Consider the following 283,284-nt stretch of genomic DNA (forward strand, 5'->3'; position numbering starts at 1 on the left):
ACTAAGGTGCGACAAGGCTTTAATTAAATAAACGTGGGCGGGGGCGCTGCTGATAAAGGAGAACTGTCAAAAATGGCGTTTTTGTATGATGGCAGCGTTAGTTCCTATTTTGCCACGTTCATTTAAAGCCTTGTCAGCTGTAACGACAAAACTCAATAAAACTTAGTGCGTTCCGTTTTCGCATTTTTGGTTTCAAACATCTTTTTTTTTTCAATTAAGTACCAAAAGGAACGTAAAAGTAACATCTTTAGTCATGTCACATGAATGTAACATGCAAGGGTCAAAAGTAATGTAAAATGTTACAAAAGTAACATTCTGGCAACGCTGCGTTTACTGTACTCGTATGCTCGTGCTGCGTCTAGCGTGGAAACATTGCAGTTAGTAATAATATTATATCCTATTGCAAGAGACCTTCCAAAATAATTTGAACGTGGAACCCACTGTATCGGTTTAAAAACTGCAATTTCACAGCACGCTATAAACTGCATATAACATGCTTAAAAAGTATTTCTGTTCTCTGAATCGCAAAATTCGAGCAATCAACTTTTAAGTGGTTAAGTTGGCAAAGAGATTCAAGTGCTTTAGCTTTGTTCAAAGTTTTATAACTTTTTATGTAGTTTTCAGATTACCGACTCTGTTAACCGCTTACTTTTATTTAGTTTATTTTGAAAGTGATACCTTCGTTAGTTTAACTCGAAAAGTTTTTAACTAGTTAAATGGTACTTTGGAAAAAACGGTCACAAAGATAAATAATATGAAAAGGACTTATATTATGATTTGAAGTAACCGCTTGAGTTCAGTTATGTTCGGCCCACACTAACATCAAACGCCGTTGTTGGACGTTAGCCGTAGGTGTAGCCACAATTTAACGCGATTATTTTCAACGGCGTTTACAACGCCGTTTGCCGTTTGGCGATAGCTCTAGTGACGGTACATCAAAGAGATTAACGCGAGAAATAATGCGATGAAGCGGCCACACTACGTATCGTCACTTTGCGTTGAGAGCCCGACGGGATCACACGTGTTGGCTTAGACTTGTTTGCATTTAAATCGCACGTTTTTTAATTTAAATACGTACTTTGGTTATGGAGTCTTCACTCCACTCTAGTTAAACGAGAAAGTAATTGCTTTTTTTTGAGATTTTGCAAACCGAACCATGTTTGTGCCTTGTGGGATCTGAAACTCAAAAGTTACAAGAATCGTGGAATGCAAAGTGGTGCCTGATGACGAATAATAGAATTATTACCTTTTGAAGAAATGAATTAACATTATAAAAAGATAAAAGCGACTTCAAAATTGTCCGTAATTTAGAATTAAATCGCCCTACCTCCAAAACTACTGAACCAATTTTGATGCAACTTGCACTATTCCGTTGAACAATATCTAGTACAACAAAAAAAGATTTACTGAAATCACAATGGTAGTTCATCATACATACATACTTACATACCTACATAAATACCTACACTTTTCAAATATTTTGGCACATTTGTTCAGACGCTGATATACGAAAATTTGGCAGTTCTGGAATATTACATACATACGCGTCGAATTGATAACCTCCTTTTTTTGAAGTCGGTTAAGTAAAATCAACGCCGCTTTCAACGCCGTTTTCAACGCCGTTTTCAACGCCGTTTTCAACGCCGTTTTCAACGCCGTTTACAACGCCGTTGGGCATTAAACGTTGACAGTTCAAGTGTAGCCACCCACTTTAACGCGTTAAAATTATCGCAATAATTGTCGCGTTGTTGGGCATTGACGTTAAACGTTAGTGTGGCCCGAACATTAGTGTAACAGCTTGAATCGGGCGTACGGGCCTATACTCCTCCCCTAGGGACACAGGACGCTGATAGGCCATGGCATAGTACAAGGAGGGGAAGTAAGTTATCTTCATACAATTAAGGCACCGCGCGCGGCTTACAACAAAATCTCGGCCAGTTTTATAAGGCTGGTACCGCCGAGATTTTGTTGTGTGCCGTAGGTACGTGGCGACGCATTGATACTATGGCGCACACATACAAGCCGCGCGCGGTGCCTTTGTATGAAGATAACTTACTTCCCCTCCTTTTACTATGGCCATGGCTTGTAAATCCAGACATAAATCCAGAGCTGAAGTGTGCTTTAAATCGGGCCAAATGATGATTATGTCATCAAGTAATCTTAAAAATACAAAAGCGTATCAGAAACGTATTTCCAATAAAAATAGAATTGGGGATTACTACTGACGCTAAGCCGCTTGCCGACGCCACGTGACGACGGCCGAGTGGAACTTTATCCCCACACCGTAAAAATAAAGCCTAAGTAAACCCTTTTAGGTCTCCAGATCGAAACAGTTTCTTGGACATAAATAAAATTCTCTTGTAATGAAATTTTTGTAAAAAAGTTTATAAGTTTATTGTTTCATCATCATCATCATATCAGCCTATAGTCGTCCACTGCTGGACATAGGCCTCTCTCAATGAACGCCAAGATGACCGATCTCCTGCTACTCGCATCCAACATGGGCCTGCAACTAAGCGGAGATCGTCGTCCCACCTAGTTTATTGTTTAGTAAAGCAAAATTGTACTACTACTATGTTATAGTCAACACAAAATATGTGTGTGTCACAACGAATCAGTCAAACATAGAGCGCTTAGGGCCGGGACACAAAAACACGACACGACGTTGTATCGTACCACGACGCGACGTCGTTTCACTATGCGACGTCGTGTCGTGGGAATCTACGACGCGCTAATCTAAAAAAAAAAACCTACGACACGACATCGTACGACGACGTACGGCGTCGCGTCGTAGAAACTCATCATTGAATTTCTACGTGAGTTTCTACGACGCGACGTCGTGTTGTTATAGTTTTTTACGACGCGCGTCGTAGATTCCCACGACACGACGTCGCATAGTGAAACGACGTCGCGTCGTGGTACGACGTCGTGTCGTGTTTTTGTGTCCCGGTCCTAAACAGACGAACGGCACTTGTCGACGGTACGCGTCGACAAGACGTGCCTTTCGTCTGTAAAGGTTTCACCCGTATAGGGTTCTTATTTTAAAAGTTTAATCATAAGCTGTAGTATCAGACGGATCGTTCAAATTATTATTGTTTCGAATTAATCCCTCATTTTTTTTAATTATAATCTCCACTAACTTCCAGTAAAAAATATGTGCAATGAAAAAGGAAAATAAACAAATGATGAACCGTCTGATTTCAATATTACTTAATGCCAAATATTTAATTACAATTGACTGCCGTATTAATTACATTTTTTTCTATTTCAGGTAAATGGCGAGATAAACATACAAAAGAATTGTAAGTACCAAATTATTAATCTTATATAACAATATAAAAGTAATTAGTGGTTTGTAGTTGGCCAATCAATAGAATAGTCAACAGTGGTTTCATATATTATAAGACGTAAGTGCAAGTAAATGGAGGCTTTAGAGCCGGTAAATGGTTTGAAATAAAAAAAACTATGAGTTATAAGGGAAAAAATTAGTAAATAAACGTGTGTTACAAAATGTTAGTTATCGTGTTCATCCTCTCACGTCTTCATTTGTCTGACCATACCAGTTCATGAGAGAATAAAGACTAAAACAATCTACCACTACAATGAGTAGCGGTCCTTATTGTTATAATATTACGAGCTGTCCCGGCAAACGTTGTTTTGCCATATAAGGTATTTCGCCCATATTATTTTGTTCAAGTGACTAAAACATATTAAGTATATCGCCATGGCAACGTCCATCGCTTTCCCGTCGCACAAACAATGGTCGCCGTCAGTCTCGACTCTCGAGTTTTAATCATTTACTATTATTTATTAGGCCTATTATTTATTTAACAAATGCACTTAGCAATATAAAAAGTAGCCAGTAGCCGATTTTCAGACCTACTGAATATGCATATAAAATTTGGTAAAAAATCAGTAAAGCCGTTTCGGAAATTGAAATGTTGAAAAAAATTTGGTCTTTCAGCGCTGCTACTTTCACAGTGAACTCTCTACAAGGAAAACGTACACACCCTAAAGTATTACCACTTATTTTTGTTACACCCTGTATATATATATATATATAAGATAATATATCAACAAGCAAATTGTTCATTTAATAATCAACGAATTCAGAACAAATACTTTCAAGCAACATCTCCTACACAATATACTACAATATTCAAACATATTATTATACCTTCAAAATTTGGAAATTTTAATTGAAATTTCAAGCGCAATTTGCCATCCGAAGCAAAGTTTCAGAAGCTTTATTTATTCTCAATATTTGCCATTCCAATAAAGTTTGATGTCGTTTCAAATAATGCTTTAATTACATGTACCATAAAGTACGGAATTGTGGAGCAAATTTTATATAAAAGAGAGTTTTATCAGGTAAGTAGTGCAACTGACCGCCCCTTTTGTTTAGCATAGAGTTACGAGGAATTTTCATATTTGAAAATTTTATAATTTAAACATTATATTATAAATATAAAATTATATTAGTATATAATCATCAGCTATAAATATAACAATATAATATAGCCATATACATTGATCTGTACAGCCGTCTTACCGTCTTACCGTGGGAGAGCCATGATTCGACACGAATGGGCCAGCTAACTGGGGAAATACCACACTCACATAAAATAGGCGTGAAACAGGGCTTGTGCTGTGTTTCGCCGAGTGGGTGCGTTTCCCGGAGACCCTGGTTTTTTCTTCCCTACCCTCCCCTACCCTATTACACAACCCTATTGCTTCTTAAAAGGCAGCTCTTCTGATGTTGCGAGTGTCCATGGGCGACGGAAGTTGTTTACCATCACCCGGTGACCCGTTTGCTCGTTTGCCCCCTTATTTTATAAAAAAAAGTCCCTCCAAAGGACTGCAACACTGCGTCTTCCCGTCTTCATCTTTTTATGAATTAATAAGGGGGCACTGAAAGCGATTTAAAAACTCAAAGCGTTTTTAAATTGCTTTCAGTGATATTATAATAAATAATAATAATAATTAATTAATTATAGGACGCATCAGAGCCACATGAAGTCTGGTGAAAACTAGTCAAATCGAGTTCTATACTGGTTGAATATCGGAACGCACCTGTAATTATATTCTTTCGTTTTGCTCTTGTGACGGGTCAATCGGTGTTTTGAATATTCATGGACCCAGTTAATTTGTGACATTAATATAGCATACGCCATGTTATAATGTGTCACTCATGTTATTTCGTGTTAATAACACGTAAAGTCTGTATATTGAAATTTAATTTGGCGGCGAGTATAATCTGTGTTGTGTCAATTTGGGGCTGACCTGACACCTAACTGGCAGCAGCTCAGCTCTATACGAAAATACCTCATGTTACTTGTTGTGAAATGGAAGTAATGAGAAAATAGTTTCTAAGATATTGTATTTCATTTCGGCTGCTTCTGGTAAGTGCAGGGGGTGGTTTCTTTTGTATTTATCACATTAAAGCTACGTAAAATATTCTGGTCTGTGATATAAGTATCTGTGGGCTAGTGCGTAGATCTTTCGCACTTGTGAGTGCAGGTTCGATATCAAGTTGAAGCGCAGACTTTTATTAGATCTAATGTGCATTTCACTCCCAAAAAATGTGTTTACTAGATTTATTTGAGGCAATTATTATAATTTTAATAATAGAGAGTAGAAAATCCGAGCAACAATTTCGAATAGCTTATAAAAAAGAAAGTTTTTAGATTTAAACAGCTTTTTCTGTTATTTATATATAACTTATATCTAAAACTGGACCAAAAACATTTATCACAAATGAGTGGCCGCCTTAAGAGGTTACAAAATATACGCCCCGTCATATTAGGTAACATCTGATATTATTTTTTTCCTTCTATTCTTAAATGAAGACAAGTGAGTGAAGTGGGTAACTAATTTGAAAACTGTATTTTTTGCATTAATAGAGGCTTAGGGCCGGGAAAATGATTTTAAATCAAAAAAATGAGGATCCTTATTAGACATAACCAGATGTTGAAGTAGGTAAGTTACAAGGTTTGTTTAAATAGGGAACATGCAAATATAATATTTATGAAAATTTTGCAATTAAAATGTTAAAAAAAATTTAAAGAAGCCACTGCAAGGTTAATATTTTATAAAATTTATTTTTTTTACAAAAAATACGACGCTGTACGTGTATAATAACGCTAAATGAAACGCGGGGCATGACAACTTTCTGAGAGGTACAATCAGGTGGGGCCATTGTCAATAATTGTCAAACAGTAGTGACGTCATACAGACTATAGGTCCGTTTTGGCGCCATTTTAAACCACATTTTTTGCAGTAAATTCCAGTGTTTTAATATACTTGTGGTCTATTCTACATGGATTTCTTTAAAATAAACACAAAAATAAAAATATCGCATCTTCCCTATTATAAGGGAAAAATGAGTATTTCTGCTCCTACGCAGCTATGTTGTAAAATGTTAGTTACCCACTTGATCCAGTCATGTCTTCAATAACGTTAAATGATTAAGGAACTGAATACGTCTGAAAGCTCAAGATATCCGAAATCTAGCTCTGAGGAATAACAATGGGAAGGCCTCATTTTTTTCATTAAAACATTGTTCGTTCTTTGTTATATTTATTTTATTTTCTTCTTTCTTATGTCTTAGCAGTACTTTTGTTGTCGAAGAAAGGAATGACAAAATTTTCTTGAGTAAATTGTCTTTTAGGAGAGTGGTTATAGAGTCGTTGAGTTTAAATGTGCATGTTTCTCTAACATTCAAAACTTACTTTAAGATGAAAGAAGAACTCTTAAAAATAATAACACTTAAGGTTCAACAGTAGATATTTTCGATTATAAATTAATTATATATTATATTTTCGATAATAATATTAAAATATAAAATAGTGATATTTTTTCACTTTTATGTAATTTTCATGCAATTAAAAAATTACCTTCTACATTTCGGGGTTTTGTCATAAAATTCTTCCACCAGCTTTACCAACTCAGCAATAAATTTTACATAAACCGCATTGAGTTAAGCTGCATTTGAGCGAAGCCTTTGGAAACAAAGAACATTCGACTACGATGACAATTGAGACGACGTAAGAAAATTTCCTTTGATATCTCGAGATGGAGATAAAACACGTCTAGAGATTACAGACGTATGCAACAATGGAGAGTTGCCACAACTATCATGGGTAAATGTTGGCACTTTAGAAGATTGCTAGTCTGACCTGATCACCGTCTGGTGATGTAAAGTTTCTAGATACGACTTCGAGTTTACTTATAAGTTTGTGTCTGAGGTTGTTGGGGGGAATCGTTGTTGTATATAGGTCTAACTACCGCACGTATGCATGTGTTCGGGTCACATTTTGTAGACTCGTGACAAATTTTTTGACACAGCTCTTCCTTAGTTTTTATTATTCGTAGCTTAATTGTAATTAAAATGAAGATTTTAACATAAGCCTTATAATATTATGTTACCTGTTGAACTCTTCATTAAAATAAAGAATTCACTAAATGTTTCCGCGTGCGGCCGTAAGATATGGAAACTCTTACCTAATATTATAAATACGAAAGTCCGTTGGTTTGTTACCTTTTCTCACCCAAAACGCTGAACCGATTTTCCTGAAATTTGGTATGGCAGTACTTTGAGTCCTGGGAAAGGACATAAAGTACTTTTTGTCCCGGAAAAATGTACGGTGAATAATTTTGCGTGAAGGTTTCTTTAAGGTTAAGATGCAGTGTTCGTGTAAGAGACCGTATATTATATGAAAAAGCCGATCGATCCGGCCGAACTTGCTCAGACCGACCTGACCGGACTTTATGTAACCCAGCGAGTGTTCACGAGTCCGGTCAGGTTGGCCTGCGATCTCTTCGACCGGATCGATCAGCCTTCTCATATTACAAGGGGGCTTATGTAATCTTATATCTTTAAACGAGCTGCAATTCTTGTACCGTATATAATTTTAATTGGAATCTCGGAATCGGCTCCAATGATTTTCATGAAATTTAATATATAGGGGGTTTCGGGGGCGATAAATCGATCTAGCTAGGAATTATTTAAAAAAAATGTAATTTTATTAGTGTTTTATCGAATACCGAGCTAAGCTGTATTATACTCATAAACGTCTATAGGCTTTAATAAACGTCAAACCTGACAACATATTGTAATGCGTTCTTATTGGTTAAACCTTCGCAAATCTGGTGTTTCACTGAGCAGTGAGCATACCGTTTTTGTGCTTATTTTAGAACCTGAAATCCGGTACGGATATTATCATGCTGGATTTCAGCTTCTAAAATAGGAGAACGGGTACAGATCAATGTAAATATTAACACAAACAACGGTATAATCTAAAATGTATATTTAACTTTAGCGATATTCCATTATACAAGCGCAATACGAAATGCACATATAATTTAACCGCATGCCACTAATGGTCGACGTGGAATAATATTTTGCGCCGGCCTAATTATAGTGAAATGGTAATAACATCCCGGGTATTATGGAAACCATATTATTATTTTACAATTATTAGAATATAAAACTAGGATGTAATCTAGTATGTCTATAATTCCTCCGGTTGCGATGACAGTGGCCGGTTCCATTTAAATAGGCCAGCTATCGAAGAGTGATTTCTCCTGAAGAAGAAGAAGTGAACAGCCCTCTCTGAAGAGAGATTAGGCGCATATCCGACTTTTTACATGCCCATATCTGACGCATGGATCAGATTCCTTGTCAATTAATATCTGGTGAGCAAATGGAAAATTTGTAATATATTATAATACTTTAAAAAATATTAACATTGGCAAAATATAGAAATCGGAATCGCCCATGTTAAAAGTATAAACCACCCAAAATATAATTAATATGGGTATTGGGTAATGAGCAATGAAAACCTAAGAACTAAAAATCTTAAGGATACTTTTATCTGAAGTGTCGAAAAAAACTGACAAATATCTTACCTTCTTAAAACAGCAGCATTCTCCAATTTTAGTAGGTCTATGTCGTTTCCAGCCTCGCTACATCCACAAAAGTTCCGTTTCGTGTTTACGCCAGGTGTTCTAGTAGATTTTAAGTAGGCTTTGAAAAATTCAAGAGAGTAAGTGCTCCTTAAAAATTCTTGCTTCTTAAAAGATGAGAAAAATAAATGGATCCCCACGGCCTCGTTTTTCGTCAGGCCAAATGTTGTTTTATACTATCAGTAGTAGTATGGGCAAGCTTGAGATGTCAGCTTACTAATGTTTAGATGGAAGGGAATAAACAGCGTCTCGTTAGTGAATTTTGTAAAAAAATCTTTATAATCTGTGATTTTTACTCTATTTTTACCCAACATATCCAAAAAATAACTTACTTTTTGCAAAGTAGAATACTATGTTGGCTTATAAGGTACGAGCTTTTGCCCGCGGCTTCGCTCGCGTTAAGAAGTATTATTATATACAAACTTTCATCCCATATTTGAACCCCTTGGGGTTGGAATTTATCAAAATCCTTTCTTAGCGGATGTCTACGTCATAACATACCTGCATGCCAAATTTCAGCCCGATCCGTCCAGTGGTTTGGGCTGTGCGTTGATAGATCACTATGTCAATCAGTCAGTCAGTCACCTTTGAGTTTTATATATATAGATTATATTCCTTTTATTATTTATCCACTGCTTTAATTATTATAATCGTTTAAGTTAATGAAATTAGCCAACGCCCAAAATATCCCTACTAATTGGTTTTTTACGAACATCCGTTCTATTAATTTTAGTGTTTCGGATGAAAGAAGTATTGTCTTGATGTCTACTTTTTTAGACAAAATCTTGTTCAAACCATAGTAAAGTTACTATGATTCCGATGGAAAAGATTTTGGGGTTTACCCCCTACAGGTTACAAAACACATTAAGCTTCAAGCTTATCAAATTATGTAAATGGGCATTTTGTATGCGTAAAATAATTCCTCAGGTACCTTCTCAAACTTGGTTGTTTACCCCGGGGCCTTGTTAATAGTCATTAAACATAACTTCTGGGCCCTCATCAAAACTTACAATCATATCCAATGAAGTGAATAATAAATGGAAGCAATAATTATCATAACTTAGTCGTTATTGCCTGTTTGCTGAAGTATTTTGAGTTAATTCACTATGAGCATAGGCGTACCCAGGATTTTAGCTAGGGGAGTGGGGCAGAATACCTGTTTTGACAAGATGGTCGGTCTGGTATCTTGAAACAAAAAAATCATGAAAATTGACTTTTATTAATCTGACTGAAAATATATTTTGTTTCAAACACCTCATTTTGCGCAGAGTAGGTAACACGTTTTTAATTCCGACTTGCCAGGAAAATTGACGTTTATTTTATAAACCCCCCCCCCCTCTGGCTCTACCTGGGTACCAGGGATGTTGCGGATCCCGATTTTTTCACATCCGCGGATGCGAATGCGGATTTTTAGAGGTTCACATCCGCGGATGCGGATGCGGATGCGCATGTTTAGAATTCTACATAAATATAGTTTATAAAATGAAAAAATATTATTTTAATTTTTATTAATGTGTTACAAAATAATAGTACAGGTTACCTAGAACAATTTTTTTTATTAATATCAAGCTAATTTTTCGTGAGTAGTTTCATTTTGAAACGCATTTTGAATAGAACAATCCATATTTTAGGACCATCAAATCGAAACATTAAATCATATTTATCTCTGTTAGCTACCACTTTCGCAGAAGAAATTGTTGTTCGTTTTATCAAAATGAAGCTGCTTACGAAAAATTACCTTGATAGTAATAAAAAAAAATGTTCTAGGGAACCTGTACTATAATAATACTTTTGTATTAAAGAGATAATAATTTGTAAGTAAATGAAAATTACATTAATTTCCCTGTATTACCCTCTACCATTTTTTTGGTAAGTAAGTGTGGGAATACATTTCAGCTATCGTATATATACCGATGCGCTCAGAAAACTTCAATAGCGCGATGCAGGAATGTTAGGCGAATTGTGGGTACCGCCACATAAGTAAGTACACGAAGTTATAAATAGGAGCATAAAGCATTATACTTAAATTATTAAATAGTTATAAGGCCGCTTTTCATTATGAAGCACAAACAAACACGTAGTGATTAATTTACACAAGACAATAATTGATGCACCACAATAAACGCGTCGGATCATGTCACCGTTTTTAGGGTTCCGTAATCAACAAGGAATATTTTCGGTCTATCTGTCCGTCTGTCTGTCTGTTTCTCCGCGGTTTCGCCCAGAGAATAGCATACAAAGCCGAAATTCGACATGAATGCACATACTTATAAACGATGTCGACAAAATGGTATATAAAACCTTTAAAAAAAATTATGGGACCTCCTTTAACTCAAACGGGGATAATAATTTTCATATCGCGTCCACTCCACCGTGTGTGGTGTCGTTGGATAAGGTTTTTAAAAATATTACGAGTATTCCAAGATCATTTTCCGATTTAGGTATCCATTTGTGAAATACTCAAAGTTTTAAAGTGTAAGAGATCGTCAGTGTCCAGTGTCTCCCCCTTCTACCAGCTATTAGCTAAATGGTTGATTCTGAATAATATGTGAAAAAATTCACAGGAGTAGAAAATATGCTAAATTTAAAAAGAAAATTATCACAGCTAAGAAGACTTCATAAGTTATTGAGAATTACAAAGAAATTTGTGGTTCAAAATCCTTTGAATGTAACTGAGATGATGTTGTTAGTAGTGTAAAACATGTTATAATTGTACATTCATCGGCGATACAAAACTTATCAAAAACTGGCGGTACTACGGAAAGGGTTCCTCTATTGTGCGTGGCCGATACGCACTTGGCCGGCTTTTTCATTCCCATTGGTCATTTGTCACGCGCAAACGGCACGCGCCATTCACAGATCCCGCCGCTTTTTTTTTCTTGTCGCAACTCGTATGACATTCGCATCCGCATAAAAATCCGCATTGATTTAATGCAAATGCGGATGCAGATGCGGATGTCCAAATCTATACGGATGCTCCGCATTTGCGGATGCGGATGCGGATATTGGCAACATCCCTGCTGGGTACGCCCATGACTATAAGGCTTGATTTATATGAGTCCGCGGGAACGAGCGTTTTGGCCGCTGCACCGTGGGATTACAGTACTTATAATAGATAATGTCAAAACATTATCTATTCAATACGTTGTCGATTGGTCAAACTTCAGTAAAAAAAACCTCAGAAACCGAGCATAACAACTAAAACCTTTGTACAATTTTCGAATGTGTGTTGCATTATTAGCTGTATTATAAAAAAACGGCGACGGTTGTTGCCGTCCCGTCCAGGTGACCCGTTTGCTTGTTTGCTGCCTAATCTATAAAAATAAAAATGAATTTTAAATTTTGTTAGTCCCGCTAAAACACGAGAATGGCTTAACAGATTTGGCTGATTTTTGTCTTGAAATATTCGTGGAAGACTAGGGAGGGCTTGTATTAGGAAAGCAGTGATACGAAGTTCACCGGGTCATCTAGTTTTAGAAGTATTAACTAGATGGCGCCCGCAACTCCGTTGCGCCAAAACTCGTTTATCGCGCGGGAACCGTACATTTTTCCGAGATAAAAAGTATGCTATGTCCTTTCCCGGGACCTATAATATCATCATACCTTTCAGCAAAATCAGTTCATCGGTATGTGTGTCAAGAGGCAACAGATAGATAGACAGACAGACACACTATCACATTTATAATGTTAGTATGGATATCCACGACATGCACACACAATTTATCAATACTTGCAGAGTAAAGCATAATAAATATACCAGAAAACGAGAATATCGTAAAAGCAGATTTATTTTCAACAAATCCGCACGAAATTATACTTATTTACTCACCGGTGCGTCAGCCCGAACGGAATCAAAATTCTTATTTGCAAACGCGACCTATCTTTGTGGAGTACATTTCGAACAATTTTCAGCTTCACTGATCTGCGTAATGTTATTTATCTGCCCAAATGACATGCGAATGTATCCGCCGGCTTCGTCGCTAGTGTGCGAGCGAGATGGGAGGTGTATCTGTTGCACTCTTTTAGTGGTGAGTGACGAAGGTTGCGGGTCGCCTTAAGTTTTCGTTAGGGTAATTTAGTTTGTGTTGTTGTGATTTTTGGTCAGCGGGGCTAAAATGGTCACATTTAGCAATTCCTCTCAATCAACTCAGCAAATGAATTGTCAAAACTGTCAAACTGACAAAATATGTCAAATTAGTACGAATTACTAAATATGAATTGCAAGCAGACTTGCATTTTGCGATTTTAAAAGAATGAATCATAAATAAGTCTCTACACAATTTTGTGAACTTTATTATATAATGATATATTTTAGATTATTGGATCCAATTCATGTTTCCATAGCCATACTAATATTATAAATTCGAAAGTCTGTCTATATTTGATTTAGAAATTAGTTGTTATGTGATTTGGACATATTATATTGAGTTACGCGAAAGGACATAGGATATTTTTATCCCGGAAAAATGTACCTACGGTTCCCGTGCAATACCAAAATTTTGGTCCAACTGTGTTACAGGTGTCATTTAGTATTAGATCAGATTGGAATTATTTAATTTCAATCTTCAATCTATATCCAAATAGATGAGAAAAATATGTGGAAAATAACGTAACAATGTGATCGCAAAACGTAATATTCTATCCTCGAGAGGAGATAATCCGATTTTCAAGGAAAGGATTTTGGAATGACCCGAGAATGTCAGATCAAAAGATTAATAAAGATCTTAGGGAGTTTTCGCTTGAATAGTTCACATCAATCCGAAACATCTGTCGACCGTCATTCGTCAAATCCCAATCACGAATTTCGCCAAATAGATCGGGAATGAATATTCATGCTCATAATATTTTGAATAATAATTTCGTTTCTTAGTTACAGTCTACGAATAATAAAAACTAAAAGTAACTCCGTCAAAAAACATGGTCCACAATACTTGTCAAAAAAGTGTACCTTAGGTACACATTTCAATACATTTGCAATATTTAGGTGACCTTGAGCGGTACTAGGCTGACGTTACATGACAGATCAAAAGGAACCAAATTTAAAACGGTAATAGTATGGGAGTTACGATTCCTTAGTTTTTATTATTCGTAGGTTACAGTAGATTTGTTTGAGTTTCATTTCTCTCGATTGGTGACACGCGACATGATGTGTCAACGATGGGGTCCGAAATTTGTGACATCACATTTTAAATTAAAAAACTTAAATAGCGAAATTTTTATTATTGAGATGTAAATGATGAGAGATGTAAAATTGCAAATTTGAGAGGGAAGACGGGTCTAACAAATGTGATCACCTGTAACATGGAAGGAGGGGTCTAAAAAACAAGAAAATCGTGTGACGTACTTTATGGATGGTCCCTTAGGAAAAACAAATTGTGTCCCATCCGCTTAGTCTTCTAATTAAGCCTTCAAGAGTGTCTCATATTATATGCAAAAATGTGCTAACAAAGAGTAAAACAAAACCTCTACCTTACATAGAAGTTTACCTCGTCGTTTTGAAATTCACCCTTAAGCCGTCAACATAATGGTTGTGTTACAGGTAAAATAATTTAGAACGGTATGTAGAGATAATTAAGGACAATGTTTTCCTACGTGTAGTATTACGGTGTTAACATAACACCACATTAAGTACGATGACAACGTCATAATGTGACGCTGAAAATAAACACTTGTGTGGACTCATAGGTGATAAAATATTTCAATGTTGAAGAATAACATTGCATATTGTCAAATAAGTGAATTAGTCAAAAAATATTATTATAAGACACAATTTCAAGCTTAGATAACATAACATGACTTATAGCGCTTAACTTACAACTGACATTAATTAAGCTATGATAATATAAATATTAATTAATTATAGGTACATTTAGAAAAATAATTATTGCTAGTGACAAATTACTTTTCTTCGTGATAGCCTATAATAATAGCCAGTGCTTATAGTAATTATAGCCAGACCAAACATAGTTATTAGGTAGGTAGTATTTTAATTATGTAGTGATAGCATTAACATATATTACTATCATGTAATATTATGTTTAACAAGAAGTGATTGACAGAGCATTATTATCTGCAATATAACGTATTAGGTACATCGTGTGATGTTGATTGAATCAACAGAATTATACATGCATTACGTCGTCAAGGAGATTAGACACAAGCAGTTTTTTTTTTATTTTTTTTATTATAAAATTGTGGCCGTCTATGGACTGTTCGTCCATATCCTTTTTTTGTTATTTTATTATTTAGATTTTTCGCACCAAGGATAATTGAAATAATATTATGAATTTTAATTAATTGTGGTCCATCACGCCATGGACACTTTTTTTTTTATAATACATATATTATAAAAAAAAGTGTCCAATATATATTTATTTATTATATGTATTATTTATAATACATATAATAAATAAATATATATTTATTGTGTTTTAAATTACATAATAATAATATTAATGTTTTGAATGGTGAGGTCCCAGTCGGTGTGGCGGCCAGTAGGTCCGACATTTTCCGATTTCCTTAGATTTTATGCTGCTCCACCCTTTGCCTTTAGATGTTGTGACATTGGCTTGGTGGAGAGGGGTCACTCAAGCTGGGTGGAGTTTCTAGGGTGATCACCGAGGGACTCGTTAATCCCTGAACTTCATGGATTGTGAGGACGCGAGAGTCCGTTCCCGATCCATAGCCTGTATTAGTGAGGGCTGCTTTCTCCTCTTGTGTGTGGACAAGATATAGGGTATTTAGATCGGTTTTAGGTATTTTGGCTCCTGTATACTTCATTAGCTTTAGGGACCGCACAATTTCCTTCGATGAATAGATGTTATTATAGACCATGCTTAAGGCGTATGCCACATCCATAGGGCTCCTGTGTGTGCAAGACAACTCCTGGCTAGTTTGACCAAATTGGGGTTTCAGTGCATTATTATCGGCAGATACAAATCGTTTAGCATGCGCACCTTCATACATCCTCGTACTGATTAAGCTTTCGATCAAACTATCGGCCGACTAAAAGTCTGAAGTCTGCGGGGACTCTTAAGGTATACCATTGAATTCTCAGCTTTATGTAGTATGACTAAGAGGTAAATTAGATGAAGCTTGTAACTACGTTGCGCAGTAACTTGTGAGTTGTGTTTTTTCGGGATGAAAAGTATCATTATATTATATCCTTTCCCGGGACTCGCATCCTTATCCAGTGATTTGATATAGTATCGCTATATCAAATCACTGCAAATTGGTTCAGCGGTGTGGGCGTGAAAAGGTAACAGACAGACAGACACTTTTGCATTTATAGTATTTATGGATTTCTCAACAACGCCTTCGTGGTCTAGTGGTTAGAGCGTCGCTCTCGACTCCGGAGGTCGTGGGTTCGAATCCCGCGATTGAAACATGTTATTTCCAAGTTTGGTTAGGACAATGCAGGCTGATCACCTGATTGTCTGACAAGTAAGATGATCCATGCGCCTGATCTCTCGCCAGTCGTGTCGGTCTTCCGTCCCACTGGGTTATGAGAGTAAAAGGAATAGAGAGTGCTCTTGTGTACTGCGCTCACACTTGGGCACTATAAAATTACTCCTGCGTACCTGGCCTGGTTTCAATGAAACCGGCCACCGTCACCGAAACCGGTGTGGGGAGTATTATTATTATTATGGATTTCTACTCACATTTCCGCCAAACCACTTTATCGCAATTCGCCGCGCACAAAAACACGGACGCATTCGGATACGCCGAATAAATATATAATGTTTATCTTGTCACAGAGCGCCATAGTTAGTTTCACCTACATATTTAATACGGGCGGCAAACGGAATACTAAATGAACAAATGATAATATGAGGATTTTTACACAAAAATTTCCCTTCAAAGGGATGTAGGACGTGAATCGTGATGTCCTCTGGGTCATGTGACTATTCAAATGCTTGCTTAGGAACGCGGCTTCGTCCGTGTTTTTATATTTTCAAACTAGATGATGCCCGCAACTCCGTTGCGCCAAATTAACGCGCAGGAATCTTACATTTTTCTGGGATAGAAAGCATCCTTTCCCGGGAACTAAAGTATCTCCATATCAAACAGCAAAATCGGTTCAGCGGTTTGGGCGTGATGAGGTAACAGATAGACGTCGCGTAAATAATAAATATTATGTTTATGAGTAAAACGGTATGTAGATGAATGTAGATGACACGTGCATATTTTACTGATGGGGACATGTTTCTAAGGAGGGTGTGACGAAAATGTTATAGATCTGTGTATTGTTTTTTTTTTTAATGAAATAAGGGGGCAAACGAGCAAACGGGTCACCTGACGGAAAGCAACTTCCGTCGCCCATGGACACTCGCAGCATCAGAAGAGCTGCAGGTGCGTTGCCGACCTTTTAAGAGGGAATAGGGTAATAGGGGAGGGTAGGGATGGGAAGGAAATAGGGGAGGGTAGGGAAGGGAATAGGGTAGGGGATTGGGCCTCCGGTAAACTCACTCGGCGAAACACAGCGCTAGCGCTGTTTCACGCCGGTTTTCTGTGAGAACGTGGTATTTCTCCGGTCAAGCCGGCCCATTCGTGCCGAAGCATGGCTATCCCACGTATAAAGGTTTAAGTTGCTGTCAATAAAGGTTTAAGGAACAATAATAATTCATATTGTCTACGATATAACGATGAAAATTATTAATAAACACAATAGTTATGTTTTTACTCTGTACGATGTACGTGCTTGATTGATTTTAACCAAATAGCTTAGTATTTTGTACTTACCACTATAAGCAAAAAGTCCATTTTAATCGAAATCCATAACGGTAGTGAGAAAACAAAATAAAAAGAATAATTTACACCCTTGCTTAAAACATCTAATCATTAACCAGTTCTTTATTTAGAAAGTCAGTTAAAATTTAAATCAATGCTATATAGAAAAGTAATCTATGTATTTGTAAAGTTAGTTGTTTTTGTTTCATTAAACACCTCCCAGCAAGCACACAACTTGTATATTACCCAAAACAGATACAGAATTAAGTCTTGAAGTCATATTAATTCTTTTAATCGTCACTATCCAAATATAAATACTCTACAAAGGCATTTATTGCATCAAATTATGCTTACTGCTATAATATAGTTAGAAAAAAATTGTTACAATGTCAAAAGTCTTAAATTAACGTAGGATACAAACAAACTAATTTATAGTGCTTTTGAACGTATATTTTTTGTAGGAATAAAAGCTTTCTAATAGTCCATGGTTGTGCTAATTTAATGCTAGTCCTATATTAACATTGACTTTATAACAAATAATGTCATTGCTCCGTTATTTTTCTGATCTATTCATCTCTACAGTATATAGCTATATTTTAATAACATCGTAATTTGAATTTACAAAATGGTTATTTATAATAGCGAATATATTGCACTGGCTAATTTAATATATAAGAAAGTATAAAAAGGCTTGGAAAAAAACAAAAAAAAACAGGCGGATTCAAAAGAAAGCTTAAAAAGAATTTAAATACTGATTTTAATAATAATTGGAGTAAACAAAAAAATATCTCCATCATTAGTGTCTTATTTTTCGAGCTATCTCCAAATTCTCTTTTCTGCACTCCTTGAAGCCATTATTCTGGAAAAAATCATCACTCTAGTTAGTACTAACCTTCTTATAAATTGTACATACCAAAAAAACATATTAAATTATATATAGGCTTTGCCAAATGATTACGGTACCCTACTAAACTCGATGACGATCAGTCACTATTACGTTTAATGAGTTTAAACATTATAACATATTTCTGAAGTGCTGTTATATGGCTGAACATAATAAGTAAGTGTCTTGTATAGTGCGATACGAGCTCTAATTTTTGTAACGGACCATATTAAAATTAACATCACTATTATGCTATCATCAAATGCCTAAAGCTTTAATTTTATTTGTCGCCATTAGCTTTCCTTTTCCTATCTTACAAAAAGAATACAAGTCACTATAAGATCGACTAAAAAGGAAATGCAATTATTTGTATTTTGTACGGATACCTTTAAAAGCTACTTTATTTGTTAAACCTATTGCTAAAGGCTAGTTTTTATATTTGTTAAAACTATAGGTTATGTTTTCTAAAAATTTTATACTATAATAAAGTATTTTAGCGAGGGCGCGTGTATTCTTTACTAATAACATGTATATTTCACCCGACAAAATGATGTGCGCAGCTAATTTCACTCAAAACAATTAGAAATAAAGGCATTACTTACCCATTCAATATTAGTTGTCACATATAACACTGCATTTAATTAATTCAGGTTAACACAATACTTTGCACGACCAACAGCAGTCAGCAGAATAAATATATTTTTAAAACCATCATGATTTTCTTTTTTACGGAGAAAGTAAAACAGTAAGCATTGTTATGAAATTTTAATAACAGATTGTAATTTTAAAAGCTAAATATTAACTGTATTAAAGTCGCAAAAAATACTATTTGTTTATTCCTATGCTCATAACTGACTTTATTAATGAAGTAATATGATAATTATAATGCTATTAAATAGCCTTTATACAACTCAACGCTGTCTAAAGGGGGGGCCCAAATTTTACTTAAAAGAGTCGTATAAAAGATATACAGCCGATATACGATTTGGCTATAATGCTTTGTACATTAACTCGTGCTATAATAAGATTGTTATAATGGTGTTGTGTGCTTGCTGGGCTACGTTTCCTCATTATTCGTAAAAAGGGTTACAAAGTTTTACTCTCACGTATTAATATATAGATAAATAAGAAGCATAAACAGTTTGCAAAGATTATGGAAAGATGAACGCATCGCAGAGAATATCATGGCGCTTGTGACGCGTACTATAAATTCTTTTACATTTTTGCTATCTCACTTTGATATCTAAGGGCCCTTCCACACGTCGTTTTTTTACGCTCGTTTGTATCGATACAAACGCAAGTTGAACTTGAACGCTCAGTAAACGGAAGGAAGCCGACACGTTTTAAACTTTATATCTGGCAAAACGCAATGAAAACGCGCAGAAGACGAGCGCATCAGAAACGCGCGTCGTCAGTGCGCAAAAAATACGTCGTGTGGAAAGGCCCTAAACAAGCGAATGCAACATGACAAGGCACTCCGAAATAAAATACTTTTTATTTAATTTCTATTGAATATTTCACTATCCAAATAATAAACATGCATTGTGTTAGCTGTTACATACATTAACTAATTAGATATTTTAATCTAAATTACAAAAACGAAGGCTACCAGAAAATTCAATAAAACATTTAAAACGAACGCATCTGATATTTTTATATAATGGATTCGCGGTTTTAAAATACGATGTACATTCAAAAGGTCATTATAGTTTTTCGGTCGGGCTGTCCGTTTGTGAATGTTAAATAATATCAAAAGCGCTCCGCCGGAAAAATCGCGTTGACGGTTGGAGCGCTGAAAAATTCTCCTTTAACAGATACCGACTATTTTCACGAATACCCTTTGTGTTTACCAATGGGAGCGTTGCCACTTAAAACATTATATAATATTTATTTTGACACAGCCAAAGTCGCATTGCTTAACTATTACAACAAATGCTTAACGAACTATTATTATAATATTACTAGTTGTCCCGGCAAACGTTTTTTTGCCATAAGTATTTCACCCGTATTATTTTATTGAAGTGACTAAATAAGTATGTCACCATGGCAACGTCCATCGCTATCCCGTCGCACAAACAATGCTCGCCGTCAGTCTCGAGTTGTAATAATTTACTATTATTAATTCAACAAATGCACTTATTAATATAAAAAATACCCAGTAGCCGATTCTCAGACCCAAGGAATATGCATATAAAATTTGGTTAAAATCAATAAAGCCGTTTCGGAGGAGTACGCGGACTAACATTGTGACACGAGAATTTTATATATAAGATATACTTTTTCTATAAATATACTCAATTTTTACTACATAATATTACACTTTTTTACCCGGGATACATAATTTATCGCATAGTTCTGTGTATGTCGCGTGAAATATCTAGTGCAGAATATAATTTAAATCGAAAGCGAGAAGATGAGCGTTTCATTATGTTTAATATAGCTGTTGCTATAGTATTACACGCTGAGTGCCGACACCGACGCAAGTGTCCCGAGCAGACGCGTACGGTGACCACGGTTGGCGGAAATTATAGGACAGTCCGGACTAGCGGCAAGCGATTATCGTAAACGCCAACGCCAACGCCACAAAATGTATGGGATTTGACATTAGTATTCGCTAGCGAAGCGATAACTTATGTCAAATCGTATACGTTTTGTTAGCGTTTACCATAATCGCTTGCCACTTGTCTACTAGGGCTGGACTAATCCAGGAAAACTTGGGATAAAAGACCGTAGATTTACATTAAATCTAGGCTTTGTACTTTATTGCTGCCCTTTATTTGGCCATGGTAGATAATCCTATTCGCCTCATTTTTTTTTAATAAGACTGTCTGTAAGTTCGATTAGTCACTGTGATTATAGGCAATACATGAATATGTCCTCTGTAGAATCTATTTATAGACTTAGGGTTGATTCAGGCCGCAACGCGACGCGTAGATTCATTTCTAAATTTATATGGATTTGACAGATTGGCAAGACGTCTCACGCAATTGAAATATTATGTCAAATCCATACAAATTTATGTCGCGCCGCGCCTCGCCTCATCTCGTCGCGTTGCGGTCTGAATTGACCCTTAGTAGATGACATGTGCCACCAAGGCAGATGTAATGTAAAAGTAATAGAGCTGTATACTATTGATGTGAATGTAGGTTTAAGGAAATTATATTGGTATTTTGTTCACCCTCTACACGTTTGTGATTGCTTGTATTGGCAATCATGAGCCAAGGAAATATAAATCCTACATCTTTATTTCAATTTTAAGATATCATTATTTTTATCGTTCAATTTTAGTTTCAACTAAAAAATGATATTCATGGAAGGAATAAAAGAAAGGATGTTTTAGAAGACCTAACGCTAGTTGTTTTTCCCACCTGCGGACGCTGTTTTCTAGGACCTCGTAGAGACTAGAAGTTTTTATCTAAATCTATTTCTGATCGATAACTGGTCCTTAGGAACATTTTGATGATATATAAACGAATGAAGAAGAATAAGACTAATGTGACAAAGAAAAAAAACATCAAAATTGTAACAATCACAAATAATACAATTTTTTTTAAAAATATATTCTCCATTATCCTAGTTCTAACAAAAGTGTGGACATTCTACACAAAAGCATTCGTAGTGTTTAATGCTGGTAGACATTTATGTATTCGTATTTTATTTATATCTTACGTCAAAACGTCTACACCACTATAATTTTATTATACTTACATTATATACTATCACTATACAAGTAACATGAAACGAGTTGAAACTAAAATTAAAAACACTAAATTGTTATTTATACACATTTTTATATTTTAAAACATAATCTCATCAACTTGGCTTGAAAGTAATTGTTCAAATAATTACATTTAAAAAATATGAATAATAATTATGTAGCATGAAAACTAACGCATCTCTTGAAATTCGCGCTTCGTTAAGGCTTGAGCCATCATTTGCGTTCACCACGTGGCTTCATGTTAAATGTTAAATTTAGTTTTTAATATTCGTAGGTTAAATTATTATTAGCTTTTGTTGCTCACATTATAAATATGAATGATAAGCAATGAGAATTTTTGATATTTCGTTTGCCGCTAAAGGACAGGCCCGAATTAAACAACACTGTCTGATGAATCTAATATTATATAAAATTCTCGTGTCAGTGTTTGTGCGTTCCTCCTACAAAAGGGCTCAACCGATTTTAATGAATTTTTTTATGTACTATCAGAGAAGTTGATTCCTAGGCAGATGGGGGATCTACGTAATTTGGTCGCGTAAAATCAAACTCATGCGGCCGATCACCGGTAACATTGAACTGACACAAGCCGACAAAACGACGTAGGTCTGTCAACTGCCTAGGAATCAGTTTCCTCGAGTATACATTCGTTAGGCCTGAGAAGAAGTTTTTATCTAGTTTTTATATACCAGACAAACCTTGCAGGTTTATGGTACACTCTCAATTAGACATAAGTTATAATTAGTATTACTTAAATAAATAAACAAATAATATAAATTGATACTAGAAATAATTTTTGTATTTGTATTATGTAACTGTTGGGCTGCCGTGTAAATATACTATATTATTATACTACACGGCAGCCCTACAGCTACGCCCTAGTATATAATTCTACACCGTAGCCCCGCAGCTACGCCGTAGTGTATTCTACACCGTAGCCCCACAGCTACGCCATAGTATATTCTACACCGTAGCCCCGCAGCTACGCCGTAGTATATTCCATACCGTAGCCCCGCAGCTACGCCGTAGTGTATTCTACACCGTAGCCCCACAGCTACGCCGTAGTATATTCTACACCGTAGCCCCGCAGCTACGCCGTAGTATATTCTACACCGTAGCCCCGCAGCTACGCCGTAGTATATTCCATACCGTAGCCCCGCAGCTACGCCGTAGTGTATTCTACACCGTAGCTCCACAGCTACGCCGTAGTATATTCTACACCGTAGCCCCGCAGCTACGCCGTAGTATATTCTACACCGTAGCCCCGCAGCTACGCCGTAGTATATTCTACACCGTAGCCCCACGGCTACGCCGTAGTATATTCTACACCGTAGCCCCACAGCTACGCCGTAGTATATTCTACACCGTAGCCCCACGGCTACGCCGTAGTATATTCTACAAGGTAGCCTTACTATAATTATACGCCACGCCGTTGTATAGTATATTCTACATCGTAGCCCTACTGCTACGCCAGAGCTATGTCGTGAATTCTACACCCTGTTGCTACGTCTAAGTGTAAATACTAAAGGATAAAATCATATACGATACGCATTTAAACACAGATAATAATTTATACAAGTATTTCGACGACTGGACTTTTACATTTTATTAGATTTCGTCAACGTTTCGTTCATTTAAATTTTAATTGGAAAAAATCTAGAGGATGTAAATCAGATTTTAATGACATTTCGGCAGAAAGGTTCGCTGTTTTATGCGTGCCGAAATCGAACGAAACGTCGGGAATATAAAAAATCCAATAAATTGAGACGCGACCCGTGAAAAGCAGTTTTATTGCGCCGCTAGTTGCCGCACGTGACTTCGCTCGACAATCTGTCGTAAACAGATGTTACAGCTCGAAATAAAACAGCCATTAATATTAGAGTACCGAGTGATAACGTATTCAAGTGTAGTGTAAGTTTTATAAGCTTTCAGCGCGCAGGTTTACTACAAAAATATTGTCTTGCCAGTTTCAAGACAAAACAAGTTTTGTTTAAAGGACAACACAAGTATCGAAAACATTATTTACAAAAAATGTTTTGGATTATTAATTTGGTTAAAGTTGCTGGTTCTATTACTAGCATAAAACTATACATACCGGCTATACGGTAGATATAGAATTAACGAAATACAATAAAAGTGTTCTTAAACTAAAAGCTTGTTTAGAATTTAAAGTCTAAATAACGCTTGGACACAAATTAGAGTTGATACTTGCCACGTCTGCACTTCACGTCTCAAGATTTCTCTTACGTGTAAAGCTAGCAAAATCTTAAGTAATGTATCTATATATACGCGAGTAAAAACTATGTATCCCTTTTGACGAAAAATGGGGAAACGTAGGTGAATCAAATTTTGCACAGTTATAGTTTATATGGTGAAGGAGTGCATCGAGCTAATACTACTTTGGAAATTATGAATTTATCATACATTTTTTTAACAAATAAAACATAACACACACTACAGCACATACAATAGGAACGATGACAGATTTTTGAGTGACAAGCCTATACATACGAATTAAACTCTTTTATTTATGGTTGAAGTCTGTTGACAAGAAGGTGACAAATTGAAAATGGATATAGTTTATTTTATTGAATCTTAAGATAGACAATGCTTACACGGCCAGTCTGAAATCAACTGAGTCCCAGAGACAAGAGTTGAAAAAAGTAGTAGTCCTAATGTCGTTAAAACTAAAAGGCCGGCCGGCAACACCGAGCACAGTATAGCAATATTAGTCCCATATGTCATATTGCTATACTGTGACACCGAGTGTGAACCAATCAGTAAGCCGCATTCACGGCAGGACTGCCATGCAGTCCTGCGGCCTGCCGTGAATGGGCCCTTTTAGGTCAAATTTCGACCATTGGGCGATCTCTAGTAATATTAAAAAGGGCAAGTTTGTTTGCTTGTCTGCAACAAATAGGTTCCAAAAATATTGAAAACTTGAGAAATATCGTGTGTACTATATAATATAATGTTTTTTTACGAAAATATTTGTTAATAATCGGCCAAATGCGAGTCGGACTCGCGCACGAAGGGTTCCGTACCGTTATAGACCAAAAATAGGCCAAAAATTGTGTTTTTTGTATTTTATTTAAGGGTAAGGCCGCCAGAATTGTCAAATAGTAACACAAAAGATTTTGTGTTATCGTTACACAAAAGTGACACCATTTTTGGATAAAGGTGGTTTCATATTGGTGAAATAAATTACCTACATTTTTTTTTATTCCTGTAAGACGATTTAACACAAGATAAAATGTGTGTCTGGGTTGGTTGGTTGACACAGGTGTACAACATCTAAGTAACTCACAACTTGAAAACCATTACTAGGCTCATCATTACGAATAACTTTTAGTATGGAAGTAACAATGAAATAGCGAAAAAATTAATCAGCTATTCCATACTTTTCAAGTGAAGTCAGTTGAAATAAAATACCTATTTTTTTTTTCAACTTTTTCAGTTTTGTTTCCATACAAAAGTCATTTGTGATGATGAGCCCGAGTAGTTTTCAAGCTATGCGTTAATTTAGTTACACGTTGTATGGCCGTCCAAATACCACTATGCATTCGGCTTTATAGATCGATTGTGTTACGATAACACAAATGTAACACAAATAAAACATAGTCGTAACACAAATGCAACACAAAAGACTTAGAATTTACAACAATTTTAGATTATATTTCGGTTATTTATTGCAACTAGGCATTAATGGACGATTTATAATACACCTTTGACCTCATCGCTAGCAAATATAATACAATAACATTAAAATATCTGTTTATTACCTTAGAATTCACATTTAATTTAATTTTTTTCTCCTGAAATAATAAACCTAGCATTTTTTTTTTCTTAATTTTGTTGATGACAGTGCTGCCGTATTAACACTGCATTTGCACGTTGACTCTTTAAATAGTACTTTTGGGATAAAAATTCGTCACACAAATAATACGTAACACAAAATAAAAAGCCATATTTTATTTTAAACTATCGATAAAACAAGTCAATTGAAGGGTTGCAACAATATTAATATTAGAGCAAGGGACTATCATCTAATTCTTAGACGGTATACTTATTATTCAGATATTCTTTACAATTTAATGGATATTCCAACCATAAGATTTTGCAGAAAAAACGACAAAAACGTCACACAAATAAATTGACAATTTTGGCGGCCTTACCCTTAAATATTAATATTAATTGTTAAAGTGCACATATATTTAAGGTCTTTGTGAAAATTTTAAGTGCCTACCAGATGCCATTATTGATATTGAGCAAAAACGTTTGTTGTATGGGAGCCTCCCTCAAAATATTATTTTGTTTTTAGTATTTGTTGTTATAGCGGCAACAGATATACACAATCTCTGAAAATTTCAGTAGTCTAGCTGTAGCGGTTCTTGAGATACAGCCTGATGACATACAGACAGACAGACGGACAGACAACGAAGTCTTAGTAAAAGGGTTCCGTTTTTACCCTTTGGGTACGGAACCCTACAAAAAGTTATTAAAAAATTAACATACAATATGTATATTTTAACGAAATACGCTCTGAAATTGGCTGACAAAGTGAATATAAGAGCACAGATTAATATTATGCACAATATTATGCATATTGGAGAGCGTAAGAGGATCAAAACGCTATTAATTTATTATTATAATCTATATTAGATCGGCGCTAACGTTATCATGTATTGGTTTATAAATATTAAATAATAGATAAGTTAACTTTGTTTTGATTAGGATTACTGTGATAAGTATAATATTTTGTAAAAAAGCAAAGCACTACAAATACAATGATATACAAATTCAATGATATACAGTATAATATTGTATGAAATGGAAATAAAATATTTTACTTTTCTACTGACGGTGAGGCAAAAAAAATATTATCAAGGAATAAGCGCAGACGAGCGAGGTCCGGTCGCACACCGGCGGCAGTAAATACGCGATCGAGAGCATTCAGCCTGTCCAGCTCTGGGTCCAACCCAGAAGGTTGCCCAGCAGTGGGACACTGTAGGCTGATAATAATAATAATAATCAAGGAATAAACATAGGTAAAATATAACCCTTTGACGTATAAGGGACATGGGTGTCCCTAACTTTTAATGTAATTTTTTATCCAAACAATAACTTTATTGAAAAAAATAATCTTTCCAAATCATAGTATTCAGGACTCAAAGCATCTTCATACTCAGCAAAATCGGTTCAGCGGTTTACTGCGTAAAGAGGTAAAAGACAGGCAGACACACTTTCATATAATAATTATTATAAGTATGGACTTGTAAAAACACTTGGATACAAACTTAGTACATATACTTTAAGTAACTAATTATTATTTCTAAGATAACTCAACTCTAAGACATAATGAGATAACAATCTGCACAATATGCTATAATACTAAGTCTGAGACGAACAACAAAACAATGTAGGTATTTGTCTCTGAGCTCTGCGTCTACGTGATAGAACACAAATAAATTGTTTCTCGGATAGGTTTGTTTTCTTTTCTTATGTGTTTCCAATTCGCTGTGGGCGCACACGTTTTTGTTACAATAGGAGTAAAGTTTTTCCTATGTTTTTTGTATGTTTTTATAAATATTATGTAGGTTAAGTACCATAATACATAGCATAACCTAGGGATAAGTCTTGTGATTTTGAGCTTGGTTCTTGATTAGAGGTTGTGATTTCGATTCTCACGTTGCTTACTTAATATTTTATTTATTTTATTTTATTCATTCAGAAAACTTACAGCTCTACAAAAATTTCACTAAGACTACTTACTTTAGTAGTTATTACTTTTAGGTATGGTGAAAACAACAATGACTGATTGCTTGATTGTTCATGACAAGAAAGTATATCCTTATGTTGAAATTACATATCTCTACGCTCAGTAGGGTGATTTTGTAACTGAAAACAATACAATAAGCAAAAATTGTACAATATTATACCATAAAGTTAATATACCTAGGTATATTAACTTCTTGTATCATACAGGATTTTTTTTCTTTGACAGCAACTGAAATTATACATTGTTGTATGTGCATTTCTGAAAGCTTTGTCTACATTGTGCCTTTTTCTGTTCATCAAGGGCATGCCTTATAGCGCTGTCAACAGCGAACGTGAGGCATGCCCGTAACGCGCGTTGAAATCGTAGCGCGCGCTATGACACTTTTCTTTCAACGCGGGTGGCTTTTGACGCGCGTCTCGGGCATGCCGCATGCCACACCTTCGCTGTTGACTGCGCTATAATGCATGCCCTTGTTGAACAAAAAAAAGGCACAGTGTGGACAAAGCTAAAGCTTTACTCTACATTCATCAATACAAAATGAAAGTTGTCACAGCATTTACCGCGACTGTCGCTAAGACCACTAATTTAATTAATAAATCATGAGCCAACAATCTTATCATTGAAATTCAACCCTGAGGAGTTTGTTCTGCTTAAATTATGTAAATTTCGACTTCATAGCTCCAGGTGGCCTCACACGTAAGATCTACGAGAGTATGAGGCCAAAGCCACGAATACAGCGATAAGCGTGGCGGTTTGGTAATATAGTTATTGTGAACATGGACAGAGATTTAAAAAATATATGAAAAATAGGTATGATACTTTTGGCATTTGGTTCGTCTGCGCCATGTCTCGGTTTATTTTTAAGTATTAAATGCTATTTAACTTATTAAGTTTCTTATATCAAGTTCTTTAATTAGTGCCTAATAATAAATCGATGTCAGCCTACCCGCCACCGCTCTCGCCGCAGCGCCTATGTATGAGGTAGCGGCCTAAAAGCGTATGAGATGTATGAATAATTCATCTTGTCTCCGCGCGAGTTTCGTTATATTTTTGGAGGCCATACGTCTGTTTAAATCATAAAACTGTCACTGATATATCATAGTTTTAGTAGCTTTTGCCTTATGTTGAAGTGGGATTTTGGTGCAGCGTTTGCAGAAAATTATACTTTGCGACAATTTGATACTAACAACTCATAGACTTTCCGATCTACTTTTTGTAGTTATCAGGTTCTCAGGTACAAAAAATTAAGATTTAAAGTAAGTACTTACGGAGCAAATTGTTTTCAAGTGCACAAAACTACATCTCTTTTTAAAAAAAATGATGAATTTTTAGTGCTTGGTCAAAACGATGATTTATGGCGCCATCTTCACTTTAGATTTCAGAAGTAATAGTTTGTTTCACACTCCCTTTAAGATCATTTAAGTCTTATTTGCATGGTGCCGTTATGAAAACTAAATTCAATGTGATAGCTACTTTACGTCCAGGCGGACTCAAAGTAAGATTACTATGACAATTTTCCAACCACCACAATAACACTAAAATAAAGTAAAGGACACGTGCTAAAAGAGCCTTATATAATATGTGTCCCGACACCGGTGTTCGATGCTTTAATGTCATGATTTACGGCATATTTTATCGACAAATTGGCTCTCAATTTCTTTTTTCTCTCACGATTGTAAGATGGCAGCCATTTTAATTTTTCTCGGGCTTTCACACTAATCTGACCAATACTTCTCATGTAAATATCCTATGAAGATAAAAAAGGTCTCATTTCATAGCTAAACTACACTTACACAGGCAATATGTAATAAATTTCGTAGAATTAAACAAAGAAAAACCAAAGTTAAGGAAAAAAATATGTATTTTTTAATTAAGGGCTTTTTGTGACAAATCTAGCGCATTAAACAGGTTCTTTTTTATTTTATAAAGATAGAGGAGGTTTTCATCTTAAATAAATTCCTTAACTTCTATGCTCTAAGTCAGAAAGCTTAGAAGTTATAACAATAATTGGTCTGATTAGTATGAGAGACTTTGAAAGCCAATCTGTCAATAAAATATGTCATACTGCATACATCATGACATTCAAGCATCGGACACCGGTGTCGGGACACATTGTATAATATAATAATTTCTGTTGACTTATCAAACCTTTAGATTTTTCACATTTATAATTCAGAAGAAGTAGATAACTTTGTTGAGATAATAAAAACTTAACCTCTAAAAGAACTATAAAATAATTTACTTATAATTTTCTTCTCATAACAAACTTGAAATGTTGGTGGAAGTCATAAAATATACACATTATTAACTTCTGAGAGTTTTCCAGAAATTTCCGAACATCGGGCAATATTATTTTTGGGAAAAATTAAATAAGCGAATTCGTTATCTTACGCTTCTGCACGGAGAAGTTTTAATTTCATGAATATCTTAACTGGGCGTTGAAGATCAGCGGAAATTTTCTTTGAACATTGCCTTATTAGACACAATGTAGAAATTAATAAAGAAATCGATAATAATCATGTTATCATGAGGAAACAAAGATATATTAAAATGCCTGTTTTAAAAATTTTGCGTCAAAGCAATAGCAAAACTTATAGACCAACTTAGTCGCCTCAGGTTTTGTAAATCTATACATAATATAATAAAATCGTAAGAGACTCAATTCTGTACATTGAATATTTTTGAAAAATAATACTTGGGACCTACAATCGATATGGAAGCCAAAAATTTAGTTTTTAGAATTTTTGCCTGTTTATCAGAATGTCTGTTTGTCTGTATGTATGTCCGGGATAAACTCAGAAAGTACTGGATGGATTGCTTTCAAATTTTGCACGGATATTATTACTTAGAGGTCTGGTCAACACATAGGGTATATATTATTACGATATCGCCTAGGGTTAGTTTAAAATATTGTTTATTATTTAATGCATGTTGAGGCCGAATGTAACTAGTTATTGTATCTAGCTGTAATTTTTTATTAATCATGAATTTATGCATTTAGTAATACAAAACTGTTTTGGTCCTTAAATGAATAAATAAATAAATTAGGGTGGGGGAGAGGGGCTCAAGTTTCAATATTTTTAGTTTTTTGCTCATATCGCTAAAACGGTGCGTTGTAGAGAAACAAAGTTCCGCACATAATGAAAGCTCATAAAATTTTCTACAAATTTCTCCTTTACACTTTGTATCTATCTCCACTCCTTGCCTTGCTATGAGCTTTTATCTATCTTATCCGTAAATTTTACTGGGAACCGTAAACCGTACCGGGAACCGTACATTTTTTCGGGTTAAAAACTATCCTTATATCGTACTTTCTCGGGACTCAAAGTATCTCCATGCCAAATTTCAGCAAAATCGGTTTAGCTGTTTGAGCGTGAAGAGGTAACAGACAGACAGACAGACACACTTTCGCATTTATAATATTAGTATGGATTGTTGATGACATTGTTGATGACACACCATTCCGAAATAACGTCGCGTTATATGCGTAGCGCATTGCAGGTGTAATCATGACGAACTTCGGCCGCGTTTTTCAGTCTAGTGTATTTAGACACCTCAAGTAAGTTTTTTATGGAATATTTTCAAATCACAGATCGAGAAGTTACCTAGCTAGCTAACGAGATATTTTACCGTATTGATCACTTGCCCTGCTGTAGCTCGTAGCTTTGTGCTCGCCCAGGGGAATCGTTTGTGCTATCAACGTGTTCCGATTGAAAGCGATTAGCTGGTTCGCTCTTTGAATACTATATTATATTAATAGCTCAGACTGAGCACTAAGTTGAAGATACAGCTGGTATACAAATGAATTACGATTTTGGACATTTTATATGAATATATGATATTGAATGTAATGTTACTTCTTGGTGGAAATTCGTGTTTCGTAGTAATAATACTAAGTGAAATAAGTGCACCTTTCGTGCACTTATTTCACTTTTAAATTTTGAGAAAATAAATTAATAAAAGTGGAATAAGTTGTTGTGTGTTGTGTCTTGTTCGTTGATTCGCCATTTGGACTTGAGTGTTCTCGAGATCCAATTTGAACTCATAGTTTTTAGGGTTCCGTACCCAAAAGGCGAAAACGGGACCTTATTCATGAAACTTCATAGACAGACATTATCTGTCCGTCTGTCTGTCCGTCTGTCTGTCCGTCTGCCTGTCTCCAGGCTGTATCTCAAGAACTGCTACAGCTAGAGTTCTGAAATTTTCACAGATTGTGTATATCTGTTGCCGCTATAACAAAAAATACTAAAAACAAAATAAAATTCAAATTCAAATTATTTTAAAATTTTCATTCTTTTCAAATTAATATTTAAAGGGGGCTCCAATACAACAAAGATGATTTTTTTGGCCTTTTTTGCTCGATATCAACAATGGCATCAGGTAGGCAGTTGATATTTTTACAAAGGCCTTAATTATATATATATAATGTTAGTACATAGGCGGACTTAATGCCAGATGGCATTCTCTACCAGTCAACCTTTAGGTGTTCAGAAACAAAATTGTGTAGGTGCCAAAAATGCGAAAAGATGTAAAGAAAATAAACAAAATGCAATCTAAATTTAGGATCATAAGTAAGCATTTCACTTAGTGATATGAAACTACTCTAATGATAATATATAATACTTCAATATTTAAAAATAATATTAAAATAAGATAAAAAATAAGATAAACACAATTTTTGGTCTATGTTTGCTCTATAACTAAACCAAAATACATAATAATATATACATAATAACATTCTTGCAAATAAAATTATGATTATAATTATGATTATTACTTCTATCCAATTTAATATGGTACATAGTACTTATACGTAGCAAGCAACATTGAAATTAGTAGCTTCACTTACTTCTTTTATTATAGACATAATTGAACCTAAACGATATAACTACGAAACACTAAATTCCAAAAAAAATATTGGACAAAGTACTGTAAGTGCGATAGCAGTAGATTAAACACATTATAATTCTCTTATTTCGTTTCAGGTGCTCGTCATTGAGTGACACAGAACTTTATAACATCGATCCAGGGATATCAGAATGGAAAGGTAATTCCATGTTCAATTAATCACTTCTTTATTTTTTATTTGATACTAAATAATATTTTTAAATAATTATCATTTCCAAGTCAAAAAGGAGACAACCATATAGTGTAGACATACCTAACAAAAATAAACATCGATCAAAAAAGGTCGATATTAAAAAAGTTTCAGAATCTATCTTTTCATTTCTAGCTTTTGTCAATATCTCGCTTGGTGCAGCTAAGCGATAAAGTAAACTAGCAACTGAATCTGTTGAGCAAATTTGCACACAACCGCACAGCCAACGTTTGCACTAAACGCTAAATACTTATACGTGTTGTAAGGGTTCCGTACACAATGGGTAATGACTCTGAATGAATCTATGACTGAGATTTTGTTGTCTGTTTGTCTGTCCTTCTGCCACCATTTTATGTATCATTGATATCAACAGTCGCTTTTGTCGCTGTTACAGCAAACTTACAATTATACAATAAACACATTTTATAGTCTCAATCAATTTGTGCTCTATGCATGGTATCATCGTCGTACATAATTTTGTCAACGTATATCAAGGCCGCCCCACATAATATCAAAATTACGACATTTTATCACCAGCATTTACTTGACGTAAGCCGACAGAAAAAACGTGAGTGCACCATCAGCCTATGTATTAATTTTCCTGATGGTACATTATCTGTAAGTTGCACTGACCTCCATTATACAAGTACGCTGGACTTATGATACCCTTGAAATGAAAGCTAGTTTTTGTGCCTGTTAGAAGCGAAATCAGCGCCCCCAATGCGGGGGAAGAGAACTAAATCTGAAGCTGATAGCAGTAGTGGGAGGACTTGGAACTAATATTTGTTTCTACAACCAATAGCGATTAAGCGGCCATTTGCAAGTTACGTCAGATTTAGTTCTCTTCCCCCGCATTGGGGGCGCTGATTCCGCTTCAAATAGGCACAAAAAGCAGGTCCAGCGTACTTGTATAATGGAGGTCAGAGGTATGTTGTAACATAGCTTAATATTAGTTATGACTATTGAAACCGAAATTTTCAGAGGTAGTAAGTATGTAAGTATATAGTGTATTAAATACGTAAACAAAAGATATAAAACAATTTCGCCGCTGAAGCAATTACCGAGAATCTCCGCCAGATGTTATGTTTGTGATATGAAAGAAAAATCGCTTCGTAAAAGATTTATGTAAAATCACGCTGAGGCAAATTTGAGTCGATTTACAATAAATCACGACAGCGGCCGCCCCGCAATAAACATAAGCCGGAGCGCTCAGGGAACGCCAACCACAAAAGAGCTGACGAATATCGTCTCACACCGAAATATTTATAATCAATACTATCTGTTTGAGTAGGATTAGACAAATGCCTCCGAGCTCCATGGTCTAAATAGTATTCTGAAGTCGTGGGTTCGATTGCAATGTTGATTCCTTTGGTTATATAATGTAAGTTGATCACCTGATTTTCTGACAAGAAAGATCGAATCCACGCATCCGATAAGTTTGAAAAAAGTCGATCTAGCGCTTATTCTTTTACCACTCGTGTCGGTCGTCCGTCTCACTTTGTTATGAGTAAAAAGTGTGACTGTTCTTGTGTCATATACAGTCATATTATATAGTCACACATATATAGTCACTTCCCCATAGCTGGTCTGGTGTTAGTAAAACCGGCTATCTTAATTTTTCTTACTGTTTCGTATGCCATTTTTAAAATGCTATCTTGACCAACCTGCAATACTGCGCAGTGTTTTTTTTATTTGATAGATATTTTTATAATGTGCCCACTACAGATCCTGTTACCTAAGATCGACAGCGGTAAACAATCACGAAAACCTTTTGATATGATCTCAGGGACCCCGAGGGACCGCGGACATGGTAAAACTGTCTTGGAATTCGCAACGAAATTAATAAGAAAAAAAGGAAAGAGGAGTGGGCAGTATCCTTTCCAATTATTTTTCAAAAAAAATGTATCAGATTAGTATCGTTGGACGTTACAGTTCGGTGTGAGGGCGGGCGCATTCAATCGCGCCGCCAAGTTAAGGCCTCTCCACAAACCCGGTGTCACGAACAGATTATTTATCACCGTTGTTTATTGGTTTTGACCGACTGCGACTGGCGAAATGTATGAGAAACAAAACACCATCAAACCATCCATGCATTTTTCGCTAAGTCCTAGATATTATCGTATTTGATGTATGGGAAAATGATATATTCGAGCAAAAAACTTGATTTATTACATATAATTTTGTTCCGATAATGTCCATGTGTTTCTTTAAGAACTCATGCTGCTATCAAAGTTGATCTGTTCGCAGGGGAGATCAGACTAGGCTATCTTTATTTTTCTTTTTCGTTACAAAAAAGATTTATTTTTTATAAGTATTATAAAGATTTATTTTACACCAATTATTTTTAAAATGGCTATTCTTTCACGCTATTGAGATACTATCATAAAAGCCTAATAAAATATTAAGATATTTCTTTCTCACACACATTTAAGACACTATTATTGATACAACAAAAATAAAATATCGTTTAAAGCTATTGCAGCAGCTGTTCTAAGTTTTGGAAAGCACCGTACTCGTATTGTAAAAGAAACATTCTACAAGTAACTCATCTCAATGTTTCCGCAATAGAAAATATTATTTCGAGATTGATATGATAATTTTCAATCTTGATTTGACAATGATATCAAATCATATCCTAAACCAACACCCGACCTAAAATAACAACTGGATTCAAATTATTTTCTCTGTTATCGATATAACCTCATTTGAATTATTCCAAACGCCCTTATTGTACCATTTTAATGCAACATGAATATGTCTTCATTTCTTATTCGATCCAGTCCATTCAAAAGGTCAAACCAACATCAAACGACTTCTGATAGGCTCTTAAAATCATTAATTTCAAGTATACGGGATGTAACAAAACTAAGTGATAATACTTGAGGGTGTGTATAGAGTTCACTGTGAAAGTAGCAACGCTGTAAGAGTTACTTTTTTGCACCTTTGTTTGGTAAAATTTATAACGCTCGGGCGCTTGTCCATAAAAATCCCAAAAAATGCTCTTTCAGCGCTGCTACTTTCACAGTAAACTCCATAAAAGTGGTTCCTTTTATGGAACACGCCCTAAAGTATTATCAATTAGTTTTGTTACACCCTGTACAGACTCATAAGAAAATACAGTTTTGGGGTCTAAATATAACCCAGTGCACTGGTCAGTGCTCGCGACTAGAACGCGACTAGAATCGGTGACATACTGTTGTTTCTCTCTGTAATATTATATCCAGTGCATTGGCATTCATACTTCCACGTATTAATATTACTAGCTATTTGACCGAGCTTTGCTCGGTATTCGATAAAACACGAATAAAATGACATTTTCTAAAAATGATTCCTAGCTAGATCGATTTATCGCCCCCGAAAAACCCTATATACTAAATTTCATGAAAATCGTTGGAGCCGATTCCGAGATTCCAATTATATATTACTAGCTGTTGCCCGCGACTTAGTCCGCGTGGACTTCAGTTTATAAAGCGCAATGTCAACAAAATTGGTGTCAAAAGCTTTTATAAAAAAACCCTGGTACCCCATAAATCAATACAGCTGTGCAGTGTGCACACAATAAGTATTTCATTTTTTTATATTAAACTTTATATTTTATGCCAAATTTTAAAGCTTATATTTTAGCCCCCCAATTACACAACTTTACCCATAAACTATTTAACATTGATAGGTTTAAGGTTACGTCACTGCACAGATAAAGTACTGAGTTATTTAAAACGTAGAATTTATAACAATCGAAAAAAATCGAAACTTAAATTCGTGTATGTCATCTTACACCTGGTCCTAGATGTGGGCCTGGGTGGGGAAACATGGCTAGGGGCTAAGCCCCTCTACATGTGAAGTTCCGTGATTAGAGACGCACCGGGTTACAGCGCTGGTGCGTGATAGAGACTATTTTTAGGGAGTAAATCTCCGCGTTATCGCAGGGCAAACCCAGGTTGAAACTTAAATGTAAGATGATACCATCTCTTATAGAAAGACTTTTGAGCAAGCGTCAGCGCGATATAGAAGACGCACGGCGCCATGTATTATGAATTTTTGAAACTAACTTAATTTGAACAAACTTACGCATTTTCACCCCCTGACAACGCTTTTTTTCCAGTAAAAAAGTAACCTATGTCCTTTCTCAGGCTTTAGACTATCTGTATACAAAATTTCATTACAATCGGTTCGGTAGTTTTGGCGTTTGGCGTGAAAGCGAGACTGACAGACAGACAGACAGACAGAGATACTTTCGCATTTATAATATTAGTATAGATTATGTGCACACTGCACAGCTGTTTTTGGGTATTTTGATTAATTAAGGGCCGCGCTACACGGAATGCGAGCACTTTCAGCGCTGCCATTCCGGTGTAGCGCGGCCCTAAGAGGGGTACCACTTACGAGTACCAGGGTTTTAAAAAGTTTTTAAATTTGACACAAATTTTGTTGACACCGCGCGCTATAAACTAAAGTCCACGCGGACGAAGTCGCGGGCAACAGCTAGTAACTAATAAGTATGATTAGGTCTATGTCACAATGAAGTAAAAAATTAAAGCTCCATCTTTTGAATCGTATTAGAACTAAAATGTTCATTGCATCGATATATTTCTGGATTTTTTATAATATTATACATAAAATATATTTAAGTAAAAAATAAAACGCCATCTGTTTTCATATATTAGAATTAAAATGTTGATTGCATTGATATATTTTCTGGATGGAATATAGGCCAACACGGTACACTTGAACTCCTTTATTTTAGAGCGCCTTCTGTTGTCAACTTGTCACATATATTAGAAATGCAGTAGGAGTTCTATAAGATAAGATAGATTGATTATTATTATACCAAGTGATAATATTATTAAACATAATATTCTAACGTATTAAAAACTATAAACAAAAACATAATAACTAATAAGTATGATTAGTTCTATGTTACAATAAAGTAAAAAAAACGCCATCTGTTGGATCGTATTAGAACTAAAATGTTCATTGCATCGATATATTTCTGGATTTTTTATAATATTAAACATAAAATATATTTAAGATTTTTGAAATATTATTTTAATACACATCCAAGACCCAGGAACATTGAAAACTTTTTGTTCCGCCTGCGGGACTCGAACCCAGGACCCCCGGGATGAGCGCTGGCCACACGCAATGCGAATTAATTTTCATCGATATTTTCATGGAAATAAGATATTTTCCCACATCAAAATGTAGCCTATATCCTTTCTCAGACTCTAGAATAACTGTGTACAAAATTTCATTGCAATCGGTTCAGTAGTTTTGGCGTGAAAGCGAGACAGACAGAGATACTTTCGCATTTATAATATTAGTATGGATAATATACAAGAATTGCTCGTTTAAAGATATAAGATAAATGAGAAAGTGTGTCTGTCTGTCTGTTACCTCTTCACGCCCAAACCGCTGAACCATTTTGTTGAAATTTGGTATAGGGATATATCGAGTCCCGGGAAAGGGCATAGGATACTTTTATTACCGGTAAAATCTACGGTTCCCGCGCGATGAACTAGTTTTGACGCAACGGAGTTGCGGGTGTCATCTAGTATTTTTTACGAATATTAAAAACTAAAGTATTTTATATACTTTTTTTTATGGATTATATCACGTCAAAATTAAATTGTCTATTGTCTCACCCGTGGCAAACCAGTATCGCACTGAGCACTGCGGAGCTAAAATGGTCGCTTTGGAGAATCATATTATGATTTTTTTTTTAATCGCAAAATGGTCACTCTGCTTGCAATTCATGTCTAGTAATTCATACTAATTTGATATTCGTCAGTTTGACAGTTTTGACAATTCATTTGCTGAATTGATTGAGAGGTATTGCTAAATGTGAATTTTAGCCCCGTTGGCCAACATGGTCGAAGCAAAAAAGATGTATCAGTGTCGCATAAAGTAGAATCGAGGTACTGTTGTCGCGAAAAACATCACGTTTTTCATCGCTGTGAAATCCGAAAATCCCATTCATTGTTCAGTCGATCAGATTTTTGTGGAAAAGTCGGCGTTCCTAGAAATGCCTATTATTGAGTTTTTTTCCAGTTTGGAAAATAAACGAAGTGAAATATTGCATAGCGGATACAATTTTGCGTATATCCTTTATTTGACAAAAATTATACTGAACTGAACACGTGCATAAAAGTATAATGTCAAAAATAAACGCATTGTTTTAATTTTTAGATGAAACTCATAATTGGATGCTGTTAAGCATTGGTGTGTCATCCCACATCGGACTAGTTTTGAGTAATCGGTGTTTTAAGTTTTTTTGGAATAGTCTTTATTTTCTGCTTATTTTAAGCAAAAAAATTTTATTGTGCGGTATCTTTTTTTTGTTGAAAAAACATTTTAATTTTACATTCAGTTTTAAGAGAAAACGTATAAAAATGGTTAATGCAATATTGCTATAGGGCTTATTACGTAGCATTAATGTCCTTTGTGCTATTTCACATAAATGCAAAATTCTGATTTGTTCTTTCAATACAAATTTAAGTGCTTTAATTTTAACAAAATGTTATAAAATTACCTTGTCACGCACAAACCGCTGAACCGATTCTTCTGAAATTTGGTATGGAGATACTTTGAGTCCCGAGAAAGGACATAGGGTCCTTTTTATTAAAAAAAATGTACGGTTCCCAGGCATTAAATAAAAATGATTTCAGCTTATACCGCTATCGGCTAAGTGGATTTCGATGATATTTGGTATACAGATACGTTATGTCTCGGTAAAAGACATAGGATACTTCACATCCGGGAAAAAGGTACGGTACCCGTATGATAAACAAAAATGATTTGCGCCTAAACCACCGAACCGATTTTGATGAAAATTGGTGTGCACATACTTTGACTCTCGTGAAAGGACATAAGATAATTTAGTGTCTTGAAAAATGTACGGTTACCGCGTTATAAACTTTCCTATTTTGCGCCTAAACCGCTGAACAGATTTTGATGAAACTTGGTATGGAGATACTTTGAGTCCCGGAAAAACTGCAGGTGCGTTGCCGGCCTTTTAAAAGGAAATAGGTAAGGGGAGGGTAGGGAAGGAAAGGGAATAGGGTAGGGTAGGGAAGGGATTAGAGTAGGGGATTGGGCCTCCGGTAAACTCACTCACTCGGCGAAACACAGCGCAAGCGCTGTTTCACGCCGGTTTTCTGTGAGAACGTGGTATTTCTCCGGTCGAGCCGGCCCATTCGTGCCGAAGCATGGCTCTCCCACGTATAAAATATATATATTTTTATAGTGCCCAAATGTGTGCGCGATACATAAGAAGCACTCTGCGGGAAGCGCGGGAAGGGAAGAAGAAGCGGGAACTCTCTGTCCTTTTCTGATACATAACGTATCTGCATGCCAAATATTATCATCAAAATCCATGTAGCGGTATAAGCAGAAATCATTTTATTTAACGCCTGGGAACCGTACATTTTTCGGTTTAAAAAAGTATCCTATGTCCTTTCCCGGGACTCAAAGTATCATAATACCAAATTTCAGCAAAATCAGATCAGTGGTTTGGGCGTGAAAAGGTAACTGAAATGAAGAAGGTAAGGTTCTCGCGCGATAAACGAATTCTGGCGCAACTGAGTTGCAGGCGTCATCTATAATTATATAAAACTCAAAGGTGACTGACTGATTGACATAGACGTGATCTATCTACGCACAGCCCAAACCACTGGACGGATCGGGCTGAAATTTGGCATGCAGGTAGATGTTATGACGTAGACATTCGTAATAAAAGGATTTTGATAAATTCCATCCCCAATGGGGTTCAAATAGGGGATGAAAGTTTGTATATAATAATACTTCTTAACGCGAGCGAAGCCGCGGGCAAAAGCTCGTGTAGTATAAAGATAATATTCTTATTTATATGCAGTCGATTTTAACCCACGAAAAAGTGAACTTACGTTAAAAACGTGTACTTCTGGAACCGTTTTATCGCTTGTATACTTTTATGGGCTTCTTGTGGACCCTGAGAGTGTAATAAAGTGTACTTGTTAAGTGAATTTTTGAAGACTTAAGAGCTGCGCAATGTAGTAAAGGACGCCTGCCCTGAGATACGACGCCGTAACGTAAACGTAAACGCACGATCATTCCAATTTGCTATTAGAACTTATAGCCGGTTTAGATTATTCCAATCCAGTGATCCAATCCACTGCCACTGAAATAATTTAATCGGGCACTGGAATGCAATTCAGTGCATTCCAGAGCATTTAAGCGCATTCCAGTGGTCATAATGGCCGGTTTGCAATATTCCAATCAGTGATTCAATCCAGCGCTCGATTGCTTCTGGAATGAACAACGAGTATTGTAATGCAATGAATTATGTTCCACTGCATTCCAGTGCCCGTTTCCTAGTACTCCAGCAACATTCCAGAGCTGTATTGGTTCACTGGGTTGGAATAATAAATATTAGAAGTTTTCCTCGCCTAACGTGAAAGTTAAGAGTGTCTCTTAACTTTCACGTTAGTCACTAATTTTAAATTAAGAACACCAAAAACACAAGTTTTTGGTGTTCTTAATTTAAAAATAGATCCTACTTTAATTTTTCGTCCTGTGACATCAAGAGGAAAGTTATAGAGTACTACCAGGGAAATTGGTATGTGAGCAAGTGTACTAGTCGACTCTATCGCCTGACATAACGCGACCAAATTATATAGATCCGTCAGTGATTGAATGACAGACAATTTTGCTACCTGTGCGTGATTTACGTGCAGTCTACACTGAAAGTATGGAGTGTAAATGGTGGAGAACTATCTCTGTATGTAAAAAGTGTCCGCTGAAATGCGTTAAATTAGGGTGGCGCTACAGTAGCAACAGGGTAAATTTTAAATCATTTAGCAGATTTTATTTCAGCTATTTTAGGTTATATTTTTCAAAATATATTGGTATTAACGCAGTAATTATGTGACTCGGCTATTCGGCTAACTTCAATTTATATTTTGTCACCAACGGCTACATTAATTCCATACCCTTTGCTGCAGCTAGCGCCACTCTTGGAGGATTTTTCAACTGTTATTTACTGCGTACGGGTGGACACTTTTTCAAATATCCCCCATATAAGATAGTTCTCCTCCATCTACCCTTCATAACTGAAAGGAGACTAGACGAGATGAGACGCGGTGATGCACAATGAAATGAAACAAAATGCCACTTTATTAACTAGTACCTGGATGACCGAGCTTTGCTCGGTATAGCAAACACTCATTGACTTCGTGTTACTTAATAACGCCATCTACTGGTCGTTAAAACAATTAGTTGCCAACAAAATAGTGTTATTAATCGTGGTATATATCTTAAATTGGCATTTTTTTATGAATTTTTGTGGGTCGTGACTCGCGGGCGAAAGTCTCTCAATATAAATCTAAATTATAAGTTTTACATCATGCAACGTTACGCTATTTGATCATATACATACGCCTCCGTGGTCCAGTGGTATCGAGCGCGGCTTTTGACTCGGAGGTCGTGGGTTCGATTCCCGCGTTGGAAACATGTTATTTCCAAGTTTGGTTAGGACAATGCAGGCTGATCACCTGATTGTCTGACAAGTAAGATGATCCATACGTCGGATGGGCATGTAAAAAGTGGGTCCTGCGCCTGATCTCTCGCCGGTCGTGTCGGTCTTCCGTCCCAGAGGGTTATGAAGGAATAGAGAGTGCTCTTGTGTACTGAGCACACACTTGGGCACTATAAAAGTACTCCTGCGTAGCTGGCCTGGCTTCAATGAAACCGGCCACCGTCACCGAAACCGGTGTGAGCATTATGATCATACATAATAAATATTGTGTCCTACAAAATATCTGAAAAGTAATTGTACATTTTGGTGCTCAGCCATGCCGTCAACTACATTTTGCTTGCTAAGTTGCAAAATGGGGAATTATCGACAAACCAAAGCATAGGTGCAGCTGTTATGGCTATTCCGTGGGCAAATTGCAATCTCAGTATAATTATATTCCCCAGGGGCGTAGCTAGAGGGGCGCGGGCAGGGGCGGATATAACGAGCGGGCTAATGAGGACCGGTGGCTATTCGTTTTAACTCTAACAGCTTTCTGCGATCGAATCAACTGGTACACTCGGGGAATTATTTATTCATTAACTTGTTTTACATTTATATAGGTCAAATTGTTTTTATTTAAGTATTATTGATAGTTTGTTATGTATCAGGTAGCTACGAAATTTAAATAATACGACCATTTTTCTACCACTGCAGGGTTAAAAGCTAGTAATAGTAGGTAGATCTTTAATATTCTGATGATTGATATTCTTAAAGTCTTCTATTTTTTTTTTACGGAAAAAAGTACAATGTTACCGTAGGATACTGGAATTAAATACCTATTAGAAACAGATTTTAATACCTATTAAAATCTGTTTCTAATAGGTATTTAATGTTAAAAGGGTCATTCACATTCTTAAAAGCTATTCAATAAACGTACAAAATTCGCCAGTATAACATTTTTACGCTCCTATTTGGACTTTTGACACTGTATTTTAATACGATTGTATAAGAGCGTAAATTAAAAATGTTGACATAGTACTATATTTAGATACTTACAGTTCTAACTTTTTTTAGAGCTATTGCAATTTGCATAGTAATATTATACACCAGGGGCCAGAGAAATGAAAAAAAAGTACGTGTTATATCTATAGCTGTAGTCTCCCTTACCTCAAGCCTATACCGCAGAACGCGATAGAGACACCTGCAGAAAATCAACGATTCGTTGTCCCCTGATTCCTTCTCCAAAACTTAACCGATTTAAGTACTTTTTTCATTTAAGATTAAAGAAAGGCTTGAGCTGTGTTCCAATGTTTTTTTTTTTTTTTATAATCTAACCAAATCTGTTTTCTGGATGTTTGAACACAGCGGAAAATCTGGCCATTTTATTGGGTTTTTGGACGTTCATATCTTATTTAATAATTAAATTATGAAAAAAAAGAAAACATATTTTTTGTAGTAGTGGCCGTAGATATTCAGGAAAAAAATTATAACTCTACTAGCATTATCCAGGGAGGAAACAGAGGACAACGTTTGTATGGAAAAAAGGGCGGTGTGGACTCCTCTTAAGCGCAGCGTCGCCGCACCACTGTGCAAAGTTGGCATGCATCGTCTAACGTCGTTTCAGAGACAGATTTCGGCAGTATTTTTTGTATGAAATAAGGGGGCAAACGAGCAAACGGGTCACCTGATGGAAAGCAACTTCCGTCGCCCATGGACACACGCAACATCAGAAGAGCTTCAGGTGCGTTGCCGGCCTTTTAAGAGGGAATAGGATTGCAGGGCAGGGGAGGTAAGGAAGGGAAGGGTAGGGAATTGGGCCTCCAGTAAACTCACTCACTTGGCGAAACACAGCGCAAGCGCTGTTTCACGCCGGTTTACTGTGAGCCCGTGGTATTTCTCCGGTCGAGTCGAATCCTTCCATCGGAATCCATGCAAAAGCCAGAAATAACCACAAATAAGAAAAGTGCCACAAATATTTTTTAGTATGAAATACATAATGTACTGTATGTAATGTAATGAAAAACAGTATGAAGTTTAATAAAGTTTCATTTTTCTTCATTCCTTCTATTTTCAGGTTTGGACAGGAGGAAAAGGAAGCGGCGAGGGCTGGACAACAGAGTGATCATCACACAACACTTCACCGAGAGAACAGTCACACCAGGGGGTGATGTAAGTGGCAAATATGACGCGTACCTATACAGCTTGCAGGCCAGCATTTCTCATCTAATGAAAATGTTAAAGCTTAGGAATTGTGCTAAATTTGTTCTAGCTTTTAGAAATTTTAGGTTTTTATGATACACGAGCTTTTGCCCGCGGCTTCGCTCGCGTTAAGGATTATTATATACAAACTTTCATCCCCTATTTTAACCCCTTGGAGTTGGAATTGATCAAAATCCTATCTAAGCGGATGCCTGTGTCATAAGATCTACCTGCATGCCAATTTTCAGCCCGATCCGTCCTGTGGTTTGGGCTGTGCGTTGATAGATCACTATCTCAATCAGTCAGTCAGTCACCCTTGAATTTTATATATATATATAGATTTTTAAGCAATTCCTCGTTGTATGATTCTTAAACGCTATCTACAATGCGATATATTATAAACGACAGAATCGTCAATAAAATCTTACGTGTGTATAAAAAAGTGCAAGAAATTTATCTTAGGAATAGGTAAGGAATTGGAGTTTCCTGTAGATAGCGTAATAAATCATCTTTTTATACTTCCAATATCTGTGTTACGACGACTCTCGCTGCCGGTAACAAATGTCTGTATTTGAAACGATTTTGTTCTCACCTGATATAATAAATATCTTTGGACGATTCCGTAACACGTCTTTTGTTTTATAAGTGTCTAAAGCATAAAGTTAATATACCTAGCGGAATAGAGCAACAATCTCGAGCTGTTAAACGAAACCAAAATTGGTTTTCATCTACTGTGAAAAATATGTGTACGTATACACTTACACAAGCATGATTGAACATGATTTCTATGAGATTAAATTGTCAACGTGCGGCACGTGCCGACTGGACGTCAAAAAAGAGTGCTCCTGTCATGTATCACACGTCTCTTTTTACCACGCAGTGTTACTGATAGTGACATCTCTCTTGCTCAGGCCTTTGTTTCTCTATTCCGCTAGGTATATTAACTTTATGGTCTAAACACACTAGGCCTAAAGTATGCGGCCGAAGTTCGACATGATTACGCTGGCAATGCGCTACGCATACAATAAACGCGACGTGATTTCGGCATGGTCTGTCATCAGCAATTTAAAATACTTTGCAGGCGTAATCATGCTGAACCTCAGCCGCGTATTATAGGCCGGCAACAAGACACATTATGGTAGGCTTAAAGCATACCTACTTGTATAATAAAAAAATAAAAAAAATTGGACAGACACTTATACAGACAGACTGACACGTAAAACTTATAACATCCCTTGGTTTTTGTTCGAGGGCCAATCAAAAAATTTTATTATTTTATATTAATAATAATTAATTTAATCCTAAGAAATAAATAAAAACTATAAAAATACTCCTTCAGCTGTAATATCTATTTTTTTGCTTATAAATTATAATGAATGGCCGTCTAAATTATTTTCAGTTAGGTACTTGACTTCACCAAGTTTTATTGATCTTAAAGAAGTAAATATTACTTTCAAGTCATTATTCGTTAGGAAATTCTCAGACGTACTTCAATTGGAGTGGGTTAAGATTTAAAACCCTTCAGGTCAAGGTCAGTGTCGTATTCAGCTGGCGTGGTTGGCAGGACCCTTAGCATATCCTGGGCCCCCCTACTGGTTTACTTTCAATTATTATCAAAATATGCAAGTCCATGTTCCAACAGGAATCTATTTAAATGTTTATTACAAGAAGCATTGTCCACAAGAATTTTACCACTTCTTTTACATGGGGAAATGCTTTGCTAATATACAGTGTGTTAGTGTAAACACCGTTATACTTGAAACCATAAATTAGCCCGTCAAAATGAACAACTTTTTCAATGAGAACAATGCTGGGAACTCAAAAAAAATGCCGTCTTCATACTCATACCCGGATCGGCAATTTGTATGGGTATAAAGACGGATTTTTTTGAGTTTCTCAGCATTGTTCTCATAGAAAAAGTTGTTCATTTTAACGGGCTCGTTAATTGATGGTTTCAACTTTCAAGGATAACGGTGCTTACACTAACATCTTGTATATCAACCGGGGTATGTGGGACTCTCCGAGGAACTACTCACTAAAACCCCACGGTGCTCCACTCACCGCTTAGGCAAAGTTCCGGACAAGGTCAACCCACCAACTATACAAACAAAATACGGTCGGGATTGCCAAGTCAATGTTTGTCGTGATCTATCGATTGGACTTGTCATAACCCAACCTATCTCCGGCGCCTGCCTATGAATTTTCCTGATATTAGAACTAACAAAAAAAATACTGTTGTACGAAAAAAAAAATGTACCTACGACATTTTTACGCTTCCGATGCAGTCGTGGACCGCGGACATATAATTACGTTGGAGCATTGGGATTTGGGTCCGTAGCAACTAGACGTGCTAGTTGCTACCAGTGCTACAGTATGTACAGTAGGTAGGTACCTTGATATTAAGTAGCGACGGCTGCAGTTGTATCTGCCGTTCCCAAGTGTCGTTCGTCTGTAAGAAGCCTAATACTTTAAATAGAACATTTTATTATATTCAATAGCGCGTTTGATTGGCTAACGTCAAAACATCAACCAATTAACAAGGCTGATGAATAGATAAGCTGTCAAAAAACCTCACAATTTGGCCAAATATCTCGTTGGAACACAGTTAATAAAATCTCATACCAAATACCTAGAGAGTAAACAAGGCGCGGGCGTTATGACAGGCCTGGGCTCTGGCTCTACAGTAATTATCAATAATTAAGCAAGTTTCTTGATTAGACTATATTGTTATTAGTTTTAGGAATTCGTAATAAACTTTAATAAAGCATAAATGTATAATGCGCAGTTAGGTTTTGCTTTTATTTTTTATGATCATCGAGTGCAACCAAATTCTACTGAATGCTACAATTTATTTTTAAGCTATTTTTATTGTTATACGACTCCAAAAGTTATTCTTTACCGACTCCTAAAAAAAGAAATTGTTCGTATGTATTTTTTTTATGTTCTGATGACTTTTTTGCAGATAAGCATGCAGTGTTCAGCGAGTGGAGACAGAGCGCCGCAGTTTGTGTGGGAGAGAGATGGAGTAGCCATGTCCAGTAACACGGATCCTAGGTAATTTAACCACTTAGAATGAGTTTATATTGGAACTAATGTTTTAACTAGAAGCAATACCGTTAATTGTAACCGTAAGTTGATAAACTCACTTTGGTAACAACTTAATTTTGCATTTTTGACCATTTTTCGTCTTGCATTGAAGTTTTCTCGCATTTTCGAAAAACCAACGCCAAATGTCATGGTGGTTAATTAATTTACTAACATAATTCCTCGATACTAATGAAAATACCAACAGCGAAAACAAGGTTTGCTTGTGATTTATGGGAAATCAGAATAAATTCTATGACAGAAAAGGCAGCGCACTTAAAATAGCTGTTATTACACCACGAAAATATATTATAATATTTTGTTATTAAGGGGCTATATTATATCACAAAAGAAAACATAAGAAATACCACAATCGTTGAATTGATAGAAAAGACATCATAAAATATACATCGCCTAGGCTTTGAATGTTAGACTACCCGCTATGAAGGCGCTCCACCTGAGAATCCATACATTCAAGAGACTAAAATAATGTCCTGATCAACACGAATCTTGTGGCATAATAATTATAGTATCTCGATAGATTCTCAGATAGCCCGCCCGAAAATATGACAGTTTGAGCATTTGAAGACGTGATTCTTCACTTTGTATTTCTAATTACACCCTGGGTTCACATTCAAGATACTGACCTTACGATCTAGTCAACAGGAACCACTTGATACTTCCAGGTATGCTCTAGGTCAGCTGATGACGTCAGACAACTCGGTAGTGGCTCAGCTGAACATCACCAGGGTGAGGGTGGAAGACGGTGGGCTGTACTCCTGCATAGCGCGAGAGGGGGATCACGTCGCCGCTTATGAGAACAGACTAGATGTGTATGGTAGGTTCTGCTGTCAACATTAGCCTGTTACTTTTTTTGCAGACGACAGCTGTGACACGTCCACAATATATTATCCATAATAATATATTCGTGGGAGCCCTAAAGGAAGGTTATTTATAATTATACCGTCGGACTTCGAAAACTTCGATAGCGCGATGTAGGATTGTGGCGCGAGTTGGCCCGCCTCAGTGGTAAATAACAAAACTGCGTAGATCAAACAAAACTGTGCAGTTTTACATACCTACATAATTAACTTGTACTTACAAAACATCAGACTAACATTATTGTAAAGCAGGATTTACCTAGGACTTGTATAGAACAAGTTGCCCTAACACAGTAAGCACAAAAAACAAGAAACAATATAATATGGGAGTTTTAAAAACGTGGCAACAATTTACGCGTACTTTGTCTTAGGATTTCCTCGTCGTTTGTGTTTCAGGACCCCCGTACATTCGATCACTACCACCGATCAAAGTCCAGAGTGGCGAACCCATCAATTTAAGATGTCCGTTCTACGGATACCCCATAAGGTAAGCTTATTGCGCCTTTAAAATTGGTTTTAAGTGACAAAACTTTAAGCCCCAATCAATCTCATACGCCAATCTAGGCTGATCCGGTATTAAAATATCATGCCTTCACTTTTAAAATATAAGCACGTTGGTATTTAATTGAGGACTAACTTTAGGTATAATATCCTTGTGGGGCTAAAAACTGACAAAAATTATTTGCAGCAAAATCGACTGGGAGTTCAAAGGCAAAACGATAAATTCCAACAATCTATTTCAACGATACAAACGGAGTAACCATCGGAAGAAAACAAGAAGAAGCATCGTCAACATACACGGAGTGTTGACGATACCAGAAGTAAATAAGGAGGACAATGGAGCAGTGTATACGTGCATAGTCACCAGCCCTTCAGGAGAGATGGCTAGACGCGCCTTCGAGATCCAAGTGATTGAAGCTCCTGTGCTAGAAGACTTGCTCCTTGGCAACAACCTCCAAGAGGGACAGATCGTCAACATATACTGTAATGTACGGAGCGGAGACTTGCCGATACATTTCGAGTGGCTGAAAGATGGGAAGAGGATACCAAGTAACTTGAAAGTGAGCATGACTCATTTCTTATGTTTTAAAGGAATATTTTTAATTGTTTGCATGTTTGCATACATCTGAAAGAACCAACCAATTTTTAGAAAAAAAAGGGGTGGGGTCTATGTCACATGGACAGTAGCACAGTAAAAAGTGTTTTAGTCCGAAAAAATGTACGGTTCTCTTGTGTATGACAAACATATCTATAAGTTGTCAACATTTTAGATGTTTTACATAGATAACAACATTATGAATAGTATATTGAACATAGTATAATATTTTGTAGGTCGTGGAGAGAAGTTCGGAGCTATTCAGCGCTCTGGTAATAAAAAAAGTTTCGTTGGAGCACTGCGGCACTTACACTTGCGTCGCCTCCAACCATGTTGCCAAAGTTAACAGATCCACGGAACTTTACATCAAAGGTAACAATTTATATTATATGCATACTTTAACTTGGAATAAATTAAATGCAAAGTTATCATCGCATACATTGTTTTACTTGGTTAAGTATTTCCACTTTGGCATAATATTGTGGTCGGGTGCAAAGTCGGTTCGCTTCAAGATAGTTTCAAGAACTTATGTTCATTCACACCATATGTTCATCAACCCACTGATTCGATTATGAATGAGGTACTAATAGAGGTGTAAATAGTTCCGTATTTGAAAAGTTTTCTCTTATATAAGTATTTAAGTGAGAATGTGAAGTCTTTTACTTGACCTTGGACGGTTGCTTTTCCCCTGTTTAAGCTGTATTTAACAAAGAAATATTTGCAATGATATTCCTGGTTAATAAGTCACATCCATTATTTAAAAAAATGTGCCTATACCCGTAAAACTTTTGAGGAACTAGGAAGGTTGATAAAAATGTGACTATATTATTATAATGCAACTCTTCAGACATATACATCCAAAGATGTATTAAGAGTTCACAGTTACATTCCAGTGGCTCCGAAGTGGCTGGAGGAGCCGATGAATTCGTCGCTGCTGCTGGGGCGGCGCGGCGCGGTGTCCTGCAGCGCCAGCGGCTACCCGCAGCCGCAGGTGCACTGGATGAAGAAAGATGGTAGGTTATGAAGTTTATTTGTCCCGAAGGCAGTTCATAGCAGCCATTTAGCCGAAACTTTTTCGTTTTCGCTTCGTTATAGAATCGCCGATCAATCATCAAAATGTATGGAATTGACATTAGACGAGTCGAACGTCAACGTCATATTAACGAACGCTTTTGTCAATTCCATACTTATTCGCTTCTTTATAGAATCGACGATGAAAATCGGCGATTCTATAACGAAGCGAAAACGAAAAGATTTTGGCCCTGATGTCACTGCGACCCTTGAGCATCTATTGCAACTCCTTCGCATTAGAGTGCCGTCCCCAACCCAATGCTGCTCATAAATTGAACGATGTGGTTGGGGTTGGTGCCACGAATTTCCTCTGTGGAGGTTATGGAGGATACGGCGAAATCGTGGTGTAGACACACGCGATCGCGCGGCCCGCCCTAGGTGCAGTAGTACCGCCGAGTTTTTAGTGGGTAGGGGCTCCGTCTACCACCATCTTGGGACGCAGCAGTGACGCACATACTTGCGGATAGGACGCCCATCTCCCGCAAGATGTTTAAAATTATTTTCTTGGCGCAAAAATAAAGGTTATGGAGCATACTCTAGCGGCTAATTTATAGGGACGTCGTTAACATTCATAATTTTCGATAGCAACGAAGGGTGGTAACTATAATAAGTTATGAAACTCTATGTATCTTCTAAAATCGAAGTAGATACTAATACATCTACTACTTGGTGAACTACATTAATTATTTTTTTTAATCTTTTTTTATTTAACAGAGCCTTTTAACACTCAGTGTCAATGTCAGCCTCATAGGTGAACACAGTTAATTAATATTTTTGTGGTAACTCGTCATGGTAACTCGTCAGTCGTCACTCGTCATACACAATCACATCGCTATACTACTAAGTACTACCAGAGTAGGTTTATGATTTACTCTTATTTTGATTTACTATTATTGAACTTTAAAGTTATTCGTAGCGTTAAAAATATTTTTCAAATAAAAAATCACTGCTTTTCTTCGGTGAGAAGTTTGTTGTCTTCAGTCTTGTATCAAATAAGGAGCGTAAAGCGCAGCTTACAAATTTTAATTATGTTCTTGCAGCTCTCCTTGGCACATGGCAACCGGTTCTGGAGCTAGCTGGTGGTGGAATACTGAGTCTGCCAAACGGGACCCTCGTTATTGATGAGGTGTCACTCACAGACGAAGGCTTGTACTCATGCAACGTCGAGAACGGAGTCGGCACACCGCTTAGCAAAACTGTGTGGATGAGTGTTAACAGTAAGTATTACTTTTTCAATTCTAAAATGTTATTGTAACATCATTGCTTTGTTATATTTTGTTAGATCCAGTCGTACATTTTTCCTGGACAAAAAGTTTTCTATGTCCTTTCCCGGGACTCTCCATACTATCCATCCATCTACACCAAATTTCGGTCAGAGGTGAAGAGTTAACAGACAGACAGACACACTTTCACATTAATACTATTAGTTCGGATGAACAACTGAAGATCAACTGTGATAATCCAAAATCTTAGGGGCGTATTAAGCATGAGAATTGTCATTTTTATAGAAATTAACAACTTTTATCCAAGCGAAAATTTCTACGCACATGACACAACAACAACGTTGTCTCCGCACAACAACGCTCGAAGTGACGACGGTGCGCCACGCGCGCTCCCCTCTCCTCGTCCAATGTACGCTTGGTGCATTTTAAGACGGAGCTTACTTCAAATAGAACGGTTTACGATTCTGTATCTCAAAAAATAAGTAAGATATAAAAATTCTGAAAATGGGAGACTGTAGAGCTTTGATTTCCTATTTCATTTATACTTACAATAAAATTATTTTTGTCCTGTGATCACATAGAACTCTGTTTTACGCATAGGTCGAGATGACAACACAGAAACAAAACTTATTAATCTTATTATTACTCTTTCAGAGCCTGTATATTTTGAAACGCCTTCTTACAATGTGACTTCTCGTCTGGGGACGTCCGTGACATTGGAGTGCCGAGCGCTGGGAGACGAGCCCATACGAATAATTTGGTCACACAATGGCAACATTGTAGATTTTCATAGTCACAGGTGATTTTGTTCAATTTGACTTTTAAGAGTTGATAACGACATTATATAGTTGTAATTGATGCAACATCTGCAGATGATTATACTTTTTTCCTGCTCTTTTGCATTTCAAGAGAAAAAGTCGATACCGTAATAATTTATTTCATCAATTTAAACAATATGACGTGAGCTTGACTGTATTAATTTGCTTTGTTAAATAAAATTTTCCAGAGCCAAGCATACAGAAACCAAATCTCTACTGGGACTAACCAGTACAGTGACCATCCAGTATTCTGAAGCAAGTGACGCCGGCTTCTACCAGTGTCGAGCTAGCAACCCGTTTGGTGCTGCTACTTTCAATATATTTTTAACAATTTTAGGTAAGATTTGCGCACAGCTATAGGCTGCCTTCACATGTCGCGAGTCTCGCGGCTGCCGCACTACTCGCGACTTAATGTGAAGGCAGCCATAAACATGTTTAAGCCGACTGCACACGTCAGTGGACGCATCTACAGACGTCATCTACACCTGACTTTTTACATAGAAAAAAGCTTCTATAGTAGTCAATACGATGAAATATCTTCTCTGGGATACCGACATGATCCTCCCTAGAATGCGTAAACGTTAGTTGTTCATTCTTGAATTTAACTTATTGCTGCTGATCTCTTCTTCTTTGAGATATCTTTATATGAATTGCCACTTTTTTCTTCTGATGTGCTAACAAGAGTAGATGTGTTTCTTCAGCAAGTTCCTCGAAATTTCAGAGTCTACTTCCTATTTTACATTGGGACGTCTTTCATATTATTTTGAATTTTTGCCTTTGCATCGTATTTCTTCCGATAAGTCAACAAGAATGTTTCCATCAAAGTCCCCAATATTCGAGAACCCTCAACTACCCCCACGGAGTTTCTGTTTTTGCAACGTATTTTTTCTTATATGCCAACAAGAATGTCTTCAACAAAGTCCCCCATATTCCAGAACCCCCAACTCCACCCACGGAGTTGCGCGTGGAGTCAGTGGGGTCTCGCAGCGCACGGGTATCATGGCGCGGCGCGGCGCGGGCTCGCGGCTACGTGCTGCAGCATGTGCCGGCACACACGCATATCGCCTGGGACCGCGCCGTTGTTGTTAATATTACAAGGTTTGTTTATATTCAAAGGCACTTAATGGACCCACGTCATTTAGTCGGATCATCTCAAGTCAACGGTAGCTGTTGCTGAAGCTTTGAGAGGTCTACATTACTTAATTGCAAGTGTAAGACATCAAGAATATGGCTGGGCACAGCATATATGGCAGACTATAAAAATTGCTATTATACTTGGCGTGTAACCTACCATAATAACAGAGTTTAAAATTAAATATTATGATTTCAGACAGGAGAACGAACAGAGACAGACCATAGAATTAGAGAGTCTAAGACCGGCCACGTCATACGCCGCACGCGTAGCCACGGGCAACGAGGTCGGCGTCAGTAGATACACCCCGCCTATACACTTCACCACACATGAGGAGTGTAAGTTACCTTACATAATATTGGATGGCATAGTACGTTCCGAGTAAAATTAGTGATCATAAAAAGTTATGATCATCAATCGTATCAGCTTGCCAGAGCCACAATGATTTGGGTGCATTCAGACTTTTTATTGCACATTGAAAGTTCTGTCTAAGCTAATCCAGATTTTTCCATGCGAAACCCTCATGCACAGTACCAGACCTTGAAGTAGCTTTTTCTATCGAAATACCAAATACTGTGTGACTTACTCTACGAGCATAAGAAGGTTTGTTGGTCGAAAATAACGTGACAAGCACACTTTAAATCAAACTTTAATGTTTATTTTCAGCCCCTTCATCCCCACCCCTGAACGTGCAAGTGGAACAAACGCAGAACCCTGGAGAACTGCTGGTGTCCTGGATGCCTCCGCCCAAAGATTCTCACAACGGAGAACTGACCGGGTACCACATTAAAACCTCCCCGCAAAGTACACGTTGGTATTATTTACTTTCAATTATTTTTTTAATGAAATAAAAAAATGCAAACTCGCTCATGGACACTCGCAGCATCAGAAGAGCTGCAGGTGCGTTGCCGGCCTTTTAAGAGGGAATAGGGTAATAGGGGAAGGTAGGGATAGGGAGGGAAGGGAATAGGGGAGGGCAGGGAAGGAAATAGGGTAGGGGATTGGGCCTCCGGTAAACCCACTCACCCGGTGAAACACAGCGCAAGCGCAGTTTCACGCCGGTTTTCTGTGAGAACGTGGTATTTCTCCGGTTTTTTCGAGCCAGCCCATTCGTGTCAAAGCATGGCTCTCCCACGTCAATGGGGCTTGTCCATTTTTTTTTAATTTTGCTCATTATAAAAACATTTCGAGGAATAAGGTCAGTGATCGTTTTTAACCGACTTCCAAAAAACGAGGTGGTTATATATTCGACTGTGGATATTTTTTTTATTTTTATTTTTGTATGTTCGACCACTACTCCGCCGTTTGTGAACCGATTTACAAAATTTTTGTTTTGTTATATTAGGTTTCACTCCAATTTGGTCTCATTTTCATAAAAGTGGTGATCTGATGATGGGATCCATGAGTAATCGAGGGAACTCCTCAAAATTTGGTTCCTCAAGGTTTGGTTTTATGAGAAGCATCCTAAGCATATGCAACCAAAACGCAAGATTTTGCACCAAGGTATACTATGGTTCCGAAGATACTAAGAGAACTCCGAATTCCTTATAGATACAAGTTTGGGGGTTTAGGCGTTGTTTTAAGAACTGAAAGCATATGCTACTATGCAAATTACATTCATCATCATCATCATCACTACCATGTCAGGGTCACCAATGTCACAATTCACATGGTTGTATATGGATACAATATGTGTATATTGTATCCATATACACCACCTACACCATAAAATATCATCAGTCATCACGTTATGTCCTTATTTATTTGGTACATTTCAAAGCGATTTTAATACAAAAAAATATATATGTTGTTTCAAAATACATAATATTTCAAGTACCACAAAATTAAACATAAATAACAAATTCAACCTTTACTCCAGAGCGTAAGGCACACATTTGGGTTGGACTGAAGGACACGGGGCACTATGGAAAAAAGACAAAATTTTTTCGTCAAAATTTTAACCTATTATAACCACCCTTTTTGAATATACCAATCGATAGGGGGCGCCAAGGGGAGCAAAAAAGCTCAGATAAACTTTTCTCAAAAATCAACCCCCGTCGAAAGACAGGCCGAAATGTGACCCTCGTTAGTACGGAGAAAATATAAAAATTTGGACGAAAAAATTCAACCTCTTATAACCACCCCTTTTGAATAAACCAATCGATAGGGGGCGCCAAGGGGAGTAAGAAAGCTCAGATAAACTTTTCTCAAAAATCAACCCCCGGCCAGATACAGGCCGATATACGAACCTCGTTAGTATGGCGAAAATACTTAGAAAAATTTTGATGACAAAAATACAACCCCCTATAACCACCCCTTTTTATTATACCAATCGATAGGGGGCGCCAAGGGAAGCAAAAAAGCTCAGATAAACTTTTCTCAAAAATTAACCCCTGTCGAATGACAGGCCGAAATGTGACCCAGCCCCCCGCCAAAACAAAAACAAAAACAATCCAGAAAGTCCAAAAGTAGGTTAGGTTAGGTTGGAACTTAGACCACAACACCCAAAAATAGGAGCCCCGCTACCTTTTGTAGTCGTTTGTCAAATAAATTTAGGTAGGTTTGTAAACATTTACCAAGATTAAGATAATATTAAGGGGTTGAAGTATTTTCGCCATACTAACGAGGGTCACATCTCGGCCTGTCATTCGACAGGGGTTAATTTTTGAGAAAAGTTTATTTAAGATTTTTTGTTCCCCTTGGCACCCCCTATCGATTGGTATAATAAAAAGGGGTGGTCATAGGGGGTTGCATTTTTGTCGTCAAAATTTTTCTAAGTCTTTCCCATAGTGCCCCGTTTCCTTCAGGCCAACCGAACAAAAAAAATTACAATGTTGGCGTTGCGTTCTTTGACGCATTCAATTATTGAATGCGCCAATACGAAAGTTGAATGAAAGAAGATGACGAAAATTGAAGATGAAAGTGCACAGAGTGGACATACATAGCTAATCTACATCGTAATAGGAATAAGAAACACAATCACAATTAGTATAAAAATACTTCGCTTATACGGTTTATATATTTACACGATTTTGATACATATACAGATCGAATTCCTATGCAAGTTTATAGGTACAATAATTGCCTTGCGGCTAGCACGTGTTTACTGTTCACTTCGATTTTTTAAAATATATTGTTTAAAATTATCTACATGATATTTGTGAGCACGACGTCTGTCTCTTAACAAATTGTTATAAGAATTAAGATACGTAGAATATTAAATATACTCACGCGATGGTTAGTAACTAAAAAGAGTGAAATTATTATTTTTAACAAAAAATTAAAACCGACTTCCAAGGTAAAAATAATAATAACATCCTTATAATATGAACTAAAAAGTATTAAATAATTTTTCCTATCTAATAGTGCCTTTTTCCGAATTCGGATAAACCTCATTTATTTCTGTACTCAATCTTCATAATTTTGAAGTCTTCAAATATTCTGTCAGAGAACTAAAGATTCAGCTATCTGGTACCAACTTCAAAATGATGAAGAATGAGTACAGAAATAGTTGAGGTTTAGCCGAATTCGGAAAAAGGCACTATTAGATAGGGAAAATTATTTAATACTTTTTAGTTCATATTATAAGGATGTTATTATTATTTTTACCTTGGAAGTCGGTTTTAATTTTTTGTTAAAAATAATAATTCTGTATATAAACGAAATAAATACCCATCAGTTACTTATATATTTTTGAACAAATATGTTTAACCTTAGTTTGACCTTTAATGGCGTTATATTAGCAATAAATTCGACCAACATTACGTTTCAAACTTTTGGTAAGCTTCTCGTATCAGCTTTCACATAATGAGAACTTGCATTTGACGAACCAGCCATTATAAATAGATTGAAAGGAAATTTAAATCATACTGCAGAGGTCAATTGACCGCCGATGATGACGTCAGAGCGAAATTTTAAAAATTTATTGAGATAAAACTAGCCAATGAATTTCAAAATTAAAAAGTACATGTGATTTTTTTTTGGACAATGTCCATTACTCTTTAGTACTATCAGAGAAGTTTATTCCATGGAATTAATATGTACTACGTAAGTACATATTAATGCCATGGTTTATTCGTTGTACGTAGTACATATTAATTCCATGGTTTATTCATAATCAGCTGGCGAATCTAAGTATTTTGGTCGCGTTTTGTCAAACCCAGCCGACAGATAGCGCAGGGTGGCGCAGGTCCATCAACTGCTTAATGAATCAATTTCTGCAATGGTACCTAATCAAATTTCAGCACAAATACAAGACGTCAATAATGAATAAGAATTGTTTGAGATAGCTGATAACCCATCGCTAGATGATATGGCGCGCCATACAACAAAAGTAATGAGTATCTTATTTTGTTGTCCGAACTACTGACTACAATTTGTTTAAGTGCCCATGTTTTTTTGTTAATTTGCAACTATAATCATAATAATACTGTCTTTGGTCCAAACCTCAAAAAGGGCCATGAAGCTACTGCTTACACAAATCACACCTATATATTTTTTATGTGGTAACTTACAGTTTCAGGGGATGTTGGATCGAGGTCTCTGAAGGTTTCCCATAAAGAAGGCAAACAAGAGGCCAGGATAAGCGATCTTTTGAAAAACACAAGGTATGTTGTAGTAAAAGCACAAGTTTATACCTAGTATATCTCCCAACTTAGCTACTTTATTGTTTAAATATACTTCAGGTACGCAGTGTCAATATCGGCAATGAACAGTGCAGGGACTGGACCTTTTTCTCATCCTGTTTATCAAGATACACTGGAAGGAGGTAAATCTTTTTTCCATTATTAATACAACTTCAATCTTCCCTTATTTCCCAATTAAAAAGTTCTACCAAGAATAAGTGATAGTGAAACTTAACTTCGTATTCATCAATGTGTTATATCTTATCCTTGTCTATGACATACTTTTGGTCTAAGAGCCGGTGGGAGGTCGACCTTCACCGATCTGATAACCAGATGAGACATATTTTTTATCAAATATAATTTATAAACAAATATGCCTATAATTACTTGCCTATCTAAAAGTGTTCATGGCTATTTTTAATTAAATTAACTTTAATGGATTTTTTTTCGTCACTTTCATTCTTTTGATAATTAAATGTTTTTTTTTTACTGTTAGTTTTTAACACACAGAATATGCCTCAGTAGGCTTGCCTACTCATTTCTGTGTATAGCTACCTGGCAAGCCGATGTGAACAGGTAAGTCAATATAGGTGACTCCATCGTTCTGCTAACTTATCGAAAGTTACATCAAATTTTAGATTATTTTATTACAAAATCAGTCATAAAGACTTGCCTGCAAAAAATCATACTTAAAGTACTGTTGCCTAGCTAAAAACTTAAAAAAAATAGCCATGAGCACTTTTAGATAGGCAAGTAATTATAGGCATATTTGTTTATAAATTATATTTGATAAAAAATATGTCTCATCTGGCTATCAGATCGGTGAAGGTCGACCTCCCACGGTCTCCTCTACTATTTGTCTTTTTCAGCACCCGAGACTGCTCCAGCGTCTGTAGAATGTACGGCGGTATCGTCCACTTCCTTGCGCGTTGGTTGGCAACCGATAACCACTCACGGACAAGGGACATCACTTATTGGATACAGCATCTTGTATGCTACCGAAGGTAATATTATATTTTTTATTCTATGACGATATAGTACGAAATATTATGTAAAATATATGTAACAGATCAAGATAATAAAAAACTGATAGAAAAAATCAGCAATCCTATAATTCTTCAAGCCCCATAAGAGCACCGGTGATCGCGACAACAATAGAATACAAAAGCATTTCCTGGAAACTGTGATCGAAGTATTAATATTTCGTTGCGTTCACACAAGTTGCTTTGGTTAGATGAGATAATATCAACTTTGGCCTTCTGACAATTTAGCTAAAACCTTTTGTTAAATTATTACGTAAGAAGCTTAGAAGATAAAGCAAAATCTTACCAATTCCTTCTAATAAGTTTATTACATAGAATGTTTTATTCCATGTAACGTATAGACGTGGCCTTACATACCTGTGTTTAATTTCCGTTGTAATTGATATTTCAGTCAGTACGTGGCAGAACCAAACCTCCCTCCACACGGAGATCTACCTGCAGAATCTGCTGAAGTACACCAACTACACGGTCAAGGTCGCGGGGTTCTCCAACTACGGCGTCGGACCCTTCTCCTATCCCATCGCCTGTGCTACGCTACAAGATGGTAGTAGTCAAATTACTTAGCCTTCATATAATTTATGTCAACCCAACTTATTACAATTATGGTTGTATAGGTGCCCCGTTGGTTCGTGTATCTTCAAAGTTGGTTGATTTTTTGGTCATTTCTCATATTTTATTTTAAGTGTCTTGAACTTTTTGTTCCATACTTCATTGCTGTGACTACAGCTTGCTTTTTATCTTTTTTTTTAATAAAAATAAGTGTTTAATGTTAAGGACATTATCCTTATAGAGCAAATAATATTTCAGTTCCCGAAGCACCCGCAGATTCAAAGCTTCTAGTCCTATCACCAACATCACTGCTCATAAGTTGGAAGAGACCCGAACACACGAATGGGGAAATTATGTACTACACTGTTTACATCAAACCTACATCTGGGTAAGTGACTTAGAGCCAGTCCACACGGTGCGTTGCGCCAGCGTTGCGACGACGCAGCCGCTGCCGTTGCCTTGTTTTACATACAAATAACCAAGGTGTTAAGAGGATACCACAGCGGCTAGAGAAATGAAAAAAAAGTACGTGTAATATCTATAGCTGTCTCCCTTAACCTCAAGCCTATACCGCAGAACGCGATAGAGACAACTGCAAAAAATCCAGAAAATCAACGATTCGTTGTCCCCTGATTCCTTCTCCAAAACTTAACCGATTTAAGTACTTTTTTCATTAAAGATTAAAAAAAGGCTTGAGCTGTGTTCCTATGTTTTGCTTTTTTTGTATAATCTATCCAAATCTGTTTTCTGGACGTTTGAACACAGTGGAAAATCTGGCCATTTTTTTGGGTTTTTGAACGTTCATATCTTATTTAATAATTAAATTATGAAAAAAAAGAAAACATAGGGACATTGTATTAGTGACCGTAGATATTCAGGAAAAAAATTATAACTCTACTAGCATTATCCAGGGAGGAAACAGGGGACAACGTTTGTATGGAAAAAATGGCGGTGTGGAATCCTCTTAACACGGCGCGCTGCGTCGTGACAGCAGCGCGCAACTCACACATGACGGACAGCGGCCCCAGAGACGAAGCGGGAGGGGGTGTTGACGTTTTAAGACTGTTTCGTAATAACGCTGCGATAACACAGCGCCCGTATGGACAGGCTCTTAGCTCAACTCCAAAAAGTTGAGTTCTAATTTATTCCTGACAAAGATAACGACTATAACAATATTGTCTTGTTTGATTAAGGGACTGTCAGACAAATATCCATATGCATCGGATGGGCAACATAAAATTTGATCTGTGCCTAATCTCTCGCTGATCGTGATCGTTCATTATCGCACCATATAGAGAAAGCTCATTGCTGAAACACAAATCTAAAATTTCTACACCTGCTGTAGCAAACCTTGTTTCAACGACATCAAGCATCATATTTATTGGCGTGCGAGTTTTTACACATTCAGAAAACTAGTAAAAAATAAATCAAATCAATCAATCAAATCAAAATTGTTTTATTTCTGAATAAATTTAAAATAAATGTTTTCAGAAAGTCCTACATGATGCCTACCACCGGTTCGGGAACTAACCCGGCGAGAAGAACCGGCGTAAGAAACTCGCACGGGGCCCACTTTTTTACCAAAAAAAGTGAGAAAAAAATTAATCTTTTAAAATAAAGTTTACAATTTTGTAACTAAATATTATATACAATATCCACATACATAATTGTAAGTCCTATAATAATGAAGAAGTAGCCTTGCAAGAAGCCATCCTACTCCCAAGGTGTGCCATCGTTTATGAAATCATTGACCTTATAATAGGCTTTGGCACACAAACGTTCTTTAACTACTTTTTTAAATTTATTAATGGAAAGATTTTGAACGTTTTCTGGGATTTTGTTGTAAAGGCGTATACATTGACCTTTAAAAGATTTACTGACTTTACTAAGTCTGATCACCGGCATATCTAGCTTGTGCTTATTTCTAGTATTCCTAGAGTGAATGTCACTTTTAACTTTAAATTTACTTATATTTTTTCTAACATATATTACATTATCCAAAATGTATTGAGAAGCAACAGTTAGAATACCAATTTCTTTAAATTTATCTCTCAGAGATTCTAAAGCAGACATTTTATAAATAGAACGTATGGCTCGCTTCTGCAGCACAAATATTGTATTAATGTCGGCAGCGTTTCCCCATAAAAGGATTCCATATGACATCCTACTATGAAAATAACTAAAATATACTAATCGTGCCGTATCTTCGTCAGAAATTTCCCTAATTTTTCTGACTGCATATGCTGCAGAACTGAGCCTACCTGCAAGATTAACAATGTGAGGACCCCACTGTAATTTACTATCAAGTGTAATACCTAAGAATACAGTGTTGTCTACCAAATTCATCTTCTCATCATTTAATACTACATTGGTTTGGACTTGCCTAACATTGGGCAAAGTAAACTTTATACATTTTGTTTTACTAGAATTTAAAAGTAAGTTATTAACATTAAACCAATGTACTATTTTTGAGAGAGCACTGTTTACCTCGTCGTAGTTCGACTGTTGTCGCTTCACTCTAAAAATAAGTGAAGTGTCATCAGCAAAAAGCACTATCTCATTATAATTATCCTTAACTAGATAAGGTAAGTCATTTATATAGATGAGAAAAAGAAATGGGCCTAATATAGATCCCTGTGGGACACCTAATTCTATTTTGGTTCCTTTGGACCTTTTACTATTAACCTCAACCCTTTGAGTCCTATTTTTAAGGTAAGAAGTCAAAAGGCTGAGAGCAGAGTCTTTAATTCCGTAAAAAATATATTTGTATCACTTACAGTAGCGGTCCACCACAAACCCATCGAGTGGACCCGACGCGCTCGTTAGCGGAACTGAAGGAGCTGATCACTGGTCGGGCGTACGAGGTGTGGGTGACCGCGAGCACCGCCGCCGGGGAGGGCGCAGCTAGCAAACGACTTACACATGCCCCTGCGCAGCGAGGTATGACAAGGGATGGTTGTTCTGGCCCCCCGCATCAGTTTAGTTATTAGTCCATCGACCGGTGTGGTGAGAGTACAATAGAATGATGTGATTTTCTATTTACTATTCTAAGGTTAAGACGAGATGCATACTATTTTAAATACTGGTTCGATAAGACGCTAAGACGCTATATATATATATATATATATATATATATATATATATATATATATATATATATATATATATATATATATATATATATATATATATATATATATATATAAAACTCAAAGGTGACTGACTGACTGATTGACATAGTGATCTATCAACGCACAGCCCAAACCACTAGACGGATCGGGCTAAAATTTGGCATGCAGGTAGATGCTATGACGTAGACATCCGCTAAGAAAGGATTTTGATAAATTCCAACCCCAAGGGGTCCAAATAAGGGATGAAAGTTTGATAATAACACTTCTTAACGCGAGCGAAGCCGCGGGCAAAAGCTCGTCCTAAATAAAGGCCTATCTAGTCTGGATTGTTGCTTATTTTAATATATCAAGACATTACGATTTACACCTTCTCTCTTTAAAATCCACGGCAAACTTTACCCAGATTGTTGCAAGTAGGCCTTAGAGCACCTACTTACGAACAAATCACAATAATTATATTACCGCAAAGTTTTGTCTGATTCTCAAATCTCATTTTGAGAATCAGACATAACTAATTGGCGTTTTCCTTTATAGTCGTAGCCGGAGTAGCGTCTCTCGGCGGCACAATATCTGTCGGGGTCGGCTCCTCGCTGCTGCTGGTGTGTCAATGTGTGGGGGTACCACCGCCACGCACGGTGTGGTACCACAAGCACAACATCATCACACACCACCCCCGCTTCACCAGGAACCATGATGATAGTCTACTGATTAATAGTAAGTTGGAGACTTGAAAGAGACTGTTGAATGTATTTTACGATAGGTGATTTAGGTTATAGGATTTTCGAACTTTAGGTTTTCAAAACAATTTGAATAGTATCATCTAGATCTAAAGAGTCACTATAAGTCTGCTCTAAGTTTATTCAATATAATATTATATGGATTCTCAGTGGTTGAGACCCGGATTGGATAGATTTGTAACATAACTTTTTTGTGTTGTCGTAGTGTTTTAATGCATAATATGAGGACATTATGGACCTGTTTCACCAATTAGTAATTACTGATAATTGTCGGATAGGCTATCCAAAACTTATCTGACAGGAAGAGTATGGTGTAGTAATTGTATCGTATATATCGTATCGTATACAGTAAGTTGTGGATAACCTATCCGGTACTTATCAGTAGGTGGTGAAACAGCCCCAATATTTTTTTTCTAACATAAGTATCAAAGAAGTGGAAAGGGGAGATGATCATCCTAATATTTTAATATATTGCTTCCAATAGTATTTTCCTCTCTACATTTAAATTACTTGATTATATTGTCTTAATAATAATACTTTCAAAACTAAATTAACTATCTCTTTCAGACATAGACCAATCCCTAAGCGGCAACTACACATGCCTAGCCAAGAACCTCTACGGTTCGGACTCTGTGGAGTACACAGTGGTGGTGCTACCACTGCCAGAAGCGCCGATACTCCGCGCCACGCCCTACAAAGACTCGATACTGGTGGAGTGGGAACAGCCTTACTACACCAGCAACACTTCCCTGCAGAAGATAAGTGAGTTGATGTTTGGTACAGGTTACTGTTTATCTTGGTTATTTGATTTCTTCTTTTTTTTTTTTAACTTCTCCCATTTCTGAAATTATTTTATACCGTTTTTTGAAAGAGAAAGCAACAGTTCTAACACAGGACTAACAATAAACCAATTTTGCAAAGGTGGACCTTAGACTAAGCAGCATTCAATTCCACAATTGGTATTTTTAGTTTACCCACTAGTTACTACATCTCAGGCCTTTGTCACCTCCAAAACTCATAAATCTGTATTATTGTCCAGGGGAATTTAGAGTCAAATTTTAGAAATTAAATATATCCTGAGAAAACATCGCAAGCATATAATTTATATATTTTTTCTTATTTGTAGCTTACAGCCTAACATGGAAGGAAGCCAACGGCCCGTGGCAGGAGGCGTGGTCACCGAACAAGCTATCCAACTTATCCGGTGTACAGAAGTACGCGCTAACGGGTCTCAAGTGCGGGACAAAGTATTCGCTACGAATCACTGCGACGAACAAAGTTGGCACTTCACAACCGGCGTACTTGGATATCAGCACGTTAGGAGGAGGTAAGGGGCTATTTTGTTTTTTTGTATAGAGAGACCTACATAATTACAGAGGGCGGACCTACATAATTTGGTTGGATTATGACGTTAAACCTACAGACATAATATCACGGCTAACATTGACTCGATATAACCTGGCCATATAACGTAGGTCCGCAATCTGCCTAAGGTGCAATTTCCTGATGGCTGCACCTACTGACTTGGGCTTTTCTGGCTGGCAATGTTGTCAATGTTTCCAGCACCCATAGCACCTTCTGGCGACGAGTGGCTCTGGAGCAACAGTACCCATCTAGTGGTGTCGGCGGGGGGTTGGCGCGGCGCGGGGTGCGGGCTGCGCGCACTCGACGTGCTCTACCGCGCACATAATGCTGCTACATGGCTGAGACCGCATAGCTTGATCGTGGGTATAGACTTAGACTGAATGTAGAGTGTAGGCGTAGAGAATGGCTACAGAAAGTGGGTTTGTAGTGATGACGTAGAAAGCAGATATAGATAGATGGATGTAGCTCTGAGGCAATAGCAATTCTGTCGTAATACATAGACGGAAAGTGGATGTAGACAGAGAGTAGATATGAAGGAGATATCGACAGCGAATGGATAAAGAGTACCTTTAATATATCGGAGTGTACATCGACAGATGGGGTTCTACCGTAACAGCACAGTGTATGCTGTCCAACCATCCAACCAACATTCCACCTCTCTCGGTCATTCAACGATAACGTTACAAAAAAATAAAACCGCAGCGGTACATCCACATAGTTTTATGAAATTTGGGTTTATAATTCCCCACTTTACGATATTTCTTGACATTTTCAGTCCCACGCTGACTTGACATGGTCCCTGCCGATGTACGAAGCGACGGGGTACCGGGACAACTCCATCACGATACCCGACCTGGTGCCCGGGACCTGGTACCAGATCAGAGTCACGGCGGCCAACGAGGCGGGCAGTGTTACCACCACTTACAACTACGCCACCAAGAATGAGGATGGCAGTAAGTACCATCGAGGAAGTTGATTCCTATGCAATTGACAGACCAACGTTATTTGGTCGAATATGTCAATTCAATGTTAATTGTGATCTGTCAGCTGGGTTTGACGTAACGTGACCAAACTACTTAGGACCCCGATTTGCATAGGAATCCACTTCTCTGATAGTACCTAGATTTATAGCTAGATTTTTAACTTAGTCTGCCTACTGAAAGCGTGTCAGCATCACACTTGAACTACAAACTGCCTCAAGAAAAACCTTTAAATGAAATATAATTCTTTATATATTTTAGTTAAAATATTAATGAAATAGATTTGGACTTCTAACTTATCAAGCGGTTTTAGCCTAATTGATGATGATGATAGAAACTTTAACTTCTAAATCTTTAACAATAACTTTTCAGTGGAAGACAGATCTACCACTAAGGATAAGGTCGAAAAGTGGTTAAAGTATCAGTTCGTGATAGAACAAAGAATTCAATTCAGTTCAATAATTTCAGGTGAGGTTGGTCCTCCATCAGACTCGTTCGATCTGAACGTGCTGGTGATAATCTTCAGCTCCATACTGTTGGCCATCTGCTTCATCTCCTGTGTCTACATGTTGGTGAAAAGACAGAGGTAAAGTATTCATACCTAATAGCACTATTGAATATCTACCTAATACCAATGTTAATATCCCAGAATTATAGTACAGTCATATTCGCGGCGGAGCAGTGTTGTCATTATCATCACCGAAGTGCATTTAGATCTACGGTGAAGTTAACTGGAAATGCCTTAATTCTTTCCCCATATTTTACGCTAACGTAACTTCATTAAGCATTATTTACATATTTATTTAAAACTTTTTGCACGTTGTTTTACAATTGCGGGCCTAATGCCTCGTGGCATTTTCTTTCAGCCAAACCTTAGGGTGTTGCAGAGATAGTGAGGTAGATGCAAACACTTAGAGGACAATGTTTATCTTCTAGAAACGACCACTTCACCGAGTACCGGGAGTCAATAGCGACGGACAACAAGTCAGATAGCGGCAACCTGACGAGCGCGTCGCACAGCACACTCGCCGCCGCCGCGGGCAAGGACCCGCCCCGCCTCTACAGCGCGCCTGTGCAGATGAGGAATAATTCGAAACACGGTATGAACTGTGTAGTCTACCTGTCTATGCAGTGGAGGGGCGAGACCAACATTCGATGTGGGCATGATATGTTTTGCGAAGCCCCTGATGGATGACGCAAGGGGAAAAAAATTGTTGAGGGAAATAATTTTTGATACTCAAAATATTTATTAAAATTTGAGTATCAACAGTCAACACTCGTAAATCCTAAAAAATCATGGCAAGGGGCGCGAGGCTCTTGTACCGCTAGGGCGTAGACGGTGGTTCACATCGGCCACGCCTTACGCCGCATCTGTGCCTCTGTCTATGTCAGATCGGGGTTCATTATATGTAACTTTGTTAGCTAAAAAATAAAATTGCATCTCCTCTTAAAAAATTGGAATAACAACAAAAGTAAAGTAATGTTACTCAGGAGATTTGCGCAAGGGTAGTTTGCCATATTATATAGTCCGCTAATAACGTGGGCCTAGCATAATACGCATGTTTGGCTAGATTTAAACTAAATAAGACGTATTTAAATCATATTTAAATACTTAAGGCGAGAATAAACCCCAATTTGTTATTCCGTTACTCCCGGTTTACCTAGTTCCAATATAATAACGAAGTGTTAAAAAATATTAGATATAAAGCACAATATTTAAAATACCTTAAACCATAAAAATTTTAATAAAACGTAATACTTTGGCTGTAATTAATTTACAAACTCACCTCCGTTAAGAATCTTTTTCATCGAAATATAAGTATTAACTAGGATAATTATACATTTTATTTGAATAAATTGTTAGTAAATCTATATTAAAATGTCGTTAACCGAACAATTTTGATTCTTAATGTTTATTTCCAAAGATATTTAAAAAAAAAACATGAAAAATAGAGAAGATCCGCCCGAGTTACTACAGTTTTATGCTAAGCTTTTATACGTGGGACAGCCATGCTTCGGCACGAATGGGCCGGCTCGACCGGATAAATACCACGTTCTCACAGAAAACCGGCGTGAAACAGCGCTTGCGCTGTGTTTCGCCGAGTAAGTGAGTTTACCGGAGGCCCAATCCCTTCCCTACCCTCAACTATTCCCTTCCCTTCCCTACCCTCCCCTATTACCCTATTCCCTCTTAAAAGGCCGGCAACGCACTTGCAGCACTTCTGATGCTATGAGTGTCCATGGGCGACGGAAGTTGCTTTCCATCAGGTGACCCGTTTGCTCGTTTGCCCCCTTATTTCATAAAAAAAAGCTAAAATGAATCTTATTGCGATGCGTATACGCTTCGTCTTTGGTTGTGTGCAAGGTTATCGTTTTGGATTGAGATTAATGTTAATATTATCAGTTTACCCTATTATGGATTATCCAACAATATTGGTAAACTAGTAGTTTACAGACGAGATTGAAGCACAATTGACAATTTGGATCGACTAATGACCAATGTGATAAATTTAAACCATAACAGTGTAATCTTGATATCAACATTTCCAGAACTGTACGAGATCAGTCCATACGCGCAATTTGCTATCGGGTTCCGGACGTTCGGTCACACCGACAACCAGGACCTGCCAAACAGACACGTCAAGTCACGATTTGATACAGGTACCACGAAATATAATTATCTATACGGTATAAATAATTATACCGTATAGATAATTGTTGTGTGTGTCGAAAGTGCGTTATTCTGCTGGGTATAAACCCAACAGAATATCGCACTTTCGATTTGTCAGCACCGTACGCATCGTACGCGTCGAACGCATCGCATACTTACACGAAATACGGCGCGTACAGTGCGGATGAATGTGCGAGGTTTTACATATTCATAATATTTTCAAACAACGAATTCTAAGATGCGGCGCGTTCGTGCTGATAAAACCTTCAATAGTATGTGGTTACTAGTTACCACTAGAGCATCTCTTAGCCCGGGCGCGCACTAGCGACCATCGAAAGTATGGTGTGGCCGCAGGTCGCGTTGCGGCCAGGTGCGCGTCTTCTATGGCGGTTTCATACTAAGGTATCTATCTCGATGGCCGCCGCGACCTGGCCGCTAGTGCGCGCCCGGGCTTAGAGAATCGATACACATAGCTTAAAAGCTCTGTTGAAAGATCACGCACATAATATTGTAAACGTAGTTAGACCACGCTGTCACTTTCAGTGTGTTAAAATATTTTTCAGGAGTGCGCAAAGTTCTGAAAGTTCATAAGTATTGGTTTTCAAATGCCCGAGTATTAAGATGGAACAGGCGAAGACCCTTGGTCTATAACGATACAAGTGTAAGTATAGATCATAATATCGCGCAAACTTAACAATTGTTTGTAATTTCAGAAACGAGTTTTCAAATGTGTTCAGAGTCAGAGGACAGCGACAGCGTGTCAAAGTCCACGCTGAAGAGTGTGCCAAGAAGTAAGTATCGTCCAATAGCTATGTCCACACCATAAAGTTAATATACCTAGCGGAATAGAGAAACAAAGGCCTGAGCAAGCGAGATGTCACTATCACTATCAGTAACGCTGCGTGGTAAAAAGAGACGTGTGATACATGACAGCAGCACTCTTTTTTTGACGTCCAGTCGGCACGTGCCGCACGTTGACAATTTAATCTCATAGAAATCATGTTCAATCATGCTTGTGTAAGTGTATACGTACACATATTTTTACACACAGATGAAACCAATTTCGGTTTCGTTTGACAGCTCGAGATTGTTGCTCTATTCCGCTAGGTATATTAACTTTATGGTCCACATTATGCAATTTCATCTTCAATTTTCGTCACCTTCTTTTTATTCAACTTTCGTTTGGCATATTCAATAATTGAATGCGTCAAATTTCACCCGCGTTCAAATAAAAGTGTCATAGCGAGCGCTACGATTTTAACGCGCGTCACGGGCATGCGGCATGCCTCACGTTCGCTGTTGACTGCGCTACAACGCATGCCCTTGATGAACAAAAAAAAGGCACAGTGTCGACAAATCTATAAGAGATCTTTTGGCACGTGGCAAAAATCATAAGAAAATCCAGCTGTACCTACTAAAAGCAAAGCTATATACATAATATTATTGCACGTTGGCTGTTTACTGCGGACTGCCTTCGCGCTACGACGCACGATTATAGTCTGAAAAGGAGTAGTAGCTTTTTTCAAATAATATTATAAATTTTTACCAAATTTTATCAAAATGTGTTCAGTAGCCGCTGAACCGATTTTGATAAAATTTGGTATCTATGTTGATACTTTGAAACCGGAAAAAGGACACAGGATAGTTTTTATGTCAATAAACGTATTTCCGCGCGATAAATAAAATTCGGCACAACATAACTTTGCAGGCTATAGATATATCTAGGTTTTTTATTAGCGAACAACACTATTTTTGCAGATATTTGCCGTACCCCTCACCACAGATAACTGATAAAGAAATAAGACAGGTAACGATCAGAAAGGACCACCACAACAAAAAAGTGTTTTTACAAAACATAAAAAGATTTTTGTTTCAGTATAACTTATTATTATTTACTTACTTAAAAGTATGTATTACCTTTTTAAGGCTGTTAAATCGCTTTTAAAATCTTGTTCATATATATTTTTTTATTTCATTACCTATCTTAATAATTGTCAAACTAAGTATAGGTAGCCTTTAAATTTTTTAAATATGTATCTAAGTATAAATATTTTATTACTATCACAATTTTTATATACCAAAAGGCTAAAATATATTGTCTGGACTCTAATCTCAGTTTGCTATGCGATGTATGTTTTGATATATTTTAATATTATAATGTTTGTAAAAATGTAAAAGATTTAAAACTTTTAGTAAATCAGTTAGTGTTTAACTATTTAATAGTTTTAAACATAAAGTAAGTATATGTTAACTAATTGAGAAACTTCAAAAACTGCCGTTTCATTTGTAAAATACCAGTTAATAATATAGAGTTTAAGGACATTGCCAGTTATCACACTGGCTGTACAGAGGCCCGAGTGTGAGTTTTTGTTTCACATTCGATCGTGAACGAGTTTGGCGTTTACTAAGATTTTATATGGGATTTGTACATCGCCACCTAGCGATGCTCACGGGAGTGAGCCCAGCTCCCATACAAAATCTTAGTGAACGCCAAATTTACGCGTTCACGATCGAATGTCAAACAAAAAACTCACACTCGGCACACTGCCATCACTAAGGGTTGGTTTACACGTATTAAGTTGATAAGTAGTTAACTAAATTTTAACTTAATTTTAAGTTATTTATTGCATGTAAACACAAAATTTAGTAGCAAGTAGCAAGTTAAAATTTAGTTAAGTACTAAACAAGGAAATTAGAAATTTGACTATTTTCTATTATGTTGGCAGGCGGGGCTTGTCACTTGACACATTTCCGGCAGGCACTTCAAATTAAGTTAAAATTTAGTTACTACTTATCTACTTAATACGTGTAAACCAGCCATAAGTGTCGTAAACACACTAGGACGAAAAAACGCGGCCGATTACGCCTGGCAATGTATGTATTTCAAATTGCCAATGACACTTCATGACGTCGCGTCACGCTATTGTATGCGTAGAGCTTTGCAAGCGTTATCATGTCGAACTTCGGCCGCGTATTTTCGGCCTAGTGTGTTTAGTTAGTTTATTCCTGCATCGCGCTATCAAAGTTTTCTGAGCGCGTCAGTATATATTATTATACGACAGCTGAAATGTATCACGTGGGGCTTCGGCCTGACCGAGCATAATACCTCGCTCGGTCGGAAGATCTTTCTTTGGCCACCACGCTTATTCCCACATTGGTGACCCCAACGTGATACATTTCAGCTGTCGTATATATACCGACAAGCTCAGAAAACTTCGATAGCGCGATGCAGGAATGTTAGGCGAATTGTGGGTACCGCCACAGACACTACAAGGGAGACCGCATCAGGCGACACTACGCTGCAGGGGAGCAACGCGACACGGCACAGCCAAATATGAAATTTCATGAGAAAAAGTAACGCGGCAAGCGACTGCGACCAACAGAAATTCTAATAAAGTGGAATTTTCACTTGAAATTCTATCGGTCATAGAATAGAAATATGCTTGTGTAAGTGTATACGTAGTACGTACACATATTTTTACACGCAGAGTGCAGACGTATCAATTTCGGTTTCGTTTGACAGCTCGAGATTGTTGCTCTATTCCGCAAGGTATATCAACTTTATGCTTGCTACAAAGATCGAAAAGTCATCTTAAGCCGCACTACTCAGCAGCGGCTCTTTGCGACAAAATACGTCAGTTCTATGGAAAGTGAAATGTCGCGTCGCTCCGCCACAGTGTAGTGTCGCTTAAAGGTACGCGCACAGTTTGTCGGCGCCTGCCGGGGCAGATCGGGGCTCAGCGCAGCGCAAAATGCGCTATAGCACACTATTGCCGGGCCGGGTCGCGTATTTACAAAGACTATACTATTTGAGTCACGAGTCAGACTCTAATAGATGGTCAGCATATTCACTGAAATAGATAAGCTTTTGTCGACATATTTTCAAACATTACGTACGAACAAAACCTAGTCGAGTAGAGGCTCACCACCATTATACTTGTTTATCGCGAACGCGATTGGTCGGCCGTAACACCTCACAATATACAATATAAGTATTAATATAGAAAAAAATCAAGCAAGTGCTAAAAAACATTAAAGTAACTTCATTGAACATTATTTAGGATTAGGTTGTATATCTGTCTAATCTTTCATCTTATGTTTTGTTGTGTAATGTTATGTGCCATACTAATAAATAAGACTGACTGTTACGAACTACGTTTAAATTGTAAAAATACTACCTAAGCTAATCGTAAATTTGATAAAAATTATTATATTATTTGCGTTTTGTATTTTACATTAGAGGTACCTACGCCAGAATAAATATTATAGTTTTATTATTATTTGTACTCTCAACAAGTGTGTAGTGTGTAGATACTTGTTTGTTACCTATTAAAAGTTCGTTTGTTAATTTATTTTAGTTTTTTTTTGTCACTCAAATAATAATAATTTCCATGTAACTATCCACCTATTTTTAAAGCTAACGATGACGATTTATTTACCATATCGGTATCAAATTGACTAGCATTTGTTGCTGCAATGTTAGAAAGAATTTAGCTAACAAAGTCTAGGAGATTTCGATCATTTTCAGTACTATAATAGATTAGGGTTTCGTTAAGTTTTTGTCAAACAAAAGCTAAGCCAGTTCAGTTTGCGCTTTCACTCTAATGGTATAGCCTTTGTAAATACGCGGCCGGGACGCATCGCATTGACGGATTTTTTAACGCTCACTGTGCCAGGGCGTGCCGGGGCCGGGTCAGCGCGCAATGCATGGACGGATTTCGAGCCGGGGCTTGCCGGGCCGCATCGCATCACATCCGCGCGCCGCTTGCTATAGCACACTGTTGCCGGGGCGCAGCGGGTCTCATTGACGGAAATCCGCCAAGCAAAAATCCACGCCGATGCGCCCCGGCACAGTGTGCGATACGGGCATCCGCTTCCATACATATTGTATGGAGGCGGATTTTTGCGATGCGCCCCGGCACGGCTCGTCTCAGTGTGCTCACTCCTTTATGCGGTCTCGCCTTAAGGGTCAATTCATCTTACATCGCGTGACGCAACGATGCAATGCAATGAATTTTGAAATCAGCCATTCAAAATGGAACTTTATTTATTTCACAAGTTACATATTGCATTCAACACCGCCCTCGGTGTTTATCTGCCTATTGCAATTTTGCATAGCTCATTTTTAAATGCTTCGTCTCGTCACGTTGCAATGTGAACTGATCCCAAAAGTTGGTCAAAAACCCCTAAAGAAAACAACTGTATAAAATTAGTTAAATTGTCGTAGCTATTGAGACTCAATATTTTTATGTAGGATACTTTGTCATTTATAAATATTAATTTATAAATCGTAGCAGATTTTGCTAATATCTGCCAGAAGACTGATTATTCATTTAATTGTTTGATTTCTATACAATTTTATTGTGAAATAAATGTTAGTTAAGATTGTGTTATTTCATTTAATAACCACCCCCTTACAATTCAAGCAGCGTTCAAATATATAAAATCTGCTGTCTTTATCTGTTATGTGAGGTTTACATAATATTATGTCAAACAAAGATAAACAGACTTTTTATTTTATCAAGATATCAACTTTTGTCTGTGTAAACATTTTAGTAGGGTTACAGTAAAACCAAAACATGTATTGTCACAAATATAGAGCCCCCTATAGCAGCTGATCATTTGAATTTATTAATCTGAGACTGTCGAATTATGTCTAAAAAATAATAAAGTAAATTTTTTGACAATAATATAACTGAATAGAATGTCAATAGAAAAGCGTTGAAAGAAACTTAAGTATATAAATTATAATTTATTCTTTCATCTGAGGTCGAATTTCGACCATTGGGACATCTCTAGTACAATTTAATTCATCAAAATATGATAATCAGTCCTCCCTGTCGCAGACCGCAGTCTCAGACACGTCATTTCTGTCGTACCTTTAAGAAATGGTTGCTATAATAAAACAGTCGTACAAGAGACATTCGTTTAATCATACGCAAACTTTACTAAACACATTATAACAATCATCTGAATGCTAGTTCAATATATGTCGATAAATGGACAGTGTGATTACATCAATATACAGTACCCGACCAAAAAGAACGCCCGTCGAATTGCATACATGATATTCGATTATTAGTTTTGTTCGCTATAATATTCTGTTATGTCATAAAATGTTCGCTAACTCATGCCTCGGACCATAAAAGTGACTTGCGGATATACTGTCTCACACGATTAACTGTATAATGTGCATCATCGTCATCATTTAGTGGTTTGCTACACCTGAGTGCATGCTGATGCCAAGAACCGCGCGTTTTATATAAGTTGCCTTGGCCATATGGCAGTACCAATATAAAAAATACTCTGGCAGCGTTTTGCAATCGAGTACCATTATGACAGATATATGCGCGCGATTACGAACATTTATAATTCCATTGGCAAGGTTTCGCAGGGAAGCTTAACTCTTTTTGATCGGGTTCCGCGGCCGTCGGCCAGGTAGACTACAAGCTTTAGATATGTCAGGGAACATCTAAACATTATAAACACACTTAGTCTATTATATCAGTGCATCTAGGACTCGCAGTCGAGGACAGATGAGAGATTTTTAAGCTATGATGACAATATCATGATAAAACATATTGTGTGCGACGTTTCTTCTATGGAAATTATAGTGCAAACTGTTTAGGAAACTAGAATACATCTAGAACACTTTTGAAGTTTCAGATTCGCACTATAATTTAACAAGATACTGATAGTATACATAAATAAACGAGAAAATATATCACAAACGAATTACTTATAGAGCTGCGAATAAAAAGTTAAGCTGCTTGATTCTTAGTTGCCATATTGTCGAGTCGTATATCATTGTAATATTTGCATTAAATTAAAACTGAAACAACTTATTTTCGCCATAAAACTCCCAATTGTGTCCTCAACAGAGCCCAATATACTAAACACCTAAAAGCTAAAATTCGAAAATAATTCAGAAATTCGAGGAACAACTATTATTATTATATTATATTTGCTCTACGCGTAAAAAAATAATAAATAACCGTTAGCCGTCATTTACTCTAACTACGCAATCTATGGTATCAATAAGATATTTTGACAGTTCGAAAAAGATGGCGGACACAAGATGACGCCAATAGATATTAAACATTTATCATTACAAATTTAAACCCATTACAAGACCTATATATCTATTTTAAGACGATTTAGTTTTACATTATACATACTTTAAAAATTACTTTACACAAAGTAGTCTAAAATCTGTAAATAAAATTAATAAAAAAATCAGTATTAAATATTAGAAAGGTCAGTATCAAGCGGACATTAGGTACACACCTTCTAAAAACGTCAGTCACAATAATTAGCATAGTTATAAGACTTGTAGTACAATATTAATAAGTATAACGTGTCTATGACGTCATTTATCCAAAAATGTTTCACATTTTCTACCCACAAAAGCTATACCAAAATTGTATAAAGATGGACATTCATATATTATAATTTTCGGAAGAATTAGTCTTGAAGATAGAAAATAACTTCTTTGTATATATCTACCGGCATACATAGTATGAGAAGTAAGTTCGACAAAACTTCAATCAATAAAGGACTGATATGCTTATTTTTAAAGATATGTTGACACTTAATAAAATCCATTTTTGGCTTTAATTCTACATAAGCATAGTAAATCTTTACACACCACGTACTCGAATGCACAGATGGTTGGATTTCATATTTCATAGACACATAGCAGGCGTGTTTGTTAATAAAAGGGTCAATAAACACTGGAACGCGACGCGTCATCGCACAAGTTTGCAGCTGGAAATATAAACTCTTGCAATGAAACGTGTTTCTTATTGTATGGATAATAAAGTTCAATTAAGAAGGTCTATCTTAGAAATCCGCGCCACGTGGCGTTACATGTCGCAGTGAGCTAACCCCTATTACTTATGTCATAAGAAGTTTCACACAGGCATCACACAATATCCAAGTCATCAGAACATTTTAAAGATTTAACAGCTGCCTACTTCTATCAACATTATGAAATCTTACAATATTTATTAGTGGACAGTAAGCATTTTTTGACGTCGTCATATAACTAATGACATTGTCATTCAGTCGAAAAGAGAACATTTTTCGAAGGATCTATTCGTAACAATCTAAATTAATTAATTGCAAATTGCAATTAAAAATATATATTGATTTAAATACACTGATACCCTCTACGATCATTTTTGGAATAAAATGTGTGAGAGATATCCATTGGAATAATCGGTTTCATCCCGTTATTTTGGCGTAACATCATTGTTTATACATTGATATTATATTTTAATAAATTACAGATATAATATTATCATACCCACTGGAATTTTATTGCTTATATTATTCAAATAAACTTTAAATCGTCTGTCTGATGCCATTGTACAGAAAACAATCGAAACAAAACATTTCATTTTGTATAATATTATTTTAAAGGCATAAATCGAACAATAGCGAATTGAATTTTATTGAATTGCATGATCTAAAGCAATATTCGGTATATTTATTACGACACTGAAATATTATAAGTCAGGATCCAGTCCACGACGATACATCAATCAGGTTGTAAATACAAAACACATTTTTACAATAATAATTATTACATAGCACAATACATACATTTTGAGCGCTGAAGATTGTAAGATTGCGATCAAAAATCTCCGCCAAACCTGCGACTCGTATAGACAACTCATATTTCTGCGTATAACGTATTGACAGTTATGTTCATTGTGATATAAACCAGAACAAACTTACTGCAGCCGTACAACACGTTCTCAACGTATTGATAGCTATAATCAACACAATGTCAACCGAACCCATCGCATTGACAGCAAGAACCAACACGGTAATATGAACTGAGAGCAGCTAGATTCAACATTTTTATAATATTCAATATAATATTGACAGCTGAAGTCATCGTATTGACAGCTGGAATCATGGTATTGACTTTGGCGGTTAAGCTAAGTGCGGTATTCAACGTATTTTGGGTGCGGATCGATCGTTGCAGTATTTGTTGCGTCGCAACGTCGCTCCTCTCTTTATTTGCTCCATTAACGAAGTGTGACAGACTCGTGGGTCGGGCTGTAATAAATAAAATGCTTATAATGTGAGAATAATAGTCCGTTTGCGCGCATAAATCGTTTGCGTCGGTGCCATGAGATTCATTTCTAAATAATATAATATTGAATTGAGACTTTAATGTGTGAGACATCACACAAGTTAGACAAAATCTATGCAATTTAAAAATGCTCACGGTGTCTACGCGTCACATTGCATTGGGAGTTAACCCTTACACGTTGCGTGCACATTGCGTGCGCGTACGTACCTGTGCGTGCGCGTTGATGAGATCTCGCACGGAGGCGGCGCGCGCGGTCGCCAACTGCCGGCGCTGCTGTTGGAGAGTCGCCGACAACTTGTCGAGGAAAGCCGCTTGAGCCGCCGCTGGGCCAGTTGCTGTAACACGAAATTATAGTTGAGAAACTTTATGAAAATGTAGTCCCAAGTGGACCAGCAGAAAGGTTGTTTTTTTTCGAAAGCATGCATTTTAAATACAGGTGCAATTTAAACCTTCCTGTCCAATTTTTTTCCAGGGTTTAGGTATCATTAGGAGAATCCATTTAACCAAAAAAAAATTGGGTGTTATATTTTTTTATTAACATTTTTTATCCCATTTAAAATCGTTGCAGAACGGTCACTTGCGGCGCGAGGGAATGAGAGGGGGTAACGCGGGGAGAGGCGCACGCGCGGGCACAATATACATAACTACCAGTACTTCGACTGCTTAGAGACGAACGTGTATTAATGCCTGTCATTTCTTTCGGGTTTCGTCAGGATAAGTTAAGGGCTGGCGCGCTGGCTGATATAATTTATTTTTAAAATGAAGATTTTGAAATTGAATTCTGACAGTTTTCTATGCATGTGCCAAAATATAAACAACAACTAAATTTGTAGGTAACGACCCTAGCAGAGTAGACAGAATTATAGAGTATGCCGACTTAGAACTGATGTTGAAATTTTTAAATTTGACGTAAATCGTCGCTAGGGTTGTTAACTTGTTACCTACGAATTTAAAACTATATATATGACATATTCGCTGGACGTGTTCCTCTTTGGTCGTATTGTTGTTTGTGTTTTGGCACATATGCGATTAAAATTGTCAGAATCCAATTTTGAAATCTTTATTTTAAATATTTAAAAATAAATTATATCAGCCAGCGCGAGGCATATTCCGTTCATAATCCTAGTGAAACCCGACGAATTTGACAGATATTGAAACCTGTCCGTTTCTTTGCAGTCGAACTACTGGTCGTTATGTCTATTGTGACCCTAGCGACGAAAATATATGTATTTTTATTTTTAACAAGGATCAATATATCAAAATTTGGCAGGAATTGCACCCTGTACATCTTTGGCACGCTCTAAGCTACTAGAGTCTTCAAAGGTATTCTTGGTCGCAAAAGCAATTAGGTTAAATAACATTTCTTGGCATACTTAAAAGCAAAATGTACAATTCCTAAGTATACATTTATTAAGTATATTCGAACAAACAAACTGTCATTACTACTTAAAAAATGAAAATTACTTACTTTTTGGCTTGGGCGGATCAGCGGGTGTGATAGTCGAAATGGTTCTTCGGTTAGTGCGAGGCGACAACTGTGGCGCAAGTTTGGCGCTCAGACTAGCGATGAGACCGCCATCTAAAAATATTTTTTCATTTTAAAAATGAGTATGCTGGAGTCCATAATATATCAGTCATCAAAATCACAAGAATAAGCAACACGGTCGCGGCAGACGGCTTGGCGTATGTACAGTAGGCTACTTGACCTATATTCAATTTCATTGAACAAATACATATTTCTAGTAGAACTTGGCCTAGGAAACCGTATTTCACCATTTTCATCAAATAAAAGCATATGATTGATAAATAAAGTCGATTTGAAAATATGATTTTATGAAAATAGGATTTGTACTGACGAAAACGCTTTTGCGGTACTTCCGAATTGGATGTGACGTCATTCTATTCGTAATTTAATATCTTTTATTTATCGCGCTCGTTATATGTAAGTTTATTTGTACATAAATAATAAAAATAAGCCTAGAAAGATTTTTAAAATATATTTTCTTGAATAATTCAAATAAAACATCAGTTTTATAAATTATCTCCATTTATTGTAGACGGGAAATGAAATGGCCAAAACTTTTCTCCAAAAGTTTTCAACATTACAAATGATTTCTAATTTCTTTTTTAATTCTTTTATAATTTTTGGGCACTTAAAGACGCGTACATTTAGCATATAAAAAAATGTTCAATAAAGAGAGCTTAAAATACAAAACGTATGACGTCACACTATGGCGGACTGTGTTTTCGGCGCCATATAAATAAGGCATATTTTTCAATTAACATTTTTATGGGTTTCTACTGTGTAAAATATTAAAATATTAGTTTTTAATGAATTATTATGAAGCGATTAGCATGAAGAAAAAAATGAGGTCAAGTAGCCTGTTGGCGGCGTACTTGTTGTCTTGTAGTTTGTAGCCGCTAGTGTTGTTCTACACACAGTAAACTACACTTACGTTCTATCCGTGGTCGCTCGGCGCTGTGCGAGCGCGGCGTGGAGGCGGCGCGGCGGGTGGCGAGCGGGCTGGCGGGCGCGGGCGCGGCAGACGGCATGGCGTATATACAGTTGGCGGCGTACTTTTTTTCTTGTTGTAGTTTGAAGCCTAGAAGGAAATGAAATCAAAAAATAAATATTTTATTTTAAAAATTTTTGGACATGTCAGGTTATTCTGCGTCTTCTCCATTTTATTTATGGCTCCTTTGTGTTAGAGTTGGTTTTTCGTCATTTCGATTGACGTCATACATTCAGTGCCTATGACAGTTGACACGAACATTATTAGTAATGTAGGCGAATGGCGATTCAGGTACCTACAAATCTGCAGCCATCGCAACTAGGCATGTTGTTATAACGTTTCCACAGGTGATAACAATGATATTTTTGTTTACAAGTAAAAGATACAGCTAGCGATAGTTTATTCGACATATTTTCTACTTAGCAACCTAACTGTAATAAGTATTTGAATTTAACCAATTCAATGCGGCGCACCTTTTTGAAGACTTTCAGTCGTGGCGGCATACAATTTTCCCGTGATACGTGAGCCGTGTCATACGCCATAGAAGTAGATGACACGGCTACCGTGTCATCCGCCACGTTCAAAAAGCTTTATGGTTTTTTTTTTGTTTTTACGCTTGTATTAACTTAATTTATTTAATTGAACCCAAACCATTGTTGTTGACGGAAGGCTTCGTTGTTTTAAGTTGATTTCGAGTAGTTTTACTAAGTGTAAACCTGAAAATGGCAGGTAAGCGATTTTTTTATTCAGATGTTGCAAACCTTTTGTAGGTTTCAAAGTTAGAAAAATGAGTACCTACTTATATTAAATAGATCTGGGTTTCCAAAGTAAATAATACGTTCGTTAATAAATTTAAAGAAGTTCGTAGTTAATATTTTTTATCCGACTTCCAAAAAAGAGGAGCTTATACGTTTGGCTGTGGATATTTTTTTTATGTGTGTTCAACGATTACTCCGCCGTTTGTTAACGGATTTTAAAAATTTTTCTTTTGTTGTATAGGGTATTTGTTCCGATTGATCCGGTTCCGAGTTGGTACCATGTTCACAAAAGTGGTGATCTGATGATGGGAACCATGAGGACTCCCAATATTACTTCTTTATTTTCTTAAAAGTTTACTACTAAAAAGCCGCACATTGTCCGAATTTAATATCAGAAAAAGTCAGACGCTCATATATTTTGACACGTCAGAATTCTGATAGTATGTGGGGTCCAGAACAAAATGTATGAACAGAGTACGTTCCGGTGGGCGTCTGAATTTTAGTGATCAGAAATTTTGGATAATGTACGGTGGCTAAAAAAGGAGACAGCACCTACTTTTTTCAATTCACAGAATATTCAGAGAGGAAGTCTATAAGCTTGTTTTACGTAGAAAATTTCGACGGTTTTGTTTGGAGCAGAACCTTCTAAAGTGAAATTTGAGGGAGATACAATCGCTTTTTAAATGACACGGCTCCCGTGTCATACGCCACACGTTAAAAACGCGTATGACACGGCTCCCGTGTGATCCGCACTGAATCGGTTAATTACATGAAAAATAAACAGAGCCTCAAATGTTTACCTGTCTGTCCGTAATGCGAGTCGTTGGAGACCCTGGGGCCAAAGCTTGAGAACGAATTATTGTCTCCGTAGCTGGGTGTCGATGGGCTTGAGCCTTGCGGGGAACCTTTACATTCGCCGTATATGCCTGAAAATAGAGACAAATATAAATGTGTGTTAAGTAAAGGTCATGTATAATACGCACGATAGTACGCTAAATAAATTAAGCGCACTGTTTATGCTTTTACTAAATTTTTTGTCTGAAAAAGTCTCAAAATCAGTAGTAACACGACACGGATGTATCGCAAATAGACTAAATTCGACGTAGTTTTTTTTTTAATGTGATATTGTTAATCTATACATTAAAAAGTATAAGTAGCTAAAATACATCTTACCCGTAGCACCATATAAGTCGGAATTCGAGCTGTTGAGACTATTCTTCCTGCCGTAGATAGAATTATCTACGTACGCCATAATCCTGTGTCCCGTCTGTCCGTATATGGGATTCAAATTCCCAGTGCTATTCAGACTCGTATTTGACGAGAACGTGCTCTTGGCTTGTTGGAATGTGCTCAGTTGGTTCGGGCTTTGGGACATCGGAGTTTTGGGCGTTTGGGAGTTGTTTTGGTTGGCATGGCTGGTTTGGTTGGCTTGGCCAGTCTGGTTGGCTGGGCTAGTGTTGGCTTGGTTCTGCAGCTGCCTGCGCACGAGTCCGGGCGAGGCGGGCATGTGTTTCAGCTCGGTGAGCTGTTTCACTGTCTCCGCTACGTTTATACTTGGATGCGCTGAAAATTAAAAAGTACTATCAGAGAAGTTGATTCCTATGCAAATCGGGGACCTAAGTAATTTGGTTGCGTTACGTCAAACCCAGCTGACAGGATCACAATTAACATTGAATTGACATATTCGACCAAATAACGTTGGTCTGTCAATTGCATAGGAATCAACTTCCTCGATGGTACATTAATTTCTGGATGTTTCAAAACATTTTTATTACTTTCAACTTTTACAGTTTCCTCGTACTACAAGAATTTTTTTCGCTTGATCTGTCTGTCGGTCCGCTATAAAAACATCTATGACTTTGGACTATCATAGTTTAAAAATTTAATTAAAAGTAAAGGATCTCCAAAAGACATCAGTAACAGTATTTTTTATCCTTTCATAGGACAAATGTGGCTTCTTTAATACAAAACAAAGGTTGATATAAAATATTTTACCGGCATTGGAGTCGTTATCAGGCTGCAACAGAAAAGCCGGCGGCGGCGGCAGGTTGTCTGTGTCTGAGGTGTTCATCTGAGGATATAAAGTGTATTTTGATCAGAACAAAAAAGACGGGTTGCACTCCGGGAGTGCCGGCAGAAGTGAAAACTTGATTATTAACATTGTGCATTATTTTTTTAACCCATTTTTTATGAAAATCGATTTTTTAATTAATCGAAACCCTTACAATCGATTACATTTTAACACATTTTTATGGAAATCTATTTTTAAAAAATCGTTTTTTTTAATTAATCGAAACCCTTACAATCGATTAAAAAATATCAAAAGTAAAAAAAACAATCGATTGTTCGATTAATCGATTTCGATGTTACAACACTACTCTCCAACCGTCTTACGGTTTTTCGATCAGCACGAGAATCTGACGCGAGTTTCACAGTTTTTACCCATCCCACAAAAGTGCTCAACGCCACTAAAGAAGTTTTCACTTCAAAAACAGCTGAGTAGCATGTATTAAAACAATAACTTAATGCCATACTTTGAAAAAAGAACACGATAAAAATCGAATTCCGGCTGTTTTTGTTCCAACTAATCTCCGAAATGGCTGGACCGATTTTGACGGGACTTTTATTGGCAGATAGCAGATGTAATAAGGTGTAACTTAGGCTACTTTTTAACCGACTTCCAAAAAGGAGGAGAATATTTTTTTACCTATGTATTTTACATTTTGTTGACGCCGGCGAAGTCGCGGGTAACAGCTAGTAATTAATATTATTCTACCTGAGAGTACTGCGGTCGTTGCGGTCGCGATATAGACGAGGAGCGCCGCACCGGCGGCGGCGGCTTGCCCCCCGAGCTCGACGACCCGCGACGCGACCACGCCGACGCTGGAACAGTGTGAACCATCCTTTATGTTACGTCATCGTTAACATATTATCATCGTGATCATCACTGAGTAACTTTGTTGTATCTATAATAATACTCATCTTGATAATGGTTAGTTATATCATTATTTGTAGTTTGACTTTCATTTAATATTTTGTTTGCATGCGCAATGCGAAATATACGCCCGACCAGGTGGTGTGGTTGTCGTGTGGTTGTGGTACGTGTGAGTTGGCCCTTAGACAAAATATTTACATTATTACCTAAAATCAATTTGTGGTAATAGGTAGCTTGCTTTGTTTTTCAAAGTAACAGATAGACAAGCAATAAGCGTACCTTGTTATATGCTGTGTAAATATTATTATCAGTAAGGGAGCAGTAAATTATTTGCTTAATTTAATATTAAGTGTAGTAGGGTTGAATTGAAATAGTATCTGCTCCCTTACTGATAATAATATTTACACAGCATATAACAACGTACGCTTATTGCTTGTCTATCTGTTACTTTGAAAAACAAAGCAAGCCACCTATTACCACAAATTGAATTTAGGTAATAATGTAAATATTTTGTCTAAGGGCCAACTCACACGTACCACAACCACACGACAACCACACCACGTGGTCGGGCGTATATTTCGCATTATAAATGAACTAGACCATTCACACGTATCACATCATTGCAGTCGTTGTCGACCACTGTGTGATACGACCACATCGCAACCACAACGTTGCGTCGATGCAATGACAGTGCGCGCACGCCACCCGCGCTCTTCCCCCCCTCCATTTCATTGACTTTCGTACGTAACCACATCGCAACCATTGGCGACAACGCAACCACGTCGGCATTTTGTCGGTACCACAACGCAACTACAAAAAGCTGCAGCGACACCATTTACACGTAACCACTGCTCGACGACATTTTGTCGTTGCGATGTGGTGTGGTTGTGGTACGTGTGGGTTGGCCCTAAGTAATGTATACTTACCATAAAGTTAATATACCTAGCGGAATAGATAAAACAAAGGCCTGAGCAAGCGAGATATCACTATCAGTAACACTTCGTGGTAAAAAGAGACGTGTGATACATGACAGCAGCACTCTTTTCTTGACAATTTAATCTCGTAGAATTCATGTTCAATCATGCTTGTGTAAGTGTATACGTACACACATTTTTCACACAGATGAAAACCAATTTCGGTTACGTTTGACAGCTCGAGATTGTTGCTCTATTCCGCTAGGTATATTAACTTTATGATACTTACACAACATTTCACAGACACGTCATAGTACTACATACTTACATAACATTTCATAGTCTCACAAAATACGCAAAAAAATTTACAAACCATGCAACTCACCAGACATAGACAGCGGCCGCCTTTTGGGCACCGCTGGCTTTTTCCCGATGGTCGCGTACGCCGGGGCCTCTGTGGCCTCGTCTAACGACCTCACTGCCTCCTCCAGACTGCCCAGTGATATGGAAAAGGTCTCTCTAGCCGCGGCCACGGAGTCGCTATCCCGCCTCAGTGTCACAATCTCCGAGGCAACTACAGTGCGCAAAACATAACGTGCAAAGCGTGAAATAAAAATAAAAAATAGAGGCTGGTTTTTGAGGGGACAAAAGTCCCCAATTTAATCGTCCTAATATTGGCTTTATCATTATGGGACAAGTTATTCTTATGAGTTATGTAAAATGAATAGATAAAAATATTGCACTAACATGCTGGGCTGAATAAAACAAAACTCAGTAATCATTGTTACTAAATATAAAACAAAAAATTGGCAAAATTAAAAGTCTTTCAAACGCATTCAATATACATATTTTTTCAACAAATTTCAAAGCACATCAACATCAATGCACATAAAATATCTTTGTCAATCTAAGATCAACAGCACGGAATATATAACACTAAAGGACCATTATAGCAAGTAAGTTTCATTGAAACTGCTGTCGCCAAACTCACACAGTAACATTTTACGCACACAAAAGAAATAACCAATCACAAGAGATTTCTTTTTTAAATACAATGTCGTAAAAACAACCTTAACCCTTTGGAAATAAAGAAGAATTTAAATTTAGCAATACCGGCTCCGACTACCGAGTTCAGTTATTCAACTTATATAAGACTTAAAGTTGTACGCAATTTTACACCTTACGTGAACTAACGTAAGGTTTAAATCCGTACTCACGAATTTCCTTTTGCGTGCGAGTTAAGTTATGTCCAGCTGGACATAACTATGGCACGCGGGCCACGCCCATATGCCCTTTCCGCTAGTGTTATATATTCCGTGATCAACAGCTACACACCTACAAGGATCTTTTGGAACTTGTATGACATTGATACGAGGCAATCTTTGCAAAACAGCTTTCCCTCAAAAAACGCCAGCGTTAGTTCTGACTTCGGCTACATGCAGATATATTTGGATGACAATGAGCAAGTTTTTGGAACAGCTGTTTGCCAAGTTTCACAAGATGGCAGACTTACTTTTTGTACAAAATGGCGGCGTCAGCTAAAAGATCTTTTAAGTACAGTACTACAAAAAGATCTTTAAAGTTTCTGTTTGCTACGTTTTACAAGATGGCTGTGTTCGCTTAAAGATCCTTGCAGCAGTGAACTTTTAGCGGGCCCCTAGACGATAAATTTTATTGTGCAGTGTCACGAATTTTGTAATATTATTGAAAGGCGGGCCGCGTTCAATATCAACTCTAGACGAGTCGATATTGAACGCGCCCGCCTTTCAATGTTATTGTCAAATAACTTGTTCAATAATATTGTTCAATGATATTGCACAATAAGATTGATCGTCTAGGGGCCTACTAAGATATGTTTGCCAATTTTTACAAAATGGCGGCATTTTAAAGATCCTTGTACCGCTGTAACTTACCATCTTGATGCTGTATCAGGTGCTGGTGAGCGTGCTCCTCAGCAGCAAAGGCTCCTTGGCTGCCGTAACCGCTGGAGGATTCTAGGGACGACTCGCTGGCGCTACTCTCGGAGCAAACCTAGAAATATAAAATATATTATTAAGGTTAAGCATTACTTAAAATGAAACTAAGTTAGACGATCGGTTAAGTTTATTGAAAGGTTAGTTTTTATAGCCGAAACAGCAGGACTCTTTGAGTATTTAAATTTCAACTGTCATATTATGCCTACTACACTTAACTATAATGACAATTGTTATCTCAAGTCAAAATTCAATCTACTTTTCGATTGAATTTTAACTAAAGCTATACAAAACATTGTACTCTATCAGCTGATTAAAAATCGTTGCATTAATAATAAATTAATATGTGAGTCGTTCGGTGGGAATCAAAATATATTACATACGGAGTGTTAAAATATTAAACATGACATAATAAGTTATAACATTCAAGACAAAGGATTTTATGAAATAAAATAAAAAAACAAGTACTTAGTTCAATATAATCAGAAAATAAATTTAACTTCTATAAACATTAAACTATAAATATGAAATCAACTAAGTACATCGCATATAAAAATGTTTTGAAAACGAAGCTTGCTTTGCTGCTTTCCATGTAATAATGTCACAACTTTGTCATTACTAGACATTATCAGCTATGTCCACGCTGTGCACTTTCATTTTCAATTTTCGTCATCAACTTTCATATTGGCGCATTCAATAATTGAATGCGTCAAAGAACGCAACGCCAATATAGTCATTTTTGAAGTTTTGGATACGGTCAGAGGGCATGCGTCGCGGGCATGCCTCACGTTCGGTGTTGACTGCGTTATAACGCATGCCCTTGACGAACAGAAAAAGGCACAGTGTGGACAAAGCTATTGTCATTAACCTAACGCGTGGGACAAGTGTATATTATACCGTATTATGATTAAGATAAATGACGATTACATCAGCTGGTGACTAGCTATAGCCTATAGTATAGTGTGAAGTTGGTAGCCTAAAGCGTCGCTAATGGTTGTTTACATGGAGTTTCTCCTACGATACGAACAATGGCACTATTGAAACCGTTAAATATTGTACAGCGCTCAACAATCTCCATACTTGGTAAATTATACGGGAAAAATAAAGTAAAGAATTTTTGATGCAAGATGTGTGCAAGATGTGTGGAAGAGAAGAGAAATAAGCTAAAATAAGTGTAAAGAGGACATGAGATGATAGAGATTAGAGAGTAGACAACTTAAAACGTGAATTCTTAATAAACAGTCGAAGTGTTGCATAATTGTTGCTAAGATGTTCGAGTACCCCAAGTTTTATAATTCATTGGATAATGCATTTATGGTATTCACAACGCGAGATAGGCGATAGCTTGTATGTAGTACTTATCTTATTTATATGTAATATGGAGTACACATTTTTATACTGCCTAATCACGTGACATAATATTATGGGCAGGAGCAAGTATAAAAAAATTATAATATCTAGTCTCTTTATTTAAAAAACTACATGACGTGTCAATATTTCATCTAAAGTGTAGCCAAGCCACTGCTATACGAGCTACCGCAGACTAACAACTTCAAGTTGGCCAACTAAATCGCATAGTATGCCAATTGCCAATGGCTATAGCATAAAGTTAATATACCTAGCGGAATAGAGAAACAAAGGCCTGGGCAAGAGACATCTCTCTTTGAGTGACATCTCACTATCAGTAACACTGCGTGGTAAAAAGAGACGTGTGATACATGACAGCAGCACCCTTTTTTTGACGTCCAGTCGGCACGTGCCGCACGTTGACAATTTAATCTCATAGAATTCATGTTCAATCATGCTTGTGTAAGTGTATACCCTAATAGTTACCGCAATAAATTCTCCCATAATGTCAAGTATCAAAACTGTTCAATCTACACCTCAATGGCTCGTAAGTCGTAACTCGTAACATACTCAGTTTCAGTACGCAGCTCACGCGGTCCGATGTACGCGCTACTTTCAGCCTACGTGCACACGGAGGGGAAAATCATGAGTGTTATCATACGTATCGCGATACTTAGCTACTTGTGAGTAAATTATATTGTAGAGGTAAAATTGAAACCATGGTTTAGAAACCATTCGCCATATTAATGTAATTGTATTAACAATTTATGAAAAACCCTTACAGCTTTAATACTTTTTTATTATGTAAATATGAGACAAAAATGTTAATAGCCAAAAATTGCCAGTGGCAACAATAATATAATAAAAAATAATATAAGATTATTACATCGCACTAATATTATAAAGGCGAGACAGATTGTGAGTTAGTGTAGGTCTACCAGAATCTGATGGCAAAAAATTGAGAAAAGAAATTGACGCTACAAATGGGGAAATTGGAACAAAACGTTTGATACTTTTGTTTCCTTATAGCGGCTGATTCTGTGTGTGATACATCATACATGCAAATGTAAAAAATATCCAATGATTAAGGATATTTTTTGAAAATCTCCCATCCACCATGAGATTCTGGTAGACCTATACCTACGTTTGTTACTTCTTCACATCTAAACGGACTGCAGCGATTTTAATAAAATTTGGTATGGAGTTAGTTGATATCCTGGATTAACACACAATATGCTACTTTTCACTGCAAAAAAAAATATTTTCTCAAATGAACCGCGGGTAACACCGCGAGGCACTGCCAGTTTTTCATAATTTTTCACAATATTAAATAATTATTACTGTTTCAGATTTGCCATAAACGTTCTAATCAGCACAGGTTGGTGAGTAATACTTAGTAATTCCAATCACATACAACCTGGATATTTTATGTGGGTGATAAGCGAGTAAGGCCCTGTAATTATTGTTTCAATGAAATTGATGTTGAGTTGAGTATGATTTATCGGTTGTGCTCATGTATGTTCAGGGCCCCCGGAATGGCTAATGGCGCCTGTGTGCAAAAAAGGATTTTGGCATTTTCAATCTTTTTTATGGTAGTTAGGTGAAATAAAGCAAATAAAAATCGGCCAAGTGCGAGTCGGTCTCGCGCACGAAGAGTTCCGTACCGTTAAAGTGCAAAAATAGGCCAAAAATTGGGATTTTGTATGGGAGCTCCCTTGACTTTTTATTTTATCATTTAAATTTTATTATTAATTATTAAAGTACACATATAATTTAGAATTTTATATAAGTAATTTCAAGTGTCTATCTTTGTTTTTCTTGATTTTCTCAAAGAAGGACCATTTCGATTTTTATATATTTTTTGTCTAAATAGCTACATTCTTGCACTACTTCTGTAATGGACCGGAAAGTGAAATAAAGGAACTAGACTAAAAATACTGCCGAAGGCTAAATAACTTTGTAGAAATTGGCAAAAAACTTCGATTTTGATGTGGGGAAACGTATCCTTAATAAGTTTTTAAAAGAGGAACATAAAATGTGTTTAACAAAAATAAAAGTTAGGTATATTGTATCATACATAACTTTTTTTTTTCTTTTTAAAAATTTTTTTTGGGCCCTTGGATTTGGCGCCCCTAAAGGATGGCGAAAACTAAACCTGAAATGTAATCCTATGTAAGAGCATAAAGCTATTTTCATAAGGATTTACGAAAAAAATGATAAAACGATCAAATTTTATCCAGGTATCATGAAACTGACGAGGAAGCGAGGTAGCAATATATTCTCCAAGTAAAAGAGCAATTTCAGAAGTATAAACAAAAAGACAACAGAGATAAGATGTATTATTAATTTATTAACATTAATCCCTGGCAACCTGCTAGGGACAGTATTACATAGTCAATAATATTACCACTATATACTTTTCAGTCCGCACGAGGCAGAGAACTCTAAGGCGGTATACAAGACGGGTGGCATAGCAGACCTCAACCAGCCCATAACGCTAGCAACTATTAAGAGGAAGCTCAATGACAGCGGTGTGTTTGACGCTGACAATGTGTCTCTGACTGCGACAGAACAGAAGGAGTTGGCCAAGCTGTTTGAGGCTATTGAGATTATGGTATGTTTGGTTCCATTCGGAAGTTGGGGGTCTCCAAAATGGCCCTTTTGTAGGCGTCCACAGCTTCTTCAGGTGATAAAATCTCTGACCACGCAATTTATTCTTTATTTTAGGGAAAGTATAGAAATCATTAGGGCTTAGGGCACTTGGTCGATTATTTATTACTTAAATAAAACTTTTATTGATACTTAATAAAGACATCAAGGAAAAACAAAGTAAAAATTTAACCAACATGCAGCGTTACTAATCGTTTATCTTCTGCTTTCTTTTAACAGAAGAACGAGAGAATTAACATGATACTCAATCACAGGCAAACTTTGAACAGAAATCGGTTAACTAGACAGATTAAAACGATTAATCTTAAGCGATTACCCAGCCTTAGTACATTAATTTTATTACCTTTTTTATCAATAAAATAAAGCCTTTTTTTATTTTATTGCCTTAAGGCCAAAAAAGTTATGCACGTCTTTTAAAACAAGAAGCCGACATACCAGGAAAATGTTTTAATTACTTTGTTAATGTGCCTTTTATTACTATCGTAAAATCACAAATACATAATCATTTTGTCACTGTATTGGTCATTATGACATTGAGGTTGTTGTAATATTACTTTTTTACTTAAGAAGGCGATTAACCCAAAAAATCAAACATCGTCTTTCTCTCTTCACACTCACGCCCGTGTTCATATGCCAGGTGAAAAAGGACGACGCGGATTTATCGCCAAATTAGTTTTTTCTCTCAATAACTCGATAAATAGAAAACATTTTAAAAATCCGCTGGCTCGGTTTCTCAATGATAGAATTTTATACAATGTGTTAAAATATTAACTTATTTCATTTCATTTTAAGATACCGTGTTTTTGCTCAGATCGAATTCTTGGAAATATAATGTAGTATCTAATTTTAGAAAATGAAACAATTCGGGGCTTATTTTGTAGTATAAAAATTAATTATAAAATCAAAAATTTTGGGTTTGTCGCCCTCTTAAACTATGAATGTAGAGACAGTGTGGATATTCCATTACTAATCGGAGGTAGAGAATACCACTAATCGCTTGATAAAAAAATCATTTTTTGGCTTTAAGAATTTAATGATTTGATACTAAAATATTTTTTTTATAATCATACAATAATATAATTATTATGTGATATATATTTCCAGGCAACTACTCGAAATCGGCAGCCGTCTGCAGCTCAGAACGCGTATTCCTCACTGCGATTAGTTGAGAGAGCAGTCAAGAAATCTCTCAAGGAGGGACAAATATCAGAGTCCCTAGCGGGGAAGTTTGACTGGGACAAGCTAAGCGATATGTAAGTTAAACCGAGGTGTTAAAATACATAGGGCCTGTCCACATCTCTACGTTACGACGTCGTCAACGTAAAAATGCACGTCTTTTTCTTCTCTTATTCGTTTTAGGGTTCCGTACCTAAAGGGTAAAAACGGGACCCTATTACTAAGACTTCGATGTCTGTCCGTCTGTCTGTCTGTCTCCAGGCTGTATCTCAAGAACCGCTATAGCTGGACTTTTTTGAAAATTTCACAGATTGTGTTTTGTACCGCTATAACAATAAATACTAAAAACAAAATAAAGTTAATATTTAAGGGTGGCTCCCATACAATAAACGTGATTTTTAGGCCTTTTTGGCTCGTAATTCATAATGGATCCCTACTTTCAATGTATAACGGTACGGAACCCTTCGTGCGCGAGTCCGACTCGCACTTGGTCGATTTTTTTAACAATAGCAAAAGCAGAATACGTATTGTACGGTCCAATCTAGATCAGTAGTGAAGAATGTAGCAGTTCTACAAGGCATGGCGACGTGCAATGTTGCTATATCGTGATGTGCACGTTACGTTAACGTAAATTTGTGTAGGCAAATATCAAATCCCGGTATGTCCACCATAAGCGAAACTTGGCAAATGAGAGAAATATGTTTTTTTTTTAACTTTATTCTCGGCATTTTTCTTTTTAACTTTTGACACAGACATCTTCTTTGCTCTTTCAGGATTCACCACACTAATTTGTATATACTGCGTTGTTCCATTTTTCTCACAAAATTCAATAAAATCGACAAGAGTTCAGTTTCGAGTATGGGTGTGACTTGCCGGGTTTTGATATTCACCTACACATTTGCACGTCACGTCAACGTACCGTGCCACGTTACCGCACCGTTCCATGTTGACGACGTTGTGACGTGGAGATGTGGACAGGCCCATAGGGCTCTATTATCATATCACGAATGTAACTTCGATCTCAGGCTATCACACTGGCGCTCTCTGCCACTCAGACTGCTCTCTAAGCGACATTCGTGTTATCGGAATAGGCTCCCTGATAATTACTGTTAGTTGTTAGTTTAACCCTTCATACCATTTTTTTTTCAGATCTAAAAGACAACGTCGCGACAAGCCCGCTTACTATTTGAACACCACTACAAATATGAGAGTGTTCAACACTGAATAGAGCACAAAAATCATTATTATTATTACAGGTATTGTCTAATACCTACGGCTATGATTTTACTACTTTAGCTTATTTTTTTTATATTAGTGTATTTTTATTAAGTGTAATTTTAATAAATATTTATAAATTTATGCCTTTTAATGTCTTTGTACCTAATAATGTCTTGTTTGTTGTATATTACTAAAACGGATAGGAATTAGGATGTAAACATATCGGTCAATTATTGTCTAACTAGCAGAAAATGCGTTATTGGTAATTCTGTGTTACATATTATCATGTTTTTTTTTTCCATATACATACGCGAACGAATATGACATCAATTTATGAAACTTTTAGTTTTTACCTAGACTAAGGGCCGGCCGCCGGGACACATAAACACGATACGACGTCGTGTCGTACCACGATGCGGAGTCGTTTCACGATGCGACGTCGCGTCGTGGGAATCTACGACGAGCATCGTAAAAAGCGACGTCGTGCCGTGTATCGTGGCACGTTACGATGTCGTGACGTAGTTTTTTACGATGCTTGTCGTAGATTCCCACGACGCAACGTGGTACGACACGACGTCGTATCGTGTTTATGTGTCCCAGCCCTAACTCAAATGTGAAATGGACCATAATGGAAGAGCCATGTCGTTTCTATTATATGATTGAAAACGACTGTCGCTCTTTCGTAATTTCTATACCACCACCATCAAAACCAGTTAACACTGTTTGCACGTACGCGTCGGCCGACTTAGCGCTTACCTTTTCCTGCGGCTGGTACTCGGCGTTGTGTTGCTGCGCGCGCGACGCCGCCAACGTCGCCAGCTCAGACATATTCACGTACAGCGCTTGCGGCACTTCTGTAGACAAAATGTAGTGTTAACAGCCAGCTTATAATAATTGATCACTGCTAATCTATAATTTATACGTGGGATAGCCATGCTTCGGCACGAATGGGCCCGCTCGACCGGAGAAATACCACATTCTCACAGAAAACCGGCGTGAAACAGCGCTTGCGCTGTGTTTCGCCGAGTGAGTGAGTTTACCGAAGGACCAATCCCCTACCCTATTCCCTTCCCTTCCCTTCCCTACCCTCCCCTATTACCCTATTCTCTCATAAAAGGCCGGCAAAGCACTTGCAGCTCTTCTGATGCTGCGAGTGTCTATGGGCGACGGAAGTTGCTTTCCATCAGGTGACCCGTTTGCTCGTTTGCCCCCTTATTTCATAAAAAAAGAGCATTTCTGTATTAACCCACAAAAAAGTTGAAAATGATCCAAAGAAAATAACTGCATTTGGTATAATATTTCAATGAAGACGGGGTCAACGAATAAATATGCCGCAAACTCCTTTAACGTTTAAAACTACAAATTCTCACCACTGCCACACTCATAAGCCAGGATCATCAGCGGTGACTAACGTATACCATTTCATACTATGGCTGGTATAAATAGTCAGTACTCGAGATGCACCTCGGTCTCAAGACACGGTTCAGGCTCTGTGATTGGTTGGCTGTCAAAATTTGGACCAATCACAGAGCCGAACCGCGTCTTGGGACCGGGTCGCATCTTAAGTACTGACTATTTATACCAGCCTAGGTATCTCAGAACCCGAGAAACAAGCTAAAGCTGTTCTGGGGTCCGTAAAAAAATATTTAGAAAGTAGGAGGACGTAATAATAAGTATATAACAAGTAACAAAACTAAGTGATAATATTAAATATGAAAGCTGAAAGAGTTACATTTTTTCGTTTGTTTATGGGCAAGCGCCCCAGCGACATGAATTTTCCCATACAACATTTTTAAAAAGTTACTCTTTCAGCGCTGCTACTTTAACAGCAAACTCAACGAATTATAGGGGACCTATTCATACCCTAAAGGCCTAAAATATTATCACTTATTTTTGTTACACCCTGTATTACAAATTTCAAGGTAATAAGTATTCCAATTTTAAAATTTTTGCTATACCTTTGGCGAGATGCGGCGGCAGCGAAGAGGGTTTTGTCGGCTTGAACTCGCTCTGGCCGGTGTTGGCGTTAGTCTTGGCCGGGACTATTGGCCGCTCCAGGGACGAGCAGCGCTGGGAAACAATAGTTAATTATTATTAAAGTTACATTCCAAGTGTTTACGCCGTACATTGACCATGTTTTCACACCACCGTGCGTTTTTCGCGTAACTTTCTGCCGCGCACTGTTAAACTCTGGAACGAACTGTCACTAGCAGTATTTCCGGATCAATACGACCTTTTTTTTTTATTAAATAAGGGGGCAAACGAGCAAACGGGTCACCTGATGGTAAGCAACTGCCGTCGCCCATGGACACTCGCAACATCAGAAGAGCTGCAGGTGCGTTACCGGCCTTTTAAGAGGGAATACGACCTTCAAGAAGAGAGCGTATTTCCTCTTAAAAGGCCGGCAACACACGCACTTCTAATGTTGCGAGTGACCATTTACGACGATAGTTGCTTTCCATCAGGTGACACGTCTGCTCGTTTGCCCCCTTATTTTATAAAAAAAAGGACGTTGCCTAGTATTTGAATTTAAAAATAGTTAAACAACAAAATAAATAGTTATACATTTATTTTATTGTTGCAATAAAAATACAATAAAATAAAAAGTTATACATTTGGGTTACCGCAATGAATCGCGTCACAACTGTCTCGGTCAAACAGAACACTTAATTGTGGCGCAACATTTTGGCAGAATTGGTTTTCATACAAAATACATTTATTTACCGCTCTATGTATAATGAAGTGCTACCTGTCAAGGTGTCCACATTAACCATTGTTTGATAAATACAAGAGATTACAGCAGAGTATAGACTCTTGATATACTCACAGTGGGTAGCGGCGGGCGCGCGTATATTCCTGTGTCTTGTCTCTGTTCAGTAAACGTATGGACGCTCAGCGCCGGCCGAGGGTGCCCGCGGTCCGATGCTGCAAACATACATTGTTATTACCCGACTGAGTTAAGAGGGTTACGTTATTGGATCGTATCCATACTAATATTATAAATACAAAAGTGTTTGTGTCTGTCTGTTACCTCTTCACGCCCAAACTGCAAACAGCGCTAGCGTTGTGTTTCGCCGAGTGAGTGAGTTTACCGGAGGCCCAATCCCCTACCCTATTCCCTTCCCTACCCTCCCCAATTCCCTTCCCATCCCTACCCTCCCCTATTACCCTATTCCCTCTTAAAAGGCCAGCAACGCACCTGCAGCTCTTCTGATGCTGCGAGTGGGCGACGGAAGTTGCTTTCCATCAGGTGACCCGTTTGCTTGTTTGCCCCCTTATTTCATAAAAAAAAAACCGCTGAACCTGGTATGGAGATACTTTCGAGTTCCGGGAAAGAACATAGGATACTTTTAATTCCGGAAAAATGTACTATTTGTATATGTACTATTTGCCAGGACAGCTAGTTCATTTATAATTATTATACTTAATTGAATTTCATCGGTTATCCGAGTTCAATGCTTCTGTGGATACCGTATCCGCAGGTAAAATCGATAGACAATTAAATTATAGCAATTTTCATTACATTATGATTATCAATGAAACTGAGGCCAGTAAAAGAAACAATCATGCATAGAGCATTAAAATTTAAAATTGTTCCGCCCTCATCTCGCAAGAGTCTCCCAACGCATTAGACAAGAACAAATAATACATTACAAACAATGTAACAACGTATACGCCAGACTTATGATCCCCCTCCCCCTCGCGTTCAACATGTAAACATGCCGGCGGCAACTACCGTCAGAGATGGTGTTTCGTCCTTGTCTACTAAGCGACATTTCTACCACATCAGACAAGGGCACACTATGTAACAAAGAATGCACTGTATTTTTAATCCCCCCCTCATTTAGCACGTAAAACATACAACTACCCGCAGAAATGGTGTGCGGCCGGCCGCCTATGACTGACGCAGTTGGCCATTAAAAATGTTCCGTCCTTATCTACCAAGCGACATCAGAGAAGGACACACAATGTAACAAAGTATACGCTGAATTATTAATCCCCCCCCTCCCCTCATTTAGCACGTAAAACATACAACTACCCGCAGAAATGGTGTGCGGCCGGCCGCCTATGACTGACGCAGTTGGCCATTAAAAATGTTCCGTCCTTATCTACCAAGCGACATCAGAGAAGGACACACAATGTAACAAAGTATACGCTGAATTATTAATCCCCCCCCCTCATTTAGCACGTAAAACATACAACTACCCGCAGAAATGGTGTGCGGCCGGCCGCCTATGACTGACGCAGTTGGCCATTAAAATTGTTACGTCCTTATCTACCAAGCGACATCAGAGAAGGACACACAATGTAACAAAGTATACGCTGAATTATTAATCCCCCCCCCCCCTCTCATTTAGCACGTAAAACATACAACTACCCGCAGAAATGGTGTGCGGCCGACCGCCCATGATGGCGGACGCGGCGCGCTCGAACTGCGCCGTGTCCTTGAGGTCCGGCCACGTCGCTGACGCTGTGAAAGATAGTTAAAGAGGTTAAATGGTACACAATATAATTATATTGTTATTGAACAGTTATATCTCATAAATAACATTTTTTTTTTTCACTCATTTATGTGACCAATCCAGTATACAATTTTGCCAGTGCTGTATACAATACAGATTCCTAAAGTTGAAATTCAGGTAACTCAGATTAAGTACGTGTTAGCAGGATGCAATTGATTGTAGGAATAATAAACTCTTTTACACATTTTTTGCATTCAACTCTCTGTGAGAGCAATTTATAGCTTAGATAAGTTTTACACCTATAAATTAATCGCGCTTACGCTCTTTTCACTTTTCTTCACCACTGAAAACTTGTTATGGCCAATTCAACTATAGCCAACTCAAACTAAACACTACTTAATACATCTTTAAAGTCCAAGGGTTGATTCAGACCGCAACGCGACGCGTAGATGCATTTCTAAATATTATTTATTATGGATTTGACAGATTCGCAAGACGTCTCACGCAATTGAAATCTGTCAAATCCATATACACTTTTACCGCGCCGCGCTTTGCCTCGTCGCGTTGCGGTCCGAATTGACCCTAAGGGTTGATTCAGACCGCAACGCGACGCGTAGATGCATTTCTAAATTTGTATGGATTTGACAGATTTCAATTGCGTCAGACGTCTTGCGAATCTGTCAAATCCATACTAATTTACGGCCGTTCCCAATATTTGAACTATCTCTGGTTTTGCCCTACTAGAGATAGGAATAGCTCACATTAGACATTAGAGACATATATTTTATGTCAATTGTGAGCTATTCCTATCTCTAGTAGGGTAAAACCAGAGATAGATCAAATATTGGGAATGGCCGTTAGAAATGCATCTACGCGTCGCGTTGCGGTCTGAATCAACCCTAAAGCTGTATTAATATGCGGCGGCGCGGACAAATTCATGTAAACCACAACGCGCCTTGCCGCTATTTTAATAAATCGTTAGATACATTTGCTTGTAATCTCGCGTTGTAGCCGCCAAACCACGCGTTCGGGCGGACCCTACGAATAATAAAAACTAAGGAAAAGTAACTCCGTCAAAAAACATGCTCCACAATACCTGTCAATAAAGTGTACCTTAGGTACACATTTCCATACATTTGCAATATTTAGGTGACCTTGAGCGGTACTAGGCTGACGTTACATGACAGATCAAAAGGAACCTAAAACGGTAATAGTAGGAGAGTTACGATTCCTTAGTTTTTATTATTCGTAGGGCGGACCCATATCAATCCATTCCTAAGTACCCAATACACTTACCGACATTAGCCAGCATATCGTGGACTGTGTCGTCGTTGTCGTCAGCGCCCTTCGACGTCGTCATACCTTCGCTGCTCACGCTCTGATTGTCTGAACCCTGTAACACCATCATCATCACAATCACACCCATCATCTTCATAATCATCACCATCACCATCGTCATGTCATGTTATTTATGCAGATACTCTTAAATATGCAGAGTTTACTATAGGATTTACTTTTGTAGTTGCAGAATATTTTTTTGTTAAAAGGCTTGTTGGGATACATCATTGCGTCACACAATTTCACACAAAATGTATTATAAAATTCTGGTACCTGTCTTGCGGTCTGTACCAAAATATTATTATTTTCTTGTAAACGTGCCTTGCCTAATCAATTACTCAATATATTTATAACCACAACACGCTTTGTATGACCACCATAGTAATTATTTGTTTCTACATTTACTATTAAATGAATAGATGAAATAACAGATTAAAACAATGTGTCATTATTATTGTACTTTTGTTACGTTGTTGTCAGTCTGTCTTGGGTAGACAAAATTTTGTCTACACAAGACTACTCTTTTCAGAGTCATCATGCCAAGTGTACAAACATGTTACAAATTACGGAATTACACATATTTATGAATGCACTTATAAAAAACAAATAAAATAGGGGTTAGTAACAAAAAATATGCAGTTAGAAACAAAAAAAATAACCAAGGAAAGAAATAAACCAAACATTTACATTGTCAGCGTAGAGCGAGGGTCGTTGGAGGGCGTCCTGAGAACGGAACCCAGAGTCAGCGCTGCAAACACTCGCCAGGCGGAACGCCGACTGATGGGGGTGAAAATAAAAACATAAAGAAAAAAAAATGCAACAAACAAAAAAATAACAAAATGTGGAAACTTATGTTATTTGGGGCAAAATTTACTTATTCCTATTTTCTAATATAGCCTTTACGCAGATTACTAAATAGTTACTACGTAAGCCCTTAGCTATCCACCACCCAAGTTTCTACCTTCTACCTACCTTTCAACCAACTTCAGGTTAGATAGTGGAAATATTTACGTATTTTACTTAAATATTCCCTCCTATTTACTACCAACAAAACTAGCTGATGACTTTTATGGTTTTCTGTATGTAAAGGGAGGAATTAGCTAAATAACTAAATCGGACCCTGGGCTTCTATACCGTAGGCCTACTACGAAACCGTTTTGAGACTCAAGCAATCGGACGAGAATGCTGCGTCCTGCTCTAACGTCATTTCACGTTTGTTAGAGTAGGAGGCGGCATTCTCGTTCGATTGTTTGAGTCTCAAAACAGTTTCATGGTACAAGCCCTGGTCCGTGATCACTGTATATCCATCATTGGCTAATAAATGAAACGATTACCAAAAATCAATGAAACCGCAGTGGTAAGGTCAAACAAACCAAAGATAGTATTGTAACATAATTTTCCTCTATTTATCACCCTAGTATTGTGCTACTGAAACGTCATATTATTACGACGTCATGACTGTACATATTATAATTTATATTGTAATAATATCAATACTACGGAAAACGTCACGAGTATTTCCACATGACGTTTTCAATATTCGATATGTTACCCAATGTCCAATTATGGAACTATGTCACGTATGCGGTATGCGGTATGTCTCTATACTGGTTATCTTAACATGGCAGTTTTGAGTCGTAATGTGTCACGAAATTAACGATCGCATGTACCAAACAATAAATAATGAATTGATACCAAAACGATTTATTGAAGGCGTTGCTGCGTTGAATTTTATTAGTCTCGCTTAAACAACAAGACACAACGTCTGAAATGACGTCAGTGTGTTTCGGCCTGACCGAGCATGCTATCTCGCTTGGTGGGAAGATCCCTTGGGCAGCCAACCACATCCTCACAAATGAGTGTTTTTGATTTTCCATTCGCCACCCAGGGTCTATCGTGTCAAATAGGCATATTATGACGGCTACACCGTGAAATATGACAGCTATGTTGTGACATTATATGACAGCGGTTTGACACGATAGACCCTAAGGCCAGGCGCGCACTAGCGGCCAGGTCGCGGCGGACATCAAAAGTATGGTGTGGCCGCTAGCCGCCGTGCGGCCAGGTGCGCGTGGTCTATGGCGGTTTCATACTAAGGTATCTATCTCGATGGCCGTCGCGACATTTGGAAATGCAGATACGCGTCGCGTTGCGGTCTAAATTGACCCTATGACTACATAGCAGCACCAGGTGCAAAGGGAATATCGAAACCCTAATTTATCCCCATCATCATTACCTGTGTGAATCCCCGGGACTCGCTGGCGGGCGCGGGCGTGACGGCGCCGGACGACGCGTTGGATATCGGCGTCGAGCAGCTGACCGTCGAGCCGGACACGCCTGAAACACGTTACATACTTCATTTAGTACTAATTAGGAGCAGCTCTGGACTTATGTGTAGGCAGTGTAGGCCACGGCCTATGGGCGGCAGCGTCCTATGGCGTATTATAACATCCGAGGCCCATGGCAAATTGTTGGGGCCCTATCAGTAAAACTAGTCACGTTAATAATAAAACAATGTATATAAAATTCCGGGGCCCTTTTGAATTGGGGACCCGTGGCATTTTGCCAGCCCGGCCACCCCCTATAGTTACGCCACTGGCGGCAGCGTCCTATGATGGCGGCAGAGTTCGTAGTTCGTATCTATTTACTCATAAAAAATATAAATCCGGCCCTGATTAGAAGTCAATCGAGCAGCGTCGCGAGGCGTTGCGACGTATACTCGTATTACCCGAATACGACAAAGCAGAAAGGAGGGCTATGATTTTGACTTATATGTGTACTAGATGACGACCGCAACTTTGTTGCACCAAAATTTGACGGACATTGTTCGTAGAGTCCACATCCTGAGGATGCTCCGGTGTTGGGGCGAAACGCGCGTCGAGGTTTTCAACCTGTATGGTGGTGAGGGGCCTTGCACGGATTTGCCAACATTATTGCTTGTGTGGTGGTGGTGTTTGCAGGTTCTTGCATGCGAGTGTACGCATAGGCAGTGTGGGAGAGGAGGGAGGTGCTGTACGCATGCCTAGGCGTACACTCACTCATTCTCTTAAAGGTTGAGGTTTATTTCGCGGAATATTGCTACAAATAATAACAAACTTAATTTTAAGCTATGGATTTCCGCAAAGTAACGCCTGATTCTATTAACTACCAAAATTTGCGTTTATCGCGCGGGAACCGTACATTTTTCCAGGATAAAAATATCCTTTGTCCTTTCCCGGGACTCAAAATAACTCAGTAAAGCTCTATTTACAGAGTCTTGAAATAGCATTGATTATAATGAGAAGCTTAATAACTGCTGTAGTAACATTAATTTCTAGTGGATAAACCGTTACATTTGAGTCATTATTACTCGGCCAGGTTATTTAAAATCAAATCAAAACCGGTCAACAATAACATATTATTCTTCTTAGCAACAAACCTATTGGATTTAGTTTTAATGGGTCGATAAGACCAGGTGTTCAGACCCAACCCAAAACATGAATATCAATGGGAAATAAAAGTAAACTTAAATTTTACAGGGTGTTACAATAAACCTATTCTATATTAGAACATACTTCGGATAATTGTTTCTTCACTTTGGGGCTCAAAATATTCAATATGTACATAATTAACTAATTACTAAAAACTATGTACAAGGTTTTTCAGATATAAAATTTTTTGTTTTTTTTTTTCCTTCAAAACTGGCTTAGATCTAAAGATAAAAATTACAAAGAAACACTTATAGTACCCGTTGCCAGTATAAGTATCCAAGACACTGACCTCCATTATACAAGTACGCTGCACTTATGATACCCTTTGAAAATATGCCTGCTTTTTTTGTGCCTATTTGAAGCGGAATCAGCGCCCCCAATGCGGGGGAAGAGAACTAAATCTGTTATACAGTCATCACTAGTATTTGTTCCAAGTACTCTCACTACTGCTATCAGCGCCAATACGGCGACTTTTAAACGTCTTGGTTACATCAGATGTAGTTCTCTTCCACCGCATTGGGGGCGCTGATTCCGCTTCAAATAGGCACAAAAACAGGTGGATTACATCATAAGTCCAGCGTACTTGTATAATAAAGAACAAGTTACAAGAGTATCTTATAATATCACTGTATAACATAAAGTATACGTATAAAAATAAGATGTTTCAAATCACAGTTCCTATAACGCTGTTATTCTAAATGTCAACAAAAAATTGCAAGCCGATAAAACTATGCCTCGATCTACGTGTGGGAAAAAAGTTCAGTATTTTTTTGTTTATATTTTTTTTATTTAATTTAAAGCTGCAAATAATTAACATACATACATACATAAACAAATTCTAACACCCTATACAATATTCAATAGGTATAGTGGAAGTTGTAACAGAAGTCAAAAACCTTTTGTATATTTATATCGATGACACAGAAAACAGCAAAAAGTATAATATCAACTATCAAAATAAAAAGATCCCACTGTTTCTGCATTTAAATTATTAAATGACTCATATTTAAGTGCATACTCATGAAGTTTGAAGAAGGATTGAAAGGCCGAGAAACATTGACTTTAGCGATCTAGGGCCTAGACAAGCAGCGAGCGATTATCGTAAACGCCAACGGAACGCCACAAAATGTATAGGGTTTGACATTAGTATTCGCTAGCGAAGCGATGACTTATGTCAAATCGCATATATTTTTTTAGCGTTTACGATAATCGCTTGCCACTTGTCTACTAGGGCTGATGATAAATCAAAAATAATTATTTATTAATAATAATTTTTATCTGCATATATTTCTGTCAATACTCTCTGAACCAAAGAAATAACACATATTTTACAATCTCTCATTCTTTGATAGTACACGATATTTTTATACACAGTAGGAACATGTAGTATAAAATAGATATTTAATGTTATTCGAAGCAATCATTAGTTATAGAGTAAGTATGAAATAATGCTGATGAATCATAGCCATTTCTTATGAACTTCCATGGCACTATCATAAAAAGACCCTATACACTTGTGTAGGTTTAGAATCTTAGCCCCTGAATAGGGTCTTTTCTGTCTAGGTGATTCATTACTGGGCACTAGAAATGTCGCTTAGGTCATAATATTATACGTGGGAGAGCCATGCTTCGGCACGAATGGGCCGACCGGATAAATACCACGTTCTCACAGAAAACCGGCGTGAAACAGCGCTTGCGCTGTGTTTCGCCGAGTGAGTGAGTTTACCGGAGGCCCAATCCCCTACCCTATTCCCTTCCCTTCCCTACCATCCCCTATTACCCTATTCCCTCTTAAAAGGCCGGCAACGCACATGCAGCTCTTCTGATGCTGCGAGTGTCCATGGGCGACGGAAGTTGCTTTCCATCAGGTGACCCGTTTGCTCGTTTGCCCCCTTATTTCATTTAAAAAAAAAAAAACCTAATATGTAAGAGCCCTATAATTATAATATCACCTTCTTAAATCTAAGATGACAAGTTAACTTATATTAATATAAAAAAAAAAATAGTTTGTTATTATTTTTAGCAATATTCCGCGAAAACACGTTTGTTTTCGCGGAATATTGCTAAAAATAATAACAAACTAAATTTAAACTATGGATTTCCGCAAAGTTACGCCTGATTCCAGTAACTATTATATTAATATGTATAAGTTACCTCGCCGGGGCGAAGCCAAAGGGATGAATATAGGAGTATAATATTATAATATGTTTGGTACATCATAAGTGACTTATCCAATTTCACCAAATAAGAGAACAATGAATTCGTAATAATGAAGACAATAAATCAAGAACAAACAAACTATAGTTTTCGTAGTCATGTTGTACTTTAAACTACAATGAAACTTGTGAGTGTCTATAACACCATCATTGGATACTTGTAATTTTTATCTCCATAATGTTTTTGTCAACAGGTTTTCTCATGTTTCACAAAACGTGACTATATCACAAAAAAAGTCCTACTAATTAAAATTAAGGCGATTTTACGAGCTCATTATGATACGAATACAGAAATGAGAAAAGTGTTTTAGAGGCTTCGATCACATATTATATTATACTTTAGACTTTAGAGGACGGATTTGAAGCTTAAATTTTATTAAAATAAATTTCAAATCGCCAAAACGTAGCCTACTGATTATTTCTGCTTGAATACTTCTATCATTATTTATAATAAGTAATAAAAATCTGAGTGTCGCAAGTTTATACTTGATAATAGAACCAACTAATTTATATGTGTGTTCAATAATAATTATTATAATTGTATGAATAATTAATTAATAACATTTTATTGAGTTTTGATATAAGTAAGCTTATTATCATAATTTTCTAATTACCTTCAGCTTTTTAGCTAAAATCTCACGTGCAAAATATAAAATTCTTATGAATTTATCTCAATAATCATAATATTGATCCTTTTATATCTACATCAAAGTTTTAATATGTTACTTTGAAAAGCTTTATAACTAAAGATCCTTAAGTTTGTACTAAGAAAATCTAGTTGTTCGCAATAGTTTATTAAAATCGCTCCAGCCGTGAAGAATTAACAAACACACAAACAAAAAAACTTTCGCCTTTATAGTATAAACATAAGTGTGATATTAGAATTTAAGTATCAGCTAATGCCCGGATTCTAAAAAATTAACTGACTATGTTTAGTTAACATTAACAATTTAACGAACCAACAACAATAATATTATAAGTAGAAATCCAGTCACAAAACCTGAGAAACCCATTGACATTTATTAAGGCCGGTATATTATTAGTAAGCTGGTAGCCCCAAAATACGTCTAACTTAGATATACGGCAATTAAGTACGTATACAATAATTAAAAAAGTAATATTGATAAATGACGGTTGCCATAATGCCGGTTTGTTAAAAGAAATGAAGTATTTTTTGTTGACACGGGGTAGATGTGAAAAAAACCCTTATCAGGTAAAAGGATAAAAGTGATTTAATGATCTTATTAAAGCCGCAAAATAAAAGACCTGTTTACAATTCTCGGAATTAGATTTGTTTTTCAGACTGTTTGTCTATCAAAAAAATTACAAAAGTTTCCTTGTAGGAAAGTATTTTTAATATTAAAACTTTGCATGAATTTCGCAAAATTTCACAAAGCCTATGCTTTTCCTTCCTTCTTAGTCATATTGAATTATATGTATTAATATTACTTAAACATATTTTGTCCAACATTTTTTTAGTTAGTGATATTTTCAAGGCCATCTTCAAGAAATGTTGAAGGCTCGTACGTAGGATACAATGTAAGTGTAACTTCTCGCCGCTTTCAACTCAGCTCCTGGCAACCCAAGCAGCATTTTCGATCAAAGACCGAGTTTTTTTACCTAATTTATAATTTTTCCGAGTCCGCATGTTTTTTTTTGACCAAGGCATGTTGCCTGTGACAAAAAGGTTGCAAGGGCAATGTAACAATTTCGGTCAAATACCGAATATTAAAAAAAAATTAAGTCCCCTCTATTTTTACAAACGTGGCCCAAGAACCGCCACTTTCTGCCGGCGCCAAACAGGCTGCATACAGCAATATGGCTCGTCATATCTCAAATTTCATCAAAGACCCAATACCAATAGTTTTCAAAATATTTTTGACACATTATTTTTTTTAAGTCCCCATATTTTTTTTTATTTACAAACATGGACCAAGGCACATCCCGCCACTTTCTGTCGGCGCCAAACAGGCTGCCTACAGCAATGACATCATCGTCTCACATTTCCAATAACCGGATAGCGCTAATGGACATATTATGACTAAGTTCCCAGATAATATCTATGCAAATACAACTCGAATGGAGCATCTCTTATTATAATTGTAGAATACTAAAAGCCCCGTAAGTCGTAACTATCCAAGTTCTTTGGCACATTGATGGGATCAGCTTTGACTTTTAGAAAAAATAATATAAAAAATATAATATTTTGCAGATAAAATTAAAAAGAATTATATAATAATAAAGATAAACATAATATTATTTGTAAAATATTTAGATTATTTTAAGATGTTTTATACAATATTATAAATTACGTATGAAAAATAGATGTTGGCCGATTCTCAGACCTACTCAATATGCTCACAAAATTTCATGAGAATCGGTCAAGCCGTTTCGGGGGAAACTGTGACACGAGAATTTTATATATTAGATTTGAATATAAAATACACCGCAACTCCGTTGCGCAAAAATTCGTTTATCGCGCAAGTACCGTACATTTTTCCGGGATAAAAAGTATAATATGTCCTTTCGCAGGACTCAAATTATGTATCGTTTGGGAGTGAAAAGGTAACAAACGGACTTTTAAATTTATAATATTACTAGCGACCCGCCCCGGCTTCGCGTCGGGTATAAAATATAATATAGCCACTGAAAAAATGATTAAAATCGATTCAGCAGTTTTGATTTGTATTCATTGGCCCGTAGTCCGCATTGTCGGTACCGCTGCAAAAGCTACTTTCCGCAATATTTAAATCTGTAATATCTTCGAAAATATTCATTTAAATCATATGCTGTAAGGGGCCATATAGATCTACATTAAATCAACAATGTATTTAAGTTATTTAATTGGATAAGGATTAATGCTGTATTTATTAAAATTGCTTCGAAAATTTGCCATTATTTGTCGTAAAAAGAAAATGACAAAAAAATGTTAATGTGGGATATCCATATGAGATAGACATTGACCATCGCGGAGTTTTCTATAGACCTTTTCAATGTGTACCTACAATACTTGGTAAGTACATTATTTTGATAAATCTCGTAGGGTTCAGCCTGCGTTTGCAATATAAGCGGATTTTTTTTAATTATTTACGACATCACATTAGAAACCCCAAGAATAACAGTATTTCTCCACTATTTAATTAATGTTATTACACCTATAACCTTCCTCTTGAATCACTCTATCTATTAAAGAAAACCGCATCAAAATCCGTTGCGTAGTTTTAAAGATTAAAGGGAACAAAGGGACATGAGGGAAAAAAGCGACTTTGATTTATAATAATATGTAAGTATAAAAGAAGTAGGATCTACGTAGCAGGATAAAGCTAAAACGCACTTTCCGTCAGTTTTTAGATCTAGACTCGAATATCAAAACTACCGTATAAAATTACATACTTTGACATTTACAAGATTTACTAATGAGGGAATATATCTTATTGTTATGACAGCATAATATTTAGTTTAGAATATTAATCAAACTAGTTTCATAGCGTACAAACACAATATCTATTTTGGGGATCTACCTCATACTTTTACCCAGACTTTGTTTACACCGTACACACGATGCGCAAATAAAAATCATAAACAAACTATAAATTATTGAAGACGTTAAAAAAATATGATGTAAACCAAAATCTAGTATTTTCAATATCTGGCTTAATTATTGTTTTAGACCTCTCTTTGTGTTGATGTTTCTTTTTCTTCTGTTGTACTATGTACTATTTAAGAGTATTAAATTATATTTTTTCTTTTTTTTAATATGCAGAGGTAGGTTCAATGCATGATAAAATTATTATCTGCGATGTACTTGGTACATATAGCTAGTCAAAAAAGAATAGACGCTGTACACAATTTTGAAATTACATAAAAAATATGAAAACCTTATTTATCGAGATAAAAATGTGGTAATAAAATGGAAATACAAAGAGAGAAAACCACCATTTGAGCGTGATGACGCGGACGTTCAGAAAATTTTGAACTGCGTCTTCTCTTTCCTGACAGACTACTAATATTCTAAGATGATATTACAAAATTTTAATAGGCTTTTGTACAACATTTGAATTAATATAACGAAAATATCGTATAAGATAAAACAAAGATTATGTTACATATATTGACACTAGCTGTTGCCCGCGACTTCGTCCGCGTGGACTTCAGTTTATAGCGCGCGATGTCAACAAAATTGGTGTCAAAAGCTTTTATAAAAAAACCCTGGTACCCCTTAAATCAATACAGCTGTGCAGTGTGCACGCAATAAGTATTTCATTTTTTTATATTAAACTTTATATTTTATGCCAAATTTTAAAGCTTATTTAGCCCTCCAATTACACAACTTTACCCATAAACTATTTATCATTGATAGATTTAAGGTTACGTCACTGCACAGATAAAGTACTGAGTTATTTAATACCGTAGAATAGATATAACAATCGAAAAAAATCGAAACTTAAATGTAAGATGATACCACGTCTTATAGAAAGACTTTTGAGCAAGCGTCAGCGCGATGTAGAAGACGCACGGCGCCATCTATTATGAATTGTTGGAACTAACTTAATTTGAACAAATTTACGCATTTTCACCCCCTTACAACCCTTTTTTCCAGTAAAAAAGTAGCCTATGTCCTTTCTCAGGCTTTAGACTCTGTATACAAAATTTCATTACAATCGGTTCGGAAGTTTTGGCGTTTGGCGTGAAAGCGAGACTGACAGACAGAGAGACAGACAGACAGACAGACAGACAGAGATACTTTCGCATTTATAATATTAGTATAGATTATGTGCACACTGCACAGCTGTTTTTGGGTATTTTGATTAATTAAGGGCCGCGCTACACCGGAATGGAGCTGCCATACGAGGCAAGCACTTTCAGCGCTGCCATTCCGGTGTAGCGCGGCCCTAAGAGGGGTACCACTTACCAGGGTTTTAAAAAGTTTTTTAATTTGACACAAATTTTGTTGACACCGCGCGCTATAAACTAAAGTCCACGCAGACGATGTCGCGGGCAACAGCTAGTTATGAATAAAAACAATATTATATAGTAAAGTAGGTATGATTAGTTCTGTTACAATAATAAAGTAAAAAATAAAACGCCATCTGTTTTCATATATTAGAATTAAAATGTTGATTGCATTGATATATTTTCTGGATGGAATATAGGCCAACACGGTACAATCGAACTCCTTTATTTTAGAGCGCTTTCTGTTGTCAACTTGTCACATATATTAGAAATGCAGGAGTTCTATAAGATAAGATAGATTGATTTTTATTATACCAAGTGATTATATTATTAAACATAATATTCTAACGTATTAAAAACTATAAACAAAAACATACTAACTAATAAGTATGATTAGTTGTATGTTACAATAAAGTATAAAATAAAACGCCATCTGTTGAATCGTATTAGAACTAAAATGTTCATTGCATCGATATATTTCTGGATTTTTTATAATATTATACATAAAATATATTTAAGATTTTTGAAATTTTATTTTAATACACATCCAAGACCCAGGAACATTGAAAACTTTTTGTTCCGCCTGCGGGACTCGAACCCAGGACCCCCGGGATGAGCGCTGGCCACGCGCAATGCGAATTCATTTTCATCGATATTTTCATGGAAATAAGATATTTTCCCACATCAAAATGTAGCCTATGTCCTTTCTCAGACTCTAGAATAACTGTGTACAAAATTTCATTGCAATCGGTTCAGTAGTTTTGGCGTGAAAGCAAGACAGACAGACAGACAGACAGACAGAGATACTTTCGCATTTATAATATTAGTATGGATTTAGAATTTCAATATTTAGTCTGGTTTTAGAGGTCATAAGATAATAGAATAATTAAAAACCTACATTTTATTCATTTGGTTGGCATGTAAAAAGCTAGGTAATTTTTTTGATTTACCTAATTAATATTGTCCATTGTTAAACTTATAATATCAAAGTTGAATATTTTATCGCAAACCCAGAACTTAATAAGTATATCAGGGTAATAAGTATATCAAAATATGTAAGTTTAAGACTGGCCATAGACGGACCGCAAATTTCAGTCAGGATCGACTGCTCTAGAGCGGTGAGTACCGACCGCTCAAGAACTGCTCGAGCGGTCCGTGTATGGCGGATATAAATTTAGTATGGAAACTGCTGATTGCCGTGCGGCAACCGCATTTTACAGTCGGTGTCAACTGCAAGATGCGGTCCGTCTTCTTGCGATTCGATGCGGCCTTAGTCTTCTTCAGATTCCTTCTTCTTCAAACTCATTATAGGTACGTTAAGTACAAATTAGTATTCAAATTACCAAATACACTCGCCCAACACGTTTTACTGTTTTAACATAAAATGCGTATAATAAACAAGTTCCCATGCGACATGATGTCTGAGAGATCACGACCATCGTAAGAAAGCTTTTAATTTATTATGTTGATCGGTGCGTATTGTATAAATTAGTAATTATAATTTGTAGCATTATAATATTGCCTAAGAAAAACCCACGGTGTGAGATTTAATGCGCAAAACAAACAACAACGTTCAATAGACGTCACTCTTACCATCAAGAACCTGCGTCAACACTAGCCTGTTTTGCAACTGACTGAAAGGGTATTTTGAAAACATTTTACCTATTCACCAAAATTATATCCAAGAATTAAAAGTCTACATGAAATTTTGCAAAACCCGTATTTTCTAGCTAGGATATTTTATCGCATACATACTCATATCTAAAATATCCAAAGGACTTCGTCCTAAAGACGACTAAAATTTGCACATCCAAATCATAAAGTTAATATACCTAGCGGAATAGAGCAACAAGCTGTCAAACGAAACCGTAATTGGTTTCATCTGTGTGTAAAAATATGTATACGTATACACTTACACAAGCATGATTGAACATGATTTCTATGAGAATTAATTGTCAAAGTGCGGCACGTGCCGACTGGACGTCAAAAAAAGAGTGCTGCTGTCATGTATCACACGTCTCTTTTTACCACGCAGTGTTACTGATAGTGACATCTCTCTTGCTCAGGCCTTTGTTTCTCTATTCCGCTAGGTATATTAACTTTATGATCCAAATATCATCCCAAAGAGATGGTAGTAGATTCAGACCACCACCAAAACTCGGCGGCACTCCAACAGCAACACATTTCTGAAGCCACGGAAACATCAACTTCGCGACTTCGATAAGGCTTCTTACAGGCCAACGGCAGATACAACTGCAGCCGTCGCCACTTGTCGACAGCACGTGACGCAAGTGCCTTTCGTCTAACACAGTGTTTCCCGACCTGTGGTCCGCGGACCCCTGGGGGTCTGCGAGTATATGTATGGGGGTCCGCGGTGTCTTCTCTGGACCAAAGATAAGCCGATTTTTTACTATTTATTTTATTAAGGTATACCGTGAGAACTGTGCTTGACTTTCTAGGGGTCAGTGGCTAAAATGGTTGGGAAACACTGGTCTAACAAAAGTCTTATAACTTACCATGCTGATCGGAGCACTGGCTGTTGAGCGAGGATATGGATGTGAGCGAGGACTTGCGGCTACCGAGGCGGGACGACGCGGAGGGCGACGGCGGCGGCGGTTCGCTCTCCGCCCAACCGCTGTAGCACGACTTCACGTCGCATATCACCTGAGAAATAGGTCAGTTTTCAATAGATTAGACCAGTGTTCGCAAACTTTTTGTATTCGAAAGTACATCTAGGAAAATGAAAAATTTTGAAGGTACACCACAAAAAAATCTGTGTGTATAGGCGTGATCTGAGTTCCCATCCGCTCGTCGATCATTCTGAGATGTTCCCATTTTGGTTCTCATAAACTAAGAATAAGTGTGATGACTTATTCCGAGGCACACCAACTAGTGCTCACGGTACATCAGTGTGCCGCGGCATACCAGTTGCGGAACACAAAATTAACCTTAACTTAAGAGGAGTCCACACCGCCTTTTTTTCCATACAAACGTTGTCCCCTGTTTCCTCCCTGGATAATGCTAGTAGGGTTATAATTTTTTTCCTGAATATCTACGGCCACTAATACCCCTATATATAATCCCTTATAAATAATAATCCCTATGTTTTCAAGTTTGAAGTTTTGAAGATGAAGTACTTTTAGCAAAAAAGCATACTTGGCCAAAATACCTTTAGCTAGTAACAATAAGTACAGGGTTACAGATATCTAAGATGTTAGGTGTCTCTTTTATTTGTGATAATTAATTGTCTGTTTAAATCCAGTAATACTCGTATGCTTCTGAAATATAAGCAGTAGGCAATGTCCTTGGGATCCACGATTTTACCTGCAGACTAGCCGGTGGTAGACTTCTGGGTTCTGTTGTGTGTCGCGATAGCTGTTCAGTTCCCTCTTGTAAGTGACCAACTTCCGCCAGCATTGCCACCTCGCTTTCCTGAAAAACCAAAGCGTATTACTAAGACGTTGAAATAATTGACGTTTAACAGCCTCATGTGAGGATGACTCATTTACGATCATTGAAACTTGCTTTGATTTTATTCTCTTAGCTTTAATCCTTTAACAACGGTTGTGTATTACCACAACGGCATAGAAGCGGGTGTTTTATTCCATTTACATTTACCAAAGACTTTAGCCACCCAGTGGCCTGTACGAACTCGCCGAGTACTTTTTTTATTTAATTATTCTTACCACTACTGGATTTAGAAGAGACACGAAGTGACAGAAACGGCTACGTTCTTCGATCAGAGCTGCCTTTACCGCCTTCTCCTCCATTTCTTCCAACTGTTGTTTTCTCTCTTGGATATCCTGAAATACAATAAAAATGATACTGGGTGTATGTAATTTTAAAAGTTTTATCGGGCGTCGTTGCTCTCCAATTCCTTGCGTTGTGTCGAGTCTCCTTCACGCGTTTCACGTGTCATACGTGAATTTATCACTCGTCGCACGAGAAAGAAAGAAACCTCTTCGATAACATTACCTATACTGGGTACAATAGACGTTTTTCGTCAGACGTCGCATATCTTGGCTTTCATTCAGTTCCGCCTCCTGAATCCTGATCGCTATAGATACATGCCATTTACGTAGATCAGCGCATCGAACGTGAATCATACCACCTTCGAACACTTTACCTGTATAGAAACGTCCGCGCGTCGTTTGACATCGGGAGCCGCTCGTCTCGCCTTCCTCGCGTTGCGTTGCGCCTCCTGCACGCGCCTGCGCAGCTCAGCTCGCGCACGCTTGCATTCGCGAGCGTGTTCGCGACTGAGCGCGCCCGTCGAACCGTTGCAGCCCCGCCGCCATTCGTCCGCGCGCTCCGACAGCGGTGTTATGAGGCGCTCCATGAGGGTACTATAAAAATAATTAAATAATGAATCATTGATACGATACGAATATAATCTGGGGATACGGCAACCTACTTACTAACTACGTACTACTCTTTAGTATAATGGCTGTTTCGTTACTTACCTACTTCAGATCAGAAACAAAATATTCGCATCACCTCCACGTAGATAGCGAAACGGAGAAGTCATACATCTGATATGTAGACTTTTTTGAAGTTAGGGTCGGTAGAGTTAGGCCGTGTAGATTCAGAAGCTTGGCTCTACATAAGATCTGATACCTTTTTACGGAGCAAACCTTATGTGATCGTCTTGGCAACATTTTACATGAAACGTTTTTGGTGGGATTTCATCTTTACTAGCTACTTCCGATTCTAAGCAACATTATTATCGAAAACAGCTAATTAAGTTTGAGTATAGCCTTGATCGTTCTTTGATCATCGTCATCATCGAAATAATCGAGATAAAGGAAAAAGTCGATACTGTATTATACAAACTATAATAATAATTCATAACAATAATAAATGTAAAACACTGTAAACAACAATTAGTAGGTACAATCCAAATCTCAATAACCAAACTCCAGGATAACAATTAATTAACCACAAAATAATTAATACTACACCGATATCTACTCGAATAAATACAGATACGTATAATAATGATTACGCAACATAATATGGGAAAATCCGTCTTATTTCAGGAATTGAATTTTGTAAAGTGTCATTGGCTACAATTACAAATGCTGCGGTTGCTATGAAATTCCTGGGAAGTCCAGTATTTAGTATGTTATCCTTATGGCTACTGAGTGACCAGTAGCCAGGGGGTTTCGTTGCTGAAATAGGCATTATGATTAGGGTTGCCACCCGTAATTTATTGTACGTTATTTAAGGTAATTGTACTCTGTACTTTATATTAATAATAAAGTACGCGAAAACACTTTATTTCTCATAATTTGATTTCTGTTGAAGTCGTTAGTATTTTTCATTAAACGAAATTTATCGATTAAATATATAATACTAAAGAAAAATAAATTGTACTTTATTTTATACTATGTACTTTATTTTTAAATGCAAATATAAAAGGTGGCAACCCTAATTATGATGCTAGTCGAGACAAGTTTGGCGTTGAATGTGCGTAAGGGGCCCCGCAGAATTACAATTTAAAGTTGGCCGACTATCGTAAAAATCACAGAAATAGATCAAGATAGAAGCGCCATACGCTCGTGTTCATACAAATTGCAGCGGCATGGAGCTTTTATCTTGATCTATTTCTGTGGTTTGTACGATAGTCGGCCAACTTTAAATTGTAAGTCTGCGGTGACACTAACCGCAACCGCAGAATATATATTAGTAGTACCAACCGCAACTTACAAGGTAACTTTTTGGAGCAGTATTCTGGGACTTGGGAGCAACATAGAGTTTAGACCTAAATCATTTCATATAATTATCCTATTTTTGTCCAACACAACCACAGATAACTAAACTATATTTACTGCCTGGGTATTTTAAAAACTAAAGTTAGTAATGGCACCAGTGACCTCCAACTGCCACATAACATTTCTAGAGGAACCCGAATTTGACCAAAAAATGTTTCAAGTCACTTTAGCGTCGCATCCCAGGCAGATCTTTTGTCCTTAACCAAAAGATTTCGATGGAAAGGTTGAACCCTGGATTTCTAATAGGATTGGCCTTATGGACTCAATAAAATTTGATAAAAATTACCTTATGAACGTCTTCATTCTTGTTTCTATCGCTCGATGCCGTAAGCACACCCTCGTCAGTGCGGTACCGATTTCTTTCGTTGCACCTGTAACAAAATTTTCATAACGTTAATTTTCGTCATTTATTATTCTATCAGGGAAGCGGTACCGATTTCTTTCGTTGCACCTGTAACAAAATTTTCATAACGTTAATTTTCAACATTTATTATACTATCAGGGAAGTTGATTCATAGGCAGATGGCGAACCTATGTAATTTGGTCGCGTTATGTCAAACCCGGCCGACAGATCATGACCAATATTTAATGGACCACAGACATACATACCTCCTACCTGTTGTGACGTACCGATGATAAGAAACGTGTCCATTATCTGGGCCTACGTTTGTATTTGAATTTCTACAGCTCAAAACGGCACAATTAGGCATTTAGGCATTTTTAAAATATCGATTGTAGGCCGATTCCGATAGCAGACTTTCGAAAGACGAGCGTTTAGGAACGCGATATGGCACGCAAAGTACATACACATGCGGTATCTATCTTGATCTATGTCTGTGGAATGGACATAACTTGACCAATTGATGTAAGTCCGCCATTTGCCTATGGATCAACTTCTCTGATTGTAGGTACGATCAACATGTGATTCATCATCCTTAAATTGAAGAATTTCAAAGCTACGAGATAGGCTACGAGAAGTAATAATTTGGGTCGACTTCAGTTCAAACCCTTTAATGTCGGAAGTGACCCTAAGTTACCAGCCCATAGAGCCAACACAACGAAATATTTGTTTTTCTAGTTTCTTCCTATTATATAATTTCCTCTGGTCCCAAGTCCTATATCAGCTCAAGTATCCAATTTTACCTACCTAACAGTAATTAAGTATATTATTATTTTTACTTTTTCAAATGGCAATTACGTGTAAGAATATAAAGTAGGTACGAGTAATTATTTTCACATATTATTTTATACAGTTTTAATTAATTATGTAAATTGTTTGTTCCGACTTCCTCTAGCCTCATGTGATAATGTAAGTTTATAATATTTACTTATCATTTATTTCCGTTGTTATCCCTATGGACGAATCTATTTTGGGCTATTTCTATATCATAGTGTTTTAGTAGTGTTACAGATTGGGCAAGATTATGATTAAGGCGACGCCTTGATAATTTGGCTGTAGCGATATCGATTTTTCTCAGCAATGACTAAAGCTAAGAAATTAAAGTTCATTGTCAGTATTCATCATGTCTTTGTCTTTGAATTACCCATAGCATAACACGATTGGTCAACTTTTATAACATAGAATAATCAATCAAAAAGGCCTCTGTAAAAAAAGGGATTCCTATTTTGCCAATAGAGGAGAGTGATTTAAGCTTCCAAAATTTGTACATAAATTGGTTCAAGCATACACTTAAATTTGCCCATAGCTTATATCAAATGTATTTATGGTTTTTAAATTACGCGACCAAAACCATTCTGTCGCTTACACCCTTTCCATTTTTTGCTGATTGTTTCGAATTTGTATCCCCGAAAAATGAACAGTACCCGACGAAACAAACGAATTTCAGCGCGACGGAAATGTGAGCCACATACAGTAAAATTTAAAATATATAAAGGTCGTACACACTCCCCTTCACTCGAAAAATCAAAATCATACCGCAGTCGGAGGTTCCATTGACATTTACACTCATCCTGACCGGATTGCCGATAGGTCACATCCAAAAATAAATCATCACCACACCAATGTTATGACACATACACGAGAAAGATGAATAAAAAATATATATTTTTCAGTGAAACAAATTTTTTATAAAAATATACAGTAAGCCAAAAACCCGTAATTATCAATTTAGGTATCTATTAGTTTGCAGAAATACATACTAAGAAGAGAATATAATATTTTTAACGCATAAGCAACTTCACAAGAATAATCTGTTTTTTTGAGGTTTAACTTTACTTAATAGGTAAAGCACATCTAGACTTTTTAAAATAATACGAATGATTTCAAAAGTCTATTATTCTAGATCTAGACGTCTTAGATTTATATGCTAAATCCATATTATTATGTTAATAAAACATTTAATTTAAATCACATTCATCACGTAACAGTCTAAAAACCCGTAAAAATCTAAACTGCATTTAAAAATAATTAACATTTAGGCCATTATTAAAATATACTTCTTAGGCAGGCACTTAAAAATAAAACAGTTCTTAGATTTATTACTCAGATAGCAGTGGCAGGTGTAAAATTTGTGGAGTCCTATAAAAAATACTAAATAACTTGAACCTGAATCCTGATGTACGTCATATAATATTGCATTAAATTCTAATCGCTGACATTAGAATTATTAATGAACGATGAAATCATCGCTGTTATTGTTAATCTCGAATATCACAACAGACACAAACAGGGGCAATGACTCTGACAGAACTAGCGATTAGGATGGAAACCAGATATCAACATCAAAACACAGGATCCACTATGACCTATAATAGGAAATGTAAATACCATAAATATCAAATCTTAGGTAATATCCATAAATAAGATATTCTTTGCAATGTTTCCTCGAAATTCTTCAAAGAACTTGTCAACGTTTCATAAGAAAGTAGGAAGAACATACTATTATAACTTATTAAAAACAGTCTATAAGAATTGAATAAAAAAGGAACTTTTAATAATTTTAAGACGATCAATAATTTGGACCTGTCGATGATTTTAAAAAGCCAAATAATCCTTACACTTTTTAGCTTTCAAAATCCCTGACAAAAGTAATCACCAACTAATTATTGTTTTATTAATATGCTTACACAGATTTTATAACACCCATAGCCTATAACTAGGAATCTTTAAATAATGGAAAGCCAGCTGTCGTAACCCAAAAATGCAAATATAGAAAATACTCAATACAAAAAGGAAAACTGAAAAAAAAAAACTGCATCAGTAGCACTACGCAATACTTTTCGGCCAAAACAAATCGTGATTCTTCGAATCGGCGACTCGATCTTCGATCGCAAAACCGGTGGTAATAATGTCTCCCTCACTTCTAATATAAACAAGATGCCACCCGATATCAAGTTCAGTGTCAGCAAAATCTTCGCAACGTTCAGTCTTAACTCTTAATCGATACTTCCAAGATATTTAATCTCATCGAAATCTCATCAAAATGAATTTTAAGTTCACGCTTTTATGTATCGTGTTCTTCACGTACAATTTACGGGGTAAGTTTTCTTAATTTTTCATCAATGTTCTAATATAGTGCTACTATCAATTTTTAAACCTTGTCATAGTCATTAATTAATTCCAATAAGTATTCAAAAATTAAACTTAATTTAGGATTAATTTAATTAAATAAGAATATTATTAGTAATATTATAAGAGTATCAACTAAAGCTTTTTTTGTTAAAATTATACAAATTTTCCCCTATTATTTATTTTATAAATTTATTCAAATTAAAAATTAATAATTTTTGGAATAATAAAAATATTGCCAATAATTTTAATTAATTTGTAAAAATAATATTGTGTATAACAATCATCGTAAATCTATATCACAAATTAACTACATCCTATATGTTCAAACTCTACATTTTTTATGAAAACTTAGAGAATACGACACTCACAAAATAATCAATTCCAAATAATTAAAAAGGATTCGCCACCTCTTTTTCTATTAAAATGTTTATAATCACAACTATACTGTTATAATATAATAATATAACCTCATTATACCAATTTCAAGAATATAAATCCTTGAACTTCTGAATCTCAAAATAAATTATTAATACTATTGAAAAATGTAGAGTTAAAAAAAAAACAATCAACGTGATAGGTCCCAATGCGGTAAGGTTTGTTAAGACAGTAGATAATTCTAGACTTGGTATTTCCAGATGGCTCAATTGATGCCCGTCGGGTGGCGAGAGGGTATACCGCCAACTGCAAGAAGAGCGATTTTCCTCCTCATCCACAAACCTACTGCTGCGGCCTCGATCAAGCCGACGATAACCTTGAACGGAGTGAGTATATTAATAAGCTTAGATGAATATTATAGTAGATAAGCTGTAGGTCAAAATATACATTTCTGATTGATGCAGCTAAGTCCAGAGATAAGATGTTGAAGTTTAAGATAATGTTAACAATATATTTAGATAATAGTATTTTAAAACTGTTTCTTGTTTATCTAGTTATAGAAGTTTGAACATTAGATAGAGTTATCTAATGTCCAAACTTTTTAGGTTTGAGGAAAATCACGATCACCTTGAGCGTTTTTCCTTTTCAAAACTTCTACATCAATCCTATACTGTGCCGTTGTCAACTGGTTTTAGTAATTATAATGTAATGAATTTGCAGGTGGAAACGCTGCTATCAATCAGTTCCCTTGGATTGCTCTAATAGAGGATGCCAAAAAAGAAGTAACATGCACAGGAACACTGATCAGCTCCAGATACGTTCTGACTGCAGCACAGTGCTTGTTCCGAGAGCCGTAAGTATTTTAATCCAGCTTTTAATAAAAAATATAATAATATTAAATACGAACATGTATTTATCTGTCTATGTGTTACTTCTTTACGTTAACGTAAAAGAGACGACGAAGACACCACTGTAAAATGTTGCTCTTATGTGGACTCACACAACTTTAAATTTAGCTAAGCTTAAATTCCCTTGATTAACTGAAACAAGAAATCATAATCTATAATGTCATTTATTTGCAGAACACATGTCAGATTGGGTGACTTCAATAAAACAAACACGGGCCCAGACTGTATCAGTACAGGGGGTGTGACATATTGTAACGAAGGAGCCGTCAGTATCAGCATCGAAGAATACATTCCTCATCCCATGTTTGAATCGCCCAACTTCCACGGAAACGATATTGCAATTCTCAAGCTAGCGAAAGCTGTGCCTTATACGAGTAAGTTCAAAATTAAACTTAGTAAAAAGTAGGCAGATTTTAGAAAAGGTTGATAGAATATCATCTCTTCCTTGAGACGCCAGTTTGGATTTTTTCATTGTAGACAAACGGTAACAGCTCTTTCCTGTTTTCAGCATTCATGAGGCCAATCTGTATGCCAACGTACGACATAACACTTTCTCCACCTAAGGATTTGCATCTGATTAATGCTGGTTGGGGTAGCAAGCCGACGAACGAATTTGAGGAGGATGTGCTCAAGCATTACGTCCAATTGCCACACAAGTCATTGCCGGTATGTTAATGAAAATACTTTGTTACCGCCACGATTAAACTACCATGGTCTTAACCAGACCAGTAGCTTAGACCCTTTAAAAAAAAAACTTTGTTACCTAACAAATTATAAAACTTTCACAACATAATATTTGCAGCAAGTCTTTCACTTTTAATGCTAATCAGAATAGATGAGATCAAAATATGATGTAATGTTTTCTTTCAAACTTGAAAACCTCTTAGAGCTGGCGCGCACTACGACGTTTTTGCCGCCCGATTATTTTACCGACCTACACAAATTCAAATAAAATGCCACTTTATGACATAAGCTATAGGTTTCATTTTGCTCTACGCCATTGAAAAGCAGCGGCAGCATGGTTCGCTAGACAAATGTCGGTAGAAAATTAAATCTGTAGCCTACTTCATAAAGTGGCATTTTATTTAAATTTTGGTCGGTCGGTAAAATAATCGCGCGACAAAAAGTCGTAGTGCGCGCCAGCTCTTAATGCAATCACCACCATAAGTTTTTCAAACATTATTTGAAATGAGATCAATAAATTCAAAAAGACAATTTCATACATTTCAGGAATGTCAGATGGCGTACAAGATGAACCTGTCAGAAATGGACAACCACTACATAACCGAAAATCAAATCTGCGCGGGCGGTGAAGATGGTTTGGACTCCTGCCGAGGCGACGGTGGTGGCCCTTTGATGCACGCTGAGGAAGGACAGTACTCTCTTCACGGCATCGTCAGCTACGGACCCGTACCCTGCGGTAGAATCGGAGTTCCCAGCGTCTACACCAAAGTGTTCGCGTATTTGCCTTGGATCCAGAGTGTTATCTCATCGCGGCACGAAAGATTTTAGTTAATGAAATGTGATTGACGGAAAAAGAGGGAGATTTGAAAGTATTTGTTTATACCTAAGACATATCGATTATTATAAATATTTCGTAATTTATACCTTATAGTCAGTAAGTAGTGTAATTAGTTAACTGGTTATCTAGTGAAATTAGTATCTAATAAATAAAATAACAATTATTTTTTTGTTTGCTTTTGCTGCCTATTAATTTGTAGTTTTCCTTGTGAAGTTTTTTTTTATGAAATAAGGGGGAAAACGAGCAAACGGGTCACCTGATGGAAAGCAACTTCCGTCGCCCATGGACACTCGCAGCATCAGAAGAGCTGCAGGTGCGTTGCCGGCCTCTTAAGAATAAAAGAAAAAAGAAAGGGAATAGGGTAATAGGGGAGGGTAGGGATGGGAAGGGAAGGGAATAGGGGAGGGTAGGGAAGGGAATTGGGCCTCCGGTAAACTCACTCACTCGGCGAGACACAGCGCAAGCGCTGTTTCACGCCAGTTTTCTGTGAGAACGTGGTATTTCTCCGGTCGAGCCGGCCCATTCGTGCCGAAGCATGGCTCTCCCACGTAAGTATGCATTATGAGTCGTTCCTAAGCAATAGTTTTTTTTTTTTTGCAACACAATACCTCTATACGTATTAGTAAAGTCATTGAAAAGCTACTTTTCGTTTAAACAAAATAACCCTTATAAGGTCCAAGGAACGTCCGAATTGAATTAAAACCACAACACCAATTTCCCGAATCACATAATTGGCAGTAATGAACGAAAAGGCACAGTGACGTACATCATAGAGTTGTAATTATGATTTTTAAAACTCGTCCCGAGCTGAATCATAACCTGGTAGCGTCACTTAATATATTCGCGTTAAACCTGAATCTCTTAAACAGTAACCGTACGGGCCTGACAAAGGCCGGACGCGTTTGCGAAAATGAAGTCAGTTTTGTTTGGTGTTGTGTGTACGTTGTTGAGGTTATGCGTTTTGGACGCGCAAGGTATGTTTATATTTATACCGGTTTGAAAGTTAGCATGTAGAGTTGCCGACCTTAACTCTTTTGCATTCTCCGTTGGACAACCTTTATCTTTTGCAACGAAAAAAGGTACTTGCGGATAATTTGCATGATTAATATTCACATCACCAAAACGATCCGTATTTTGCGTATCTAACTTTTAATTAAGTAAGTGTTACAACTAAAGTTTACTAAAGGGGTATGAAGATTTTTGTATGGAGCCTGGCCGACCTACTATCCGCCATTGTGTTTTTCCGCGTTCACGAATATTTTTTTCAAAAATGGAAAAAACACAATAGCGGTACGATAGGTCGGCCAAAATCTTCGTACCCCTTTACTTTTAGCAAGGCCTGTTAAAGTTAATAGTTGAGTTTATCTTGTTATCTCTTTCGCTCTTCGTTGAATGATAGGCACCATAATAGGATAACTAATAAGCATTGGTATTAGCCTCGTTTTTAATTTCTAATGTAATACCACATTTTTAGAAATCTGCAAGACGCCAACGGATTTAGACGGTAAATGTATACCCATCGATGATTGCGAAAAATTAAAGCCCCTCGTCAAAGAATCTGCCGAGCAACGGGAATATCTCAAGCAATGGACATGTGGATTTGTTGATGAAACTCCTATGGTTTGTATTCTGCTTTTTTTAATCAAAAAATTTCAAAAATTACAAAATATATTTAATTTAAGAAATGCGGTAGAAGAAACTGCTATTGTTGAAATGATATTGGAACAGGAAAATCCCTCAATCATAATCCTTAATCACTAGATACATTAATTAAGTTAGCATGGACGTATACTTTTAGCGACATAAACAACAATTAAAGGCCAGAATTAATTTAACGTTAAGGCGAGGATAAACCCCAATTTGTTATTCCGTAACTCCCGGTTTACCTATTTCCAATATAATAACGAAATGTTAAAAAATATGAGATATAAAGCACAATATTTAAAATACCTTAAACCATAAACATTTTAATAAAACGTAATACTTTGGCTGTAATTAATTTACAAACTCACCTCCGATAAAAATCTATTTCATCGAAATATAAGTATTAACTAGGATAATTGTACATTTTATTTGAATAAATTGTTAGTAAATCTATATTAAAATTTCTTTAACCAAACAATTTTGTTTCTTAACGTTTATTTCCAAAGATATTAAAAAAAACATGAAAAATAGACAAGATCCGCTTTATGCAAGAACAGTTTTATGCTAAGCTAAAATGAATCTTATTGCGATGCGTATACGCTTGGCCTTTGGTTGTGTGCAAGGTTATCGTTTTGGATTGAGATTAATCCCCGCTTTAACTATATATCTACTAATTTCTATAATTTCAGGTTTGCTGTCCGAATAAGGCATCGCATGAAAGATGTGTCACGTTTTCAGGACAACCTGGCACTTGTAAGCCTCTAGAATCATGTCCATTTTTACGGAAGAAACTTGAAACAATACCAGTGAGCGCTGCAAATTTGGAATATGTGCAAAGATCAAGGTACGAATACTGTGTACTACAATTACATATAACCGTTTTAGTGCGGTTCAAAATTTTCCTGATACGAATTCTGACTAGGTCTTGAGTAGCCAGCACACAATGGCCCACGATGGCACTTTGCAATCGAACACCATTACCCCGTCTTCACAATGGCGATAGCTTGTAGTGGGCCAGTATGATCCATCGTGAAGAGACATCTTTACCGTCAAAGGTGTCATAATATTATCTGCTGACCGTTCGAATGCTTTTTAAATTTCAGATGTGACAGAAGTCGTGAGAACTACTTTTGTTGCGACGAGGCGGACTTGAGGCACGGGAATGAGAAAAATGAGTCTCTGCTTCCCGATCGCTCAGCCAAGCGTTGCGGCGTTCACAATAACTCCAAAAACAGAATTATAGGTAAATCAAATGCAAACAATTTTATATCAATGTATTTATATCACCTATAATCCTATAGGGTAAAGGTAGCATGGATTTTCCATTTTGCTATTATCAATATTTTAATTTAAATGTTTATTTCTTTCATTGTATCTGACTTACTCTTTGTACTTTTCCAAAAACGGGGCATCTCTGTCATAAGACAAAGACCACAATATTTTTATTTTAATACTTATCGGTCGACTAATCTAAATATCCGATGAAGTCGGATATCAGTGACATTATAATTTACCTGCAATAGTACAACAAATCGTTGTACTAAACATAAAACCAACATACAAACACAAGCGGCTACAGAAGAAAAACACTTTAAATTTTGTAAGTAATAGATTCTGTTTCATATGATTAATAATTATTAAAATTCAATCGATCTTTACTTCTATTCTTTTCAGCTGGTAAAGCGACAGCAATCGATGCATACCCTTGGATGGGAATTATTGAATATGCAGATAGTGGTAGACCATACCTGTGCGCAGGATCACTCATTAATGACCGATATGTATTGACTGCAGCTCACTGCTTGGTGTCAAGCAACAACAGATCATTGGGAGCGTAAGTTTGAAGACATTAAGTTTTCCACTTAGTCATTTTACACAAGCAGTAGATCAACATCTCCATCGTGGGGGTATCGCAGACAAAATATATTGTCAATTCTTATGCGGCAGCCGGCTGCCGCTTGGGTATTGATGAGTTAATTATAAGGCTCAGAAAGTCAAGCAGATGTAGAATGGTTACTTATGTTTTACACTATGGTCTAAAGACGTTTCTCTAGAGTAAACCTAATTACATTTCATGATACTGACAAATAATAACAAATTCAAAGTTGGCCGCCACCCGGGCTCTTTCAAAAAATCTATCCTCGTCCTGGTGGCTACTAGGGTAAGATTGGTATCATTTTCGTATAAAACAAAGACGTAGAATCTGTTTCTGATATTAATTATACTAAGTTTCATAGTAATTTTACAAGAAAAACGTAAAAATGTGAAAATCTCACTTGGAGGTTTTTGCTTTAAGAGCTTATTACTTTTATATAGTGCTTAAAAATATCATACAAAAAATACTATAATATCCCGTATTTTATGCAGATTCTAAATATATATACTTTTAAATATCACCTTCTACAAAAAGATGCTAAAAAAAATAAAAACCGCAGCGCGGGAAGCTACACTCGCGTAGGTGCTCGCGCTGCGGTTGTTTTTTTTTTTTTTTGCAAAACATGCTTACTTTGTAAATAAACACGAATCAATGTTTCTTTTTATAAAATAATTTAATTATCGGGCACAGTTGCCGGCACACATACATAACTCTGTGCATTTTAATTTTCTTTTAATACAGTTGCAACGGTATTTGCAACCTGTCTTGCACCTGCATCGAGTGAGCTATAGGCACACATTTGCTACATGTGGTAAATAAGACCAAACAGGAGTCCAAATATTTTCTTCCATCCTCCAGCCCCAGGAAGAAGTACTCGGAAGGTCTTGCGTAGGCACTAAGGCTTGCCCCCAGACATGAACTCCTGATATGATAATATATTGCCCGATGTGTGTGTTGGTGTAGAGCGGCTACCATTGTAGGAATATTCTCCAACTGTCTGTCCTTCTTTGTGAACAGATACTTTCTGCATTCGTTCACTGTAGTGCAGGGACTTGAGCTGAAAAAAATTTTTACAGTAATTCGTATATTGAAATAGGTAAGCTGAATCTGTATCAAACTACTTTATACTTACCTACCGGTCGTACATTGTCAAAATTTCTGGGTATAACTATCCGCATCTTCTATTCTTCCATCCAACAATGCCTTAAACCCACAAGTTACTTCAGGCATCAATCGCACTCTTTTTACCTCTTCCATTAAAAAAAGATACGGTATCGTATCCTGTCAAAGCATGAAAAATTGGCAGTACTTCGGCACTTTCTGGTCCTGTAATATGTAAGGGAGATCGCAGACGACAGACTTTTTGTGCGATCGAGTCTGCGGCGCCCATACAGTCGCAATGCCGACTGTATGGGCGCGGCAGACGAGATCACACAAAAAGTCTGTCGTCTGCGATCTCCCTAAGTATGCATTAAACTTTTAGAGGGAATTTATCACTTTTTCAGTGCTAAGGGCATTTCAAACACGTACCGAGTGCATTGGCAATAGAGTGGCATGGAATATAAGTATGGTTTTTCCTGTACCTATGATGATCCACAACTCATCTAATGCTGGCAACTTTTGCATACACGAGTCTGCTACGACTACAACGTTTATTTCTACAGTACGAATCATTACTTTTTTTATTTCCTCGATTCATAGCGTCAGCAACATGAAGTAACAGTCTAGTGTCAGCCTCTTCATGGTTGCATGGCTCAATCATACTTCTGTCCCGACCAATATGACTTAAAACTGCACTTTTTTGGTGAAGTTGAACTCTTTATCTTCAGATAAATCAATTGAGTGACATCGGATCGAAAGCAGATCAAAAAGCTGTTCTTTGTTGAATTCCACACGAAGGAAATTTGCCCAACTTTTTGGAACTCTAGTATCAAGATCAACTTTAGTCCGTATTCCAGTTCCTCGTGTTTCGCGTGTAGATTTTTTTAAGTTATCAGGCTTGTAGATATCCCAAACTAAGTCCAACCGCGAAACAATGGCTAACTCACGTTTTATATAATTGACAAAAATTGTGTCGGCATATTCGAAAAGGTCTGTGCTAACCCTGGGTTCAACATAATATGAACAACAGCCGGTCCATCTAGGATTTTCACGGTTACTCTAGGGGCATTAGCCATGGTTTCACAAGGAATATCGGCTTCTTGATATAGGCATCTCAGTAAGTCAGACTTAGTTCCTGATCTCATCATTTCGGTCACAGCTAAAGCTGGTGGAGTAGGCTGATTTTCATGGCTGAAAAATTGGCCTAGGTCACCAGCTCTGTGCTCTGAAGTAACAATATATAGCTTGCTGAAAAGTTGACAATCATTTTTTAATGTTGCAATTTTGTGTTTATCCTTAGTTTTATTCAGTGTTCAGTTCAAGGTTATTTAACTCTTGCACCGCTCGCACCCGCCCGCAACCGCCGCGCCGCGACAGCGAAATATTCTAGCTTCCCGCGCTGCGGTTGTTAAATTTTTTTAGCGTCTTTTTGTAGAAGAAGATATTTAAAAGTGTATATATTTAGAATCTGCATAAAATGCGCTATATTATAGTATTTTTGTATGATATTATTAAGCACTATATAAAATAAATGAGCTCTCAAAGCAAAAATCTCCAAGTGAGATTTCACATTTCTACGTTTTTCTTGTAAAATTACTATGAAACTTAGTAAAATTAATATCAGAAACAGATTCTACGTCTTTGTTTTATACGAAAATGATACCAATCTTACCCTAGTAGCCACCAGGACGAGGATAGATTTTTTGAAAGAGCCCGGGTGGCGGCCAACTTTGAACCCCCCTCTCCTCCGCTAGCCGCATGTTTCGTTTTGCCCCCCGGACTGAAAATGCTTAGAATCACTTAAGGAACATATGTGATGAAGCTCATAGCTTAATACAATTTTTAAAGGTTCTGTATGGGAGCCGTGCATAACTTCCTAGACTACTTGGGGGTAGAATTACCAGAAACACTTAAATACGTATCCATTCATTTTTAATCAGTAGCACAAAAATAAAGTTTCATGTTTCTAACTCAAGAAATGACGGACTTTCATTCAAACTTTCAACTCCAATTTCACCCCTTGGGGGTAGAATTTCTAAAAACGCTTAAATACCTATCCATTCATTTTTAATCAGCAGTCCAAAAATAAACTTTCATGTTTCTAACTTAAGAAATGACGGACTTTCATTTAAATTTTCAACCCCTATTTCACCCCCTTGGGGGTAGAATTTTCAGAAACGCTTAAACACGTATCCAATCATTTTAATCAGTAACCCAAACATAAAATTTCATGTTTCTAACTCAAGAAATAACGGAGTTTCATTCAAACTTTCAACCCCAATTTCACCCCTTTGGGGGTAGAATTTCCAAAAACGCTTAAATATGAATCCATTCATTTTTAATCAGTAACCCAAAAATAAAGTTTCATGTTTCTAACTCAAGAAATGACTGACTTTCATTAAAACTTTCAACCCTTATTTCACCCCCTTCGGGGTAAAATTTTCAAAATTCCTTCCTTAGTGGGTGTCTACTTAATAAAACAACCCTACTCACCAAATTTCGTGGCTGTAACTTTTACAGTTTTTGCTCAGCGATGATGAATCAGTCAGTCAGTCAGGACATGTAATTTTATAAGTATAGATTGAAATGTCGTCGGATCTGTCAGATTAGGATAGGGGATGCTAAGTATACCCCAAAGAAGCTTCCATATAAAGCACTGACGATTCAAAGGTTAAGTAAGTAGGGACATTTTAAAATATAAAAAATAAAGCTTCATATTTTCCTAACTAAGCTTCGCAGATATTTTATTTTGCACTAAACTAAGTGATTTAGTCCTTGTTGTCTAAAATATATTTATAACTGACATAAATAAGCAATTTTCTAAACATATTTTCTTTTTCAAAACTTTAAAATGGCTGCAGTTTCTGAACCCTAAAATAAAAAACGCTCTTATTATTTTTTTATCAGCTTTACCTAATGTAAAAAACCTACTAGGTCTCCATAACGCTCGAGTGACTACAAAAATAGCACCCTCCCCTCCTCTACTATAGGTAACGCATTAGTACGGGCTACGGCGCGCGCCGGCCGATATACTACCTCAAACGTATTTTCGAGATCTCTTCTGAGTCGGCCTACTCGTTAGTTGTTTACTCTGCTTTTAGCTTGCTGAATTCTTTTAGCATTCTTTAAATTTTACATTCAAAGTTATATTATAGTATTTAAAAATATTCTCATGTGTTCATTCAATTATACCTATTCAACAGAGGATCAGTCCGATTCGGGGAGTACAACGTGACCAACGAAGGACCAGACTGCGTAGAAACTGAAGGCGGTGGTATAGATTGCACGACAGGAGTGTTATCCATTAAAATTGAATCTTTTATCGTTCACCCAGAATATGACAAATCTAAAACGCTAAAGAGTGTAAATGATATCGCCCTGATCCGTCTTATGGAACCTACGCCCTACACCGGTAAGAAACTAGTGTAACATTAATGTTAAAATTAGGAGTTCACTAAGTCGCTAAGCTAGTTTTAACTACACACACTGGCAAAATTAGCGGAACATAGGTAAAAAGGGCCAAAACTTGAACTCAAGTGGGTCGGGCTGTCTGAAAGCCTTTTTTATAGCTTCTAAGCTCTTTCAAGAAATAAAATATTGAACAAAACTGGCAAGTTGACAGGTTTTTATAGCAATTATGCCCTAATAAGTGTTTTTCGATTATTGACGTTGTAAGTGTTCCTGATAAGAATGGCGTTTTAGCGGGGTGCAAGGTATGCTCAGCTCATTTAATTGTTTGGTTTTTGGAAGAACACATTGCTTAGATACAAAATTAGTGATTTCCCAGCATCTGCGACAGCTAGAGCTGTAACCACGATAGAGAAAGGTCACATCTACCGTTCGGTCAGTCAGGCCTTAGGTGTGTCGGCTTCCGTGGTTCATTGTAACTTTCAACGCTTCAGAGAGACTGGATCTTACGTTCGGAGACGAGAATAAGGCAGATATCGGGTGACAATGGTTCAGGATGACCATTTTGTAAGGAAACAAAACTTAAGAAATCGACCTCAAACTGCTATGCAGATACGAAACCTGTCGGAACAGGTCCAAGATGAACGTGTAAGTGATTGTACAGTAAGAAGAATATTCAAAGAAGTTAAATTAAACTCAAAAGTGCCAGCAAGGGCACCAAAACTTGAGGCAGGACACCGAAGAGCCAGGCTAAGATTTGCGCGTGAACATCAGAATTAGACAAGTGAGTGAAATTTTGTGCTGTACAGAGATGGGAGCAAATTCTGTGTACATTGTATTGACAGGCGATAAAGAATGTGGATAAATCATAAGGAAAGCCACAGGCCATCAAACTTACCGGAAACAGTTGCCTATGATGCAGGCTTCGTAATGGTTTGGAGTTGCATATGATTTGGAGCCCGCATGGAGCTGATAATTATAGATGATGGTACTTTGACAGTACAGGGCTATAGCACCGACATCCTGGAACTGCATGGTGTGCCTTTTACACAGTTTTAGGTAGTAATTTCAATTTTATGTGCGTCCATAGAGTAAGAAAATCGGGCATTATTACTTAAACGATGCTGGCGTAGCCCAGGTGGAGAGGCCAGCGTGGTCTACGGATGTGGATCCGATTGAAGACGTGTGGCACATCAATGGGTGAACGGTACGAGTTAAAATTCCAGCTTCAAAATGTGTCCAGGAGCTCGAGTTGGCGCTACTGGAGGAGTAGGAGAATATCCCACAGGAAATGATTGACAATTAAAATGCAAGCATGGAATGGCGTATCCAGGCCCTCTTGAGATCCATAGAAGGCATTAACGCTTTTAACATGGCATTTCTTTAATAAAAATGGAGAATTTATCTTTAAAACTTACTATTGAAATTTCAAAGATTTTCTTCATTTTTTGATTTTTGCTGATTTTTTTCTATTTTTCACGTTTTTATGCCCTAAATTTATATAAAATTTATTTTTTAATAATTTTAGTAAATAAATAAATAAAAATCAGTGAACAATTTTTAAAAAATTGAAAATTTTGTTATGTTCCTCTAATTTTGCCGGTGTGTTTAGCTTAGCGACTTAATGAACTTCTAATTTTATATGAAATACAAATACAAATATTTATTGGCCAAAAAATTTTAACATAATATAATGCGACAATGGATCCCCACACTAGGCGATGCCTGTCCTGTGGGGACGAAACGAAGTTACAATAATTTGGTACATAATTTTATTTTTAATTTTTTATAATAATTACTAATAAGCTCTCAGGTTACTATTTACTACAACTTGTTAGTATAATTATTAGGGAGATTGTACTACTCAAATTACATTAAAGATTTTTGTCGATGACGAAAGATAGGTAATAATAATTTATACTGATAGGTAGCTGTTTTTTTTTTCAGAATTCATACGACCGGTTTGTTTACCTGGAAAAGACATTACAGCCGAACCCCCATCGAATTTAACATTAGTCATAGCAGGATGGGGATACAAAAATGAAACGCATTATAGTGACGTTAAATTAGATGCTATCATACCACTGGCAGATAGAGACGTAAGTAATTCATAACTTAACGAGCTTTTACCCGCGGCTTCGCTCGCGTTAAGTAGTATTATTACATACAAACTTTCATCCCCTATTTTAACCCCTTGGAGGTGGAATTAATCAAAATCCTTTCTTAGCGGATGCCTACGTCATAACATCTACCTGCATGCCAAATTTCAGCCCGATCCGTCCAGTGGTTTGGGCTGTGCGTTGATAGATCACTATGTCAATCAGTCAGTCAGTCACCCTTGAGTTTTATATATATAGATAGAGATTTGCTTTTTCCAAGGGAATAATTGAAATCAAATAAGGCGATTTATTAAGTCAATTAGTAATGTAAGTATCCTGTTAGAGTTAGACAATCATTTTTTTCAGACTTGTTTAAAAAAATACTCGAGAGATGGCATACCCACCATAGGACCGAGTCAAATTTGCGCTGGTGGGGGAGAAAAGGACGTGTGTGGAGGGGATTCTGGTGGTCCACTTTCATATTATCATCAAAACGACAACTTTGAAGAAATCGTTGGTGTCATCAGCTTTGGACCTAGACAATGTGCGACAATCGATAGACCCAGTGTATATACTAAAGTGTACGATTATCTAGATTGGATTAAGAGTAATATTAAGGCTTGAATGTGTTCATCAGGAGCAAGTGATGAATGATGATAATGATTATTTATTATGATGATGATTATAACGATCAGACTACATAGTATTATGTCGTTTATGATAGGACAATTTTAATATGACTGCATTTATCCCAAGGGGAAACATTTTAATTTATTTTATATTTAACGGCGAGTCGAATTATTAAATGCTGGACAAAAATCGGCTGTCGTTTTAGTTTATCTTATAGGTAATGCAGATGAGTATGAATAGTTAGTGAGATATCAGCTACTTAGTAAATGACTGCAATAATTTACTAATGTAAGTCCGCCTTAATTGTGGTTTTGGAATGTTTTATACAATAAAAAATGTTAAAAGTTGTAATATTGTTTTTTTATTTAGATTTTATTAACTGACTTATCTTTGTTATGGTGTTTTGTAATACACTTTACAAAGTAGTGAGTCCTGCGTTAAAGAAATAGAAATAAGCATACGCTTATAAGCTAGCACTTATTAAGATGTTAAAACTATTATTAGATAAGTCTTGCCTGAATGATTTGAGTAAACACCATGACATTGACATTTTTAATTCATCTATTTATGCTATCAGAAAGTCAATCAATAAAAATTGGTTTGAAGCTGGTCACTGATTGTTGGATTCATTATTCTTGTACTATGGATATTATCATTGGGATTACTTTTGTAATGTGTACTATTGTATCACTGCCAAATACTTTTGTCTACCTAAATGTAAAGCAATGTTGTTAATGTTTAGACTTCTACTTGTGGAAACATGTTAATAGTGCTTAGATACTAATCAGCCTTAATTTTTAATTTAAGTTTTATCACTATGTTTTCCGTTCAAACAAAAATAAAAATAAAATAAAATAAGACGCAAAATCAGTCTCCAAACAAGAAATAATAAATGTGAGTACTTACATACTAATAATTATGAAAAAAAATCGTTTACTAAATAACTCTACTACCTACTATTCTTTCAGATAGTAAATCGACGAGCGCAATCGAATCGCATATTGTATTGGTATCATGGTATTTAATACAACTATATACCATAAAATTGGTGCATCATACAAGAACCGAGGTCCAAGTGTCATACCGCATACGACATAGATGATAAAATACCTAGTTATTGTAATTAAAACAAGTCCATAACTGAATCATCGAATTATAACATCGTTGCAAATATACGCGATAAAACCCAACAGTAACTGCACTGACTTGACAAAGAGTAGACGCATTCGAGAATATGAAACCTCTTTTGTATGGGGTTTGGTGTGCGTTGTTGGGGCTACACATTTCGGACGCACAAGGTATGTAGTAACTTGTGCTAAAATTACATTTAAAATTGATAACCTTAGTCATTAATCAATAAACAGCACGCAGATAATGTCCCCGGAACCATTGACGTCACAAAGTTACGTACATGAGACGCAACCGTAACATATTAACCAACTAGTTACTACTACTTTACCTAATGTATTTTATTTTACAGAAATATGTAAGACGCCAACGAAATTAGACGGTCGATGTATACCCATCGATGATTGCAAATATTTGAAGCCCTTCATCAGGAAATCTGCCGAACAACGGGAATACCTCAAGCTATCGACCTGTGGATACATTGATCAAACTCCTCTGGTTAACATTTTTGCTTCTAGTAGTTAATGATATAAAAGATATTACTTTGAATGAAAAACGCAGCGCAAAGGATACTGGAAGATCGTTCTAACTTACGATAAGTATTATAACAGGGAAACCTCTAGGAAATAATCCTGAATCACATAATATCCGCATTGGCGTATACTTTGGGCGGCAACATTTAAAGTCATTTGATTAGGTTAGCCGTTAGCGTGAAGGTTAGAAACCAATATTATAATCAAATAATTGACCGCTAAATGTAACTACTATACTTCATCTGATTGCAGGTTTGCTGTCCGAATAATACATTGCATGATGGGTGTGTCACATTTTCAGGAGAAAAAAGCACTTGCAGGCCTTTAGAATCATGCCCAATTATACGAAAGAAACTTGAAACAAGACCAGTAAGCGTCGTAAATATGGAATATGTGCAAAAATCAAGGTACCAAAATACTATAATATATATTTATAATAGTCATAAACGTGAAGTAAAAATTTTGTCTGGTTCAAAAACTACCATAAATCCTTTTGGGTTAATGGTAGTTTTTGATTGAGTTAGTTATTAATAATTTAGAGAGTTTAACTGCCTCACTCAGAGACAATTATTAATGTTTAAGCTCAAGTTTCATGAAGAGTTTAACGGATATTGTATGGGGCTAATGTCAAAATCTTCATAAATTACAGTTAGTATTAATACCTGAGAGAAAATCTTTGTTACCCTTTTTACGAAAAATAGGGGAAACGTATGTGCATGAAATTTCGCACAGTTATAGTTTATATGGAGAAGGAGTGCATCGAGCCAATACTATTTTAAAATTATGCTTTTATCATACAATTTTCTATCAAATAAAACGTTACACACACTACAACACACATACTTGGAAAGATGACATAATATTTTTGAGTGACAAGCCTATACATACGAATTATACTCTTTTATTTATGGTTGAAGTCTGTTGACAACAAGTTGACAAATTGAAAATGGATTATAGTTTATTTTTTATTGAATCTTAGATAGTATTAGACAATGCTTACACAGCCAGTCCGAGATCAGCTGAGTCCCAGAGGCAAGAATTGAAAAAAAATATGATGATATAAAATATGATATTATATAAATATGAAGTCAATATTTTCTTACAAAATATAGATAAAAGTCCTAATGTCGTTGAAAGTTAGGTCGAATTTCGACCATTGGGCGATCTATAGTTAAGACTTAAGAGGATACACCAGGGGCTAGAGAAATGAAAAAAAATTACCTGTAATATCTATAGCTGTCTCCCTTACCTCAAGCACCGCAGAACGCGATAGAGACTGCATTCGTGGTCCTCTGATTCCTTCTTCAAAACTTAACCGATTTAAGTACTTTTTTTTTTATCTGGCCATTTTTTTGGGTTTTTGAACGTTCATATCTTATTCAATAATTAAATTATGAAAAAAAAAAAAACATAGGGACATTGTATTAGTGGCCGTAGAAATTCAGGACAAAAATTATAACTCTACTAGCATTATCCAGGGAGGAAACAGGGGACAACGTTTGTATGGAAAAAAGGGCGGTGTGGTATTCATCTCTGAGTGCGAAATCTCGTCTGTCTGGAGTCTAGAACTATCCTACTAATCCTACTAATATTATAAAGGCAAAAGTATGTGAGTTTGTGTGTTTGTTACTTCTTCACGCTTAAACGGCTGGAGCGATTTGGACAACATTTTACAAGGAGGTAGCTGACATCCTGGCTGACATAGGCTACGTTTTTAACCGACTTTCAGAATGGAGGAGGTGTTATGTTCAATTTTTTCAATTTTACATGTTCAACGATTACTCCGCCGTTTGTGAATCGATTTTCAAAATTTTGCCGTATCCCCCCCCCCCCTCCTGGTAGTGTTGCTTTTAACGAAATAGTGTCGCGTCGTTAGTGCTACTAACTAGAAACAAACTAAGTTATCCATACTAATATTATAAATGCGAAAGTGTGTCTGTATGTCTGTTACCTCTTCACGCCCAAACCGCTTAACCGATTTAGCTGAAATTTGGCATGGAGATACGTTGAGTCCCGGGAAAGGACATAGGATACTTTTTATCCCGGAAAAACGGTTCCCGCGCGATAAACGAGTTTTGGCGCAACGGAGTTGCGGGCGTCATCTAGTATTTAATAACATTAATTCCTACCCTTCCAGATGCGACAGTAGTAACAACTACTATTGCTGTGACCCGCTGGACGTAAGGCAAAGGAAAGGAAACGAGATTATAGAAGAATTCGCCGAGAATTGCCATGCCGCTACTCCTGATTGGGACGTTTTTGGATGTAAACCTCCACTAATAACGATTTCGTTTGTTTGATTCGTTATCGCTGTATATTTCCTAATGCCAAAAGTGCTCATTTTTTGTGTAATCGAGAATTCTCATAAACAATATCATCCATACAAGCATCTATACTCTCTATAGATGCTTGTATGGATATATCTCAGGAACCACTGGTCCGATTTGAAAAATTTTTTCAATGTTATTGCCCATATTTTATCGAGGAAGGCTAATAGGCTATGCTTAGGTGATAAAATATCACGCTAATTATTATATTTTTTATTATATATATAACAATTTCAATGTTTTATATAATTTTATATGTATTTATTAATATAATTGCGAAAGTCTTTTTGTCTGTGACTCTCTGTATGTTAGGTACCTATTCATGCCCAAACCACTAAATCGATTTTCCTGGGTATGGAATATGGAGATACTCACTTTGAGTCCCGGAAAGGGACATGGAATACTTTTTATCATGATAAACGAATTTTGGGGCAATCTAGTATTAAATGAATAAAAAGTTAGACACCCAACTATATCTAGTGCAGAACTATTCAGTTTTTTTTTTTTAAATGTGGTCTGGTTTTCTGCAAGAAGAATTAAATTATAGGTGGCACTAGTACTACACGTATGTTCATTGTTGGACCACAAGATTTTATTATTATTTATTATTTTATTATTATATTTTTTTTAATTTATTGCAGGTGAAGAAGAATTTCAGAGACACCGTTCACCTGCAATATTACAATTTCGAGCTTGACTTTAAGTTTATTTATTTCAGTTGCAATCGACATACACCCTTGGATAGGTATTATTGAATATGCCGATAATGGGCCACGTCTATGCGTAGGATCACTTATCAATAAACGATATGTATTGACTGCAGCTCATTGCTTGGTGTCAAGCAACAACAATTCATTGGGAGCGTAAGTTTTTATGCTTGTTATCAGAAAGCTTTAGACTAAGGGTGAAGCCAAACGAGCGTAATTTGTGAGTTATGAGTCGCAAAGCAAAAACTCTTTATACCCCAGGAAAATTAGACATTTGACCTCGGAATAATTCGCATAGAGCTGAAAATTGGTAGAGACGTTAAATACACCATTATAAATAAAACCTCCTTGTGTTAAAAAATTTCTTCAAGGTCAAAGGTATGAAAATGATGTGTTTCCCGTTTTTATCCCGGCGGCCTTTTTGAATTTCCTCCATTTTCCACTGTTACAAAAAAAATGGACACCGCGCACGGGAAAGCCGAAGGGTAGCGGCGACGTGGTGTTTCTTTGGTGGCGCAAGCCGCCACGCCGGCCGCATAGTACGACTACTTGCCTAGCCGCGTAATTTACTTATGGCTGGTTTACACGTATTAAGATAAGTAGTAACTAAATTCAAATTGTCATCTAGTTAAGTACTTACTAAATTTTAACTTGCTACTTGCTACTAAATTTTGTGTTTACATGCAATTAACAACTTAAAATTAAGTTAAAATTTAGTTAACTACTTATCAACTTTATACGTGTAAATCAGCCATTAGTGTCCATGATTCATATTTTTAAGGGCAAATTCGAAAAAAAATTAGTACGGTACCTAATGTTATTACATAATTATAATGAGAATCGAGTACAAAGTACTCTCCTTAAGTATTGAACACTTTGACTAAGTGAGACACCAGTCATGTTGTAGATTGTGGCGGTGCAATATTAAGATATTTTTTTATTACACAGAAAATCTGTCCGTTTTGGAGACTACAACATCACTAGCGAAGGACCAGACTGCATTGATGTAGGACCCGAAGACATTATACTAGACTGCACGTATGGTGAATTGTCCATCGAAATTGAATCTTTTGTCGTTCACCCTGAATACAATACATCCAAAACGCTACTAAATGTAAATGACATCGGCTTGATTCGTCTAATGGAACCTGTGCCCTATAACGGTAAAAAACTATAAATAAATAAACAACTAATAAATGCACTACATACTTATAACACTAATAACTTACATCCTGAATATTTTTACTGTTCCGTACGTCAAAATGTAAAGCAGAAAAAAGCTACAGTCTACGAAATTAAAATTGGAATTTTTAACACTAACTTCTTTTAAAAGTGATGTAAGTCCATTAAAAAGTGTTTATATTTTGTATTTTAGACTTCATTCTACCGATTTGTTTGCCACGAACAGACATTACATCTGAAACTCCCGCTGAAATATTATTATCCGTGGCCGGTTGGCGATATAAAAATGAGACGGATCATGGAGACATCAAATTAGAAAACCACATAAATTTTATAGATAGGGAAGTAAGTAATTTACCAAAATTATTTGATTTTTTTTCCTATCAAATTCATAACAAACTTAACAATAAAATAAACAAAAACATTTTTTGAATAAAAGCTTAAAAATTTAAAGTCTAAAAAGAACAAAATAAATTTGTCGATAAAAATTTTAACTAGGTAAGTACATATTTAGTTATAATCCTCAATGTTTTAATTATTATTTGTGGCGTAAATGCATGTTACGTATTTGTGTTACAATTAGACGTATTTATTGCTGAGTGTTTAGCTGTCCATCCAACGACAATAACAGCAGGAGCCACAGAACACCAGGCGCTGTAGTGCTCGCTAGCGCTACAGAGCTGCAGAGTTACGCCTGAGTGGTGTCCTTTTTGGCACATAAGGCATTGCACTTACTACCATTCCCATATAATACATGACGTGCTGCTTTATTTTCAAGTTACTATTAATTGTTGTTTCTCATTGTTATGTGAAATGTGTCCAGTTTTATTCGTGTTGTATAATTGTTATGCATATATAAATTCTAATTGTTGATGTTGTAGTGTAATGTCCTATTGGGTCAAATAAACTTTTATTTATTTATATTTATTTAATATATTATACAATTTGCATGATAATTAAAGCTTGTCGCGTGATTTGTAAATAAACTAGTTTACTGAGTAAATTGATATTATATTTTTATTTTAATACATTTATCAAGTACTGATAGATTGTTAAGTCTCGCGAGTCGCGATAAGGTTTATTATCATGCAGGGGTTGACAATAAAACTAGGGGGTTGGGAGGGGTTCGCCCCTTAACCCCCTACCCGGGCTGCGCCGCTGACCCCGTCAATGGATAATTTGAACCACATTACATCTCAATGCCAACATTCAATTTTCTTATAAACGATGTCAATTGTCATAAAACTTTCGTCCTGGTATGATACGCGCCACGGGAGGACAGCATGACACTTCAACCGACGCTTTTGTCACCAATACACCAATAAGTTTGACAATATCGCGCGGGTTGAAATGTTTTACTTTCCTCCCTTGGTGCGTAATGTACTATTATTAAAGCTTTATTTCTTTCAGACTTGTGTAAAAAGATTGAGAGGCTACCAGCCTGCCATAGGGACCAGTCAAATATGCGCCGGTGGAGGACACGATGAACATGTAAGCGATTCTTGGGGACCACTTAAACTCTATTACAGCACTTTTCATGCAATTGTTGGTGTATTTAGCTTTAGACCAGACCAATGCGCGGCTGATGGTTGCCCCGGCGTATATACTAAAGTTTACGATTATCTAGATTGGATTAACAGTAATATTAAGCTCTAAATAGATCAACACTTAGCTTATGATATTTTGTTATACCTACTAAATTATGTGTTGGCTTTATTTAACCCAACGGTAATATTTTTAATTTTATACTTAATGGTAGACCCGAAATTTTAAGCAACTATGGCAAAAATCGGAAGAATGAAGAAATTTTTTAGTTTGTGGCATAGAAATTAGGTAACTCGACGCGTGCATTATTCATTCAAATGCAAAGTTAACTGACGGCTCCTTTACTTTTGGATTTTATAATAATTTTGAAATGTTTATTTGAATAAAAAAATTAAAAGTTTAATTGTTTTATTCACCTTTACTAAATATATGTCAATCAATGAATAAAGTGGTGTTGACCGATGTTTGTAACGTAACCGATGATGCATACGACATAGAATACCTAGTTATTGTGATTAAAACAAGTCCAGAACTGAATCATAGTATTATAACGTCGTTGGAAATATCCGCGATAAAACCCAACAGTAACTGCACTGACTTGACAAAGAGTAGACGCATTCGAGAATATGAAACCTCTTCTGTATGGGGTTTGGTGTGCGTTGTTGGGGCTACACATTTCGGACGCACAAGGTATGTAGTAACTTGTGCTAAAATTACATTTAAATTTTATCAAAAATTATTTGCATTCTCCGCTGGATAACCTTAGGACCCTCAATCAATAAACTGCACGCGGATAATTAGCACGGAAACCATTGACGTTACAAAGTTACGTACATGAGATACAACCGTAATATAAATTCTACTAGCCAAGTAGCAACTAGTTCCCACTGAGACACTATTACTTTACCTAATGTATTTTACAGAAATATGTAAGACGCCAACGAAATTAGACGGTCGATGTATACCCATCGATGATTGCAAACATTTGAAGCCCTTCGGCATGAAATCTGCCGAGCAACGGGAATACCTGAAGCTATCGACCTGTGGATACATTGATCAAACTCCTCTGGTATAAATTTTTGTTTGCTTATAAATCTAGTAGTTAATAATATAAATGAATAATATTTTGAAAAACGCAGCGGAAAGAAAGGATACTGGAAGATTATCCTAACTTACGATAAGTATTATAACAGGGAAGATAGGATTAGGGGATTATTTTTATAAGTATTATAAAAAAACGTGATTAAGGATTATTTCCTAAAGGTTCCCACCTTTAGGAAATAATCCTTAATCACGTTTTTTTTTACAATAATATTAGCATTGGCGTATACTTTGGGCGCCAACATTTAAAGCCATTTGATTAGGTTAGCGTGAATGTTAGAAACCAATATTGTAATCAAATAATTGACCTCTAAATGTAACTACTATACTTCATCTGATTGCAGGTTTGCTGTCCGAATAATACATTGCATGATAGGTGTGTCACGTTTTCAGGAGAAAAAAGCACTTGCAGGCCTTTAGAATCATGCCCAATTATACGAAAGAAACTTGAAACAAGACCATTAAACGCCGTAAATATGGAATATGTACAAAGATCAAGGTACCAAAATTATTTTTTTAAATTTTAGTTACAGTGAGGGCGCCCTAGAACATTTATTTTTAATTACTAACAAGCAAATTTTTTGTGAGTAGCTTCATTTTGATAACACAAACAACTTTTTTATTTGCGAAAAATCTTGAAAGTGGTAGCTAACAGAGATAGAAAGTAAAAAAGTAAAAGTAAAAAGTTATTTATTTGCTCAAATTACATATGTTCCTGTATAATGTTTACATAATACAGAAAGTTCAGGCTGTATGTACATTGTACATTGTACACATTTAATGTTTTAATGTTCTGCTGATACCTAAAATAGGATAAACCTGTGCTATAAAATCAGCATACAATCAGTAAAGGTTTTCCAATGTTAATTGTTAGTATGGTTGTGTGTATGTGTATGTGTGTGTGTGTGTGTGTGTGTGTGTGTGTGTGTGTGTGTGTGTTTATGTTCATGAATGTTCAAATCGAATATCGAGATAATATAATATTCTCAACAGATTATAGGGCAGATAATACTTTCTGATTTATTGTATGACAGTTTTTGTAGCCATTTTGTAACCTTCTTTTTACAACTATGTAAATTAAGTGTATGAATAGTCAAGTGCAAGATGTCAGTTTTATTCGATGCATGGTATTTTAGGGCAATTTGCAGGATAAATATTTGCCCCACAGAGAGCACTTCGCAGTATTCATAAAGTTCTTAGTTGGAAACCTAAACTGTTTAAAAGTACTCACTTTTAGCACTGCCCTTTAAGCTCTCTCAAGCTTAATTAGGGAAGATTTACACGCCCCTCCCCAAGACTGTATGAAATACCCTAACAAAGATTGACACAAAGCATACTATATACTTTTAAGAGTTGCAGGTTTTGTTACATGTCGTAGATATTTAAATATGTATATTAGTTTCCGAATTCTCCCCGTGAGCAGATTTATATGGGACATAAAGTTCAATTTATCATCAATGATGATACTTAAGTATTTCAAATTAGTGACCTTCTCCAGTTTTGGGCAATTATTGCATGTAGCACCTATATCGAGTGAATGGTTATGGGCTGAGATATGGTGGTCTGTACTGGGTTTCTTTGACTTTTTAATTTGAAATTCTATCATATTGGTTTTATCTACATTGAGTGACAGAGTGTTATCTGCTAGCCACTCGGTTACTCTATTGAAACCTTTTTGTGCCATAAATGCTGTGTCGTCAGCAAAAGCCAGCAGTTTGCCATTTTGTAGTTCAAGTTTGCACATTTCGTTTACATAGGCTAAGAAGAACGTGGGACCAAGTATGCTTCCCTGCGGCACACCGAATACAACAGGTAGCTCTCCACTGATATGATCGTTGATCTTAACGCTCTGGGTGCGGTTATTTAAGTAACTTTTATATAGTTGTAATTGACTACCCTTGGAAATGACTTGACTGTTCTACGATGACCCTTGGGAATGGAACACAAATATTGGACAACTCGAGGGTAGTCGTAGAACAGACCGCCCGGTGCAAACGAAGACATCGCGCTCCTGCAGTCCCCTCGTGACCACGGCCGTTGCAACACGGCCGAAACGTCGAGAAAAAGTATGTACTCGTAGTAGCATTACTACTTAAATAAGTCGCGTTAAGTCCCGATTAAAAAGTTTAATAATAATGCAACGCGAAAGTTTAAATGTTATCTTTCTATCTTTGGTAGCTACCACTTTCAAATTTTTTCGCAAATAAAAAAGTTGTTTGTCTTAATAAAATGAAGCTACTCACAAAAAATTAGCTAGTAAACAAAAAAATATTTGTTCTAGGGCTCCCTGACTATTATTATATAAACGTGAAGTAATTTTTTTGTGTGGTTCAACAACTAAAAATCCTTTTGGGCTGGTGTTAGTTTTTTGATTAGAGAAAATGACATCATTAATAATTAATAATATTTTAGAGAGTCTAAGATTATTGGTGTCATCTTGGAATATTATAATAAAAATAAATTAATCCCTACCCTTTCAGGTGCCACAATAGTAACAAATACTATTGTTGTGACCCGGTGGACCTAAGGCAAAGGAAAGAAAAAGAGGTTTTCGAACGCTTAACCGAGGATTGCCTTGTGACCATCGTTCCATCCTATAACAAATCTGTTAGAGGTAAACCCTCAACTAGTAACGATTATGTTTGTTTGATTCCTCAATCGATCGATTCCTCGATCGAAAATTCTCTTAAACAATTTCATCCATACTAATATTAAAAATGTGAAAGCGTGTCTGTCCAGGGGCGGATCTTGAATTTGTGGGGCCCTGGGCTAATACTGCTTAGGGGCCCTACCTAATTACTCAAATCATTCTATTTTGACAAGAAACTGTTTTCTGTAGTGATGTAGGTATATCTATACTAATACTAGCTGTCCCGGCAAACGTTGTTTTGCCATATAAATAATTTTTGGTATGAATGATTCTCAGACCTACTCAATATGCTCACAAAATTTCATGAGAATCGGTAAAGCCGTTTCGGAGGAGTATGGCAACGAAAACTGTGACACGAGAATTTTATATATTAGATTATAAAGCGGAAGAGTTTGTTAGTTTGTTTGTTTGAACGCGCTAATCTCAGGAACTACTTTTCCGATTTAAGAAAAGTTTTCAGTGTTAGATAGCCCATTTATTGAGGAAGGCTATATTTTATCACGCTAAAACTAATAGGAGCGAAGAAATAGAGGAAAATGTGGAACAAAAGGGGAGGAAATATATTTGAAAGGGCTTATTTGAACGCGCTAATCTCAGGAACTACTGGTCCGATTTGAAAAATTCTTTCAGTGTTAGATAGTCCATTTATCTAAAAAGGCTATAGGCTATATTTTATCACGCTACAACTAATAGGAGCGAAGAAATAGAGGAAAATGTTGAAAAAACGGGAGGAAATTATTTGAAAGGGCTTATTTGAACGCGCTAATCTCAGGAACTACTGGTCCGATTTGAAAAATTCTTTAAGTGTTAGTGTGTGTCCATTTATTGACAAAGGCTATAAGCTATATTTTATCACGCTACGACTAATAGGAGCGAAGAAATAGAGAGAAATGTGGAAAAAACGGGGGAAATTATTTGTCTGTGAAATATCTAATTTACGCGGGCGAAGCCGCACGGAACGTCTAGTGTAATATATTATGTTAAGTATAGGAAGAAAAGAGGAAAACGAAATATTTAATTTATTTATATACTTAGGTTATAAATTATTATGTTATACTAGACGTTCCGCGCGGCTTCGCCCACGTAAATTAGATATTTTACAGACAAATTAGTCCACAAAAAATAGCCTATGATGCTTTACGTGGTCTACTTCTTATCTGTGCCAAATAACAGAAAAATTGCTGCTCCAGTAGTTCGTGAGATAAGCCCTTTCAAATAATTTCCCCCGTTTTTCCATAATTTCCTCTATTTCTTAGCTCTTATTAGTCTTAGCGTAATAAAACACAGCTTATAGCGTTCCTGGATAATTAATGGTCTATCCAACACTGAAAGGATTTTTTAAATGGGACCAGTAGTTCCTGAGATTAGCGCGTTCAAATAAGCCCTTTCAAATATATTTCCTCCCCTTTAGTTCCACATTTTCCTCTATTTTTTCGCTCCTATTAGTTTTAGCGTGATAAAATATAGCCTTCCTCAATAAATGGGCTATCTAACACTGAAAACTTTTTTTAAATCGGAAAAGTAGTTCCTGAGATTAGCGCGTTCAAATAAGCCCTGTCAAATAATTTCTCCCCGTTTTTTCCACATTTTCCTCTATTTCTTCGCTCCTATTAGTCTTAGTATGATAAAATATAGCCGTTTACATATTATTATAAATAACGCCCTTTCCCGATAAATGGGCTATCTAATACTGAAATAATTTTTCAAATCGGATCAGTAGTTCCTGAGATTAGCGCGTTCAAACTAACAAACAAACTGCAAATTATTTTATTATATTATACTATAAGTCCTTTGTTAAATCGAAATTTATCGAAAGAACTGATAAAATTAATGATCACATTGTTGTCCTGTATAAATTTGTTTTCTATACACGACATCCTGGAGAAAGAACGCTCTGCTCCCCGTGTATTATATTTCTCTATGGCTCTGCTTCACAGCTAGTGATCGGCATCGTTAAAAAATCTTTAAGATGGTATAGCAGTTTGGGAAAACATCAACAAGTTTCTTTTCATAAATTAGCCAATAAATTTCACTGCAAGAGGTGTAAGCCTGTCTTAGACTGCAGTAAGTAAGATTTTAACTGAATGCACTCATTCACTAAAATATGTTCGTCTACGGCATTTCGATAATGCGCCAACCTTATGATCGGATTTTTTTTATTCTAGATAATTTTTATTATTGACAATATCGTCTATTGGTTTCAGTTCGGTTGGGGGCCCTCTGTATCCGCGGGGCCCTGGGCTGCAGCCCAAAAAGCCTTATAGTAGATCCGCCCCTGTGTCTGTCTGTCTGTTACCTCTTTACGCTCAAACCGCTAAACCTATTTTGCTGAAATTTGGTATGGAGATTGGAGATACTTTCGAGTCCCGGGAAAAGACATTAAAGGATAATTTTTGTCCCCGCGCGATACAATAATATATCTATATATTAATACGTGAGCCAAAAACATTGTATCCTTTTTGACGAAAAATGGAGAAACGTAGGTGAATGAAATTTTGCACAGTTATAGTTTATATGGTGAAGGAGTGCATCGAGCTAATATTATTATGAAATTATGCTTTTATCATACATTTTTTTTAACAAATAAAACATTACACACACTACAGTCTACAACACACACACTAGAAAAATGACAGATTTTTTAGTGACAAGCCTATACATACGAATTAATATACTCTTTTATTTATGGTTGAAGTCTGTTGAAAACAAGTTGACAAATTGAAAATGGATTATAGTTTTTTTTATTGAATCTAATATACTATTAGACAATGCTTACACGGCCAGTCTGAGATGAGCTGAGTCCCAGAGACGAGAGTTGAAAAAAATATGATAAAGTCAATATTTTTTACAAAATATAGGTAGTAGTCCAAATGTCGTTGAAACTAAGGTCGAATTTCGACCATTGGGCGATCTCTAGTTATTTATAATTAAGTAATATTATTACACGTTTCAGCAACACTGTTCATCTGCAATATTACAATTTTGAGCGTGATTTTGTTTATTTCAGATATATTAATCAACATACACCCTTGGATAGGTATTATTGAATATGCCGATAATGGGCCACGTCTATGCGTAGGATCACTTATCAATAAACGATATGTATTGACTGCAGCTCATTGCTTGGTGTCAAGCAACAACAATTCATTGAGAGCGTAAGTTTTTTATACTTTATATAATAATAGTACGATGTAGACTTAAAACAAAACTTTGTAACCGTAAAGTTGCTCTTTATTTAAAACAGGCGATTTATTATTTTTTATTATTCTGTTGCTACGAATAATAAAAACTAAGGAAAATCGTTTTGAATTTGTTTTCTTTTCGCACACTTAAATATGACAATAGCAACGAAACACTAACACTCAAATTTACGAAATCAAGCTGTTGACATAACTTAATTGTCACTTCTATTTTTACACAAAATTGTGTATCGAATACATGCATAAAATATGTATTCGGGTCATATTTTGTAGACCAGTGGACAAATTTTTTGACCAAGTTACTCTTCCTTAGTTTTTACTATTCGTAGTTCTGTTGTATTAACAATAATATTTTGAATATTACATTAAGATCATTAAAATATTGTATATGGACGTGGTGCCCAGTCTTACGAGTTACGACGTTGCTATTCTTTTTTGTCGCTATTATCATCATCACATTTCACATTTTAACACAGTCTTTCAAAAATCGTATCCTACTTATACACTTTTAAGGCTAGTAGCTTCTATAGATTACTAGCTGACCCGGCAAACGTTGATTTGCCATATAAATTATTTCTAGTATCAATATAAAAAGTAGATAGTACCTACTTAGCCAATTCTCAGACCTACTGAATATGCATATAGGTAAACATCAGTAAAGCCGTTTCAGAGGAGTAAGGTGACTAACATTGTGACACGAGAAATTTATATGATATAAGATTACGAATTTCTGTCAAGGTATACCGTGGACAAAAATTCTTCTCATCCAGAGTAATCTGTGGATCCAAAAGCGCTGAGCATAACTTTTAAGTCCAAAAAACCCGTTTAGAAATTTTAGAATCATCTTGAGAACTGGAGCATCACATTTCACCACCGTAAATGAATGACAGCGCAGCTGGTTAGATTATAGATTGTGGCGGTGCAATCTATACATCTATATACATATAAATAAAATTGGAGTGTCTGTTTGTAATATTGAAAGAACCGTTTTTTACTACATGCATATGAATCTATATACGATACATACACCAAAACAACATTTTTTTACAATTTTTGCCGGAACAAACAGACTGACAGACAGACATACAGTGTCTGTCTGTCTGTTTGTTCCGGCTAATCTCTGAAACGGCTGGAGCTATTTTGCCGGGACTTTTTTTGGTAGATAGCTGATGTAGTAAGGTGTAACTAAGGCTCCTTTTGTACTTTTTACTTTTATAGTTATTAAGTATTGTATGTCATGTTTGTTTTGGTGCAATAAAGTATTTTCATTCATTCATTCATACTTTTTAACCGACTTCCAAAAAGGAGGAGGTTATATTTTACTTTTTTCATATTTGTTAGCGGACTATCCATCTTTTTTTATATTATGTTAACGCGGACGAAGTCGCGGGCAACAGCTAGTATTAAGATAATTTGTTATAATATTATACAGAAAATATGTCCGTTTTGGAGACTTCGACATCACTAGCGAAGGACCAGACTGCACTGATACAGACGGCGGTGGCATAGACTGCACGTATGGTGAATTGTCCATCGAAATTGAATCTTTTGTCATTCACCCTGAATACAATACATCCAAAACGCAACTGAATGTCAATGACATCGGCTTGATTCGTCTATTGGAACCTGTGCCCTATAACGGTAAAAATTACTAAGTATAAGTAAATTAATAAACTTATAAATGCACTACTTATAGGTAATAACTTACTGTATACTGAATATTTTTTCTGTAAAGTACCTAATGGTACCTACGTCAAAATGTAAAACAAAAAAGCTGCTGCACTACGAAATATAAATTGGAATTTTTAAAACTAACTTCTGAACAGTGATGTAAGTCCATTAAAAAGTGTTTATATTTTTTATTTTAGACTTTATTCTACCTAATTGTTTGCCACGAACAGACTTTGAAACATCTGAAACTCCCGCTGAAATATCATTTTCCGTGGCAGGTTGGGGACATACAAATAAAACGGATTATGGAGGAATCAAATTAGAAAACTACATAAATTTTATAGATAGGGAAGTAAGTAATTTACAAAAATTATTTGAATGTTTTTCCTATCAAATTCATAAACTTAACGATAAAATAATAATGCGCCCATCTTACGTCTGCTTTGTGGCTTGACTTTGGGTCTGGATGGATTTTTTACAATGAGTTTCTAAAATACTAGAGTAGCAATGTCTTACAAAAGATTCTCAGAAATGCGTAACCACTTTTTTGTTCAAAAGACAATGTCAAGTCATATATTCGTTATGTCATTATGTATGTGAGATATGCCTGCAGGCATCTTCGAAGTGGCAACGCGTTGCTACCGTAAACTTCCAATCTAGTTACGTTAGTAACATAGAATATCATTGATTTTTTACTAAGCACAGTGAAGTACTGAAGTATGTATTTTATTAAAGCTGTATTACTTTCAGACTTGTGTTAAAAGATTGAGAGGCTACCAGCCTGCCATAGGGGCAAGTCAAATATGCGCCGGTGGAGGACACGATGAACATGTAAGCGATTCTGGGGGACCACTTATACTCTACAAAGGCACTTTTCATGGAATTGTTGGTGTATTTAGCTTTAGACCAGACCAATGCGCAGCTGATGATTGCCCCGACGTATATACTAAAGTGTACGATTATCTCGATTGGATTAAGAGTAATATTAAGCTCTAAAACGGATTAAATCTAAGCTTATGATATTTTGTTATACTGCATTATGTTTTGGCTTCATTCAACCCAACGGTAATATTTTTAATTTTATACTTATTGGTAGACTCGAGATTTTAATCAACTATGCCAAAAATCGGGAGAATGAATAAAAATTTTAGTTTGTGCCATAGAAATTAGGTAACTCGACGCGTGCATTATTCATTCAAATGCAAAGTTAACTGACGGCTCCTTTACTTTTGGATTTTATAATAATTTGAAATGTTTATTTGAATAAAAAAATTAAAAGTTTAATTGTTTTTGTTCACCTAAGTTACTAAATATCTATCAATCGATGAATAAAATGGTGTTGACCGATGTTTGTAATGTAACTGATTTTTGAATTTTGTACAACCTTACTCTACAAAACTTCATAAACCCCTGGTAATTGATTCAACATAATATTATTATAACAATAACAATATTTGTAAGAGCGTCCGTACCTATAGCCTTGTGTGAAGATATTTCAGTCGCACTCGAGAGGGTGCAAGTTCGATCCCAGGTGGAGTGAAAAAAATGAGACAATTACATATACCCAGTAGATAGATTAGCCGATGGAAATCGTCAGAGAGAATGAGTCGGTCCTACGCCGTCTGCCGTCCTCTGCACCAGCCGACTGTGTTGTAAGAATTATGTTTGTGCTAGGTGAGCATAATTCTTCGGCACTACAGCGGGGCTAAAATGGTCGCTTTGAAGAATCATGATATGAATCATAATATGATTCATTTTTCTAAAATCGCAAAATGCAACTCTGCTTGCAATTCATTTCGGTATTTTTGTACTGATTTGACATTTGTCAGTTTGACAGTTTTGACAATTCATTTGCTGAATTAATTAAGAGGAATTGCTAAATGAGACCATTTTAGCCCCGCTGTATTTGAAGAGTGGTCATTTCGCTAAGAGAACACTGTTACATGCAAAACACCTTATTGTTTGGTAAAGCATTTTTGATTTACCAAACTTGAAGCTTGGGCTTCCAAATAATTAATTACAATCGTATACTTCTCTGCATCACTAAGTAAAAATATATCTGTGCGCTTACAGATAATAAAATACCAGTTACTCATCACAGTTCAACAAATACCGGTTGTAGAGTCAGCGCTTGACAGTGCGCACCTAGCGGCCGGCCCGCAAAAACGTCCAACCAGTTATGTGGTGATAAAATCATGACCGTAGCAATCAGTTCGGTACAAGTTATCATAAGTTTTTTACTAATACACAGTGCACAAGGACGTAAGTTTGACATTTAATTTTACATCTGCACGCACGTTGCCAATTTAATGTGTAGTCAATCGTCGATTATGTTTTTGGTGCCATGTTGTCGTTGTCAGTTTTGTGTATAAAAATAAACACTCAAGTTTTTGATAAGAGAGGTGCTTTGTATTTTCCGTGCACAAATATAACAAGACTATAATAACAAGTATTTTGACCTCAATTTGAAGTTATTATCTCCGGAACGCAGGTTCCAAAGCATATTTTGTTAAATGTTTGTAAAGTGTGTCAAGCTCTAATAAAACGAGCTTAGATCGATGAGGAAAACGAGCGTCATTATCAAATAAAAACTTGATACTATTTATACAAAATATTCAAATATGTGTAGCCGAGCTGAGCGAAAATAAGTAGGTACCGAGTAATGACCATCCTCAATTTGCTTTTCTTGTCATATCTAGTAGTTTTATAACTTTTATAGTATTATGTTGCTCTACCTAAATTATTTCCAAATTTTTTATTCCATTTACTTTTCGTCTACCTTTATTTTCCATTTATGCCTACTTTACTAGCCCACAAATAATATTTGTAACTTTTTCCTTGAATGGAAATAAGTACTTGTAAGAAGACACATTTGAAAATTGGTAACAAAACGAATAATAATAACTTATCTTCCAAACGAAGGTCAATAATATTATAATATATTTCGTATGCTATTTCATTTGACGGGTAAAGAAAACCAAAGAGCGATGAAAGCGATAAACAATAAACATACCATCCGTTTAAATTTCAGAAGTACGTAATACAAATTTATTGCTGTCTTATCACACAGTATCACTGCCGTCATATTAATTACAACTATGCAATGCAAAATTATTTTCAGAATCATCATGTATAACGCCATCGAACGCAAACGGTGAATGCATACCCATAAGACAATGCAAGCAGCTGCTCGATCTTCTTTTGAGTCCATCGAGGACCGCTGAGGATGTGGCTTACATAAAAAACTCGCAGTGTGGCTTCCGAGACAACAACCCTCTGGTAAGCCTTTCTGGTTAGGCTACGCGGTTGTCATCATAATAGACAAGAGGTTTTATGTACTATCAGAGAAGTTGATTTATAGGGGGATGGCGGACCTATGCAATTTGGTCGCGTTATGTCAAACCCAACCAGCTTTTTCCACACTGTGCCTTTTTCTGTTCGTCAAGGGCATGCGTTATAGCGCAGTCAACTGCGAACGTGAGGCATGCCCGCGACGCATGCCCTCTGACCGTATCTAAAACTTCAAAAATGACAATATTGGCGTTGCGTTCATAATGCATTCAATTATTGAATGCGCCAATATAAAATAAAAATTAAAGATGAAAGTGCACAGTGTGGACATAGCTATTGGGAGATCACAATTCATAACTACGGACTAACATTGACTTGCCATTATTCGACCAAGTGACGTAGGTCCGTCAACTGACAACTGTACAAAATATTATGAATAAATTTCTTCCATGATACATTAGTGGGTCAAAACGGTAAATGCTCCGTTAGGTGCTAAAATATTTTTTTATGAAAAGGGTATCGATATAAGTATGAAAAAAGTGCAGTCTCCAATTCTCAGTAAATATTTCATAACGATGAGGCAAGAATCAGCTTGGAAAATACACAAATTACATAACACTTAAGATAACAAACATATTGTATAAGGGATATCCCAAAAAGTATGGTTAAACCGTATTTTACAAACTCAGCATCTCTATTTACGATTGATAAAATGGCACACCGATATATAGCAAATAATTTAGATAAGCCTTACTAAGCATTTTTATTTTCCTTCTCAGGTATGCTGTCCAAAAGCTCAGAGTAACGGTTGCACAACACCAGACGGAAGACAAGGGAACTGTATAGACCTGTATTCCTGTCCTGCTATCACTAGTTTACTGACCCCACCGGTTCCAAGAGATACCTTCACATTTATACAAAATTCCAAGTAAGATACGCTGGATTTTATTTCAATTTTGAATTGGCAAATTTTCGGATTTGGAAAATATGCCCAATTTCAAAAACTCTAACGGCCGTTCCCAATATTCAATCTATATATCTGCTTTGACATACAACCGATCGCAGCTATAGTTTGTGCGTTTTATGATGATATGCGTGACACATTATAATTGACAATAGTAGGGAAGTTACCTAACAAAAATTAATCGATAATTTAAAAATATCGAATCACTTCGTAAAGGAATTGCAATCGAAATTATCGATTTCGTACTGACATTTCAGTGGTGCCGGCGGTTTAAGATGGCCGCCCTTTTTTATCGATTTGATTTCGATTCAACAGAGTCGATCTCTATTGACATAAGTTCCGTTTCATGCATCTGACATTTTTCAAATGTTTTCGTAACAATAATTTTATACTCCTATTTCACAGTTAATATTTATAATTTTATATTAATAAGTTAGCTTTTAGCAACTTTTCATTTTTATTATAGTAAACATATTTTGTTTTTGTAGATGGAATATAATTTATAACATTTTGTTTTTTTTTTGTTTTCTTGTAAAAAAAACCCGTAGCTAGGAATATGAAAACTGTCACCCATATCATCTTATAACGCACAAACTATAACATTGAATTGACATAAAATATGTCTCTAATGTCTAATGTGAGCTATTCCTATCTCTAGTAGGGCAAAACCAGAGATAGATCAAATATTGGGAACGGCCGTTAAAGTGATGCTTATGTGCGACTTGCGCGTTTCGCTATCATGGTGGGGCTAACAATTATGGTTATAACCATAATTGTTTGCCCCACCATGATAGCGAAATACAAAGGCCCAAACTTGAGATTTCAATTAAGGGGGTTAATAAATAAGAATATAATTTTAAAACACATTGAAATGTGTAGGTTTCGGGAATAAAACATTGAATAAACTTTTTTTTTTTGTAATAGAGACAGTGCCAATGATGCCAAGTGGGCCCATAGCGGAATAGAGAGAACACACTTGATATGAATAATTTCGATCCTTAGCAATTGTAATGGAATAAGTGGTCTCCTAGAAGGTTTAAAAATTCGACAAACTTTACTAGCAAAACTTAGGGTTTAATGTAGTTTGGACTCCTACCGTTACACTTTGTATTGATACAAATTATTATGTTTTTCAGGTGCAACGGTCCAAGTGCGTACAGTGTATGTTGTGGAGCTACAAGTGGTGGTGGATGTCAGCCTTCCTGGTCCACGCCTGATCCATCCACACGATGCTGTGGTCTGGATCCCTCTAGTGGGAACAGAATTTACGGTAAATCAAAAACAGACAGGTGCTCCTAGACCGTAGCGATTCATGTGTCCACATACACACCAGGAACAGTTCTAGCTGTTCCTGGTCAGTGTGTGGACTTAAGTTTTCGCAAGCGGTTTCTAAGGTTCCGTACTAGAAGCAACCTTTATAATTTTGCTTTGTCCGTCCGTTTGTTAATCTAGATAACATTGTACATTGTAAGTAACTAAGTAGTCAGTACGACAAAACGCCATTCCATAACATAATCAACATGATGGTATAGAATGAACAATTAATTTTATCACATCATAATATTGAGTATCCATGAATATGTTTCTTAAAAAATTTAAAAAGCCAACAATAAGAATCTAAAATAATAACTTATATACTAGGGTGGAGCGAAAAATGTTTTTTTTGATATTCGTTTCGGCATACCTATAAAAACTTGCTGTTACTGTTCACAAATATACGTACAAAATTTTATTTAGATCATAATAAATTTAGAGGTGTCCCCAACGTCATGAACTTTAGAAAAATTCGAAAAACTTTGTCAAAAACCACCAACTTCTAATATTGCCAAATTAACGCTAAATTATATTATGTGTATTCCGTTACGTTCGTAATTGTATACGATATTGTACAAATGTCCCTATTGACCGATCAATTTCTCCAAATATTATGGTATGCAGCAGTACGACATTTTATCATCTCTAGAACTATTATATTAAGAATAACCTTAGTCACATAACATACTGTTTATATATGAGAGGTTCCCAAAACTTATTTTGTCTACCGCCCACTTTAAGAACAAATTATGTTTTAGCGCCCCCATTGTTTCAATTTAAAATGCATCCTGATGAAATAAATCACCCCCCAAGCCTCTCCACAACGCCCCCATTTTTTTTGCGTCCCACACGGCTCCCCTTCAGACCATCAGCGCCCATAGGGAAGCGTTATCGCCCACTTTCGGAAAGGCTGGTTTATATCAATGAGTTGAACTTGTGTTCCAGGTGGTAACGCAACTGCAGTGGATCAGTATCCGTGGCTGGTCATCATAGAGTACATGGGAAGAGATAACAAAATCAAACTTCTATGCGGAGGATCACTTATCAGTTCAAAATACGTCCTCACTGCTGGACACTGTGTTAAAGGACCAGTTCTCAACATAGGAAACCCGTACGTATGATATTATTTCTTAGTAAATAAGGTCGGCATTTGCGATCAATCTTGTAAATCTATCCATAAATGAAGTAGGATATCTAAGGAAACTGCTTTCTAAGTAGTATTTTCTTCTGTTAGAGGTTTACTTATTCTGTTCCTTACACTCGATAAGAGACCCCTATTAACGCAAATGAATGGCCGCTCTTCCGTGATAAGTACATTAATTTCATGAAACAGTAAATCTGCAGATCTACAGCGACGACATCGAGTGAATCGTTTAATGCTTTAAAAGGAGTGGCTCTACAATAACTTTTATCAAATGACGTAATTGAAGATTCAGCATTCTTTTTCACGAACGCCATTCTATACACAGACAAAATTGATGTTTCATAATTTCATCGGACATGTAGCCGTCTAGTCTAAACTTTAACGACTTCTGAAATGAAACAAATGATAAATAAACTTATTTATCACTCAAAATGCGCATTTTAACCCTACAGATGCATCCTTTGAAATTTTAAGATTTAGGGCCTGTTTCACCACTTTCTGATAAAGTGCCTAATAGGCTATTCACAACTTTTTTAACAGATTCTCCATACATGATCGGTCAAATTAATTGGTGGATAGCCTTATCAGGAAGTTTAGGCTTAGACATTCTAAAATTAACCAACAAACTACAATGGTTAACGGTTACGTATTTAAAAATTAACGTATAACTTAATAATTTTCAGGATAAACGCCCGCGTCGGCGATTATGACATAACAAAGTCTGGACCAGACTGTGTCGAGGTAGAGGGAGGTAGCGAGGACTGCTCGGATGGCGAACAGGTGATTCCCATAGAGGAGACCATACCTCACGAGTTATACGATCCCAAATCTGCGCTGAGAAGAAACGATATTGCCTTGATAAGACTGAAAATTATGGTTCCTTATACAGGTATGCTTTATAAATAATAGAGACAATAGTTGTTTCCGTAGCTAGGGGCCGGTTTCACCATTTCCTGATAAGTGCCGGATAGGCTATTCACCACTTAACTTGACAGGTAGAGTATGGCATATCAGTCAAAAATGTTGTAGATAGCCTATCCAGCACCTTATCAGGAAGTAGTAAAACAGGCCCTTAGAAGAAAGTAAATGAAGGATTTTTCTTAGATCAGATTCCACTTTATATACAATATCCCTTTCGAAATATTGGAAGATTTTAATTCTATTCAAGCAGCTTGTCGGCACCAGTTAAAGCTTCAGATGAAGTAAATAAAAATATCCACAGCCGAACATATAACCTCCTTTTTGGAAGTCGGTTAAAAATGTATAATAATAATGAACTTTCTTTTAGATTTCATTCGTCCTATATGTCTGCCAAGCTCGGATATAACCCTGGGCCCTGATGGACGGTCACTGATAACGGCCGGATGGGGTGCTGTAGACGAATTCAGCAGCAGCAGCGCTATCAAGCTCCAAGTCGTGCTGCCCCTTGTGAAAGTTCCGGTAACGTATGATTTTGTCTATGAATAAGGAAACCTTAATTAGTTTGACACATAACGGCTGGGGATATACGCATCTTACAATAGCAATGGATTTGGCGAAAATTTTACAATATAATAATAATAGCTCCCACACCAGTTTCGGTGACGGTGGCCGGTTTCATTGAAACCAGGCCAGCTACGCAGGAGTAATTTTATAGTGCCCAAGTATGTGCACAGTACACAAGAGCACTCTCTATTTCTTTACCCATAACCCAGTGGCACGGAAGACCGACACGACTGGCGAGATATCTCTCGCCAGTCGTGTCGCATGTAAAAAGTAGACTTTTTACATGCCCGTCCGACGCATGGATCATCTTACTTGTCAGACAATCAGGTGATCAGCCTGCATTTTCCTAAACAAACTTGGAAATAACATGATCCAACGCGAGAATCGAACCCACGACCTCCAAGTCAAGAGCCACGCTCTATACCACTAGACCACGGAGGCGTTTTACAATATTATATTATACTGTCAAACCGATATTTTGTTAAAAAAACAACAGTAAGTACATCTGTGTACAATTTTCGACTGTTACGAGTACATTGGTGTCACAAGATACATAACTACTCTACCATTTACCATCAGCGCATCCGCTACACTTTTGGGGTACCGTACTCAAAGGGTAAAAACGGGACCCTACTTCGTTGTGTGTCTGTCTGTCTGTCTCCAGGCTGTATCTCAAGAACCGCCATAGCTAGACTTCTGAAATTTCAAACAAGCCCTGTCAGATCATCAATATTACGTACTAACTTGTCAGTTAATATAATATAAAATAATCCGAACCATATCTCCTTGACCTTTCATAATCTGTAACAATCGTGATCGGTATATTCGTCGATTCTGCTTACTGTACACTACCAAGACATGCTTTTAGTCATAGACTAATCAACAATTTTGCTTCCAGGCTTGTCAGCCAGCGTATAACGCGTCGAATCGACGGGTTACTCTTTGGGAAGGTCAGCTGTGCGCCGGCGGTGAGAAGGGGAAGGACTCGTGCAAGGGCGACTCGGGCGGTCCGCTCATGTACGACGACGGCACATTGTACTACATAGACGGAGTAGTGAGCTTCGGCCCAACGCCGTGCGGTATCGAAAACGTGCCGGGAGTTTACACCAAAGTGTTCTACTACTTGCCATGGATCCGAAGCAAAATGAGACCCTAGCGTGATCTACAGTACTCAAAAATATTACGTTCAATAAAAGTATTGTCTTAAAAGCGTCGTTTTGGTTTTTCATTTTCCCCAAGTCGTGTACATAATATTACAATAATTATTAAGTATAGGAGTTTTTGCGAGTAGCAGGAGATCGGTCATCTTGGCGTTCATTGAGAGAGGCCTATGTCCAGCAGGGGACGACTATAAAATAATAAAAAAATAAAAAATGTTTTATTTCTGACTAAATTTGAATCAAATTTTTTCAGAATGTCTACCTGATGCCTACCACCGGTTCGGGAACTACCCCGGCGAGAAGAACCGGCGTAAGAAACTCGCACGGGTTCCACTTTTTACCAAAAAAGTGAGAGAAAAATTATTCTTTTAAAATAAAGTTTACAATTTTGTAACTTAATATTATATACAATGTCAACATACATAATTGTAAGTCATAATATAATAATGTAGAAGTAGCCTTGCAAGAAGCCATCCTACTCCCAAGATGTGCCATCTTCTATGAAATCATTGACCTTATAATAAGCTTTGGCACACAAACGCTCTTTGACTACTTTTTTAAATTTATTAATGGAAAGATTTTAAACGTTTTCTGGGATTTTATTGTAAAGGCGTATACATTGACCTTTAAAAGATTTACTGACTTTACTAAGTCTGATCACTGGCATGTCCAGCTTGTGCTTATTTCTAGTATTTCTACAGTGAATGTCACTTTTAACTTTAAATTTATTTATATTTTTTCTAACATATATTACATTATCCAAAATGTATTGAGAAGCAACAGTTAGAATACCAATTTCTTTAAATTTATCTCTCAGAGATTCTAAAGCAGACATTTTATAAATAGAACGTATGGCTCGCTTCTGCAGCACAAATATTGTATTAATGTCGGCAGCGTTTCCCCATAAAAGGATTCCATATGACATCCTACTATGAAAATAACTAAAATATACTAATCGTGCCGTGTCTTCGTCAGAAATTTCTCTAATTTTTCTGACTGCATATGCTGCAGAACTGAGCCTACCTGCTAGATTAGCAATGTGAGGACCCCACTGTAATTTACTATCAAGTGTAATACCTAGGAATACAGTGTTATCTACCAAATTCATCTTCTCATCATTTAATAGCACATTGGTTTGGACTTGCCTAACATTGGGCAAAGTAAACTTTATACATTTAGTTTTACTAGAATTTAAAAGTAAGTTATTAACATTAAACCAATGTACTATTTTTGAGAGAGCACTGTTTACCTCGTCGTAGTTCGACTGTTGTCGCTTCACTTTAAAAATAAGTGAAGTGTCATCAGCAAAAAGCACTATCTCATTATTATTATCCTTTACTAGATAAGGTAAGTCATTTATATAGATGAGAAAAAGAAATGGGCCTAAGATAGATCCCTGTGGGACACCTAATTCTATTTTGGTTCCATTGGACCTTTTACTATTTACCTCAACCCTTTGAGTCCTATTTTTAAGGTAAGAAGTCAAAAGGCTGAGAGCAGAGTCCTTTATGCCGTAGTGGCGCAGTTTCCTGATCAATGTAGCATGTTCAACACAATCGAAGACTTTGGAGAGATCGCAAAACACACCTAAGGCATCCTGCGACTCCTCCCAAGCCTCAAAAATACTACAAAGAAGTCCTATACCAGCATCCGTTGTGGATCGACCCTTAGTAAATCCGTATTGGTTATCGTGCAGCAAATTATTTGAATTAAAATGCACTAGTAATTGTTTTAAAATATTTTTTTCAAATATTTTACTAAAGGTCGGTAGAATCGATATAGGCCTGAAATTAGTGGGATCCGTTTTAGTCCCGGCTTTAAATAAAGGAACAATCTTGCTATGCTTCATCAAGTCAGGAAAAACACAATTTTTTATGCAGTTATTAAAAATCATTGCTAGATGAGGAGCTACGATATCAATTATTGATTTAATAATTTTTGTAGACATGCCCCAGAGATCTGCAGTATTTTTAATATTCAACAATTTAAAGGTATCAATAATATCTCTGGGGTTAATTTCAATAGGCTGATATGATGATGATAGGAGTTTAAGTAACGTGGTACGTTACGTATGCTCCCTCTTCAATCACTATGAATATTTTCCTATAGAAATCGCTTACGTTTATGTAACGTCGGTTAGGTATCTATTTTGAGTCATTAACAAAGTAACATTTTCCTCCCAGTTGCTATATACCATTCCTTCTATAATTATTTACAATAATTTCTAGGTAGACAATAGGAATACTTACAAATTACAATATTATACTATATTATTGGGCTACTTAAAGATTTTTTTTATAACACGTTATGATCCAATATTTTGAATCATATTCAGGAGAGCGTTATTTAATGTAATGTCCGATGCCTGATGGTTAGTTCCTTATCTAATGGATATATGCCTCAGTTATAATAGCCAAAAACCCTTTATTTTACCTCTTCGTCTTCATTACTAAATGTCTAATAAAAAGGATTGAATAAGAACAAATCTAGTAACAATCGAAAAGAAAACAAGTTTCTTCATTCCCAAGAAGCCTTTTTTCGCTCTAAAATATGTCAAGTAAAATTAGGAAAGGTAGAGTCAGAAACATGACTGTTGGCTAAGCATTGGATTTGATCATTTCATGGGAGCCTCATAGTCTTAAGAGTCCGGGTGCCATCGCAGTTCTCATACAAACGTAATACCAAGATAATTTCCCATGCGAGAATATTTACCATATTTGAATTAGTCAGCTTAAGATAGTAATTACCTAGGTTCCTGTACAAAGATTAGCTGCAAAATATTTACATACCAAAACTATGAACGATTACAATATTTACATACTAAATTGTAATCGTTCATATTTTTGGTAGGTATGTATTATTTTGCAATGATCTTTTTTTTTAACACGGAAATGTTTTACGCATCCCCGGCAAATTGGGGATATCGGCCGGAGTATGTGGGACTCACGTGGGACTCCTGTAGTCTACCCACTAAAACCCCAGGGTGCTCCACTCATCGCTTAAGGGAGAGGTGCGGTAGGTTCTTGTACAGGAACCTAGGTAATTAGTAATTACTATCTAAAGCTGAATAATAACTCAAATATTGTAAATATGTATGGGAAACGATCTTGGTATTACGTTTGTCCGAAAATTACGATGGCACCCGGACTCTTAAGTTAAGCCAAGAATAAAGCCTAATAATACAGTAAAAAACCTATGAATAAAAATTAAATAACAACAACAGTAAGCCTTAAAATTGTACAAAAATCCAAAACATAATAAAAATAACGTTTTAGCCATAAAACAAACAACAAGTAAAACGAGTTAGAGTGAAAAACCCAACGATACTGAACTCAGTATGCGATGCGTCAGTTGTTTGAGAGCGAGGGTGCAGTGTAAGCGCACCGCTTTTGTACGATGTATAAACTTTTGCTTGTCGCTTTCGTGTGTCTGAAGCCTTACAGCTATGGAGGTGAGTGACCTTAATTTTAAAACGAAAAAATTATTTTAACTATAGCCAAATTTTGCTCTATCCGTGTGTACCTCGTTGAGTCAAATCGTGAAATGATAAGGAAAGGATACAAAAGAACTATTGTCATAATAATAAATACAATAAAGGTGAAAACGTGTTTTATATCTAATGGCTACAAAGAGGAATAAATACATAATTCTTGTACTGTATACGAAAGACCTTGTTTAATTTAATATTATGCTTTTGTATTCTCGACAACAGTTGAATCTGCTTGAAATTTAATGTGTAGGGGTTTTATGGGAGAAAAAATTAATTAAGCTAGTCTTATTCCGGTATACAGCTATTTTGTGTTCAAGCTTTCTTCTTGCAATGGTCGGACCTGATTCAAGTATCGCTACTAAGAGCTAGATGGTCTCGGAAAATACTTTAATATTATATAATGATCAAGGAAAATACTATATCATAAAGTGAGTAATACCGAAGAGGTTAAACAACATCCATAACGACAATCTATATTTCAACGTTTAAACGTAGTGGTAACGTAAATTAACTAATAAACGATTGATTTGAATTAGAAAAAATAAAAGCTAAGCAATAGCTTAAAATCATTTTTCTTTTAATAATTTTTCGCTCTCACAAAAAAATAGTTCCCCTAATATTCTGAAGTTCTACAGGAGAATTAAGTGCCAACAAAAGCAAAGGTTTCTTAAAAATTAAATGGACATTGGACATCCTCCACGAAGAGGTTTGCAAAAGACTGTATTCCAATGCAATTCGGGATAACTTAGTATCATTCGATGGATTTTTGACAGAGCAAAAATAATGAATCCTCGAGAAAACAAGTTTAGATCAGATCGAAATCCGTCCCAAAACGAGTGGTCTCCCAAAAACATTTTTAAAACATTAAGAGAACAATATTTTTAGGGTTCCGTACCAAAGGTGAAAACGGGACCCTATTCATGAGACTTCAATGTCTGTCTGTTCGTCTGTCTGTCTCCAGGCTGTATCTCAAGAACCGCTATAGCTAGAGTTCTGAAATTTTCACCGATTGTGTATATCTATTGCCGCTATAACAACAAATACTAAAAATAACATAAAATAAATAATTAAGTGGGGCTCCAATACAACAAACGTGATTTTTTGGCCTTTTTTGCTCGTAATCAATAATGGTAGCAGGTAGGCACTTGAAATACTCACAATATTCTTAATTATATTTGTACTTTAATAATAAATAATAAAATGTTAATAAAACAAATAATTAAGGGAGGCTCCCATACAAAAAACACATTTTTTACCAATTTTTGCTCTATAATGGTACGGAACCCTTCGTGCGCGAGTCCAACTCGTACTTGGCCGATTTTATTTTTATTTTGCAACTTCTTTTGCAGACAATAACATGTGTAAGATACCAAACGGAGGCGCTGGAACCTGTGTCAATATACTGAGGTGTAGACCGTTGAACGACATACACAACAAGAGACGCAAAACACAAGCCGAAGATACGTTTCTCAGGCAGAGTTTGTGTGGATACCCAAATTCTCCAACGATTTACGTGAGTCAAAAATGGTATCGACAGAAATATCACCGTCGTTTTGATTGGTGACCGATACCCAAAATTAAATCTATTATTTAATTTTGCGTATCGTTTATTTTATTATTAAAAAAAATAAGAAAAAAACCGATTTTAAATTGTAACATTTTGCGTGTGCTAGAGTCTTTAATCAGAATGGTTGGCAATGGAGAAATTTCTATAGACCATGCGCGCGGGCTCTAACTTTTCAAGCATAGAGAACAGGAAAATACATTTTCTCAAAATTCGTATTCGTTTCACAGGTGTGTTGCCCTTCGATAGACACGTGGCATAACTTTGAAGCCAAACCAGTAATATTCCACAATCCACTCGATGATCTAAGTGGAGACACGTACTATCCGACGAATCAAGCAAACTTTGCTACGGAAACTGCTGGAGGTAACAATACAATAGTTCCAAACTCCAGTCCAACTCCATCTCAAGCAACACCGGTACCTATAACCACTATAACAGAGACTGAACCTAAAATTAATAAAGGCGTTCCTCTTTCGCGGGATTATAACACGGATTCAATGAGTAATACCAATGATGAGGATGATTTCTTCAGCTTAAGCATTTCTAACAGAAATAATAAGATGACCTGCGGCTATTATTATTCAATTGGTGACGAAAGAATAACTGGTAAGAATAATATAATAAATTAATTACGATTATAATAAACAGAGCGCAACTTATCTGAAGAATTTATAACGCCTGTATCTTTAAGCTCCTCTTTACGTACGGCCATCATAGATATCCACGACTCTACACAGCGTATGGTTGCACCACGGAATATATAACACTAAAGGAAGGGCCATAGCAAGTAAGTTTCATTGAAACTGCTGTCGCCAAACTCACACAGTAACATTTTACGCACACAAAAGAAATAACCAATCACAAAGAGATTTCTTTTTTAAATACAATGTCGTAAAAACAACCCTAACCCTTTTGAAATAAAGAAGAATTTAAATTTAGCAATACCGGCTCTGACTACCGAGTTCAGATATTCAACGCTAGATGGCGCTTGACAGCTAAATATGATAAGACTTGAAGTTGTACGCAATTTTACACCTTACGTCAACTAACGTAAGGTTTAAATCCGTACTCACGAATTTCCTTTTGCGTGCGAGTTATGTCCAGCTGGACATAACTATGGCACGCGGGCCACGCCCATATGCCCTTTCCTGTAGTGTTATATATTCCGTGGGTTGCACAGCTGTCATAAAATGTGCATAAACTATGCCCTTATGGGCAATCAATGACGAATACACCCTTTTACACGACCTAAACGCCTATTTTGTCTATCTTGGGCCAACAGAAAAGAACGTTAGAAGATTTACTAATCTAATTGAAAAGCTAAGAATCTCATTACAAATGAGAGGCCTCTAACTAAAATACATTTTGATGAAATCGATATGAGAACATACATTTGCACTGTTGCAGGTGGCGATGCAACGTCGATCGACGCTTACCCATGGCTCGTGCTGTTGGAGTACAATTCCAACGTGCTGGGTTGCGGAGGAAGTCTCATAACGTCCAGATTCGTGCTGACCGCCGCGCACTGTGCCAACAGTCGCGCTAACGGAATACCGTCAGTTGAAAATTTATCGTATTCAGTATCGTCATAGACAAGTATATTTTGTCTTTTCTTTTAAGTTCAAAAATAGCTTTGGTATCCATAAAATAAATGAGGATGTGTGTGCCTATCTCCAAATTAAATAAAGTTTAGCATGGAGATACTATAAGCACCGGGAAAGTAAAAAAGTTTTGGTTCTGGCCCGATAAACAAATATCGCCGTAACATGTTATGTGTGCAACATAACTTGTAGTATAATTTATAGTAGAAATTTAATAAACAAAGCATTATAATGACATCAATATCTTTGTTTCAGGGCATTTGTTCGTCTATCTGAATATAATACAACGTCATTTCCTACGGACTTTGTGATAACCGATGGAGGTGGTATAGACGTAATAAATGTAACAATTATACCAGTTGAAAAAGTATGGGCTCATCCAAGTTACAAACACATCTCATTTCTGACGGATGATGTAACCCCTAATAGCTTTGATATTGGGCTTGTGAAGCTAACGAGGGACGTGGAGTTTGGTGGTAAGATGTTGAATCTGTGTTGCATTTCAAGCTGTCTCTAGACAGCTTGAGATGCAACACAGATTCACACAGAGATACACAGGTGTGATAGCTATCTATAGCTATCACACAACTACCTCATTATTACAAAAAAAAATATTTTAAATGTATTTGTTTTCTTACAGATTTCATTGACATAATATGCCTGCCGCCTAAAGACTTCGTCTCAGAATTTAAGGAGGGCCTTTATTTAACTGTAGCTGGATGGGGGGAAGACGCACTGAATCCTGAGAGCGACGTCAAGAAAGATTTGAAGATACCTTACGTACCTCTAGAGAAATGTAGGAGTCTACACTCAAGAACACTAGTGGACAATCAATTATGCGCAGGCGGAGAAACCGACAAAGATACCTGCGTTGGCGATTCAGGTGGTCCCTTGATGTACTCGAGTAATAACACATACTATTTGGTGGGAATAGTGAGCTACGGAAGTGTGCATTGTGGTACAAAGGGGCAACCAGGCATTTATACGAACGTGCACAATTATCTTAAATGGATCAGCGATGTTATAAACAGCAAGGAGTAGACGTTAGCTTGTTGAGTAGAAGAGAGCTGGGTTATACTATCCTATAGACTTTAGAATTCGAACGCTTTAGGCATTTTTATGACTGAGAGTCTTATAACCAGGGGCGTAGCTACCGCCGTATACGCCGTATCAATTACATATACGGGGGCTCCCAAAGTGAGCAAAAATTAATAATAACTCCCCATTTCTTAATGGTAATATAGGTAACCTTAGGGCCCCTAAACAAATTTTTATATGGGGCCTCGGCAAAGCACGCTGCGCTCCTGCTTATAACACATCTATCATAAGATAATGTATGCCAGTGAATGTATGTTTATTGCCATAAAACAAAAAGAACACATAATAACAGTAACTAGTTCCCCGGAAAATGTTAATTTTGTTGATATAAATAAAATTAAAACATGATTGGTTTTCAATTATTTTTGATCAGTAGTATCTGTCTTCAGTGAGATTAAACGAGTAATGGATAAGTATTAATGTGTGATACTCATTATTGACACTACTATGTAGTTTTTAAGATATTGTAAGAGAAATAAATATTTAATAATATCATTCTGGTTTTATTTTTGTTTTAGATTTTTACACTTATTTTTGTTTTTACACTAGAGCAAAAGCTTTCATTCTATACCCCGGTATCTAAAAAGTTTATCAATTAATACCAATATAGTCATATAGTTTGATACCTTGAAAAAATAACTTCACAGACAACTGATATATCATAATATTATTCATTGTTTATTTTTATTACTGAGAACAGATTTTAGTTCGATAAAGTCTGCAGAAAGCACGACTCGTTGACTACAAAAGCTACTAAAATCACACTTACAAAACCCATCCTACAAGGATGTTTTGGCGCATAATTAGAACTCTGAAAAGAGCAGTCCTACACCATGATTGCTGTACGTAGAGGTACATCGTTATACGAGTGTTATCACTTGTGACTTGTGACCGAATCTTAAATAGAGAATATTATACAAATGTCAGCAGAAGGCGCCCCTAGCACATACAGTAGACATCCAACCAAAATCCAACATGTTGCACTTTGTAAGACTTGGTGGTCCCTCTAGCGTGAAAAAATTCAGTAGCAATATTTCCTGCTATTATTATTATCGAAGGCTTTCTTTTAAGTGACAGCTATTTTGCTTTCACGCCCCATTGGCAATGGGGCGTGAAAGCAGCAGAAAGAAAATAATGCGCAAAAACATCCCCCTGGGCTACGAATAATAGTTTTTTACTATTCGTAGCCCCTAGGCTTGTAAGACGAATCTTATGTAAGCCATAAACGCTACGGTCTACCGGAGAGGTCACCTGTGCAGTTATACCTGCGCAGGTGTTACCACAGAATAGATAATAATAATATAATAATAATATCTATGGACGCTTCACACCACGTCAGTCTGGCCCCGTGCTAAGTACCTAAAGGACTTGTGTTACAGACAACGGAAATATATTTAATACTTTTATACTATACATAATATATTTAAGATTTTTATTATATCATACACATATTTAATACACATCCAGACCCGGGAACATTGAAAACTTTTTGCTCCGTCGGCGGGATTCGAACCCGCGACCCCCGGCTTGAACTACCAACGCGCTCACCACTGAGCCACAGATGTCGTCGAGGAGATAATAGTACAAGTAGTGTTACTCGAAAGAATTGATTTTCGATTTTGCGCCGGTCGCCTGCACAGGCTCAAAAAACTGCACAGGTCTATTCCCACACACATTCCGGTCTACCTGCGCAGGCATACATGCACATGTGGACCTCTCCGGTAGACCGTAGCATGTACGGCATGCAGCCATAATTTCCCTCGCCTGACAAGATGATTGAAGGCTCTAAAGTCGAGGAGTATCTAAAATATTATATACCTCACTTGCCAATATGATCCTTCGTGAGCACTCAGGAAAAACTGTAGACGAGTTCTTCGCAACGTGGACCATATGACGAGGACCACATAACGTGACGTGGGCTTAAAGTCGAGGAGTATCTAAAATATTATATACCTCACTTGCCAATATGATCCTTCGTGAGCACTCAGGAAAAACTGTAGACGAGTTCTTCGCGACGTGGACCATATGACGAGGACCACATAACGTGACGTGGGCTGCATGACGTGTAATCATACCTCTATATTGTTGGACATAGCGACGTGGAATCGACTACGACTACAGCTGATGGCAACTTGCATCAATGTAAAAAAAAAGGAAACATCTTTTACAAATGAATGTTTATGTTGTTTATTTATCCAGTTTTAAGTATAGTAATGTCTATAATATCACTACCCACACACTATCACATATCTGGTACCTATACTATGGACTATGAAGACGTAGCAAGTCTACAGATTTCTCTGGTACAGTTTAAGCTCACTGTACAGTTACTTGTTCTAATATGTATTCTGTGGTACAGTGCGCAGCGTACAGGTATATCTGCGCAGATCTCGTGTGCTGTAAACAATGCACAGATTTTTCTTTCCAATTTTAATTATAAGTTTAATTTTTCAATTATTCTGAGTTTTCTGGTTTAGTTTCTATCTTGTTTATACTGTACTCGGCGAAACATGGCGGTAGCGGTCATTGACTCCCTGTCAAAAAACTTGTAATTTTCTTTACAAAGCCCCGATTGACGACATCTGACACCTCATATATTCTATCCAGATGCTACATTTAAAACATAATAATTATCTCTTATCACGTTGTCTACTTTTAACTATGAACCAAATTTCACAAATACATTATTTTAAATGAATTAGTATATTGAATCTTTCTATTTATCGTGCTGATCTTCTAATTTAAGTAGTGAAAGAGAGATAAGTATAAAAACTAAACTACCTTAAACGACATGCAGATTTAACAAAGAGATTGCTTTAAACTTCTGAAGACTGTGCAGTTTTCTTTGTAAAAAGTACCGCTTTAGGTGATAACAATTCTATGAGAATGTACCCAAATTGGACTTATTAGTTGGCTCTAAACATTAGTTCATAATATTTATGAACACTGCTGATAGGAGCTATCAAATAGAAAAACCCAGTTGCGTGTGTTCGTACCCGATCACCACATTACCAAAAATAGCATAATAATTTTAATTGAGAATTACAACACTTTATACAACTAATTCTTATTGAGTCATCCTTTCTGTCATTCATACAATAACAAGCGGGCCCGACCGACTTCGTCCCGACATGTAATATCTATGAAGTTTATATTAATAATTATCAATAGCGGGGGATTCCGTCCTCCGAAATAATTCTTAAATATTCTAATTTTCACGTAATTTTGTGGATATAAATGTAGTATTTTTTCTCTTGGTAACAACCTTCCTTTGATATAAGCATCCAACGAAAAAAGAATTTGGGTCATCGGTTCAGCCGTTCTCGAGATCAGCGCTTACATAGTTCGTTACTATATACACATATACACATTTATACACATTTAGTTCGTTACTATATTATAGACTGTAGTTAGTAAGTAATATGCAAATTATCTCCACAAATTACAAATAATTTAATTAATACTATAAGCACAGGTTATATTTACATATTTTTCCTCAAAGCGCCTTAAGATGTGTGTTAAACTTAATGTGTAAGAGGAAACTTCAAGTTTGTACCAGTCAACAAAGTATTAAAATAGAGCCGTATCGATAGAGAAGTCCACCTTTAGTTCACTGCATTGTACCATTAGATTTTTTACTATAATTAGAATTTTGGAAATATTGAAACTTAAAAAAATGTGGTCGCTTGTTTGCTTGTGTTAGAAATACTTTAATAAAAATATCCTAGAGACCTAGAAGAAGGCTCGGAACAAATCATAGTGAAGCTTCTTTAATTTTTTGAGTGTTTTTTTTTTTCTAATTCTATTGTAGGGCTTTGTGTTAACAGATTTCGCAATGTTATCCCAACGTAACGTAACCTGGAGAAATTGGCATTGGTTTACGCATCGTAAGAAACTGAGCAGCAACCGAAGGAATTTCATGTGCAATAAATAGTGTCCGCGCGCAAAACCTGATTCAGTGTCCTCCGAGCCGGCCTCAACTAAACACCCGTCAGTTTTCCTTCCCAACTTAAGATGCATTTCGTGTTTATATTGTGCGTGTTCGTTCTCGTGTTGGACATACTCGAAGGAGGTCAGTCACTTTTGCATACTCTCAAACCATAAGTTTTAGGATATCTCCAAGGTTACTTCCTAACACATATTCGAGTCTAATTAACTTAAATAACTTGTTATTGTTTTGCCTGTGGTTGTGTCCAGTGACGAAAATGAACTGAGAGTTTAACCAAAATAACTAGCTTAAGGTAACCAGTTTCATCTTAATCAACCCCGTGACTTGGAAAAGCGCCGTAAATAAGCTGACCACTACACCACACGCACAACCCACTCAAAAAAATAGCAATAATTTAAGACCATAAAAAAGTAAAGACATCCGAAATAAGTAATAAACAATAATAAATTAAATTTAAATGTAGTAAAAGATAAAAACTAAAATATAAGAAAAATAGTAGAGATCGGATTGATTTTTATAGGAGTTCATATTTTCCATAGAGACGAAGTATCATTTTGCACGTGAAATATTAGCTAAGGACCTTTGATTCCCACCATTTCTCCCTATTCTGTATAGCTACTATTGACATAGCTTTAGCTTATATTAGCACGTCGACTTTTTCTGTTAAGAATACTCATACAATGGTGTGAACTCTCATTTCAGCTACAATCTGCAAGGTACCTAACGGTGACGCCGGGACATGTATTGACATATCAAAATGTAAGCCACTGTCGGACATTTACAACAAAAGACCAAAAACTAAGGAAGAAAATAAGTACATCGCACAAGCGTACTGCGGAAATCCATCCAGTGCTAAAATTAAGGTAAGTGTTTTCGAAAAGCCTTATTCAACATTGAACTTGTATCTCGATGTTTATCTAATAATTGGAATGATTTAGAATTTAAAAATTAGATTTGGTAATTTTGTGAAATATATTTAAGTAAGAAATTATCTAACTAGGATAAAACAAATTTATAAATTACATTTTGAAAAAATATATATCTAACCTCGAACCTATAAAAGTCGCGACAAACCATTTGTACGCCCAAAATTAATGTTCATGATTTAGGTCCACACCCACTCTAATGTCCAAAAATTTTTCAATGATTAAAATGTTACGTCTGGTGCAAATTAATCAGACGATCAACTAGCTTTTTCAAAAGTCAACAAACCACTTGTAATCGCTTGTTGGGCTAACAAATATGACATTTTACAATTTGTAAACAACAAAGCTGACAAAAATGTTTATTGTAAAATACTATTGCGTAGTACCTACTATATACTTAAGAGTGTGTTGCACCATACTTAAGAGGATACACCAGGGTCTAGAGAAAATAAAAAAGTACGTGTAATATCTATAGCTTTCTCCCTTACCTCAAGCCTACACCGCAGAACGCGATAGAGACAACTGCAGAAAATCAACGATTCGTTGTCCCCTGATTCCTTTTCCAAAACTTAAACGATTTGAGTACTTTTTTCATTAAAGATTAAAGAAAGGCTTGAGCTGTGTTCCTATGTTTAATTTTAATAATTAAATTATGAAAAAAAAGAAAACATAGGGACATTGTATTAGTGGCCGTAGATATTCAGGAAAAGAATTATAGCTCTACTAGCATTATCCAGGGAGGAAACAGGGGGCAACGTTTGTATTGAAAAAAGGGCGGTGTGGACTCCTCTTAAGAGTGTTTTGCACCAAAATTGTGTACCGTATACATGCATAAAGTATGCATGTATTCGGGTCACATTGTTAGACTCGTGGACCATTTTTTGACACAGTTACTGTTCCTTAGTTTTTATTATTCGTAGATTATATTGACTAACCAGAGATTTGGTTTGACATTTATAGCAATTAGCAAGTTGGTGCAACTCATTCTAACCAGTTAAAAATTATAGTTACTCCACACTAAGCAAAAGTATACATGCTATAACAACCAAAACTGGCCTAGATAATTTGAATGTCCAGATTTCCCTCGTAATTAATACGAGGAATATAACGATACGATAATTATAATACGAGGAAGATAACTAGGCATTTTCGTTTAATGAAACTTTATGGAAGTAGGTGCTAAGTTAATTTCTGTGTATTGTAAAAGGATCATGCGCCCGCAGATGTTGTACAGAAGTAATTATCATTATATTATGTTCATTGATCTGCAAAATATTTAATATTACGCACATCGATATTATCCGAATAATCACATTTTGTTTAAACTCGCAAATGGCTAGTTTTGACTCAAAGTTTTAACCTGTCAAGCCCCAAGCGGTAGAATTCGACCACAATAACAATAGAATAACAATAGATTTCCAAGAATCCGCGATGGAGGGATCGAGATCCCTGTAAAATTCCTTCGAAAATGGGATTCCTTAATTTTTTTAAGAAATCTAACCTTTTTTAAAGAACCGGGGATCACAAATCTCCCGGGCACTTTTAGTAATTCTTTCGATGACTCCTCATCGACACGAAATTATAAACATGATTTAATATTTCCAGGTGTGCTGTCCGCATGAATCAACATGGAGCAATTTCATGGTGAATCCCGTTCTATACGAGAGACCACCTATAGGCAACGGCGTACAACAAGGACCTGTTACTATGCCCTCCAAATACAAACCGCCACCTCAGCCCGCAACCATCGAGCCAGCAGTGGTCCCATTGTCAGCAAACCCCAACTTGGTCGGTACAACAGGAAACCAACAAACTGTGACTTTCAAAAATCAAGATAACTGCGGCCTGTACGTCTTCAGCTCCAATAAAATCATTGGTAAGTTAAATTATATTATGTACTATTTATTCAACATAAACGAAAGGGAATCAAGTTGACGACGGACGAGTAAGTGGATTCTCTATTGGATCGGTGACCAGTTTTATTTGGACAATTTAACTTGCTGCCTAGCTTAGCTCAGGCAACTAACCTAGGGGGAATAGATCAAAAGCGCGTGTACCATGTACATAAGCATTTGCTCTTACTTCACTCTGATAACCCAGTTACATGTACAAACTGACACGCAAACTTGACAGCAATACAATAAGCGCAGGATCAATTCTTTGACATCTGCACTGTCCTTTCATATGAAACTTGAAGACTACATCTACTTGTTCCAACTTTGGAATCCAACTCATGACATGACATGAACTTCAGAGTCAAGTGTTGTGCTCCGAACCACTAGACCACAAGGTTTTGTAGACTATTTACCGTAGTTACTAGTTGTGTAACCCTAAACTTCAAATTCTTCAGGTGGAGAGCCAACAGGCATCGACCAGTATCCATGGCTAGTGTTGTTGGAATATGCCGGAGGTATACTTGGCTGCGGTGGCAGTCTGATTTCATCCAGATTCATATTGACCGCTGCTCACTGCGTTGACAGCATAAATGGGAAACCGTAAGTTCAAATATTATATATCACTTTAACTACCGCACTTAGAGGAATATTAATTACTTAGCTAAGTGAAGATAATGACACAAGCCCCATATATTATTATCTGTCAAACTCTTTATTTAATTGGATTTCAACAACGCACCTGCAGCTCTTCTGATGCTGCGAGTGTCCATGGGCGACGGAAGTTGCTTTCCATCAGGTGACCGTTTGCTCGTTTGCCCTCTTATTTCATAAAAAAAACCCTCTGATGGTGCTACAGTAGCACCATCAAATGTTCGTAGTTCATGTGGTTCAACGTTATTCAAAACATTGTGGGATTCACTCAGTGTTGTTAATTCAGACTATACTGTTCGTGCAATCTGATATTACCGACAAACATATTGTGTTACTAAAGGTTATGGCGAATAAACTCAGAAAAGAAACATTGTCCTCTCTTCACACTTACGCTTGTCATCCATATGCAAGGTGAAAAAGATTGCGAGATCGGCGCCAAGTAAAGTCAATTTTGCTTTATTCTCTTAAGCTAATGAGCACCATACAGACTATTTGCTTTATTAAATTTCACGATACAAATCAAGAATTTTGTTCTTTTCAGGCAAATTGCCCGTTTGGCAGAATATAACATAACATCGTACCCCATAGATGTTGTGGAAGTCGAAGGAGGTGGCGAGGACCAGATAGAGAATATATTCATACCCGTTGAGTCCGTCATGAAACATCCCGGATTCTCAAGAAGAAATTTACAACACGACATTGGACTTGTCAAGCTGTCGCAGGATGTTGTCTTCTCAGGTACATATTGGTCTAGTTGACGCCCGCAACTCCGTTGCGCCAAAATTCGTCTATCGCGCGGGAACCGTATATTTCCGGGATAAAATGTATGCTATGTCCTTTCCCGGGACTCTCGCCAATGCCAAATTTGAGCAAAATCGATTCAGCTGTTTGAGCGTGAAGAGGTAACAGATAGACAGACGCGCTTTCGCATTTATAATTATATTAGTAGATATGGAAGAATAGATGCAATAACTACGATAATGAAAAGTTGATTTTTTAAACCCTCAAGATGCGTTGGGTGAGAATTGAGATAAGTCAGCAGCCCAGCCTTATTTGGTAGTCGTTAAAAACAGACTGGTTTGATTGTTATTACTATTTACTATTTAGTCACCGCGATAAAAAGGTAATTTACCGTTTTCTGCGTCAGAAAAATGCTTGATGTATTTTAGCTTTAGAGACTAGAGTCGAGGTGATGTGGTACAGTGGTTGTCAGATTCATGTTTACTGTAATAGTGACAGTAATTATTTATATCGAATGCAGTCGGGTTTTTAATTTTTTATTACTGTTTTTAACACGCTTTTATATGCTTGGGCAGTATGCAACAGATTACAGAAGCTTTGGGCACGATTTTCACCTATCTCCAGTAGTTTAAGAATTAAAAAATAGCGTGTTTCTTTAGTGTTTTTCAGGGTTCCGTAGTCAACAAGGAACCCTTATAGTTTCGGTCTGTCCGTCCGTCTGTCTGTCTGCGGTTTTGCTCAGAAACTATAAGACCTACAACACAGTAATTTGGCATGAATGCTCATTTTAATGATTCCGACAAAATGGTACATAAAATCTTTAAAAAATATCTTTTTATGATACCTCCCCTACAGATGAAGCGGGGATGGTTTTTTTTCTCGCGTTAACCCCATCGTGTCGTTGGATGGGTTTTTAGGGTTCCGTAGCCAAATGGCAAAAAAGGAACCCTTATAGATTCGTCATGTCTGTCTGTCTGTCCGTCCGTATGTCACAGCCACTTTTCTCCGAAACTATAAGAGCTATACTATTGAAACTTGGTAAGTAGATGAAGTCTGTGAACCGCATTAAGATTTTGATATAAAATGGAAAAACCATAAATATTTTAGGGGTCCCCATAGGTACAAATGAAACAAAAAAAAATTTTTCATCTGACCTATGCGTGTGGGGTATCTATGGATAGGTCTTCAAAAATTATTTTGAAGTTTCTAATATTTTTTTTTCTAATCTGAATAGTTTGCGAGAGAGACTCTTGCAAAGGGATAAAATGTGTGTCGCCCCCCCTCTAACTTCTAAAGTATGATAAATTAAAAAAATATATGATGTACATTTTACCATAAAAACTACCAACGAAAATTGGTTTGAACGAGATCTAGCAAGTAGTTTTTTTTACGTTATAAAATATGGTAAACATTAAATAAACTTTCATTAAATCAACTGAAATATAAAAATAAATCAAAAACTTTTTAATTTCATAAAAATAAACCTTATTGCTTTTGCGGAACCCTTCATGGGCGGGTACAACTCGCACTTGGCCGGTTTTTTTTTTAATATTATGAGTGTTCATAGATCATTTTCCGATTTAGAAATCCATTTGTGAAATATGAAGTTTTAAAGTGGAAAAAATTGTTAGGGTCCAGTGTCCCCCCCTTCTACCAGCTAAACGGCTGTTTCTGGAAATGTGAAAAAATTCACGGGAGTAGGAAATATGATAAATTTAAAAGGAAAATTATCACGGCTAAGAAAACCTCAAAAGTAATTGAGTAATTATAGTCGATCAACTAAAAAAATGCATTCGGCGAAGTATAAAGGAACTTTTCGTTAAAATTCCTTTGAACGGAACTGAGATGATGTTGTTAGTAGTGTTATGTAAAACACGTTATAAATGTACATTAATTGACCATATAAAAATTATCAAAAATTAGAGGTACTACGAAATCCTATATTGCCCGACACGCACTTGGCCGGTTCTTTAAACTATTATTTATGTTAGATAAAAGATCACCCAAAAAAGTGGCAACGATAAAGCAATTTCTTCAAATTTCAGATTTCATCAAAACGGTGTGCCTACCAACGAGGGATTACGTGCCGGAGTTCACTGCGAGCACAAACTTCACCGTCGCCGGCTGGGGCGACGATCCCAGCAAGACAGAGTTCTACGACGTGAAGAAAGAAGTCGACGTACCGTACGTCCCCATGAGCAAGTGTAGAAATACGATCACGACGGATCTGATCGACAACCAGATATGCGCGGGCGGAGAGGAGGGGAAGGACACCTGCAAAGGCGACTCCGGCGGCCCCCTGTTGCACCTCATCAACCAGACGACATACATAGCGGTGGGAGTGGTCAGCTTCGGGCCGAAGAGCTGCGGAACGCGCGGCCAACCGGCGGTTTACACGCACGTCTACAAATATCTCGATTGGATAGCGAAAACGATGGAGGAGCTATGAAATTGTAAACTCTATTAAAATATAGTAAAGCGAACCAAAGTAAAACTTAAATATTTGATAAGTATGTTGTAAAATAATATTTATGAAAACTTAATTCTTAAGACTTTTTAAGGAGATTACTAGATAAACAATAAACTAGAAATAAAAAATACCGTAGTTATTTTTAGATACGGACTAGCTGTTGCCCGCGACTTCATCCGCGTTAACATAGTATAATAACAAAGATGGATAGTTTTCTCCTTTTTGTTTTTGTGGTTCCTTATACAAAGGGTAAAAACGGACCCTATTTAAGCAAACGTCAAACGCAAACATCAATAAACTTTCATGTTTCTAACTCAAGAAATGACGGACTTTCATTGAAACTTTCTACCCCAATTTCATCCCCTTGGGGGTAGAATTACCAGAAACACTTAAATACGTATCCATACATTTTTAATCAATAGCACAAAAATAAGGTTTCATGTTTCTAACTCAAGAAATGACGGACTTTCATTCAAACTTTCAACTCCAATTTCACTCCCTTGGGGGTAGAATTTCTAAAAACGCTTAAATACCTATCCATTCATTTTTAATCAGCAGTCCAAAAATAAACTTTCATATTTCTAACTTAAGAAATGACGGACTTTCATTTAAACTTTCAACCCCTATTTCACCCCCTTGGGGGTAGAATTTTCAGAAACGCTTAAACACGTGTCCAATCATTTTTAATCAGTAACCAAAACATAAAATTTCATGTTTCTAACTCAAGAAATAACGGAGTTTCATTCAAACTTTCAACCCCAATTTCACCCCCTTGGGGGTAGAATTTCCAAAAACGCTTAAATACGTATCCATTCACTTTTAATCAGTAACCCAAAAATAAAGTTTCATGTTTCTAACTCAAGAAATGACGGACTTTCATTAAAACTTTCAACCCTTATTTCACCCCCTTCGGGGTAACATTTTCAAAATTGCTTCCTTAGTGGGTGTCCACTAAATAAAACAACCCTACTCACCAAATTTCGTGGCTGTAACTTTTACAGTTTTTGCTCAGCGATGATGAATCAGTCAGTCAGTCAGTCAGGACATGTAATTTTATAAGTATAGATGACAGCAACCTTGATCTACCTGCTTCCATAACTACCTACATTTTGAATGTATATAATAATAAGTATATTATGTTTCTCTTTATCCGATAGAAAAAATAACCATCCTAAATTTGGCTAGCAGTAAGACATAATTTACGCAAATAAGTAATACTAAATAAAAAGTTTTTTGGGCCGTTAAAAATCATCGTCGTAAAAGTTAGGACTTGAAAGAGTAATTATTTATACAATAAGGAGGTTGTGGGGATTCCTACTACGCATGTTACAATTGTTAAATTAATCGTATTATTTGAGGTCTTAAGGAAATAACGATGTTCACGTGCACTAATTCAAAATGTTACAAAAAACATGACATTTCTACATTGTATTTTAGTATTTTAGGGATTTTACGTGTTTTATAAACACAATAAAATACTCTTTGTAGAGAGCCTTAGCACCTTAGCGTGGTAGGGTTTTTGTTGACAATTTTTTAAGTCGACAATTGATATATTGTTTGGACGTACAGGAACCCCACGTAGCTGCTTATAATTATTTATATGTGGTAATTACCACCCAATGCCAATCCAGGCAGCAGGCTGTCCTGCCAAGTTCATCTTCATGATCAAATTCATACACGCGTCAGGCACCAAGTTCTTTGTGGATCATTGTAAAAATCAAAAGCTTACCTCTTGCATTGGTCGCGGAGTCGGCGATTTTTTGAAATGCGTCGAGAAACGCAGCTATTGCCACCAAAGCAGACCTGGAATGCAAAAAATTGGGGGTCAAAATTGAGAGGCAATGGTGTAGTCAAAAATATGGGGTGTCAGTTGTCACACAAAAACTACGACGAATTATAGATATTTTTTTTTTTAATTTGGCATGAACGTAAGCACTATACTTCTACTTATTAACAAGGATAAGTACAGAGTTTACGTGGCAACCTTGATATAATAAATATATAAGTTTTAATGCCAATAAAAAATTTAAATGAAAATATTACAGCCCACACGCTTGATTTATAAAAGTGCACATCATAAGGGCTCAAGTTGAGTACCCTTTGCCTTTACCAGACTACCTCCAGACGTCTCATAAGACACAAACCAGCGCACACCGACACCTTCAGCACATCGCTCGGAAAATACATTACAACCCTACCCTGTAGACATGAAGATTTAATATAAACTGTATTCGCATCATCCTCTCACTAAAGCGTGTCACACATAGCAAAGATATAATATTTTATGTTAAGGGTCAGCTATCATCAGACATAGGAGAGGAATGTGTTTTTGAGAACCAATAGAATCTGCGCTTAGCGAGGCCAGGGAGACGAAACGATTTCATTGGTTCTCAAAAACATATTCCTCGCAAGTCGCAACATATCTTAGATGATAGAAACGCACCTTAAGATACTATATCTTCATCCCTATCCATACAAATATTATAAATGCGAAAGTGTGTCTGTCTGTTCTCTCTTAAAGTCCAAACCGCTGAACCAATTCTGCTTCGAGTCCCGTGAAAGCGCATAGGATAGTTTTTATCCCGGAAACTGATGATTACTGTTCCAGCACGCGCGATAAACGAATTTTGGCTCAACAGTTGCAGGCGTCATCTAGTCATTCATAATGTAAAGCGAGGGAAAGCGATATTGGAGCCACTATAAAATCTTATCGTGTCTTCGCCGTGTGGTATGCGCTTAAGTGAGAACTAAGCTTTAATCAAGGTGACTACAGGAAATAGCTTCCTGCGCGTGTCGTCGCATACAATCTCATTATTCAACAGTGTCGTTTGCTACGTTAATGGCCGCCGTGAAAGCATCTGAGTGTGAAAGAACTAGATCTCTATAGAAAATAACTAAGTTGTTACTTTGATGATTATGTCCAACTGGATCTTGCCCTCAACTTTATTGTGCCAGAATTAGTCGGAATTCGAATCGTGCAGAAACGTTTACGAAACCGCTAATGTAGATGTTTGATTTCACATAACATTATAGTTCACAATAATACTAAGGGTTCATAAGGGTCAGTTCACAGCGAACCGAATCGAGACAATCAGTGACATGGCGATACAAAATGCAAAATACACTGTTGACGGTCCCCCGACACACCGTGACAACAATTATGGACTAAAATATCACTTTACACTTAGGAATTATTTAAACTTAAAGTCAGTAAAATATAGTATATAAAGTCTTTGAATCTTTGAATATATTATTTCATTACTTTTTAAAGTTGTTTGTCGGGGTTTTTTTTTAAATTTCTTATTTATAATATGTATAGAAGCGTTTTGAGCGTGAATAGGAAACAAACAATAAACTCCCGTGTTTGACATGAATCATGGAAGTGACTGTTAAAAATTCAAGCATAAATCAAATAATATACAAAGTTAATTTCTTGTAATTCCGTTAAAAACAATTCGGACTTTTTAGCCTCGAAACTTCAAACATTGCGTTAGTAAAGGTACGGTTTCTCACATAATGCTCCTTTTAAAATAAAATAGCAATTACGTTAAAATGTAAACTAACAGTTTAATCCATGTAAACTATACTACTCGCTGTCGAATTTTTTTTGAACTAACTAGTATCTAATTCTGTAATCTGGCCTCAGCTGAGAACAAGGCCTGACCAGACCTAATGCATGGTCAGAGATCTCTTTTTGGGGCCTTGATCATATTATATTCCCATAAACAATACAGTACAATTTTGTGCCCATTACCTATACAGCAACGTATTAATGGAATATATCATAGCATGTCGATGAATATAAAGTAACCGGTCCATATGACCGGAAATCATATCTTGACATAGGCAGTATAAAGTACCGCGTCAGTGCAATTGACTCTATACGACATCAATAAAGAAATGTCTGCGATAAATTGACACTACAGTAACTGCAATATAATGAACCAGATTGTGCTAGGTCTAACAGACTCAAATAATACTGAAAAGCAATTTCGCAAACATAATATAACTTATCTTATATCCTTAAACGAGCAATTCTTGTACATAATATCTAATTGCAATCTCGGAATCGGCTGAAACGATTTTCATGAAATTTAGTATATAGGAGGTTTCGGGGGCGATAAATCGATCTAGCTAGGAATCATTTTTAGAAAATGTCATTTTATTCGTGTTTTATCGAATACCGAGCAAAGCTCGGTCAAATAGCTAGTTATGTATAATGCCTCATTAGAGTAAAAGAATAGAAACACAAAATATGAATTTTCACTTTGTCTAAAGATACTTCCGTATAAACAAAGATTTCCTTTAGTAGCCATGCTAAAGAAGCTCAAATATAATATATAACTCATCACTCCCATAGACGTGTAACTCATCTCAGGTTTAAAATCCCATCTGGTCCTAGAGTACACACGCCCAGGCCTCAGGCCTCAACTGTTGCCTCATTTATCTCCGCGAAATGCAGCATAAGCGCAGTTTCATGGCGGTCTTCAATAAATCCGTGGTATCAACCCGATCGAGCCTATATCCCTTCGATGAAAAATGGTATGACACATAATGACATCATGATTTGTCAAATCTCATACTTTTTATCGCCTGCGTTGTTGGACCATGATGGATTAAATTAAGGGATCACGAGCACGTACAGGGAGTTATTCCTCCTTGATTGCCCATGATCAACGTCGATTATGCACATGCCAAAGACAGCTTCACAACCATGATGGTAATCATAGTCATCCATCATGTTCAACTGTGGAAAGAGGCTTAAAACTTACTTGAGAGCCGAGTGAAGTTTCGTCGCCTTGGATATGAACTCCTCCCACATCGGTGCACTGTTCTGTAACAATAGACAATACCGGGTGAGTTACACAGGCATTACACGGAACAATCAGAGGCAATATATATTTAAGTAAAATAATAGCAACGAGGGAAAAATGGGTACAAAGATACTTATTCAATCATTATCCATACTAATATTATAAATGCGAAAGTGTGTCTGCCTGTCTGTCTGTGCTAATCTTAGGAACTAAAGGTCCGATTTTAAAACTTACTTCAGTGTTAGATAGCTCATTTATCAAGTAAGGCTATAGGCTATATATTATCACGCTAAGACTAATACGACCGAAGAAACTCAGGAAAATGTGGGAAAAACGGGGGAAATATTAGAAAGGGTTTATCTCACGAACTACTGGAGCAATTTTTATGGCAATATTTAGTATAGATATAGAGTAGACCACGTGAAGGAAGTATAGCTATTTTTTATGGGAAAATGTACGGTTTCCGTATAATTCGTAATTTACGCGGGCGAAGCCGCGCGGGACTTCTAGTAAATGCATAGTTTAGTATAACGTATGTGGCAAAACGACGTTGCCGGGTCAGCTAGTTGGTCATATCGCCCCATACAAAGATACTTATTCAATCACTACATTCAACAATCACCATCTAAAACTGACAAGCCGTCACGTACCTACCTTCGATCAATAAGAAAGGTTATTGTAGCTAGTAACAATGGGACCTTAAGAGTAGTCCACACCGCGATTTTTTCCATACAAACGTTGTCCCCTGTTTCCTCCCTGGATAATGCTAGTAAAGTTATATTTTTTTTTCCTGAATATCTACGGCCACTAATACAATGTCCCTATGTTTTCTTTTTTTTCATAATTTAATTATTAAATAAGATATGAACGTTCAAAAATCCAAAAAAATGGCCAGATTTTCCGCTATGTTCAAACGTCCAGAAAACAGATTTGGCTAGATTATACAAAAAAGCAAAACATAGGAACACAGCTCAAGCCTTTCTTTAATCTTTAGTGAAAAAAGTACTTAAATCGGTTAAGTTTTGGAGAAGGAATCAAGGGACAACGAATCGTTGATTTTCTGGATTTTCTGCAGTTGTCTCTACCGCGTTCTGCGGTATAGGCTTGAGGTAAGGGAGACAGCTATAGATATTACACGTACTTTTTATTCATTTCTCTAGCCCCTGGTGTATCCTCTTAATTTCTATAAAGAACAATACTCGCAGCTGAGGAGCGGACGAGAGCAATCTGTCTAATTTGGTCACAGGACAGGTGACCGGGAGACGACGCGGTTTAATTGGACGTCAAGGTAAGACGTTAAAAATACAGACAGAAACTTTAGAGGTGTGTCCGGCACAAACAGGCAAGCTTGACCCGAAACCATGATCTTACATAAAACTTCCGTGGAAAAACGCTTATATATATGTCGCAGCCGACTGGTTTAAATAGCCGTTCAATCAAACAGCTAGCCCTTTGACTGAACAACGCCATTCAATCACACGTCTAGCTTTTATATTGAATATTTTAGTCGCTCAAAACGTTCTACACTACAGCTGATTCAAAAGCCGCCGTCTAATTGAAGTAGTTCAGCGCGCACCGCTGCGGCGCTAGGTGCGTTTTTACAATATGGCGTCAACTAGCAGGTGTTTGTTGGTGTTTGTGGTTGTTTTTCGGAAAGAAAGTAGTTAATAAAAGTTACAAGTGTTATTAAAGAGACAAAAATTGTGAAGGCACATACGAGTGAATCAAAATTTCAACAAAATATATTCGAGGAGAAATTACGGGATTATGAAATGGATGGACGCAGCCCCCCCGAACCCCCCGTCAAAATAAAAACAAACACAATCCAGAATGTCCAAAAGTTGGTTAGGTTAGGTTAGAACTTAGACCACAACACAGAGGGAGCCGAGCGAGCGCAGCGAGCGTGCTGCCGTCCTGCGGCAGCAGCCGGCGACCGTCGTCAAATAAAAGGGGGGCTCGGGGGGCGCAGCCTCCCGCTAAAACAAAAACAAACACAATCCAGAAAGTCCAAAAGTATGTTAGGTTAGAACTGTGACTGTGCTGTGGCAGCAGCCGGCGACCGTCACAAAACACGCCTCAGAATTGTTTATTTTTACTTATTGCATTAAACTTTTGGTACCCCTTTAAACTTAATCCGAGAATAATCTTTCAATAAAATACAAAAATTTTTCCTATTCTCCCAAATTACATATTTGATATTAAGCTAATGGTCGTCCTAGTTAATTTGCCATTAAACCAGTTGGCTAAGCGTCGTGTAGCTGTAGTGTTGAACGTTGTAGTCAACAAGTCGGCTAAGCGACGTATAGCCGTGTGATTGAATGGCGTTGTTCAGTCAAAGGGCTAGCTGTTTGATTGAACGGCTATTGAAACCAGTCGGCTGCAACATATATATTAAGACGACGCGGTTATTGGACGTCAAGGTAAAACGCTAAAGATATGATTGAAACTTTAGAGGTGTGTCCGGCATGAACGGGCCTACTTGATCGGTCTTACAGAGTATCGGCGTGAATCGGAGCTTAGGGAGAAAGGTCACCAAAGGCGTAAGCAAGATCCAGCAATGTAATGAAAGTCATCAAAGATCCACTATGGTTAAAGTACAATAATAACTGCTCGTAATCAGACTTATCATCACAGCCAATTCCTGTTTTTTGACGTGTAACAAATAAATTCTTATAAATAAAGCCGACGCTTAAGTTTCTCGCAGAAACTCTCTACCAATACCCTTAAAAATGCAATTTTTTTTTTTATTACAGGTCAAAACTCAAAAACCAGAAGGGATTTTCGTAACAGCAGATATTGTAGTCGTTATTAAGACATAAAGTATCGCGAATGGAAATATAACAGTCATAAACACCTAAATCTATGAAGCACGAACAGTCAGCGTCTGCGAACGATCAAGATTAATATACGGAACGTAAACTATTTTAGTACGATTTAAACAAATATACTTTGATGTTGGTTTGATAGCAACCGCAATCACTCGTCTTGATAATATAAAAATGAGGCTATTACAAAACTTTGCCTATAAAAAACAAATGGGTTACCCGTTGGCCGTTACTGTTAGGTGGTCTCTCAGTATAAGAAAGCTATAATTTAGCGTAGATCTTAGATCCAATAAAGAACCAAGATAGCGCACCTTTATTATTACTGAGACCATTTCATTTACTGATTACACACACATATTATTATTACACACACATAGTATCAAACTACGCTACTTCGCGTTGCGTATCGCATAAAGTTGGTCACCTAACTATACTTTTTGGCCTCGATTAACTGTAGTAAGAAACTGGCGTCATTTTGTCGAGCTGCATTTTAATTTTTATAGTGTAAGCCGTAAGGTATAGATTTACCAGTTTTATAGATTTAGTCTAGCTTATAACTCAGATAAACTTTCTTAATGGAGCATACACAGTACACAGTACTGAGTACACATCCAAGAAAGTTAAAATTAATTAGAAATATTATGTAGACTAGATGACGCCCACACACCGTGACCCCAAAATTTCTTTATCGCGCGGGGATAATTTTTCCGGGATAAAAAGTATTCTATGTCCTTTCCCGGGATACAAAGTATCTGCATACTAAACACCACATCGCGGTTTGGGCGAAAGAAAAAGAGGTCACACAGACCGACACTCGACAAACTTTCGCCTTTATAATATTAGTAACGATTATAACAACAGTTTACAATCACATCAATAGAAGGAGTTACTAGGTGAGCATATCAAATCTCATACCTACTTGTTTAATAACCGTTTACATTAAACAAACAACCCAAACATACTCTTGTATCGTAGCTTGTATCATTTATTGACGCGCAAAGTTCAACACAGCCAAATATTTTAAATGAGAGTAATGAACTCTAATCAAACGCGTTAGAGGTCATGTTCGCTTGTCGAGTACAGTCATAAAAATAATCATTGATAGCTTCGCATCGGGCATATTTGACCCGTTAGTTAAGAAGATCGGCAAACATTATCAAAATGAAGGGTGATGTCATATAATATTTTGTGATCTTTCAACGTAATGCCAGTTATTGATCTTAATTTAACACATAAGATTATGTTTTGTAAAAGGGAAGATCCATGAAAAGTTAGTCCTACGTATTATTATTATTTTATTTTTAAGGAATTATTAATGAATACTAGAGACCATAGAAAGAGCAGATAGACACACAAGAATTTGTATTAGAATTTAGAACTATTTATTATTTTTACGTGGGTAATTACCACTGTGTACGGCTAATGCACATTGTTATTTTTAATAAAAACCACGGACATTTTAATAGGAACATAATAAATTAATGGCTCCTACATAACATTTTTTATATAGAACAAAAGTCATCATAGGCGACCGAAATTAAAAATTAGAAAGAGCCATTTTAAATATATTCCTAATTCCTACATAAATGTAAAGAAACTAATCCCACACACAAAAACCAAACAAAAACACCAACGACAAGTGCCATTTTTAAGTTTGAATTTCTTTTCTTTTTTTCGCGTCAAAAATAGCTTCTGTCGAAACCGGTGGCGTGATCTTGTAACATAAATTCTATTATTACGAATACAATTCCAAAGAAATTCGACTTTTCGAATAATTTATTTAAGAAATCACTTCCTTCGACGTTCATTAGTAGCCTGAGGCGAATAAAAAAGGCAATCTCGCCTACATAATGGGTGACTGCAAATGATGTCGAATAATAGATTCAAATAAGGAATGATCCAATAAAATCTTCCAATTTTGTTCTTTTTTCTTTTGCTTTACCTGTAGGTCAACAAGTGGGACAATTTTGAAAACATTTGTTTAACATTTATTCAGAAAACAATTTTCACTTGACTGTGCTTTTCGTGCTAGCATGCGCCTGTTGTAAAAGAGCTTTTTTATAAAGGTAAACCATAAAATTATTTTCGCAGACAAGTAATTCTCTGGAACATAGAATTACCGCCGTACTCAGAGACATTTAATTATGATTAAGCTTCAATTTAATGAAGAGTTTGACAGATAATGTAGTTTGACAAGTATTATACAGTAAGTACTTGTATCATCCTTTCTTTTTTTTTTAAAAGGCAGGTCGCTGTAGCCCTGACGTCACTGCGACCGATGAGGATCTATTGTGACTCCTTCGCACTAGAGTATCATCCCCAACCCAATACTGCTCATAAATTAAACGATATGGTTGGGGTTGGTGCCACGAATTTCCTCTATGGATGAGTATTCGTGGCGACCAAGGTGCCTGTTCCTGCTCTGTAGTAAAGCAGGACAGTCGAGGAGAAGGTGAATAGGTGTTTCATCCTCCTCCTCACAGAATCTGCAAGTCGTTATGCTACAAATACCCATTTTGTTTAGGTGTTTGTTGAGCTTGCAGTGCCCGGTTAGGCATCTGGTCAGGATTCTTAATTGGTTCATACCCAAGGTGAGCACTAATTTTGATAATTTCTTGTTGAAGCCAGGAATTAGTGCCTTGGAGTTTTCAAGGCCAGGGGTCTCAGCCCATTGCTTCCTGCATAGTATGTGACCCCATTCCTTGAGCACTTGCTTTGTGGTACTGGAAGGTATACCACAGACTGGTTCTGGGCCATATATGAGACTCTCGGCCCCAAGCCTAGCCAGTTCGTCAGCGGTTTAATTGCCGGGGACGTTACTGTGGCCCGGGACCCATACTAGGCGGATGTTGCTGTTCCTTCCCAGCATGTTTAACGTCTCAATGCATTCCAAAACTAATTTGGACGAGAATTCTGCGGCAGTCAGTGCTTTAAGTTTCATCCATACGAATAATAACTATTTAATAACTACTGTTTAAATTAGAGAGAAAACAAGATACCTAGCCCATTAACTAAGAGCAGCTCAAATCTTAAAATTGTAATAAAACCACATATCCCGCTGAAGCCACGTAAAGAGCTAGTATGAATAATTCATAACTCGGTTAAATCTATTATTTACACGGCATCGTCGCGCTCAATCTAAAAATAAATGACGTGAATGAGGGCGAGTAGGGCGGCGTTATTAGATCACAAGGAATAGTAACACTTGTAGTATCGATCCTGGTGACGCGACGGATCCTGCTTATTAGATACTGTTTCCTGTTGTTCTAGGCGTAAGGAAAAGGAGGGCAAAAATCTGAACAATAATAATAAGCCTTTCGGAAAGAAGGAGGACAAGAAGCTGAATAATAATAAGCCTATCACTTAAATAGGAGGAACGGGGTATCCGATTCCAAGTAGGGAGAATCGTACGCATTCTTTAATGAGTGAAAGATTCATGTATTTTAGACCTATACGTATTATAATTTATAAATGAACTATCACTAAACTAGGAGATACGGGGTATCCAAGTAGGGAGAATCCTACGGATTCTTCAATGAGTGAAAGATTCATGTATTTTAGACCTATACGTATTATAATTTATAAATGAACTATCACTAAACTAGGAGATACGGGGTATCCAAGTAGGGAGAATCCTACGGATTCTTCAATGAGTGAAAGATTCATGTATTTTAGACCTATACGTATTATAATTTATAAATGAACTATCACTAAACTAGGAGATACGGGGTATCCAAGTAGGGAGAATCCTACGGATTCTTCAATGAGTGAAAGATTCATGTATTTTAGACCTAGACGTATTATAATTTATAAATGAACTATCACTAAACTAGGAGATACGGGGTATCCAAGTAGGGAGAATCCTACGGATTCTTCAATGAGTGAAAGATTCATGTATTTTAGACCTAGACGTATTATAATTTATAAATGAACTATCACTAAACTAGGAGATACGGGGTATCCAAGTAGGGAGAATCCTACGGATTCTTCAATGAGTGAAAGATTCATGTATTTTAGACCTAGACGTATTATAATTTATAAATGAACTATCACTAAACTAGGAGGTACGGGGTATCCAAGTAGGGAGAATCCTACGGATTCTTCAATGAGTGAAAGATTCATGTATTTTAGACCTAGACGTATTATAATTTATAAATGAACTATCACTAAACTAGGAGGTACGGGGTATCCAAGTAGGGAGAATCCTACGGATTCTTCAATGAGTGAAAGATTCTTGAATTTGGGATCTAGACGTATTATAATTAATACGTGGGAGAGCCATGCTTCGGCACGAATGGGTCGGCTCGACCGGAGAAATACCACGTTCTCACAGAAAACCGGCGTGAAACAGCGCTAGCGCTGTGTTTCGCCGAGTGAGTGAGTTTACCGGAGGCCCAATCCCCTACCCTATTCCCTTCCCTACCCTCCCCAATTCCCTTCCCATCCCTACCCTCCCCTATCACCCTATTCCCTCTTAAAAGGCCGGCAACGCACCTGCAGCTCTTCTGATGCTGCGAGTGTCCATGGGCGACGGAAGTTGCTTTCCATCAGGTGACCCGTTTGCTCGTTTGCCCCCTTATTTCATAAAAAAAAAAATTATAAATGAAGGTCCAGTGGTAAACAATTAAAATGATATATATGATTGATGCTTAAGAGATACTTGGGCATTTTCAAAAAAATATGTACCCCCTGATTTTGCCTTGTCCCTCGACTTTGTTAATTTATTTTGTTGAGATAAATAACTTTTAACAGAATATATTAATTTAAGTGAAAAAAGTATTATATGTTTAAATACATAAGTATATAAATTGTCGTCTTGTTGTTACTTTACTAAATAAAAAACTTACGAAGGTTTTAAAGTATTGAAAACCATCAAATATACCTCCCTTCCCAACTAAGATCAGATAATGATTGATTTTTAAAAATATCCAGTATTGGAAGTGATTTCTATACATAATTTAAAATCTCAAAAGTCAAATGTATCAGTTGAAAGTATCAATTATATATTTTTATATGTAAATATTTTATTTCTTTTATCTTTTATTATAATTCTTTTAAAAATTAATTTGAATTTAAAACGAAAATTTTAGTCTTCCGGAAGATTCCGCTTTGTGACCGCTCGTTTTTGCAAAAATTCTTCTAATACTAGAAATTATTCGGCACGATCTGGCAAAACAACGTATGTTCTTCATCGATAGGTACGTCTTTTTGTTTTTACTGGCAAACTAACTAGTGAAAAGCGCGGAAATGTTGTTGAAGTGCAGGTGTTTCAATTTCTTTGTTCAGGTATGTGACCAAGTTTTACTGTTATTAATCACTTTTCTTTGATTATTGTTATTGTTTACACATTGCAAAACTTGTATAGTATTTGATACCAAAAATGTATTAGTGCTAAATAAGATGGTTAATTTTTAAACAATTTAAAACAAGAAGGTAGCATTATGTGACCTCCGTTGGGTGACTTTTTCTACGGTCATTGTTGATATTATTAGGAAAATGCCTTAAATTCCGCGTTCTTTTTTGTTTTTTTGTATAATAAACTATATTTCCTATTACATTATAGAAAAAAAGAAAAAATTGACATAAAAATTAAAACTAAATTTTATACCCTGTACACGTTTTTCTGAAATTGCCCACTTACGACTGCCATAAATCGAATGCAACCGACGTCCTATTGCTTTTCTAGATGAACTACGTCACCAAAATGTGATTAAAGTGATAAAACTGTAATTTTGATTGCAGGATCAGGATTGTTTTAGGTCTGAACCTATAAATACTTTAACGTTTCATCATAAATAACAGTATGTGCTGCTACGAAAACTATCCTATTTATTTCAGTTTAATTTTTGAATACTCCCAACTACTGTTTATGTCGACCTCGTCTGTCGTCGGCCAGTCCGAATCCCGCCATAATTAACCCAATAAACACCGTTACCGACCGCTGCGGCGGGCTATTTCCGACCATTACTCTCGAATTATGGTGTACGAGCTCGGAAAACTATCGATCTAGCTGGGAATCATTTTTAGAAAATGTCATATAGAAAATGTAATCGATCATTACAAAAGAAAAAAATAACGAGTAGAAAATTAGAAATTCAAATCTAGGAACATTAAAATTGGACACCAGAAATTTGGAAGAACTTGGTTTAATTTCACATAATATCGCACTTTCAGTGCAACAAAGTCACCTCTCGACTTTAAGATTTCGGCTAGCCGTGTCTTTGCTGTCACGCAAATAAAAGATTAAGTGGGCGATGGAAAGTGATGATTAAAGTAACATAAAGGTCATGCTAGACAAACGATCTCGAATTCGCCATACAAGGTATTCAACGTAGGCACGTGACACCAATGCCGATAACTCGGGTGCAATACACGGTACACCTCACTGACACACATTTCGTGTGGCGAATTAATTCAACTGTTTAATTCTATTTATACACACATTTAGAAAGTGTATTGAAATCGCTTCTACTTAAGCAGATACAAACTTTTACGGGAACGGATGGGGTCTCCTTGAAAAGTTGCGTGAAGAATCTTCTTCTTCCTATTTAAGGGCAAACCCATTATCAGTGGAGCTGCAGCCACTTCCACCTCTCCTTGTCCTAAGCCAGCAGTTTCAGTTCTCAATATGACATGACATTAGCATGACAGTGACGATTATAACAATACAAATCTTCGTCAAAAAATACTTCAGAAGTTAGTGCAGGATTCTCATCGGTGCCTGTTCTAATTGTTTTAATAACCCCAACGAATTATTTGTATGGAGATTGCATAGTGTCAGAGTAGACAGAATTAGATATATATATATGTCTATTGTGATAGTGTCATCTGTTAAATGTACAGTCTCACAATATCTTTTGCTTCGTCCTCCATGACAACGTCATCTTTATCGCTCTGTAGCCTCAAACGTAAAAACAATAATCTGTGGTACAGCCTACAGGTGGTGCCACTGTGTCCTAATTGGCGAGGGTGCTGAATTATTCGTCTGATTATTGTAAACAACTCTCATTACAAAATAGAGCAGAGTGCATTCACTGGAAAAATACTTTACACAAAACTTGTGAACGATCTCCAGTAGAGTCTGTCGATGTTAGAACTTAGACTTATGTACTTTCTAAAAAGTTACAACGAATAATCGATACTCAATATCGTTATCGTACATCTCTATGTAACTAGGCCCTGTAAAGAGCGTAGGTCGATTGAGAAATTTGTTCGTGCCGAGATCGTTTCCTGCCCTTATAATGAAACTATGGCATTTCACTTGAACAATCATATTATATCTGGTAATTTGATATAGTATATTACTTCAAATAACCTATTACGCAACTTATTAACCTGTTTTCTACATTAAATTACAATTTAATAAGTTACCAATATGACACGTACAGAATTTCTGGCAAAATATGTAAGAGGAGTCCACACCGCCCTTTTTTCCATACAAACGTTGTCCCCTGTTTCCTCCCTGGATAATGCTAGTAGAGTTATAATTTTTTTTCTGAATATCTACGGCCACTAATACAATGTCCCTATGTTTTCTTTTTTTTTTTCATTATTTAATTATTAAATAAGATATATGAACGTTCAAAAACCCAAAAAATGGCCAGATTTTCCGCTGATGAAAAAAGTAATTAAATCTAACCGATTTAATTACTTTTTTCATTAAAGACTAGGTAAGTTTTGGAGAAGGAATCAGGGGACAACGAATCGTTGATTTTCTGCAGTTGTCTCTATCGCGTTCTGCGGTATTGGCTTGAGGTAAGGGAGACAGCTATAGATATTACACGTACTTTTTTTTCATTTCTCTAGCCCCTGGTGTATCCTCTTAAGGGCTTTCCGTTCGATCTTGATGTGTCAAAACTTCGGAGTACAAAGTAACCTCTCTTCAAATACTGTAGTAGACTATGACCAGTAGTGCATGGGTAGTTATTCTAAAATCTAATTGGTACAACAAGCACGACCACATCGTTGAGCAGACACTTCGTAAATCGTATAATAAAAAAGGTTTTCTTATTTACGCTATATACCTTTACGCTATTTAGGCTATATATTTCCTACAATGGAAAAGTCAGAACTTTTCCATTCATCAAAATCCTGATTGAACTTTTTTTTTAAATTCACCTTCAATACAACCCAACATGTCCAGTAACCAAGTAGATCTTTACTCTTCTCTCTTAAAAAAATGTTCTAAGGCTCCCGTACTATTAGACTTTCTAATAGTACGGGAGCCCTAGAACAATTTTTTTTTTATTACTTTGATAGTGCTAATTTTTTGTAAGTAGCTTCATTTTGATAAGGCGAACAACATTTTTAACTTAAGAGTAACATTGTCCTACAAATAAAACAGTCCATATTTTAGGACTATCAATTCAAAGTATGAAATCCTTTCTATCTCTGTTAGCTACCACTTTCGAGATTTTTCGCAAATAATGATGTTCTTCGTCTTATCAAAATGAAGCTACTCATAAAAAATTTGCTTGATAGTAATAAAAAAAATGTTCTAGGGCTCCCGTACTATAAAGGAAACTCTATTTGAAAACTAAACTATTTTAATATTGTTTTTCTATTCTACGTAAAACTATATCCCCCAGTTCAGCGTGCTGTGCAAGCTGCGAACCACTGAGACGTCACATTGTGAATGTCAAGCGAGCTAAATATCACGCTGATCCAACCAAGGTCTAAAAGCGAGGGGATGCCTTATTATAACCAACTAAAGCACAGCTACAGTAGAGTTTAACAAAACATAATAAGAACCATAAAGATGACAGCACACGGAAAAAGATCTTAACTTTTTCGTCACAAGCCGTACAGTATTATAATATTTTAAAACTCCTACTGCAACGCTCACTAGTCGAAATCGTATAACGTAATCGCCTCGCCCCAGAATACTGAAAGAACTTAGTCGAGTTACGACCCTTTTCAAATTGATGTACACGTATGTGTGCCGTGTGTGATTTCCTAAATCTTTGATTTGGTCTCGAAACATATTTTCCTCAAGGCTCAATTAAAAAAATATATCTGTTCTAATGTCAGCTTTTAGCTCCACTCCCACAAGTAACCCGTGACAACTAGGGAGGCCGCAAGACTTATTTTAAGAATCGATATCCAAAACAGAATATCGATAGGTACCAATAAAAGCAATTGCCCCAATTAAGCTGGATAACGAAGTTTATAAGTACGTACTGCTCGATAAGCTTGAGTATTAAAGATAACATCAATACACGACTAGATAAAATTAAGATAACGTAATTATTATTACAAGAATTATTAATAATAACGGCAACATGTAGCAAATATAATAAACCAACTATCGACGACGGTACGAACCAATTACCATACATCACTTAGTATTACAAAACTCATCGACCCACTTTCGTTCATTTACAACTTGACATTGGATTTAACAATGACTTACATGTGACGTCACTGTTCTCTCGCTGCCAGAAGATAACAATTAAACAATATTATGTACGCCCCTTACGCAAAACGCGTTGTGTTCAATAGCATTGTTTTACGGTAGTTACTATTGGAAGAGGCATTATTTCACAGAAAGAACTTAATGAAAGATTTTATCTATGTCCACTCAGTAAAATAAGAGCAAAGACTCTAAAATCCTTATCATTATTATTTCATTTTATTCTTTTTCTACGCTAAAAATTTCAAGCGCACTTCTGAATTTTTCTTTTTATGAAATAAGGGGGCAAACGAGCAAACGGGTCACCTGATGGAAAGCAACTTCCGTCGCCCATGGACACTCGCAGCATCAGAAGAGCTGCAGGTGCGTTGCCGGCCTTTTAAGAGGGAATAGGGTAATAGGGTAGGGTAGGGATGGGGAGGGAAGGGAATAGGGGAGGGTAGGGAAGGGAATAGGGTAGGGGATTGGGCCTCCGGTAAACTCACTTACTCGGCGAAACACAGCGCAAGCGCTGTTTCACGCTGGTTTTCTGTGAGAACGTGGTATTTCTCCGGTCGAGCCGGCCCATTCGTGCCGAAGCATAGCTCTCCCACGTATAAATAATATTTTTTCATTCAAAAGTGCGCTATGTTAAATCTTACTTTTCAACAGGTTTTAACCTCGAATCGCCTTGGAAGCTACTGCATTACTTTATCACCTTTATTGCTTGCTGGCTTTTGCTGAAAACACTAGTGTTAAAAGAAAAAAAAAATACATATATATTATGTATTTATGTATAATATATTAGGTAATATTATCTAACGGAACGGCAGAAGATATTGATCGCATCCGTTCCCCGAACGCCACTAAAAATAAAATAATCAATTTTTTGTTCTTTCAACGAATACAGCTGTTCTACGAATATATGTAGATATTATTTCATTTCATAACTTTTCATTTACTCATTTCCACTTCCTTGGTTTTTGTCATGCACAGCGTGTGAATATTTTAAAAATATACTTATTAGAATTAAATACATAATTATTATCAAGTCCCAACTTTTAAACTAGAGGTATAATCTGATGGTCTGAACTCTAAACTGGGTTTCGCATAAATTTCGAAAGTCTCATTGTCTACCATGTTCGATCATTTTCCAAAAGAATCACTTCTATAATCTATTTTATCAAAGTGAAAGGCTTGATCCGTAATCTGAACATCATCTCTACATTTATGTTTGCACAGTTTGACGCAGGCTAATAAAGATGACTACGACGCTTCACTTTATTTACCGAGTATTAGAAGTCAAAACGCACCATTACAATGGCGGTTTCACCGCACGACAAACGGTAATTTAGAGAAAGCTGCACGGTCTGCCAGCTGACAATAATTATTTAAACCACACATGTATTAAATGCTCCCATCGCGGACCACAGCTTACAAGTCGTAAAGGTAACGGCTGACTTTAAGTAAACATTTTGGATCGTAAAGAACACATCTTAGATCGTATGTCCAATACTTCCATCGTGGACCACAAGAAAGATATAGCGGCTTACTTAAACTAAACATTTTGGAAGCATGAAGAAGCAAAACAACATCATTGCATCCCACAAACCACAATAAAGCTAGCACCCACTACCGAGACCACAATTTCGTCGCGTTATGTCACAGAAAATGATTCTATCCATCTGTTACATTTCAATGCTTTAAACTTAACATAAAATGTGAACCAATAGTTCGAGTAAATTGCGACTAGACACGAACGCAAAGTACAATAAAGTAAATTATATTTAACTTAGTATAAAGTTTAAAGATATGGGCGGCCTTCATTTAAACGCATATTAAGAACTTTTCACCCAACTCGCACACGTAGGCTGTAGAAGTTTAGAATTTAGAAGTGTTGGAACGCACTTACCTGTACAGCTGGCTAAAACAAAAGTGGAGCAAGAGCATAAATACCCATTCCAGCACTTTGTAAACACGTTCCTTGGGGAGTGCGCTCTTTGTGATAAATCCCCTTTCGTGCTCACTGAATACATTTGCACGCTCATGAGCATTGTTTAAATAAAACTACAATCGCTCATTGTTTTTTAATCCAGTCTCGTTTAAAGTTTAAAAAATTCCTCAGCAATATCAATTTCCCATCTTTTTTATCTCCAAACATTCATGATTAGCTCCAATGTTACCATCGGCTCTTACTTCTCAGCTTTAATCATTTAGGGAGAGCCAGGTAACACAACCCATGTCATATCTACACTAATTTCTGTCCCCAATCGTTTGACAAATATAAACCGACGGCAATGAACACAAATATTCCGACAAATATAAATAGCATTGGAGATACATTTCTACTTTTGAAACAACATTTTGTAATATCCTGTGTTTATATCGCGCAACGTATCGCAATCGTGTTTGTTTTTTCACGTTTACGATTCCAGTGAAACTGCATTTTTGGAAGGAATTAGTTCGTCCGGTTAAATTATTATAGGCGTAGCTGACCAATAACATTAAAAATCTTACCTATAATAATAACATATTATCATTATATGGGAGGAACGGGAACAACGAGAACTAGATTCTATTTACTGCAATGCATTATTACTTCACTACACTAGCAGAAACAAACTTTACGTTTTACCCCTGCATAATTCGGTTAAGCGACACCAAGATTTAAGCTTGTTTTCGCTGGTCTAATGCCTGTTTTCACCAACCGCCTTCTAACGCTAAGTGGTCCCCTAGCGGCCATTAAGGGTACATATCCTTCAAGATTTCACGAATTTTTGTGTGTCACGTTCGTCCTTATTGAACGAAAAAATCGTTCCACGTATTGAACTTTTTCAAAACATTTTTTTTTTAATGTGTTTGTCTTAAGAGATATTTGATCCACAAAGATCGCTAGGGAACACTTAGCCTTAGGAGACCGTTGGTGAAAACAGGCATAAGCCCTCCTTTCGCTAAAGAAACCCATAAACTTTCAGACTCGATAGTTCAATGTCAACATGGTCAATGATAAATTCACACAGACTAGCCGATAAAATATAAAGCGTTTCTCGGTACACAATCGTGTTATCGTGAGCAATTAGAGTTAACAATGCATAAGGGCCGAGGTGTATCGGTGTCTCGCCGACAGGTCATGATACCGCTATGCTAGCCAGACCGACGCCACAATTAGGGCTGCCAATTCCCAATTCGCTTCGAGCGGTGGAATTTGTAGCAGCATTTCTAGGATTTTCGGTTGTCGAAACCAATCTGGATTTGTCAACTGTTGCTGGAAATTGGAATCGACCATTCGAATTATTCAAATCACCATTGGGGTCCTATGATCAAAATAACAATTTGACAGTTTTGTAAAAAGCACTTCAAGTTACTATACAAACTTGGCAGTTAACTCGAGAAACATGTAACTTTCTGACAAAATTGTTGAATTGTAATGTGCAACCAAAATCAAATGTAATGACTAATGACCCTAGCCGCTCTACCCAGGCTAGTTTTATCAATCTTATTTCCGTCTTGGCGATGCATTGCAGAGTTTACGTAACCGTTATGCAAATCGTAATAAATGTTTAACTGGAAATACAGTAATCCACCAATCGAAAAGTCGGCACGAAGCTAGCCCTAACCGCATCGACTTGATCTAACCATTTCATTTCCGCATTAATCATATCATTTCCGGTACACGAAACACATCTAAATTCTAATCTGATAAATTGACTTCTAGAAAAAGTGTCCGTTCAAATATTTTAGAAATTCATAAAAAAATGTACCGTTAAGAATACGAGGAAGATTGCTATAATTTCATGGAAGTTTTCCTTCTTAGAATGTCACAAATTATGATAATATTATTAATGCGAAAGACCGTCTGTCTGACTGTTACTTCTTTACGCTCAAACCACCCAGCCGAGTTTGTTAAAGGCATATAGATACCTTGAGTCCCGGGAAAGAATATAGGCGTGTTACGACTTTTTATTCCGGAAAAAGTTTTTTAACGCAACGGAGTTGCAGGCGTCATCTAGTAAGATTACAAAATTTTAATGAGCTAAAATATCCATAACACAATTCAAATGTGAATTATTTTTTAATGGCGTATCAAGCGACAATACTCATGCTGAACTTTAGCTTGCTCCTTTCAATGGTTTCATTTACGAACCCATTGGGACTTGGCACGGTATCAAGTACGAGAGAACGTCGCCGTACTACGATCGCTATTCTTTACTACGGGTTCAGGTCAAATCCATCAAGTCGCTTGTCTGTGTGAAAGACTTTTCTTTTAATGGTTCTTAAAGTAACGTTTCTTACACCCACACTCCGAGACCTTTAATGATTACTTTTAAAGTTGTTATTTCATGACTTTGAGAGAAAATGTACGCACATTTCAGCATCACGATGTAGATACTCTTTAAATAATAATTAAGTGGCTACTGGCTTCGAATGCCATAAAAACTGTAAGTGATATTTAATGGGATCAAAAACAAATTATTTTCGGACAGAGTTAGCGAAGTCGAAGAGACGTACACCAATCTGAAGAAATGCTCCCCACACATGACACATGCTCGCACGGTTAAATATCCTAAGGGCCTGTGGTGTGTCACTTATCAGGAAGTGGTGAACACTTCCTGATAAGTGACCAATAGGCTATCCACCAATTAACTTGACAGATTAAGTATGGGGAATCTGTCAAAAAAGTTGTAAATAGCCTATTCGGCATTTTATCAACGATGAAAAGTGGTGAAACCCCTAAATATTCTAGAAACATAGATTATATTAGAGTCACAAAGATTCAACTCAACTACATTTATGCTAATTTCACATCCAGCATCAATTCAACGTGGACTGCCGGATATTTTTTCCAAACAAAAGAGCACATACAGACCAATGCATAAGGACAAAAGCAATGCTCATTCCGTTCTGAATACCTCAGAAAGATTAAAATCTATAGACTTTAATGCATACGTATAAACGTCAAATTCCGATGTCGCCAAACTTGCCCGTACGTGTCCTCCCCTTTAATATTCCCGTGTACCAAAGTGTATGGGACTCTCCCATATGTTTTGTGCTCGGTGTATGCACTCCCATTCATACGTATAGGATTGGCCGGGTGTTGCACCGAAGGTTGATAACCTTGATAGAAGCTAGTTCTGCTCACACAAAAATGCCTTTGAATAAATAATACCAAAATTAGAATCCCTTGTTTCAAACATGCGTAGGCAGATTCGATATGAATTTTTTAAACAAAAACTACTGACAAACTTTACTTAAATTGGTTACAAACTTGAATTTGACTTGGATGGTTTGAAAACGTAGATTCCAAAAGTCGTGATTCAAGACAGCTAATGAAAATCATTAAATCTGTAGAGCAGCTTAAATGCCTTACTTTTCTCAGTCTTCCCAACCACAACTTTTGCACAATGCAATTTGCAACATTCTATGCTACGTTTATGTTTTGTTATGCACATTCGTTCTATGCATAGTGTACATCGACTTATCTACTAACACCTAGATGTGCTACCAGGGAAATTGATTCATAGGCAGATGGCAGACCTATTTAATTTGGTCGCGATATGTCAAACCCAGCCGACAGATCACGACTAACATTGAATTGACATAGGCCGACCAAATGACTTAGGTCCTCCATCTGCTTATGAATCAATTTCTTCGACGGTACAGTAACGGCACATTGGCCGTGCCAGTTTTTGCTGAGCCCGTCTTCCTGCTAACTAATGAGATGCACTTCCTCCGTCGTATTGATTGTCGCGACGCCGATATATTGCTTCGATATGTCAGTGTAACATTTTTTATAGAATAAGAGCTCTATCATTGAAATACCACATGTACTATAATATTATAGAATAATAACCGAGTCAAAAAATTATCCACGAAATGCACACTCCAATTCCATACATTAAACTGGTTGCCATACTCGGGTCGGTCATACAATTTTGGTGCATCGCTTTTTTTGACAGCACCTGGAACCATATTTGAGCGCTCCATCACATAGAAGTACAATATAGAACAATAACGGTTCTATATTGTACTTCTATGGACTCCGAAAGAGCAGATGCTAAGCTTGTTTGTAATAATTTAATATAATATATTTCAAAAGACATCTGTTAACTTAGGGAAAAAGGACAAGTGTTGGACTGATCTTAAACAATCCTTGAGTCTCTGATTTGGACACTGACCAAATTAACAAAACATCGTTTACGTTACTTGACACAAGATTTCTCATAGGACAAAATGCTATTTTTTATCTGCATACTTATTGCAACAGAAACCTAGTAAACAAACAGTAGTAAAAGCTGATAAAAAATGTAAGGGACAAAAATTCATAATTCGTACATAAATTTTAGTGCATTAGTTCAAGAAACGAGTCGAATAATGGATATTTTACTGTAAGTCATCACCATTTCCCTCTTGCAACATACGAAAAGCGATATATTCATTTGGTAAGGCAGATGGCAAGGATATGAACGATACAAAGGATGCAGCACGACAAAGAAGCGAAAGCCTTGGGCAATCCGCAATATTCCTTATTGGAACTTTTCATTTTGCGCTCATTCGCTGTCAACTTACAGAAAAGACTGCAATATAATGTTCTATTACTTTTTAATTTCTATAAAAAAAACGTTTAAAAAATCATTTGCATCTAAACTTAGAAAGTATCTATTATATTATACAAAAATAATTTCTTATTATACAAAAAAGTTTCACCGAATAAAAATACAGAACCCCTAAAATTCTTGACCCAATATTGACGAAAGAATGTGATGTAGTGTAGAGTTGATGGAACACATGATAATATACTTACTGCTTATGAAAGAGTTTATACTACTACATTTTTTGCGTGGATCTACAGCTGCTGGAAGAATACAGTATTTAAAAACGTAATAAATAACTTTACAGTCACGGGATTCGCTCTACATCAATTAAAACATTGACGTCGGACAGTCAACGGTAACTTAACATCGATAAAAACTTTATTTAATGGACCAATTAAATTTTTACGTAAATTATGTAAACGTAAAAATTTTATTGGTCCTCTTAATTATTATTAATATTAAAAATATTTTATACACTTCCGGGGCCAATAAACGGAATATTCTAGATTGTGGTACTGGAACGGAATCGAATTGCATTTCAACGCTCGCGCTATTAAAATAGCTGGGCCTGTAGACAAGTGGCAAAGCGCTAACGCTAACGCTAACGCTAGCGCTACAAAATGTATGCGATTTGACATAAGTCATCGCTTCGCTAGCGAATACCAATGTCAAATCCATACATTTTGTAGCGCTACTTTTAGCGGCGTTTTGCCACTTGTCTACGGGGGCTGGAGATCCAACGCGAACTCCAATTGTTTTCTATGACTTCGAGTGTGTAAAAATATTTAAAGTGAATAAATGTTGTTGTTTTATTTATGTAGTAGTTTTTAAATGTGCATCGTTTTTGTGTTGTACAAGTTTGAAATATTCAGGAGTTGACACATCGGAAGCCATTTTAAATACAGTCTACAACTCTACACCAACGGCTCTCAAACGTTTTGGTGGCGAAACGCTTTGAAGAAGTGACATTTTTGCGGAGCCCTCAAAAAAATGTTTTGTCTTTGAATAAATTGTCTCCATGCTGCTGTCCGATGTCCATTTTTAAAAACGATAATTTATGTACTTATCACTCACGGAGCTTCTACAAGGCCTTTGGGAAGCTCCAGGGTTCCTTGAAGTACACTTTCAGAATGGCTGGTCTCCTTTATTAAACAGACTGCAGACCAGCGGGACTAAAATGGTCGCTTTGAAGAATCATGATATGAATCATAATATGATTCATTTTTCTAAAATCGCAAAATGCAACTCTGCTTGCAATTCATTCCTGTATTTTTGTACTGATTTGACATTTGTCAGTTTGACAGTTTTGACAATTCGTTTGCTGAATTTATTGAGAGGAATTGCTAAATGTGACCATTTTAGCCTCGCAGTTATTTCAACGTTAAATATGTCGTTAGCGACTTCAAAGGGCTGTTCTTTTGGCGTTTTCTTTATTTATTACAATTTTACATAAGAACTCAATGAAAGATAGCAAATACTTTTTTATAGAGCATATTGCATATTAACTTGACAAACCACTAGACTGATAATAAGCATTTTCTCGTAGTTCAAAGTGTTACAAAACACGCTGCGCTCAAGATTCCTGGGGTAGATAAGATTGTTATCGTAAGGGCTAAAAGTAGCCGACGTTACTGAAGAACCGGCATAATGTAGGTTGTAAAGAAGCGGTCGGATGATACGTACAGAATGAGGATAGGCCACCATCTAGGCGCACGAGTTATCATGAGCCATAAGAGTTCAACAAACTAAATCAAAATATTATGTTCCATAAAATCAGTTCGCAAACGGCGGAAGATTATATTTGCAGGAACCAAGAAAGTAGGCATTCTTGGGAATAAGCAGGTCTTATCCCCAGGAAAGTTCCCATTTTAGTTATGCTACTTAACGTTAGGTACCACTAAAAGTATGCGGGCTACGGCTCAATAGGGAATATAGTATAGTTTTCACAAAGCCAGTACTGGCTGCCAATAAGACTGGCAGCTAGTATTGGCTTGGTATATACCGCGTGTGAACAGTTTTTTTAAGCCAGGCCAAACTGTTCACACTTGGCTGCCAGTCTTATTGGCAGCCAGTACTGGCTCTGTGAAAACATTACTATATTCCCTATTGAGCCGTAGCCCGCATACTTTTAGTGGTACGCAAAGGTCGGAGCAGAGGGCGGTACAAGCATAAAGACCAGACCAAAATCCGACATGTTGCCCACGTCATATTCAGAATATTGATAGAAACTTTGTCAAGCGTCGAACAAAACTTTTTTTACTATACGCTGGTGCTGCCGTATACCGTGAACACTTTGCAGTAATATATCCTATTTCTTAGCTACGATTATTTTCTATCCGGGTAAGTCATGAGTATATCTTTAGCAAGAATCGTTTTAAAGCCCAGTAAGCGTAACGATATCTCCACGAGCTCTAAGCACCATGAAGACGAGTTCAAATTGTTCGCTGTCATAATCGACTTCGAAACAATGTTTACATATATGAATGTGTGTATATAGCGTTTTTGGAGTCCAAAATTATCTGTTTGCCAAAGTCTAGTATGTAGTTCTTTAAATACATGAGTGAAATTTGCACACTACACAGAATACAGAACAGACTACAGAAACTACAGCATGCCAATAGATCACCCATGCAGCTGCAGCTACCGCTGAGCCTGCTCCACCTCATCCTTCCAGTTCAAGACCTTACCAAATGGCGTTGTTGGCAGAAACCTGATAAGAAATCGCAGACATAGCGCATTTTAACGTGGGAGAGCCATCCTTCGGCACGAATGGGCCGGCTCAACCGGAGAAATACCACGTTCTCGCAGATAACCGGCGTGAAACAGCGCTTGCGCTGTGTTTCGCCGAGTGCGTGAGTACCGGAGGCCCAATCCCCTACCCTATTCCCTTCCCTACCCTCCCCTATACCCTTCCCTTCCATACCCTCCCCTATACCCTTCCCTTCCCTACCCTATTCCCTCTTAAAAGGCCGGCAACGCACCTGCAGCTCATCTGATGCTGCGAGTGTCCATGGGCGACGGAAGTTGCTTTCCATCAGGTGACCCGTTTGCTCGTTTGCCCCCTTATTTCATAGAAAAAAAATAGCATTCTCTTGTGCCACAGAGGCTAGACCCAATGATCACTGCGCCGCAGAAAGTAAGTTTTTACCTTTTACGTATATATGTATAATGTACGTGTATAAGACTAGGCGCTATTATAATAAAAGTTGAACAAAACTTATGACGTTTTTTCACGCCCAGATTTAACTACGTACCGTTAAGTAATTACGCCCATTGAGTACGCGGGTTCATACGCCACACTATCGCAATTAAAATATATTAGCCCATTTATACATGACACGACTTTTACGTGCGTATTTTTACAGATTAATTGGAAAAATTTAAATCTTAAAATAATTTATTTTATTCTGCAACAATTTGGCAACAAACAACATGTAAGCTAACTACAAGGGAAAAAGAAGAGGAAAAATAAACTAAGCAATTATGTATCAGCAATCAGCATTCAGCACCTACAATGACTTGACAATGTTTTAATCAAATACATTTTCATGTGGAAAGCGTTTAAAGTATTGGTTACCTTCCTATTTTATTAATAAAAACAAGTTTTCGTCATATACATTTTAAAAAAGCGGTAATGGTTTTTTACTTTTTATTTACCCATGTAGGGTAAATGTTTCAACGGCGGAATATATCGCGACACGATTCGTTGTGTGCACTATGCCTTAAATCATAAATTAATTTCAAAATTGTTTTACTTGGCCATGAGAATAAATTTTATGCGTTGATGAATTCAGTAAATAAAAGTGTACATTACGATTTAAGTCGAAATTATAAAAAAGTACTAACAATTCGTATTATTCGAGACACTATTCTTGGGCCTATACTTATTTTTATAACTACCTTTTGCCCGCGGCTTCGCTCACGTGAAATTCGAAAATCGTGTACAATACGAATATTCTTGCAAATCTCCTTTAGAAACATGATGTTTTTCCAAGACCAAAAGTAGCCTATGTTACTCTCTATCCTTTCAACTAAGTCGATGCCAAAAATCAAGTCAATTGGTTGCTTCGTTAGGCTGCGAAGAAAGGACAAACAAACAAACAAATACACTTTCGCATTTATAATATTAGTATGGATAGCTGTCTCCCGCGACTTCGTAGGCGTTACCATAGTATAATAACGGAAATGGATAATTCTTTCCTTTTTATGGTCACTTACTCAAATGGTAAAAAACGGAACCCGAGTACAAAGATATACTATCAGCCTGTCCGTCTGTCCATATCCAAGCAAAGCCTCCCTCATATTAATCAAATGACGCTCGAAATCTGCATGTTTCACTATTAATTAATAACTTACTTTGATTCTAAAGGAGAAGTAAAACTCAACACTAACGACGCAACACCATTTTGCTTAGCAACATTACCAGGAGGAGGGGGGGGGGGGGGGCAGCCCCCCCAAGTAGGGCCAGGGGCAAAGCCTCCCACATATTAATCAAACGACACGCAAAATCTGCATTTTTTTTTTATGAAAGAAGGGGGCAAACGAGCAAACGGGTCACCTGATGGAAAGCAACTTCCGTCGCCCATGGACACTCGCAGCATCAGAAGAGCTGCAGGTGCGTTGCCGGCCTTTTAAGAGGGAATAGGGTAATAGGGGATGGTAGGGATGGGAAGGGAAGGGAATAGGGGAGGATAGGGAAGGGAATTGGGCCTCCGGTAAACTCACTCACTCGGCGAAACACAGCGCAAGCGCTGTTTCACGCCGATTTTCTGTGAGAACGTGGTATTTCTCCGGTCGAGCCGGCCCATTCGTGCCGAAGCATGGCTCTCCCACGTATATTGCTGCATGCACTGCATGTTTAGTTTTGGTTAGATTAATTTCACTTTTAATAAATAACTTACTTTGATTCTAAAGAAGGAGAAGTAAAACTCAACACTAACGACGCAAAACCATTCTGCTTGGCAATATTACCAGGAGGGGGGGGGGGGGGGGGGTATGGGGGAGCTCAGCCCCCCCAAGTACCGGCCGGAGGCGAAGCCTCCCGCATGTTAATCAAACGACACGCAAAATCTGCATGTTTAGTTTTGGTTAGATTAATTTCACTTTTAATAAATAACTTACTTTGATTCTAGAGAAGGAGAAGTAAGACTCAACACTAACGACGCAACACCATTTTGCTTAGCAACATTGCTAGGAGGGGGGGGGTACCGGCCGGGGGCAAAGCCTCCCGCATGTGTAGGGGCAGGGGCAAAGCCTCCCACATATTAATGAAACGACACGCAAAATTTGCATGTTTAGTTTTGGTTAGATTAATTTCACTTTTAATAAATAACTTACTTTGATTGTAAAGAAAGAGAAGTAAAACTCAACACTAACGACGCAACACCATTTTGCTTAGCAACATTACCAAGAGGGGGGGGGGGGGCGCAGCCCCCCCAAGTAGGGCCAGGGGCAAAGCCTCCCACATATTAATCAAACGACACGCAAAATCTGCATTTTTTTTTTTATGAAAGAAGGGGGCAAACGAGCAAACGGGTCACCTGATGGAAAGCAACTTCCGTCGCCCATGGACACTCGCAGCATCAGAAGAGCTGCAGGTGCGTTGCCGGCCTTTTAAGAGGGAATAGGGTAATAGGGGATGGTAGGGATGGGAAGGGAGGGAATAGGGGAGGATAGGGAAGGGAATTGGGCCTCCGGTAAACTCACTCACTCGGCGAAACACAGCGCAAGCGCTGATTCACGCCGATTTTCTATGAGAACGTGGTATTTCTCCGGTCGAGCCGGCCCATTCGTGCCGAAGCATGGCTCTCCCACGTATATTGCTGCATGCACTGCATGTTTAGTTTTGGTTAGATTAATTTCACTTTTAATAAATAACTTACTTTGATTCTAAAGAAGGAGAAGTAAAACTCAACACCAACGACGCAAAACCATTCTGCTTGGCAATATTACCAGGAGGGGGGGGGGGGGGGTATGGGGGAGCCTCAGCCCCCCCAAGTACCGGCCGGAGGCGAAGCCTCCCGCATGTTAATCAAACGACACGCAAAATCTGCATGTTTAGTTTTGGTTAGATTAATTTCACTTTTAATAAATAACTTACTTTGATTCTAGAGAAGGAGAAGTAAGACTCAACACTAACGACGCAACACCATTTTGCTTAGCAACATTGCTAGGAGGGGGGGGGTACCGGCCGGGGGCAAAGCCTCCCGCATGTGTAGGGGCAGGGGCAAAGCCTCCCACATATTAATGAAACGACCCCCCCTTAAAGGGGTGGGGGAAAAATTTTATACACCAGATGTTAAATTGGAAAATACAGTTAATAATATGAAGTTAGTCCATTGAAGAAAAGAATTTTTCGGAACGAAAAAAGATCGGAACTTCACCTTAATTTTATTTCCACAGTTCGTCTATACTTTCGCATTTCTACTGGTGGCCGTGCTAGCTCGGCAGATGTTAAGTTGGAAGAAGATAAATATATCTGCGAAAACTGCATTCAAATCGGATCAGTAGTTTTCGTGTGATGCTGGAACAAACAGACAGACAGACAGACAAACAGACAGCCAGACAGACAAAAAACTAACCACAGTTTTGGCTTCTATAGCGATGTAGTAACAGCCCCCGCTTATTATTTTTTGGATACTTATCTTTAATGTACAGAATTGTCATTTCTACAGTTTTATTATATGTATAGATGTTGGGCTAAAGCGGGGAATTGACTACCGGGCCGCCCGCTACGGGCCGCCCGTTACGGGCAGGTCTGTCGCATGTCTGCTCGTCAATTTCTAGGTACGGGCGCAGACATGCTCGCCGGCCCGTGCCCGCAGCCTGCCCGCGAGATCGCATTTTTCCCGCGCGGGCACGGGCAAGTCTGTACATGAATGGTCGCAACGGGCGGCCCGTCGTCATTTGCGCCTTGGAGAGAGACTGGAGTGCACTTAAAATATTATCTTAAAACATATTATTGTAAACAATACAAACACTAAACTAAAGAAAAACCAACAAAAACAATTTTGACATTCATTTATTTCCATTTACCGGTCGCATCCTTGATTGTGGAAAGTTAAAAGCAAGGATTACATGAACACCGATCTACGTACAGCGAACTTATTGAAAAATCCAAAGAAATTAATGCCGATGCTGATCTATCATTTGTTAAAAAGAATGTCGAGTCCATGAGTCCACGACCGAGCTGCAGCTCTCTATCTATTCGACTGACTTGCCTGTTCTGTGTGTGTTCAATTCATATCATCGCGCCAACGAACGATTTCAATAATATTATATCATCATCGACAATGTACATCGAAGTACCTACTAAAAATTACAGACTAGAAGTAAAATATAACTGGGCAGCACTCAGCATATAAAAATCTTAGGTTCCATAACGTAATAATATCATTACTCCTTAAGGAGTGAGCATACTTAGACGGGCCGTGCCGGGGCTCATCGCAAAAATCCGCCTCCATACAATTTGTATGGAAGCGGATGCGCGTATCGCACACTGTGTCGGGGCGCAGCGGATTTCCGCTTCCATACAAATTGTCCCAAAACAGCCCCGGCACGCTGAGCCCCGGCACGGCCCGTATCAGTGTGCTCACTCCTTAAGTCCTACCAAAGCCTCAGCTAACCTAACCTAAACCACATTGTATGCAAGCAATATTGTATTGATCCATATCATTTCCTGGCATTACGATCGCAATCGAGTATAATGTTGCAACTGAAAGAAATTGTACGGTTACAATTTTTGTTCTATGAGGAATTAGTAAGAAACCACCCGAAACCTTTGGGCAATATCTGAGGAACAGTGATAAGCATAACGGCATAATGCAAGGTTCGATAGTACAAAATGCGGTAGAGCCACGGTTCGAAACGAACGGACTGGATAAATATATCTGACTGGAAAATTAATATACGTGAGAGAGCCATGCTTCGGCACGAACGGGCCGGCTCGACCGGAGAAGTACCACGTTCTCACAGAAAACCGGCATGGAACAGCGCTAGCGCTGTGTTTCGCCGAGTGAGTGAGTTTACCGGAGGTTCCCGTAGTGTATATATTCTTTGCCGGAGGCCCAATCCCCTACCCTATTTCCTTCCCTACCCTCCCCTAATCCCTTCCCTTACCATCCCTGCCCTCCCCTATTACCCTATTCCTTCTTAAAAGGCCGGCAACGCACCTGCAGTTCTTCTGATGCTGCGAGTGTCAATGGGCGACGGAAGTTGCTTTCCATTAGGTGACCCGTTTGCTCGTATGCCCCCTTATTTCATAAAAAAAACCAGTTCAGCTGGTGAAGAACCACGGAGGGTTAAAAAAGGGATTTTAAATTCCCACCAGGAATTCGAATATACATGGGCAGCGACCATCTGTTACCATCAGAATATCCATTAGCTAGTTTCCTGGTTAATTACATAAAATAATTATAACACACAATAAAGGTCATGGAAAGTGCGTTTAGGGAAAAAATATTTAAATCTAACGAGAGAAAAGTTGATACATGGAGTGCCGGTACAATAACTTTTACTACACATCTTGATACGGAAAGAATCGTGGGAGAGGAGGATTTGACACGCAATACTAAAATCTACTACACCAGTAACAAAACAAAGCCCAGTATGAATGGCTATAATTATACCTACCAATTTTATGAGTCTTGTAGGTACTAAGCCCAGAAAAAATACTTTGATAGTTATTGTACTATCAGAGAAGTTGATTCTTAGGCAGATGACGGAACTAAGCAATTTGGTCGCGCTAACCCATCCGACTGATCACAGCTGCAGCTAACATTAGCTATGTCCACACTGTGCACTTTCATCTTCAATTTTCGTCATCAACTTTCATATTGACGCATTCAATAATTGATTGCGTCAAGGAATGCAACGCCAATATTGTCAATTTTGAAGTTTTGGATACGGTCAGAGGGCATGCGTCACTGGCATGCCTCACGTTCGCTGTTGACTGCCCTTGATGCCTTGATGCATGCCCTTAATGAACAGAAAAAGGCACAGTGTGGACAAAGCTATTAAATTTACAGTCGAGTGTCGACCACATGACGTAGGTCCGTCAACATGCCGAGGAATCAATTTATTCGATGGTACATGGATTTCGTCTCGGATAAAATATTTCGTTTACAACTAAATTAACTATATTACTCTATTGAATAGTATATGCTTTTTACTACTTTTTAGTAGAGTTTTACTACTCCACATAACATACGTGGCCTACTTAGATGTCGTCGTCTACAATCTACAATATAGTCAACGGATATTTTGGCTGCAGTTTCGTCTGAAAACTTTCCGAATTTTACCAAGCTTTTGTTAGGGCCGCGGCCCGCGCCACACCGGAATGGCAGCGGCGCGGCTCACGAGCGGCCGTAGACTTCTCAAGCGATACTATGTATTACGATAATGAAGATAAAGTTTAAAATCATATGACACTGAAAATGTTTGCCTCGCCGCTGATATTCCGGTGTGGGGCGGCCCTTAGACAACATATGTATAGGCCATAGCGAGGCTTTAAAGGCTATCCGACATTGGTTAACCATAAAAATATAATATGTACTTAAAGATAATTTTACTTACAGACTACTACAGACTACAAGTTCAGAAATTAATAAAAATAGAAGAAATCTCAAAAAGAATATCAGTATGAAATAAAAGAACATTAAATGAAATGGCACCTGAATACACCAAATCTATGAATCGATTGACAATAATTATTGCACTTTCTTTCTTTTCAATAAAACACATTAATAACAGTTGTATAGTATTAAATATCTTTTTTATATCTAGAGCAAGTACAATAGGTAGAAGACACAATGCATTGTGGAACAATAGTTTATTTAAGTTTTATCTCAGTTTGAAACTTTCCATTTAGAGAAAAATTATAAAATCACACTAAGACATAAGGAACATGCTTCTAAAATTAATTTTAAAACTCACTTTGGGCAGAGCCAGCGGCGCTTTGGGTGCAGGCGGCAATACACAGGCTATTGATTTAGGCCAGCTCCTACATGCTGTTATGTCTATTATATTTAAATGATGATTTCAACAGATTTGCGTGGAAACCACCCACTAGATACAGCGTTACTATCAAATCATTTAGTAGGTTTATACATTGCTCCTCCGCTCGCAAAAAACAGTATCCCGCGGGAATTTACATTTTCCGATAACAAGTACCCTTAAATCCTTTCCTGTGGTCTATTTATGAAAAATTTCATTGAAAACTTTTTGTTCCGTCGCGGTCGGCGGGATTCGAACTTCGGCTTGAGCCGCCACAAGCTCAACCATTGAGGTCGTCAAACAATGTACAGAAACCATCAATAAAACGATGAAATAGTTTGATAAGCTTCTAATATGGGAACTGCATCCGATTAATCAACGCTTACTAATTAATTAACTCAATAAAGCCGTAATTAATGTATCAGTGTGCGTCAATTCAACAGTCCGGTAATGTCGAAGCGCTGGCATTCGAGTTGATACCGAAATACCAGTGACGTAAGGTCAAGTGTCCTTTGTCATCCCACCGATTTCGGGGACGAATAAATCTAAAAGTGATTAAGTCGAGTTGGCAAATTTGGAGCGGTTTAGCTTGTTATTCGAGGCGCCCCGACCTTTTTTTTTTTTTTTTTTTTTTTTTTTTTTTTTTTTTTTTTTTTTCGCCAAGAAATGCATTTACGCATTCCGCGGGGTATAGGGAGATCCTGACGCGGATATGTGGGACTCACTCGAAAGCCCTACCCACTAAAACTTGGCGGTGCGCCCTCTCTCCGACGACGGAGCCACGGGTACGACACCGCGACCGCAACTCCACCAGCGGTCGTCTGCCTGGTGGTCGGCAGACCCCTCTTCGGAGGGGCGATTACTCGCCCCCCAGGCTAAACAGAGGCCCCAGTGCGGGCTTGTCTAGGCCATTCCTCTCCTTTTGTCGCGATGCGCGGGAGCACGTTGCGCATCACGACTCTCGCGGGGGCTCGGTGCAATGGGTGACGGCTTCCCCTTGCCGTCACCCTGAGCTCCCCATCTATGGCGGGAGGTTGTCGCCGTTGTGGGCGCGACGTCTCCGCCTGGGCCGTCTTCTAGAGTCGAGCGCCTCCCTTTCTCTCGTGCGCTCGGCCTCTTCCTTGGCAGTCATCACCTCCTCTGCGAAGTGTTCGACCGCCCTCCACTCCTCCTCACCGCACAGCATCGAGCGGATCAGTGCTGGCAGTGAGATGTCATTGCCAATGACAGCCCTGAGGGCCGTCCGTTGTCCACTCCAGGAGGGACAGGCTGTCAGGGTATGCTCAGCCGTGTCCCTATCCGCGTCGCAGTGATGGCAGCTTGGTGTTTCCTCTCTTCCAACGATCTCGCAAAGGTACCGACCGAAGCATCCGTGCCCGGTCAGTACCTGCGTCAATCGGAAGGAGAGGGCGCCGGTCTCTCTGCTGATCCAGTCCCTTAGCACTGGGCGGATGGCCAGTACTAGGTTGACACTCACTTGCGGCTCTTGCAGCCGTTCCTCCCATAAGTCTATGACACGCTCTCGTGCATTGTCCCTCCACCGACGTACGGCGTCCGGTAAGGGGTTGCTGCCCCCCGCGCGAACCGCTGCGCAACTCCAGTATACGTCGGCGAGGGCTTTGGCGTCTAAGTCCCATGGGGTGGCACCCGCGAGCAGGCATGCCGCATCCTTGGATATCGTGCGGTATCCGCGCACTGCCCGCGTCGCCATCACCCTTTGGATCCTTCCCAGTACGAGACGATTTTTTGGCAACAGATTGTCGCCCCAGATCGGCGCCCCGTACATCGTCATTGAGCGAACGACTCCCATGTAAAGTTTCCGGCAGCTCAGGCTCGGACCCCCGAGGTTCGGGAGCAGCGAAGCCAGAGCGCCGGCCGACTTGGTAACCTTCGTTTGAAGCCGCTTAAAATGCTCTTTGAAGGTCCATCTACTGTCTAAGACGAGACCCAGATACGTCATAGTTGGAGTGACATTTATCCGGGTCCCGCCGACCTCCACAGCCAGTCCAGGTGGCGGACGATTCCTATGCCCGTGAAAACACAGGGCCTCGGACTTTTCCAATGCCACTGTCAATCCTAGCGCTCGGATCCGTCGTACGACCTGGGCGACAGCAGCTGTCGCGCGGATGACCGCTTCTCTGTAGGTTTTCCCTCGACTGACGGAGCACGTGTCATCCGCGTAACATAAGTTTTCGGAACCGTCCAGGGTGTCGCCGGAGAGCACCGTGTCATATCCAATGTTCCACAGGCCCGGCCCCAGTGCCGATCCCTGTGGAACTCCGCAATCAACATCCTGCTCCTCCCAACCGTCTTGGGTTGGGAACTGCACTGAGCGTTCCGAGAGGTAACTGCCTATGGTTTTGCGCAAATATCTCGGAACGCCGTGCCGCCTAAGTCCCTCCTTGATGACTTCCCAGGGCAGGGAATTAAAGGCATTGGAAATATCCAACGACACTGCCACTACTACCCCGCCCCTGGACACCTCCTCCTCCACTATATCGCGCAATCGCGCTACCGCGCCTATAGTAGATCGGCCTGAGCGGAAACCAAACTGATTTTCGCTCAGGTTGGGCCCGACGTTCTCCAGGTGCTTAGTGAGGCGCGCCGCAATAATCCTCTCAAGCAACTTGCTTATTTCGTCGAGCAGTACTATAGGGCGGTACGCCGACGGCTGGTCCTCCGGTCTATTGGCCTTCCGCAGTAGGACCAGCTTTCCTCTCTTCCAGCGCCGCGGTATCCTACCCTGGACCAAGCAGTTGGTCAAAACGGTGAGTACGCGCGGCTCTAGCTCCTTCATAGCAAGAGCCCATGCACGGCCCGGGATTCCATCTAGAGGCGCCCCGACCTAAACTGTTTTACGGGCCATAAAAATGAATATGATGTCATTTGACTAACAAATTGTTTTCTAAATATTTGTGGACTATGTCGCCTAAAACAACTTTGAAGATACGAATGCAAAACACGAAAGTACAAATGTCAATCATATTCTACTATAAGTGTCTAAACCATAAAGTTATTATACCTAGCGGAATAGAGCAACAATCTCGAGCTGTCAAACGAAACCGAAATTGGTTTCATCTGTGTGTAAAAATATGTGTACATATACACTTACACAAGCATGATTGAACGTCATTTCTATGAGATTAAATTGTCAACGTGCGGCACGTGCCGACTGGACGTCAAAAAAAGAGTGCTGCTGTCAAGTATCACACGTCTCTTTTTACCACGCAGTGTTACTGATAGTGAGCAAGAGAGATGTCTCTTGCTCAGGCTTTTGTTTCTCTATTCCGCTAGGTATATTAACTCTATGGTCTAAACACACTATGCCGAATTTCCGCGGCGGAAGTTCGGCTTGATTACGCCTGCAATGTATTTTAAATTATCGATGACACACCATGCCGAAATTCCGTCGCGTTATAAGTATTATTGTATGCGTTTGGCATTGCTGACGTAATCATGCCGAATTTCCGCGGCGGAAATTCGGCATAGTGTGTTTAGACACTAAATGACGCCCGCAGGCCGCAACTCCGTTGCACCGAAAGTCGTAATAACGCACGAGAACCTTACATTTCTCCACAATAAAATCTTAAATCCTTTCCCGGGACTCAAAGTATCTCCATGTACTTACCAAATTTCAGCAAAATCGGTTCAGCGGTTAAGGCGTGTAAAGGTAATAGATAGGCAGACAGACACACTTTCGCATTTATAATATTATAGCATGGATTACATTTGAGAATAATAACATGTTCTACGAGACAACGCGTAGGCCGTAGACCATTTTGGTAGCAAACTAGTTTGTAGGATTTTGAAGCTGAGATCTGAGGCACTGTTTATAAAATAATACAAGTACAACTATTAAAGTGTTAAAGCCACAACCATTAAGTATGTGAATTCAAAATCAAAAAAGAAAGTAGAAACCATTGTAGTCTGTAGTAGTTTAAAATAACCAGAATCCGGATTGTGATAAATATCTACCCGCTTACGAATTAAAATATAATAATCATCAAATTGCTATAATCTATTATACATATATATATATATATATATATATATATATATATATATATATATATATATATATATATATATATATCACGCCTTTGTCACGTTGTAAAAGTCACATGGCTGGACATGGCAGTTGGCACGGGAAGACAGAGAACCTTGAATAGTTAATGCGCTGAGCAAATATCCTTATTAGTAAGAGAGCTACACCTTTATGCCCAAATTCTGAGGATTTTGTAGAGTTTATCCATTTATATAGTCAGGACAGATTAAGATGGCGCCAGGGGTCATTGACCTTTCTAATCTAGCAGCTATGTGATAAATACTCGCACTGCATTCTGTTTAAAAACTTAAGAATAAAATTGAATTCCTGTAAAGAAACACTCTATTATAGTTTCATCGGAAAACGTCTTGGTTATCTCTTCGTATGATAATATCCAACTATAAGTTTGAAGTGATATAATTCATACTATGTTCACATCGTGTATGCAAAATACGATATCACTCTTATTTTTTTAGGTTTGTATAGAAAATAACAAGTTTTCCGGACAGTGACGGACAGCAAGTCAATGACCGCTACAGACAGAATTCCGCGATTTGAGAATAGCACTTTTGATTGCCAAGCGTCAATACGTCATTAACCAGGCAAAGCTACAAACTCCTGTCAAAAAACCTGAGAAACTGCAAATTAATCACATACCCCATCCTGAGCAAATTTTACAGCAATTTCTCGTCGCTAATTAGATTCACGTATGATGTAATATAGAACCAATTTTGAATGCCTCCATTAACCCTTATCTAAATTGAATTGTCCCACGTTTAGGCGGAGTGTTGTCATCCTACTCCACTCGGCGACATAATGCAATAATAAAGCAATCCCAGCTCACCAAGGCCCTGTCAGCGCTGTTTACTTTCCAATTTTATTCCGTCTAGAGTGAAAATTTTGACCAACATTTGATTGGAATCATGACAATTTAAATGGAACTAATCGTCTGAATTAGCATAAATTCATTTTGCTTGTCTATACGCATGTTAAGTATCACGCCTACAATAGGAAATCCTAAAGGAGTGTTGCATACATATTGCGCAAGTTTCGACACAGTTTCTCTGAGTACACAGCTTATGCATAATATGGCACATTTTTTTATATTGGTGAAGAGAAATATACTGTATTTCAGAAACCCAGTAGATTTAGCTTAATAGCTTTTAGCACATTTATCATCGATAACATGCTGTAAACTACTTTTTTCGTCTCACGTCGAAACGCTCGAAGAGCTGCCTAATTGCTGCAACCAGTGTAGAAGCAGTAAACAACAATTCGCAGACCCATATAGCTGCAACAGAGAAAAAAAGATAAATATGTAATTGACGGACCCATATTACGGCTTTAATAATGTAAAAAATGTAACCTACACAATTGCCAGATCCATGTAACTGCAACAATTGCGAAAGCTGTAAATATTACGCAGACCCATATGGCTGCAACCATAGAAAAACCGTCAATATTTGGTGGACCCCAATTTAGAGACCCACGTGGCAGCAACCAGAGAAAAACCAGTTATTCGCAGACGCAGACCCACCTACAGCAGATGGGTCTGATCACCAGCGCACGGGATTCGCCTACGTCATAGCTCAATAACAGCACGGGTCGGCGCACTGCAAATGGGTCGCGAGGGTTGGGGTGGCTCCGGGCTGGATGACGCGATGACGGGGTCGACGCACTGATGATGTGCGGTTGTGGTAACGAGCAATTTGGTCGACAGGTGCGAACCGCACCATCATTTGCCGGATCCCGGTTACCTTGATGACTTGACCCATTTCAGTACAAAGGCGCTTCAGACATAGGCGCCATTAAAATAAAGCTTGTCTAATTAAAAATGCGTAATTTGACTCTGATTCAAAATCTTCCCACAGACAGCGACAAGTTGTCCAATAACCGCACCAAGTTTTCAAATCCGAGGCGAATGGGAATTGTGAATAACACCACAACTAGGCAGGGATCGGAACCGGTTTTGCAAAACCTGTTAATTTCGTTCGATAAACCGATATAATTTCGTTCCTCCATAAAACCGGTAAATTGATAGAACAAAATTTTTAAGCTCTCACAAACCGAAATAAACCGGTTTGAGCGGCGTGCGGCTCGCACCTTTGCATCGCCGCGCTGTTGCCGCTCCGCGCTATCTCTCATCTCGTCGCACGCGCACCTTTCTTCTCTATCTCGATTCTCGCATGCGCGGGGTTTGTTTACTATTACTTCGTTCGTCCTTCGCTGCGAGTGTTGGTTTCTTCTTTTTGTAAATTATCAATAATTATGGGAAGAAAAAAGGAAAACAAAATATATTCGATGTTTGCATTTGACGAAAACACAAAAAAGTCCAAATGTTTAGTGGAAGGGTGTAGTCCATATTTAACCATATTTATATAATCTGACAAAAGTTGGTTTAGCTATTCCACCAACAAGTGTCAGCGTCGAGAGGCTTTTTTTCTCATTAAAATTTGTACTCAACAATTTAAGAATGCGTTTGCAAGACTCCATAATAGATGATGTAATTATTGTTAGAAATAATTGTTTGTATTCCAAATAATTTCCTTAAATTTATGCCCCAGTCGGATCATTGTTGCCATTTAATAACGAGTAGTTGGGCTATTAGTCCCCAAAAATTTTGGTCCCAATGGGACGAATGACCTGAGATAATTAAAGTATTTAAACTAACGTTAATAACTGTTAAAGTCTCGTAAAACATTACATAAGGTTATAATTTTATAAATAGTTTTAACGAATGTAACTACACTGATTTCAGGCATTTTTAAATTTTAATATTTGATTTATTATATAAAAAATGTAAAATAATATATTTTGATATAAATTATAACCACAGCAATTACTTAATGTAACATAGGATTATTTTTGTTAAAAAATTGTAATATTATTGAAAATAAGAAAAAATAATGTATGAAGAGTATTACTCATACTTCAATAATTATAATAATATTATTTGAGTTACCTACTGGCAATTCTAATATTTTCAAACTGTATTATGAACTATAAGTTCACAATTACAAGGTACACATAAGATGTTTTATAATAAAACCTGTGAATTTATTTTATAGAAATAATCGGCCAAGTGCGAGTCGGACTCGCGCACGTAGGGTTCCGTACCATTAAAGAGGAAAAAAATGCCATTTTTTTTTTATATGAGAGACCCCCTTAATTTTTTATTTTATTTAAATATTATTATTAATTATTGAAGTACACATAATATAATTAAGGCATTTATGTAAATTTCAAGTTACTAGCTGTTACCATTATTGATTACGAGCAAAAAAGGCAAAAAAAATAACGTTTGTTGTATGGGGGCCCTCCTTAAATATTATTTTTTTTGTTTTTAGTATTTGTTGTTATAGCGGCTATAGAAATACACAATCTGTGAAAATTTCAGAAGTCTAGCTATAGCGGTTCTTGAGATACAGCCTGATGACATACAGACGGACAGACGGACAGACAATGAAGTCTTAGTAATAGGGTCCCGACTCCCGTTTTTACCCTTTAAACTCAAACTCAAACTCAAATTTTTTTATTCAGAATAATTTTTTTCAAATATTCTCTGAACGTCGGGGCTACACAGATGCCTACCACCGGTTCGGGAACTAACCCGGCGAGAAGAACCGGCGTAAGAAACTCGCACGGGGCCATCTTTTTCTAAAAAGATGGAAAATTACAAAAAATATATTATAAAATAACAGTGTCATTATGACTAAATAAAATACAACGAGTGTACAATTATTATACATATTATAATGAAACAGCTCTGCAGGGGGCGACCTTATTCCCATGGTGTACTATCATTCATGAAATCAGTAACTTTATAGTACGCTTTGGTACACAAACGTTCTTTAACAACTTTTTTAAATCTATTAATTGAGAGATTTTGAACGATTTCTGGGATCTTATTATAAAGGCGTATACATTGACCTTTAAAAGAATTTTTGACTTTAGTAAGTCTAGTCACCGGAATTTCAAGCTTATGTTTATTACGAGTATTTCTCCCATGGGTTCGTGAATTGATATATATTCTTTTTAACATATAATACATTTGATAGGACATATTGAGAAGCAACAGTTAAGATTCCAGTTTCCTTAAATTTTTCTCTAAGTGAAGTATTACGGGCCAACTTGTAGATTGCCCGCACAGCTCGCTTCTGCAGCACAAAAATTGTATTTATATCTGCAGCATTGCCCCACAGCAAAATGCCGTAGGACATAATACTATGAAAGTAACTAAAATACACTAGACGTGCTGTTGTTTCATCTGAAAATTGTCTAATCTTACTTACTGCATATGCTGCTGAACTGAGTCTGTCGGCCAACCCAGCAATATGAGGGCCCCACTGAAGCTTGGAGTCTAGTGTAATACCTAAAAATACAGCTGTATCCACTAGCTCCATAACATCACCATTTAAAAGCACATTGGTTTCCGTTTGCCTTACATTGGGCAATTTGAATTTAATACATTTTGTTTTTTTACTATTAAGTAAAAGATTATTAACACTAAACCAATGTTACTTCGTCATAACACGCATTAAGCCGTTTGATATTGAATGTAAGAGATGTATCATCAGCAAATAATACTATCCCATGTTTATCTTTAATTAAGAATGGCAGGTCATTTATATAAATAAGAAACAGGAAGGGTCCTAATATAGACCCCTGTGGGACCCCCATTTCAATTTTTGCACCAGCAGATTTTTTACCATTTATCTCAACCCTCTGAGTTCTATTTGACAAGTACGATTTTAGGAGGGCGAGTGCTGTGCCTTTTATGCCATAGTGACAGAGTTTCCTGACCAATGTTTTGTGTTGCACGCAATCAAAGGCCTTTGAGAGATCGCAAAAAACTCCTAGAGCATCCTGCGACGTCTCCCAGGCATTAAAAATACTACTGATCAATTCAACGCCTGCGTCTGTAGTAGACCGTCCCTTTGTAAATCCAAATTGTTTATTGTGTAAAATATTATTTATATTAAAGTGCGTTAGTAATTGATTCAGTATTATCTTTTCATAAATTTTACTCAATGTCGGTAAAATAGATATAGGTCGGAAATTAGACGGGTCCAACTTACTACCAGATTTAAAAAGAGGTAAAACTTTACTGTGTTTTATTAGATCAGGAAATACGCCACTTTTTATACAATCATTAAATATAGTCGCTAAGTAGGGCGCGATAACATCGATTATAGATTTAATAACTTTCATTGATAGGCCCCACAAATCAGTAGTGTTCTTAATATTTAGTAAATTGAAAGTTTTTAAAATGTCTTCAGGACCTACTTCTTTAAATCTGAAGTCGATATCACATTCATTTACATTTTCTTTAAGTAACAATATAGCATCATCAGGAGAGTCCTTTAGGTTACTTGTAATTGAAATTGAAACTGGAATGTCAGCGAAAAATTTCTCAAAAGCAGTCGCAACATCATTGTCGGAAGTTATATTTTTGTTATCTATATTTAATTTGAAATCTGAGTTGTGACTGGCGACTCTTCCAGTTTCACTTGCTATTATTTGCCACGTTGTCTTTACTTTATTTTTTGAATTCTTAATTTTATTTCTAATGTGAATAGATTTGGCAGCCCTGCAGACTTGCTTAAATATTTTTGAATATAATCTTACATAGTTTATAAAGTGTTCACTTTGATTTATAGTTCTTTCATTATAAAGGTCATACAGTTTTAATCTGCTTTTCATAATACCTGGTGTAGCCCATTCACTAAATTTACTCTTATTGTTTTTTCCAACTGTCTTAGAGGTGAAGGTAGTATCAAAATGGTTTTTAATTAATTTGAAAAGATTACCAAATGTCATATCTGGACTACTATGATATTCTAAATTTCCAATCTTAGATATAATTTCACCCCTAAACTTCTCAATACGTTTATCATTAATTGGAATACAAGTACTTTTGTTTTTACATACTTTTTTGAAATTCTTGTTCATGGGGAAAATAGCTCGTTGTCCACAGTGATCAGAGCTTAGTATGTTTAAGACTTCTTTCTTTAAGGAGTCTATATTGGTAAAAATATTATCAATGCATGTAGCAGACATGTAGCAGAGTTGCCACTGATCCTTGTGGGTTCATAAAACAAATTTGTCAAATTATATGATCTTAACAAAGAAGTGAATCTAACAGTGGTTGAATTATTGTCTAAAATATTTATATTAAAATCACCACAAAGTAAAATGTGTTTGTTAGATGCACTTATTTTTGTTAATAAAATCTCCATGTCCTTTTCAAATATATCATATAATCCTAGTGGAGGCCTGTATACACATATAATAATAAAGTTTCCCACCTCTACGCAGGCTATTTCAGTTGTTCGTTCTGTAGAGAGGCTCACTAAGTCCTTACGTTCTTTATATTTTAAATTCTTGTTAATTAGTATGAGTGAACCACCTCTTATGGCTTTTTCTCTGCAGAAAGAACTTGTTAGCTGGTGCATACTATAATTTAACATTTTACATTTGGGTACGGAACCCTAAAAATGATCACTTACCTCCGATACATATGAGTTATTATTGCGTGAAATTGAAGAACACAACAACACACATTATTGATTAGGAGTCAACACAACAAAAACAAATCTAGGATTCTATTTGTCAATTGACAGATTTGCATGACGCCTCACGCAATTTAAATCTGTCAAATCCATACAAATTAAGAAATGCATCTACGCGTCGCGTTGCGGTCTGAATTGACCCAAATGGGACGAAACGGCATCGACATTTAAAAAATTCCCGGCTTGTTCTAAATGCGGCGTAATCACGTAGGACGAATCGGGAACGACTCATTTAATTATTTATTTATTTTATTTATTTATTTAGATCAGGCACCATTAAGTACCGTGATAAACTGATCTTATACGGGTTGAGTTTTACTTTTTTTAAGGTACTTACAGGTAAAGATATACACCCTAAAGATAATAATAATATCATAATATTAATACGCGAACGAAAAACTTTGTAACCCTTTTTACGAAAAATGGGGAAACAAAATTTCATGCACCTAGCATGAAATTTTGCACAGTTATAGTTTATATGGTGAAGGAATGCATCGAGCTAATATTATTTTGAAATTATGCTCTTATCATACATTTTTTTAACAAATAAAACATTACACACACTACAACACACACAGATGAGAAATAACAGATTTTTGAGTGACAAGCCTATACATTCGAATTATAATCTTTTATTTATGGTTGAATTCTGTTGACAATAACTTGACAAATTGAAAATGGATTATAATTTTTATATTGAATCTAAGATACTATTAGACAATGCTTACACGGCCAGTCTGAGATCAGCTAAGTCCCGGAGACTTGAAAGAGTTGAAAAAAAATGATAAAGTTAATATTTTTTACAAAATATAAGTAGGTAGTAGTCCTAATGTCGTTGAAACTTAGGTCGAATTTCGACCATAGGGCGATCTCTAGTAAAGATAATTATGTAGACAAAGCTTAGACACAGAGCGTGGACAAAAATTACGATGCGAATTACAAAATAGATAATAATATGACACTTACCTTTCTAATTAACCGGTTAATTTCGTTCTACCAAACCGGTTTTACAGAAAACCGGTTTCATTCGATTGAAACGGTTTTAACCGGTAACCTAAACCTAAAACCGGAATTCAATCGGTTTCGGTCATTGACCCCAAACCGGTTTGAAACATAAACCGGTTTCCGATCCCTGCAACTAGGAAAGCAAATCGCAATCGAAAATATCCGAAGTTAGGACACTTAATGTGTAAGTAAGATAATATGAAATGTGTCTAAGAAGGTTCGACTTGCCCTTAAATGGGAAAAAGTTTTAATAAGGCTTTTCTCATCACGTCCGCGTCATGATATGCTCACCTTATAATTTACAAAATATTAACAGAGTCGAGATGTTACAACACGGAACCATTTTTTGTGATTGTTTTCTGCGATGCTCACGTAACACACATGCATATTATGGTGTGTGGACAATAACCGGGAATCCGTAAATGGCTTACCAAATGTTGGCTGATGTCACGAAAACGGCATAACACTGCAAAACGTGTTTATTCGAAAGACAACTGCACTTTGAAGACTGAAGAGGCGGCTACATTCGCCTTTTTTCTTTCTTCATCAAAAAGCTGCACAATCCATCCATTTTATTACATACATATTCGCACATGCGAAAGTGTGTCTGTCTGTTCCTCTTCACACGCTTAAATCGTTAAAAAGATTTTGATGAATTTTGGCATGAAGATACTTTGAGTCCTTATCGCGCAATAGACGAACTTCACAACAAAGTTGCGGAAGTATCTAATACTTTGTAAAGCGTAGTGTGAATCTGTTGATATATGGCATGAGCTGATGTAATTATTGACTTGGCTAATAAACCTATCGAAATTGATGCCAATCTGCTAATAAACGATGAGCTGATGCTTCAACTGCTAACAATTACAACGCTCTACTAATTTGAGGCTAATTGATTATCGTTAGCAAAAAACGTCCAAGAAGTTAATCAATCAAGTTTTGAACAAAAGTAACATTTAATTATTTACTAAGAAAGCGACAGTGCTATTAAGGCTGTAAAATGCCTTTTTGACGACAAGCGCGTGCCGCATAGGCGTAACGCGCTTGTCGTCTAAATTGCTTTAAGACACACAAGTTAAGATGATAGAAAATATGTACCCGCATTTTTTGAATTGAGTGAACGTCCGGATATATTAGGCATTAATAGGTAGGTCGGGTCTACCCATCTTGTGTTAGACAGATCCGGGGCATCCCTCCGTATACGGCTGAAGGCGAACCGCAGGTGGTTTTAGTGAGTAAGAGTCTCACATACCCCTTGTAGTGCTTCAGCTTAAATGAGGCACTATGGGTTTCCCCTGCGCTTCAAAAAAAAAACCGGCCAAGTGCGAGTCGGACTCGCGCACCAAGGGTTCCGACAGCTTAAAGGTATTATAGACCTGAGTATTTGGTATGAATTTCAATTTAATACCTCTACGCGTTTATGAGGAAATGGGTAGTAAGTTTAAAATTATTAAAAAAATATATATTATGTGATGTAACTAAAAATTTATGGTTTTCGTAATTTTTCCTTTATCTATGCTATAAGACGTTGCTTCGTACCAAATTTCAAGATTCTGAGTTCACGGGAAGCACCCTGTAGGTTTGGATTCCCTTGCAAGTGTCGAAAATTTGCGGCATAAACGGCTGTATCTTTTGATTGCGTTGGCTTAGAAGTTTGATTTTTTTACAGCTTCAAGGGACAGTAGACCTGAGTAATTGATATAAATTTCAGCTACATACCTCCACGCGTTCCTGAGAAAAAGGGTCTTGACAGACGGACGGACGGACAGACGGACAACAAAGTGATCCTATAAGGGTTCCGTTTTTTCCTTTTGAGGTACGGAACCCTAAAAAGGTAGGGTCTACCCATGGGAAATCCTACGGCGTTTTGGGCATTTATGATTTAAATGGGAATTGGGCATAAATATTATTTTAAATACTAATCTCTAAACAAACTCTATGAAGAGCAATAAGTAATAAACTGCAACTTCAAAGTCTTATCGGCGTCTCAAGGGGACTGCTCCATTAGTTTCAAAACAAGAGCAACTTTCGTTATTGAAAAACCAGATCAAGTGTCTGCGGACCGATGGCCCAGTTCCGACGGGATAGATTTGCGCCAAGATCGCCAGATAAGACAGCCCGTATAAATCACTTCTGCAGCTTAGTACAGCTTTCCACTAGGAAAATCAATGCTCACATTGCAAGATTCCATGGCCGACTTACCAAAATACCTAGAGATCAAAATAAAAGTATTTAGTGAGAGAAAGATTTTTAAATTCTAAGCGATTCCTTCAACGACAAAATCTGGTAGGTAAACAAATATTTCGTAAGACTTCTGTGTGTGAAAACATAACCCAAATCATTTACAACAGCTTACGTTACATATTAGATATTATATGGAAAAGACGATTCTTTACTTCGTAAAACGTGTTTAATTACGTTCTTACATGGGAGAGCCATGCTTCGGCACGAATGGGCCGGCTCGATCGGAGAAATACCACGTTCTCACAGAAAACCGGCGTGAAACAGCGCTTGCGCTGTGTTTCGCCGAGTGAGTGAGTTTACCGGAGGCCCAATCCCCTATCCTATTCCCTTCCCTTCCCTACCCTCCCCTATTACCCTATTCCTTCTTAAAAGGCCGGCAACGCACCTGCAGCTCCTCTGATGCTGCGAGGGTCCATGGGCGACGGAAGTTGCTTTCCATCAGGTGACCCGTTTGCTCGTTTGCCCCCCTATTTCATAAAAAAAATATTAATATAATAGTCATGAAATAGTTGTAACAGTACATTATATCATTATAAAACCGGCTAAGTACTTTTGGTAAGAGTTCAACTCGAGCTTGAAATTTAAAGGATTTGTTCAGATCGCCAAAATTTACCTACGTAATACGTTGTATTCGAGCTCTATATTTTTATATTATTAAACCACCCCTCATTTAATTTCGTTTTCATTGCGTATTTGTTAGCGCGGCAACGGAAATACTACTGTCCAATTAATGTCTGCTGTTAATAAAAATGATGCTGTTCATTCAGAAAATTCTTGGTGAGAGACAGTGGAGCTAAAATCGTCACGTTTAGCAATTCCTCTCAATCAATTCACTAAATGAATTGTCAAACTGTCAAACTGACAAATGTCAAATTAGTACGAATTACTAGATATGAATTGCAAGCAGACTTGCATTTTGCGATTTTAAAAGAATGAATCATTACATGATTCATAATATGATTCTTCCAAGCGACCATTTTAGCCCCGCAGATTGACCAACAGACAGACATAAAGACCGTCAAAGTATCTATAGTGGAACCCCATTTCTGTGGTGGAACCTCTTTTCAAAGTTTGTTAAAACTAGTAAACTCAAAAGTGCATTTACGCTATAACATTTATTAATTACCGCTTAACGGTAAACGGCACATGAAAACTTCGTGGCCCGTGGGGCAAGACGAGATCTCGATCGGTCCAATTTTTGAGATCCGTTTTCTAAAATATTTTCTTCAAGAAACGCCACGCTCCACGTGCTATTAAGTTCGCAGTATATAAATTCTCGTACGAATATCTGGGTTACGACCATAATTAGCGGTGGTTGCGATACGTCGTGTTCAATCGTTCCTAGCACGCACGAAGGTGGAATCCTGGGTTAGGGGAAAGCGGCCTTAACGATATCTGGTAGCGGGAACCCGAAAATTTCCTGATATTGTATCAAAAATTATGCATAATATGCACGATATCGCGCGTGTGGTTGATAAATAGTCACGCTGGGTATCAGGGGCTAGAGTTTTGCTTGAATACTTGTAAATTTATGTGTACCTACTCAAAATGATAAGAACGACCAATTTTTAAAAGGTGTCAGTGTAATAAAACAGAAACTAAAGTTTCAAGTCATTTGGAGTAAATTCAGGAAAAGCAATTTGAGTTCAACAGGCAAAAAACTAGTTTAAAGCAACAATGATAATAAAGTTATTTTCGTACTGTAGATAATGCAATTTTCATAGACGATACTAGTCAAACGCCTTAATATTCGACATTAGTGTGTCGTTACGCTCGTGTGGATAAGTTTTAATTGAATTCGTAAAATAAAATGATATAATAATTTATACCCAAGTAGGTATGTCTACATTATGTCACCGAACAGAGACCACATAATGTGCTACATTTAACCATGTTTCCTGTTTCCAAGTGTCTATTATACAGCACAACGGGTCTCAAGGATCCTAACTGATTTGAGTATACCCAACTAAGTTGACTCTTAGATCTTTAAACAAAAGTTATTATGCTTGAAGTAAATGACAATAATTATTGCTGACCCCTAGCTTCTGTCCTCGTAGTAAGAGCATCGTCTTCTTCGGGGAATTGGGGTATTTTTTCTGTATATTCAAGAGCTGCAGGTGGACCGTAATGAAAAACTTTGCAAGCGGGGTATTTTGCATTAACAAGCGTCTCAACGAGGTGGATAACCCAGTTCCAGCCTCCCGTTATCCATCACAAGGGACCCGTGGGACTGGATCCGTTAACGAGAACAATGGTCGCTTTGTCGCGGTTTTCGGAACTAGACTCCGCTTTTCCCACTCAGTGGCACAGTGCTGTTTACGTTGGTATGGTAATGAAATTACTTAACGTGGCAATAAAGGATGAGCCTGAATATATATATCTGCTCTACAAAATCGCAGATATTATCATACATATCGTTTATCTGCTCGTTCTAAAGGCCTCGAATATACGCAATACGCCAGGCCGACATCAAACTTGTACCCACACAGGAATGCACGAAAAGAGTCCGTTTAGGTCGGCCTGCAAACAGTCCTAGCGGATCGGCCTGCGATATATTCAAAAATCCCCATCATCTTTAATCAACATGGCTGTAACGCACAATCCTACAGCTTAGACGGCTTAAAAAATAACTTCCTTTGAAATAAAAAAGTATACAGCGCGGTCTATGTATTCCAAGGTTATTGTTTCCGTGCCCCTCATACAAAAGTCACGGCACTTAAAGGCGGCATAGGCTAACAGCCTTTGAATTGCCCTACAAGATAAAGGGCCTCTCATGACGAGTATGTTTGACGGCTATGCGCCGCTACTTAACGCTGAATTGGTCGCGTACGACTCTTAGACTACACTTCATTGTAGACGACGCTTTGTCAAGGTTGGTTAAAAAAACAAGCCGAGTCAACGTGAAAAAAGCAGGCGGTAACAATTTTTTCCACTCAACTTTTCTATTCTACTTCTGACTTTGTACTAATTGGGGTAACTCTTGGCTTCGCGTTGTCTAGTTTTTTTTTATAACATCATTGTATGAATAGGTAGCCGGTAGGTACAATGCATTTTGTTTTCAGAGCATAAGTTCCTAGTTCTAATGTAGGCATTATATGTATAGCTTTTCAGGTATCTTTAGCTTCTTTTCAAGAAACAATTAAGGTATTCTGATACGGAGCATTGTTCAGAATGGAGCGAAGACATGGATAGATTTACGAAGTCATTAACAAACACGATACTTCCATATAATTTTTCTTTCGATTGATCATACAGCTGTACAAACAAAAGTGAGAACAACCATTGTATCGAATGCAAATTTCATTGCGTGATGGCATAATATTTTCGCCGCTAACGTTACTGTCACAGTATAAAAAATACAGGTACCCCATCTTGATACTAGACTGCCCGAACTTAGCAAACGCACACGTAACCACGAATTTTTTTAAACAGAAGTTGTAGAGAAATTTGTATTCTACATTATGCTAATAAATACAAACAGCAAAAAACCCATAGGAAATAAAATATTTACAAAAACAGTGCAAAAACCGATTTTTATGACCTTTTAACCTAGAAATTTAATAGTTACGCACCCCCTACTATATGTAGGTTTTTAGACAACATTTAGGGTGCCAAATGCCAATATACAGATATTTACAGTCTTACAGCTGGGTATCTCGCATTCCTAGGTGAACTTACTATACTAATTGGACTACCGTGTCAAGTAAATAATTTAGTACAAGTTTCGGATTGGCGACACCAGTTTGCAGCACCTTCGTAGGGCACGGTCCCTGTAACATGGTGGTCCATAATATGTATTGCGAGCACAGGTACAGATCGATATTGTACACAATGCAGACGATCGATGAATTATTTACGATGTCACGCCTATGTCCGGTTGGCGGCTTTCCTTTTGATTCGTCGCAGCACTCGCAGCGTATAAAAATCCAAAACAGAGTACGCACACGTTATTATTGTACAACTGTTGTAGAATCATAATATTAATACGCGAACGAAAAACTTTGTAACCCTTTTTACGAAAAATGGGGAAACGTAGGTGCATGAAATTTTGCACAGTTATAGTTTATATGGTGAAGGAGTGCATCGAACCTTTTTTTTTTATGAAATAAGGGGGCAAACGAGCAAACGGGTCACCTGATGGAAAGCAACTTCCGTCGCCCATGGACACTCGCAGCATCAGAAGAGCTGGTGCGTTGCCGGCCTTTTAAGGGGTAATAGGGGAGGGTACGGAAGGGACTAGGGGAGGGTAGGGAAAGGAAAAGGGTAGGGGATTGGGCCTCCGGTAAACTCACTCACTCGGCGAAACACAGCGGAAGCGCTGTTTCACGCCGGTTTTCTGTGAGGACGTGGTATTTCTCCGGTCGAGCCGGCCCATTCGTGCCGAAGCATGACTCTCCCACGTCAAAACTAATATTATTTTAAAATTATGCTTTTATCATACATTTTTTTAACAAATTAAACATTACACACACTACAACACACACACATGAGAAATGACAAGCCTATACATACGAATTATACTCTTTTATTTATGGTTGAAGTCTGTTGACAAGAAGTTGACAAATTGAAAATGGATTATAGTTTTTTTATTGAATCTAAGATACTATTAGATAATGCTTACACGGCCAGTCTGAGATCAGTTAAGTCCCAGAGACAAGAGTTGAAAAAAAAAAAATGATAAAGTCAATATTTTTTACAAAATACAGCCGTAGTAGTCCTAATGTCGTTGAAACTAAGGTCGAATTTCGACCATTGGGCGATCTCTAGTTTATAGAAAACCAGAAATTTTGGTAAGTAAATTGATAATAATAGTGGAGTCTGTATTATATTATTTTAAAGATCAGCGGGGCTAACATGGTCACATTTAGCAATTCCTCTCAATCAATTCAGCAAATGAATTGTCAAAACTGTGAAACTGACAATTAATGTCAAATTAGTACGAATTACTAGATATGATTGCAAGCAGACAAACGGAGCTAAAATGGTCTCTTTGAAGAATTTTATTATTCATATTATTCATATTAAAAAAATAACCATTATGATTCATCATAATGATTATTTTTTTTAATCGCAAAATTGACACTATTTTGGCAATTCAGATGTCTAAATTCGTACTAGTTTGACATTCGTGAGTTACGACAGTTGTGACAATTCAGTTTATGAATTGATTGAGAGGAATTGCTAAATGTGGCCATTTTAGCCCCGCTGCATTTTGCGATTTAAAAAAAATGAATACAGCCCCGCTGTACCAAAGTATGATTTCACCACATAATAAAATAACTGCAAGTAGAAACGTCTTGTTAGACGGTTCAGGAACTAGAGTAAGTAGCTCACTTAGTGAAACCTGCGCAAACACCAGCCTTAAATTATTTTGGCTTAATCAGGAACCGATGTACAACTGAAATGCTGAAACTGAAGATATCAAAACAAAGCAATTACTTCGAATAGTACACAAACGAAAGCTTTTCCAATACTGTTCGTATTTGTTATTTTTCTCTGTTTAGTGTTTTTAGTTTGTTTTGCTTTCTTTAGAAACAGGGATCAAAAGAATCGAGATTTTCACCAGGAAAATGTAATCCCCGAAACCTTGACATTGGCTTTATTCGTCATTTCGCGGAATGCTTTCACCAGACCGGGTCCCCACAGGCAGACTTTGTTTATTGCCATCGTACATTACAGACAAAAGAAAAAATTTTTTTTCCCTCTCTAAATAGCTCCTATAACCACCCTATATATATAATTATGTTACGGCTAAAAGGCTACTTAAGGAGGCGACTAACCCTAAAGTGTCGATTTTATAATTCATTTTTATACTTGAAAATAAGCCCCGAATTGTTTCATTTTCAAAAATTAGATACTACATTATATTTCCGAGAATTCGATCTGAGCAAAAACACGATATCTTAAAATTTTCTCGATAGAAAAAAATCACAAAGATGCATCAAATTTTCACGAATTTTTCATTTATTGGCATAACCGTGCATTGAACTAAGTTAATATTTTAATACATTGTATAAAATTCTATCATTGACAGATCGACCTAGCGGATTTTTAAAATGTTGTATATTTATCGAGTTATTGAGAAAAAACTAATTTGGCGATGAATCCGCGTCGTTCTTTTTCACGTGGCATATGAAAAACGGGCGTGAGTGTGAAGAGAGAAGAACGATGTTTGATTTTTGGGGTTAGTCGCCCTCTAATTTATCGGTATTGCTTCTGAATTGAAAATTCCGTTTATGAAAGACTGTCACGACTACAAAAACAATTACCGCTACGCAACTGCTACGCGCGGGATTCGCTTACATAATCTAATGAAATCCAATGCTATTAACATACATACTATGATTTAAATTAGTGTCAGATCTAAAACAAATAAAGCATTAAATTTGAATCGATATCACTCAATATCGTGTCACAAACCATGTACTATCAGAGAAGTTGATTCCTAGGCAGATGGGGGACCTACGGTCACAATTAACATTGAATTGACATGATCCGACCAAATGGCGTTGGTCTGTCAACTGCCTAGGAATCAATTTCCTCGATGGTACTTTTTCTTAAGGAACATACCACGATCCTGGATATGTAGATAGTATTCAGGAGCAGTATTTAAAAACTTAACAAATGTGTCCTAACCTTCAAAAGTATCGGCGGTGTAAAATAATCACTGTCGCGTCACAAGAACAAGAAATCTAAGATTAGAACATATATACCAAGATCCTGCAAATATAGTATTCAGGAGTAGTATTTAATAACGTAACAAATGTGTACCCTAACCTTCAACAAAATCGATAGCAACCCTCAAAACGTGGCACCCTTGGCGCACTCCGGTGATTATACAAGTTATCGTCGTATCTTTTAGGGTCTCCGTCCTCGTGCGATATTGAAACCCCTTGATAAGCTCGTTGCGTCCCATTTGTCCCGTTATGGACGATGCAAATGCAATCGTGGCAAGAAACATGTGCATATTATGCGAGAGATGATTCTTCTACATATGTTTGCGACCATGCCTGATATTAGTTCTCTAGTACGAAAACTATAACCATCAGCTCTATTTGTATTTAATATTGAGAACTGCTGAAACCTGATACCGATGATTAGCAAAGCTTTTGAATATTTTCATGATTTTAATATTGCATTCAAACTTGTCTTAAATTTAAAGCATGCTATGGTAAGTTCTAACTGGTAGCGGCAAAATAATTACTTATGACGAAAACAATACGACAAGGCTGTAGCTGAATTATTTAAGTTATCAGAAAACAATAATATATGGCAGCCTGTGAGCGCGCTTACCGACCATGAATCCATCAGTGAATAGTGATATCATAGATGACCTAAGTGCAGGCGCAGTGATTGTATGCTAGTTTATTTATTTATTGAATAATCGGCTAAATATAGTCTTGCATTCAGTAGTGATTACTGAACGGTAAACGGGATTCGTCCAAGCCCAGTTCAGTCCTTAGAACTGTCAACTGTACAGTAACAGGAATGGACTTACCATAGTAAACGTAGAGCATCCAGTAAATGGTATGGACATTATACTTTTTGAAGTCGGTTCTGCTCCAGTCATATCATCCGTCTCACAGGGTTATGTGAGAGGCCACGCTATGGGCGCATGGACGCCTGTGTAGCTGTCCTGGTTCCAATGAAACCTGTCACCATCACCGAAACCTGTGTAGGAGGCATTTTTACGCTTTTTCGAATGCGGTCACAAAAGCAAATTGTAACCAGAGTAGAGCAAGATGCAATACTTAATTAGGCGTTACGGCCTACGGGTCTGATCGCCCGGAACGGATGCGCAAAAACACAACTTACACATCAATTAACTGCTTCAGTACGCAACGCCTCACGTGATGAACGAGGTTAACTTTAACAAAACTATTGCGTTGGCTACATGAATTTCATCAGACGGAACCAATCATCTGTCACGGTGGTCGGTGTGGTATTACGAATGCGTGTGTGCCATACAACTCCCGATAAGAGCAGTCCTTTCATTCAAAGTCTCACCTCTTCGAGATGAACTTACAGAAGTTCCATAATTTAACTGAATTTTAAGAAACTTTTTAAAGGAGACCCTAGCGACTTACGACAACAGCAGACGACGTGTCGCCGCGACACTACTGGTTTCTACGTATTTCTATGAAATACCCTCCGCAGCTAGCGACGCTAAAGGTGGTTGGAACCGAGCGACACGCGACAACTGCAGACGACGTGTCGCCGCGACACTACCGGTTTCTACGTATTTCTATGAAATACTCTCCGCAACTAGCGACACGAAGCTAGCGAGACTTATTCATAAAAATTAGAAATACATAGAAACCAGTAGTGTCGCGACGACACGTAGTCTGCAGTTGTCGCGTGTCGCTCGGTTCCAACTTGTACTTTCAGGCCGATCTATGTGCGTCCACAGTAGCGGCTTTGGGGGGGAGGGAGGAGGGGGGCGACACTGGGCGACCGCTTAGCGCGCCGGATAAAAAGGGGCGCTGAAGGCAAACCAAAGGGGCGCCAAAAAATTTTCAGCACTATCAGGCATCAGCATCCTGGGCGCCGAAGCAATCTCGCCCAGGGCGCTGGTAGTGCTGAAACCGTCCCTGTGCATCCACCCAAACGCGCGGTTTGACGGCGACACCGCGAGATTAAAAGAGGATAAATGACAGCGCCACTATATTTTAAATGAATCCTTAACATATATTTTGCAGCTTAAAGGTTAAAATTAAGTCAATGGCACAGTTTTGAATTTGATTCCTAACAGCAATTTTGAGATTTTTCACACATTTACTAGAAACCTTCCAAAAGGAACGAGATCATGCGCCTACTTCGAAACTACCCCCTTTGTGTCCAGCGTATTTGTATAAAAAAGTAACGGCCAGAATATAGGCCAGCCGCTAATGAAAGCACTAACTAGTTCCTCAGGCCTGCACGAGCATTGTGCCTCGAACGCCATTGTATCTGGGGATCCGGCCTAGTTTTGGACCGGTACAGGTTTGCTGAACAGGTTCCAACTCGAGGGCTACCATATTTAGTTTTTAGGGCAGGCCAATAATTGGCTTGATTGAAATGTGGCAAGCTTTTTACCGAATCAATAACTTGGTTTACTTGATGAAGAATAATATTAATAATTTAATTCCAAAATTACCAACCAACCAAACTAGGTTCCATAGACGACGGTCATAATATTTGATAGATGTTTTCAAGCGACTTTGCGCGGAAACCGTACAGTGTACACCCTCGATTTTTACTCTTGCAAAATTTCATGGCATGTAAAATGTAAGTTCTGCTTCTGATATCTCATATTCGCGTCGTGTCGGTTTATTTGGCCACATGCGTAAGGAAACAGTGTCCTTGCGTATTTATTACCTACACAGTACACACTTGGGCACTATATGAATGAATGACTCCAGGCTGCTCGGTCAACTTGAGCCACTGATACATCAGTACTGGTTATTTTGAATATGAGTTGTTTTGAGGACACAACAGCACTGCAGTCTGCAAGCAACTGGTCACATTAATAATAAAGCTAGTAGAAATAATTAGTAATTAGTAGCAGTTTTTCAAATACCAGTAATTCAATAACAACTAGCAACAGAACTAGTTGGCCTTAAAACCTAGCATCGTTGCGATAAAACGACTAACAAGTCTTACAATTAAAAAGAAATAAATTGTTAATTTTGTAACACTAACGAATAGTCGATTAAATTAATGACTTTTTAGTTAATTTCCTCCCTTGCATTGGTAATTATTTTCGCCATAAGTATGTATCCTGTTCTACGAAATTCATAGAGGAATATACTTAATATATTATAGTAAGAACTCCGCTTATAATTAAGACATTTATACTTGGGAGAGCCGTGCTTCGGCACGAATGGGCCGGCTCGACCGGAGAAATACCACGTTCTCACAGAAAACCGGCGTGAAACAGCGCTAACGCTGTGTTTCGCCGAGTGAGTGAGTTTACCGGAAGGCCCAATCCCCTACCCTATTCCCTTCCCTACCCTCCCCTAATTCCTTCCCATCCCTACCCTCCTCTATTATATTATTCCTCTTAAAAGGCCGGCAATGCACCTGCAGCTCTTCTGATGCTGCGAGTATCCATGGGCGACGGAAGTTGCTTTCCATCAGGTGACCCGTTTGCTTGTTTTCCCCATTATTTCATTTTAAAAAAATAAAAACATTGTATGTGCTATAGCCTATTTACATATACAAATTCTACTGATGATTATTTAATGAAGGAAAACATCCATAATATTCCATACTAGAACATCACAAAATCGAAAGTGTGTCTGTCTGTCCGTTACCTCTTCACGCTCAAACCGCTGAACCGATTTAAGCAGAAATTTGGTATGGAGAGACTCTGAGTCCCGAGAAGGGACATAGGATACTTTTTATTCCAGAAAAGAGTAAACTGTACGGTTCCCGCGATAGACGAATTTAAGCGCAACGGAGTTGCGGGCGTCATTTAGCTCCTAATATGTTCGATAAACAGCATATTCGTGATCACAGAAACCGCTGCGGAACTAATAAAGTGTGAGAACAGCTGTTCGAACTTCGAGCTATTTATAAAGCGGGGCTCGTGTTTTCGGCGGACCCGTGTTATACGCACCGAGGTGTTTAACCGATATTGTAAACATACGCGCACGTTATGTCTTCACTAAATAGTAGCGGCGTTGGGGGGGGGGGGGACGACGACGACGACGACGCTGGGCGACCGGCCAGTGCGCCGGACAAAAAAGGCGCCAAAGGCAAACAAAAAGGGGCGCCACAAGCCCCCACACACCACCAGCCACCCTGGGCGCCAAAGCAATCTTGCCCAGGGCGCTGGTAGTGCTAAAACCGGCACTGATTATTATAAACGAGTTTCCAGCGACTTCATACATGGAATGTAAAATCCCGCTGAATCCGTGTATTTTGGCGCTATCAAAATTCATACTCATTATCGTCGTTTACATCGTGTCTAAGCAAACTTAACTTTGGAAATGACATTGTAATTAGCGAATAGGGAATCAATTGTGTAAGGAACCAAGGTTGAGGGAATCAGATATTTTCCTTTGTAACTCGGAAACGGAGCAACGAATTGTGTGACCTCCTTCCATGATGTTTAGAGGGCTACTGAACCTCCCGCCCTGCGTACCCGCAACCACGTGCTTCTTATAACGAGGGAGGTACGAGCTTCCAAGTGAAGCGTATAGGGAATCAATATGTGAGCCAGGACAAATCTTAAAATGATTTTTTCTATTTATATAATGATATATAAGTTTATTTACAATTGTTTTATAAATCTTTTGTTTATATTCTTACGATTTATTTACTTTAAAATTAGAATTTCATCGTATTTGTGGGATTTTTTTGGGAATTTATAGTGAATTCTGGGGACAGGACACGTCCAGGGAATCAATTTTTCGACCTTTAAATTAATTTTAATTATATTTACAATTAAGTTTTTCTACAGAACCTAAGTGGCCCAGTTAGATCACACCTTATATTGCTATAAAAAAAATACAAAGATCTACATATTATGTAACTCTGCGGGTAGTTTATACGCCCGGACAACTAAATTTTGCGGTTTGGAGAATCAGCCAAAACAGTTTCTTGTCAAAATGGCAATTAGTTGAGTAATTAAGACCCTAGTCCCTAAGCAGGATTAGCCCAGGGCCCCACAAATCAAGATCCGCCCCTGCTAACAACATTATGTTACATATTATGGACAGACAGCAGGTCGAAGCGACTTAGGGCTCCCGCACACGGGCCACCGGCCACAACCACCAAACGCCGTTACCGGCATATTTCCTGTAGTTTTCATACATTTTTTGACGCCGATGACCGCCACACGCTACAACTCTTCACATTACGACCAATAGGCTAGCTTAAAAGTTAAAACGGCGTTTGTGGCTGTCGCGTGTGGCCCGTGTGCGGCGACACTGAGAGCCATTATTATAGCAAACAGGACGACTTGTCACCGCGTCAGACGCAGCGTTGACATTTGCATCTAGCGTCTTGTCGCCGCGACTAGACGCCGAGTTGTCGCTTTCGTCGGCGACTAGTCGTTGAGACAGACGCCGTGTAGGAAGCCATCATTATAAGTAGTAGAGTATTCGAGAGAGACGACCGTGTTGTTCATCTTGTGAGTGAATATGGAGCTTCTAGTTGCTCTTGCCTTGGTGCTTATCTTGGGAATGCTCACAGGCCACAGCGAGGCTGACGATGCGCTGTCGCGCGACTGTCGTCGCACAGCGCTACCAGACGCAGCGACTGGTAGCGAGCGAGCGCCACTCCCCTAGCTTGACGCTACTCCGCGACTCTGACGCCAGTGTGCGGAGCTTCGAACAAAATATATGAAAATTGTCGGCCGTAGCCTGTCGTCGCGTCTAGTCGCCGAGCTGTCGCTGTCGCGTGTCGCCTAGTGTGCGGCCTACACTTAGTTTTGTTCTATGCAGTGATGTGAAGGTGTATGATCTATCTGTTACCTATGTTAGATATAATATTTAGTTATTACAACAATTTATTACTTACAATATTATGTCAATGCTTTCATAAACCTACAATAGTGACCCTAGCAAAGGACCTTTACTATCTATTTACAAATAAAAACACCCCCAACTAACCAGTAACTAGAAAATTAAATTAAACATAGCAGAATGTCGATAGGCGTCCACCTCAGCGTCCACGCTCCATTTGGCGATACGAATAATACTTACGAACATTTATTAGTGTATTGTTATTTGAAAATATATAGACAGTAACATCATATATGATGTTACTGTCTATGCTGTCTTGTTTTTGACAGGATCTTTAAGGTAAGGACATAAGAGTCATAATCATACAAATTCCAAGGTAAAAAAATAGCTAAACAGTTGCTTGTTTGTTCATCAGTATTCACTATTCACTCCATGACCTTGCCAACAGATGGCATGCAAAACTAGAACTGTACCAGATTCACAATTTAAAACAATGTTAATAATTAATGCTTTCCTTGCCTGATCAAGTCTGTTTCTTATCAAACTATATCCCTCTATAATGCAAATATGCAAAGTATGCACGATAAATGGCCGAAATATGCACAAAATAAGTATGCACAATCAAAGCCACTTATTACTAAAATTTATTATTTTTTGAAGAGCGTTCCAGTGGTGCCATTAATAAAAGCGTCAATTTTTATAATTTCATCAAATCCAGGATATTTCATTTTCTATACAGCACCAATAATAATTTTCTACCAACATTTTCCGATCTCAATCTTAATGCCCATGGAAGTTTAATAAATTGTTAACTACTTTATTCAAATTTTTTACTAATGTTGCCAACTACAAAGAAAAATTTTGTTTATAGAAAAATATTGTATCTATTGGGTGTATTGCATTATTTAAATGGGGATGGAGCCACATATTTTAAGTATTTTGATCTATCATACCTCTGTTTTGTGGCCTCAGTGTGTGTGTCATGATAGCTAGTTTGGATATTACGAGGGTATAAGACTTCTGAAATATGCACTATCAACGAAAAATTGCCAAAATATGCACTATCGCCTAAAAAGTGACATTATATGCATTTGCATATGAAAGTATGCAAATGCATATAATCGGACGTCAAGTAATATATATATATACAGTACACCCCTTTCCAAATCATAATATTGCCCGGTAGCTTTAAACTTTTTTTTTTTGAGATGTTTGGTTACATCAATAATGACTGGCCACTTGAACAGTTTCGTACATTCCCATGAGAGTGCACAAGTTTGGTCAGGTAGACCTACAATCAGTTTGACCGAATTGATTAGTCATTTAATTTGCCAAATGTGTGGGATTAATATGCGCACAAGAGTGCGGCAAGACATAAATATTCAGTCATCAGACTGATAATCACGTAAAGTCTTTTAACTTTTATTGCTTTACAATTGAAAACTTTTTAAACATAATTATAGAATACTATAGCAGTACATTTACATATTGTGTATGTTGCATGCACTAAATAAAATAGGTAAACGCTGCTGCTGTGTGCATTAGTGATCTAGATTTTTATATGACTTAATACTATAGTAGATAGTAAAACCTTTTTGGAAAGAAATTAAGGAATGTTCTATGTGCATAATTAAAAGGTAAAGAGACAGTGATTGAAGAACTAAGATGGAAAAAATTGGCCAAGTACGAGTCGGACTCGCAAACGAAGGATTCAGTACTGTTATAGAGCAAAAATAGGCCAAAAACTGTGTTTCACTTTAGTTTTATTAAATAAATTACTTAAGGTACACATATATAATTCTTCAAGCCCCATAAGAGCACCGGTGATCGCGACAACAATAGAATACAAAAGCATTTCCTGGAATCTGCGATCGAAGTAATAATGGAGGATTTTGTGAAAATTTCAAGTGCCTACCTACATGTTGCCATTATTGATATCAGCAAAAAAGCCAAGAAAAGTCATGTTTGTTGTATGGGAGCCCCCATTAAATATTAATTTTATTTTGTTTTTAGTATGTTGTTGTAGCGGCAACAGAAATATGCTATCTGTGACAATTATAACTCTCTAGCTATAATTACCATTGTTGAGTTACAGCCTGGAGACAGACAGACAGATGGACATAAGGACAGACTTCGAAGTCTCAGTAATAGGATCCCGTTTTTAACCTTTGGGTATGGAACCATAAAAACGATAAGGCTTTAGCTTCCAACCATCTTCCAGCGTTCTTAATAATAAGTAACAAATAAATATTTAAATTAATGAATGAATACTACGATAATTTCACAAAAATCCGTAGTACACTACAAAAGTAGGCTAAAATATCAATTACGGACGCAATATCTTCAACTGAAACAGATCAATTTAGAAAATAATGTAGACCGATTACAGTTCGCAGAGTGTGACGTATCCAACAATTAATAAAACTGACCTACCTTCATGTCCGATACTATTTGCTGGTACAGATTCCATAGCGGAGAGCAATCCTTTTCAGTAGTCCCGTCCATGGTGGAAATCAAAACAAATTGAACACAAAAACACAAAAAACACGCTCAAGCACTTGCACTCACATCGCGCATTTCACCATTAACGCCGGAACTTGTAAGCATCTGTTGCATATTTATTGTGTCGTATCACTTCATTTCCAAATCTACATTTCATTCACCGTTACTTTTAATTTAAATAGTACTAAATACGATTAAAGCAAATCAATATTTATAAACATGAATATCCACCACTAAATCGGCGTGACGAAAAAATCCAGAAAATGGCTTTTTGTCACTGAAAGTTTATTATATAAGCACCACGCTGAATTTACAAATTAAAATGATTTAAAAATACAACTGCGATGTTTCTTTTCATACAGAAGCATTCGATTAAATAAACAAACAAAACAACACGCAACGCCAACAATGGAGCGCCGGGCGAACCGAATGAAAATTGAGATTATTAGAAACGTCAAAAGCCATCGGTTTTGAATTTGAAGCCTCAAACAGTGTTGCCCAGTTTTTATTATTGTCGCAACTCTCGCAAGTCGCAAGTCGCTAGTCGTGGAGTCGCGGACTAGCTTTCTACAAAGATGTTACAAGGAAGTAACGACTAACATCGAAATTCAAATAAATCAAAGCGTAAGGGTTAATAAATAAAGTATTATGCCGCGGCCGCATAATATATGCATAGTGCTTCGCGCTAGAACCGATACTCTTCGACGATCTGCGTGTACGGTATCGTCAAATAGTATCGTGACGATACTAAGATACTATCGTCTCATAGCACGAAGCTTCGGACGATCGACGCAGGTGCGGCTGGGCCAATGAATAAGGAAACAGATGGAAGCGACATAACTACAAAAAAGTGTGGCCGGCGCCATATTGCCAAGAACTAAACATGGCGGTCTATAGTGATGGGACACTCGGTTGATATTTGTCGAGGATATCGATAAGTAAGGTGTTATAAGTGAGCTATTAAGGTTAAAATCTTTTAAATAAATGATCGGATTCTTCACCTTATATTTTTTTAATTCTATAAAAAAGTACATCACTAAACGTCAAATCTACTAATTTCTATGTTGATTAAATATCGAAAATCAAGCCATGTTATATTCTGTTCTATCACAAATCTTATTTATTGTCTAATTATTACCTAAATTAGCACATACGAAGTCAAGCCATCGGTAAAATAACAAAAAATTTAGTAAAAATATTAACGTACCGATCCAAGAACAAACTTTTTTTAAATTTCTTCACTTTTTTGACGGACTATAAATTAATTAAAAAAAGCAAATTGGTCGAAAAATTTGACCGATATATCGATATTTTTTCGCGATATATCAAGACCGATATTGATATTTTTCAAATATCGATGTATCGATATATCGATACTTTCTTTCAATTTCGACATCCCTATAATACGACACTTAGACAGTTTATGTACCTCGGAGAACCGGAACATAAAATGGCGGACTGGCCACAGTATTTTGATTTGGTAGAGACCATTATGCCGCGTCCACTTATAAAAGTCAGTGGGCTGGGCCGTTGTAGTATAGATGTGTAATTCTGTCAAGAAAGTGAAGAAATTAAAAAGTGGCAACATCGTAGTTTCATCCTTTTTTTTCTCAGATTGATTTGAAAGGGATGACACTACGATGTTGCCACTTTTTAATTTCTTCACTTTCTTGACAGACTATAATCTTCAGCCCGTCATCGCGTGGCCATTTTGTGCTTATTTTCATACAAGTAGTGTGCGTTTATTTTCTTGAATATTTCTATTTGTGGATAATTTCGAAGCACATTATAATACAGAAAAGAAAGTCATTTATAGTTTGTGCGTTTTAAGATGATATGGGTGACAGTTCTTTAAATATTCCTTGTTACGGTTTTTTTACAAGAAAACAAAAAAAAACAAAATGTAATAAATTATATTTCATCTACAAAAACAAATGTTTCCTATAATTGTAAATGAATAAAAATGAAAAGTTGTAAAAACTTATTAATATAAAATTATATTATTAACTGTGAAATAGGAGTATTACATGAGTATTACGAAAATATTTCAAAAATGTCAGATGCATGAAACGGAACTTCGGGGCTAAAATCATAGATAAAGTATTATAGTCTATAGTACCTCAATGGCTAAAATCATTGACATTGAGGTACTAAACACTGGAGAGAGCCTTATAACGGTGTATAAGCGTCAAAAGCGTGTAATGTTATGCCCTACTTACTAGGACATAACAAAGGAGTCGGTCTGCATATTTCATGTAATAAAAGTGTTAATAAAGATTTTTAGTGAACATTTAATGCTAGATATTGTTGAGTTTTGTGGTTCCGCTAAATAATAAACCATAAGAATGGTCAAAGAATGCCTCAAACACGTGAATTTAACATTAAATACGTAAATTTTGAACAACGTTTTTTGGGCTTTTCAATAGGTATTTTTGTAAGCTAAAAAGATAATTTATAAGTTTATTAATCTCTTATTCGTGCCATATAAGGCATTAGTGCTAAAAATGTCACATCAATTAATAATTTGGCTATAAAAATTGCATAGCTTTTTACGTGTGTTGACGGATTCTCATCACTTGAACTATAGTTAATCGATATCATGAACTAATTGACTTTCTTTCCTGTATCTTAATGTGCTTCGAAATAATCGACAAATAAAAATATTCAAGAAAATAAAGGCACAGTACTTGTATGAAAATAAGCACAAAATGGCCACGCGATGACGGGCTAAGACTACATCTATACTTTAACGGTCGTATGAATAAAAACTTAGCGAAGGTTTACAACAGCTTTATAAGCCTGTTGTAAAATTTAATATGAATAAAGGTTCTCTAACAGTGCTCTAACACCTTTTTAAGGTGACAGCTGTCAAAAAATAGCGCGCCTGTTTTAAACCTATTTTAAGAACATTTTATGCATAATCGATAATATGAATAAACGTTTGCTAACAGTTGTTTAGGCGCGAAACGTCAAATAGGAGTTCGCAAACTTTAGTGGAGCCTCGGCCCTACTTTAAGACCATTTTAAGAGACTGAAAATGGACGCAATATCGAGTATTATCGCGATTTCTGACATTATTGCAATTTCAAGAATCAGTAAGGGTCTCTACAAACAGACCGACTTTCAACTGCAATCCAACCGCAAATTGCAGTTCAAGTGCAGTTTAAATCCAGTTGACACGATTACGGATCTACACAGACGGATCGCGTTTCAACTGCAATCCAACCGCAAATTGCAGTTCAAGTGCAGTTTGAATGCAGTTGACACGATTGCAATTCGACTGCAATAGAACTGCAAACCATACAGTTTACACGACTGCACGCCAACTGCAACTGAACTGCAATCCGACTGCGCGTTTAGTTTGCAGTTCTATTGCAGTCGTATTGCAGTCGTGTCAACTGCATTCAAACTGCACTTGAACTGCAATTTGCGGTTGGATTGCAGTTGAAATGCGGTCCATCTGTGTAGACCTTACAATAGAACTGCAAACCAAACGCGCAGTCGGATTGCAGTTCAGTTGCAGACTTGCAGTTGGCGTGCAGTCGTGTGAACTGCATACTGACTGCATCTAAACTGCACCATCCTACCCGCCCGCACGGTCCACTCTCCAGCAGTGCAGTTTGGATGCAGTCGGTATGCAGTTCACACGACTGCACGCCAACTGCAAATGAACTGCAATCCAACTGCGCGTTTGGTTTGCAGTTCTATTGCAGTCGTGTCAACTGCATTCAAACTGCACTTGAACTGCAATTTGCGGTTAGATTGCAGTTGAAATGCGGTCCGTCTGTATAGACCCTTAGATACATTGTGTCAAATGCACTAATTGTAGGCCTCAAAAGTAAAACAGAATAAAATAGTATTTTTAGTTATCTTCTCCTTCTTTTCATTATTCTTCTTCTTCTTTTATTATGGCGGCCTTAGTGAGTTGCCAATGTCAAAGTCTACTTTGCTCTATGATTTATAAAATCCATAAAGTACATTTATTTTTTCTTTACTCTTTATTTTTGACACATTGAATACAATTTTTTATCTGTGGAATACAATAAATTGACACACTGCCAACATTACCAAAAAAAATTCTTATAAAACGTCATCTAAAGGTATTTTACTTAGCGAAGGCTTAGCAAGCGTTTATTCATATGGAGTATTATAAGACGGTTTTTAACTTTAGTGAACATTTTAGTTAGAAAGCTGTTAAAACGTTCACTAAGATTTTTTTATTCATACCACCGTAATACTTTATCTATGATCATTGAGGTACTAGAAACTGGAGAGAGCCTTATTTATCGGTGTATAAGCGTCAAAAGCGTGTAATGATATGTCCTACTTACTAGGACATAACAAAGGAGTCGGGCTGCATATTTCATGTAATAAAAGTGTTGATGCTAGATATTGTTGAGTTTTGTGGTTCCGCTAAATAATAAACCTTAAGAATGGTCAAAGAATGCCTCAAACACGTGGATTTAACATTAAATACGTAAGTTTTGAACAACGTATTTTGGGCTTTTCAATCGGTATTTTTGTAAGCTAAAAAGATAATTTATGTTTATTAATCCCTTATTCGTGCTATATAAGGCATTAGTACTAAAAGCGTCACATCAATTAATAATTTGTCTATAAAAATTGCATAGCTTTTCACGTGTGTTTACGGATTCTTATAACTTGAACTATAGTTAATCGATATCATGAACTAATTGACTTTCTTCCCTGTATCATAAAGTGCTTCGAAATGATCGACAAATAGAAATATTTAAGAAAATAAACGCACACTACTTGTATGAAAATAAGCACAAAATGGCCACGCGATGACGGGCTAAGACTACATCTATACTATAATACTTTATCTATGGCTAAAATGGTCGTATAGCAATTCCTCTCAAACAATTCACAAAATGAACTGTCAAAGCTGTCAAAGTCACGAATGTCAAATTAGTACGAATAAAAACCAATTGAATTGGTCAAACTCACGAATGTCAAATTAGTACGAATTTAGACCAATAGAATTGGTCTAAATTTGACATTCGTGACTTTGACAGTTTTAATAATGAGCGATTTTGATATATATTTTTTAATTTTATTTTTAACAATCTTAACTAGATGGCGTAAGGATAAACACTTCTAGATTTTCTATTGGTTCCTCACCGATCTGAAATTATCTGCAGGTTGGCATCACTGACTACATATGGGTTGTATTTCCAAAAAATATCAGTGTACTGTCAAGTGTGACATAAATCAAAATATTTTAAACCTAAGCGATCATTGGCCTAAGCGATTAGGCCAGTATACTGGTAGTAGTTTAGGAACACGCTGACATAATAAAAACTTGTCAAACTGAAAACTGACAAGTGACAACTGAAAGAGTTTTGGCGGGCATGTCACTTTCAAACTTCTTCTACTTTTTGTTGTTGGTGTGGCTTTTATTATTTTTTCTCAAATTGTGTTATTTGGGGTTTTAATGTTCATTATTGGTATCCGGTTAAATATCCGTTATCGTGCAAAAGTGCAGGTAAGATGTTGTCAAAACCAAAATTTATAATTCCTGTGACATTTGGTGTGAATATCGATAAATAGGGCTATTTCTTCCGTGAGTTTTAACTAAAACATCGTTACAATAACTTTATTATCCTATTCATTCGAATATCATCGTGTCTTTTTCAAATTGAAATGTATCAAGTTTTAGATTCTTTTGCCCACTTTTGTAGCAATTATTGATGGTATTGCCTGGTATTACCGTTAGTTGTCTACCATTGACTTTTATAAGTGGACGCGGCATAAGGGTCTCTAGAAAATCAAAATACTGTGGCCGGTCCGCCATTTTATGTTCCGGTTCTCCGAGGTAGGTACATAAACTGTAAAAGTGTCGTATTATAGGGATGTCGAAATTGAAAGAAAATATCGATATATCGGTACATCGATATTTGAAAAAATATCAATATCGGTTTCGATATATCGCGAAAAAAATATCGATATATCGGCCAAATTTTTGGACCAATTTGCTTTTTTTTTTAAATTAATTTATAGTCCGTCAAAAAAGTGAAGAAATTTAAAAAAGTTTGTCCTTGGATCGGTACGTTTATATTTTTACTAAAATTGTTGTTATTTTACCGATGGCTTGACTTCGTATGTGCTAATTTAGTTAATAATTAGACAATAAAGAAGATTTGTGATAGAATATAACATGGCTTGATTTTCGATATTTAATCAACATAGAAATTAGTAGATTTGACGTTTAGTGATGTACTTTTTTATCGAATTTAAAAAATATAAGGTGAAGAATCTGATCATTTATTTAAAAGATTTTAACCTTAATAGCTCCCTTATAACATCTTACTTATCGATATCCTCGACAAATATTAACCGAGTGTCCCATCACTATAGACCGCCATGTTTAGTTCTTGGCAATATGGCGCCGGCCACACTTTTTTGTAGCTTTTTTGGGCTACCATCTGTTTCCTTATTCATTGTTGTCTACCCATACGCCATCTAGTTACTAAAATGGAAACTGCTTGACAATAAAATTAAAAAAATAAGAAAATGCCTCATTCATTTCGTGTATTGATTGAGAGGAATTGCTATAAGACCATTTTAGCCCCGCTTAAGCTAATAGAGATTGACACTGTTGAATCGAAATGAAATCGATAAAAAGGGCGGCCATTTTAAATCGCCGGCGCCACTCTGAAACATCAGTATGAAATCGATAATTTCGATTACAATTCCTTTACGAAGTGATTCGATATTTTTAAATTATTTTTTTAGGTAACTTTCATATTATTGTCAATAATTATGTGTCACCCTTGGTGTCACCCATGTCAAAAAATGAAACGAACACGGCTATTTTCGTGGGGACATTGCCGCACATATTCGTAGCCGCAGTCCGCACACTAACTAAAATTTGTAGTCTACAAAATATTATATCAAAAAAATCAAACAATCTCTATTTTAAATACTTTTAATCCAGCTTTCTCTCTATAAATTTGACGTAAACGGGATCTGTCGTTCTTAATACTAAATCGGCGGAGAAGCACAAATCTTCTCTTTTTGTGATCGGAGCAATGTTGAAGTTTCTCAGTATGGACGATAGTGATGACTTCATTTCCATCATTGCGAACTTTTGACCTGAAAACAATAAAAAGTCATAAGGACAAAATATGTACGTATATAAACTTAGGCCACTGACATTGGCAACTCACCGAGGCGGCCATTTTTAAAAGAAGAAGAAGAAGAACTAAAAATAGAGAGGAAAAGTTTGTTTGCATCGTATAGGGTCCGAAACTACTGCGTTGATTTTTAATATAAAACTTCACAACGTATTTAGAGTTCCGTACCCAAAGAGTAAAAACAGTACCTAATAATTGTACTGTAATTTTACATTTAAGGTGACGCGACGCCGCGGTAAAGTAAAAAACCGTGTTGAATATGTTTTAGATTGCTTGTTTATAATTTAACAAGTTAATTCAAAGACATGATGAATACTGACAATGAACTATAGTTTCTTAGCTTTAGTCATTGCTGAGAAAAATCGATATCGCTACAGGCAAATTATCAAGGCGTCGCCATAATATGATTTTGTGTAAATCCAAATCACGTTCCAAAGCAAAAATAAAAATCACGTTTGTTGTATGGGAGCCCCCCTTAAATATTAATTTTACTTATTTTGTTTTTAGTTGTACGGGAACAGAAAAACTGTGACAGAAGTTTAGCTATAGCTGTTCTTGAGATACAGACTGGAGAAAAACAGACAGACAGACAGACGGACAGACTCGATGTCTCAGGAATAGGGTCGCGTTTTTACCCTTTGGGTACGGAATCCTAAAAAAGGAGGTCGGCAAGTCGCCATACATTAATTGCCTTGCTATATAATATTATAGTAGTGCCAAGTAAACCAGTACCTAAATACACTCATAATACCTATTATTGATTGGTCCAGTTGAAGGACCGAAACGATAATTATGGTACAACTATGACATTGATTAGGATAAGTATTTTATCAATAGATTGTAGTAGCGGCTAACAAGTTTATAAGTACCGATAAAAACTATTTTTATACCGATAATTTTTCAATAGACTGGATTTCTAGGAAATAGCATTTACTTAATTAATATTTTGCAAAACTGTGTAACGTCTTTCAACTCACGCGCAACGCTTGTGATTAACCATGATAATATTTCAGTCCCAAAGAGCCCTAAGAAAGTTTAGCTCAAAAACTGACTGACATTTTGACAACACGACCATCTCAAAATAGTATATACTTATTTTATATCTTGTTGTGTATATCGCCGAAATCGCTCAATGAGCGAAAAAATGGCTCACAACGCGTTGTGGTCACAGTGAAATAGCCACGTTCGCGTCATGGCTCTAATGAAAACGGCCACGACGCGTTCGGGCAATCACAAAAAGACCATAACGCGAAATTCGTGTCGTGGCTGATATATGCTATTCGTTTTTCTTGATTTGTTCTTGATTGATTAATCATCCATAGGTATGGAATATTATATTTGAATCACCACGCGTACTACAAAATATTTTTTCTTTTACTAAATCACTGCATAAAGTGTTTTTCATTATTATTTGAAAATATCCATAGTTCCATAATATCCGTGCTAATATTATTACTGTCTGTCTGTCTGGCGCAACGTGTTATTGTTTGTTGTTGTTTTTTTAATATAAGGTAATCTGATCTTAATAAATTATAAAAATTTAGTTTTATTTTTATTTATATAATTTAAATATTATAATACTACTAGTTGATGCCCGCAACTACGTTGCGCCAGACACACAGTAATAATATTATTATATTATTTTAAATGTAATAATGTAATGATAAACTCTGGAACTTACTCTGGAATGGAGACCAAGGCTGGGAAATCGGGGTGTAGGTCGACCTCCAACTAGGTGGGACGACGATCTCCGCTTATTTGCAGGCTCATGTTGGATGCGAGTAGCAGGAGATCGGTCATCTTGGCGTTCATTGAGAGAGGCCTATGTCCAGCAGTGGACGACTATAGGCTGATATGATGATGATGATGATGATGAATGTAATGATATTATTATATTATTTTAAAAAATATTTTGTAGTACCTACTTGTGGTAATTCAAATATAATCTTCCATACCTATGGACGATTAATCAATCAAGAACAAATCAAGTAAAACGAATAGCATTTCAGCCACGACACGAATTTCGCGTTACGGTTTTTTGTGATTGCCAGAACGCGTCCTGGCCGTTTTCATTAGAGCCACGACGTGGCTGTTTCACTGTGACCACAACGCGTTGTGAGCCATTTTTTCGCTCATTGAGCGATTTCGGTCTTTGATCGTAACATATAATATAATGACTAGGTATCTAAGTAGCCTAGTAAATGAATGCTCAAAAGGGGGGTGTGGTTGGAAAAGTCGAAAGCAGAAATTATGACTACGTAACTTTGTTTGGACAAGTTAGGAATTAGGATGGTTCATGGTAGCACTAAGAAATTATCTCTGATGCTGGTGCTGATAAAAATACCGGCTTGAATTTCATCTGGATTTAATATAATCCAGATGAAATTCAAGCCGGTATGTTTATCAGCACCAACATCAGAGATAATTTCTTAGTGCTACCATGAACCATCCTAACTTGTCCAGTAGTACACTGCAGAATTATTCGAACACGTGATTATATTAAATCACGTGTTCGTATAATTCTGCAGTGTACTACTATCGTCAACCGGGTCTAGCGAGCCATTATTCGTGTCGTAAGGTGTTACCATGGCCAATCTCCCAAACTCATGAAAAAGCAAATGCGGAAGGCCGCATTTTCCAGATCGGGATTCTGGAAAACAAAAATGTTTTGATAATATCATCAATCATCTTTCATATCAAATGAAAGGGCTCATTAAAAGTAACTCGAAAACGAATGTAATGTCATTCTACATCCAATATGGCGGCTCATTAAAGATACTACGGGAATAGTTATTTTTAATGCACTTCTGCAATATGGGTATCAAATAAAAGGACTCATTGAGAATAAATTGAAAAGTAGGTAGGTAATAGTCAAGTCGTGACTCGTGTCGTGTCATGAGGTGGCGTGTCGTATCGTGACGTGACGAGACGTGACGTGACGTGTCATTACGTGACGTTAAGTGCGGTGACGTGAAGTGATATATCGTGACATGACGTGACAAACACTTCTTCTACTTTACACAACTCTCGTAGAATCCATTATTTCGTACGGCCATAGACTAAGGAATTCTCTATGGTACGGCTTGAGCAGCTACGGTAGAACGTGCAAATTAACACATCTCAATTCAATATATCAACTTCAACTAAGAATTCTTAAAACTGTAGCAGTACCTACGTTCGTGCGCCGTTGAAACAAAGAAAACAACGCGCTCTGAAAAGAACGCACGCCGTCTTTGTATACGTTCGTTATAGAAGTTGAAACACAGAAGAAAATCGCTCTGCAAAGAACGTACGTTCGCAATGACGAGAGAAACTGTCCGTGTAATAATACCGGACATGAACCGGCCATGCGCGCGCGGACTGAATTCGCGGCCCGCGAGAGCCCATATTTATACTCGGGCGATGCCAGCGCCGCGAACCGCGGCGCGGCCTGTTTCTCGCGCGGCAATCATAATTACCTTGTAAATATTTCCTATTCGATTTTTTTCTCTTTCATGTTTTGTAAATATTTTTGTCCCTTTCATTATGTCTCTCTCTAATGTGTAACAGCCAATAGAAATTAGTCTTTTAACTTTTGTACAGACTTAGAATAATAATAATTATGTAAAATTTTTGTATATAAACCGCACATATTGTTCAATAAAGCACTTCAGTTCACCACAGTATATCGAGTTTTACTCTATACTCCTCCGACTTCTAGTAAACTCTTAGAGAGACCAACCGGTCCTCTAAAAAACAATAATACCAGATAAAACAAAAATTACCTCAGTAATAATTTCCATAAAGTATTTTCTTTTTATAAAATTTTACCCATGCAGGATATGTTTGAATGTTAAATAATAAATAATAAAAGTAAACTTTTTACAAACACGTAGTATAAATACTCAATGCAAAATTCATTGTCCCAAACCTATACCTAAACCTATACGGAAAACAATGCATCGAATATTTAATACTTATACTACTAACTCCATCACCTTTAGATCTTAAATTTAAAGAAATTAAAAGGGTACCAGGGTTTTTTTTATAAAAGCTTTTGGCACCAATTTTGTTGACATCGCGCGCTATAAACTGAAGTCCACGCGGACGAAGTCGCGGGCAACAGCTAGTATTCAATAAAGCAAAGAAAATATACTCTATTATATTTTGTTCATAATCTTGTTTAGTTCCTACATACATAATACATATTTCAATTTTCCATAGAACTTCGCACTCATTTAGATCTCCATCCTTTTTTACGGCGAAGTCCATAGACAAGAATAATGTTTATATGGAACTTGGCTCTCCATTTTTACATTTATGTTTTTGGTGGGATATCATTACTTTTTGTAAGTAAAGAAAACTTTCCGAGCGAGGGTTAAATATTCGATTCGACTATATTCAATTGCAACCTTAAGGGGCTATTTCACCACTTCCCGACAAGTGTCGGATATGCTATCCGCAACTTATATCTGCAAATTATATCTGTCAGATAAGTTGTGGATAGCAATATATAGAATCAGATAGAAACTTATCAGGAAGTAGGGAAACATCCCCTAAAGCTTGTTGAGTACAGTCGAAAACAAAGAAAATCCAAGCGAATGAAAAAAGCAGCTACCATCAGGAGGCATTGGAGCAATACGGTATAACACAAGTGTATTTTCAACCATTAACTATAGGGTATAACTTATTGTGCGGAGATTAAGTACCTAGCTATTATTTTAGTTGTCTAACAGACAGACAGAAAGACGGACGGACGGACGGACAGACGGACAGGCAAATGGACAGACGGACAGGCGGACAGATGGACAGACGGACAGACAGACAAGGATTAAAAGAATTCTAATATGTCTATTCCCGGGACTCAAACTATATCTCCATACAAATTTAAGGTACAATCAGTTTTGGCGTGAAGAGGTCATAGACAGACAGACACATTTCATAAAGTCACTTTCTATTCTTTTCATAAAGTTTCTTCACTTCACAAAAAAATATTTATGGGGAGCTCCCATACAATAAACGAATTTTTATAAAAAGACCAAAAAAAATTATTCAATAAAATATTTTTTTTGGTCTTTTTTGCTTAAAATCAATAATGACAGCCGGCACTTGAAATATTCACAAAATCTTTAATTAAATTTTTTCTTTCATAATTTATAATAAAATTATAGTAAAATAAATATTTAAGGGGGGCATATCCAAACACAAAACACAATTTTTGCCTAGTTTCGCTCTGTCCGACTCGCACTTGACCGATTTTTTTGTTTTCTGATTTTCCCTACGCTTACACACAATTACCGAGCTGAATTCCAAATTTCAGCCTTCTAGGTCATCTGCAACTGGGTTAGAATTTTGATCTATAGGTCAGTCAGTCAGTGATAAAAATGTCGATTTTCGGACGTTATAATATCTTAATAACCGTTTGAGCTGTGGTTATGTTTAGATCACATATTTATCTTGCAAGTCTCATTTAAATATGAGCCAAATCTGAAACGTTTATGTGAAATAGTTTCTGAATTATGAGGGGGTCAAAAATGTCAAAATTAGCTGCAAATGGTTCGTGTAATATGGGTGCTGCTCGCCAGCTTTATGCTGGAACTTGGCTTGACACGCTACCGCGTGTCTAGATTAAGGCGCATAGAGTCCTCGATGACCTTGGACTCTTTACTTATTCGACGGTCCCTACATATAAAGCTACATGTCAAAAGTAGTGGTTTTCAGGACAGCGTTTTAAGATTCAAACTGTAATTGTTGATTATCATAAAACATAGACACAATATTTTTTGTTGCTGAGTAAAGTTTAATGTAGGCAGTAGGCCGTTTGTAATGATATATCTAACACAATTTCAAATATTTGTAACAATGTTTCCGCCAAAATTGCAAGATGACCGTTTTTACGCTGACAATAATTCAAGACTGCCTTTAATGGTTAAGTCGTACATGTCCATTTTACGTTGAAATATTTAAAATATATTATATTATGTCGCAGTCATCTGGTTTAATCTGCGACTCGATTGAATGACTAGCGCATTCATTGAATGATACCTTATATTGAATGACTAAAGGGCAACTCGTCAAGACGTGGACCGTCTCGACTAAAAGTCATAATATAGTGAAGTCGTTAAATGGCATGATATAATTTTTAAGTAGCCGTTGACGGGGTAGTTATAACAAAGACTTCTATTTAAACTGAGTTTATTGAAATAGGTAAATCCACGCTGTTATAATATTATTTTATTACAAATTTATACTTAGCAATTTAAATTGACAAAATAGTTTACGTGTAGCTGCGTCGCAGGCTGAAAAGGATTGGGAACCCCTAGGTTAAACAAAGACATAATGAGGTTAAAAACTGATTTTGTTTACAAAATCCGTCGTTGCTATGATTTTTTAAATATTTTTTTTTATAAAATAAGGGAGCAAACCAGCAAACGGGTCACCTGATGGAAAGCAACTACCATTGCCCATAGACGCTCGCAACATCAGAAGAGCTGCAAGTGCGTTGCCGGCCTTGTAAGAGGGCATACGCTTTCTTCTTAAAGGTTTGCAGGTCGTATAGGCCCGAAAATACTGCTGGTGACAGTTCGTTCCAGAGTTTTACAGTGCGCGGCAGAAAGTTACGCGAAAAGCGCACGGTGGTAGACTGCCACTCATCAAGGTGATGAGGATGGTATATTTTTCGCGTGAAATGATAGGGAACAGTAGCAGGAGGTATGATATTATATTATGATATTTTTGCAAAATCTACGTTAGCTTTACCTAAAGAACCGTAATAAAGAAATTTTCCCAAATTAAGTATTTTTGTTGGCGCTATTAGAACAAAATATTTTAGTAAAATTAAAATAAAATTAATGATTATTATTGTAGGGGCCTCATACAACAACAACGCGATTTTTTTGCTCTATATCCATTACAATGGCACTGATGGTTGTTCATTATGAAATGAAGCTTCAGCCTCCGGTGCAGCTATTATTTCACGTTGCTGATTACCCAAAGACTCATATTAGTTTGAAATTGACATAATTTGTGGCACGAGTCGCACTGAAAAAGAACAAAAGTCTCGTAATAACTAAACGTATAATATGATAACAAGTCTATAAATTACTCGCTGCCTTATAGGTAGAAACGGACATGTAAGACATGACTTCATTTACATTGCTAAACTATATTATAAAAAAATACATGTACATAATATATTGTATAATAATAGTAATATAAATTCACTGAATATGAGCACACCCGCGTGCAGCGCTCCCTGTGAATAAGAACAAACTGTATGACATGTCCATGTTCGCGCGGAAAGGCGCGTAATTTCAAACGCGGTACAAGACGGTAAGTATAGACTATAGATGTCCGCATCTACCACAGAATCTAACACAACTGTCAACTTGTTGTCATTTACGTCTTCTTATCTTTGGAATTACTTCTGATAGTAAAAATTATAGGAATATGCGTCTCATTATATGGAAGTGCATGATGCAATAAAAAAAAGACGGGTTGCACTCCGGTAGTGCCGGCAGAAGTGAAAACTTGATTATTAACGTTGTGCATTATTTTTTTAACCCATTTTTTTGAAAAACGATTTAAAAAAAATCGATTATTTTAATTAATCGAAACTCTTACAATCGATTAAATTTGTAACCCATTTTTTTGAAAATCGATTTATAAAAAAACGTTTTTTTTTAATTACTTAATCGAAACCCTTACAATTTTTTTTAACCAAATTTATGAAAATCGATTTTTAAAAAATCATTTTTTTAATAAATCGAAACCCTTACAATCGATTAAAAAATATCGACAATCGAAAAAAAATTAATCGATTGTTCGATTAATCGATTTCGATGTTACAACACTACTCTCCAACCGTCTTACGGTTTTTCGATCAGCACGAGAATCTGACGCGAGTTTCACAGTTTTTACACATCCCAATCCCCACAAAAGTGCTATTTCACTTTCACTTCAAAAATTGCTATTTCGGACTTGACCTTTTATACGTAGGGACCGTCGAAATATTGTAGTGTTCTATGCATACAAACAGACGCTCGATAGCTAGGCAAGGTTTGGCAACGAGTGGCACAACCTCCCCGTCTGAATGCTAGCGGACGACTGCCGCCCGCGCCCGCGCAGACCACCTTTGAACCAAATCATTCGTAAATAGTGTTTTTCGATATCTTTCAAAAGAATATATTGTTTGATTTTTATAAAAAATACAGATATTCAAGAATAATAGATTTCAAATATATCTATGAAAAAAAATATGCATATATCCCAGCCGTTTAGGAGAAGACCCGATTTCAAATTACAAATCAACGTCACGTATGTTGAACTGATCTTTCACATATATATTTTTCAACTCTTTTCTAACAGAAATGAATGAGTAGTTAGAAAAACAAAATGACCATTTCACGACTCTATTCGCCTTAAATAAAATTTAAACTAGATTTAGCCACAGGTCGTGTTAAGGATGGCAAAGGATTATCTATATCTATAAGTACATCTATACTTTATAAGATTATAATTGGGAAGAGTTTGTTTGTTTGTTTGAATGCGCTAATCTCAGGAACTACTGGTTCGATTTGAAAAATTCTTTCAGTGTTAGATAGCCCATTTATCGAGGAAGGCTATAGGCTATATTTTATCACGCTTATACTAATAGGAGCGAAGAAATAGAGGAAAATGTGGAAAAAAACGGGAAAAATTAGTTGCAAGGGCTAACTTGAACGCACTAATCTCAGGCACTACTGGTCAGATTTGAAAAATTCTCTCAGTGTTAGATGGCCCATTTATTGAGGAAGGCTATAGGCTATATTTTATCACGCTAAGACTAATAGGAGAATGTGGAAAAAACGGGGGAAATTATTTGAAAAGGCTTATCTCGCGAACTACTGGATCAATTTTTATGTTATTTGGCACAGATAAGAAGTAGACCACGTGAAGGATCATTGGGTATCGATTTTAATCATTTTTTCAGTGGCTATATATTTTATACCCGTGCGACGCCGGGGCGGGTCGCTAGTTCTTCCATAAGTTGCAAAATGGTTGCCGCAAATACTAAAAGTGGGCTTGGAAATGAAAAAATGTTTAATTCCTTAATAGATTATGAAAAAACTCTTACAGGAAAGCCTACTTCGAGAACTAACAGGTCGAGAAGAACCGGCTTTAGAAACCGGATTTGTAAGGATTACTTATCGCACATTTCATCGACTCAACGCCAACTTACCTCACAGTATGACATTGAATTATTATCAGCTCTATGTTGTGTGACTCAAGATCAGTTATATTGCCTTACCAATGCAGTTTCTGGGTCCGGCGCTGAAGGGTATGTAGGCGTAGTTGTGTCGACCCACGCTGTTCTCCGGCAGGAACCGCTCAGGATCGAACTTTTCCGGGTCGGGGAAATACTTCTCGTTGCGGTGCAGGTCGTAGATGTGGATTGCGCACATCGTGTTCGCTGGTATTTCAAAATTACCTGAAAAATTGGTTTCTAGTCTATTACAAGCATACGAAAAAGTCAACATAGGATGTCGAAATTATTGGATGGTGAAAGAGTCAAAGAAAAAAGAAAGATCAGCGATAACCAATGGCTCGAGATCTGCATTCTTGCTCATAAGAAGAACAGAGGAAATGTAGATTCTATGGTTGTGACAAATACTATAACGATGCTAACATAGGCATAACAGTGCTCGTCACACAAATCACAATACTCGAACTCTCTGTGTAAGTTGTTACAAAACAAAAGAGAGCAAAATGTGTCAGCGTGAACTAGCGCAAAATCGTGCTGCGGCTCAATTTGGAACTAATTCGATCTCAAAGGCTTTTTCCACTCCTGACAGCTATACTAGCGCATCGTTTCAGTTTTGGGGGTGAGACTGCAGTTTTATTTACTTACTTAGTTTGCAGGGCTGCGTTATTTGCCTCATAATAAAAGGCACGGACGGGTACAGACGTAGAGATTCCTTTATCACCAAATCGAGATATTTCATCGCAGACAAATCTTCCATAGTTGCATCTCGAGTATCCTTTCCGAAGATGTCATCTAATTCCTCTATAACCTTTTTCTAGAAGGAATGCGTTATATTTACATTAATTACATTAACGTCTTACATTAGCAACTATTTTATTACACTATCAACTTTATCATGTTGCAAGTCGATAAACCGATTATGCTATTAATATAATATGTTCATTGATTAAGTTAAGTTAATCAAGTTAAGTTCACTTATTGATGTTTGATAAAATTGAAATAACTTACTTGAACGTCTGGGTGATTAGCCAGTAGTAACAATGTGTACGTTAGACATACAGCTGTTGTATCGTGACCCTGTTAAGGTTTATGTTTATTAACTTTTTTTCTCAAATGATTAGCTATTTAATATTAATTATTATTCTTTTATGTTGAGTAAGCAAATATTTATGTATCCATGTTTGCTAAGCTTCTGCGTGCAGTGTCTTAATGTCTTTACGACTTATACGCGGTTGGGATTATTATCAATGTTGAATCCTGCCTCGTTCATATATCTTTTATTTAAATTATTATGATGCACTTACTGCAAACATGAATGTGTCGACTTCTTCCTGAATACCAACGTCATCTATTAAACCTTCATTTTGTTTCGCTATCAACAAATCCAGCATGGCCGCCCTTTTCTTCTTCCCCGTGTATTCATCTTCGCTGTCTTCTATTGTACCGACTTCTTTGGCTTTAATGGCTTCTTTTCGTTTCTCTATAATACTTGTTGTGAAATCGTGGACTATGTTCAAATACTTCTTCTGACTCTTACCGAGCCATGTCATGTTAAAGAAGAAATCTGATAATAAATACACGTTTGAGAATCGGTATATGATATATTTTGCGAGATCATATATAGCCGTTTTATACGCAACCCCTTTTTTAGTCTCCTCTGCTCTTAGATTCGTTCCCATTGCGGCCTCTGAAATATCAGTAAATATATAATTTTTTTAACCGACTTCCAAAAAGGAGGAGGTTATAATATGTTCGGCTGTGGATATATATATTTTTTTATTTTTATGTTCAACGATTACTCCGCCGTTTGTGAACCGATTTTCAAAATTTTTTGTGTTTTCCCATGCGCTATAACAGAACACTCGCACGTCTGAACGCGCCCTAAAGAGGACAGGGAAATGCTGTTATTCTTACTCAGTTCATAGGTACTGTACGGGTCTGTACACCTGTGTAAGGTGTACAGACCCATACCTGATATTAGAAGAAGTGATATAAGTATAAGTGATATAAGTAAGTGCTATAAGTATAAGTGCTCGCGTATTATAGCAGACACATTTTATATACACAAAGATAATGATGAGTATAGCAAAAATTAAAACTTTACGAAATCGTTTAAATATTGAGATATTTACAAAATTGATAAACTAATTATTATGCTGACCTAGGAATGTGCGATGCTTGCATCGTACATATTCCCGGCCGCGAGATGAAGATAAAAAAAGAAAAAACATTTTGAAAAATTAAATTAAGTGAGATCAAATTTAAATGAAATTAAATTAAATACGATCAAATTCAAATGCTGTAGGGACGTTAACTGTAGCGTAGTGGCTTGTTGTGTCCCGCTTGGTTCCTTGGTGACGCCGATGTTGATGAGATGAATGCCGTTGCTCGGAAGCGCGAGACCCACATGGCTGAGGCTCGCTGGATGATTGTAGGGGCGGTGTCGGCTGCCTGCTCTGTGCAGCTTCCCGCCCGAGGTGCAGAGGGGGCGGCGCGATCAACGCGCCGTCACGACGACGTTTCAAGCAGCATCGTATGGAGAATGCTGCTATCACGACTAATATAGCAGCGACCACATAAATACCGACGTAATGAATGTCATGATAGGATAATTGATCCACGAAGACTTCGTCGGATTTCATCTGCTCTATTTGCTTCTTTATGTGCGTTACAAGCTTGTCGTTTGGCTTGTAAGAGTACAACTACATCTTCTTTGTTCGGAATGGATAAATTAAAAACCTTGTTGATTGTAGGAATTTCGTAAAGTGGTACGTCTGCTGGAATCTTTAAGTCGCTTGTTGGTGCCTTTTGGGAGTACAGAGTAAAGGAGTCCCCCTTGGCGACGCAGTTTTTTCCTATATTGAGTATTCCAGCTCCCTGAAGTTGTTCTACTTTTAATTCCGCGTCGCTATTGATTTTTGTTGTACATTGATCACAACAAAAAAATAAGTATGTATTTCCCACACTTAATTGATTCCAGCTGTTTTCACAGACTGCGCTGTCAGCTTTACACTTGTTCGTAATGTGATCCATAACACACAGGTCAGTGTCTGCCTTCAATTGATATATGGAACCTTTTAGCTGACAAATGAGTAACGTAATGTCGAACGTCACACATACGTGTGTCTTCACTGGAACGTATGATTCCTTCTGTATATTAATGGCGATGTGAGTTGATATCGGAGTGATGCTGATGATGCTTCTTCCCTCTTGATGTGGAATTGGTACCAGGTGAAATAGTTCGTAAATGTCTCTATTTACCAATGGTATTTTCATTTCAAAGATTCCTCAATAGATTCCTTTTAGATAACCTTCATTATTTGGTATATTTTTGGCAAATCTTCGTCTATATTGTCATAGGGGAGTGATAATTCCCTTGAAATCTGTCCTGCAATAATGTTTAATTCTTCCTTCAGTTGTTTCGGCGTGCCGCGTGATCAAGTGTATATTAAATTTCCCATAAAATACATTCGTAATTGTGTCCAACAAGCTGTTTTGAATTGTTTTCAAATTTAATAAAATATTGTTAGCGATAATTGATGACATGGCGAATTCATTGTCTTCTGATAATATTTCTATTTCGCCGTTAATTCTATTGACATTTTCCTCAAAATCCTTTAAATGTTGATTGAAAGTTTTGAACTGCTTGTCCATGGCATCGTCGATTCTTTGTAGGACATTGTTTTCCGCCTCGATCACTGAAGTTTGATTTTTCCAGAGCGTAGCTAAATGCTTTTCGTTAGTTCTTATGAGCTCGATGTCCTTTTGATATTGTTCTGCGAAATTTTCATCTAATACGCCAAATAAGCTGTGAGCGATGTTTCCAATGCCGTTAATGAGCCCGCGTCTTTTTCTGGAACTCGCCGAGCGTTGACCCAGTAGCATACTGTTGTAGTAATTTAACTCCGATTCGCCGTGATATAAGTAATTGCGCCAATACAACTTCGCATTGTGATATTTTATTTTTATTATAATGACAGATATTTTCTAAGTGATTGACGTACTTAGAAAATAATGTTATTCCTTGCCAATAGGGCTCGATATCATAATAAACGATTAATTTCCATTCGTCCCGTGCCAATTTCATATTTGATATTTTATCGAAGTAAATTCCTTGATTGTTATTGAAATATGATATGTTGTTTCGAACTGAAATTTTGATTATTTTTAAGTTTCTTGATTTCATCCGAAAAGTCGATCTCTTGTTGATATTTAATAATTATATTTCTTGCAGAATGTAATTCACTTGTAGTAAGGTAAGTAGGTTTTTGCTGACGCCGGGGCCGTAACCGGAGCATCCAAGCAATGACCAGAGTGGTGCGTGCTAAGCAACTTGTTCGAGTCAATAACTCGTTGATTGTATTGTCTGAAACAAGTGTTGCCGCCTGACATTGCTTTGATATTTTAATATCTTCCTTTGTTTCTAACTGGATTTTTTCTTGCAGTGGTGCGAATGATGATAGCCATGTTGGGCCTTCCCACCACAAGGAAAAACTCTTCATGATTTGTGATTGTTGATTGATAAATGATTCCATATTGATTGATTAAAATATTAAGCTTGATTTGATAAAAATGATAATTGTGTACCTTTGTTAAGGTTGATAATGTTATTTCAACATTATCAACTTTTTTTTGCATAATTTTATAGTAATTGGCATAATTTTGGCGAAATTTTAACAGCAGTTTAGCAAATTTTGTATTAGTCGTGTTGGCAACACTGACCATTTTAGCCCCGCAGGGCCTTAGCCCTTAAGGCGCATAGAGTCCTCGATGACTTTGGACGTTTGGGCGTGGTTTAGGTCCCCTGCCCTGCACTCCCCGCACGAAAACATCGAACGTAGATTACTAGCGCGCGGCGCGGCGCGTATGACGAACTTCGCACTCTTTACTTATCACTGCCTAATTCGACGGTCCCTACATATAAAGCTACATGTCAAAAGTAGTGGTTTTCAGGAGAGCGTTTTTAAAATTCAAACTGTTACTGTAGATTATCATAAAACATAGACACAATATTTTTTGTTGCTGTGTAAAGTTTAATGTAGGCAGTAGGCCGTTTGTAATGATATACCTAACACAATTTCAAATATTTCTAACAATGTTTCCGCCAAAATCGCAAGATGACCGTTTTTACGCTGACAATAATTCAAAACTGCCTTTAACGGTTGTTAAGTCGTACATGTCCATTTTTACGTTGAAATATTTAAAATATATTATATTATTGTCGCAGCCATCTGGTTTAATCTGCGACTCGATTGAATGACTAGCGCATTCATTGAATGATACCTTATATTGAATGACTAAAGGACAACTCGTCAAGACGTTGACCGTAACGTCTCGACTAAAAGTCATAATATAGTGAAGTCGTTAAATGGCATGATATAATTTTTAAGTAGCCATTGACGGGGTAGTTATAACAAAGACTTCTATTTAAACTGAGTTTATTAAAATAGGTATATCCACGCTGTTATAATATTATTTTATTACAAATGTATACTTAGCAATTTAAATTGACAAAATAGTTTACATGTAGCTGCGTCGCAGGCTGAAAAAGATTGGGAACCCCTAGGTTAAACAAAGACATAATGAGGTTAAAAACTGATTTTATTTACAAAATCCGTCGTTGCTATGATTTTTTAAATATTTTTTTTTATAAAATAAGGGAGCAAACCAGTAAACGGGTCACCTGATGGAAAGCAACTACCATTGCCCATGGACGATCGCAACATCAGAAGAGCTGCAGGTGCGTTGCCGGCCTTGTAAGAGGGCATACGCTTTCTTCTTACAGGTTTGCAGGTCGTATAGGCCCGAAAATACTGCAGGTGACAGTTTGTTCCAGAGTTTTACAGTGCGCGGCAGAAAGTTACGCGAAAAGCGCACGGTGGACGACTGCCACTCATCAAGGTGATGAAGATGGTATATTTTTCGCGTGAAATGATAGCGAACAGTTGCAGGAGGTATGATATTATATTATTATTTTTTTTTATTTTTTATTAAATAAGGGGGCAAACGAGCAAACGGGTCACCTGATGGTAAGCAACTACCGTCGCCCATGGACACTCGCAACATCAGAAGAGCTGCAGGTGCGTTGCCGGCCTTTTAAGAGGGTATACGCTCTTTTCTTGAAGGTTTGCAGGTCGTATCGGTCCGGAAATACTGCTGGTGACAGCCCATTCCAGAGTTTTACAGTGCGCGGCAGAAAGTTACGCGAAAAACGCACTGTGGAAGACTGCCACTCATCAAGGTGATGAGTGGCAGTCTTCCTTCATCTTCAGTATTATGATATTTTTGCAAAGTCTACGTTAACTTAGAGTAAGTAAGTAGACAAAAAACCATTCCAAAATCATTCTCAATGTTCTTGCAAAGCCACAAACATAAAAATCTTTTCTTTTATGTTTATAAATAAATAATTATAATATTATATTTTCAAGTTTTTAGGTTTCCAAGCTTAATGGTTGAAAACAGGAACCTATTTGACTTTATATCTGTCGTTTGTCCGTCTATCACCAAGCTTTACCTAAAGAATCGTAAGAAGACATTTTCCCAAATTAAGTATTTTTGTTGGCGCTATTAGAACAAAATATTTTAGTAAAATTAAAATAAAATTAATGATTATTATTGTGGGGGCCTCATACAACAACAACGCGATTTTTTTGCTCTATATCCATTACAATGGCACTGAAGGTTGTTCATTATGAAATGAAGCTTCAGCCTCCGGTGCAGCTATTATTTCACGTTGCTGATTACCCAAAGACTCATATTAGTTTGAAATTCACAGAATTTGTGGCACGAGTCGCACTGAAAAAGAACAAAAGTCTCGTAATAACTGAACGTATAATATGATAACAAGTCTATAAATTACTCGCTGCCTTATAGGTAGAAACGGACATGTAAGACATGACTTCATTTACATTGCTAAACTATATAATAAAAAAATACATGTACATAATTTATATTGTATAATAATAGTAATATAAATTCACTGAATATGAGCACACCCGCGTGCAGCGCTCCCTGTAAATAAGAACAAACTGTATGACATCTACAAATATATACTAGTAATCTGTGGTATGACATGTCCATGTTCGCGCGGAAAGGTGCGTAATTTCAAACGCGGTACAAGACGGTAAGTATAGACTATAGATGTCCGCATCTACCACAGAATCTAACACAACTGTCAACTTGTTGTCATTTACGTCTTCTTATCTTTGGAATTACTTCTGATAGAAAAATTATAGGAATATGCGTCTCATTATATGGAAGTGCATGATGCAATAAAAAAAAAATACGGGTTGCACTCCGGTAGTGCCGGCAGAAGTGAAAACTTGATTATTAACGTTGTGTTGTGCATTATTTTTTTAACCCATTTTTTATGAAAATCGATTTTTAAAAAATCAATTTTTTTAATTAATCGAAACTCTAACAATCGATTAAATTTTAACCCATTTTTTATAAAAATCGATTTTTTTAATTAATCGAAACCCTTACAATTTTTTTAACCAAATTTATGAAAATCGATTTTTAAAAAATCGTTTTTTTAATCAATCAAAACCCTTACAATCGATTAAAAATATCGACAATCGAAAAAAAAAACAATCGATTGTTCGATTAATCGATTTCGATGTTACAACACTACTCTCCAACCGTCTTACGGTTTTTCGATCAGCACGAGAATCTGACGCGAGTTTCACAGTTTTTACACATCCCACAAAAGTGCTCAACGCCGCTAAAGAAGTTTTCACTTCAAAAATTGCTATTTCGGACTTGACCTTTTATACGTAGGGACCGTCGAAATATTGTAGTGTTCTATGCACACAAACAGACGCTCGATAGCTCGGCAAGGTTTGGCAACGAGTGGGACAACCTCCCCGTCTGAATGCTAGCGGACGACTGCCGCCCGCGCCCGCGCAGACCACCTTTGAACCAAATCATTCGTAAATAGTATTTTTCGATATCTTTCAATAGAAAATATTGTTTGATTTTTATAAAAAATACAGATATTCAAGAATAATAGACTTCAAATATATCTATGAAAAAAAATATGCATACATCCCAGCCGTTTAGGAGAAGACCCGATTTCAAATTGCAAATCAATGTCACGTATGTTGAACTGATCTTTCACATATATTTTTTTCAACTCTTTCCTAACAGAAATGAATGAGAAGTTAGAAAAACAAAATGACTATTTCACGACTCTATTCGCCTTAACGTCGAGGTTGAAGCGTTAAATTTTTAAATTACCTAGCACGTGTTCACTTCGATTTTTTTAATGTATTGTTTAAAATTATCTACCTACCTGATAATTTGTGAGTATGACTCTTAACAAATTGTAATAAGATACGAAGAATATACGCGATAGTTTACTAGGTACCTAACTAAAAAGAGTGAAATTATTATTTTTAACAAAAAAGGACTATGGGGGATTTTGTATGGACCCCGTCCCCACCCTTCAACAGTCATGGGATGCGTCTCGATTAATTGTTCACTGGGACCCATAAAAGTCTTAAGTACCAGTGTCAGTTTCAAAATCAATTGGGTTTACTTAAAAAATAAACTTTTCTCCAAAAAAAAAGGTGTTTATTTTTGAACAAAAAATCACTTTTTTCTACAAACAAAAAGCATATCAGGATTCCGTAGTCAGCAAGGAACCCTTATAGTTTCGGTCTGTCCGTCTGTCTGTGTGTCTGTCTGTCTGTCCGCGGTTTTTCTCAGAGACTATAGGGCCTTCCGAGCTGTAATTCGGCATGTATGCATAATGCATATTATCTTAATTATGGCGACAAAATGGTATATAAAATCTTTAATTTTTTATGGTAGGTACCTTCCCATACACATCAAGCGGGGATGATTTTTTTTCCGCGTCCATCCCATCGTGTGGGGTGTCGTTGGGTACGTTTTTAAAAAATATTATTCAGAGTATTCAAAAGATCATTTTCCGATTTAGGTATCCACTTGTGGAATATGGAGTTTTAAATTGGAAAAAATCGTTATCGTCAGGTTGCTGACGATATGGACGATACGGAATGTGAAATTCGCGGGAGTAGGAGATATTATGCTGACTTTATAGGAAAACTATCATGGCTAAGAAAACTTCATAAGTACGTAATTAAGTAATAGTCGATCAACTAAAATAATGTATTCGAAGAAGTATAATGAAACTTTTCGTTCAAATTCTTTTTAACGTAACAGAGATGGTATTGTTGGTAGTGAAAAAACCGTTACTAATGTTTGGTACTACTAATAATATATATTCTGTGCTAATGTAGGTACATTCATTGACCATACAAAAAGTATCAAAAACTAGCGGTACTACAGAGCCCTATACATATTGCGCGTGACCCGATACGCACTGTGCCGGTTTATAATTTCATATACAAACAAACGACGATTTAATTGAAGACTTATTTACTATCATTAACAATGATATTATTATATGAAAAATTAATATGATCTCCATATTTTAGCACAATTTATTTGCACACTAAGGAAATGCGTATGTAAAAGAGAAAAAATAAAATAAAAACAATATAATATTATAAAACCTAAGGCCGCGTCACCATCAAACACGGCGCGGCATCGTCACCGTGCCACGATACGACGTCCACCGTGACACGTGACGCGTGTTCCGACTTCCGGTGCCACGAACAGTGCGCCGCCCCGTGGCCCATTTAGTTTGATTGAAATCTGACAATATTTCCACTACGCGACTTTGTATGATAGGTATTTCACATGCCTCATTTAAGTTTGGAACGCCATTTTTCGGAAGTTTCAACCTGAATAGGGGCGCGCGGTGCACCGTTCGCATCACCGGGACACTGTGCGGCGTCGCACCGTGTCAGGGTGGCGGCGTCGTGTTATGGCACGATGACGACGTCCCACGTATTTGACAGATGTCGCCATAGTAAAAAAAATCTCTATTCTAGTATAGTTAATGTCGTCGCTATATCCAGAGGTCTCAATATCCGAAATAATAAAAAAACAAATACAATATGTATTTACTTATTATTTATTTAATGGGTCTTATTGAATACGTGTGACAGTGCACTGTTTAAGTTTAGTTTTTTGTGCACGCTGTAAGGTGTATTCTATTTTCACAATTCCTTCCAAATCTAAATTAATTTGGCCTTCACTTCACTTATGTCAATATTCACATAATTTTTCCAATCCACAACTATTGCTTCCGCTGATAATAATTGTAATTGGTTGTAAATTTACGTCTAGGAGTCATATTTACAAGTTAAAAAAACATGCTTAACATTTGTTTTTGGTCCAGAGGTCTTATCTAGGTGATACCTATCCGATATCATCCTAGAAGGATTCGGGTACGTGACCCCGGACACTCGAGCTACTGTTAGTCCTTCCCCTCCCTGATCCCTAAAGGGCTACAGTATCCTACCCCATGATCAATCCCCTCTCTAAGCTTACCCAATCTCCTTTCCTTTATCCCACTAGTGTACTCTTGCCGGGCCTCACGGCGAAGAGGTGCGGCCTCCGGATGGCGAACGGGGGTATGGTCAGTAGCACAGCCTGGCTACGCTACATGGCTAAGTCCAATGGACTCGTGGACCGAAGTAGGATGTGGTCCTCCAGCATTTTGGGGGTTTTGCGGCGGGTTAACGCCCCTCCCATAGAAAATATCCACTGTTATGAAACCGAAAAGAGCAAGAAACCGATCCGATCCTGACAACGACGTACGGCATAGTATAATGGATATCCGATTAGCTACATGGAATGTGCGTTCTCTATGTAGGCCTGGCTCTATTTATCAAGTAAAAAATGAGCTACGAAGATATGACGTTAGTATAGCAGCCCTTCAAGAGGTTCGCTGGCCGGGTAACGGAGAATGCAATGTTGACAATGATGCAGTCCTCTTCTATAGCGGTAATGACAACGGTCACCATACACATGGTACTGGTACCATGGTGAACAAAACGCTGGCTAATAATGTGATTCGGTTTGATGCTGTCTCAGACAGGCTGTGCATACTGCGATTAAAAGGAAAATTCTCAAACCTTTCTATTATAAACGTGTATGCACCCACTGAGCAAGCTGATGAAGTGACTAAAGACGAGTTTTATGACCAACTAGAAACCGTATATGAGCAACTACCTGGATATGATGTTAAGATTCTATTGGGCGATTTCAATGCAAATATAGGACGTGAGAAGATATTCAACCCTACGATTGGACAACACAGCCTACACTGTACATCTAACGACAATGGTAATGGTAGACTTTGCGTCATCAAAGGCAAAGTGTATTAAGAGTACGATGTTCCCTCACAAAAACATTTATAAGGGTACCTGTAGCCCTAGCACGGTAACCAGTGGAAATGCGAAAGTATAGACAAACTGTGGAGATATGGTGGAAATAAACTTAAGGTGTCGTTCCAAACTTTTTTCGTTCCGAAAAATTTCAATTAAAATGCCACTTTATGACAGACTATAGTCACAAACTGTGGAGATAAACTTAAGGTGCCGTTCCGATCTTTTTTCGTTCCGAAAAATTCAATTCAAATGCCACTTCATGACAGACTATAGTCCTAACAATTCAAATAACATCTTACTTTACGACATTTACTATAGTCTGTCTTAAAGTGGCATTTTAATTGAATTTTTGTCGGTCGCGATTAGCCGCGGTAAAGATCGGAACGGCACCTTAAGTTTATGTCCACAGTTTGTCGATACTTTCGCATTTCTACTTTTCGCCGTGCTAGCACTACTGGAGATCGCCCGATGGTCACACAGTGAACCAAATTGACCATGTAGTTATCGACGACCGACACAAAAACACTGTCCAAGATGTAAGAACATACAGAGGAGCCGATTGCGATAGCGATCATTACATGGTAGGCGTAAAAATTATACTTAGGATAAGTGTCTCCAATAGAAAAGCACAGAAAAGAGAGGATTGCATTAATGTCGAAAATTTAAAAGATAGAGTAAAAAGAAAGAAATTTGTGATAGAATTAAGCAACGCCTTTGAAGATTTAGAAATAGACGACGTCATTGATGATGTTTGGGAAAAGATGAAAACAACCGCAAAAGAAGTTGGACTCAAAGTGGCTGGCAGAAAGAAAAAGAGTAAAAGGAAGAGGTAGTGGACGGAAAAGTGTGATATGATAGTAGAGGAAAGACGAAAGTACAAGATATTATCAGAGCAAGATAGAAAATGGAAATCTAAGTATGATGAATTACGGACCACAGCAAGAAACGTCATAAGAACAGCCAAGAGGCAGCATTTGGATGCAATAGTGCGAAACATGGAGACAATTTTAAAAGCTAACGAGACACGTAAATTTTATCAGGAGGTAAGGACGTTTTAAAAAGGGTACCAGCCAACTACCCAATCTCTCCTTGATAAAGATGGCAACTTAATAAATGACGCGGAAAAAATAAAATTCACGTGGCGAGAGTATTTCATGCAACTGCTGAACTGCCCCCTACACAAGAATCTATCATTTGTCATACCTCAGAAGAGAGTCCTGACAACAGAAGCCCTGTCTTTTAAGGAAGTGCAGGAGGCCATCATGAGACTAAAAAACAACAAATCTCCTGGAATCGATGGCATACCTGGAGAGATATGGAAATATAGTGGAGGGGTGGTACAGTCGAAGTTATATGAACTGCTTGTTAAGATATGGGAGAAAGAACGTCAGCCCTTGGAATGGAACACAGGCATCATTTGTCCAATACATAAGAAAGGCTGCAAAAAGAAGTGCACGAACTACCGGGGGATTACTCTGCTTCCAACCGCTTACAAGATCTTGTCTTATGTGCTTCTTAAAAGGCTGGAACCTTACGCGGAAAAAATCCTTAGTGATTATCAGTGTGGGTTCCGCCGAAACCGAAGTACAATTGACCAAATATTCTTACTGAAGCAGGTGATGGAAAAGAGATGGGGTACGCCCAAGGGGTCCACTCATTGTTTGTGGACTTCACCAAAGCCTATGATAGTATTGACAGAAATGCCCTGTATTCCATTTTGAGATATTTCAATATCCCGGACAAAATAGTCACGATGATTAGAGTTGCGACATCGGAAAGGTTTTAAACCTAGAACTTGGCGTGGAGCTAGATGGAAGGCATAAAGTGATAGGGTATGCAGACGACTTAGCCCTGTTAGGTGAAACTCGTGGAGAAGTCATAGAGGCCATCACAACTTTAGAGACTGAAGCGAAAAAGGTAGGGCTCAGGATCAGCCACGATAAAACGGAGTATCTCCACATGAGACGCTACAAAAACACGCGTACACCTTGCGAAGACCTACATGTTGGAGATACAACGTATAAAGGTGTACACAAATTTTAGTACCTCGGGTGTGCTGTGACTGATACCAACAGTCGAGAGGACGAAATTGACATTCGCGTTAAAAATGCCCTGCGATGCAGCGCAGCTCTTCACAAGGTGCTCGTGTCCAAGCTTCTCAGCAAAAATACAAAAATCCGAATTTATAATACGATTATTCGGCCTATACTAATGTATGGCTGTGAGGCTTGGACGCTGACACAAAAGGAGGAGAAAAAACTTCTAGTCGCTGAAAGGAAAGTCCTCAGAAAAATCCTGGGCCCAGCCAAAACAAATGACGGCTGTTGGCGAATCCGGAAGAATGCCGAAATTGAAGAACTGGTGGCCCAACCCAATATAATCGGAGAAACAAAGGCTCACCGAATCCGTTGGCTGGGCCACGTGGAAAGAATGGGAGAGGATCGCGGGGTAAAAAGAGCGTATAAGGGCCGTCCAACAGGCCGTCGTCCTGTTGGACGCCCCAGGTATCGCTGGAGAGATGCTATTGAGGCTAACCTGCGTGACCTTCAAGTCAGTAACTGGCAGGAGGTAGCGCAGGACAGGGCTCAATGGCGGAAGCTCATTTCGGAGGCCAAGATCCACTTTGGGTCGCTGAGCCAGCGGAGTGAGTGAGTGAGTAACATTTGTTTGAACATCTGTGAACGTAAACAAAGGATAAGAAAGCTTAATGGTTTTACTAACGAGTCTTTGCGCCTTTGTCGACTGAGTCGCAATGTCCGCAGGGGCTTTCTAGGAACCGGTCATAAAGGGTTCATAAAAAAAGTCGCTACACCCGGAATCGTCGCTACATCCGAAGTCGTTATTACTGAAAGAATTGCTTACGAAAGTATCTGAAAGTATGCTTAAAATTTAAGGGGCGTAAGTTTGGCGTCACTATAACCAAAATGACGTTGCAACCGAGGTCGTTACTAACGAAATCCACTTTTGAAGTCGGTGCCAGTTCCAAAAGTTTCAAATACTTACCTATTCTGTCAGAGAACTGAACAAATATTCATTCCTTGTTGTGATCAAAGTTGAAACTGTAACATTTGATAAGATAATATCTAAGTAACATACCACAAATTGTATTTAGTGTATAATCGGAGATAGTTGAAACGATATCCACTGGATCCCCTCTCGTGTCTCTTAAAGATTCAATCAGTGCTTTGTCATTGTCTTTCATTGTAGCGAAATATTTTTGAAGCACGTTAAAGTGAAATGCCGACGTCAGGATCTTGCGTCGGCTTTGCCATTTTGAACCTATAATTTTTGAAAACGTTGCGTTATAAATGTTTAGGTTGTTTCATTTGGTGATTTGCTTTTAAATTTATTGTATTATTAATTGTTTGTTAGAAAAGCAACGCCACTATTTTAAACTTAACCCCTGACGAAAAATAGGGGTGTCATACGTTTGACGTGTCTTTTTGTCTATATTCTGTCTGTATATGTGTCCGTTTTAAATAATACTAGCTGTTGCCCGCGACTTTGTCCGCGGCAATAATATTATTGTAGTATGTCTGCAGGCTGATAATACTCGTAAGTCGTATATCTCAAGCATCGCGCTAGGTAGAAAATGTGAAATTACAAAATACGTATGCACAAACATAAAAAAATTAAATATATCCTCCTTTATTGAAGGTCGATTAAAAGGTAGCCTAAGTTACTCCTTATTAGGTATATCCGCTAACTGCCAAAAAAAGTCCCGTTAAAATTGCCCCTGCCGTTTCAGAGATTAGCCGGAACAAACAGACAGACATACAGACAGACAAAAATTGTAAAAAGTGCTATTTTGGTATATGTCCCGCATGTACATTCATATGCATGTAATAAAAAACTGTTCTTTCAATATTACAAACAGACACTCCAATTTTATTTATATGTAAAGATTAGAGCGCTTACACACGAACGGCACGTGTCGGCGGCACGCGTCGGCGGCAGTTGACGGCAGACGACGGCAGGTGTCGGCGGTAGTCGACGGCAGTCGGCGGCACGTGTCGGCGGTAGTCGGCGGCAGTCGACGGCAGCCGTCGACCTTGCAGTTGTGACGTAGCACGAAAAGGTAAAGGTCCACAGGTCGGTATCGTACGCAACGGACGTCTCGCATCAAACGGATATTTTTTTTACAGTACGTTCACTGTATCGGCAGCGTACGGTTTACCGACTAGACAGTATGTTTATCTTCAAATTAGTCCAAACAAAGTTTCTAAGTGAAAATTTCTGCTTTCGACTATTCCATTCATACTCCCCTTTTGAGCATTTATTTACTAGGCTATTCGATAATCCGTAAGCTGCCGATTCAGCGGAAGTACTGTGAAAAAATTATCTGTTTGATGCGAGATGTCCGTTGCGTATGATACCGACCTGTGGCCGCTTACCTTTAGGTGCTACGTCACAACTGGGGGCCTACCACCACCTCTATTAACGACACCGTTTGAAAGTTATGCAATAATTACTTTAACGTCAAGCTAGCGATCTTAAAAAAGTTGATATTTCACAGCGGATTTAACAATATTTTGCATTTTTTAATGTTTTTTAGTAAAATTATATTTGAAAAGTGAGTACGGTAATGTTATTGTAGTCTTACAATAAAGCTTTCTGGAAACATGATCGTTTTAGGAAAGGTCGTGGTAGGTCCCCTGCAAGCGTCATAAATTGTCAACGGCTGCCTTCGACTGCCGTCGACTGCCGTCAACTGCCGTCAACTGCCGTCAACTGCCGTCAACTGCCCTCAACTGCCGCCGACACGTGCCGTCAACTGCCGTCGAATGCCGCCGACACGTGCCGCCGACTGCCGTTGACTGCCGCCGACACATGCCGCCGACACGTGCCGTTCGTCTGTAAGAGCGCTAAGTGGAATCAAGGACGTTGAAATAATAGCGTGGAATCGTAACATCAAAACGGATGGACCGATTTTGATCCTGTTTTTTTTTCAGTTTAAAAATATTCTGGGAGATTACCGTTGCTGACTAGTAGACCTTCTTGAAGCCATGGACTTAGAAACTTGTATACGTGACTCTTCTCGTGATGTTTCATACCAGAAGTTATTATCTGAAATAATATTCCAGTTTAATTTGTGATTGTATTCAATACATCATATTGTTTCATTTCTTAGTTTATTAACTTACTCTGAATACTTAAATTACCTTTCGTTAGGGTTTTTTTAGTAATGTTATTAGGTACAAAATTAGACCTGCTTAATTTTATGTAGCTGAATTTTTTAAAGTTCAAACCGTATTTGAATGAATTATTGTTGTTCATTCAAGGCTAATAGTATCATTAACTTTTGTCAAATGCTTACCTCCACATCTTCCGGGTTGTATATGTTAACAGACGACACTGGATACGCATGTATCGAGTATAAGTCAGAAAACTGATTTGCTGCATCTCTCACATATTGAAACAGTTGCACTAAAAATAACTCTTTGTTAAAATTTTAATAGCTTCAGCGTTTTTCTTTATGATAAATGTATTAGTTATTACTTTAACTATCGAGTGTTAGTTTCTAGAAGTGCGAAATGTATTACGGAGAACGGTTCGCACAGATTAGAGTTTAATATTTTTTGAACATTTTGCATACGGCTCGCGTGCTCTTTTCTAGATAATCCAACCAATGTATAAAAATATTTATTTATAGTACAGTAGGGCCTTGATAGTCCGAACCCCAGCTAATCCGAATACCTCGAAAATCCGAACGAACACCCTTCCCCCGCACAAATCACTCCCGCAACCAATATTTGGAATAGTCCCTTATTAAACTATGGCTTAATAAAAACTAAGACTTACCTGGAGAGACCATTAAATCCAAAGCATTGCCTATAATGAAATGACGCTTTGGCCCAGGTATTTGGAGAATTTTACGTGATTTAGCATTATAATTGAATATTAGATGGACAACTATTAGTAATGAAGCAATTCCAAGTAAATAAACGAACATTTTTAAGCGAATTTTGTCATCGGTCCAAAATGTCTTTGTCCAACGGCTTCTTTGGAGTAACAATAAAAGCTTTTGTTTCGCACTTCAATCTATTTTCTATATCTATTTCAAGAGATAAGATAAACTAATCAAACCTACAATGGTATCTTACAATAATATTTTGATCGTTTTTTCAAAACAATATAATATGACTACATAATATTATTTTTCTTCTTGGTAATTAAATGACCATTCAAAAGTAGAAACATCGGTGAAATAGTTACTTTGTCAGCTTAAAAACTTTCCAAGATATCACAATTCAAAAATCTAATTTATTAGACCTTCCCAAAATACTCCTTACAAAGTGCTACGAAATGGGGATTGTCCATTTTTTTTAAATTTTGCTCATTACAAAAACATTTCGAGGAATAAGGTCAGTGATCGTTTTTCTGTATATAAACAAAAAAAATACCCATTAGTTACCTACTTATATTTTTGAACAAATACGTTTAACCTTTGTTTGACCTTCAATGGCGTTAAATTAGCAATAAATTCGACCAACATTACGATTCGAACTTTTTTTAAGCTTCTCGTATCAGCTTTCACATAATGAGAACTTGCATTTGACGAAACAGCCATTATAAATAAGATTGAAAGGAAATTTAAAACATATGCAGAGGTCAATTGGCGGCCGATGATGACGTCAGACTTCAGAGCGAAACTTTAAAAAATTATTGAGAAAAAACTAGCCAATGAATTTCAAAATTATTTAATTTATATTCTTAAAATACCCTATTTTAACGAAAAAAAAAAATAAAAAGTACATGTGATTTTTTTTGGACAATGCCCATTATGACGTTTTGTAGTTTGTACGCATCGGGGGAGAACTTTGTTCTTTAGGTAGGTATATTGAATATTGTGTTTATGATAGTGGTTGCATAACAAAAGTCTCTTTTAATCATAGCTGGGCATTAACTCGTTTATCCGTTAATCGTTAATTAACGAAGTTAACATTTTGATTAACGGATTAACTTTTAAGTTAACTTTTAAAAATATTAACGGACTCCCTAACTTCCGTTAATATGCAGAAGTCCGTTAATCATTAATCCAATGACTACTATTTACAACAAAAACAGGTTCAGACAGTTAGTATGAAATGTGCTAATAGCGAGAGTGATTTGTTTATTGTTATTATAAATTATTTGCATGTTGAAAAAGAAGAGTGCAGTATAATTTAGTTAGAATACAATAATTATAGAAGTATTTTGTTTTGTCCCTAACATTTTAACTTCCAAAACCTTAAACCAACAGGTTTTGTATGTACACTAACGCAATGATATAAGTTACAACAAGGCCATATTACATATTAACGGATTAACGATTAACGTTAACTTGCGTTAATGAGGAGCCAAACTAAAAGCTCGAAGCAGATGGAGCCACCAGCGACTGGCCTTTGTTTACTACAAGTGTCAAATGAGTGGTTGCGATTTTCTATGTTTTCTTTGTGTTAACGATATTAAAATATATTCTTTGTTTACTGTGAGTGAGCTGAAAAGTGAGCTTCGTAAGAGAAATGCGTCAGAGGTGAGCAAAAAGCCGATCTGAGCGAAAGGTAAACATAGTAATATTTTTAGGTTATATTTCTTATTTTACAATTTGTTTAAATATGTTATCCTCATAAGGAGTTTTTATTTCAAGATTGGAGGCGTATGATCGGAACCAAAACTTTGACGATGGTTTGGGCGATCAAAAGGACAATTCTCTTATCTATCCACACCCTAATACATTCAGAGACATGAACATCGATTAACCTGTTCCAAGCATCAGCAAGCAGGAAATAATAGAATATCTGTAAAGGTATGTGTATATATGTCGCAGGGAAAAGAAGATATCAGGGATATCCCGAAATCCCTAGGGATATCATGAAATCGCGGTAGATACCGAATATTCTTGTTTCTTACGTCTTCTTACTAAACAAATCTAGTGATATTATGTCATTTCACTAAACTAAATCTAGTGAAATGTCAGAAAAGCGGATACCGCCGAATAAAAATCGAGCTACGCATTTCTCTCGCTCGCTCTAATACCCTATCACTATCTTATGGGGGCGACTAACCCTAAATTGACGATTTTATAATTCATTTTTATGCTTGAAAATAAGCCCCAAATTGTTTCATTTTGTAGACATAGATACTACATTATATTTCCGAGAATCAGACCTAGCAAAAACACGATATCTTAAAATTTTCTCGATCACAAAGATGCATATAATTTTCACGAATTTTGCCATAACCGTGCATTAAACTAAGTTAATATTTTAACACATTGTATAAAATTCTATCATTGAGGAACTGACCTAGCGAATTTTTTAAATGTTACATATTTATCGAGTTAATAGGAAAAAAATAATTTTCTTTTTATTTAAATGAATCCGCGTCGTCCTTTTTCACCTGGCATATTTAAAAAATTCGCTAGGTCAGTTCCTCAATGATGAGTGAGTGAGTGTGAGTGTGAAGAGAGAAGGACGATTTTTTGCGTTAGTCGCCCTCTTAACGCGAATGGGGCATTATCAGCGTGAAGGGATCTTATCATCGGTATTGAGTTATTAATATCCCCATAATATACATTTAACAGGCTATCGAACCATGCAAGTAACATGCGCGTAAGTCTGGAAAATATTAAAAAAATGTTGAAACTCGAGAGTCGTAAAAGGTGATATTTAGAAAATCGCATTCAAACTTAACGTAAGTACACGTAATAATTTAACGACTAAAATCACACGCGCCGCGCCAGCTCGAGCGACGCATTTGTTTCACTCCCACTAGTGCCCGTGTGGGTATTAGAGCGAGCGAGAGAAATGCGTAGCTCCATTTTTACTCGGCGGTATCCGCCTTTCTGACATTTCACTAGATTTAGTTTAGTGAAATGACATATCACTAGATTTGTTTAGTAAGAAGACGTAAGAAACAAGAATATTCGGTATCTACCGCGATTTCGTGATATCCCTAGGGATTTCGGGATATCCCTGATATCTTCTTTTCCCTGCGACATATACATTATTAACATTTGTTTACTATCACAGATAAACGTGAAATATTTAGATATTATTCCATCTTTTTACAGATTGAACACAGAACCAACGGCTAACTTTTATACAAATCTAGACATCTTCTGACCGCCCCTTACTCATGGGACACTATACATTTCGTAATAAGAATATGCAAAGCTTGCAAAAGTGATGTATTTAGTAGACATTAAAGTCTCTCAAGAAGGAGGTGTAGACGTGTAGAGGAATGCTATTGTGAATGCGCTGCAGGAAATGGTGCATTTGCTAAGTGCAAACAATATGTCTGTGTCATGGTCATTCATGGCTTACATCCACTATCTTGAACCAGCAGTTTTTGAAAAATAATTGTATAAAAATTATTTAAATGTAATAAAACCAAACAATCATTGATATCAGCTTTTATTTATTTTCATAATACATACTAAAGTTACAACACATGAAACATAAATCTCCGGTAAACTCACTCACTCGGCGAAACACAGCGCAAGCGTTGTTTCACGCCGGTTTTCTGTGAGAACGTGGTATTTATCCGGTCGAGCCGGCCCATTCGTGCCGAAGATTAGCTCTCCCACGTATATAACGTTTGTTTGTAAGAGGCATGTCTAGGAAATAATAAGTTTGGCTTAGGCTAGACATCATAATTTCACAACTTACCTGTGTATTTACTTCCTTCAAAATAATAATCTTCTGTGAAATGAAGTGAACTTAAGCGTGCCATATTCTTTCCTTGAAATTCTTTATTCACAAGGCATTTCCCCACTTTTTCTTCACTTTGGGTCTTTGGGAAATATATGAATATCTCCAGTTTTTAAAACTCAAAGCACAACATTGAGGCATTTTGACGAAAATTGATAAATAATACTCTTGTTTACAAAAAATGTATTGGATTTGATAGCTCTAATGTGAAATTACGGTCAGTCGACGATGCGACGCCTATCGGGATAAAAAGGCAGTTTTGCTCCTCATTCGTCCAAAATGTAACGCTTTAACGTTTAACGAAGCTAACATTTTTTTTAACTGATTAACGATTAACGAAGTTAACTATTTGATTAACGGTGCCCAGCTATGCTTTTAATTGCTTAAGTTATCGAATCTATATATGTATATGTTACGGCTAATAGAGGCTGAAGTTTGCACAAACGATTACCCTTATGTTGTCCAGAAAATTCCCAATATTTATTCCAATCTCTATACAGTGTGTAACAAAAATAAGTGATAATACTTTAGGGTGTGTACGTGTTCCTTGTAGAGAGTTCACTGTGAAAGTAGCAGCGCTGAAAGACGAAATTTTTTTTTCACTTTTGTATGGGCAAGGGCCCGAGCGTCACGAGTTTCCCCATACAAAAGTGAAAAAAAAATTTGGTCTTTCAGCGCTGCTACTTTCACAGTGAACTCTCTACATGGAACACGTACACAACCTAAAGTATTATCACTTATTTTTGTTACACCCTGTATAAATCCATTGCCGATAAACTTAAAAGGTCACTGGGATAAATTTTAAATGGATACATGTCACCACTCTGTACTGCATCCTTATTAGCTATGTCATCAGCTTTTTCGTTCCCTAAGATTCCTGAGTGGCTAGGAACCCAAGAAAATGCTACAATATATCCTTTATCAATGCATTCAAAAACTTTGAACCTAATTTCAAAAATAATGTGATGATACGGTCTACTATGAAATGGGAATTTTTGAATACTCTGTAATGCACTTTTCGAGTCTGTAAACATAATAGTATGAATTAATTTAAACGTTAATAGATATTCCAAAGCTTTCAAAATGGCTAAACATTCTCCGGAAAATACAGAACTCTATATAGGCATTTTAATTTTCTAATTTATGTTATGTTGACTGTGATAAACACCAACTCCTACATTACCTGTTTCTTATGACTTAGAAGCGTCAGTAAACATAATATGATGCCAATTACTATATTGGGAATTTATAATATTATTAATGCTATCTTTAGTTAAAACTAAATCATATTTAACATCAGGTTCAATTAACAAACTTTCAAAATTATATGAGTACAAAATATGTAGGACATCGGATTGATAAATAGGAGCAGATATTGAAAGAATTTTACGGTAACTCGTAGGTAACTTACTAATTATTAATAAGACATGGCAAAGACCTTTTAAAAAAGGGACGTGACTCTAACATGGTATTCAGTTGAGCTAGTTTTTCTAGTAATTGATTGTATTTGTATTGTTATAAACGAAAAAGACCTCAATGGTGGCTCTGTACATTCTACCTGGAAGGCATTAATGGGGCTTGACTTCATAGCTCGACCTAATAAGAGCTTTGGATTGAATTGTATCTAATTTCTTTATTACACACAAATTATCGCCTACTAATAAAAATATACCGTAGTCTAATACGGTACTTATACTAATTATAACAGCATTACAATTGATTATTGTAAGTAAATGAGTTTGGCGGGAGTTTGGTGGGGAGCTCATCCGTTGGTGTTTATCACAGTCAACTAGGGATGTGAAAAAATAATCGATTATGAAAAAAATCGATTAAAAAACGATTTTTCTTTTAATAAAAATCAATTTTCATACGCGATTTTTTTGTTAAAAATAATCGACTAGTAATCGATTATTTTATAGTCATGCAAAATCCGACATTACGTTTGGAGTTTGGACTTCTGGCTCGGAGTCGGAGGCTCGGAGCCCCGAACGCGAACTGCCAAAATAGAAAGTTCATGCTATCATAGCTCCATAATATTACATTAACGCCATCTGTGCATCTATGACGGCGTTCCTTCTGTGCTTTTGAAACAGTTTAGTTGATTCATTTTAATTTTCAATTCAGTAGAATCTAGATGGGGTAGTCGATGAGAAATTTAAAATTTTCTTATTGTTTCAATTTGATTGTCAACCAGTTTTTTATTTTAATAACTAGATGGCGTAAACTGAACAAGTGAATGTAAAACTTGATACATGATTAATAATTTGAAACTCAAAGTGCTCGCCGTGCCGCTGCCATTCTGGTGTGCCGCGGCCCTAACAAAAAAATAAAATTCAATCAAAATCAAATTATTCAGCTAAATTAAAAAAATATAAATCTGTAGATAATGCCCGTTGCAGACGATGCACAGTAGCTTGCGCGAGTACTTGCGCAGGTACTTGCGCCAGCGTTCAAACGTATCGCACTTTCACTAAGCAAAATGCGTTCACACGATGAAAATATATGCTTAGTATTAGTACTTGCGCAAGCTACTGCGCATCGTCTGCAACGGGCATAAGTAAAGAAGCCAAATAGTTGGTATATAATGTTTCTTTTTGAAGTGAAAACTTCTTTAGCGGCGTTGAGCACTTTTGTGGGATGGGTAAAAACTGTGAAACTCGCGTCAGATTCTCGTGCTGATCGAAAAACCGTAAGACGGTTGGAGAATATTGTTGTAACATCGAAATCGATTAATCGGACAATCGATTGTTTTATTTTATTGAAACAGGTGTTTAAAATATTGAATGTTTATTTTTTTATTACTTATTACCAACAAGGTGATTAAAATACCAACTTTTTTATTTGATTAAATATTAATATAAGTTAAGAAGATATTAATATTATTTTGTTTGTTAATTATTAGTTATTACCAATTTTAAGAAGGTACCTAGGTATATTGTTTTGTTGATGTTATAGTGCAGCCGATGCAGGCGGTCAATGTTGAAGATGGGCTGATAATGTTATTTATGTTTTGATTTGAACTTTGAAGTGTGTAACAAAAATAAGTGATAATACTTTTGGGTGTGTACGTGTTCCTTGTAGAGAGTTCACTGTGAAAGTAGCAGCGCTGAAAGACGAATTTTTTTAACACCCTAAAGTATTATCACTTATTTTTGTTACACACTGTGGATATTATGTATGTCTTCTTATGCTTGTATTTCTTAGAAAATGATTACTTACCTATTTATTACTGAAGAAAAGACTGGTTTGCTTTAATTAAGTTTAATTGAGAGAGTGATTATAAAATAAAAATAATAATGAATAAATAAGGGTTTATTTTATTTCAGTTCCCTAATATAGTACATATTAATGAGAAAAACATAATAAACAAAATAAACGCCATACACGTTTATTTTAAAACTATTTAAAAAATTTGCAAAAAATCGATTTATATTAAAAAATCGATTATTTTCTTAAGAAAAATCGATTATTTATTAATCGATTTTTTTAAACTTAAAAAAAATCGATTATTTAAAAATCGATTTTTTATCTGCAAAGTCACATCCCTACAGTCAACATAACATACAAGAAAATTAAAATGCCTATAGAAAGTTCTGTATTTTCCGGAGAATGTTTAGCCATTTTGAAAGCTTTGGAATATCTATTAATGTTTAAATGAACTCATACTTGAATGTATTACAGAGTATTGAAAAATTTCCATTTCATCGTAAACCGTATTATCACATTATTTTTGAAATTAGGTTCAAACTTTTTGAATGCATTGATAAAGGATATATTCTAGCATTTTCTTGGGTTCCTAGCCACTCAGGAATCTTAGAGCGCTTACAGACGAACGGCACGTGTCGGCGGCACGCGTCGGCGCCCGGCGGCAGTCGACGGCAGACGACGGCACGTGTCGGCGGCAGTCAACGGCAGTCGGCGGCACGTGTCGGCGGCAGTCGGCGGCAGTGGACGGCAGCCGTCAACAGTTTATCACGCTTGCAGTTGTGACGTAGCGCGTAAAGGTAAGCGTCCACAGGTCGGTATTGTACGCAACGGACGTTTCGCATAAAACGGATAATTTTTTTACAGTACGTCCACTGTATCGGCAGCGTACGGATTACTGACTAGCCAGTATGTTTATCTTCAAATTAGTCCAAACAAAGTTCCTATGTCAAAATTTCTGCTTTCGACTTTTCCATCCACACCCTCCTTTATAGCATTAATTTATTAGGCTAGTCGGTAATTCGTACGCTGCCAATTCGAAGGACGTACTGTGAAAAAAATATCCGTTTGATGCGAGCCGTCCGTTGTAGTAGGGGAGGTAGTGCTATCGTTTGCTAAGTCATTTCATACCGACCAAATTTTTGTCCAGCGGTAGCTTAATATTTATCAATCAATATAATCAGCGTCAGTCGCCGCACCCGTGGTGGAATGTTAACTGAGAGTATTTCAAAGTTGTAAAAAAAATAATTGCGAAAAGTGATTTTATACCGAATGAAACTTTTATGGATGATTATTGAGGTCATGCTCAACCAAAAATGCACCGTCAGCCGTATCGCAGACGGGGGATTCAACGTCAGTCGCGTTACTGAACTATGTTAAAAAAATTAAAATATAAAGTCATTTCATACCGTAAAAAATTTATACAGGTGACTGTTGATACCTTTTTAATAATAAAGACCACCGTCAGTCGTTAATATGCGGGTGGAAAGCCCGTCAGCCAGCGATATAAGCTATAAACATTATAGCCCTACTTCGCGCTCAATGTATCCTAGGATGTCGTGTAGACGACATTTCCACCTGCAAATATTCAGCTGACGGCAATTTTCGTTTGAATTAACCATAAAATTGTCTCACATAGCAATTTTAAGTAATTAATTCGATAGTCAATATTTGTGAAGAAGAATGATATACATTTTACTTTAAAAGCGCCATCTGTTGTTATATACTAAAACTAAAATAGCACCTACCGAACCTAAACGTGTATAATCTAGATATGAACCTTTATTGGGTGCGAATTGGGATCTTTTTAATGTCAATTCAATACGATTCCCAACAACAACTTTAAGATACTCTCAATTTTTATTCCACCCATATTGGAGTAGCTGACGATCAAAACTCTTATGTATTAATAGAATAGTATTATTGTCACGATTTTCGCTCGGTATGAAATGACTTTTTAAAATGAGCGCGACCTCCCCTACTATTGCGTACGATACCGACCTGTGGCCGCTTACCTTTTGGCGGTACGTCACAACAGGGGGCCTGCCACCACCTCTACTAAGCGACACCGTTGACAGATAAACAATATCACTTTAAAGTCAAGCTAGCGATCTTAAAAAAAGTTGATATTTCACCGCGGATTTAACAAAGTTTTGCATTTTTTTACTGTTTTTTAGTAAAATTATATTTAAAAAGTGTGTACGGTAACGTAATTGTAATCTTACGACAAAATGTTCTGGAAATATAATAGTTTTAGGGAAGGTCGTGGTAGGCCCCCTGCATGCGTCATAAACTGTCAACAGCTGCCGTCGGCTGCCGTCGACTGCTGCCGACTGCCGCCGCACACGTGCCATTCGTCTGTAAGAGCGCTTAGGGAACGAAAAAGCTGATGACATAGCGACAGTATAGCAATATGATAAGGACTAATATTGCTATACTGTGACATAGCTTAAAGGATGCAGTACAGAGTGGTGACATGTATCAATTTAAAATTTATCCCAGTGACCTTTTAGGTTTACCGGCAATGGATTTATATAGAGATTGGAATAAATATTGGGAATTTTCTGGACAACATAAGGGTAATCGTTTGTACAAACTTCAGCCTCTAGTACCAAAAAAATCTTGGTTTAATAGGATCAATAGTTCAAAACGAGTGATTTCGTCAATTATATGAATGCGATTGGGACAATGCATATGTAATGTGTGATTGTAGGGAGGGCACGGGAACTCTTGATCACATATTTTTCTCGTGTCCTTTGCTTGATCATACATCGTTTTTATCCTCTACTAGCTGTTGCCCGCGACTTCGTCCGCGTGGACTTCAGTTTATAGCGCGCGGTGTCAACAAAATTGGTGTCAAAAGCTTTTTAAAACCCTGGTACCACTTAAATCAAAATACCCAAAACAGCCGTGTAGTGTGCACATAATTTTTTTTTAATTAAACTTTTTTATACCAAATTTTAAAGCTTATTTAGCTTTACACAACTTAGCTGCATTACACAACTTTAGCTTTACCCATAAACTATTTACTTAGTATTTATTATTGGTATGCTCTTGTTTCTGATATTTGGTCCTGTTGGTAGGTGAGTTATTTGATAACGTGTATGACAATCGAAAGAATCGAAAAACCCAGCCCAACATGGTACCACATCTTATAGAAATACATAATATGAGCAAGCAATAGCGCGATCTAGGCGACTCTTGGCGCCATGAGTTTTGGAACTAACTTAATTTGAACAAATTTATGCATAAACACCCCCTTACAACCCCTTTTTCCAGTAAAAAAAGTAGCCTATGTCCTTTCTCAGGCTTTAGACTATCTGTGTACA

At 37.0% G+C, this 283,284-nt stretch overlaps 9 protein-coding genes and 1 long non-coding RNA gene across 17 annotated transcripts; 8 read left to right on the plus strand and 2 right to left on the minus strand.

Moving 5' to 3' along the window:
- The first annotated feature begins 31,583 nt into the window (after positions 1-31,583).
- On the plus strand, positions 31,584-71,103 carry LOC121728110 (Down syndrome cell adhesion molecule-like protein Dscam2). Its single transcript, XM_042116221.1, has 31 exons — positions 31,584-31,633; positions 33,060-33,121; positions 44,737-44,831; positions 47,824-47,915; positions 48,632-48,783; positions 49,223-49,313; positions 49,515-49,887; positions 50,159-50,294; positions 50,816-50,935; positions 52,034-52,210; positions 52,871-53,015; positions 53,223-53,371; positions 53,970-54,132; positions 54,365-54,504; positions 54,833-54,976; positions 58,683-58,773; positions 58,852-58,934; positions 59,661-59,795; positions 60,226-60,378; positions 60,642-60,771; positions 63,163-63,323; positions 64,049-64,228; positions 64,819-65,013; positions 65,378-65,578; positions 65,815-65,975; positions 66,392-66,569; positions 67,065-67,182; positions 67,533-67,696; positions 69,147-69,257; positions 69,981-70,058; positions 71,026-71,103. The coding sequence occupies exons 1-31, from the start codon at positions 31,584-31,586 to the stop codon at positions 71,052-71,054; spliced, it is 4,257 nt and encodes a 1,418-aa protein (XP_041972155.1). The 3' UTR covers positions 71,055-71,103.
- Positions 71,104-75,181: 4,078 nt separating this feature from the next.
- On the minus strand, positions 75,182-239,836 carry LOC121727687 (protein MTSS 1-like). Of its 3 annotated transcripts, none has more exons than XM_042115654.1 (25): positions 239,344-239,836; positions 181,749-181,810; positions 178,706-178,779; positions 116,378-116,462; positions 114,444-114,663; positions 114,004-114,120; positions 113,642-113,749; positions 112,834-112,981; positions 101,915-102,015; positions 100,366-100,455; positions 99,637-99,733; positions 98,256-98,348; positions 96,705-96,802; positions 95,836-95,947; positions 94,634-94,731; positions 87,407-87,524; positions 85,879-86,067; positions 84,421-84,527; positions 83,640-83,715; positions 82,818-83,207; positions 82,445-82,570; positions 80,830-80,976; positions 79,842-79,952; positions 78,581-78,708; positions 75,182-78,336 (listed from the first exon to the last, which is right to left on the minus strand). In XM_042115654.1, exons 1-25 carry the CDS (start codon positions 239,413-239,415, stop codon positions 78,229-78,231), a joined length of 3,075 nt encoding a protein of 1,024 aa, XP_041971588.1. In that variant the 5' UTR covers positions 239,416-239,836; the 3' UTR covers positions 75,182-78,228. The 3 variants fall into 3 exon arrangements, with proteins under 3 accessions (XP_041971588.1, XP_041971587.1, XP_041971589.1); XM_042115653.1 differs by having other exon boundaries at positions 98,253-98,348; XM_042115655.1 differs by lacking the exon at positions 85,879-86,067 and having other exon boundaries at positions 98,253-98,348.
- Positions 89,388-93,965, plus strand: LOC121727699. Its single transcript, XM_042115673.1, has 5 exons — positions 89,388-89,496; positions 90,163-90,195; positions 91,238-91,427; positions 92,588-92,736; positions 93,809-93,965. Exons 1-5 carry the CDS (start codon positions 89,414-89,416, stop codon positions 93,885-93,887), a joined length of 534 nt encoding a protein of 177 aa, XP_041971607.1. The 5' UTR covers positions 89,388-89,413; the 3' UTR covers positions 93,888-93,965.
- On the plus strand, positions 119,436-122,592 carry LOC121727698 (phenoloxidase-activating enzyme-like). Its single transcript, XM_042115672.1, has 6 exons — positions 119,436-119,589; positions 120,259-120,384; positions 120,719-120,851; positions 121,081-121,280; positions 121,415-121,572; positions 122,137-122,592. Exons 1-6 carry the CDS (start codon positions 119,535-119,537, stop codon positions 122,416-122,418), a joined length of 954 nt encoding a protein of 317 aa, XP_041971606.1. The 5' UTR covers positions 119,436-119,534; the 3' UTR covers positions 122,419-122,592.
- On the plus strand, positions 123,279-150,511 carry LOC121727695 (phenoloxidase-activating enzyme-like). 5 transcript variants are annotated; one of them, XM_042115666.1, is made up of 8 exons: positions 123,279-123,402; positions 123,903-124,048; positions 124,762-124,916; positions 125,176-125,315; positions 125,747-125,906; positions 138,830-139,044; positions 139,257-139,408; positions 140,474-141,097. In XM_042115666.1, exons 1-8 carry the CDS (start codon positions 123,339-123,341, stop codon positions 140,717-140,719), a joined length of 1,278 nt encoding a protein of 425 aa, XP_041971600.1. In that variant the 5' UTR covers positions 123,279-123,338; the 3' UTR covers positions 140,720-141,097. The 5 variants fall into 5 exon arrangements, with proteins under 5 accessions (XP_041971600.1, XP_041971603.1, XP_041971599.1 ...); XM_042115669.1 differs by lacking the exon at positions 140,474-141,097 and adding an exon at positions 141,532-141,630 and having other exon boundaries at positions 123,280-123,402; XM_042115665.1 differs by lacking the exons at positions 138,830-139,044; positions 139,257-139,408; positions 140,474-141,097 and adding exons at positions 130,253-130,461; positions 132,405-132,556; positions 132,923-133,537 and having other exon boundaries at positions 123,281-123,402.
- LOC121727694 (phenoloxidase-activating enzyme-like) lies at positions 151,328-158,642 on the plus strand. The gene is made up of 8 exons (XM_042115664.1): positions 151,328-151,492; positions 152,352-152,509; positions 153,301-153,449; positions 154,622-154,755; positions 155,745-155,910; positions 156,627-156,832; positions 157,232-157,383; positions 158,327-158,642. The coding sequence occupies exons 1-8, from the start codon at positions 151,426-151,428 to the stop codon at positions 158,582-158,584; spliced, it is 1,290 nt and encodes a 429-aa protein (XP_041971598.1). The 5' UTR covers positions 151,328-151,425; the 3' UTR covers positions 158,585-158,642.
- LOC121727693 (phenoloxidase-activating enzyme-like) lies at positions 161,948-166,493 on the plus strand. Of its 2 annotated transcripts, none has more exons than XM_042115662.1 (6): positions 161,948-162,039; positions 163,428-163,591; positions 163,873-164,251; positions 165,053-165,200; positions 165,502-165,722; positions 165,887-166,493. In XM_042115662.1, exons 1-6 carry the CDS (start codon positions 161,985-161,987, stop codon positions 166,285-166,287), a joined length of 1,368 nt encoding a protein of 455 aa, XP_041971596.1. In that variant the 5' UTR covers positions 161,948-161,984; the 3' UTR covers positions 166,288-166,493. The 2 variants fall into 2 exon arrangements, with proteins under 2 accessions (XP_041971596.1, XP_041971597.1); XM_042115663.1 differs by having other exon boundaries at positions 163,873-164,008.
- LOC121727697 (phenoloxidase-activating enzyme-like) lies at positions 170,328-176,963 on the plus strand. The gene is made up of 6 exons (XM_042115670.1): positions 170,328-170,416; positions 170,996-171,156; positions 172,825-173,095; positions 173,570-173,714; positions 174,307-174,503; positions 176,552-176,963. The coding sequence occupies exons 1-6, from the start codon at positions 170,359-170,361 to the stop codon at positions 176,953-176,955; spliced, it is 1,236 nt and encodes a 411-aa protein (XP_041971604.1). The 5' UTR covers positions 170,328-170,358; the 3' UTR covers positions 176,956-176,963.
- Positions 239,837-246,347: 6,511 nt separating the features above from the next.
- On the minus strand, positions 246,348-273,045 carry LOC121727690 (cytochrome P450 4C1-like). The gene is made up of 9 exons (XM_042115659.1): positions 272,859-273,045; positions 272,374-272,483; positions 272,033-272,123; positions 270,153-270,335; positions 257,097-257,479; positions 256,801-256,869; positions 256,438-256,606; positions 255,838-256,017; positions 246,348-246,528 (listed from the first exon to the last, which is right to left on the minus strand). The coding sequence occupies exons 1-9, from the start codon at positions 273,007-273,009 to the stop codon at positions 246,362-246,364; spliced, it is 1,503 nt and encodes a 500-aa protein (XP_041971593.1). The 5' UTR covers positions 273,010-273,045; the 3' UTR covers positions 246,348-246,361.
- A 1,446-nt stretch (positions 273,046-274,491) lies between these two features.
- Positions 274,492-276,430, plus strand: LOC121727700. Its single transcript, XR_006035711.1, has 3 exons — positions 274,492-274,600; positions 274,687-274,845; positions 276,112-276,430. It is a non-coding gene; the product is annotated as an uncharacterized LOC121727700 (long non-coding RNA).
- Positions 276,431-283,284: the final 6,854 nt, after the last annotated feature.

This window comes from Aricia agestis, chromosome 6 (assembly GCF_905147365.1).
Source record: "Aricia agestis chromosome 6, ilAriAges1.1, whole genome shotgun sequence".
NCBI classification, from domain to species: Eukaryota; Metazoa; Arthropoda; class Insecta; order Lepidoptera; family Lycaenidae; genus Aricia; species Aricia agestis.

Coding starts and splice junctions, on each gene's coding strand:
- LOC121728110 (XM_042116221.1), top strand. CDS start 31,584: ATGACGAACTTCGGCCGCGTTTTTCAGTCTAGTGTATTTAGACACCTC. Junction 33,122..44,736: donor AGGGATATCAGAATGGAAAG/GTAATTCCATGT, acceptor TTCTATTTTCAG/GTTTGGACAGGAGGAAAAGG. Junction 58,774..58,851: donor GATCTTTTGAAAAACACAAG/GTATGTTGTAGT, acceptor AATATACTTCAG/GTACGCAGTGTCAATATCGG.
- LOC121727699 (XM_042115673.1), top strand. CDS start 89,414: ATGTACGCGCTACTTTCAGCCTACGTGCACACGGAGGGGAAAATCATG. Junction 89,497..90,162: donor ATCGCGATACTTAGCTACTT/GTGAGTAAATTA, acceptor TTACTGTTTCAG/ATTTGCCATAAACGTTCTAA. Junction 91,428..92,587: donor TTGAGGCTATTGAGATTATG/GTATGTTTGGTT, acceptor ATATATTTCCAG/GCAACTACTCGAAATCGGCA.
- LOC121727698 (XM_042115672.1), top strand. CDS start 119,535: ATGAATTTTAAGTTCACGCTTTTATGTATCGTGTTCTTCACGTACAAT. Junction 120,385..120,718: donor CGACGATAACCTTGAACGGA/GTGAGTATATTA, acceptor ATGAATTTGCAG/GTGGAAACGCTGCTATCAAT. Junction 120,852..121,080: donor CAGTGCTTGTTCCGAGAGCC/GTAAGTATTTTA, acceptor ATTTATTTGCAG/AACACATGTCAGATTGGGTG.
- LOC121727695 (XM_042115665.1), top strand. CDS start 123,339: ATGAAGTCAGTTTTGTTTGGTGTTGTGTGTACGTTGTTGAGGTTATGC. Junction 124,049..124,761: donor TTGTTGATGAAACTCCTATG/GTTTGTATTCTG, acceptor CTATAATTTCAG/GTTTGCTGTCCGAATAAGGC. Junction 125,907..130,252: donor AACAACAGATCATTGGGAGC/GTAAGTTTGAAG, acceptor CCTATTCAACAG/AGGATCAGTCCGATTCGGGG.
- LOC121727694 (XM_042115664.1), top strand. CDS start 151,426: ATGACCGTAGCAATCAGTTCGGTACAAGTTATCATAAGTTTTTTACTA. Junction 152,510..153,300: donor TCCGAGACAACAACCCTCTG/GTAAGCCTTTCT, acceptor TTTCCTTCTCAG/GTATGCTGTCCAAAAGCTCA. Junction 155,911..156,626: donor GTTCTCAACATAGGAAACCC/GTACGTATGATA, acceptor AATAATTTTCAG/GATAAACGCCCGCGTCGGCG.
- LOC121727693 (XM_042115662.1), top strand. CDS start 161,985: ATGTATAAACTTTTGCTTGTCGCTTTCGTGTGTCTGAAGCCTTACAGC. Junction 164,252..165,052: donor TGGTGACGAAAGAATAACTG/GTAAGAATAATA, acceptor GCACTGTTGCAG/GTGGCGATGCAACGTCGATC. Junction 165,201..165,501: donor AGTCGCGCTAACGGAATACC/GTCAGTTGAAAA, acceptor TCTTTGTTTCAG/GGCATTTGTTCGTCTATCTG.
- LOC121727697 (XM_042115670.1), top strand. CDS start 170,359: ATGCATTTCGTGTTTATATTGTGCGTGTTCGTTCTCGTGTTGGACATA. Junction 171,157..172,824: donor CATCCAGTGCTAAAATTAAG/GTAAGTGTTTTC, acceptor TAATATTTCCAG/GTGTGCTGTCCGCATGAATC. Junction 173,715..174,306: donor GACAGCATAAATGGGAAACC/GTAAGTTCAAAT, acceptor TGTTCTTTTCAG/GCAAATTGCCCGTTTGGCAG.
- LOC121727687 (XM_042115653.1), bottom strand. CDS start 239,415: ATGGACGGGACTACTGAAAAGGATTGCTCTCCGCTATGGAATCTGTAC. Junction 114,121..114,443: donor GCGCGGACGTTTCTATACAG/GTAAAGTGTTCG, acceptor ATTGTATTTCAG/GATATCCAAGAGAGAAAACA. Junction 78,337..78,580: donor TCATCAACGCGCACGCACAG/GTACGTACGCGC, acceptor TATTTATTACAG/CCCGACCCACGAGTCTGTCA.
- LOC121727690 (XM_042115659.1), bottom strand. CDS start 273,009: ATGTTCGTTTATTTACTTGGAATTGCTTCATTACTAATAGTTGTCCAT. Junction 257,480..270,152: donor TACACTAAATACAATTTGTG/GTATGTTACTTA, acceptor CTGATATTTCAG/AGGCCGCAATGGGAACGAAT. Junction 246,529..255,837: donor CGGACCCAGAAACTGCATTG/GTAAGGCAATAT, acceptor TATTGTTTTCAG/GTCAAAAGTTCGCAATGATG.